The sequence below is a fragment of the Ovis aries genome, chromosome 18 (genome assembly GCF_016772045.2).
Source record: "Ovis aries strain OAR_USU_Benz2616 breed Rambouillet chromosome 18, ARS-UI_Ramb_v3.0, whole genome shotgun sequence".
Taxonomy (NCBI): Eukaryota; Metazoa; Chordata; class Mammalia; order Artiodactyla; family Bovidae; genus Ovis; species Ovis aries.
This window is the reverse complement of record NC_056071.1, coordinates 20,300,263-20,569,312: the sequence shown is the minus strand read 5'-3', so window position 1 is coordinate 20,569,312 and position 269,050 is coordinate 20,300,263. Positions and strand designations below refer to the sequence as shown.

Sequence of the window (269,050 nt, the reverse complement as noted above, 5' to 3'; positions counted from 1 at the left end):
CCGCCTCCACCTCCACCTCCATGGAGCCAGCCCAGGGAAGCCCTCTCTGGCCCCAGCTTCACCGCAGAAGAAAGCAGAGAGTGAGGCTGGAACCATGCTGCTGGCTAAATCTGTCTTGTGGACCAGTATCTCCTAGGGGATGTCAGTGTGGTCTGTGGGTTTCCAGATAGAATGCAGCAGAGATTGGTGACTGAAGATAAAGGTCAGGAGAGAGCCTCTCAGGGATGGGCAAGACCGTGGGAGGAGGATGTTGGCTCCTAGCAAACATCCTGGCCTTCAGCTTCCCAAGTCTCCTGCCCTGCCACCAGAAGGGTGTCCATCTCACTGTGGTCATTGTGAGCCTGGTGCCACAGGCTAACAAACACACAGCTGACCTCGCGGTTAAGTTGATGCTGGCTGGGAGCATTGGGGATCCTACATCTGCAGTGCTGGCAGCAGTTAGCAGATGGACAGGCCTCCTTTAAGAAGCAGTTCCATAGAAGTGATTACTCTTTCCGAAAAGATTCTTTCCTGTTTCAGTACATTCATGTGGACAAAAAAATAAGGAAAGGCTGTTGAGCCAAACTCCCACTCAGTTCCCCCAAACCACCGAGCACCTCCCACCCCTATCCCTGGTAACGACAAGTGTTTCCAATTTAAAAGATTAGGAAACAAAAGCCCCTGGAGTTTTATTACCAAAACAAAGTATACTTTCCTGAGTTCTGTTCCCTTTGACCTTGGTGGTTGACCCCAGCCCTCTACACCCAGCCATCTGTAGGGAGGCAGGGCCTCCCAGACCACCCCATTTTCCATGGGACTCTGATGTCCTGTGTGTGAGAGTTGTTCGTTTTCACCTCCCCTACTAGAATGAACTCCCCTCAAGGGTGGGGTACGTCTCTCCTGCTGAGTTCTGTGTCCCAGCTGCTGTGAGCAGTGTGCGTGGTATGTATCAGTAAATAACTGTGGAATGAGTGAGCGGTTGAGGTCAATGGTAAATCATTTTAGCAGTCATCGTAGCTTCTGCTCCTGAGGGCCCTGCTCGGTCAGTGTTTTGGGTAATGGCAGTGGGAACCGCCAGTAGAGAGGGACCAGGTGATGGCCTGTGCAGCGAGGGGGAGAGGAGAAAGGGAGAGCCGGTGACAGTGGAGCCCAGGTGGCAATGACACGAGAGGAGGAGGTGGTTTGGGAGGGAGGAAGACCGGAGTCTGGAAGTGGGTGTGTGAAGCCGGACTTGCCTGACAGTGTCTGGGGCAGATGTCTGCCAGCCAGCTGGGAACCCGGGAGAGGGCAGAGAGGAAACGAACATCCACCCCAGAGAGAGGGTGGTTGGAGCCTTGGGAGCAAGTCATGTGGCCGAGGGAGGAGAGGAGAGGGTTGAGGGCTCAGCCTAGAGGAAGGGAGAGGAGAATCGAGATAGGAGCTGCTTCAAGTCAAGGGAGGACTCTCAGTGGGAAGGGCCCTTGTGAGACGCCTAGGAGTGGAGACTGAGAAGAGATGGCCTGTCTCGGTCCTGCCGCTGCCCCCACCAAGTTCCCTCAGGGAGGAAGTGAATGAGGGAACTGGGAAAGGGTGGTTAGCCTGGTGGGGCGGGTCTAGACCACAAGGTGGTCGTGAAAGGGTGGCTCACAATCCAGCTCTGTGATGTACAGAGCCTTCTTTGGAAGGTCAGCATCTGCATCCATAAAGGGGTGCCAGTTACTCCTGCCTCGGGAGGTGTTTAAGGGTTAACTGAGGATTGATGAAGACCACTGAAGAGTCCGTAAACACAGGCTGCTGTCACCACTGGGGCTTTTGCAGAGGGAATGGGAACCTAAGTAGATGCAGTTAGCTAGGAGAGGTTTGGTGGTGCTGGGATGCGAGACCAAAGTCCATGGTGCTCGAGTCGAGGTCGCAGAAGGCCTCAAAGGTGGGGCCGCAGATGGCTGCTGGGGACAGAACCTGCTGGCCTGTCCCCCCCGCCCTCACAGTGCACCCCATGGACTGTACCCGCCCGGCTCCTCTGTCCATGGGATTCTCACAGCAAGAATACAGGAATGGCTTGCCTTTCCCTTCATCAGGGGATCATCCCAACCCAGGGATTGAACCCAGGTCTCCTGCACTGCAGGCAGATTCTTTACCATCTGTGCCCCCAGGAAACCCCACATCTAGAGGCCACCACTGGATAAAGTAGGGGTAGGGGAAGCAGTGGAATGTGGAAAGTGAAGCTTCCCTTACAACGAGGGGTTTGAAGGCACCAGAGAACAAATGTGTGATTGGTGGGACCAGAAGTGCAGGGGACACAGCCTAGAATTCATGCCCCGCAGAGTCAGGGCCATGGAGAGACCCTGAAGGCACAGTGGCAGGAGTCGGCACTTGGCCAGGACTGGGATGAGGAACTCTGGCCATGCAGGTCTGGCCAAGAGTTGGGGTCCTAGAGGGACGTCATGCTTCCCATGAGACATGGGAGCTTTGGCCTTTCTCAGGAGCTAACCTGAGAAGGCAATGGCACCCTACTCCAGTACTCTTGCCTGGAAAAGCCCATGGAAGGAGGAGCCTGGTGGGCTGCAGTCCATGGGGTTGCTAAGAGTCAGACACGACTGAGTGACTTCACTTTCACTTTTCACTTTCATGCATTGGAGAAGGAAATGGCAACCCACTCCAGTGTTCTTGCCTGGAGAATCCCAGGGACGGGGGAGCCTGGTGAGCTGCCGTCTATGGAGTCGCACACAGTTGGACACGACTGAAGTGATTTAGCAGTAGCAGCAACCTAACTCTTTTTCTCAACACTGATATCAGCCTGGCCTCCTGGGAGCACCTAGGATAGAGCCACACCTATAAGAGGGCAGGTTGAAGGTTATCTCCTGTATTGGTGATAACAAATGCCTTTGACAGACCAAGGGAATAAAGGCACAGCTGACATAATCTGGGGAAGGAAATGGCAACCCACTCCAGTATTCTTGCCTGGAAAATCCCATGGATGGAGGAGCCTGGTAGGCTACAGTCCATGGGGGTCACAAAGAGTCAGGCACGACTGAGCGACTTCACTGACATAAGAGGAGGAGGTACTGACCAATTTGTACTTTATTCATTTTTTGGTAAGAGTTCAACTTTTTATATCGAACGTGTTACAGAAGAGGTTTAGTCAAAAGCCCAAAGCCCATGTCATGATCAGACTCCTCAGGCCCCTCTTTCTCAGCTGTCTTCTCAGATGGTGGGAGCGGCAGGAACTCCTGCAGCTGCAGCCCAGGCGCTGGGCAAGCCCATCAGCCCGTGCCCTGCACATGAGGTTCACAGTGTCAACACCGGCCAGAGCCTTGGCAAACTGCCCTAGCCAGAAAGGGTCAATGTTTATACCAGCCGCTTAATGAGGGCATTGCTCCTCCGTGACCATCACCTCGTTGTGGAGGGTGAGGGCCGAGTTAGATGCAGGCAAGCTTCAAGATGGAGGCCACGATACAAGCAAACGTGAAGCAGGCACTGCTGGGCAAGGTGCTGGGCACTGGATGGAGTGAGGGCCTCCCCGCAGCGCGACCCGAGCTTCCTCTGTGGGACTCAGCACCTCAGTGGCAGCTGAGAAAGGGAGCCAGGTAAATATCTCAAAGACTGGATCCACGGACTCCCCAGGCTCAGATGATATTCAAAATATCTACCAACTAGGCTTGGCTCAGGCACTGACGAGTGGAGCTACCAGACCAGGGCTTGGTGGTGCTACTGGTGGTCCATGGTGCTCCTGCCTCTCCTGTGGCAACAGAGAGGAGAACCCAGGAGGCTGTCACACCTGGAGCTACTGCAGCTCCATCCTCTGCTGGCCTGCGTGGGGCCTGGTTGGTTGCAGTTGTGGCTTGGTGACTCAGCGTGCCTCTTCCTGCTTGGGTCCTGAGGTGGGAGGGACAAGGAACCTTCTCATACCCCATCCCTCGACCCTTATGAACTGGCAGTGAAACTGGAGGTCAAGAGATAGCCGCAAGCTAGAGCACCCATTGCAAGTCACTGCCTTGGCCCTGGGCAACCAGGGAGTGAAGTTTTCCTCTAGCCACGCAGACCTGAGCTCTTGAGCCCCCTGTCCAAGCCTCGAAGTGGCTCCTCAGCTGGCTATAGACCTCACGAATCTCACTCTGGCTGGCAGGCAGAGGGTAGCTGCACGCCATAGATGGCAACATGCATGGCCTGGGAGGTAAGCCTTTCTTGCTAGGAAAGAGCTTATCTAAACTGAGGCAAGGTAGGATTTGATCTGCTGAGTGCTGAGCCAGCTTTTCTGGAACTTTTGTGTGTCCAGCAGGTACAGCTGCTCCACCAGGAAGTGGCTCCCACTCAGATGCTGGCCTGGGCACTTCTGGGTGTTTTCTACTGAAATTCCCTCTTTTTTTTTTTTTTTTGCCGAGTTCCCCCAGCCTCTACCTGCCTCTTTTCCAGCGACTGGCCCCTTGCCTGGACCCTAGGAAGTGTCAACCAACCCATCATTGTTTAAAGTGCACGATGATTTACAAGATTAGAAGGAATCCCTGGGTCCAAGGTCTGTGCCAAACGGGAAAGTGATACGGTAATACCACCTGGCATTGCAAGTTACTTGGCACAGGTTGGCAGCCCATGGCAGTGGACTCTCCCTGTCAGGCCCCTCCCTGAGCCACAGTGCTCAGGGTGACAATCCTTTCCTGTCAAGTCACCCACTCCAGCCCAGCCCCGCCCCGCTGAGCTGCTCTGGGTTCCTGTGGTCCCAGAAAGGCCTCAGAGGCCAGGCCAGGCTTTGGCCCTGGCCATCCCCTCTGCCTGTCTTCAGGCCTTCCTCACTCCCTCACTACAGGAGTCTTTGCACAAATGTTGCTCTCAGACCTTCCCTGCCTTTCCCTGTTTCTCACGGCGCTTGTCAAACTGACATCATCATGTTTGTAACATCAAACTCTGTTTTTGGAACTATTTTTTGCTGCTATTTTTGCTGTGTCTACCACAGCACCTGACCCACTTTTGCTGCCAGTTAAATGATTGTTTGTGAGTGAATGAATGAACACCTTTGTTTCTCTCTCAACGTGCATGGAGCTCCACACCCACTCCAGGCTTGGGGGCTCTGTGGGAGGGAGTCTGGGGCCTGGATTCTTGATTCCCCATGTGAGTCTGAGTGTGTCATTTAGTGCCTGCTTCTTCCCTAACAGTTAGTAAAGAATCTGCCTGCAATGCAGGAGACCCCGGTTTGATTCCTAGGTCAGGAAGATCCACTGGAGAAGGAATAGGCTACCCACTCCAGTATTCTTGGACTTTCTTTGTGGCTCAACTGGTAAAGAATCTGCTTACAATGCAGGAGACCTGGGTTCAGTCCCTGAGTTGGGAAGATCCCCTGGAGAAGGGAAAGGCTACCCGCTCCAGTATTCTGGCTTGGAGAATTCAGGGTCACAAAGAGTCGGACATGACTTGAGCGACTTTCACTTTCTTCCTAGTTATAAGAATAGTGTATGAGAATACACTTAACATAGAGATGTAAAGAAAGCCCTGAATGGAAGGTAAACCAGGTTTGAATCCTGGATTCACTGCTTGCCAGCTCTGTGGCCTTGGGCAACATACCTAACCTCTTTCTGCTTCAGTTTCCTCATCTGTGAAATAGGATTAAAACAGCTTCCTTGAATCAGTTAAAGTTCTTGATTGCAAACAATAGAATTGACCCAGAAGCTTACTAAAGTGTTATTGGGGAGGTTCAGCAGGAGGATGGAAAGCCTAAAACAGCTGACCAGGTCACAAGGAAGACTATTCTCGGGAGTATGCCACCAGCATCGCTAGCACTGGACCTGGGGCCGCAGACCCTGCTGGCCTTCCATGAAGAGACAGACTCCTAGCAGTGCCTCTGATCGGTGGAGCTCAGGTCCAGAGACCAGGACAGCAAGTAGAGGGGCTGGCTCAGCATCACACAGTGGGGAGCTCGCTGAGCTAGCGGGGAAGAGATGCCACCGCCCACCACATTGCATGCAGAAGGTTGTCCTAGCAATTAGCAGTTAATCCAAAACCTGTACACAGCTGATGGGAAACTGGTGGAGTCCACTGGAGTTAGTGCATGCTTATCCTGTGACTCACTGATGCCAAGCGAGTGTGCATGTTCTCTGGAAGATGGGGACAAAAAATGTTAACAGCAGCGTTATGCATAATCACCAAAAACTGGGTATAGCCAGATGCCCATGAAAAAGGGAATATATGGGCCCTTCCTGGCAGTCCAGTGGTTAAGACTCCACACTTCCAATGCAGGGAGTGCAAGTTCCATCCCTGGTCGAGGACCTAAGATCCCACATGCCTCGTGGCCAAAAAACCAAAACATAAAAAAAACAGAAGCAATATTGCAACAAATTCAATAGAGATTTTAAAAGTGGTCCACATGAAAAAAAAAAAAAAACTTTAAAAAAGGGAATACATGAATAAATAAGTACCCTGGAATACTACAAAGCCACAAGAAAGAACTACAACTACATATAACAATGTGGAAAGTGAAAGTGAAGTAGCTCAGTCGTGTCCGACTCTTCGCGACCCCTTGGACTGTAGCCTACCAGGCTCCTCCATCCATGGGATTCTCCAGGCAAGAATACTGGAGTGGGCTGCCATTTCCTTCTCCAGAGGATCTTCCCGACCCAGTGATCGAACCCGGGCCTCCTGCATTGCAGGCAGACACTTTAACTTCTGAGCCACTAAGAAACACAACGCCAGGCATAAAAAGCCAGGCCAAAAACCATGTAGGTTGTATGGGTTCATTTATTGCCACTTCAAACAGAGGCAAAATGGACATATGGTTTTAGAAGCTGGGACAGTGGGTGTCAGCCTAGAAAGACAGAGAAGGGGCTGGGGTGGGGTTCCTGGTGCTGAGAATGCTCATTTTCTTCAAGTGGGTGCTGGTTTCACAGTGTGTTCTTGTGAAGTTTCACTGAGTTCCTCATTTATGATTTTTTTTTTTCTCTAGGCTTGATATACTTCTATTTAAAAAATAACTTACAGGGCTTCCCTGGTGGCTTACTGGTAGAGTCCATGTGCCAATGTAGGAGACATGGGTTAGATCCCCAGTGCAGGAGGATTCCACATGCTGAAGAGCCACTAAACCCATGTGCAACTACTGAGGCTGTGCTCTAGAGCCTGGGATCTGTAACTACTGAACTCACACGCCCTAGAGCCCATGGTATGAAGAGAAGCCACGGCAATGAGAAATCAGTGCACTGCAATTAGAGTAGACCCCAATCCCTGAAACAAGAGGGGGAAAAAATCCACACTGCAACAAAGACCCACACAATCAAAAAATGAAATGATTAAAAACGGCGTTAGAAAGTGTTCTGGTTTCATTCTTTTACAAGTGGTTGACCAGTTTTCCCAGCACCACTTGTTAAAGAGATCGTCTTTTTTCCATTGTATATTCTTGCTTCCTTTGTCAAAGATAAGGTGTCCATAGGTGTGTGGATTTGTGGATTTATCTCTGGGCTTTCTGTTTTGTTCCATTGATCTATGTTTCTTTCTTTGTGCCAGTACCATACTGTCTTGATGACTGCAGCTTTGTAGTATAGCCTGAAGTCAGGCAGGTTGATTCCTCCGGGTCCATTCTTCTTTCTCAAGATTGCTTTGGCTATTCGAGGTTTTTTTGTATTTTCATACAAATTGTTTGTTCTAGTTCTGTGAAAAATACTGTTGGTAGCTTGATAGGGATTGCATTGAATCTATAGATTGCTTTAGGTAGTATACTCATTTTCACTATATTGATTCTTCCAATCCATGAACATGGTATATTTCTCCATCTATTTGTGTCTGCTGTGATTTCTTTCATCAGTGTTTTATAGTTTTCTATATATAGGTTTTTTGTTTCTTTAGGTAGATTTATTCCTAAGTATTTTATTCTTTTTGTTGCAGTGGTAAATGGGATTGTTTCCTTAATTTCTCTTTCTGTTTTCTCATTGTTAGTGTATAGGAATGCAAAGGATTTCTGTGTGTTACTTTTGTATCCTGCAACTTTACTATATTCATTGATTAGCTCTAGTAATTTTCTGGTGGAGTCTTTAGGGTTTTCTATGTAGAGGATCATGTCATCTGCAAACAGTGAGCGTTTCACTTCTTCTTTTCCAATCTCTAACACCATACACAAAAATAAACTCAAAATGGATTAAAGATCTAAATGTAAGACCAGAAACTATAAAACTCCTAGAGGAGAACACAGGCAAAACACTGTCTGACATAAATCACAGCAGGATCCTCTATGACCCACCTCCCAGAGTAATGGAAATAAAAGCAAAAATAAATAAATGGGTCCTAATTAAACTTAAAAGCTTTTGCACGATGAAGGAAACTATAAGTAAGGTGAAAAGACAAGCTTCAGAATGGGAGAAAATAATAGCAAATGAAGCAACTGACAAAGAATTAATCTCAAAAATATACAAGCAACTCCTGCAGCTCAATTCCAGAAAAATAAATGACTCAATCAAAAAATGAGCCAAAGAACTAAACAGACATTTCTCCAAAGAAGACATACACATGGTTAACAAACACATGAAAAGATGCTCAATATCACTGATTATCAGAGAAATGCAAATCAAAACCACAATGAGGTACCATTTCATGCCAGTCAGATGTCTACAAACAATAAATGCTGGAGAGGGTGTGGAGAAAAGGGAACCCTCTTACAATGCAAACTAGTATAGCCACTATGGAGAACAGTGTGGAGATTCCTTAAAAGACTGGAAACAGAACTGCCATATGACCCAGCAATCCCACTGCTGGGCATACACACTGAGGAAACTAGAATTGAAAGAGACACATGTACCCCAGTGTTCATTACAACACTGTTTATAATAGCCAGGACATGGAAGCAATCTAGATGTCCATCAGCAGATGAATGGATAAGAAAGCTGTGATACATATACACAATGGAATATTACTCAGCCATTAAAAAGAATACCTTTGAATCAGTGCTAATGAGGTGGATGAAACTGAAGACTATTATACAGAGTGAAGTAAGCCAGAAAGAAAAACACCAATACAGTATACTAATGCATACATATAGAATTTAGAAAGATGGTATAACAATGACCCTATATGCAAGATAGCAAAAGAAACACATATGTAAAGAACAGTCTTTTGGACTCTGTGGGAGAGGGAGAGGGTGGGATGATTTGAGAGAATAGCACTGAAACATGTATAATATCATATGTGAAACAGGTCACCAGGCCAGGTTCGATGCATGAGACAAGGTGCTCAGGGCTGGTGCACTGGGATGACCCAGAGGGATGGAATGCGGAGGGAAATGGGAGGGGGTTCAGGATGAGGAACACATGTACACCCATGGCTGATTCATGTGAATGTATGGCAAAACCCACTACAATATTGTAATTAGCCTCCAATTAAAATAAATAAATTTTTTAAAATGGTAACATACAGGTTTAAAAGAAAAAAAAGAATTTGTCTCCAGGAAGCACTGAGGATAGTGCCCATGGTGTGAGCTAAATAAATGTTAGGTCATTGTTGTTAGCATCATCCTAGTCACCAGTTGGTCTTTCTCTCAGCTACCACACCATCCTCTTAGACTAGAAGAGACCCCTGTGTTTTCAACTCTCAAATCCATCTGTAGACAGAGCTGGTGCCACAAGTTTAGGGGTTTTAAGCTTGTTTGTAGGTGGTGGGAAAAGACCTCCTGGATCAGTGCCACCCAGTCACTCATCAGGGAATCAACCACTTCGTGCAGAGGCTGGGAGGCCAGAGAGAGTGAGAACTAGGCACACCAAGGGGCTGCAGGTAGCTGAGGACAGGAGTGGAGGCTGAGATCTGAAAGGTGATGGAGAGCTGGGGCCTCAGAGGCAGGGAATAGGTTGGAGGCCATCCTGAGGACAGCAGGAAGCCTGGGAAGGAGTGGTGTGTGTGTGTGCGTGTGTGTTGGGCACAGGGGAGGTGTATGTGTCCCGTTTCGCTCTGGCTTCAGTGAGGAGAATGAATGAATGAAAAAGGAGACCTTATCACAAAGAGCAGGGCAAGAGGGAAGGGTTATGAAAGGGCATGAGAAAACTTTTGAGGTGACAGATATGTTTATTATATTAATTGTGGAGATGGTTACATGAACATACATGTGTCGGAACTTATGGACTTCTGTTGTTATTATTATTATTGACTGGGCCATGTGGCATGTGGGATCTTAGTTCCCTGTTCAGTTCAGTTCATTTCAGTCACTCAGTCGTGTCTGACTCTTTGCGACCCCATGAATCACAGCACGTCAGGCCTCCCTGTCCATCACCAACTCCCAGAGTTCACCCAAACTCATGTGCATCAAGTTGGTGATGCCATCCAGCCATCTCATCCTCTACAGTCCCCTTCTCCTCCTGCCCCCAATCCCTCCCAGCATCAGGGTCTTTTCCAGTGAGTCAACTCTTTGTATGAGGTGGCCAAGTACTGGAGTTTCACCTTTAGCATCATTCCTTCCAAAGAACACCCAGGACTGATCTCCTTTAGAATGGGCTGGTTGGATCTCCTTGCAGTCCAAGGGACTCTCAAGAGAATTCTCCAACACCACAGTTCAAAAGCATCAATTCTTCAGTGCTCAGCTTTCTTCACAGTCCAACCCTCACATCCATACATGACCACTGGAAAAATCGTAGCTTTGACTAGATGGACCTTTGTTGGCAAAGTAATGTCTCTGCTTTTGAATATGCTGCTAGGTTGGTCATAACTTTCCTTCTAAGGAGCAAGTGTCTTTTAATTTCATGGCTGCAGTCACCATCTGCAGTGATTTTCAAGCCCCCAAAATAAAGTCTGACACCGTTTCCACCGTTTTCCCATCTAATTCCCATGAAGTGATGGGACCAAATGTCATGATCTTAGTGTTTTGAATGTTGAGCATTAAGCCAACTTTTCACTCTCGTCTTTCACTTTCATCAAGAGGCTTTTAGTTCCTCTTCAATTTCTGCCATAAGGGTGGTGTCATCTGCATATCTGAGGTTATTGATATTTCTCCCAGCAATCTTGATTCCAGCTTGTGCTTCCTCCAGCCCAGCGTTTCGGCATAGAAGTTAAATAAGCAGAGTGACAATATATAGCCTTGACGTACTGCTTTGGAACCAGTCTGTTGTTCCATGTCCAGTTCTACCTGTTGCTTCCTGACCTGCATATAGGTTTCTCAAGAGGCAGGTCAAGTGGTCTGGTATTCCCATCTCTTTCAGAATTTTCCACAGTTTATTTTGATCCACACAGTCAAAGGCTTTGGCATAGTCAATAAAGTAGAAATACATGTTTTTTTGGAACACTCTTCCTTTTTCCATGATCCAGTGGATGTTGGCAATTTGATCTCTGGTTCCTCTGCCTTTTCTAAAATCAGCTTGAACATCTGGAAGTTCATGGTTCACGTATTGCTGAAGCCTGGCTTAGAGAATTTTGAGCATTACTTTACTAGCATTACTTCCCTGGTAGCTCAGAGGTTAAAGCGTCTGCCTACAATGTGAGAGACCTGGGTTCAATGCCTGGGTCGGGAAGATCCCCTGGAGAAGGAAATGGCAACCCACTCCAGTTTTCTTGCCTGGAGAATCCCATGGAGGGAGGAGCCTGGTGGGCTCCCTGTGCAGTCCATGGGGTCTCAAAGAGTCGGACACGACTGAGTGACTTCACTTTCACTTTTACTAGCATGTGAGATGAGTGCAATTGTGCAGTAGTTTGAGCATTCTTTGGCATTGCCTTTCTTTGGGATTGGAATGAAAACTGACCTTTTCTAGCCCTGTGGCCACTGCTGAGTTTTCCAAATTTGCTGGCAGATAGAGTGCAGCACTTTCACAGCATCATCTTTTAGGGTTTGAAAGAGCTCAACTAGAATTCTATCACCTCCACTAGCTTTGTTCATAGTGATGCTTTCTAAGGTCCACTTGACTTCACATTCCAGGATGTCTGGCTCTAGATGAGTGATCACACCATTGTGATTATCCGGGTCGTGAAGATCTTTTTTGTACAGTTCTTCTGTGTATTCTTGCCACCTCTTCTTAATATCTTCTGCTTCTGTTAGGTCCATACCATTTCTGTCCTTTATCGAGCCCATCTTTGCATGAAATGTTCCCTTGGTATCTCTAATTTTCTTGAAGAGATCTCTAGTCTTTCCCATTCTGTTGTTTTCCTCTATTTCTTTGCATTAATCACTGAGGAAGGCTTTCTTATCTCTCCTTGCTATTCTTTGGAACTCTGCATTCAGATGCTTATATCTTTCCTTTCCTCCTTTGCTTTTTGCTTCTCTTCTTTTCACAGCTATTTGTAAGGCCTCCCCAGACAGCCATTTGTCTTTTTTGCATTTCTTTTCCATGGGTATGGTCTTGATCCCTGTCTCCTGTACAGTGTCAAGAACCTCCATCCATAGTTCATCAGGCACTCTATCTATCAGATCTAGTCCCTTAAATCTATTTCTCACTTCCACTGTATAATCATAAGGGATTTGATTTAGGTCATACCTGAATGGTCTAGTGGTTTTCCCTACTTTCTTCAATTTAAGTCTGAATTTGGCAATAAGGAGTTCATGATCTGAGCCACAGTCAGCTCCCGGTCTTGTTTTTGCTGACTGTATAGAGCTTCTCCATCTTTGGCTGCAAAGAATATAATCAATCTGATTTCGATGTTGACCATCTGGTGATGTCCATGTGTAGAGCCTTCTCTTATGTTGTTGGAAGAGGGTGTTTGCTATGACCAGGTGTTTCCTTGGCAAAACTCTATTAGCCTTTGCCCTGCTTTATTCTGTATTCCAAGGCCAAATTTGCCTGTTACCCCAGGTGTTTCTTGGCTTCCTACTTTTGCATTCCAGTCCCCTGTAATGAAAAGGACATCTTTTTTGGGTTTTATTTCTAAAAGGTCTTGTAGGTCTTCATAGAACTGTTCAACTTCAGCTTCTTCAGTGTTACTGGTTGGGGCATAGATTTGGATTACTGTGATATTGAATGGTTTTAGTTCCCTGACCAGGGATCAAATCCACACTCTGCACTGGAAGAGCAGACTCTTAATCACCAGACCATCAGGGAAGTCCAGAACTTACAGACTTTATATATAGCTTGTTGTATGTTAGGTATACCTCAATAAATGGCTTTTAAGGAAAATCCAACTCTGCTAGGCTAGAATTCTAATAAAATTCTTATCCTTATTTTACAGATGAGGAAAATGAGCCCCTTTGGGATTAAATTACTTGCTGAGGGTCGCTCAGCTCTTAAAGGCTGGATCCAGAGTCTGAATGAACCAGGTGTGCCCGAATTCAAAACCTGAGCCTTTTAATCCCAAAGGAGTCTGGGTGGCAGGCCAAGGGGCCAGGAGTGAGAGCCCCCAGGTCTGAATACAGCCCACCTATGGAACCCCAGAGACAGCCCCTGCTTAAACACAGTGTTCCCCAAGAGGCCCCTCGTTGGGGAGGCAGGCAGGTGCCAGGCCCCACAGTTTTCAGAGCAGCCCCACGTCTCCTGGGAGAGTGGGCACAACGGGGCAGCAGCAGGTTCTGGAGCCAACTGGTACCCATTTGGGAGGGCTGACTTAAAATTTTAGGAATTTCACAAATCAGTTGCTAAGCAGAGCGATTATTTTTTCCCCATAAATCAGAATATAAACCAGACATACAGAACAATCCACATAACCCCAAACAAGTTTTTAATTTTCCCCTGCTTAAAGTTATTACCCAGGAGTTATTCAACAAGCATTTGTTGAATTGAAAAATAGAAAATTTAAAACTCTGAATTTTGGTAATTTTTGACTTACTCACTTACTGGAGCAAAAAAAAGAAGAAGAAAACAGGCTAGTAGAGAAGAGTACCTTCAGATAGGCCTGTATCATTTCCACGTTGATGCCCTCTAGTTATCATCAGGCTGCTTCAGCAGAAATGCCAGCTCCCAGTGACTACTTGATACTTTGGTGACCTAATGGTCCTCAGTCCATTTAACACGGGAATTCTGCCATAGAATTCCCACATCTGAAGAGAGACAGAAGATTAGAAATTTGCTACAGAGTTAAAGTAAATTAAAGGAAAGCAAAGAAGTGTTTGTGCAACCAAACAGCCAAAGGAATCCTTTAGAGTCAGTATGTCCAGATAGCAGGAAAACATAGCCATGATCAAAAATTAAATTATATATGTTTACGATTAACTCAAATATGTAAAATACAAAGGCCATAATACTCAAAACTCATGACCTCCTAATTATGTTCCCACTTTTTTTTCCCCCCGAGTTTGGAAACCTGTAGTAAAGATGGAAGGGTCTGGGTTTGTAACAAATGATAAATATGGCTGTAGAGGGAGTGGCTGGATGAAATAGTTGCCCAGGTTGGAGTCCCTTGACCTGATGGCAGCAGTGATGGGAAGCCAGCATTAGCTGCCCCCGCTGCCTGTGTTCCCACTTCTTCTGTGTGTGATTGGCTACGCAACGGCTCACCCTGCCTGTGCCCACCAGTTCACAGCCCCCAGCACGTCTTGGATAAGCTGAACATCATCGATGGCATCCTCTTCATTCCTCTCTGGTGAGGCCCCACTTGGACATTAGCCTGTACTTTCTTGGACTTTTTAAACTATATTAGTTGGCATGGCTCAAATTGAGAAGTATATCCCATGGGAAGGAGTTTTTCTTGAATCCTTCCAGAAATACTCTGCATAATTGGGCAAACACAGATCTGTAATCTTTTTTCCCTTAAGGCACAAAATCGTAGCAAACCATGCATGTAGATATTTTTCTCCTGCACTGAATCTGCCTTGGTGATCATTTCATGTCAGTATATAAACAGCTAGTGGTAAAGAACTCGCCTGCCAATGCAGGAGATGTAAGAGACGTGGGTTCGATCCCTGGGTGATGAAGATCCCTGGGAGAAGGGAATGGCAACCCACTCCAACATTCTTGCTTGGAGAATTCCATGGACAGAGGAGGCTGGCAGGCTACAGTCCATGGGGTTGCAAAGAGTTAGACACAACTGAAGCAACTTTGCACACAGGTGTGTGACTTGCTACATTTTATTTCGCACTTCTCTGCTGTGTTCCCACTTCTGACCAGTATTCATGCTCTTTCAGTTCTGTGCACCATCATGTCTATTAGGCAGAGACCGTCTCTTCCCAACTCCTCTCCCTGTGGTAGCTCGAATTTGGACAGGAGGGATTATTTACACCCTAGAGATGGGAAGGAGCTTCCCTTGTGGCTCAGCTGGTAAAGAATCTGCCTGCAATGCGAGAGACCTGGGTTCAGTCCCTGGGTTGGCAAGATCCTCTGGAGAAGGAAAAGGCTACCCACTCCAGTATTCTGGCCTGGAGAATTCCATGGACTGTGTAGAGATGGGAAGAAGCTAAATCAACACAAACCCCTCAAGCTCCCCACATCCCCCTCACCTGTGGAATGTTAAACATTTAATCATCACATCACTGAGCCCTAGGATCTTGGGCAGGAGGCTCAGATCTGGGGTTGAAGGGAGAGGCAAGCCCAGACAGAGGCTGGAAGCCCCGGGCTGCCTGTAAAGGCAGTGATAAAATGATTATCGTGCCTAGAGCCCAGCCGCCTGATCTTTCATGTATTTCCTCACTTAATCTCACCACAAAACCCCAAGAGGTAAAGTCCTATTACTACCTGCAGAGAAGTTTCTTGCCCAAATAATAAGTGTCATGTCTAGTCAAAACTATGGTTTTTCCAGTAGTTATGTACGGATGTGAGAGTTGCACCATAAAAAGAGTTGAACGCTGAAGAATTGATGCTTTCAAACTGTGCTGCTAGAGAAGACTCTTGAGAGTCCCTTGGACTGCAAGGAGAGCAAACCAGTCAATCCTAAAGGAAAGTAGTCCTGAATATTCATTGGTATCATGCTGAAGCTGAAGCTCCAATACTTTGGCCACCTGATGGGAAGAGCAGAGTCATTGGAAAAGACCCTGATTCTGGGAAAGATTGAGAGCAGGAGGAGAAGGGGACGACAGAGGATGAGATGGTTGGATGGCATCATAAACTCAATGGACATGAGTTTAAGCAAACTCTGGGAGATAGAAAAGGCCAGGGAAGCCTGGCATGCTGCAGTCCATGGGGTCGCAAAGATTCAGAAATGATTGAGTGACTGAACAACAATAAGTGTCACAGCCCAGTTACAAAGCCTAATCCTCTGCTGCCGCTGTCCACACAGCCCACCCCCTGCAAGCATCAGTGTTAGATACAGGGTCTGGGCTGACCCTTTCCTGAAACCTCTAGCCGGGTGCAGGCAGGAGCCTGGTGTAGGCTCCAGTGACCTCTAGGCCCATGGCCCCACTTCTCCTGTGGATAGCCTGTCTGGGGGGCCATGTTTTGTGCAGATCTAAGAACCAGGGAGAGGACAGACCTGTTTCCCATGACTAAGGCCAAGGTCAGGTTGCCTTCTTTCCAAAACAGCTTGGGCCTCGAGGTGGGGGTGAGTGGGGTGGGGCCTTGTGGTGGAGGCCCCACAGCCTCCTGAGGGCTCTGAAGAGGAGAAATTCCAGAACGCTGAAGCCTGAGGAGCCTCTCAGATCCTCCTCTTCACGTGTGAGGAAAGTGAAGGCTTGGAACTGGAAAGGTCCCTGGGGCTGAGAAGGGGCCAACTGTCCAGTTTCTGGGGCTTCAGAGAAGGAAGTTCAAGAGAAGGTCTCAGGCTGCTAGAGCAAGAGGAGGAAGCCCAGGGTGGCCATACAGGTTGGAGCAGGTCTCCCAGGGGCCATGAAGGTTATGGGTGGGGAGGATGCCTGCGGCTTTCCCTCTGGTGCTGGGTGTGTGTGGGAGCCGGGAGGGGAGGCTGCGGTGCAGGGCTGGGGGTGAGCGGTGGGTGAGCTTCAGGTGAACCACGTGGGGAGTGGACGGGGGCTGGCCTGGAAGAGACTGGGGGGCGGGGCTGAGGGAGGCCTCAGGACACTGCTGAGTGGACTGGGTTCAATGATGTTCCCCCAGAGATATGTCCAAGCTCCAATCTCTGGAACCTGTTAATGTGACCTTATTTGGAAAAAGGCGAATGTGATGTAATTATATGGGCTTCCCTCATGGCTCAGATGGTAAAGAATCTATCTGCAGTACAGGAGACGCCGGTTCGATCCCTGGCTCGGGAAGATCCCCTGGAGTAGGAAACGGCAACCCACTCCAGTATTCCTGCCTGGAGAATTCCGTGGACAGAGGAGCCTGGCGGGCTACATTCCAAAGGGTCGAAAAGAGGTGGACTTGACTGAAGCAACTGAGTACACACGATGTAATTAAGTTACTTATTTAAATGAGATTATTCTGGATTATTCAGATGAGCCCTAAATCCAATGACAAGTGTCCTCATAGGAGATACGCAGAGTCGAGGGCCTTGTGAGCCCAGGCAGAGGCTGGAGTGAGGCAACCACAGGCCACAGGCCGCCTGGGAGGCAGCAGAGGCTGGACAAGCCACGGAAGCACCCCTCCCGAGCCTTCAGAGGGGGCACTGCTGCCGCTGCGATTTCAGGCTGGTCGCGCTCCAGATCTGTGGGTAACACATTACTGTTGTTTCCAGCCACTCAGTTTGTGGAGATTTGTTACAGAAGCCCTAGGAAACGTCAGTGTGGGGTGAAAACGGGCAGTTCCAGAGGTTCACCCACTGCACAGGGAAAGGAGACTCACAGATCAGCAGGTGGAAGGCGGTGGGTGCAGGCTAGGGGCGCAGAAGGGAGGCCTGCAGAAGGGGACGGATGGAAAAGACTGCAGGTGGGACGCGGCAGAAGCATGGTGCTCTCAGAGCGGACGGGAGAGCCGGGGTCCAGGAGGGAACTCAGGAAAAGGGCACTTTCAGGAGACAGAAGGGGCTGGGAAGGGATGCGGGCGGGCTGGCCGAGAGGGCAGAAGCAGAAACCCCCCCCCCCCCCCCCACCAGAGCTGAGCATTTCTAGAGGAGGAGGCTGATGTGTCCAAAGGAGAGGCACGGCCAGAGGAGGCATGGGCTACGCCAAGTGGGCCAAAGGCGAGCCCTGCACAGACATCACCACCGAGGGAGTCATTAGTGAGGCCTCCCGTGGGCCGGACGCCAGTAAACACCACGCACAGCTTTTCTTGAGTAACTCTCACAACAGCTCTACGAGAGGTTTTCCCATTTTACAGACCAGGAAGGTAAAGGTCAGGGTTAAGTAAACACCCAAGATAGTTGCCCAGGTTATGTCAGACCCTGACTGGAAGCCATGTTAGTTAGTTAGTTGAGTCACTCAGTCATGTCCGACTCTTTGCGACCCCGTGGACTGTAGACCACCAGGCTCCTCCATCCATGGGATTCTCCAGGCAAGAATACTGGAGTGGGTTGCCATTCCCTTCTCCAGGGGATCTTCCAAACCCAGGGATCGAATCCAGGTCTCCCACATTGCAGGCAGAAGCTCTAACCTCTGCGCCACCAGGGAAGCCTTGTAAAGCTGGCCTCCTCGCGAGCACTCTGCCCTGCCCTGGGGGGGCTTCTGGGGGCAGCCTGTGGCCAGGGCTTGGAGGGTGGGGATGCAGAGGGAGCCGTCAGCTGGAAGCCGGCCTCCCTGCCCTCCCTGGCCATCCCTCCCTCTCACCCCTCCTCAGGGGCCTCTGTGCCTGCCCTTAGGTTCCCAGTCCATCCTGTCCCTTCCCCGCCTGGGACCCCGCTGGGATCCACAGCAACAACAGGCTCTTTCCCACTTCCGGTCTTGCCCAGACAGTCTGCTCTAAAAGCTGCTCTTTGTCCTTTTTTTTCCCCAAAAAAATGTGTTTTTGATCAATTTTATAATAAAACCCAAACTGAATTCTTGCAAACAACAGCAACAAGAAATAATAAAAGAGAAAAAAAATTCTCAGCTCCAGGAAGTGCTGACTCCAGCACCATTCTCCCCTGCCCTAGCTACACTCTGGTTCCCTCCCCTCTCAACCCCAAAACCCAACCTCCCCCAGCTCCAGCCTCCAACCTATCCATAGTTGGAAAAACCCAAAGGAACTTTTTGGCCAACCCAATATTTTGTTTAAATGGCACTCTATGGACACTCTGGCTTTTTTTTCTTTCTGTAACAATGAATTTCTGCAATAAACTTCCCCCTCCACATCTTTTGAGTTCTGGTTGTGTTTCCCCTGGGCTTGAGATAAATTCTGCCAAAGCAGAGTCACTGGGTCAAAGGGGATATGCATGAGAATTGTTAATTTGATTCTTTGCCACCCCCATGGACTGAAGCACACCAGGCTCCTCTGTCCTTCTCTATCTCCCAGAGGTTGCTCAGATTCATGTCTGTTGAGTCAGTGATGCTATCTAACCATCTCATCTTCTACCACTCATTTCTCCTTTTGCTGTCAATCTTCCCCAGCATCAGGCTCTTTTCCAATGAGTTGACTCTTTGCATTAGGCGGCCAAATTGTGAATAGGTCTTGCCATTTTGCTTTCTCAGATGGTCAGAGCATTTCCCAAGAGCTCCAGAAGCGTATGAAAATGTGAGCTCCCCAAACCCTGGCCAACTCTAGATGGTATCGATAATCTAAACCTTTGCCAGTATCATGGGCAAAAAAATGACATCTCATTGTTTTGAAATTGTTTTTCTTGGCTACAGCTAAAGTGGATCATCTTTTCATGTGACAGCTGGCCTTTTTTATTTCTTCTTCTGTGAGTTTTGCCAGTTTTCAATTGTGGTGTCTTTGTTTTTAAAGATCAACTCGTAGGAAGTTTTTTGAACATTATTGACATGAATTCTTTGTTGTATATGTTGCAGATATTATAGTCTGGTGTAATAATTGTCTTCTGCCATACAAGTTTGTATATACGTGAGTGATTTTTAACTCTATTACAAGATATAATGAACTCTCAATGCAGCTACTTTTAAGCTCCAATAGTGATTAAGAGAAGGGTAATCGATTTCCCCCCAGTATGTAGTTTTCCTGTTGACATTGCTTGTGGTGGTTTTTGTATTGCAGAGCTTTTTTGCTTCTGTGGAGTCAAATTTCTGTCTTTCCTTTTGTGACTTCTAAGCTTTATATAATATATACTTAGAAAAGTCTTCCTACTCCACAGTTATTAATAAAACAGATTCTTCTAGTCCTTCTAAAACATGATTTATTATTTTGTAAAAGACGGCATAGTATTTTTTTTCACATGGAGAACCATAATTTATTTAATCAATCCTCAGCTACTGAACATTAATTTATTTCTGTTTTCCCTCTCTTCTTTTTTCCTGGCCGCACCTCTCCTGGGTCGGTGGAGTGGGGATCTTCCCCAAACCGGAATTAAACCTGTGCCCCCTGTCACGGAAGTGTGGAGTTTAAACCACTGGACTGCCAGGGAAGTCCTCCCCTATTTAAAAAAATATATATACTTTTTTACTTACTTATTTTTGGCTGCCTCAGGTCTTAAGTTGCTGCACACAGGCTCTCAAGTTGTGGCACGAAGGCTTAGCTGCCCCAAGGTATGTGGGATCTAGTTCCCAGACCAGGGATGGAACTGGAGTCATCCCCTGCATTGGAAGGTGGATTCTTAATCACTAGACCACTAGGGAAGTCACACCCCTATTTTAAATCATGTTGTATTGAGCCACCAGCCCTGACTTTCCTCACCTCACTTGGATTATTTCAAAGCAAACCCCAAACATCAAATCATTTCATTCATAAACATTAAAGTTGAAACATTTTTATATCATAAAATCTATTAATCCTCTGCTCTTCCTGTCTTATACTTCTAATTTTCTTTATATTTTGAATAGCCAGCTTATTCATGTGGTTCAACACTGAAAAGGACCTAAAGGACATATTGAAACCTTTGTTCCCACCCTGTCCTCTGGGGGCTCAGTGTCCACCTGCAAGACAAGCTAAAGAGCCACCGTATACATTATGTAAAAGTGAATTATGTGCTGTTCCCCTTTTAGGATACAACTGATAAACTACTTGAACAATAGTCTGCACCCAGCTTTTATTAGTTAACAGTATGTCTTTTTGTTTTCTTTTTAGAGATGGCATGTCATATGTAATTAGTAGCATTGTTACTTTCATAAAGGAGAGACATAATGTTACATAAAATAACTGTGTGTCTTACAATCTAGACTATCTTAGAATCAATTAAATAGCATATTTCTTCCCTCTTTCCCTTTTATTTTTCTTTATATATGTGTGTGTGTGTATATATATATATATGTATATATATATATATATTTTTTTTTTACTTGCTTCCCTGATGGCTCAGACAGTTAAAGAAGCTGCCTGCCTTGCAGGAGACCCAGGTTCAATCCCTGGGTCAGGAAGATCTCCTGGAGAAAGGAATGGCAACACCCTCTGTCATTCTTGCCTAGAGAATTCCATGGACAGAGGAGCCTAGCAGGCTACAGTTAATGGGGTCACAGAGTCAGACATGACTGAGCAACTAATACACACTCATAGTTGACTTACAATGCTTCAGGTGCACAGCAAGGTAATTCAGTTATACGTACACACATATACTATTTTTGAAGTTATTTTCCATTATAGGTGATTACAAGATATTGACTACAGTTCCCTGTGCTATTCAGTTGCTCTGTTGCTCTTAACCACATGCCTTGAATTTGGTTCTATAGATAGCATCTTAGTTCTTTCTTATAGATAGGTATTACATTCTGTTTCTTATAGGTAGGTATTACAACCCCAAGCAATGTATGAGAGTTCCAGTTTCTTCATATCCTTGCCAACACTTGTTATTTTTTCATAATAACTGTCCTGGTTACTGTGAAGTGTCTCATTGTGGTTTTGATTAGCATTTTCCTATTGACTAATAATGTTTAGAATCTTTTCAAATCCTTGCTGGAGAAATTTGTGTTCAAATGCTTTGCCTGTTTTCTAAATTGGGTTATTTGTCTTTTTGTTGTTAAGTTTTAAGAGTTCTTTATGTATTCTGGTCACTAGGCCCTTATCGGAGAAGAAAATAGCAACCCACTCCAGTTTTCTTGCCTGGAGAATCCCGAGGACAGAGGAGCCTGGTGGGCTGCTGTCCATAGGGTCGCACAGAGTTGGACATGGCTGAAGCAACTTAGCATGCATGCATGCGTTACATTCTGTTACATATAGCTACATATTGCATTTCATTACATATAGCTATATAGTACATTCCATTGCATGGACGTACAAGAAGAATTCAATTAGCCCATCTCTACTGGTGGAGTTGAGGTCCTTCCCAGCTACAGTCACTGCTGCAGTGAAAAGCCTTATAATAAGAGTCCCCATGTTGCTTGTGTGTGAGCATATCTGTAGGATTCGTTTCCAGGAGTGGAAGTGCTGAGTCAAAGGGGACCTGTGTTTAGATGTTGAATAAATATTACCAAATTGCCTCTGTCAAGTTGAGTCGGTTCACACAGCAGCCAGCAGTGCAGAGGCGTGGCTGCCTATGTGTGTGGGTGCTTGTTCTCGTCCCACTCTTGACAATATATGGTGTTTCCAAGCTTTATTGTTGCTGTTCTGATAAGTGAAGAATAGTATCTTTGGAGATAATCTTTACTTTTTATTTAGTTATTTATTTTTTTAACCATGCCACAAGATATGTGGGATCTTAGTTCCCTGACCAGGGATCAAACCCTTGCTCCCTGCACTGGAAGCCCTGGAGCCCTAACCACTGGACCACCAGGAAATTCCCCTGGAGATACTCTTTTAATGAGTTATTGAGCATCTCTTGACATCTTTAAGGGCCCATTGAAATTTCCCCCTTTCCATTACCATTAACTGTTTCTTCATATTCTTTGCCTATTTTCCTCCATTTGAGTCATTGGTGGTTCATTTAAAAAAGATTTGTGGGGGACTTCTCTGGTGTTCCAGAGGCTAAGACTCCTTGTTCCAAATGCAGGGGGCTGGGGCTCCATTCCTGGTCAGGGAATTAGACCTTGTTTGCAACGACTAAGAGATCCCACGTGTCACATAAGATCCAGCACAGCCAGATAAATTCATTAAATTTTTTTTTAACCACTAAAAAATTTATTTGTGGAGGCTCTTCACATATTAGAGAAATCTACCCTTTGCCTGTGTTATGAGTTGCAGTTTTCCCCTCAGGTTTAAAGTTTTCCTTGGACTTTGCTTGTGGTGGTTTTTTGCAGCAAAAAATTTTTTTTTGGTAGTCAAATTTATCAATCTTTTCTTTTGAGGCTTCAGGTTTTGTATAATATTATAAAGGACTTCCCTACTCTGGGATTAAAAAAAAATTCTCCCATGGTTTCATTCAGTAGTTATAAAATATGATTTGTTTTTCCTGATGGGATAGTATTTCATCATATGGGAAGACCATAATTTACTCAACCAATCACTGATAGCTGAATATTTGAGCTATTTCTGATTTTTTCTGAACTATAAATAAAACTGCAGTAAAATGCTTTTCCATAAATATTCTATTACACTAGGCTAAATTCCTGAAAGTGACCTTCATTTCCATCCCCAAACTGCCCTCCAGAAGGTCAAGCTGCCCTTCTGCCACAGCGGCCTGTGTACTACTCTCAAAATGCTCTCAGAGCCTTCGGTCAGAGCGGCAAGGACCCAGGATGGAAGATGCTCTCCATATGGCCTCACTGAGTCTTTCTTTGGCTTGTCAGCCATAGAGAAGATCATGTCAAATATGCTAGAGGAGCTCAGGCAGCATGAGACTGGAGGGAGAGGAGGAAACCCCAGAGTAGCGGCTAGAGGGACTCCCCTGGTGATCCAGGCGCTAAGACTCCATGCTTCCAATGTAGTGGGCCCACGGTTCAATCCCTGGTCAGGTGAGATCCCACATGCTGCAACTATAAAGATCTGATCTCTTTGGCTTCCCTGGTGGCTCAGTGGTAAAGATTCTGCCTGCCAGTGCAAGAGACATGGGTTCAATCCCTGGTCCAAGAGGATCCCACAAGCCTTGGAGCAACTAAGTCCATGTAACCACAACTACTGAGCCTGTGCTCTAGAGCCTGGGAGCCACAGCTACTGAGCCCATGCATTGCAACTACTGAAGTGTGCATGCCCTAGAGCTTTTGCTCTGCAACGAAGAGAAGCCACAGCAACGAGAAGCCCGAGCACCACAACTATAGAGTAGCCCCCGCTTGCTGCAACAGGAGAAAAGTCCAGGCAGCAACAAAGACCCAGCACAGCCAAAACTAAAGATACATAAATAAAAGTAAATATATAAAAATATATTTATCTATAAATATGTATATAATTATATACATACACAAAAGATCTGAGCCCACATGCTGCAACTAAGATGTGGTACAACCAAAAAAAAAAAAAAAGCTGCTCGAGTTTTACTCAGAGCAGACTTATTCTTATTTTACATAAAATTCTATTCTCCAATAAACCTGTGATTCTGTTTTAAGACCACAGAAACAAAATAGAAAGGGGAAGCAAGGCTGCTACTTACAGCATCCTAGCCCACGGTGCCATTTCTAAAGGAAGAGCAAGTGCAAGTGAGTCAAAAAGCAACCACTTTGGGCCATGTGGTGCAAGGCTAAACTGTCCCACAGATTCCAGTAATGGATGAGGAAGTCAATTAGATTGGGTGATCTCTAAATTTGCTTGTAAACCTGAGATTCTGGAAGGTGTCTTGAACGTTGTGGTTGGCAGAATGTTGTGGTTGCCCCCTCCGCAAAGACGCCCTTGTCCTAATTCCTGTATTCTCTGAATATGCTTTGCTATGTGGCAAAGAGGAATTAAAACCACAGATGAAATTAAAATGGGGTTATCAGCTAACCTTAAAATAGGGAGAAACCTTGGATTATTGGGGTGGACAAAATGTAATCACAAGGAGCCTCTAAAGTGGATGCAGGAGGGGAAAAAAAGAATTGATGTCAGAGTGATACAATGACAGAGTGGATGGGCCACTGTTGACTTTGAAAATGGTAGGGGGCCACAAGCCAAGGAATGCGGGTACCCATAAGTGGTTTTGTAGAACATCCAGAAGGAAACCCTGTGGACACCCTTGAATATACATAGCCTGATGAGATCCATTTTGGACTTCACCTACAAAACTAAAATAATAAGCACATTGTTTTAAATTTGTGTGAATTTGTTACAATAGCCATAAGGAAAAAGTACAAATATCATCTGATCTTGCCCAGTAAAAAGATGCCCAGGGAAGAGGAGTGACTTGCCCCTGGACGCTCAGCCTCTAAGGAAGCAGCATACCCTGACTCTGGTCTGGCTTTTTTTCTTTTTTGCTAGATCCTGCAGCTTCTCTTCCTTCCTAATGATGAGCCCCAGGTATCAGGAAAGTTAAATTGTGTGCTGCAGAGATTCAGTTATCTGGACCGGCCATCTCCATGGGGATGCCCGGTTTGTTTTTTCAATGAGTGGGGCTCCCCCTCCGCTCGCCCCAGTTGGAAGGGTGGGCCTCTGTGCCCTTCCCCCAGGGGCAGATGCTGTCCAGATGTGGGCGGGGGCGGGGCCCTGGGGCCGCGGCCACAGCGGGACTGTTTGGGGAGCAGGGGAAGGGCAGTGGTTGTGGAAGCTGGAGACCTAAGGAACCAAAGAGCAATTCCAGGGCTGGCGGGCGGGCCGTCGCTGGAGCAGCTCCCCTCGGGGTGCTCCGGGGAGGCTGCGGGAAGGCAGGGGAGGAGTCCCGGCGGAGCTGCGGGCCGGCAGGGGTTAACCCGGGAGTAGTGGTCGGGTCAGGTTACTTCCCTTTAAAAAGAAGGGGAAAGGAGGAGTCAGGCCCTGGTGGGCAGTGTCCGTGGCTGGTCCGGCTCGTCTATCGAGGGAGGAGGCTCGCAGCCGGCCGCAGGCAAGTCGAGCGCGGTGCGGAGGGGACCGGGTGCGCGGAGGGGCCGCGGGGCGCAGCCGCGCTGAGGCAGGGAACTCGATGCAAGCGCGCGCAGGACTCCGACGTCCCTGCCGACGCCCCCTTCCCAGACCGGCTCACTGAGGTCCAAGGCGAGCGAAGGAAAGAGACCCCTCTAGGATCGCGCCGCCAGGATCGTCCCGCAGCGGGCTTGTCAACCGGTCGGGGGTGGGGGGTCGCCCCTCTGGAGAGGCGGCCCCCAGGGTGGCGAGCGCCGCTGCTGGCGCCTCTGGGGGTGGACCGACGGAGAGACACCACTGGTGCGGCGGACTCAGCCCTGCTGGGGTCCCGGGCCGGGTGGGGTGGAGACAAAGCGTGGTGGCGAGAGTGGTGACTGGTGGTGACTGTGAGGCTCAACCGCTCAGACTCGCAGTGGGTGCGGCGGAGCCAAAGATGCGCGAGGTCCTGGCCAAGGCTGGGGGTCTGTTTACACAGCCCCCAGAGGGGAGGGGGTCGGGTCAAGACTCCAGCAGGAGATCCCCTTAGCTAGTCTTAGACGTCTTGCCTCCCTCCAGAGCCCTCCACCCGACTACTGTTTTAAAGGGAATTCCTATCTTTAGTGAAAGTTGCTCAGTCGGTGTCCTACTCTTTGAGACCCCATGGACTATACAGTCTGTGGAAATCTCCAGGCCAGAATATACTGGAGCAGGTAGCCTTTCCCTTCTCCAGGGGGTCTTCCCAACCCAGGGATCGAACCCAGGTCTCCTGCATTGCAGGCAGATTCTTTACCAGCTAACCCAGTCCCCTGCTCCTTACAACACCACCACTGGGGTGAGGGTTTTCCTGATGTGGGAACAGAGTGCTTGCTCCAGCCTTACCCCGAAGCCGAGAGGATCAGTGTTCCTACTGCTATCCGCGTTTGCTCTGGTAAGGGGCTTCCAAGTAGAGCCAGTGGGGCCCTAACCTTGCACTTCCCCACCCCCGAGCAGTCCGGTGGGTGGGGCTGCCCAGGTGGGTCATGCCTTGGGTTTTGTGACTTGAATCCTGCTCCTCCTCCCTTCATCCCAGCCCAGGGCAAGGTGCTAGTTACTGGAATCGGTGGGACAGTCAGGCAGTGTGGCTGGCTGGTCAGAGTGCAGTTCTCAGGCAGACCTGAGGTCTGAAGCTGGCTTAGTCCCTGAGTCTCTCAATGACTGGACATCTCTGGGCCCTGCTTTATTCACCTGTAAAAGAGGAGTGTGGGCCTTCCCAGATGGAGCTAGTGGTAAAGAATCTCCCTGCCAATGCAGGAGACAGCAAGAGACAAGAGTTTGCTCCCTGGGTCAGGAAGATCCCCGGGAGTAGGTAATGGTAACCCACTCCAGTATTCTTGCCTGGAGGATTCCACAAAGGAGCCTGGCGGGCTACAGAACATGGAGTCACAAAGACTCGGACACTACTGAATGACACAGCACACACAGGCACACACAGGCACACACACACACACGGTAGTGTCTGAAAGAGGAGTCTTGGAGCAGATGGGCCTTCGAGTTGACTGTGATTGAAGAGTTGGCTGCAGACATGTGAGGTGGGGGAGGGGAACAATGGAAGCGCAGCCAAGAGGAAGTGGGAATGGGCCTCGGATCTGCCAAAGACCCCCTCCCTACACACTGGGGGCTGAGCAGGTGGGGAAAGCAGGGTGACTTGCCCAACTCTGGCAGTAGGCTGGTATCCTCCCCTAGCCCCCCTCCCTAAAGAGCCCTAAAGTCTAAGGCTAGACTATGAGTGGAAGGAAGCTTAGCCCAGAGAGCTGCCTCTACTTCACAGATGGAGACACAGGCTTAGCTGTGTGAGGCAGCCCGGGGCCTGCCCTGTGATTTCCTCTGAGTCTGCTAGAGAGTGGGGCATCAGCTCCCCACTTCCACCACCCTTAGGCCAAGTTTTCCAGCCCTTTGCTTCAGGAGTTTTATTGCTAAGCATTCCAAGAAGAAAGGTTGGGGTCCACACGTGGGAAGGCAGCAGTCTTCCCAGTATTGGAGTTGGGCTTAGTTCCTGGGCATCTGCCTTTGATGGAAGACCAGGACCCCACGCTTGGGACTCCTCCAGAATCTGGGAAGGACGGTGTGGATGGTGGGCCAGCCGCTCACATGGAGCCCCCTGAGTGCCTTCCTTCACACAGGCCACCAGCCATCACTTCCAGCCTGGGCCCAGGCCTGGGTGTCTGTCGTCAGAGGCGCTGCAGTGTTTCTCAGCTGAACCCTGGAGGCAGACCAGGGTCCCCCACAGCGGCCTGAGTCTGGGAGCACTGCCCTCCCCTTCTGATAAGAAGTTCCACTTCCTAGAGCCCCCGCAGCTCAGGGTCCTGGTCTAGGGGCAGGGAGTTGCTGGCCCTTTTGTAGAGCCCCCAAGCTGACTTCCACCAGATTTCCAGTCTCTCCTTGCAGCAGCCACTCCCGCCATGTCCCTTAAAGTGCCTATAAAATTCAGAAGGGACACACAGTTCCCCTAAAAGATGATCAGATATTTCTTCCTGCCTGGCCTTCTTCAAATTGCTGTCCTGTGCTGTCTCTTCCTGAGGTCTCTTGAAAGATGTATGTCTCCTCCTGAGGTCTTTTAACCCTCTGGGGCACTGCACAGTAGGAAATGTAGGGGCTGTATGAGAGGATGCTTTCGGGAGGCGTGTATAATCCAGCAATAGAATCTGCCACAACTGTCTGTGTGACCTTGGGCAAGTCACTTAACTTTGTGCTGTGGTTTCCTCAAGAGCCAGTGGTGGTGATTATCCAGGTGGTGATTGTCTCGTGGGTCACACAGAAGGGAGTTTTCCAAGCAGGATCTGCAGCCCAGAAAGGCCCTTCCAAGGCTGGTGTCCTTCCACCCACTCCCCTCGGTCCCTGTCTCTCCTTTGCTCCTGAGTGCCCTGCATTGGCTTCCAGAGGTCAAAACAGGAGCTGACTTCCTATGGCGGCCTTCTGTGGTTCTCACAGGATGGACAAGGTCCAAGGCTCCCAGAGGAAGCACCCTGGGGGGCTGGCCTGGGCCCAGGCTCCTGCAGCTGTGGGTGGAGACCTCAGAAGCCTGGGAGAAAGCCAGGAGCCTCAGGGGCCAGAAAGTGCCGGCACTGGGGCCCCAGCCTCATTCCTGCTCTTCACTGTCTGCTCCTTCAGAGCAGACAGCTGGCCTTCGGTTTTTCCATCGCTCCCAGCCTGCCCAGCCCTGCAGTTAAAGGGGACGGCGGGGGAGGTGCTGAGTGAGCCTGAGCAGTAGCTTACCCCCAGGGCCCGGTGGTCTGGGAGGGAACCTGGGCTGCTTGGTTGCCTGCCTTCTGATCCTGGGTTTCCCCATCACAGTCCCTCCCAGACTGCTGGTGTTTTCATGTTTGAATAGAAAGTAACTTGCACTCCCATATCTGAGATAAAGCTCTATCTTCTATAAGAGTGGCTATGCCTCAAATATTCTCTAACATGAGTGTTGTTAGCCTTTCTTTTTTTTTTTTTTAATTTATAACTTTTGTTCTCTGGACCAAAGCATAATCAGGTTAGAAATATATAAACCCACAGGTAGGTAGAAAGGCAGCTTTGGTTGAGGCAGGGGCTGGGGACTCAGCTTCTTCCCCATCCAGAGATAAATAGTGAAAGGGATACGCACATCTGCTCACTGGCAGAAAGATTCCATTCCAAAGACCCTTTGCACATGGCGCCTCCCCAGAATCGTACGGGATGGAGCAGTGATTCCCAAAGTGAGCACAGCTGAACAAGATGATTTTGTTGGCTACCTAGATGAATGATTTTCATTTATTTATTCATTTTCAATAACTGTTTATCTTTGGCTGTGCTGGGTCTTCGCTGTGGCATGGACCTTTCTCTCGTTGCAGCGAGCAGGGGCTACTCTCTAGCTGTGGTTTGTGAGCTTCTTACTGCGGTGGCTCCTCTTGTGGAGAACCGGCTGTAGGACACAAGGGCTTCAGGAGCTGCAGTGCCTGGGCCCTGGAGCACAGGTCAGTAGTTGGGGCATGGGGGCTTAGTTGCTCTGGGGCATGTGGGAGTCTTCCCAGGTCAGGGATCAAACCTGTGTCTCCTGTATTTGGCAAGTGGATTCTTTACCGGTGAAGCACCGGGAAAGCCCCTTTATTTATTTTTAAATTTTTATTGTATAAGTCATTTTCCTTTTTCAAAGCAGCCTCATCTGTGGTACTTTGTTACGATGGCCTGAGCTGACTAATACATCGATTTTATTTTTATTTATTTATTTTAGTATTCATTTGGCTTTGCTGGGTCCCGGCTGCAGCAAACGGGACCTTCAGTCTTTGTGGCACCATGTGAGGTCTTCAGTTACGGCCTGCGAACCCTTAGTTGCAGCATACGGCCTCTAGTTCCCCGACCAGGAATGCGACCCAGGCCCCCTACATTGGGAGCATGGAGTCTTAGCCACTAGACCAGCAGGGAAGTCCCGAATTGTCTTACTGCTGCATCTGTTCCATGAGCATGTGTTACCTGCCCGCTGTGCACCAGATGCTTGCCTGGTGTAGAGGATTCTACCCTCATGGCACTGAGTCTTGGGGGTACCGGGAGGACTTCCCTGGGGTAGCATCACTGAAGTGAGCTTCCTGGGTGAGTGGATGGCAGGGGAGGGAAAGACACAAGCTTTCCAGGCCCAAAGAGCAGCTTGGGGTGGGAGTGAAGGGTGGAGGAGGGAAGAGATGATGGGCTCGAGAAACCAAAAGAGGACAGTGGGGCAGAACAACAGGGGGCAAAGGCTTGAGATGAGACCAGAGACTCACTGGAGGCTAGATCATACTGGAGCGATAGGCCATTGCAAGGGGTGTGGGCCTTGTCGTTCATTCAGCCAACACTGGGCTTCTCCCCTGTGCTAGGCATGGTGCAGTCTACAAAGTCATGGCACCCTTGGGGTGCCTTGGTCTAGTGAGAAGATTTTGAACAACATAGATGGCCTTTTCTCAAGTTCTGTGATAGAAATGTGAGCCAGAGGCCAGGGAAACACCAGGGGAGAGGAGCTGCCTCTGCTTGAGAGGGCAGTGACATTTGACCTGGGTTTTGAAGGATGAATAGGAGTTTGACAGGAAAGAGAGGAAAGGCATTCCCAGCAGTGAAAGCAGGCACAGAGGTATGAAAAAGTCCAGGGAGTTTGGGAGAAATGCCAACAGTTGAAGTCACGCTGGGCACCGGAAAGAGGAGAGGCCAGAAGGTCAAGTCCACAGATTCTCAGGCTTGAGCCAGAGGTGAGCTTTCGTCCTCCAAGCAGTGAGGAGAGGGACGCCAGGTGTGAGCAGGAGAGGAAGATCTCTCTGCCAGGTTGTGGGGCAGGTGGGGCGACAGGAGGGGAGAGCGAGGTCACTGCTACCCAGTGGGCTGTAGCCACGGCCATGCGGGGGCTGTGGCGGGGGCTGGGAGAGAGATCTCTTTTTATTTTCAAAGAAGGTGGGGGCTGTGGAGCTTGCCCCTCTCTGTGTCCCCAGACTGGGCCGGCACAATGCCCAGAAAAGGGACCTCTCATTCCAGGGCAATGGGCTGCCTGCTGCGCCAACTTTGAAGACCAGAGGCCCTTTCCAAAAGAGTAAGGATTCCAGCCAGCTGGGCCCATGGGCTGTGTCCAAAGCAAACAGGAAAAGGCCATGGTGGGCCAGGCAGGGCCTCTTTCTTTGTTTGGAGTCGGGAACAGGCCAAGCAGGCTTGTGTGTCTCTCTGTTGCAAAGGTGGGAGCAGGCTGCAGGCCCTACAGAGTAAAACTTGTTGCGGGGGGAATACATGGCCCCTGGGTGCCAGCCTTCAAGGGCACAAGGTGCCCAAGCTGGAGCCCTCCCCCGGGGTCTTGGTTTCCCACTCTTGCCCTTTGGTCATCAGCCCAGGCCTAATAGGGGTGGCTGCAGGTCACTGCAATGGAAAGTCCACACTGCCCAGACCAGGGCCCCGGGGGCATGTCTCCAGAGAGAAGGAGGGAAGTGCTGACTGCTCAGAGCACCCTTGAGCCCAGGGCACCTGGGATTCCCCTGAAGACTCTATCCTGTACTCAGACCCAGGCCAGATGACAGATGGCAGTCATTCAGTCTCCCAGGGATGCCTGGATGAATTAACCTATGAATATATTCAACCCACTCACGCATTTCTTTCCCAAGCCTCCAGGCAAGCTCAGGGGATGGCCAACTCAAGCCAGGGCAGGGAGTGGTAGAGGAACAGGGTCCTCAAGGAGCTGATGGAGGAGGCAGACTCAAGCCCTGAGATGCATCTGGCCCAAGTAAGAGTCTTGCCTGTCTGCCATGGTTGGAGAAGGGCTCAGAGAAGGAGCAGACCATTCTCCCAGGGCAAAGTGGGAGTAGAGATGGGTGGAGGAGGGCTACAGAAACTCCAATAAGGCGTGACTCCTGAGTAGACTCACTCATTCATCCACGCACCAGTCCCTGCCTGTGTGCATTCACTTCAGTTCAGTTTAGTCGCTCAGTCATGTCCGACTCTTTGTGACCCCATGGATTGCAGCACGCCAGGCCTCCCTGTCCATTACCAGCTCCCGGAATTTACCCAAACTCATGTCCATCAAGTCGGTGATGCCATCCAGCCATCTCATCCTCTACAGTCCCCTTCTCCTCCTGCCTAAAATCTTTCCCAGCATCAGAGTCTTTTCCAATGAGTTGGTTCTTTGCATCAGGTAGCCAAAGTATTGCAGTTTCAGCTTCAGCATCAGTCCTTCCAATGAACACCCAGGACTGATCTCCTTTAGGATGGACTGGTTGGATCTCCTTGCAGTCCAAGGGACTCTCAAGAGTCTTCTCCAACACCACGGTTCAAAAGCAACAATTCTTTGGCACTCAGCTTTCTTTATAGTCCAACTCTCACATCCATACATGACTACTGGAAAAACCATAGTCTTGACTAGACGGACATTTGTTGGCAAAGTAATGTCTCTGCTTTTTAATATACTGTCTAGGTTGGTCATAAGTTTTCTTCCAAGGAGTAAACGTCTTTTAATTTCATGGCCGCAGTCACCATCTGCAGTGATTCTGGAGCCCAAAAAAGTAGTCTGTCACGGTTTCCACTGTTTCCCCATCTATTTGCCATGAAGTAATGGGACCAGATGCCATGATCTTAGTTTTCTGAATGTTGAGCTTTAAGCCAACTTTTCCACTCTCCTCTTTCACTTTCATTAAGAGGCTCTTAAGTTCTTCTTTGCTTTCTGCCATAAGGCTGGTGTCATGTGCATATCTGAGGTTATTGATATTTCTCCCTGCAATCTTGATTCCAGCTTGTGCTTCTTCCAGCCCAGCATTTCTCATGATGTACTCTGCATATAAGTTAAATAAGCAGGGTGACAATATACAGCCTTGACGTACTCCTTTCCCGATTTGGAACCAGTCTATTCCATGTTCAGTTCTAACTGTTGCTTACTGACCTGCATACAAATTTCTCAAGGGGCAGGTCAGGTGGTCTGGTATTCCCATCTCTTTCAGAATTTTCCGTAGTTTGTGGTTATCCATACAGTCAAAGGCTTGGGCATAGTCAATAAAGCAGATATTGATGTTTTTCTGGAACTCTCTTGCTTTTTCGATGATCCAACAGATGTTGGCAATTTGATCTCTTGTTCCTCTGCCTTTTCTAAAACCAGCTTGAACATTTGGAAGTTCATGGTTCACGTTCTGTGGAAGCCTGGCTTGGAGAATTTTGAGCATTACTTTGCCAGTGTGTGATATGTGTGCAATTGTGCGGTAGTTTGAACATTCTTTGGCTTTGCCTTTCTTTGGGCTTGGAATGAAAGCTGACCTTTTCCAGTCCTGTGGCCACTGCTGAGTTTTCCAAATTTGCTGGCATGTTGAGTGCAGCACTTTCACAGCATCGTCTTTCAGGATTTGAAATAGCTCCACTGGAATTCCATCACCTCCACTAGCTTTGTTCGTAGTGATGCTTCCTAAGGCCCACTTGACTTCACATTCCAAGATGTCTGGCTCTAGGTGAGTGATCATACCCTTGTGATTATCTTTGTCATGAAGATCTTTTTTGTACAGTTCTTCTGTGTATTCTTGCTACCTCTTCTTAATATCTTCTGCTTCCGTTAGGTCCATACCATTTCTGTCCTTTATTGAGCCCATCTTTGAATGAAATGTTCCCTTGGTATCTCTAATTTTCTTGAAGAAATATCTAGTATTTCCCATTTTATTGTTTTTCTTTATTTCTTTGCACTGATCACTGAGGAAAGCTTTCTTATCTCTCCTTGCTATTCTTTGGAACTCTGAATACAAATGGGTTTATCTTCCCTTTTCTCCTTTGCTTTTCTCTTCTTTTCTTTTCACAGCTATTTGTAAGGCCTTCTCAGACAGCCATTTTGCTTTTTTGCATTTTCTTTTTCTTGGGGATGGTCTTGATCCCTGTCTCCTGTACAGTGTCACGAACCTCCGTCCATAGTTCTTGAGGTACTCTGTCTATCATATCTAATCCCTTGAATCTATTTCTCACTTCTACTGTATAATCGTAAGGGATTTGATATAGATTATACCTGAATGATCTAGTGGTTTTCCCTACTTTCTTCAATTTAAGTCTGAATTTGGCAATAAGGAGTTCATGATCTGAGCCACAGTCAGCTCCCGGTCTTGTTTTTGCTGACTGAATAGAGCTTCTCCATCTTTGGATGCAAAGAATGTAATCAGTCTGACTTTGGTATTGACCATCTGGTGATGTCCATGTGTAGAGTCTTCTCTTGTGTTGTTGGAAGAGGGTGTTTGCTATGACCAGTGCGTTCCCTTGGCAAAACTCTGCTAGCCTGTGATCTGCTTTGTTTTGTACTCCAAGGCCAAGTTTGCCTGTTTTTTTAGGTGTTTCTTGACTTCCCACTTTTGCATTCTCTAGTCCCCTATAATGAAAAGGACATCTTTTTGGGGTGTTAGTTCTAGAAGATCTTGTAGGTCTTCATAGAACTGTTCAACTTCAGCTTCTTCAGCATTACTGGTCAGGGCATAGACCTGGATTACTGTGATATTGAATGGTTTGCCTTGGAAACAAAGAGAGATCATTCTGTCATTTTTGAGTCTGCATCCAAGTATTGCATTTTGGACTCTTGTTGGCTATGATGGCTACTCTATTTCTTCTAAGGGATTTTTGCCCACAGTAGTAGATATCATCTGAGTTAAATGGTCATCTAGTAGTAGATGGTCATCTGAGTTAAATTTGCCCATTCCAGTCCATTTTAGTTTGCTGATTCCTAAAATGTCAACATTCACTCTTGCCATCTCCTGTTTGACCACTTCCAATTTGCTTTGATTCATGGGCCTAACATTCCAGATTCCTATACAATATTGCTCTTTCCAGCATTGGACTTTGCTTATATCACCAGTCACATCCACAACTGGGTGTTGTCTTTGCTTTGGCCCCATCCCTTCATTCTTTCTGGAGCTATTTCTCCACTGACCTCCAGTAGCATATTGGGCACCTACCGACCTGGGGAGTTCCTCTTTCAGTGTCCTATCTTTTTGCCTTTTCATACTGTTCAGAGGGTTCTCAAGGCATTCACTTAACAAATATTTATTGAGGACATCCAGTGGTGAAGAATCTACCTGCAATGCAGGGTACGTGGGTTTGATCCCTGGTCTGGGAAGATCCCACATGCTGTGGAGCAACTAAGCCCGTGTGCCATGACTACTTAGCCCACACTCTAGAGCCTGTGCTCCACAATGAGAGAGGCCAACTAGAGAGCAGTCCCCTCTCCCTGCAGCTAGAGAAAGCCTGCCTGCAACAATGCAGACCCAGGGGAGCCAAAAATAAATAAATAAAAAATTAAAACTATACATAAAAAAACCCAAATATGTGTTGAGTGACTACTACGTGCCTGATGCCATCAGTGAGCAGGGGCAGCCATGGACTGCTCTCACGGGGGTCTGCTGGTGGTGGATGTGGGGGAAGCACTCAGGTCAGCACCACACAGGTCAAATGGAAAACTATTCCCAATTATAGGGCTTTGAAGAGAGGTTTGTGGTTCTCAGGACCTTGACCTGGCCAGGGAGGCCAGGGTATCTTCTCTGAGAAAGACTTGAAGAATAAATAGGGAGTAACCAGGGCAGGAGTGGGGGGAAGATGATCCAAGCAGAGAGAATTGCACGTGCAAAGGTCCTGTGGTAGATGGCCTGGATGAAGGCCAGATTGGCTAGGGTTCCACAGCAGAGGAGAGTGTGGTGACAATGAGGTCAGGCAGTCAGCCAGCTGACAGCACTTGACTTGTGGGTATCATTAGAAGATTTGGTCTGAATTCTGAGAGCAAAAGGACACTTTTAAGCAGTGGTGCAAAATGATTCAATTTATGTAGCAAACTGGTTTGGTGGTGTTGTTCAGTCAATAAGTCGTGTCTGACTCTTTGCAACCCCATGGACTGCAGCACATGAGGCTTCCCTGTACTTCGCCATCTCCTGGAGCCTGCTCAAACTCATGTCCATTGAGTCAGTGATGCCATCCAACCATCTCCAGCTCTGTCATTCCCTTCTCCTCCTGTCTTCAGTCTTTCCTGGCATCAGGGTCTTTTTTCAATGAGTTGGCTCTTTGCATCAGGTGGCCAAAGTAGTGGAGCTTCAGCTTCAGCATCAGTCCTTCCAATGAATATTCAGGGTTTGAGGAGCCCAGATGTTAGCAAGGAGTCCCTGAGGGTCTAAAGTGCCCACATAAACAGTAAGAATGGCTTTGACTCAGGACACGATGAGACTGGGGGGCAGGGTGAGTTGAATGTTGGGGTGGGGATCAGGCAGTGTTGAAGTCTGAGAAACTGGGCTGGTGGATGGGGGGCGGTGACAATGAACGTCATATTCCTGTAAGAACATATTATATTGAGTATGATAAGTAATATCTTCGTTTTTCCCAGGGGTAGAATGGCTGACTTCTGGGGAAAAAGGACAAAGGACTTTCAGGTTCTACTATAATTTGTGTGCTCGGTCACTCAGTTATGTCCACCTCTTTGCGACTCCTCAGACTGTAGCCCACCAGGCTCCTCTGTCCATGGGATTTCCCAGGCAGGAATACTGGAGTGGGTTGCCATTTCCTCCTCCAAGGGGTCTTCCTGACCCAGGGTTTGAACTCATGTCTCTTGCATCTCCTGCATTGGCAGGAGGATTCTTTACCACTAAGCCACCTGGGGAGCCCTCTACTATAGTAGATGATGTTTAATATGTTTTCTCACTAAATCTGTTCAACAAACCTGAGAAATAAATTCTAACATGTGTGTATGAAGAAAGGGGTCTCGGAAAGGTAAAATAACCTGCCCAAGGTCATGGCTGGGAAGAGGTTAAGCCTCCACCAGCCTCCTCTCTTTAAAACAAAAAAAGGCAAAACAACTTCATTTCATTCTACTCAGTATGCTGATAATTGAGGGGAAAGTTTTTGGCAAGAAGGGAAAGGGAGGGGACCTGGAAGAACTCCTTGCTCTGGAAGAATGCAAGGGAGGCTGGGGCCATGGCTCTGGGGCACCCCAGGTCCTGTCCAACCACAGAGGTGACCGACTTACTCTTGACCCGAGCCGGAAGCCGACTCTCCCTTTCCCTCTACCTCCCACCTCCTGCCCGGGGAAGTCCTAACCTCCCAGATCTAACCTCCATCCTCCTGTTTCTGTGCCCGCTGTCTCAGCTCGCAGGCGCATCCAAGCCACCTGGCTGCTACCTCTCCCTGCTGGCTGCCTGCCTGCCCTTCAGCCCTTGGTGGGGCTCCCAGGCGGCCTGTAACTGGATACCAGACACCGATTCGTCCCTTCAGGCACCCCCCCGAGCTGCCCTCCATGCACCCTGTTTCTGGATCTGCTCTTGGAAACCTGGATAGTGCGTGTTTCCACTCAGCCCAGTGACCTTCGCCTGTCTGAGCCCTGGTTAATTTTTGCCCAAGTCTTTGCAGGCTCTGGGGCTCCTCCCCTTCGGGGATATAAGCCTGGCCTGAGGCTGCCCTGTTCCCTGCCTGTTCCTGAGCCTCCCCGAGCTCCCTCCCCGTCCTCACCATGGCCAAAGGATTCTACATTTCCAAGGCCCTGGGCATCCTGGCCATTCTCCTGGGTGTGGCGGCCGTGGCCACCATTATCGCTCTGTCTGTGGTGTATGCCCAGGAGAAGAACAAGAATGCCGAGTGTGGCACGAGCCCCACGAGCCCCACGAGCCCCACGGGCCCCACAAGCCCGACAACCACCTCGGCCACCACCGTGGACCAGAGCAAGCCGTGGAACCGATACCGCCTCCCCACAACCCTCTTGCCCGACTCCTATAGGGTGACGCTGAGGCCCTACCTCACTCCCGACGAGAACGGCCTGTATATCTTCACGGGCTCAAGCACCGTCCGCTTCGCCTGCAAGGAGTCCACAGACGTCATCATTATCCACAGCAAGAAGCTCAACTACACCACCACCAACGGGCACTTGGTGGTCCTGAGGGGTGTGGGGGGTGCCCAGGCCCCCGAAATCGACAGGACCGAGCTGGTGCTGCTCACAGAGTATCTGGTGGTGCACCTCAAGAGCCCGCTGGAGGCGGGCAAGATGTACGAGATGGAGACCACCTTTCAGGGGGAGCTGGCCGACGACCTGGCGGGCTTCTACCGCAGCGAGTACATGGACGGCGACGTCAAAAAGTGAGTCAGAGGTGGGCCTGCCGGGTGGGGGCGGATCCTAGACACCGGGGCAGAGCGGGATCCTGGGGGCCAAGGAAGGGCTTGGATTCGGAGCCTTTGAATGTTCCAAAGCCCTTCGCTGGCCCATCGGTCCATCCAAAGTTCCCAAGACAATCAGCCGTTTTCCCCCCACCCCACTCAATCGGGAGTCAGGGATGAACAATGAAAGCCACCTTGGACAGATAAGAGAACAGGCTCTGAGGAGAGAAATGTGCCAGCGTCTCCCGGCTAATACAGGGGGCAGCCAGGACTTTGACCCTGAGTCCAGAAGGAGCTCTGATCACCCATGTCAGCTGGCCTGTCAGCCTCGAGGTGGCCTGGGAGAGGAAAGGGGGGGTGGGGGGTAAGGGGACAGGGATGAGACCAGGCAGCATCTGTGAGCCTGCCCCCCTGCACACCCAGCCACAGCCTGCAGCCCCTACCCTGCACACCCACGGGCACAGACACTCTGTGGGCGCATCCTCTAACCCCCTGCTCTGGGCAGGGTGCTGGCCACCACGCAGATGCAGTCGACAGATGCCCGGAAGTCCTTCCCCTGCTTTGACGAGCCCGCCATGAAGGCCACATTTAACATCACCCTCATCCACCCCAAGGAACTCACAGCCCTGTCCAACATGCCACCCAAAGGTGAGCAGGTCTGGCTGGGGCCTCATGGCCTGGGCCTGGGAAAGCCGACCCTCCCCCCAAGGGCTGGGGTGCAGGGGCAGGGGGTGGGGCACACCTTCACAGGCCTGCATGCTCCCTGCCCAGGTCCCAGTGTCCCACTTGAGGGAGAGCCCAACTGGAACGTCACTGAGTTTGAAACCACGCCTGTAATGTCCACGTACCTCCTGGCCTACATCGTGAGCGAGTTCACAAGTGTGGAGTCACAGGCGCCCAATGGTGTCCAGGTATGAGGCCCAAGCTCACCTCACCTTCCCCAGGGTTGGTCTTGGCCTGGGAGACGTTCCTGTTTATCCTCATCCTGGTCCCAGCCCCTAGGCAGTGTGTGAACCCCAGCTCTGAGGCATCTTGGGCAGGTGTCTTTAGTTCTCTGAGCCTCAGTCTCTGCATCTGGAAAGTGGGACCCTCCTCATTAGCAGGGGCTTCCGCAGTAGCTCAGTGGTAAAGAATTCGCCTGCAGTGCAGGAGCCGTGGGAGGTACAGGTTCAATCCCTAGGTAGGCAAGATCCCCTGGAGAAGGAAATGGCAACCCACTCCAATATTCTTGCCTGGAGAATCCCCATGGACAGAGGAGCCTGGCAGGCTACAGTCCGTGGGGTTGCGGAGAGTCAGACACAACAGAAGCGAATTAGTATGCACCCCTAATAAAGGGAGTTCCCGATTCCTGGGTGCCGGAGAGTCGCCATGGCTCATTCCCCGTAGGCCCCTCCCTACGGCTCTAAGAGAGACACCCCCCACTCCACACACTCCCTGCTGACCAACTTCCGGGTTTAACCTGGTTGGTCACCAGCCTGCCAGACTCTGGGACTTGGTCCACTTGCACCGGACCCAGGAAGAGCCCCTGACCTCTCCTATCCTCTTTGCAGATCCGGATCTGGGCTCGGCCAAAAGCAACTACAGACAGGCATGGCCTTTACGCCCTGAATGTGACAGGTCCCATCCTGAACTTCTTTGCCAATCATTACAATACAGCCTACCCACTCCCCAAATCTGGTGAGTGAGGGGCCTTGCGTTGGGGGAAAGTGAATGGGTCTCCCCCTTCATTCCCGGAAGCCATCCTGCCAACCACCTGGCCTCCCCAGACCAGATTGCCCTGCCCGACTTCAACGCCGGGGCCATGGAGAACTGGGGGCTGGTGACCTACCGGGAGAACGCGCTGCTCTATGACCCTCAGTCTTCCTCCAGCAGCAACAAAGAGCGAGTAGTCACTGTGATTGCTCATGAGCTGGCCCACCAGGTATCCCCCCATCATGGGGAGCCCAGACGAAGAACATGGGGGGCTCCAGGGGGAGATGGCCCAAGTCATGGCTATGTCCTCAGAAGCTGAGAAGGGAGTGGGGATTCCACCTGGCCAGGGGGCTCGGGGAGGAGTCAGGATGAAGTCAGTAAAGCCTCCAGCTCAAGACTGGCGGGTGGGGAGCATTTGGCGAAGGGTAGCCCTGAATGTCGTTAGTGACCGCGAGGTCTGAGTGATTTGCTGGGCTGACCCCTCTCCCCTACAGTGGTTTGGAAACCTGGTGACCCTGGCCTGGTGGAATGACCTGTGGCTGAATGAGGGCTTTGCCTCCTACGTGGAGTACCTGGGAGCTGACTATGCGGAGCCCACCTGGAATCTGGTGAGCCCCCTGCCTGGGGACCTCTGGGGTCTGGGATGGGCGATGACCTGGGTCACCCCTTCCGAGGCCAGTCCCCTGATTGGCTGTTGGGGGTTTGCAGAAAGACCTCATTGTGCCGAATGATGTGTACCGTGTAATGGCTGTGGACGCACTGGTCACCTCTCACCCACTGACCACCCCTGCTGACGAGGTCAACACCCCTGCCCAGATCAGCGAGATGTTCGATACCATCTCCTACAGCAAGGTGCTGCCCAGCCCCCATGCTGGTCCTCAGACAGTCGAGGGGTGGGTGGGGAGGGTGGCAGGGGTTCAGCCCCCCAGGGTTCCGGGAGCACCCGCCCAGCCTGATGGGGACACAGGGTCCCCCGGCTGGCTCGACACAGCCTCTTGAGCTCCCTCCTCTCCACAGGGAGCCTCGGTCATCCGGATGCTCTCGAATTTCCTGACTGAGGACCTGTTCAAGAAGGGCCTGGCGGTGAGGATCCTCAGCCAGTCACTGGGTGGGGGGGCGGGGGGGTTTCCCTGGCCTCACAGAGGCTGTGGCCGAGCCTGGGGCCACAGCTCTGCCCTCACAGAGCTCTGTCTTTCCACAGTCCTACTTGCAGGCCTTTGCCTATCAGAACACCACCTACCTGAACCTCTGGGAGCACCTGCAGATGGTCAGTACCAATCAGCCCTCCTGAAGACGTTCTGTGGGGGTCCTGAGATGCTGAAAGCCCCAGGGCCGGCAGCACCCCCGTGGGAGAGAAGGTGCCCAGCTCCCCTGCTTACCCCACGCCCCAGGCAGGACGTCTGGAGCCTGGCCTGCTCATTGGCTGCTCCTCTGTAAAGTGGGTGCAGCGATGGCTCCTTGAAGGAGGTGTGGCCAGAGCCTGGGTCATGAGCCTGGCAGGTGGCTCCTCCCCTGCACTATAGTGAAGTTTATGAGGGGAGCTGGGGAGCACCCTCCTCTGAGCGTTGAGGAAACGGGCTCTCACGTTTCCCAAGACCAAGCCATCATCTCCCTGGAACTTTGGAGCCAGTCATTCACCAGCTCAGCACTCCTGGCTGCCCTGTGCCCTACCCAGCCCCTCCCAGGCACCACTTTGCACACACCAGCACCCTCAGCACGCCCTCTGACCCTCCCATCCAGCCCCACTTCACATTCCTGTCCACTCAGACCCCGAGGGGCCCTGTCTGGGGCAGACCCTCTGACCACTCCTACCCTCGCACCTGGCCCTCCCCGCCTCTCCTGAGCCTGGCGTCTGCACCCTCTCCATCACCCTCCGTCATCTCCCACCCCTTCTCTGTGGCCCTGGTCAGCCTGGCTGACCCCTCCATGTGCCCGCACGCCATGACCAGCCTGACCAGGGAGGGGAGACACCAGGCCTTGTCACAGAGTCACAGGTGGGCTCCTGGGCCCTCCTGGCTGATCTCCAGCCCAACATCCCTCTGTCGTGAGCCTGGTCCCCACCCCCACCTCCCGCAGCCTCAGTCCCTCTCCTCTGCTTCCACTGTCTGCCTTGCCCAACCTGTTTCCCATTCCTTTCCTTCACACCGACACCCCTCCAAGCTGCATCTCCCCCTTCCTCTCCCCTGAATCCCCTCTCTCTGCAGCCCCCCAGAGATCCTCTCCCTCTCAGCTTGCGCCTTCTGATAGCATCTTCTGCCCTCTATCTATGCTCTTCTTAGTTTTTTATTTTCTCCGTTATTAACAAATGTGGTTGTTTTTTTGTTATTATGAAAGCAATAGGCACACGTGAGAAAAGATTTAAGACAATAACAACCATCCTAAGCCCATCCCCAGACCCCCACCCGCATGTGTTTCCTTCACATCGCCCACAGCCCTCTGCTTCTCCCTGCCTGTGACTTGGGGACACTGGTTTCCCTTTATCTCTGTCTCTTCCCCTTGCCTGTCTTCCCAGATTTGTTCAGGCTGAGCCATAGGCCATCCTGGGTGCCCCTCCCTGACACACACGCACCTCAGGCTTGATCACAGAATGTGGGGTTTGGGGAGGACATGCAGATTTCCTTAATCAACACAGAATGAACCAGAGGCTGGAAAGCTCTTGGCTCGTCCAGCACTGGGCAGCTGAGAGGAGGGCGAGGCAGGCTGGGAGCCCAGCTACAACCTCGTGGCCCAGTGCTCTTCCACTACCTCCCAGCAAGGTGGCACCCTAAGGAGGGGGCAGGGGTGCAGGGGAGAATGGCGGGGGGGGAGGATGGCCATCCGCTCATGGTTGCACCATCGCCCTCTGCCCAAGGCCGTAGACAGTCAGTCGTCCATCATGCTGCCAGACACCGTGAGTGCCATCATGGACCGCTGGACCCTTCAGATGGGCTTCCCGGTCATCACCGTGGACACTAACACAGGGACCATCTCCCAGAATCACTTCCTCCTTGACAACAGCTCCACTGTCACCCGCCCCTCAGACTTCAAGTGAGCAGACGGGGTCACCGAGACAGGCGTCCCAGGGAGGTTCTTAGGGGTGGTTGCCGTTAGATCCTCCGACCATAGCAGGGCCTGGCCCGCTGTGGCCCCTGCCATAGTGGTTGGTGTCAGTCTAGCTCCTGGGCCAGGAGGAGGGGGGCACTTAGTGCCAGGGTCAGGCAGAAACTGGGAGCCTGGGCAGGACTGTTTTCTGCTGGCAGTGGCCAAGAGCTGCCGTTTCTCACCCTTGGCCTCTGGGATTTCTTGTTCCAGCTATCTGTGGATTGTTCCCATCTCATCCATCAGAAATGGCCAGCCGCAAGAACACTACTGGCTTCGGGGCCAAGAGAGAAGTAATCCAGCCCTCCCCTAGGGGACAGTAACCCCCAGGCCATCCTGCCAGCTCCTGGCCCTGTTCTGGGGTTTTGGCAGGCCTCATCCTCGGGGGTGTCCATCATCCTTTGGAGCCAGCTTCTTTAGTTCTAAGCTCTACTCTGTTGTTGCCCAGCTGTGTGACCTCAGTCAAGTTACCATCTGTCACTGGTCTCCCATTTCCCCATCTGTAAAATGGGGCTGGGGACATCTACCCGCATTGAGTTGTATGAAGATTAAGGGACAGGATTCCCATGAAATGTTCACAACAGTGCCTGGCACGCAGTATACGCGGTCCTGCTCAGCCAGGCACCGAGGGAACCAAGGTCAGGTCAGGCCATCCCCTGCCTAAGCCAAGGCTACAGATGGAGGGAAGGGAGACAAGCCATTCGTACTTCCTGGAGCTGTGCCGAGTGCTCAGTCAGAGGCGTTTATGGCCTCTGGGGCAGGTGGGCAGAGATCAGAGAATAAGGAGGCTTTCCCTTCATGGAGAGGTGAGGAAAAGCTTCCGGGAGTAGCTGAATTGAGTCAGAGGACTAGCAGGTGCTCACCGGGCTAATGGTGGCAGAGAGAAGCCACCCAGGCAGAGTCAATAGCAGTGCGAGTCTTGAGGTAGGAGAGAACGTGGGGACTGAGCTTGGCTGAGACAGAGGAGCAGCCTTGAGGTGACTCTGGCCCCTGCCAGCTGCAGGAGACAGTGTCCTCAGGCCAGGAGGAGCCAACATGATTGAGTCTGACCTGCAGGCATGGAAGGAGCCCCTCCAGCTGCCAGGAGGAAGGCTGGAGGCAGACTTGAGAGGAGGGGGCGTGGAGCCCCCAGGAAGAGATAAGCAGTGCTGGGGGGCTAACTGGATAGGAGGCGCTTCCTGGGTGATGGAAAGATGGGAGGAGGAGGGGCTGGAGAAGGAGCAGTGGCCTGGGAAGCTGAGTCTGAGCTGGAGAGGGTGCTGCCGATGGAGTTGTCCCAGCGGGTGTCACTGGCCTGGCCACTGAGGTTCACAGATGGCAATTGGTCTGTCCAAGTCACCCGTCAGAGTTTGTCCGGGCACCTGGTCCCACCCTTCTTCTCCGCCCCTCACCTTGGTGTGGGCCCAGCGGCCTGAGGGCCAGCTGCTGCCAGGCTGCCCGGGAGGCAGTTCTACCGAGGCCTGGGGAGGGGAGAGCCCGGGTCAGGTCAGCCTGGGGCCTTCTGAGCAGCCCCTCCCAGCTCTGGTCTCTCCCCACAGTCCAGAGTGACCTCTTCAAAGCCGCAGCGGACGACTGGGTCCTGCTGAACATCAACGTGACGGGCTATTACCAGGTGAACTACGACGAGAACAACTGGAAGAAGATTCAGAATCAGCTGATGTCAAGGCCGGAGGTGGGTGCCTGCCGGCCCATGCGTCCCCTGCCCAAGGCCCAGTCCCAAGCTGGCAGCCCAGACTGCAGGGCCTGCCCCATGGCCCACCTGAGGTCACACGCTCTGTTGCCCCTTCTAGAACATCTCTGTCATCAACCGGGCGCAGGTCATCTACGACAGCTTCAACCTGGCCAGGTGAGTGCCTGCCCCTCCTCCCTTGGGGCCCCCGGCTCAGCCGCGGAAGCCCGGCGACTTGGCAAGTGTGACTCTATAGTGAGAGCCCGTGCTCCCTTCTGTGGTCCTCATCGTGTGCCAGGAATGGGGTGCGGGCTCCCTGTGCTTCGGGACGCCCCTCCCTTGGCCCCACAGCCCCAGACAGTATCACCATTCAGCCCAGAGTTTCCAGAGAAAGAATCAGAGTCTCAGAGTTTGAGCATCTTGCCTGAGGTCACACAGTAACTCCTGACAGCCAGATACAGATCTGTCCAACTCTGGAACTCCAGTGTGCTCCACCACACCCGGGTTTTCCTGAGGGCTCCCTGTGGGTCAGGCTTCCGAGGTGGCACTAGTGGTAAAGAACCCACCTGCCAATGCAGGCAACTTAAGAGACTCGGGTTCGATCCCTGGCTCAGGAATATCCCTGGGAGGAGGGCATTGCCTAGGGAATCCCATGGACAGAGGAGCCTGGCAGGCTACAATCCATTGGATTGCACAGAGTTGAACACAATTGAAGTGACTAAGCCCACATGTGTGCCCCTGTCTCTCTCTTGAGTCACTCAGTCGTGTCCAACTCTTGTAACCCCATAGTTTATAGCCCGCCAGGCTCCTCTGTCCATGGGATTCTCCAGGCAAGAATACTGGAGTGGATTCTGTTTACTTCTGTTGGGGATCTTCCCAACCCAGGGATCGAACCAATGTCTCCTGTACTGCAGGCAGATTCTTTACCCTTTACCGACTGAGCTATGAGGGAGGTCAGGCTAAAAAACCTGGGAAGGACATGACAGGAGAGAGTCAGGCATAGATAAACAGAGATATATAGAGCAGCTGCTGTGTGTGTAAGCGCCGGCAGGTGCTAAGTTCTTTGATGTAAGTTGATGTCACCCATAGACATGGACATTTATGAACAGATGGCCTGAGAAGGTGGAGGGAGGAAATCTCAGAAGGCCAAGCAAATCAGAGAAGAGGTGGGCAGAGCAGAGAGCAAAGGCCTCTTGTCTTTTTGAATCTCAGATTTGTCTCTTAAGGTCTATGTGGCCTTTGGCAAGGTACGTCACCTCTCTGAGCCTCCTCACCTGTAAAATGGGGATAATGAGCAAGGGAATGTGACTGGGAGTGGGTGCGTGTCCACTACCCCTCCCCCCAGCTCCACCCGAGGTGAAGGCTGGAGCTGGCCCATTTGGGCCTCTGGGACCTTAGGCTCTGGGAGGGGGCTGGGATTCCCACAGAGAGCCCAGGCTGGGTAGGGGTGCTTACTTGATCCCCTCTATCTGTTCCCAGTGCCGGCAGGGTCCCTGTCACCCTGGCGCTGAACAACACCCTCTTCCTGAAAAATGAGATAGAGTACATGCCCTGGCAGGCAGCTGTGAGCAGCCTGAACTACTTCAAGCTCATGTTCGACCGCACAGAGGTCTACGGCCCCATGCAGGTACGTGCGAGGGGCCTGCCAGCGTCCAGTTCCGCAGTGCCTGAAATGATGCCACGAGGCAGTGAGTAGAAATATTGCCTGGAGTGGTGAAGCGCTGCACCCGGTCCTTGGTGGTGGTGAGAGAGCAGGAGGGATGGAAGGGTGAAGGGAGCAGGGACTGAGAAAGTGAGCAAGTTGGGCCCGGCAAGAAACGGAAAGACTTCTAGCAAAGTTGGCTAAATCTGGAAATTAGCACTATCAGAAGGCAACAGAAAAAGGCACAGCACAGGAAGGGGATGGGAGTGGGGGCAAAGCCTTCAACCTGTTGTGTGGCCTCCGGCAGTCCTCTTCCGCCCAAAAGAATCCTCTGTGAAAAGAGTGGGCCTCTGCTTGCCTAGCAGATGTTAACAGTCTGGAAGCTTGAGGGGAAGGTAGAGGGAGGGGATGGGGGGATGGCGGCAGGGGGCGGATCAGAGGCAGAGGCGAACTGCTCGCTCTGTATCCATAACTGAATGCAGAGGGATGTTCACTGCAGTGTGGTTTATAAAAGACAAGAAAACCAAGAACACTTCAATGTCCAACGGTTGGGGATTGGTTAAGTAAGCTAGAATATCCATTTGATGGAATATTATGTAGTCATTGGGCTTCCCTGGTGGCTCAGTGATAAGGAATCTTCCTATAATGCAAGAGACGCAGGTCCCATCCCTGGGTCAGGAAGATCCCCCCGGAAAGGGAATGGCAATCCACTCCTGTATTCATTTTTTTTTCATGTATTTATTTTAATTGGAGGATAATTTATTTATAATATTGTGATGGTTTTTGCCATACATCAATATGCATCAGCCTTAGGCATACACCAAATGATTCTCCAGTATTCTTGCTTGGAGAATTCCATGGACAGAGGAGCCTGGCGGGCTACAGCCCACGGGGTCTCAAAAAGTAGGACAAGACTGAGCAACTAACACTTTCTTAACACTTTGGGGTGGTTAGTATTTTCTGCTTATGCTTAATGGAGTTTTCTAAGTTCCCCACAATAAAGGCAGAATACTTTCGATTGGGCGGTGGGGGATGGTAGGCCCTAAAACGATATTAGGAAATAATGACACTTAGACATGGAGTGTCAGAACTGGTGGAGGCTTGGAGGAGAAAGAACCTCAGATCAGTCACCTGAAACCTGGGCTAGTGCGGCCCCTGGAGTACCATCTGGCCTTGGGTTGCTCCCTTAGCCTCTGGCCTCTTGCTTCTGTAACCATTAACCCTTGCTATGCTTGCTCACTCACGTCAGAGGTTCCGTGGGGCTCCAGGTGGGTCAGGCTTGAGTCTCCTCTTTGATTTTTTTTTAAATATTTATTTACTTACTTACTATTTGGTTGTGCCAGGTCTTAGTTTTTAGTATATACTTACTTACTTACTCACTTATTTGGCTGTGTTGGGTCTTAGCTGCAGCACACGGGATCTTCATTGCATCATGGGGGATCATCCTTTGTGGCACTGGGCTTAACTGCCCCAAGGCATGTGGGATCTTAATTCCCTGGCCAGGGATGCAACCCAAGCCCCCTGCATTGTGAGGCAAATTCTTAATCACTGGATCACCAGGGAAGCCCCGTGAGTCTCCTCTTTGAAGCTATTCATGTTTTCTTTCCCCAGAATTACCTCAGGAAGCAGGTTGAACCCATCTTCCTATATTTTGAAAATCTCACCAAAAACTGGACTGAGATCCCAGAAAACCTGATGGACCAGTGAGTATGACCTGTCTTGGGTCTGGAGACCACAGGTGGCCCAGACACCCTGACCTGGGAAGTCCAGAGCAAGTTCCCACAGCATCCTCCTCGGAACTTCCCAATTCCTGGCTAGACCAGGGCCACCAGTCAGGGAGGAAACCGCCCCCTTCCTGACCCCACCCAGGAATGGGGGGCCCTGCCCCAAGGCTCTGTGTGGCCTGTGAACCCGTCTGGCCTCTTTGTGTGAAGGACCAAACTTAACCTCCCTGGTCCCCTCACTGGCATGGTCATGCAGATTCTAGGTGTTTAAGTGGGGCTGGGGTCTGTGCCAGCCCTCCCTGGGCTGCACAAGGCAAGAAGCAAAGCACCCAAAGGGTAGGTGGGCTGTGGCCTTAGAGCCCCACACCTGCTGCCCTGCCTGGAGTTATATGCCAGCAGGTGGGCTACAGTCCACAGGGTTGCAAAGAGTCAGACACGACTGAAGTGTCTGAGCGTAAGTACGAGCACGAGGAGTCAGGAGTCAGGGCCAGGCATGCTGACAGAGTGTCATCACCCCCGGTGCAGATACAGCGAGATTAACGCCATCAGCACTGCCTGCTCCAATGGGTTGTCTAAGTGTGAGGAGCTGGCCAAAACACTTTTCAGCCAGTGGATGAGCAACCCTGGAGTTAACCCGTGAGTGTGTCCCCTGCTTGTCCCCTGATCTTTATCTGTCCCTCAAGCTCACAACCCTGTCCTCATTAGACCCTCGTTCCCCGCCCCCTTGCTGCTTCTCCACCCCTGACACCCCCAACTCCATGCCAGGATCAACCCCAATCTGCGGTCCACCATCTACTGCAACGCCATCGCCCAGGGCGGCCAGGCAGAGTGGGACTTTGCCTGGAGTCAGTTACAAAAAGCAGAGCTGGTTAATGAAGCTGACAAACTCCGCTCAGCGCTGGCCTGCACCAACCACGTCTGGCTCCTGAACAGGTGAGGACCAGAGCTGGATGGCGCTGGATGAGTTCCCCTCCCACCGGAGACCAGGGTCCCAACGTGGGGGAGAAGGAACCAGCCAGCCACCCACACTTTCCTTCGTGGGATCCTTCCTAGCCCGTACAGTGGGGCAGTGTGTTTCCCATTTTACAGATGAGGACACAGAGGCTCAGAGAAGCAAAACAACTCGCCCGAAGTCCAGAAGCTTTGCTAAGTAAAAAAAAAAAGCAACAACTAAGATTTGAGTCTGGATCTGGGTCCACATCCTCTGCTTTTAACTGCTGCATTTCTCCTGGCCTTTACCCCTCTCTCAAGGGTCCTGGCACAGGCTTCCCTGGGGGCTCAGTGGTAAAGAATCCACATGTGGTGCAGGACACCTGGGTTCGATCCCTGGATCAGGAAGATTCCCCTGGAGGAGGAAACGGCAGCCCACTCCAGTATTCTTGCCTGGGAAATCCCATGGACAGAGGAGCCTGGTGGGCTACAGTCCACGGGGTCGCAAAAGAGTCAGACACGACTTAGGGACTAAACAACAAGAGCCCTGCTGCGGATGGACCTGAGTCCTTCTGGACATCCAGCTGGGCACCCCCAAACCCGTGGATGAGGGCTCCTGGCTCCCACTGTGTGCCTCATTGCCATCTCCTGGACTTCAGGAAAGAAGAGCCACCCTCAGTGTCAAAGATAGGAGTGGCCACTCTACCTGATATAGGAATCACCCCTTCCTTCCTTCCTTCATCACTAGATATTTATCAGACACCTGGTCTGTGCCAAGCATGACACCTGGCATAGCCAGTGACCCTGCTCAGGGGACTCAGGGTCCCATCTATGAGAGGGAGGTAGGACCAAGGAGGCTTCAGCCCGCAGCATTCTGAAGGGATGTTGAGAAGATGCAGGAGAGGAATGCAGGAAAGGACGAAGGATGAGTGTGCGGGGGCGGGGGCAAGCAGGGTCCTTTTACTCACTGCACAGCATGCTGACCTCACAGGTACCTGAGTTACACCCTGAACCCCAACCTCATCCGGAAGCAGGACGCCACCTCCACCATCACCAGCATTGCCAGCAACATCATCGGGCAGTCTCTGGCCTGGGACTTCATCCGAAGCAACTGGAAGAAACTCTTTGAGGAGTGAGTCTGCCAAGAGTGTGTTAGGGGAAGCGCCCACCAAGGCTGGGTCCCCTGGGGGTAGGGGTGGGTCCCCTGTGTGCGCCAGACCCCGCAGGGTCAGGAGTAGAGAGTAGACACTGCATTGGAGTGGTCCAAAGAGAACCCAGGGGCTTCCCTGGTGGTCCAGGGGTTCAGACTCTGTGCTTCCAATGAAGGGGGCTCAGGTTCAATCCCTGGTCAGGAAACTAAGGTTCCACATGCCTCGCAGTACAGCCAAAAAAAAAATAAAGCCACGAAAAACAGACAAAACAAAAAACCAGATGAATCCAGCTTGAGGTCTGGAGGGCAGGAATTGAAAGACGAGGCGGTGGGGTATAGCCGTCCCTTTTCCCACTGGGGGGAAGAAAGTCTACCTGGTGGGAGTGTTCTCTGAAGAGATGGGAGCGAGGACATGCGGCCAAGCCTGGGTCCGGGTCCCTGGCGGTGTCTCTGTGGGCGTGTCACTGCCTTGCGTCTGTGAGACAAGGACGGCCACAGCGTGGCCTGCCAGCCACTGGACGTTGCTGCCTGCCCCCATGACACCTCTCCCCTCCGGTCCTGCAGTTACGGCGGTGGCTCCTTCTCCTTCTCCAACCTCATCCAGGGTGTGACCCGAAGATTTTCCACTGAGTTTGAGCTCCAGCAGGTAAGAAGCCTGGGACCCTGGGGTTCATGTCTCGGGGGCAGCCGCCACTCAGCTCCCACCAAAAGGCAGGGGCTGTTCATAAGGCAGTGGGGCTCCATGTGGTCAGGCCTTCTTCATGTACAGAGGAAGCTGGGTATCCAGACTTCTTAAATGTCACAATTCAATCGCAGTTATTCATCTTGGAATTTTTGTATTGGCAAAAGGCAAAGAGAGTAATATAATGAACCTCCATGTACCCATTATTCGGATTGAATAATTATCAACGTTTGCCGACAATTTTTTTTAGGGGAAGACAATTTTCAAGCAAATCACTGATATTATATAATTTCACTTGTAAACACTTTAGTCATATCTAAAAGAAAAATTCAAAACAATCTATCATGAGCAAACCCAAGAAAATGAACAATTCCTTACTATCATCCTATACCCAGGCCATTTTCAAATTCTCTCTCTCTCTCTCTCTCTCTCTCTTTATTTTGGCCATGCCTTGGCAGCTGGCAGGATCTTAGTTCCCCAACCAGGGATTGAACCCATGACCCATGCTTTAATTAACAGTGCAGAGTCTTAACCATTGGACTGTCAGGGAAGTCCCTTATTACACATTTTTGAGTCAATCTCTGCTTTCACTTCTCTTGAATGTATTCCTAGGAGTGGAATTGCTGGGTCATTTGATAATTCTGTTTTTTGAGAAACCACCAAAATGTTTTCTAAAGCAACTGCATCCGTTTACATTCCCATCAGCAATGTATGAAGGTTCCAATTTCTTTATGTTTTGGGGGAAATTGTTATTTTTCCTGTTTGTTTTAGAAAAAGTTTTACATCCTGTAAAGTGTATCTCATGGTTATGAGTTTCATTTCTCAGATAACTCATGATGTTGAGCATCTTTTCATCTGCTTTTTGGCCATTTGTATATCTTCTTTGGAGAAATATATTCAAATCCTTCATTCAGTTTTTCATTAGTGTATTTGTCTTTTTATTGTGAGTTATAAGAGTTCTTTATATATTCTAGATACCAGGCCCTTATTAGACACATGATTGGCAAGTATTTTCTCCAATTTTGTGAATTGTCCTTTCACTCTCTTTACAATGTCTTTGATATACAGAAGTTTTTTTTATTTTGATGAAGTCTAATTTACTATTTTTCTTCTGTTGCTTGCGCTTTATGTGTCATATATAAGAAACAATTACCAATCTGAAGTCACATCTATGCTTCTTACTAGGATTCTTATCATCTTAGCTCTTACATTTAGGAGTGATCCGTTTGACTTGATTTTTGTGTATGGTGTAAGGCAGAGGTCCAGCTTCATTCTTTTGCATGTGACTATCCAGTTGTCACAGTCCCATTTATTTAAAGGATTATTCTTTTTTTGTAATATTATTCATTTAAAAACTTGTCATTGGAGTATAGTTGAGTTACAATGTTGTATTCGTTTCAGGTGTACAGCACGGTGAATCAGTTATACATACACATATACATATATCCATTCTTTTTCAGATTCTTTTCTCATACAGGTTATCATAGAATATTGAGTGGTGTTCCCTGGTTATCTAGCTTATATATAGTGGTAAATTCGAAGTTCCTGATTTCTCGCTCCCCAACCCCCATGTTTCCCCTTTGGTAACCATAAATTTGTTTTCCATATCTGTAAGTCTTTTTCTGTTTTGTAAATAAGTTCATTTATATAATTTTTAAAATTAGATTCCACATATAGCGATCATATACATTTGTCTTTCTCTGTCTTACTTCACTTAGTGTGATAATCTCCAGGCCCATCCATGTTGCTGCAAATGGCATTATTTTGCTCTTTTTCATGGCTGAGTAATATTCCCTCATATACACGCACCACATCCTCTTTACCCATCCCTCTGTTGATAAAATGACTGTTCTTTCACCTATTGAACGATCTTGGCACCTCTGTTGAAAATCAACTGACTATAAACGTTAGGGTCTGTTTCTGGACTCTCAGTGTTATTTCACTAATCTATCCTTTTATATTTAGGTTAGCACAGTGTTGTCTTAATTGTCACAGATTTGTAGTGAGTTTTGAAATTTGGATGGTGAGCCCTCCAACTTTGTTCTTTTTCAAAGTCATTTTGCTATTCTGAGTCTTTGTATTTCTTTATGGATCAGCTTGCCAATTTCGGCAAAAAAGGATAGTTGAAATTTAGCTGGGATTGCACTGACTCTGTGGATCAATTTGGGGAGCATTTCCACGTTAGTAATAGTAAATCTACCAATTCATTAACACGGATTTATTTAAGTCTTTTTTCCCCTTTTGTTTAGGTCTTCTTAATTTTTCTCAACAATATTTTGTAGTTTTCCACATACCAGTCTTGCACTTCTTTTGTCAAATTTATGCTTAAGTGTTTTATTCTTTTTGATGCTGTTGTTAATGGAACTGTTTTCTTAATTTTGTTTTCAGATTTTTCACAGCTAGTGTATAGAAATACAATTAATTTTTGTTTGTTGATCTTGCATCCTGCAAACTTGTTGAACTCAAGTTTTAATAGTTGTGCTTTTTTTCCCTTTCAGTTCCTTGAGGTTTTCTGCATATAAAATTGGGTCATCTGTAAATAGATATAGTTTACTTTTTACTTTCTGGATGCTTTTAATTTCATTTTCTTGCCTAATTGCCATTGCTACAATGTCCAGTACTAACACATATTTTAATCTTAAAAAAAAAAAAACAACCCACTTATTTGCTCAAGCAGTCAGGTCATGTGTGCTATAGAAATGGCCACATTTTGAATTTGGCTGCTTGCTCCCTTGTGGTGCCTGTTTAATTAGTCCTACTCTCCTCCCTTGATTGGATTAAGATTGTATTTCAATTAAAAACAGAGGATCAGCTCAATGAAGAACCTCACAATGAAGTCCAGTACACATAGGCGCCTGGTTGACCCTTGGGGCTGTCATTTTTGACCTCTGCCAGTGAGAGGGAAGGACTCCCTACCCCAGGGGCTCTAACATGGCCGGGAGGGGCAGAGGACCTGGCAGCCCTCTCCTCGGGGCTGTTGGAGAACCAGCCTGAGGCTCAGAAGCATCCTTTTCCTGGCAGCTGGAGGAGTTCAAGGAGAACAACATGGATGTCGGCTTCGGCTCAGGAACACGGGCTCTGGAGCAAGCCCTGGAGAAGACCAAAGCCAACATCAAGTGGGTGAAGGAGAACAAGGAGGTGGTGTTAAACTGGTTCACAGAACACAGCTAAACAGGCTCTGGTCCTTACATTCACCTGGTCCCTGTGTGAGATGCCCGTGTGCCCCTGTCCCAGGGATCCACGGCAGGGCCCGTTTCTGAAGCCTGAGGCACCAGCGTCCTCCCCTTGGGGACAGAGTCTCTGGCCCGTGTTCACTCCACTCTTCCCAGGGGACCACTCCAGTTTCTGATGCTCAGACTGTCCAAGTGCCTCCCAGCTCCTGCCCCTCATGCCAATGGCACCCCAGGCTTGGCATGGCTCCTGTCGCCCAAGGCTCTGGGTCTGATCTCAGGGAGTCCAGCTCCAGGGTCAGATGAGAAGCCCTCAGTGGATGATGGATGGCCTTGGGGGGCTGCCCTGTGCTGTCTCCTATCCTCCCCTAAAGACCCTGGAACTGAAAAGTCTACAGAACACCAGATCTGTATATTTTTTTCTAAGATAAAATGTAAATAAAAGATTTCTAGATGAGCTTCCAGACTCATTACTGAACTTGAGCAGAGTGGGTCTGCGCGTAGGCCAAGGGCGTGTCCTGCCACCTTCCCAGGATCCCAGGGTGACATACCAGGTTTTTAAAAATTAATGTTTTAAATTTCGGCTGCGCTGAGTCTTTGTTGTGGTACACGGGCTTTCTCTAGTGGTAGCATGCAGGCTCTCTAGTTTCTCTGTGGTATGTAGGATCTTAGTTCCCGAAGCAGAGATCAAACCTGTGTTCCCTGCACTGGAAGGTGGATTTTTAACCACTGGACTATCAGGGAAATCCTTCAATTTTTAAACTGGTTGTTTTCAAGAGTAGCCTACAGAAGAAGACAGGTGCCCTCCAGATCACCTGGGGCAGCCAATGATCAGGGCCAACTCCGAGGAGAAGGTCTGGGACCAAGAGGGCTGCTCGGACCACATTGGCCTTGGTGGAAATTTCTTGGCAAGGGAGGCCCAGCTGAGTGCCCAAGGCTGCTGGGAGTGGGGGTGGGGGGGCAGGGGAAGCACAGAGGGTGGGAACATACAGCCCAGGCACCTCAGGGGTCACCGTCAGTTGACATCACCTGTGAGCTGCTCCAGGCAGTGTTTCTCCACCCTCTAGGCTTTGGTTTCCTCATCTGTGGTATAAAGACATTTTATATCATAGAGTTGGCTTCCCAGGTGGCGCAGTGGTAAAGAATCCGCCTGCCAACGCAGGAGATGCGGATTCAATCTCTGGGTTGGGCAGATGCCCCGGAGAAGGAAATGGCAGCCCGCTCCAGTATTCTTGCCTGGAGAACTTCATGGACAGAGGATCCTGGTGGGCTACAGTCCATGGGGTCACAAAGAGTCAGAATGACTGAGAGCCTGAGCAAATATGCATGCATGTCATACGGTTGGTGTGTGGATCTAAGAAGAGTCACGTACTTAGCTCACAGTCTGACATTTGAGGAGAGCTGTCTCCTGCTCAAGGCCCCATTGGTCCTTTTCCCTCCTAGCCTTTTGTGAGCAGCTCGCGCCAGCAGGCCTGCGGCCAGGAAGGCTCCTCTGCCCTCCGTTGCCTTCCGCATATCAAAAGGTGGGGCGGGGCCAGCCTCGGTTGTGGGTCCCTCCACCAACCAGGAGGCTCCCCCCAGCCCAGCCCCTCTGGACCAGCCCTTCCTGTCGCCAGGACTCAGTGGCTGCGGCTGGCACTTGACCTTCTGGGTTCCCCGCTCGAGAAGGGACCAGACCCGCCATCTAGGGTACCTGGGGGAGAGCTGGCCCCCGGGTAGAAGAGTCAGCAGGGACTGTAGTCTCCGAGCCTGGCACTGCTAGGCGTTTATGCGCATTATCTCATTTGCTTCTCAACAGGTAGATAAGGACCGTCTTTATCTCAGTTTTGAGATAAAGAAACTGTGGAGCAGGAATATTAAGACTCAGGCTCTAATGCGGAGGGTGTTTGCTATGACCAGTGTGTTCTCTTGGCAAAACTCTATTAGTCTTTGCCCTGCTTCATTCCGCATTCCAAAGCCAAATTTGCCTGTTACCCCAGGTGTTTCTTGATTTCCTACTTTTGCATTCCAGTCCCCTATAATGAAAAGGACATCTTTTTTGGGTGTTAGTTCTAAAAGGTCTTGCAGGTCTTCATAGAACCGTTCAACTTCAGCTTCTTCAGTGTTACTGCTTGGGGCATAGACTTGGATTACCATGATATTGAATGGTTTGCCTTGGAAATGAACAAAGATCATTCTGTCCTTTTTGAGATTGCATCCAAGTATTGCATTTCAGACTCTTGTGACCATGATGGCTACTCCATTTCTTCTAAGGGATTCCTGCCCACAGTAGTAGATATAATGGTCATCTGAGTTAAATTCACCCATTCCAGTCCATTTTAGTTTGCTGATTCCTGGAATGTCGGCATTCACTCTTGCCATCTCCTGTTTGACCACTTCCAATTTGTCTTGATTCATGGACCTGACATTCCAGGTTCCTATGCAATATTGCTCTTTACAGCATCGGACCTTACTTCTATCACCAGTCACATCCACAACTGGGTATTGGTTTTTGCTTTGGCTCCATCCCTTCATTCTTTCTGGAGTTATTTCTCCACTGATCTCCAGCAGCATATTGGGCACCTACCGACTTGGGGAGTTCCTCTTTCAGTATCCTATCATTTTTGCCTTTTCATTCTATTCATGGGGTTCTCAAGGCAAGAATACTGAAGTGGTTTGCCATTCCCTTCTCCAGTGGACCACATTCTGTCAGGCCTCTCCACCATGACCCGCCTGTCTTGGGTGGCCCCACACGGCATGGCTTAGTTTCATTGAATTAGACAAGACTGTGGTCCGTGTGATTAGATTGACTAGTTTTCTGTGATTATGGTTTCAGTGTGTCTGCCCTCTGATGCCCTCTCACAAGACCTACCATCTTACTTGGGTTTCTCTTACCTTGGACCTGGGTTATCTCTTCAGGACTGCTCCAGCAAAATGCAGCCGCTGCTCCTTAACTTGAATGAGGGGTATCTAATGTGGAAGCGATCCTCCATTTGGGGATGTGGTCGTTACCTGCTCGTCACCTGACCGCTCACAGCACTGGCGTTCACAACACCTGTGTGGCTGGAGGAACTATGTCTGGAGGATGCCAAAGGGACAGGCAGAGCCAGAGACCTGTTTGCAGGTGGTAGGCAGAACAAGAGGTGACTAGAAGTCCAGTCGCTCAGTCTCGGTCCAGAGCTTTGTCTGCAGGTGGATCCACCTCTCCCAGCCAGCGGGTGATGGCATGGCCTTAAGATGAGCCAGAAGCAGCAGGGGGGTGGTGCCCTCTCTGGTGCCCTCTCTCACCTCCCCACCCTCCAGGAGACTCCTCAAGAGGCATGTCCTCTGCACTGCAGGGTCATTGAAAGGCCTAGGAGAGGTACTCAGCAAATTTCCAGTCTCCTGTGGATGGTGCCTGGGTCCCCAAGAAGGTAGGGGTAGACCAGTCATCCCAGAGAGGGGCCAGCCTCCCCTGCAAGGCACTTCGTGGAGGTGCAGCCAAGAGCAGCTCTGCCTGGGATGGAGCCATAAATCGAGGCAAGGGGCTGATGATCCTGAGAGGCAGGGCTGAACCTGCGCTCCCAAAGGGTAAGGACAGGGGTAGGGGCTGACCTAACCCCCCTGGGCCCTGCCTCCCCCACTCCGGCAGCAACTAGGAAGTGTCCCAGGCAACTCCAGCTGGGGCGACAGCAGCCTTTGGCCTCTGCCTTTGTATCTCCCGGAGGAACACCTCTTGAGGGGAGTTGGGAGAACAGGGTTGCCAGCTTCTAGAAGACGCTCAGCTCTGGCTGCTGCTGGTGGGAGCTCCACTCCAGCCCCTGACGACGTCATTAGTGACTGGACCAGGAAGTACTTCTCTCTGTCCCTGTAAAGACTGTGCCTAGACAGGTGGGAGCCAAAGGAAGGAGACGGGCGGTTATTCAGCTCCACCTCTGTGCAGGTGTTGTGAGACTGTGGAGCCAAGACCTTGGGTCTTCTCAAGAAGGAAAGAGCACTGGACAGGGAGTCAGGGGCTTGAAGTTCCAACCCAGCTGAAGGGCTGGATAGAGTTCTCCTCTCTCTGGACCTGTTTTCATAAAAATGAAAGAGCAAAAAATATCCATTGCTCCTGGACCTGGCTGGGCCTCAGCCCCAGGTTCCCAGGTCCTGGCTCCATGCACTGAATCACACTCTCAGGGTGGGACCCTGGAACCAGATGATTCAACCTGTTATTGAGGTGAGGGGACCACTGGACTGGAGCATCTCTGGGGTCACGTAACTCTATCCAGGTATTCTGTATTGAGCTTTTGTTGTTGTTGTTTAGTTGCTAAGTCGTGTCCAACTCTTTGTGACCCCATGGACTGTAGCTCGCCAGGCTCCTCTGTCCATGGGATTCCCTAGGTAAGAATACTAGAGTGGGTTGCCACTTACTTTTCTAAGGGATATTCCCGACTCAGGGATCAAATCCACATCTCCTGCATTGATAAGCAGATTCTTTCCCACTGAGCCACCTGGGAAGCACTGAGCAATTACCATGTGCCAAGCCTAAGAACCCTGAGAGGTAGGGTTTATAGTCTCCACAGCTGAGGAGACAGAGGCTCAGGGAGGTTTTGAAGCTTGCCCACAGTTACACAGAGTTAAGAGCTGAATGAATGTACACCCACGGCAGTGGCATCCTGTGTCCATCTCCTTGCTGTATGCAACCTCGGCTGAGGTTTCTTCCTCCTCTGAGGGGGCTGGCAGCTCCTACAGAGGGCCCTGGGGTAGGAAACAGAACCCACTTCTGAAAGGTTGGGGGACTGGTCACCTAAACCAGTTCCTCTTTTAAGAGGTGGAGAAACTGAGGCACAGAGGAGTGACTTGCCTGGGGTCAAAGGGCACATCAGCAGACAGCGGGTCAGATGGGAGGCCCTGCATGTGGGAACTCATGCTCTGCTCTTCCTCCTGCCCTCTCTCTCACACTGCACCATTAGAACGGCCCCCAGCCTGGCTCCATTTCCATGAGGCTGCCATAAAGACCGAGGAAGGCTCTGACTAGGCTGTCTCATGGCAGCGCCGATAAAATAATACACTGGGCCTAACCCATGGGAAAAGACGCCGATGCTGAAAAGACTTAAGGCAAAAGGGGGTGGCAGAGGATGAGACGGTTGGATGGCAACATTCAGTGGACATGAATCTGAGCAAATTCTGGGAGACAGTGAAGGACAGGGAACCTGGCATGCTGTAGTCCATGGAGTTGCAAAGAGCTGGACACAAGTGAGCGACTGAACAACAGCACACGGGAGCCACACACAAGCACCTTTTGGGAAACAATTCCACCTAACTGTGAAAGAGCCCTGTGGGTCAGCAAGAATGCACCCAGGAGAATGGGAAAGGGCCACAGTGGTGGGGTTGAGGCAAGGGGACAGGCCCAAGTGTTCACCCACCTTGCCCAGCGGACCAGGTGGAGCCCCTGCACGATAATTACTGTCAAATTGGCAATTGAGGGCCTACATCAACCTCAGTAGGCCTAGACTCCCAGTGGGGAAAAGCAGCATGACTTGTTCCTTGCCCTGTGGGAACATTTTTACTTTTCCAGAAGCAAGAAAAACCCAGGTAGACAGAAGAAAAACAGACCACACCAATTTTTTTTTTTAAGAAGTACAAAATCTAAGCATATAGATTTCTTCTCACTCCCATCCCACCCACCACCCACCCCCCGTGCACTCCCCTACCAGTCCCAGCCTGGCCAGCCACTGGTGGTCAAGTAACCACCATCTTACTGCCACTCAGGCTGTGCCCTGCAGAGCACTGGACATTCTAGTGGATGTCGAGGAGTGGAGGGACTGCCCCAGCCCCGACTTCAGCCAGGGAGGTGACCCCCTATCTGCTTTAAACACTGCTCTATGAAAGACATCACTTGGAAAAGGGATCCTTGATAAAAGAAAGCCTGAATACTACTGAAGTAGCCAATGATGTGGGCAGCCTACACTACAGGCCTGATTCCTGGCTGAAAAGGGGGGTGGCCTTTACTACTGGCAGGCAAGGCCATTAGTAGAACATGCCCAGGTGAGTCCCCGCCAAATCTTCTTGCCAAAATTCAGGGCAGCCGCTGAGCGGAAGGCCTGAGTTCTGGGGAAGGCTTTCCTCACTGAGCTGTAGGGTAGGGCCTGGTCCCTGGTCCTCCGAGTTGGGCAGCACCTCTGGAGGGTGGCTCCAACATCCCCACTGGGTCTGAGGCTGGAGTCGCTGGCAGGCAGGGCGGGGCAAGAGAGGAGGGGTTTCTGGCAACAGACAGGACTCCGGAGACACAGAGATACCCTGAGGGAGAGAAGAGCAGCAGGTTAGTGGGCCACGGCCTCAGGCCCTGAAATCCCAAACCTGAAGGTTGCCCATAGTGTGGCTGGCAGCTGCTGAACAGCCCTGGGGCTATAGATGCGCTGAAGCACAGTGGTTAAGGGTACAGGCTCTGGAGACACACTGCTGCTGCTACTGCTGCTAAGTTGCTTCAGTTGGGTCCGACTCTGTGCGACCCCATAGACGGCAGCCCATCAGGCTCCCCCATCCCTGGGATTCTCCAGGCAAGAACACTGGAGTGGGTTGCCATTTCCTTCTCCAATGCATGAAAGTGAAAAGTGAAAGTGAAGTCGCTCAGTCGTCTCCGACTCTTCACAACCCCATGGACCGCAGCCTACCAGGATCCTCCGTCCATGGGATTTTCCAGGCAAGAGTACTAGAGTGGGGTGCCATTGCCTTCTCCGGGAGATACACTGCCAGGGTTCAAATCCCAGCTCAGCTACTCACTAGCTGTGAGAACTCGTGGATAACCTCTTTTAGTCTCAGCTTTTTCCTCTAAAACACGGTGATGACAACAAAACCCACTTCATAGGGCTGCTGGAGGGCTGATGAGTTAATACACGTAAAGTACCAAGAATGGGGTTGGGCACACAGTAAGCATTCAGTAAATCTCCTTTATCAATATGCTATTTTATGGAAGCTTGAGGAAAACTTGAAGGTCACCAGTTCCAAGCCCATCTACTTAGGAAGCCCCTACCCTTGGGACAGCCAGGCCTCCCCTCCATTCTCACTGCCCCCGACCTCCCCGCAATACGGAGCACGGAGCACCAGGAGGGAATTTCCTGAAGGTCCCTGCTACCTTCCATCCTGTAGTGTTGAAAGCAAGTCTTAAGATTCCCCCCTCCTCCACATGGCTGTGAAGGCGTTTAGGTAGAGGTGGGGGTGGCCTTAACTTCCCAGGGGCCCACCCGTCTCCCCAAGGAGGTTAGGGTCCTCTTCATCCCTCCGCTTCAGTTTCTCTCCATCCCTAATCAGGATTAGGTAACCCGGGATCTAAAAGGCATGAGATTCTCGGGAGACCAGAGCTTACTCACCCCCTCCGTTTCCAATCGAAGCCTGGGGACCACTCCAAGGGAAGTGGCGAGAGCCTGGGCGCGCACCTGGTACACTGCAGCCAGCTCCAGAGACGCGGGGGGCGATGTCCAGGGCGTGGGCTGGTTCCGGGGCTCTGGGGGTGTCTGCGTTGCACAACAGGCTTGAGGCGGCGTCCAAAGGGCCGCATCAGGGGCTCTTCCTTGAGAGAGCTGCGGGGGCGACTGCATCCCGGGGCAGTAAGGGGGTGTCAGCCAGGGTCCCATGTCGGGGACCCTGCTCCCCAGGCGCTCGGGCGCCGCTAGGGCCTCGGGGCGGACGGGCGGGGACCCGCAGGACACCGCGGCACCGGCGGCCGAGCCGGAGCAGCAGCCTTGCCTCTGCGCCTCCGCGGAGCCGCCGTCGGGGCACAGCGCACAGCCCCGAGGGGGCGCCGCGACACTGCGCTGCCGGCGCCGGCGCTGCAGGCTGTCCTCGCTGAGGCCCAGCACGGCCGACAGGTGTCCGATGTAGCGGATGGCCAGGCGCAGCGTCTCGATCTTGGTCAGGCTCTGGCCGGCGGGCGCCACGGACGGAGGCAGAAAGCGGCGCAGCTCGTGGAGGGCGCGGGCGAGCGTGCGCATGCGCAGCTTCTCGCGCTCGCTGGCGCTCTGCCGCTGCCCGCCTGCCGGCCGGGTGCGCGCTCGGCTGGGCGCCGTCGAGGCGGCCTCTGCGGCGCCGCGGGCTGCGGGCACCGGCTGCGAGGGCCTGCGGGCGCGGTCGCAGGGGCATGAGCCCGAGGAGTCCGAGGAGGAGGAGGCCGGGGATGTGGAATCCGAGTGGCCGACCCAGTCCCAGCCCTGAGGGAAGATCCAGTGCTCGTGGCCGAGGAGGCTCTGCAGAGGAGGCGACTGGGCCATGGCCGGGGCTGGCTGCGGGCTCCTCGAGGCAGGCCGGGCCGGCCACCTCCAGGACTGAGCTTTTATTCGGACCGAAGGTGCGAGGTGGACCCCCGCCAGGTTGCGGAGAGGTGTCAAAACCCACAGAGCCCAGGGAAGGTCTGGGCAGGGGGGCCCTGGGAAAGCGGGCCCATTTGCGGAGGTGTGGATTCTGACTCCTCTAGGGGGCTCTAATGGAGGTCCCTGCTGCCGGGGGAAGTGTGGAAGAACAATTCGCATCTGGATGGAGCCGCGAAGCTTCTCACCGTGTTCCCACCCACCCCGCCTCGTCCCCTGCTCCGGTGCGTGCCCGGACCCTGACAGTGGTGGGCAGTGGCACCGTCTAGGGGCGGCCAGGCAGTCCCTCAAATGACTCATGGACCCCTGCAAAGAGTGGCCGCCTCCCTCATCACCACCCTCCGGGAGGCTGTGCCCAGTAACTCCCGCCCAAGTGCCTAAAATTGTGCGGGGTAAGGCGTCAAGATACACGCCGAGGGACTTGCTCACAGTGATGGCGGGAGAGGGGGTTGGGGAAAGGAGCAGAGGTCCAGGGGGACCCTTTCTGGGTTCCCAGAACCCGCACTTGCTGCTTCGCCGAGTGATAACCGAGAAGGTCATCTCACTGTCCACAGTTTCTTTCCCTGAAAAATAGGACAGAGCCAGCAGCTCAGAGAAGAGACATGGAGCGTAGTGGGTGATGAAAATGAGGGAGGGTGGGCCCCCAGGCGGGCCTGAATCAGATCCTCCTTATTTGCTGTGTGACCTTGGAGAGTTCATTTAACTCCTCTGAGGCTCATCCTCATGACAGTAATAACATAAAATACCTACCACCTAGGATGATCGCTGGTGCTAAATGGAACCATCTATGAGACCACTTAGTAGAAGCCTGGCAAGTGGGCTAAATGTTTGCTACTATCATTTTCTAAAGAAAGTATCAATATTTATGTCTCAAGATGCTTGTGGGCATTAACCATTTAATTTGTTTAGCAACTTATGAATGTCAGGCATGCCAGAGTGAACAAGAGAGTTGTGGTCTCTGCTGTCTCGGGATTTCAGTCTTATGGGGAAATATGTCGGCATATAATTAGTAGCTCCACTGCTAGCTTGCTGTGTGTCCTTGGGCAGCTCTGAGCCTGAGCTCTTAAAACAGGAGTAATAATTATACTATCTGCTCACAGGACTGTTTTTACAGTCTTATAGTATAACCTTTGACACAGTAAAGTTTAAAAGTGCCCACTCCTCAGCAATAATTGCAGTTTAAAGGAGGCGTCAGTGTTCCTCATATCTTCCGAGAAAAGGCTGAAATCCAAGGCTAACGGCCAAGTGAGGACCAGGAATGGTTGAGGTCTGGCCACAGAGGCAGAGAGGTTACAGCTGGGCCTTGAACCATGATTAGGATGTGCATAGGGAGAGAGGCAGGCAGGTAGAGAGCATTCTGAATATGGGAACTGCATAAGCAGAGGCCTGGCAGGGGGACTTCCCAGTGTGCTTCGGTGTGCCAAGATGATGTGAAGAGCACAAGCTCACCTTGGCTGGGGCCATGCTAAGAAGGTGGATTTTACTCCTAAGACAAGGGGGAGCCAAGTGACTTCTGAGCAGAAGTGTGACAAAAAAAAACAACAACTCAGCATTCAGTAACTAAAAGTTAATGTGATGATGTTTCAAGAGTAGCTTAACTTGCACCAGCCTAAAGTAATAAATGGCCTTGTGGTAGTTTTGTGACTGTTTAAAAATTAACTTTTACTTACACCAATTATATAACAATATGTTCTCTGTGTAAGAAATGGAAACATAAAGCTGGACTCCCTGTAACTGCTCCCCAAGGGTCATGTGTCCTTCTAGACTCGGTCCCTGTGCACTCCCAGAAACATTTGTATCCTTAGAAAACATATGGTATAAATGAGATAACATTATGGCAACTTGTCTGTAATTTGCTTTTTCTCATTCAGCAGTGTATCTTAGAGCCTTCCATGTCAGGACGTGTTTAGCTGACTCATAGTTGGTCTTAGTTGATTTAATTTTAACTGGAAAAAAAAAATAATGATAGGAGGTGCAGATAAACCTTCAATGATGAAATTATATCACTTTCTCCTCAGAACTTAATTCTTTAAATATTGGAGAAAATATGCCCAAGTTACTACTCTATGATAAAATAATAATTGACATCGAAAATAAGATTGGTCAGGGCACCTGTTTTTAGTTTAACTACTATCAATAATGAGGGCACATAATTAATTTGTCCATCACACAAAAAGAAGGTGGAATCAATCAACAATGGCCTTGATTTCAAACAGGAAGGAAGCAATTAGTTATGCAATATTTCATGATTTAAAAGGGTTTAAACCAAGGTTAAAAAAAATAGTAATCCTGGGTACTTCCCTGGTGGTCCAGTGGTTATGAGTCCTTGTTTCCAAGGCAGGGGGCGTGAGTTCAATCCCTGGTTAAGGAGCTAAGATCTCACATGCTGCATGGCGCAGCCAAATAATAATAATTTAAAAAATAATAATCCTTTTTTCTAAGGAGAGGGAGATTTAGAAAATAGTCAATCCTACACTTTTAAGGATTAAAATAATGGCAAATCATTATTTATCCAAGGCTGTACAATAATACTTTAAAGATCTTGACATATACTATCAGGAAATTTATGTAGATGTAACTGATAGTTATAAATGGGATTCATCAGGTTTCATGTATATTTCTTGATCTGGACTCTGGAGTGTCAAATTGAGGTGCTGTTGATATTGAGTGCTCCAACTCACCTCTTTTCACTGCAATATAGTATTCATAGCATGCTCACACCATAGTCAGTCTCTTTTAATGCACCTTTGGTGTGTTTTTAGCTTTTGCCAAAGAGTGCTGCTTTGCACAGGCAACTAGGTATGGAGTGGTGGAGTGGCCTTGTGATTCCCAGGAAGGAACAAGCCTGGAGGGATCTCCTATGAGAGCACTTGGTGAATTAGGGGAATTGACCATTGGCAGAGCCCTGTGTACTGTCCTTTCCTCTCTAGCATAGCCTGGCTTCCTTCTGTCTTAGTTTGGGTTAGTCCTAGAGCCCAGGCCTCAGGCTGACTGTGGGATGGCAGAGCATAAGTTCTGGGAGGTGTGGCCCTGGAGCTGGTCCACTGTGGCCCCTGGCTCTTCGCTGGGCCCCTCAGCCAGGCTCCGGGAGCACAGGGGCACACTGCTGGCCCCACTCAGCGTTGGGAGGCAGTGTGGCTTAATGATTAGGAGCCTGGACTGTAGAATCAGACCTAGGTTTAGAGTCCAGGCTTCATCCTTTCTCAGCTGTCAGAACTTGAGCAACTTAACCTCAGTTTTCTTGTCTATTAAGTGGGGATTCTCATTTTCAGGGCAGTTGTTGGTGCAAAAGCAAGATAATGCATGTCTGGGGACTTTCCTAGAGATCCAGTGGTTAGGACACTGTGCTTCCAACATCACAGGTGTGGGTTCAGTCCCTGGTCGGGGAAGTAGGATCCAGCATGCACCACGGTGTGGCCAAGAAATAAATAAAAAATAATAAATGTTAAAAAAAAATCTGTTCAGTCACTCAGTCGTGTCTGACTCTTTGTGACCCCTTGGACTGCAGCACACCAGCTTCCCTGTCCTTCACCATCTCCCAGTTTGCTCGAGCTCATATCCTTCGAGTCAGCAATGCTGTCCAACCGTCTCATCCTCTGTCGTCCCCTTCTCTTGCCCTCAATCTTTCCCAGCATCAGGTCTTTTCCAATGAGTCAGCTCTTCTCATTGGGTGGCCAAAGTACTGAAGCTTCAGCTTAAGCATCAGTCCTTCCAATGAATATTCAGGACTTGACTGAATATTAGGATTGACTGGTTTGATCTCCTTGCAGTCCAAGAGACTCTCAAGAGTCTTCTCCAACACCACACTTCAAAAGCATCAATTCTTTGACACTCAGCTTTCTTTATGGTCCAACTCACATCCGTAAATGACTACTGGAAAAACCATAGCTTCGGTTATATGGACCTTTGTGGGCAAAGCGATGCCTCTGCTTTTTAATATGCTGTCCAGTACTCTTGCCTGGAAAATCCCATGGACGGAGGAGCCTGGCGGGCTACAGTCCATGGGGTTGCAAAGAGTCGGACACGACAGAGACTTCACTTCACTAGGTTTTTCATAGCTTTTCTTCCAAGGAATCACTGTCTTTTAATTCCGTGGCTGCGGTCACCATCTGCAGTGATTTTGGAGCCCAAGAAAATAGTCTCACTGTTTCCATTTTTTCCCCATCTATTTGCCGTGAATTGATAGGACTCCTTAAAAGGAAAAGGTAATGTATGTCATCACCACCATGTCATAGAGCCTTTGTTTATAAGTCTTTCTTATAGCAAGTTCCGGGCAGCAGAATGAAGTGGGTTAAGGACAAGATTGCATTGTGGTAAGACGGCTGACAGCTTCATCCGTGGTGCCAGAAGATAGTTCCTTCCTCTCTCACTCTAGCACCAGGCCTTGGGCATCCTGCCCTAACCCCCTCCTCCAACTTCCGCCTGTCTTCTCCATGGATCCTCAGCAGGGCACTCCAGCTCCCGGCCTGTGGCAGGGCTCACCAGTGCTGCAGGGCAGAGGCAATGGAAGAGTTCTAGGTGTTGGAGCTGGAACCAGAGCCAACTGGCCCAACCAAGGCCAGAAAGCGGAGAATCCGAATCAGCTTCTCCTGGTGGACTGGGTCCTGGCCCAGGTGTTTCCCACTTGCTCTCTGGCCCTGAGACTCTCAAGCATTCTTCCTTGTGTGCTTGAAGCAGCCCCGGGTGCTGCATGAACAAGCGAGGTCTGGCCCCCATCCCCCAGGGGCTTCCAGCTGGGCAGTCTCCATTTCTCGTTCATTTGACTTGCCTGGTGAAAGGAGGGATATCTATGGCTGTGTGCTGTTAGATAAGGTGATTAACTTTTGAGCCTCAGCATGATAGTGACACCAGTTTCACCCCCTTCCTTCCTATGATAGGAGGAGGTGGTAGCTAGATCAGGGAACCATGGTCAGCAGAATGTTCACTAGTGTGGCAGATTCTTCTGGTTGTCCACACACTGTCTGTTATTGCCTCTATTCTTTCTTCTTTAATAACAGGGCTCTGTATTACGTAGGGTAATGTGCCCAACTGAAAACTACATTTCCTAGCCTCTCTCGCAGATGGAATCATCAATGAAATGTGAGTAGAAATATAGTATGGGGTTTCTAGGAAAGCTTTTTAAAGCAGAGGTACACTCCTCTGACTCTTACTCTCTTATATCATCATCCTGGAAAGTTTAAGTGATGGCTGGCGCTTCAGCAGCTTTTTTGTGACCCTCAAGCAATCTCAAGGACAAAAGTCACATCTAAGGAAAGACTTCCTCGGAAATCAGTGCAAAGAAATAGAGGAAAACAATAGAATGGGGAAGACTAGAGATCTCTTCAAGAAAATTAGAACTGCCAAGGGAACATTTCATGCAAAGATGGGAACAATAAAGGACGGAAATGGTATGGACCTAACAGAAGCAGAAGATATTAAGAGGAGGTGGCAAGAATACACAGAAGAACTATACAAAAATATCATCATGATCCAGATAACCACGATGGTCTTACCTAGTGTCAGACATCCTGGAATTTGAAATCAAGTGGGCCTTAGGAAACATCACTATGAACAAAGCTAGTGGAGGTGACGGAATTCCAGTTGAGCTATTTCAAATCCTAAAAGATGATGCTGTGAAAGTGCTGCACCCAATATGCCAGCAAATTTGGAAAGCTCAGCAGTGGCCATAGGACTGGAAAAGTCAGTTTTCATTCCAATCCCAAAGAAGGGCATTGCCAACGAATGGTCAAACTACTGCATAATTGCACTCTTCTCACACACTAGTAAAGTAATGCTCAAAATTCTCCAAGCCAGGCTTCAGCAATACATGAACCATTAACTTCCAGATGTTCAAGCTGGTTTTAGAAAAGGCAGAGGAACCAGAGATCAAATTGCCAACATCTGTTGGATCATCAAAAAAGCAAGAGTTCCAGAAAAACATCTATTTCTGCTTTATTGACTATGCCAAAGCCTTTGACTGTGTGAATCACAACAAACTGTGGGAAATTATGAAAGAGACGGGAATACCAGACCGCCTGACCTGCTTCCTAAGAAATCTGTGTGCAGGTCAAGAAGCAACAGCTAGAACTGGACATGGAACAACAAACTGGTTCCAAATTGGGAAAGGAGTACGTCAAGGCTGTATATTGTCACCCTGCTTATTTAACTTCTATGCACAGTACATCATGAGAAATGCTGGGCGAGATGAAGCACAAGCTGAAATCAAGATTGCTGGGAGAAATATCAATAACCTTAGATAATCAGATGACACCATCCTTATGTCTGGAAGAAGAACTAGAGAGCCTCTTGATGAAAGAGGAGAGTGAAAAAGTTGGCTTAAAACTCAACATTCAGAAGACTAAGATCATGGTATCCAGTCCCATCACTTCTTGGCAAATAGATGGGGAAACAATGGAAACAGTGACAGACTTTATTTTTGGGGGCTCCAAAATCACTGCAGATGGTGACTGCAGCTATGAAATTAAAAGACATTTGCTCCTTGGAAGGGAAGCTATGATCAACCTAGACAGCATATTAAAAAGCAGAGACATTACTTTGCCAATAAAGTTCCATCTAGTCAAAAGTATGGTTTTTCCAGTAGTCATGTATGGATGTGAGAGATGGACTATAAAGAAAGCTGAGCACCAAAGAATTGATGCTTTTGAACTGTGGTGTTGAAGACCCTTGAGAGTCCCTTGGACTGCAAGGAAATCCAACCAGTCCATCCTAAAGGAAATCAGTCCTGAATATTCATTGGAAGGACTGATGCTGAAGCTGAAACTCCAATACTTTGGCCACCTGATGTGAAGAACTGAGTCATTTGAAAAGACACTGATGCTGGGAAAGATTGAAGGTGGGAGGGGATGACAATTCAAAGATTGAAGAAGGGGATGACAGAGGATGAGATGGTTGGACGGCATCACCGACTCAATAGACATGAGTTTGAGTAAGCTCTGGGAGTTGGTAATGGATAGGGAAGCCTGGCGTGCAGCCGTCCATGGGGTCACAAAGAGTCGGACACGACTGAGAGACTGAACTGAACTGAAAGAGATTCTGTTAGGCTGGAATGACTCATGAGATCTAATTACTAATAAGGTGGAATCAACAGAGCCCTATGTACCCCCCTTCTAAGTTCAGGGTCAGGAGGCATCGTGTGAAATGGGCATGGTTGTTCATTGCTTTCCAGGTGCCAAGGGTATGAAAAATGTGATTCTGTTCCTATTTTCAAGAAAAAGGGGATCTTTAATCAAGGAGAATGAGATGATCAGATAGCATCACCAACGCAATGAACATGAATCTGAGCAAACTCTGGGAGACAGTGAAGGACAGGGAAGCCTGGCGTGCGGCAGTCCATAGGGTCACAAAGAGTCAGACACGGCTCAGGGACTGAACAGCGACAACAGATCAGGAGGCGGTGGTCTCCTACTGCCTACGTGGGGTGAGTGGCCACACCTGGGGGCCACAGTTTATGAGGGCATGGGACAGACCCAGCTTAGGGGAGGGAGCTTAGTGAGGGGGTGTGACTCTGGGTCACCAGAGAAATAGTTGAAGGGCTCGGGGATGTTTCATGCAAAAAGGAAACACAGGGGATGTGAGCATCGTTTCCAGGTGCTGGAGAAATACTCCAGGGAGAGTCTGAAGGACTTTCTAGATCACAGGGACTGTCTTGTGGGGGAGTGAGTGGCCTATTCCTGGAGGTAATCAAGAAGAGGCCAGATGAAGGGACTTCCCTGGTGGTCCAGTGGCTAAAATTCCATGCTCCCAAAGCAGGGGGCGCAGGTTCAATCTCTGGTTGGGGAAGTAGATCCCATATGATGCAACTAAGAGTTTACATACTGCAACTGAAGACCCTGTGTCCTGCAATTAAGACCTGGTGCAGCCAAATAAGTAAATTATATATGTGTGTGTGTGTGTGTGTGTGTGTGTGTGTGTGTGTGTGTGTATTTTTAAAGAGACTGGAAGAGTACACATAGGAGCTGGAGTGGATGGCTGCTACTGCTTCTGCCAACAGTGACCAAAAGTACCATAAAACGAGGGGCTTGGACCTGATGACCCCTGAGGAACTTTGAGAGCCGAGGCCAAGAATCAGCAGCTGTCCCCTCAGGGCCCTGGGCAGTCTCAGGGCCAGGGAGCCGCTGGAGACCTGGCTTCAGGACATCTTGGGCAGGGGGAGGGCAGAGCGAGGACTCACAAGTGTTTCAGCACTCGGGACACTCCTGCCGCTGCTCTTCTCTGTGCCTGCAGCTTGGGCTCAGCTGGGCCTGCTCCCAGGGCCAGCACCACAAGGCCCTGAGTCAGCTTCGCTCACTCGTGTAGCACCAGTCAGCCGGGCGCAGAGGGGCAGGCCGCGTCCCCGTCAATACTCCGATTACAAGTGTTAGTCATTCAGTTGCGTCTGACTCCTTGTGACCCCACCGACTGCAGCCTGCCAGGCTCCTCTGTGCATGCGATTCTCCAGGCAAGAATACTGGAGTGGGTTGCCATGCCCTCCTCCAGGGGATCTTTCTGACCCAGGGATCAAACCTGTGTCTCTTATGTCTGCTGCACTGGCAGGTGGGTTCTTTACCACTAGAGGCACCTGAGGCCCCGTCCATCATCCCCTGATTGATGCCCCAGACCCCAGTCAGAGGAGAAGCGCAGAGAGGCCCAGGTTGGAGTCAGAGTGTGCTTTTAGCTCCGGGCCTGCGAGGGGCTGGGGCAGACCGTGCCTCTGGTCGGCCTGTGTTCGCTCGGTGGCTCAGCGCAGACCCCAGCCCTGATCCCAGAAATTTTCCACCTGCTCCTTCCCCCTGGGCAGACAGCGCAGGGCCCTGGGGAACAGGCCCGGGCCCTGGAGTTGGTTGCAGGGCTGGCCTCTGCCCCGCAGGTCTTCTTCCCTCCTGCGTCCCTTCCTGGCCCTGGGGTGGTCAGGCAGTGGGAACGTGGGGGTGTGGGGCAGGGAGGCAGGCTGCTGGGGGCTGCAGGGGCTGCCGTGTGGTATTCTCATTACCAGCCAGCGCGAGGGCTGGCCTGGCCTCCCCCTTGGCCACGGTGGCTGCCTTCACACCTCCTGTTGCCTGTTGACACAAGGCCGCCTCCTCCAGGGCAGAAGGTGTTGACTTGGGAACCAGGGTGTGCAGGGGCCTCCAAAACAGCCTGGCAGCAGGTCCCCTTAGAAACCACAGAAAGCACTTTGGGGGTAGGGGCGGGAGGCTGTAGGCCCCCCTTGTGGGAGTCTCAGGGTAAGGGCAGAGCCTGTGTCCCTGGGTTGGTGGCGGCGGGGCGGATGTGGTGGGGGTGATACCCAGGGGCCTGCGTGTGCCCCTTGCTTGCTCCAGGAGCCCTGAGTATCCAGCCCAGAACCCTGGACACTCTCCTCCCGTGGCTCCAGGGACGGGCATGTGACTCTGGGCATAGCCAGGGAAGCCCAATGACCAGGCCCTGCCAGGCAGAGCACCATCAGTGTCACCTGGGGGCGCCCAGAGGCTGACAGCCACCCGGGAAGGGCATGGAGCAGCCCTGGGCACTGTACTCACCCCGACCAGGCCTGAGCACTTCCACACCCCACAGTACCCAGCGTTGCCCACAGAAGTCTGTTCAGTGCTCAAACCCCAGGCATGACAGCCTGCTACTCCCTGTCTTGCTGAGTGGGAAAATTGGGCCCAGAGAGGCCCCTTCCTTTGTTTTAGGGCATCCCAGAAACAGAATTCAAATCCATAAAGGCCATGCACACCCCCAAGAGGAAACATCGTTCCTGACCAGGGGGCTGAGACTCGGGGTGGCGGGGGTTGGGGGAGGTGGTCGAGTCTCTGCTGCTCTCTGGGAGCTGAGAGTTGGAAGAGGAGAAAGACGAGTTGGCTCCAAGAGTCTGTGGGGGCCTGATGTGTTGGGAGGCCATGGGCGACAGAGAGGTGTTACCTGGCCAGGTGATCAGGGCGGTCCCGGGAGGGAGGGCCCTGAAATTGTGGATTTTCTCCAGGTGGGGGTGGGGTCTTCCTGGCCGAGGGGAAAGGTGTGAGCCTGTCTGGAAGCAGGGACGCTCAGGGGTAATTGGGGCGATGCCAAGCCGTCTGGAGCCCTGGGACAGAGGTGGGGAGGTTGGGAGGGGTGTGGACAAGAAAGTGGGAGCCAGGTGGGGTTGGAAAGTCCTGCTGAGTGAAGAGTTTGGACTCTTGGGGAGGCAGATCACACAGAAATTCTGAGGAGGGGGAGGGGTTGGAAGGTAAAGAGATGGAGGCAGGAAACAGGAGACTGCAGTTACATCAGGGCAAAGGCTGTCTAAATTGGGTACAGGCAGGGGCCCTGGGAGTGGGCCAAGGATACCATAGGAGGTAATGTGGGAAAAGATGGCTGGGGGTGCATGGGAGAGGCTGGGGCCACAGGCATCCAGGGAGTGCCCAGCAGGCTGAGGGCAGGGAGGTGCACGCCATGTTCTTCCTCCAACAAGAAGGGTAGGCCAAGGAGGCTGGTGTGCAAGGGCTTGCAGAGGCCCCAGCGTGGCCTGGTCCAGCTCCTGGGGCAACAAGTCTCAGCAGAGACGGCTCAAGCCTAGGGCCAGCCATGCTTGGGCTCAGTGCCCACCTTTTAGCCTCAGTCTCCTCATCTATGAAATGGGTGTCCTTGCTGGGAGGATTAGATATAGCATCATATGTTCACCATGGGGGACTCCACGAGTATTGCCTGCCTGTCCTGCTGGAGAGGAGAGGCCATCTGTGGTCCTGCAGCTCTTGGGAGGGACAAAGTGGGAGAAGGAGAGGCACTAATTTCTGCAGGCTCTGCAAAGGAGAGCCAGCCGCCTCAGCCTGATTACCGAAAGCCTTGAGGGGGCCTGGGTCCACCGTCTCTGCTACTGCAGTGCAAACAACAGAGGCAAAGGGGTTGCGAAGTCTTTTTTCCTTCCCTCCTTTCCTTTTCTTTCTTTTCTGATTTGTCAAACCAATAATAATCATTACAGAGAAGTGAGACTTGAGCTTCCCTGGTGGCTCAGCGGTAAAGAACCCGCCTAATTCAGGAGACGAGGGTTCAATCTCTGGGTCAGGAAGATCCCCTGGAGAAGGAAATGGCAACCCAGTCCAGTATTCTTGCCTGGAGGATCCCATGGACAGAGGAGCCTGGTGGGCTACAGTCCCCCCGTGGGGTCTCAAAGAGTCAGACATGACTAAGCGACTAAACATCAAGAACGTATAGACAATCAAAATTAAGGGAATTTTAAAGCCCCCATGTCCATCCACCCAGAGGACCAGGGTCACACTTAGCCTATATCTCTGCATCCTAACCTCTTCTAAGCATCCCTACAAACACAGAACATGGAGACGGAAGCATTAAGGGAGCATACTGAGCTCTTTGGGCTTCCCAAGTGGCACAGAGGTAAAGAATCCACCTGCTAATGCAGGAGACACAAGAGATGTGGGTTCAGCCCCTGGGTTGGGAAGATCCCCTGGAGGAGGAGATGGCAACCCATACAGTATTGTCCTTTGGTGTGTCTGGCTTATATCACAATGTCATCAAGGTTCATCTGCAGGGTAGCATGCGGAAGCTTCATTCCTTCTTATGGTCAAATAATATCCCATTTTACATTTATACCACATTTTGTTCACTCATTACTTGATAGACATTTGGGCTGTTTCCACCTTTCAGGTGTTATGAACAATGCTGCGATGAGCGTTGGCCGACAAACATCTGTTTTAGCCTCTGCTTTCAGTTCCTTTGGCTGTATAAAGTGCGTGTTGTTTTGTGACCAACTTCTCTCACTAATGCATTAATAACTTTCAAAAAATTGGAGTGTAATTGCTTTGCTATGTCGTGTTAGTTTCTGCTGTACAACGAAGTGAACGGGTATATGTATACATAGAACCCTCCCTCGCGGACCTCCCCCCACCCCCTCATCCCGCCCATCCAGCTCATCACAGAGCACTGAGCTGAGCTTCCTGTGTTACACAGCGTGTGAATAACCTTTTCTAGATCACTAGACTTATTTCTGCAATGAGATTTTAAAGTACTCCCTGGTGTGACAGTAACTATTCAGGTGACACATTTTCTAGTATATACTAAGATGTCTCCAAGTTTTGCACGTAGGTGTATATCCATATAACTATACTTTTAAACTGCACATGTCGCATGCGAATGCCAACTCCTTGTAAAAATTGTAAACCTTATTGATATGATCTCTTTATATCAGCCCTGAGAACACAGCCCTGCCCCACCCGCCTGCCAGATAAGTCCTAGATCTTAGCCTTGGTGAGTACGCATTTATGCACACACATGCTGTGGATCCTTACAAAATGCACAGTAGGGGTTGGTTTTTAGATTTTTGTTCTCTTTTGCTTTTCCTTATATCAATCAAGTCACATGGAAGGAGTTTTTCTGCAGTTTGGATCTGTCACTCAGCAGCAAGTCTTCACTTGCACCTTTAATCTTTTCTTATCAGGATGAATTCCCCATCAGGGAAATCGCTGGGCAAAGGGCATGCTGAGGCTGTTCTGAAGCCTGGGGCCAGCCTTCGGGAGGGTCGGTGAGGGGGCAGAGGTGGGGGTTGTAGAGGCTAACCTGGTTGTGGGAGGCAAGCAACAGGTGTCAGCACTCCTGGGGGCCTCCACCAGACGGGCCGCCCATGCTGGGTGCTGACTGTGCACTCCCAGGGCCTGGGGTGAGGCATGATCTCCAAGGGTGAAGGAACTTCCTGGGCTCTGCCAGAGGCTAGACTTGGATTTCTCTTGGTGGGTTTATCCTACCCTCTGCTGCTGCTGCCAAGTCGCTTCAGTGGTGTCCGACTCTGTGCAACCCCATAGATGGCAGCCCACCAGGCTCTGCCATCCCTGGGATTCTCCGGGCAAGAACACTGGAGTGGGTTGCCATTTTCTTCTCCAATGCATAAAAGTGAAAAGTCAAAGTGAGGTTGCTCAGTCGTGCCCGACTCTGAGACCCCATGGACTATAGCCTACCAGGCTTTTCCGTCCATGGGATTTTCCAAGCAAGAGTACTGGAGTGGGGTGCCATCGTCTTCTCCGTATCCTACCCTCAGTAGGCGCATAATCAGTACTGACCATGTAAGACCCTTCTTCTGTTTATAATCTGGTCAACTTAAGCCCTGGCTTCCCACGTGGTGCTAGCAGTAAAGAACCTGCCTGGCAGTTTCTTTGCAAGAGACGTAAGAGATGCAAGTTCTATCCCTGGGTTGGGAAGATCTCCTAGAGGAGGCCTGGCAACCCACCCCAGTATTCTTGCCTAAAAAATCCCATGGATTGAGGAATTTGGAGGGCTACTGTCCATAGGGTTGCAAAGAGACCTGACTGAAGCGACTTGGCATGCATGCACGCAACTTAAGCTTTATCCCCACCCCCTACATGTTCTCCACTTGGTTCAGGGCTGTTTCCCAGTCTCTGACAAAGGATCCTATGCTCAGAAGCTCTTCACTTCCCCAGACCCTACCCAGACATTGCAGCCCACTCCCAGGAGCCCCCATTCTGCTCTATATTAGGTCTGAAGTTAGATACCCCAGGAGAAGGGAGGTGATGTGCTCCTTCCCCAGCCCTTGGGAAGGACAACTTGGAGCTGACTGAGGCCCGGAGCCACCCAGTGACTTGGCTGGAGCCTCACCATTGTCCTGGCTCCTTACTGTTCTGCTGTGCAGTCAGCCAGGGCAGGCATGGGGTTAGAAGAAGCCAGAAACCTGTGTATCCTGCCCAGAGGAAGCGCCATCCTGTGCTTTCTGCAGGTACTGGTGCTGGATGTGCCCAAAGTTGGCCGCTGAGTTGGGCGTGTAAATCCTTAGGGGGAGCTGGTGAGCCTAGAGTTTTGGTCAGCTCATGGTCTGATTGCTTTCAACCTCTGCTTCCAGGGGTATGCAGGGAAGGTAGGGAGACCTGAGCCCGTCTGCCTTCTCCTCATTCCTCTGGGTTCCATCTTGCTTTACCTTTCTGCACACAGGTGTATGTTTTTCCCAGTGGACAGATAAGCAAATTGGGGTCTAGAGAGAACAAATGGACTTTCTGGGGTCACACTGGCACGAAGTCAGCCTCACCCATTTCTTAAGCCAGCCTCAGCCTCTCTGACATATCTGCTTAGCTCCCAGTGCCCACCACCTCCACCCAGCATTGGCCCTGGCCCCAGAAAAACAAATAAAGTCTTCTGACAATGGCAGGAGGTCCGCCCAGCCCAGATCTCAAGATCCCAGGTAGCTGGGCAGCGCCCTCTGCTGTCTGTGGCTGGGAATGCAAGGACCCTGGACACCCAGGGGCAGCTCTCTGACCTGAGACCATGCTTTGCAACCAAGGCATGCAGTCTCCCAGGACATCTCAGCAGGTAGTTGGGAGTCCTTGCTCCATTTTACAGCTATACTAACTGAGGGGCCGTGTGACAAGTTTCCCTGTATTCACATGTCTGCATCTTTGCTTTGGGCTGGTTCAGCTACTTACTCCACCCCGTTCATGCCCGGTTTCCCCATGTTTCACTCTAAGGCTCAGACCTTCCTCCACTTACCCAGATGAAGAAGCATAGATGTGACACCTCTAAGGGGAGAGACAGGATCTACTTTCCCTGCCTTCTCAGCCTGGCCCGGCTCCCAGAACTGGCACTTCCTCCCCAGCCTTACCAGGAATCTGACAGATCTCTCTCCTTTCTTCCCACCCCCTCCCTCCTCATCACCCCTCTGCCTCCTTCCTGTGACTTTCACTGGCTGTGCATTCCAGCTGATCCATGACTAAGATAATCAGATTATCATGGGTCCAGAATAATCTATTCCATATGGCTTGCCAAGCCAGTGGCTCCGGGAGCTAAAGGTGTGAGGGGAGGGTGGTGATCTCAGTTGGAAGGGGCTTCCTGGGAGCCTTGGGGGCCTTCACTGGGAGCTGATGGGGAAGGAGGGAGGTGGAGGAGAAGCTGGGAGCCTTCCCGCTGGGCCCTCTGATGGCTCTGGGCTCCAGGCGGCTGCAGCCCCACCTCCAACACAAGCACGGCCTCATCTGTCCGTGACACAGTGGAGTATAGGCTCCATGGTGGGGGCTGGGCGCTCCCCATGCCTCTTCCACTCTCTGGATTCGGGGGGCTCACTGTAGGGCATGGCTTCTCAAAAGTGGCTGAGCTTCATCGTTCTCAGGACATTTCACTTTACATACTCGGAATCTCCTCCAGGGATTCTGACTCAAGCAGGTCCAGGGTGGATCTGGAAATGCTTTCCATTTTTAATATCACAACAGATCTGGGTGACTTGTAGTGAGGTTTCAGGGGGCCTTGAGGACTAGGGGGCATTGCCCCCTCTTCCTGCACCCTCATTCTTGAGGCGGCCCTCCAGGAGTAAGGAGCCACTGGAGGTTTCCAGAGGAGACAGGGGAGCTGGTGGGAGGACAGGACACTGGCTTGGGTCCCAAACAGCACCAGATGGACCCTGGCTCTGCCCCTACTGGCCATGTGACATAGGACCACCCCCTGCGCCTCCATTTCCTTAACTAGCAGGTGAAGCGGTGACATCCACATCACAGCGCGCTTGTGAGCTGGGATCTGGCCGAGGCCAGGCCCCAAGTGACAGCAGGGACATGCATGGGGCACTGCTGGAAGTATGGTCTGTGCAGGATGACTTGACACCGTTGCAACATCAGCACAGCAGGTAGGACTCATGGAAGGGATGGAGACTGAGTTACCCAAGTGACACAGGTGGTACGTGGCAGAGGAGGGATTCGATTCTAAGCTACACCCCTAGGAGGGGTGTCCTAGGCTGCCTAAAGGTGGGGCTTCATGAACAGCAATTACTCTCCTTGAAAGGGCCTTTCTCTCAGACTTGTGCCGAGGTGTGGTGGGAAGATCCCCTGCAACAGGGAACACCCAAATTAGGAGCCTCCCAGGAGGTGTCCCTGCTGATGCTAAACAGGCTGGCGGTAGGAGAGCCGCTTCCTTCTCCTGGGGCCTCTGGCTCCGGCGGGGTTGGGATTAGGGGCTGCGAGGGGAAGACTGACATTGCACCTTTGATTAGCACTCTCCTGTCAGAGGGCCTGGCCGGGGAAATGAGGGCACTGAGGCTGGGAAGTGGGAGGGGGCAGGATCCAGGCTCAACCTGAGGCAGCCGGCTGGCTCCTAGAAGGAAGGCTGAGACCCAGGCCCCAGCCCAAGGGGGTGCTGCCCTGTCCTGCCTGCCCCCACCCTGGCCGAGGACCCGCTGAACTCTCACCTCCGCTCAGTGGGGCTGCCCCAAGGCCTCATTTCCCAGCCTTACACGTTGGCAGGGGGAGGCAGGCTCGGGCCGGGGGAGCAGGAGCCACTGGTTCTGGCACTTGTCAAAACACAGGCCCCAGAGGTGTGAAGGCCTCAGCCCAGCGGGAGGGCGTGTGGGCCCTGCTGCCCGGAGAACTCATTAACTGGGGCAGCTCCCTAATGAACCCACCGGAGGGGCTGGCGATAAGAAGATCAAAGGTGCGAGAGGCATGGGGACTCAGGGAAGAAGGGGAGGCCAGCTGATGGGAGCCCGGAGAGCCTGGGCTCCGGCTTGGGGGTCCCTCCTTTCCCCCACTTGGCTTCAGCAGGCCCATAGCCTTGCACACACTGGGCCTTGAGGGGTCACGGGAGAGGGAGGGATTCCAGCTGGCACCTCCAATTTGTCAGCCTTGGAGCTGAAGATGGAAAGATGAAGATGGAAAGACTGGAGTTGGGGGCGGAACCACTCCTCCTCTCTCATGCCGTTTTTTTGTGTGTGTGAGTTCTTGGCCTCCATGGACACCCCTGAATCCTTTAACCCTCTCTCAACCCTGACACCAGAGATCTTCCCATCACACGCCACGCATGGTGTCCCTCTCTTGCTCCATAGCTTTCGGTGGTCCCCACATAAGTGAACAATGAATGTTAACTGTTGGCTCTCAGATTTGAGCATCCTCAGGGGCCAGAGCTGTGTTTTCAGGATCAACAGTCTACCTCCCACACACATATGGCCCTTTGTTTAAAGAATGTCTAGTTGATTTTGTGCTTAACAAAAATTCACTTTAAGAGCATTGTTGCCCACAAACCAGTCATGATGGTTTTCCCTGGACTAGGAATTGGAGACCTCAGAGGCAGAAGAGTAAAGAGATTTGATATGCCCTCTGTACTTATTCAACTTTTAATCACGTGCATGTATTAGATTTTCAAATAAATAATAATATAAGAATATAATAAAAGGGTGGCTGATTTCCTAGGAGCTTTTGGTCATTCTGAAAGTGAAAGTATTAGTCACTCAATTGTGTCTGATTCTGTGTGACCCCATGGACTGTAGCCCACTAGGCTTCTATATCCATGGGATCTCCAGACAAGAATACTGGATCGGGTAGCCATTTCCTTTTCCAGGATATCTTCCCAACCCAGGGATCAAACCCTGGGTCTCCTGCATTGCAAGTGGATTCTTTACTATCTGAGCCACCAGGGAAGCCTGGTCATTCTGAGTTTTCTCAATTATTAGCTACAAAGTGGAAATCAGAATTGTATGGGAATTGGAGGAATTTGTTGACATTCAGAGGTTGGCAACAGCGTGCCCAGAGCCCCCTGGGATCCCACCCCTCCTACCTGACCAGCTTTGACTCTGCACCTCCTCCTACAACCTGTTTCCACTGTTTGTTAGCTCCAGTCAAGTGGGATTTAAGGGGGGTCTAATGCCAGGTTCTTGGCTTGGATCTAGAACCCCATCCATTGTCCAGGATCCAGACAGGGCAGACCATGCTGACAGCTGCAGGCCTGGGAGGGTCCTCGTAGCCCAGGCTCTCCTGTGGAGCCAATGGGCCCTGTGGCATGTGCTCATGGCATGGAGTCTACCCCTTCTCTCCAGAGGTGGGTTGGCACTGTCTCTCCTATATGTGATCATGGGCATAAGCATCTGGGGCTGCTGGGACAGACTGCAGAGTAGGGGGTGTAGAGGGTGTTAGAAGAGGCCAAGGGCAGTAGAAGAGAAAGGAGACAAGGCGAGATGGGTGGTGGTGAGCAAAGATGCTCAGGAAGAAGGTACCAAGTCACTTGGCTTTCTTTGCTACAAAGCCGCTCACCCATGAGTCTCACAGAACTGGAAACCTGGGGGACACAAAACAGTAGACCTCTGAAAGAAACCTAGACACGACTTCTTTGGAAGACATGATACCAGACACCAAATACTTCACAGTCCAGCTGGAGAGCAGACTTCCATGCTTGAAGGAGCTATTGTGACAACGTGTAAACTCAGACCCCAGGGGTCAGGCAGGCGATGCAGGCACTCTGAGCTTTCCCATGTGGACAGTCATGTTATCCATAAATGGAGACAGTTTTATTTCTTCCTTTCCAATCCATATGCCTTTTATTTCTCTTTCCTTAATCCACAGGTGAGACCCCCACCTCCCAACATTGACAAGGTATGGGTAGGAGCCAACATCCTCGCCTTGTTCTGAGTTTTGAAGGAAATCTTTCAGTCTTTCCCGATTTAGCATGCTGTGAGCTGTAGGTTCCCTGAGGATGCCTTTCATCAGACTGAGAAAGTTCTCCTTTAGCCTAAATTTGCTGAGAAGTTTTATCATGAAGGGGTGGGTTTTTGTTGTTGTTGTTGTTTGTTTGTTTGTTTGTTTTGCCATGCTGTGGCTTGCGGGATCTTATTTCCTGACCAGGGATAGAACCTGGGGCCCCTGCAGTAAGAGTGCTGAGTCCTAACCACTGGACCACCAGGGAATTACTCTGAATTTTCTTGTGCTTTTTCTGTGTCATTGTCACTCACATTTCATTGGCAAAACCCGTTATTCCTGCCCCAAAGTGGTGGGATACCAGCTAAAGGCCAGAGGTGGCAGCTGTGGCAACAGGCCAAGCCCTTGACCCTGCCAGGCTGAGGGTGTCCTGGAGGGCAGCAGGGCTCCTCTCCTCCAGCTCAGATGGTTCACCAGCCTGCCCAGATCCTGCCAGCTTGCTGGATTTACCTAGGATAGCTTCGTCTCTCCCACTCACCACCACCAGGGAAGGCTGCACCCAGGACCGGTCTGCCCTGGAGGAGGAATGTGGAGTCAGGGCTCCACTTCCTCCTGGCCTCTACAGGAGTCCAGGGACTTGCTGCCACAGTGCCTGTTAGTCACTCAGTCATGTCCGACTCTGTGCCACCCCATGGGCTGTATTAACCTGCCAGGCTCCTCTGTCCATGGGAGTCTCCAGGAAAGAATACTGGAGTGGGTTGCCATTTCCTTCTCCCCCATTATACAAACTGGAAACGAAGGTTAAATAAAACTTTTTTTTAAAGCATTTATTTATTTCTGGCTGTGCTGGGTCTTGGTTGCTGCGTGGGCTCTTCTCATTGCGGCGGCTTCTCTTGTTGCAGAGCCCCGGCTCTAGGGTGCCCGGGGGCTTCAGTAGTTGCCGCTCCCGGGCTCTATCCGGAGCACAGGCACAACAGATGTAGTGCACTGAGCTTAGTTACTCCGAGGCGTCTGGGATCTTCCTGGACCAGGGATCGAATCCATGTCTCTTGCATTGGCAGGCAGATTCTTTACCGCTGAGCCACCAGGAAAACCCTCAAGAAAACAAGAAGGCAGCCCCAAACCTAGGTACCAGAACTTGCACTTCCCTGACCTGGCTTCCTTTAGCCTGCTGAGCTGGTCCAACACCCTGGACAGCGCCTGCCACTGGCGCGAGCAGAAGGCCGGAGTGTCCGGGTCAGGTGTCCATGCGAGGGCCCAGGTGAGGCCAACCTGGCGCAGCCAACAGGCCGACACCTTCGCCCCCCCCGCAACCCCCACCCCGACGTTGGTTCAAAGGGTCAAGCCCCGCCCCCGCCAGGCCCCCGAGCCCCCTTTGAAGTGCTGATGCGGCCTGGAAGAGGCCACTTCACACTTCGGGGCTCGGGGATAAAGCGGTCGCCGGCCGCCGGCCCCCAGACACGCCGCCGCTGCCATGGCCCAGTCCCTGTGCCCTCCGCTCTCTGAGTCCTGGATGCTCGCGGCAGGCTGGGGCCCAGCTCAGCCGCCGCCGGCCGCCGACGCGGACTGCGGCTGCTCCCCCGCTTCGTCCCCGGACTCTTGGGGCAGCGTCCCGGCCTGCAGCCCCGTGCCGAGCCCCAGGAGCTCGGCCACCCGCGCCGCCCTCCGCGCCCCGGCAGCGGGGAGGCGAGGCGCGCGGGGCGGCCGCCTGGGCGCCGGGCAGCGGCAGAGCGCCAGCGAGCGCGAGAAGCTGCGCATGCGCACGCTCGCCCGCGCCCTCCACGAGCTGCGCCGCTTCCTGCCTCCATCCGTGGCGCCCGCCGGCCAGAGCCTGACCAAGATCGAGACGCTGCGCCTGGCCATCCGCTACATCGGACACCTGTCGGCCGTGCTGGGCCTCAGCGAGGACAGCCTGCAGCGCCGGCGCCGGCAACGCGGCGACGCGGCGCCCCCTCGGGGCTGCGCGCTGTGCCCCGACGGCAGCCCCGCGGAGGCGCAGACGCGAGGCTGCTGCTCCGGCCCGGCCGCCGGCGCCGCGGTGTCCTGGGGGTCCCCGCCCGCCCGCCCCGGAGCCCTGGCAGCGCCCGAGCTGCGCGACCCTCCGGTGCTTTACGACCGCGGGACGGCGTGCCCGGAAGGACCGGCGATGGAGCCGAGCCCCTCATCCCCGGTTAGTATCGCCCTCCTTCGCGCGGAACTCCCTCCCGGCTCAGCGCCGTCGTGGGGTGGCACTACCTACCGTCTCATGTCCCCACCTCACACTCCGGGGACCAGCCCCGGTGGGGCTCCCCCACCGGCGGCCCGGCTCGCCTGCTCCCTCTCTGGAGCAACACGGTTGGCGTGCGCGGGGCGCCCGAGCGGCGAGGGGAGGGAGGGGGGCACTGGGGACGCCGAAGGCCCCCCTGAGAGCGGAGCTCGCGAGCGCGGACACCCAGGCTCGGCGGCCTCACGCTGAGGACCACGCTGTCTCCTGTCTCCTCCAGCTCTTTCCTGGCGACGTACTGGCCCTGCTGGAGACCTCGATGCCCCTCTTGCCCCTGGAGTGGCCGCCGGCCTGAGAAGTTGAAGTGACGGCGAACATCTGGCGCCCAATTCTGTGAGCACCGACGCCTTTTTGGCCTCCGCGCCTTCGAAGCGGTCCCTCTCCAGACTCCCTTTCCTGAAAGAGGGCACCGGAGATACCGGCATAGGCATCGCTGAAAGTGAGAGCCGGTTCCCACCTAGGACGGGCTTCCGCAACCCCTCCCGCGATGGAGGGACTCAGAGGGTAGACGCTTGGAGACAGGCAGGAGGTCTGCCTAGTATGTATTTATTTATTTGTGAATAAACTCTGCTGGTGTCAGTTGGCAAGTTCTTCCTTCACAGGGACACAAAGCTTCCCCTCCTCCAAAGGACGTCAGGGATTTGGGAGTCCCCAAAGCACACAGCCTCAGACCCCTTCCTCCTTGCCACCAGCCCCGGTTTAGCACCCCCTTATTCCCGATGGGCCCGCCTGAAGGGGGCGGGGTTTCATTTGAGAAAGCGGCCGCAAGCTGAGCCTGTCCACCTTTTCTTTGAACCTGGATAAAACCAAGTATCTCTGTAGAAAATGCGTTCATTAGTGCATACTTACTGTGCACCGGGTCTTTACACATTTTATTCCTAAGTAATTATTTTGCAGAAGGATAAACCAAGGATCAGCACTCAAACCCATATATGACTTCCAGAATCCGAGCTCTCAGGCCTGGTTGGGTTTTGCCTGCTCCATTCTTTCTGGGGTCTGACAGGACGCCAGCTCCAAGGGCTCACTGCATGCGTCTACTGCCCTTGTGCTGGAGCATCAAGGCCTAGACCCTGGGATTCTCCCATCTCCCTTCACTGTGGTTTCTCTCCCGTTTAGGGACATAACACAGGTGGGTCAGTCCCAATTTTAAATAGGTGTGACCTCCCAGAGGCCTGACTTAGGCCAAGATGAGAGGTCCATCGGTTGTATCCAGATCCACAGAACCTAGATCTAGGCTTGGATTCAGATGAGGGAAATGCTGTATGGGGGAAGGGGAAACCTGGGTTCAGTCAGGGGGTCTGGTGAGCAGTCAAGCCTGGGGGTTGGTGAGGTGGGGTAAGGGGTCTCTCAGCCATCTATGAATGCTCAGTTCTCCTCTGCCCTCCTCAAGCATCTTTGAAATACTGACCTTAGCATTTTTAAAAAATACCTTTATTGAGATATAATTTATACCATGAAATGCATTCAAGTACATAATTCAATGGTTTTAGTATATTCATAGTTAGGTAGCCATCACCACTGTCTTACTTTGGGTCATTTTTACTACCCCTCAAAAGAGACCCTGTAACCATTTAGCAGTGATTCCCTGTTACTCCATCCCCCTATTCTCCAGCCCAGCCCACTCATCTGTTTTCTTCCAGCTCTACAGATTTGCCTATTCTGGACTTTCATATGAATGAAAGCATCGTATTTTCTCGTGTATCAGTACTTCATTTATATTTTTTGCTCAGTAATGTTCCACTGCATGCGTGTAGCACAGTTTATCTATTTATAGGTTGATATTGACTTGTTTTGAAACCACTTCAGAGATCATTCCCAATGCTCTGGCCCAGGCCAGGAGGGGCAGTAACTCAGAGTGGGGTGGGGGTCACAGTGTGTAATTCAGGAGTCCTGGCGCACCCTCGCCAGCATTTGGTTGTAGGGAGTGGGATCCAAAAGCAGAGGCCCTGCAGGGGGCGGGACCTCACACCTTCACTGATCCGCCCCCTTTCCCGCGCCTCCGCCCCCAACTCTCTCTTCCCTCCCAGGGCCCTAAGGAACTGAGTGGGAAGTCTTCTCCAGGACCCTGCCCAGTTTAGAAAAATCTATTTGCATAGTAAAGGCCCCGTGGTTTAGGATGGGGAATTAAAGTTATTAGCAAGTCTTTTCATAGATAAGTAGGGCTCATCGGCCAGCCCCCTCCCCTGGGGTGCGCCTCCCCTCTCTCTCCAGCCCAGGAGCGGCCCACTGTTTATTAGCACCTGGGTGTGAATTTCCATTAACACGTCCCCGCTAATAAGAGGGCTGGAGATGGGAAGCGGCGCCTCCCACCCCTCCCGCACCCCACTCCCTTCCTGGGGGGCCCCGCTCGCACCCACCGGGAGGAGGGCAGAGAGTGGCTCCCAGGTAGGTGAGCCCTGGGCGAGGGCGCGCTGTCAGTTCTCTGCTAACCTGTTGAGCTAAGCCGTTAGCGCGGCCGTTTGGAGGATGGGAAGTTGAGGACGATCAGGGGCCGCGTTGAGACTGGGACCTGGGTGTGACTCCGGGGCCGGTGTGCTTCCCCGCGGGCCCATCGCCTATGCGACAGCTGAGCAGGGACAGACGCGCTGGGTGGCGCGTCCCCTCACCGTGGGGGGCTGGTCCGGAGCAGGCTGCGCGCAGGCCTGCTGGAAGTGGGGTGGGCGTGGGGGTGGGGTGGGGGCGGAGGATGGCATCAGCGGCGGATCCTGCCCGGCTCTTGTCGCCGCTGGCCGCCTTCGCAGCTCCCAGGGGTCAGAACTGTCATGGTGGAGAAGCACGTATATACGGAGCAACCAGACGAGCCGGGGCTGTGTTTAAGGCTTTAAATTCACCAACTGGGGGCGCTTCCCTGGTGGTTAAGACTCCAGGCTTCCAATGCGGGTTCCATCCAGGTTCAGGAACCTAGATAGAATTGCACATGCCCTGAGGAAAGGTCAAAAGGTTAAAGGAGAATGCTATTTATATATATTGCTAAAAAATAAAATGTTTTTAAAAAATAAATCCAACAACTAATTTCGAGTCATTTTAGCCTCAGATCCACAGGCAAGGTGGGCAGGTGGTGCAGCACCTGTAGCTATTTTACAGATGAGGACACTGGAGCACAGAAAAAGAACAAGGAAATTTTCGCAAAGCTAGTATACCTGGTTGCGGCTTCCCAGGTGGTGCAGTGGTAAAGAATCCACCAGCCAATGCAGGAGATGCAAGAGACATGGCCTGAGAAAATCCCCTGGAGAAGGACATGGCAACCCACTCCAGTATCTTTGCCTGGAGAATCCTCATGGATAGAGGAGCCTGGCAGGGTACAGTCCATGGGGTCTCAAAAAGTCGGACATGACTGAGCGACTAAACAACAACAAAGTATACCTGTTCATTGGGTGGCGACATTGGTGAGTGGTACGCAACAGATCTGGGCTTTGCTGTAGCCTGTCAAGCAAGTAGTATGTATGTGTGTTGAGGGGTCTGAAATAAAGCTCCTAAAGCACATGGGCCACCAGTGCCATCACTGGCAGGGACCTGCCGCTGCCTGCTGACCACATGTATTGCTCCCGTGAGACAGCCGTATTTTGTAGATGCTGCTCTCCCTTCCTTAGTTCTGGTGGCCATGACCTCCATGCCCCTCTAGGGATGGGCACGTGTACAGGTTTAAATGGTCATCACAGTGAGTGGTTCAGGGACGTGACCACGTGCAGACCAGTGAGGAGCAGGCTCAGGACTTTGCTGGAACCACTGAAAAAGGGACAGTCACCGTGGGTGCTGTTAGTGGTCATTTTGCAACCCAAGCAGAAGGGCCTACCTGAAAAAGGGAATCAAAACTGGGGGGTGGGGACTTCCCTGGTGGTCCAGTAGCTAAGACTGTATGCTCCCAATGCAGGGGACCCAGGTTCAATCCCTGGTCAGGGAACTAGATCCTGCATGCTGAAACTAAGACCTGGTGTAGCCAAATAAGTAAATTAAGAAAAACAGATATGAAAACAAAACAAAACAAAAATAAACAACCTGACCTGGGGGCAACCACATGGAAAGCATTATGTCTAGACTTTTACACTCCATGAGCCAACAAATTCTCCTTGTTGCTGAAGTTCGTTTGAGTTGGGTTTCTGACTTTTGCTGTTGAAAAAGTCCACCAGGATTTGATAAGATTGTTCCAAGTCTTGACTGCAGTCTCAATTTCCCTCTTTGTTAGATGGGGATAATCATACTTACATTTCACAAAGTGGCTTAAGGCTTTTATCTAAAATACAGAGACCCCAGTAGATGCCCTGTAAATGTCAGTAAATGTCAGTTCCCCATCACATTTAGGTGGCGTGTAAAGCCAAGAAGATCATCCTGAATTTTCCTTCCTCATCCCAGAGAGACCTGCCAGCCACCATGCCTACTGTGTAGAGGAAAAGGGTACGGTAGAGCGTTCTGTTTTTGTGGGTTTTTTTCCTGCTGTGTTTTCATTCTCATGGTGAGGATGGCGAGTGGCAGAGTGTCTCGGGTGGGGATCTCTTCATCCAGGGGGCACTCAACTAGTCAGGTGTCATGTCCCCTACCATGAGGCAGGGGTCATGCCAACAAAGACTGTGTATGACTCAGGCGAGAAGGTGGATGGGGACGCAGAAACAGTTCAGTTCAGTGCAGTCACTTAGTCGTGTCCGACTCTTTGTGACCCCATGGACTACAGCACACCAGGCCTCCCTGTCCATCACCAACTCAAATTCATGTCCATTGAGTCAGTGATGCCATCCAACCATTTCATCCTCTGTTGTCCCCTTCCCCTCCCATCTTCAAACTTTTCTAGCATCAGGGTCTTTTCAAATGAGTGAGTTCTGCACATCAGGTGGTCAAAGTATAGGAGTTTCAGCTTCAACATCAGTCCTTCCAATGAATATTCAGGACTGATTTCCTTTAGGATTGACTGGTTGGATCTGCTTGCAGTCCAAGGGACTCTCAAGAGTCTTCTCCAACACCACAGCTCAAAAGCATCAATTCTTTGGCGCTCAACTTTCTTTATAGTCCAACTCTCACATCCATACATGACTACTGGAAAAACCATAGCCTTGACTAGACAGACCTTTGATGACAAAGTAATGTCTCTGCTTTTTAATATGATGTCTAGGTTGGTTACAAACCATGCAAGCATTCAGCCTTGGGAGAGGCTGGGGTGCACTAACCACCTGCAGTTCTCAAAGGCACCACATGGTGTCCTCAGAGAGGCAGGCCTAAACTCTGAGCGGCAGGGGACTGACTCCACCCAATTTTCCTGGGAAGTGCAGTTTCCAGAAAAGAAAAAGGTACCTCTGCGCCTCCCTCCTGGGCCCCCAATCCCCCAAGTCTCCTCTAGGGTTCCCAGGCAGCAGACAAGAGGCAGCAGTGGCAAAATTCCTGCGTGCACCCACTTTGCCTCTCACACCTGTGTGACCTTAGGCAATCAACCACTCTGAGCCTCAGCCTCTCCAGAGTGATTCCACAAAGGTTATGAAACAGAAAAGAGAGGGCAAACAAGTGGGCCAAGAGAAAAGGGGGGCATACAGAGCCCGGTGGACTGGGTGTCTTGCTTATTTGAGCAGAGTGGCTTCTGCTCTCCTTGTGGGCCTATGAGGCAAACGGCCTCACCAGGCCTGGGACTCTGGCTGACCTCATTGTCTGGGGCCTGCTGGGGGTCTGGACTGAGTGGGAACGAAGGATACACACCACAGCAGCTTTGGAGTCTGGAAACAATATCACTGTTTATTTAGGTGACATCTGCTCTCCTGAGCATTCTGACAAGTGGCTTATAGGTTGAAGGCCCCCCACCACCCTGCCACCCCAAAATCATGTCTCTCCCCTTGCTGGCTTGCAGAGGTCCCAGACTGCAAGGCAGGCCCCTGAGGCCTACTGAGCTGCAGCCCTTTGTCTTGTCTCTTGATCTCAGAGCGTTCAGGGCAAAGCCTGCCTGCTGCCAACCTCTTCGGAGCCTAGGGCCGCAGCCCGATCACTTCTTAAGGTCCTCTTTTTGGAGAAGCAAGGAATACCTCCGCAGCCGGGTCCAGTGCTCTTCCTCTTTCACCTTGTACTTCGCCAGGTTCTGAATACTGTGTGGGACAGGCCATTGATGAGAGAACCCAGCTTTGTACCGCGTCCTCCCACTCCCTATTCCCCCCCACCCCACCCCCCACCCAGGGCTTCTAGGTCCCCAGGGCAGACCCTGACCACCCTGGGCTGATATGAGAAACTCCCCAGATGACACGTCTGCTTCCTGTCTGTGTTCTCAGGACTCAGCCTGGTGCACAGAAGGTACCTGAAGCAGCTTTGCAGAAGGAATAATGGGAGAGATGGAAGGTGAATTTATGGTCTAAAAGTCTATTTGCAGGACCAACGTTAAATACATCCGAATGCCACTAGTTACATGTCACATTTCTTGAGCACGTACTAGTGACCAGCACTGGGGGAAGTGTTGGAAAGATCAAAGTGACTAAAACAGCTGCCCTCTCCCCGACCACCAGTTTAGTGAGGTGATCAGTCACTAAGTCGTGTCCGACTCTTTGCGACCCCATGGACTGTTAGCCCTTCAGGCTCCTCTGTCCATGGAATTTCCCAGGCAAGAATATTGGAATGGGTTGCCATTTCCTACTCCAGGGGATCTTCCTGATCCAGGGATCAAACTCTTGTCTCTTGCTGTCTCCCGCATTGGCAGGCAGATTCTTTACCACTAGTGCCACCTGGGAAGCCCAGTTTAGTGAGGCGACGAGAGGAAAAGAACATTCGTAACAGGAGGCAGTTAGAAGCAATAGAAGAGAGCTGTAGAGGAGGGCACCTCCTGCCTGGGGAGTGCTCCCAGAGGATAAGATTTCGGAGCTGAGTCTTTAAAAACATAAATGCACAGTCAGCGTGGCAGAATCAGAGAGCCCAGGTCGCCCTTCAGGCTGCATGCAGAGCTGGCCACGGGGAGCAGGCAGGAGAGAGCTGGCCTTCCTTCTGGGGAGGGCGCCACCGCGGGCGCCTGAGTGAGCGGACAACGTTTAAAAGCTTAGAGCAAATGGGAAGAGGGACACTTCTGGGGGGAAGACAAGGACCACAGGTTTGGATATGTTCTGCGGCTCTGCCAGTGGGGCAGCCACACAGAGATGTCTGGTACTCAGTGCATTAAAGCATTTTTTTTTTTTTAATGTAAGTAACCTATGCTTTGCTTTAAAAAAAAAAAAAGCAAAGGATTCAAAAGTGGGTATACAATTAAAAGTAAACCTCCTTTTCACCTCAGACCCTTATTTTCTGTTCCTGAAGAAACTGTAATGAATGGCTCCTTGTAAATCCTTGAAAACTGTTCAGACACACAAGTACAGACATGCATATCATCTCTCATTTTAAACTTAAAAGGAAGAGTGCAGCACACTGTCTGCCTTTTTCACTGAACATGTATCCTGGCGGTTGCTTCCTGGCAACACTCAGGTCTGCCTCTTTCTCTTTCCCTATTGATGACCCTTGGAGTTTTCAGTTTCCCTGTGTGGGGTGTGTGTGGGAGTTGGTGGGCAGGGGGCAGGCAGAAGGTGTGCAGGCCTTGGCCCCTCACAGCTCATGTGCAAACCCAGCTCCTTCACTTAGAACCTGGTGACCCTGGACAGGCGACTTGACCTGTCAGTCTTAGCTTCCTGGCTGTACTGTGGGGATAAAGTTAACCATAGTAAGAAACAAGATGGGCCTCAAACTACTTAGCATAGTACCTGGTACACAGCAGGTGCTCAGGAAAGGTTAATTCTTTTCATTTTTTAAAACTGAAGAATAGTTGATCTACAATGTTGTGTGAATTACTGCTGAACAGCAAAGTGATTCAGTTACATACCACCCATCAGCAAAGCCTGAGGGAAGAAGGGGAAACATCTCACTCCACAACTTCTGTTTGGCTAAACAGGCAACCAAAATTACTCCTAACCAACATCATGAGAAACGCTGGACTGGAAGAAACACAAGCTGGAATCAAGATTGCCGGGAGAAATATCAATAACCTCAGATATGCAGATGACACCACCCTTATGGCAGAAAGTGAAGAGGAACTAAAAAGCCTCTTGATGAAAGTGAAAGTGGAGAGTGAAAAAGTTGGCTTAAAGCTCAACATTCAGAAAACTAAGATCATGGCATCCGCTCCCATCACTTCATGGGAAATAGATGAGGAAACAGTGGAAACAGTGTCAGACTTTATTTTGGGGGGCCCCAAAATCACTGCAGATGATGATTGCAGCCATGAAATTAAAAGACGCTTACTCCTTGGAAGGAAAGTTATGACCAACCTAGATAGTATATTCAAAAGCAGAGACATTACTTTGCCGACTAAGGTCTGTCTAGTCAAGGCTATGGTTTTTCCCAGTGGTCATGTATGGATGTGAGAGTTGGACTGTGAAGAAGGCTGAGCGCTGAAGAATTGATGCTTTTGAACTGTGGTGTTGGAGAAGACTCTGGAGAGTCCCTTGGACTGCAAGGAGATCCAACCAGTCCATTCTGAAGGAGATCAGCCCTGGGATTTCTTTGGAAGGAATGATGCTAAAACTGAAGCTCCAGTACTTTGGCCACCTCATGAGAAGAGTTGACTCATTGGAAAAGACCCTGATGCTGGGAGGGATTGGGGGCAGGAGGAGAAGGGGACGACCGAGGATGAGATGGCTGGATGGCATCACTGACTTGATGGACGTGAGTCTGAGTGAACTCCGGGAGTTGGCGATGGACAAGGGAGGCCTGGTGTGCTGCGATTCATGGGGTCGCAAAGAGTCAGACACGACTGAGCAACTGAACTGAACTGAACTGAAAGACAAATCAGGCAAAATGATTTACAATGTATTAACAAAGAACTCTTTAAAATCAAAAGAAAATGAGGACTTCCTTCGTGGCCCAGTGGCTAAGACTTCCCGCACCAAGTGCAGGGGGCCTGTGTTCGATCCCTGGTCAGAGAACCAGATCCCACGTGCCACAATTAAGACCTGGCAGAGCCATATACATAAATAAATTAAAAAGAACTCAGCCATGAGAAAAAGAGCCAGGTCAATTTGCAGAAGAAGACAGAGAAACATAGAATAGATATAACATAAAGATGCTCAACCTCCTTAATTTCCAAATTAAATTAATTACGAACTATGAGTTTTGTCCCTCATTTCTTGGCCAGTCGGGGGAGGGGGTTAAGGACGCAGGGTGAATCTGCCCTTTCAGACGTACCTCCCCTGTAACTCTGAAAGCCCACCTCCAATTTATCCCACAGAAATACTAGGAAAAACTCACAAAAATGACTGTGGGAGGATGTTGGCTGAGAAATGGGGCCAGAGTGACCCCCATGGTGGAGTCTGTAGTGGGCCAGGGCGCAGATGGGGGAAGAGGGCTTCAGGAGTGGGGTGTAGTCACTGGGAGCTGGGCTCTGGGTGGAAGAGGAATAAGGCGGCTCAGAACTGGGAAGGCGCTGGCTTGTTTCCTAACTCAGGAATGCAGTGGGGACACATGCCTGTGACTAAGACAATGGAGGGAAGAGGTCACCAGCCCAATGGACAAGAAGGTCTGGGTGCCTGGGGGAGGAGATAGCCGTGGGTATGAGCAGGAGGCCGCTTTCTCTGAATCAGGAGGGAGATGGGGTATGGGGGTGGGGGTGACTGGGGTGAGAGGGCAGCCAAGGTCCTGGGTGCTCTGGGAAGTGGGAGGCGAGTTTATCCACCAAGGGCACAGCAGAGGTGTGGGGAGCGCGTGGAAGCTGGGCAGGTGGCTCCCGTGGCACCAGTGCCCTTTCCTTGGGCTGAGTGCCGGTGTTCAGCAGCGAGGAGGGACCCGGAAGGATACCTGGCCCCCTGAGGCTAGGTACTGACTGTCCCTGGGGACAGCCCTCCCTGGCGCTCCAGACACTCTCCCTCCACCATCAGGCAAAGAAAGGGTTTTCCTTCCCCATGATGGCATAACAAATATGACTGTAGTCTATTGTTTTGAAGCAATGTGTGTGCATCCAACTTCCAAAAAGATGGGCTGTCCATCTGCAAAGTGGTAGAGCAGACGGAACATCTGTAAGGCCTCAGGCAAGACCTCTGAATTCCAGTAGCCTTACAGCCTGCATATGTGGGGTCTACGGGTCTATAAATAATTTTCCAGAGGTTTGTCCCTCTGTTTCTCGAGAAAAGCAGAGCTTCCCTGGTGGTGCAGTAGTTAAGAGTTTGCCTGCCAATGCAGGGGACACGGATTCAATCCCTGGTCTGGGGAGATTCCACATGCTGCGGGGCAGCTAAAGCCCGTGTGCACCGCAGCTGGAGAGAAGCCCCTACTCACGACAGCTAAAGAAAGCCTGGGTATAGCAACAAAGACCCAGCACAGCCAAAGTAAAATAAATATATTAATTAATCAATTAATAATAATAAAAGAAAGGCAAAGGAAGGTTAGGACGGGCCCACAATTTCCCTCCTAGGGACAATGAAGATGGGGCAGTGGGTGTATTCTTCCTCCACCCTCAAGAGAAATGTCATCTGGTGTCCACATGGGATCTGCCCAATCCCTTGCCAAGGGAGTGTGTGCTCTGTGGACGTGGGACTGTTGGGTCAGCCCAGAAGCCCACCTTCTGCTTGGCTACAGGGAATAAAGAGGGCATGGAGGGAAGAAAGAGGGGTGAGGGGGTTGTTTCTAGCAGCTTCCTGTGTCCTAAAATTTCTGTCTTGTGATCAAAAGTCTGATCCAGCCAAGATGGCAGGCCTGACATCAGGGAGTGGTACCAGATGGGAATGGTGCCCTGGAGGCCCAGGAGGGATGGGAACAGAAGCCAGGTCTGGGGAAGGGGCGGGCGGTGGCACACTGGGGGCTAACTGGCCTTCTTCCCAATTCCAAAAGGCCTGCTTCAGTTTCACACTGGCTATTTATAAAAGTCCCAAGTGCACGTTTTGCAAAAACATTTTGGACAGACTATCTCAAGTTTGAACTCTGAATCTATTGCCGCATAAATCCATTGCCTTAAAGTTTCACCTAGTTTTTGGGCCAAGGGAAACTGTTTCAGTCACAAGAAGTAAACAGAGACCAAAAAAATGATTAAAATCCTTGAACATATTTATGTGCAAGAAACAATGAGAGTAAAATGTTAATGACAGAATCTAGGTTGTGGGAATATAAATGCTTACTGACTTTTTTCGAAACTGGGGTCTATTTAACATAATAAAGTATTGGAGGCAGGATACTCTTTGGAAAAGCCCCAGACGTCAGACCTCAGAGCAAGCAGAACAGGGAAAGTGGAGGCATCAGTCGCTCAGTCATGTCTGACTCTTTGTGACGCTATGGATGTAGCCTGTCAGGAGGCTCCTCTGTCCATGGGATTTTTCAGGCAAGGGTACTGGAGTGGGTTTGCCATTCCCTTCTCCAGGGGACCTTCCTGACCCAGGGATTGAACCTGGGTCTCCTGCACTACAGGCAGATGCTTTACTGTCTGAGCCACCAGGGAACTGGAAATGCCTTGTCTAAATCAGTGTTTCCTAATTTATCTCTGGGACCGAATCCTGTGATCAGGCCCAAGTAAATGCCCTTTCAAGCTGAGCTGCCGCAACCACAGCATGCAACCCCTCCCGGCTCCTGCTGGGTCCTTGGACCGAGGGAGCACTTCCCTGAGCTTTTCCCTTCCCCAAGCTCTCACTGCTCGCTCACCCCTGAGCCCTGCACCTGGCCCCTCAGCCCCCCACCTGGTCAGCCATGCTGACTCCAGCCCACTTCCCAGCAGAAGGTTCCCTGGGAAGGCAAGCCCTTCCACCCAACCCGCTTCTGCAGTCGCTCCTGGGGAGGGGCTAGGGTGTGGGACCTAGGAGCTAAGATATGTTGATAAAGGAAGAGACACGGTTGGGAAGGGGATATAGAGGAACACCTTCTATACCCTACGGGGGCCAGGATGGGTCTCTGGAGACTGGAGGGGGTCAGGGCAGAAGGGACTGCCTTCTTAAGAGAGCAGACCCAGCCATGGGGGAGTGGGGAAGGATATTATAGATACCCTTCCCATGGAAATTTATGTACATAGACATTAAAAACCAAAGCAACAAGGAAGGTTTTCTTAAAATTAAAAGTCATTAAGTTGTATTCTGGAGTGACATAAAGCCAGATGAAAAAAGTGAACATGATCTCAACATAGTAAAAATGCTAATGATAAAAGCTTAAAGAAATGTACTGATGCATTAATGGCAGCGCTGGGATCTGGAGGGTTGGGGTGATATTAACTTAAATAATAATTAAATTATTATTTAATTTAATAAAGAAATTAAAGTCCATTTATTGTCCTGTTTCCCAAATTTCTATAAGTGCATATATATATATATAAAGCGTAGAAGGCTGAGCACTGAAGAATTGATGCTTCTGACCTGTGGTGTTGGAGAAGACTCTGCAGAGCCCCTTGGACAGCAAGGAGATCCAACCAGCCAATTCTAAAGGAAATCAGCCCTGAATATTCATTGGAAGGATTGATGCTGAAGCTGAAGCTTCAATACTTTGGCCACATGATGCAAAAAGCTGACTCACTGGAAAACAATCTGATGCTGGGGAAGATTGAGGCCAGAAGGTGAAGAGGGCAACAGAGGATGAGATGGCCGGATGGCATCACTGACTCAACGGACATGTGTTTGAGCAAACTCTGGGAGATGGTGAAAGACAGGGAAGGCTGGTGTGCTGCAGTCCATGGGGTTGCAGAGTCAGACACAACTGAGCAGCTGAACAATAACATAAAACTGAGAAATAATGAGTAACATTTTTTCAGTGGGTAATTACTCTGTTATGGTAGTAGCGCTACATGAGGAGCAAACTTATCAGGCTAAGCAGGGTTAGTTAAGCAGATGTCTGAGTGGTAATGTCCACCTGCGCCCTGACTGAGGGAGGAAATGGTCAGGGGCTAAGGCATCATGAGTTGCTCAGGTCCTCGGCTGCCAGGCAGGAGGTGAGCTGCCCGGAGCTGGAGCCACTGGCCTCTGGTCCCTTCCCACGGGGAGGGCAGTCAGTTGGATTTTGGGTGAAGTGGGAAGGCTCACTCTTCCTGGGCCAGTGAAAGGAGGGGGTTAGACAGAGAGGACAGAAAGGGGAGCCTTATCAAGCAAGAGCACCAGGAAGCCTTATCAAGCAAGAGCACCAGGAATCTCCCTCAATCTAGGAAAATGGCCCCACTACAGCCATGACCCAACCTCATTCTCTCGACTTTCTTTTTAAAGCCATTGTTTGAAATTTTCCAAAACATCCATATGTTGGGTAGAAAAGTTGCAAATAGGAAAAATACAAAGAAAAAATATCACACATCCTTCATTATCCAATATAATGTTGTGGATGGATTAGAAGAGACCCCAGCTGGACTTGTCCAGTGATCCAGTGGTTAAGAATCTGCCTGCCAATGCAGGGGACACAGATTTGATCCCTGGTCAGGGGAGATTCCACATGCCTCAGAGCAACTAAGCCCGCGGGCTTCAACTACTGAGCACTCACTCTAGAGCCCGGGACTGCAACTACCGAAGCCCATGCGCTTAGAGCCCGTGCTCCACCACGAGAGAAGCCACGGCAATGAGAAGCCCTCACACCGCAACTAGAGAAAGTCCCGTGTGCAGCAAGGAAGACCCAGAGCAGCCAGAAATAAATAAGTAAATAAATGAAATTTTTAAAAAAAGAGAGACCCCTGCTTTCTCAGAATGGACTGCGTACCATTAGTGATGCTTTTATAGCAGGAAGGAACACAAGCAGAGTCCCCTTGGAGCTGGGGGTTACAAATGGGGAAAGAGGAGAGGTGTGTCACGTAATGGTTTCTATGGATGATGGAGAAAGGAAAGGGGGCTCAGACAAGGGGCTGGCAAACATCTCAACAAGGCCAGCTAGGAAGTGATTTAGGCTTTGTGGGTCATAGCGTCTCTGCTGCAGCTGCTCAGCTCCTCTGTAACTCTTATATAAGCAGATGAGACATAAAGCAGTGGGCGTGGTGTTTTCCAGTGAAATTCTAGTCACAAAAACAGGCAGTGGGCCAAATCTGGCTGTCATTTGCCAACCCCTGTCTTAGACGATCATGTCTGATAATCCAAATTGACTTTAAAAAAAAAAAAAAAGAATTGAAAAAGCAACAAGAAAAACACAGCCTTGACAGGAAGAAAACACCAGCTTGAAGCCTTTCTTTTCTACCAGCCTGAATTCATTATTCCTTTTCTTCCAACCTCAGTGGGGTTTAAATGCCAAAAAGGATCTTATGATCAAGCAAACTACTTATTCCATGGTCCAGAGACCACCCCCGGTGCAGAGACCCAGAACTTTACCTCTTTTGGAAGAATTTCTCGCATCTCTCCTCCAGGGGCAGTGCCCGGGCAAATGTCGGGTGGTCCAATATGCTAGCTTGAGGAATGGTGCAGTTTCTTGACAAGTTTTCTAGGAGTGGGTAGTCCTCAAAATTAAAATAGAAAATAGAATTTGGGGTGTCTTCAGCTTTGCTGGCAGATCCAATTTCATCTGGATGGTCTCCTGGGATGAAACAGGAACATGGTGTTCTGTTACAGTGATTACCTTTTCCATGCACCTTGCGGTCAGGGTGGGTGCGAGGGGGCTGCTCTCTGCTTACAAAGCCTGGATCACTGGGGTTGGGCTAAGAGGGCCTCACTTGACCTGGAGCAGCAGGAGTCCAGACGGGAGACTTGCCCAGCATTTTATCTAAGCGCCAGTGAGGACTGAGTGGCGGTGTCCTGGCCCGGGGGGGGGCTGGGATGAGGAGTGGGGAGGAGACTGGACGGGGTCACCCTAGCTTTATGCGAGGACTGAGAGAGCTGGGGGTGGTCAGCAGGCCGCAGGTCTGGGCAGCAGCCCTCACGGGCCCCCTCCGTACCTCGGAGCAGGAAACCCGGGTGGTGTAAAGACATGACAAGCACTGGGTTCCAGGGGGCCGCCAGGGGGTAGGATCTGGGGAGAGCAAAGGAGCAGACGATCTGCGGCTTGGCCACGTCCATGAGGAGCACAGAGCCGTCTCTGGAAAAGGTCAGCACCTGGGGAGCAGAGAGGGTGAGTGGGGACTTCTCCAGTCTGCCACTCATCCCAGTGTGAAATAAGAGAGGCAGCTAGAAATAAAAAACAAATGGGGAATTTATTCACCTTGGGCACCCAGCCTCTGGACCCAGCTGGAGCCGTTCGGGGGGAGCAGGAAAGCGGGTGTCTGCTCCTGTGGAGCTGTGGCAGCAGCGGTAAAGAAGCCGCCTGCCGGGGCTCACCTGTCTTCCCCACTGAACTGGGAGCTCCACGAGGGCAGGGGCTTTCTCCTCCCAATCTGTGCCCAAAGCTGCTCTAGTGCCCAGCACACAACAGGCCTTCAGCAGAGATTTTTGAGAAGGAATAATGAACACATTCACTAAAGAAGAATGAGGGGCCTGAGGAACCTACCATGCCAGGTAAGGCTTGGACCGGGGCCACAGCACAGATGGCTTCATCCAGGTACTTCACCGGCCTGTAGCAAACAGACATACAGACATCCAGACTCGGGGAGCTTTCAAGTTTTGCCATCCTCTCCTAGGCATATACCTATATCCAATACAGACAAGTTCTTCTCTAGAAGCATCAGGAGGTACCATCTAAATATCCATTGGTGGGAGAGTGCTTAAGTAATTGCGTTACATTATATGATGGGATACTATATAGCTAAAATATGCGCAGCTAGACTGTATATGGCTTGGAGATACACTCATATGAATGTGGTTAATTCTTGAAGGAAAACAAAGAAATGATGAATTTAGGAAAACATTGTGGTAGATTGAAAAAAATTAGACATAATATTTGGCAGTAACTCCCATTTAAAAAAAGGTGGAGTCTATTATACAGAGTGAAGTAAGTCCGAAAGAGAAAAACAAATATTGTACATTAATGCATATATATGGAATTAAAAAGATGGTCTGATGAACCTATTTACAGTGCAGCAATGGAGACACAGACAAAGAGAACAGACTTGTGACACAGGGTGGGGAAGGAGAGGGTGGGATGAATGGAGAGGTTTGCACGGATACATATACACTAGGGTATATAAAATAGAGAGCCACTGGGAGTTTGCTGTATGACTCAGGGAACTCAAACCAAGGCTCTGTGACAACCTAGAGAGGTGGGATGGAATGGGAGGTGGGAGGGAGGCTCACGAGGGAGGGGACATATGTATACCTATGGCTGATCCACGTTGATGTATGGCAGAAACCAACACAATACTGTAATTATCCTTCAATTAAAAATAAATCAATCAAGGGGGAAAATGTGGAGTCTGCTTTTCCACTGCTTAAATGTGCGCATAGCCAGATGACATGCTGTGTCCAGTGTAACACAAGCAGTGCACAAGGCTTGGAAAGCCTCAGTGAGCCTCAACGGTGGCTGGGAGCCCTGAGGTTTACTGAGGAGCCTGAGACAGCCTGCAGGAGAGGCTGCAAGGAGGAGTGCCTTGGCCACCAGCTAACAGCCGCCTGTATGTGAGTAAGCCCCGCTAGTCGGCCCCTTGCCCATGGGCATCTGTGAGAGTCAAGGCAAGCCCAGAGCAGGTACTGTCCAACTGAGCCCTGCCCCAAGTGCTGACCTACAGCATCAGAGGCTAAATGGTAACTGTTTCCTTAAGTCACTAAATTGTGGAGTGGTTTGTTATATGCAGCAATAGATAATTAAAATCAACCCTAAATATTCATTGGAGGGACTGATGCTGAGGCTGAAGCTCCAATAATTTGGCCACCTAATGTGAAGAGCCGACTCATTAAAGACCCTGATGCTGGGAAAGATTGAGGGCAGGAGGAGAAGGGGATGACAGAGGATGAGATGGTTGGATGGCATCATTGACTCAATGGACATGACTTTGAGCAAACTCTGAGAGATGGTGAAGGACAGAGAAGCCTGGCATGCTGCAGTCCATGGGGTTGCAGAGAGTTAGACACAATTTAGCGACTGAACAACAACCACTTTTGAGGTGGAGGAGAGAAGGATGTGATCCAGGAGAGGCACACAGAGAGCCTTAACTGAACTGGAGATGATCTATTTCTCAAGCTTGGTGATAGGGACAGTGGCGTTCCCACCCTCGCCCCATATGTATGCTAAATACACACCCTCACGCATACTATACAGGTTATTTGCATGCATAAAATATTTCACAATTTAAAAGAGGGAGGCCTTTGTAGAAACTGATTACAAACAATATTTTGGCAAAAATGACCCTTTTCTTGGTCACGTGGGATAGGAAAGATGTCATTTGTGCCAACACACAATTTATATACATAGAACTCATATATATATATATATCTCCACATGTATAGGGTTGGCCAAAAAGTTCATTCGTGTTTTTCCATAAAATGTTACAGAAAATAAACCCCAATGAACTTTTTGGCCAACCCAATAAAAGAGTTTAGTGATTCTGAGAAGCTCACTGAGACAGTGATGACCAGAGGAAAAGTGAACTCTAGTCTGAGAGGTTGTTTCAGTTTTTTACTATTAAATAGGGCACTATGTCTGGCAGATCATGTACCTCGCCCTTCCCCCAACCACCCACCTCTCCACCAGGAGACTGATGGTGGAGTTCTGGATCGCGGACGCTGTCACCAGATGGAGAGACGCGTCTGTACACAGCACCACACATTTCATGTGGCATTTCACTAAGCCCTCGGGATACACATTCTGTCCTTTGTGGACTAGGAAGTATTTCAGGAAGTGGATGCTTTGGCAGAAGCAATTTTCAGGAAGAGCCACAACTCCAAGAGTGAGTCCTGGAGGAAGGGAGGGCACGAGCAGGTCAGGCAAGGGGCAGAGGGAGGCAGCCATGAGCCCGAGGTCTGTGACCAGCGAGTGTGTGAGGCACAGGAGGCAAAACCAAGCACTGAGGGGCTTCCCTGGTGGTCCAGTGGCTAAGAACCTACCTTCCAGAGCAGGGGATGTGGGGTTTGATCCCCGGTTAGGGAGCTAAGATCCCACAGCCCGCGGGGCACCTAGAGAAGCCTGTGTGCTGCAGTAAAGACCCAGCAGAACCAGAAGAAAAACCAAACAAAACCCAGGCAGCGAGCATCCTTCAGAGTGAAGGCAGCCTGTCCACTAGGCTGTCCGTGTTTTAACTAACATTGCCTACAGAAAGGGATTCCTAGCCAACGCCCACGGGGAGAAGGGAGCCCCCTTCAGAAGGACCCCTTCTAAATATGTGTGGGAACCAAACCCAAGGACGGGGACCAGTCAGCACTGGCGCGGAAGGGAGGAAGTGTTAGCCCGGGCAGGTCAGGGTGTGTAACGGAGGCGCAGCGGGGGAGTGCGGGGCGCGGCTTACCTTGCGCCAGGTCCCAGAGCGAGAGCACGCCGTCCTCGCAGGCCAGCACCAGGTAGGAAGAGCAGGGACTGAGCTGAGACACCACGATGGGCGCGGCGCACGGCCACACGCCCTCGGGGTCTAGAGGGGAGGACGCTGCTCACCAGGCCGTCCCCGGACCCCGGTCCCCACCCATCACCGCCACCCGGACGACTTGAGACCCAGACTGGTCTGCCTGTCTGGACTCACCATCTCTCTCCTGTCTGTGCCATGCTGTCTCCTTCCTCAGGATAATATAACAAGTTATATGATTATTATACTACAGTTAACAGGGATCGGGGCTTCCCCGGTGGGTCAGTGGTAAGGAATCCGCCTGCCAAGCGGGAGACATGGGTTTGATCTCAGCATTGGAAAGATTCCCTGGAGAAGGAAATGGCAATCCACCTCCGTATTCTCCTGCAGAATCCCATGGACAGAGGAGCCTGGAGGGCTACAGTCCATGGGATTGCAAAAAGTCCCACAGGACTGAGTGACTAAGCATGAGCAGGAACACTGAATGACTACTTACTAGGTGCTAAGCACTGGAGCGGACACTTTACGGGCTTTATTTCATTTAATTCTCACAGGGATCCTATGAGGTGGGTCCTATTAGAACCCACATTTTACAGATGAGCAGAATAAGGCAGAGAAACAAGTGACTTGCCCAAAGTCACAAGAGCCAGTCAGTACAGAAGTGGAGATTAGAAGCCAGGTTTCCTGGGAGAGGGATGGCAGGAAAGAAAGTCTTCCTTTGTGAGTTTTTAAACATTACTTCTGAGTATAACTCTGAAGGACAGCATAGTGTTAGCTCAAGGAATCCACACAAAGTGAATTTGCTTGTGGAACTGCCTCCCTGAGTTTGTCAAAAACAAATCACCACCACTCATATTTCTTAAGTGCCTTTCAACTTCAAAAGAACCTTCACGTAGAGAAACTGGATTTTGCTATTCACGACTAATGCGTGCAGTACGCAAGGATGGTGTAACTGAGTGGTTTTCTGCTTTGGAGGAGAAAACAGGGGATCGGGGCATCAAGTGACTGGCCTGAAACCACACTGATTGCAGACACATGCTGGAACCAAGCCCCCTCTTTTTTTACCCTCACTGCCTAAGGAGCCCTGTAAGCCAGACGGGGCTCTGTCCCCGTGGACATCATCTTTAAGAAACATGACAGATCAGAGACACAGCCTTGGGGTTACACCACAGCTAGCAAGCCACCCACTCTGTCTGCATAGCTCTGGTCCCCTAAAAGCCACGGGACTGTCAGTCACGTGCTCTTGGCTAAGCTGAAGAAGGACACGATCTGAGAGCCCCGAGCTTAGGCGACTCCCATCCCAGCAGTAAAGTACCAACTTTATCCTTCAGCGTCCGGTTAAGTGAATAGAAGAAGAAGTTGTGATGATCGGTCCAGTGTACACCAAGGGCACAGGCTAGCCCTGGGAAAGAAGAGAGGAAAGGGGCGTCATGGAAGGGGTCTGGGTGGACTTTGATTTGGGTGGAGGGGTTTGCCCAGGAGGAGGTCAGTTTGAAATGGTTTGTGCCAATGGGCAGCACCCAACTGAGGGGTGAGCTACCAGCTGAGGGGCTGGGCACCCCCAGGAGGGCTGCTCCTGGGGCCAACTCATCTTCCTGCGCAGGGAGGATGGTCACTACTACCCCTCAGCTGCTTTCACATCTTCTAGATAAATTCCTGTCCACTAGGCTATCAGTGTTTTCACTAACATCTTCTACAGAAAGGAATTCATATCCAGAGAGTTGGACCATAAAAAAAGGCTGAGTGCCAAAGAACTGATGCTGGAGAAGACTCTTGAGAGTCCCTTGGACTGCAAGGAGATCAAACCAGTCCATCCTAAAGGAAATCAACCCTGAATATTCATTGGAAGGACTGATGCGAAAGCTGAAGCTCCAATACTTCGGCCACCTGATGTGAAGAACCGATCATTGGAAAAGATCCTGATGCTGGGAAAGATTGAGGGCAGGAGAAGGGGGTGACAGTGGATGAGATGTTTGGATGGCATCATTGACTTAATGGATGTGAGTTTGAGCAAACTCCAGGAGATGGTGAAGGACAGGGAAGCCTGGCATGCTGCAGTTCATAGTGTTGCAGAGAGGCGGACGTGACTTAAAAGACTGATCAACAACAAAAACCTAGAAGCAGCCTGGCAGGATGTGTGCACACCGTCCTCTGTGGCAGCTCACACCCTGAAGACGGTGCCAGCGTCCATCATCAAGGAATCTGGGCTCGGGTCACAGGTGTAACTAGAAACCATTAAGCTGCAGCTGGCAACCCACTTTCCACCTCAGTCCCTCCCAGCAGGCAGGGTGTGTTCTAGGAGGGCTTGCTGGGCATTCCCCCGGGATGACCAGCTGCTTCCTCTTCCTTTACCTGGGGATCTCTTGACTCCCGCGGGCATTGGGATTACGCGACTGGGAAGGAGGAAGTAGAACGTAGCCATACTGGGAAAGAAAGAGACACTGGTCAGAGCCGTGGCGGACTCCTTGGCAAAGAGAAGTGCTGGCAGCGTCTTAGTATTAAGACCAGAAGTAAGTAGTTCAGAAGGACCTTCCAGGGCGTTCAGGGCCATGAAGCAAATCATATTCTATGCGCTGGTCCTGGTGGGTGTGGACCCTTGGAGTTTGGCGAGGGTTGGACAGGCAGAGTGGTGGGAGTTACGCCCAGGCCAGGAAGAGCACCCAGTATGCACAGAGCCATTCCTGCCCTGGGGGAGGACCCCTTCATGATCAGACTTGGGTGAAGTGTGTAAATGCTCCTATCCCGGGTATACTAAGTTGGTACTTTTTTTTTTTTTTAGTTTCTGTTAGGGCCTAGCTAGCCCTGGGACTTTGTGGGAAGTGAGAAAATTCAGGTCCACATGACGGTAAGATGAGAGGTTTCACTCCCCATGTGAAGCAAGAACATTTCTGAGACCTACAATAGTTATGAGGAAAGTTGCCTGCTGAACCTGCTCCACCAGATACTTCAAGGACTCAGGCTCAAGTTTTACAATCACTGAGGCCTAGCTGCTCACTAAGATTAGAAAGTAGCGTGTTTTAACAATTACACATTAATGTATTACATTTAGAAAGACTAGATGGAAGTGGAGGAAAATGTTATTAGTGGTCAATTTTCTTTTTCTCTCTAGGATCATCTGTGTTGTCTAGACAATCAGGAAAACAATTTTTTTTTAAAGGAGATGCTATCATACAAAAAAATTATAAAATAGGGAGTTCCCGGGTGGTCTAGTGGTTAGGATTTGGTGCTTTGACTGCCATGATCTGGGTTCAACCCCTGGTCAGGGAACTGAGATCCTGTAAGCAGTACTGCATGGCCCCCACCCCATCCCCCAAAAAGAAATCTAAAACTACTTTTCATCTGCATGGATGCCTATTCCTTCTTTTAAATCAGTTCTAATGAGGTGGATGAAACTGGACCCTATTATACAGAGTGAAGTAAGCCAGAAAGAAAAACACCAATACAGTATACTAACGCATATATATGGAAGTTAGAAAGATGGTAACGATAACCCTGTATGTGAGACAGCAAAAGAGACACAGATGTATAGAACAGTCTTTTGGACTCTGTGGGTGAGGGCAAGGGTGGGATGATTTGGCAGAATGGCATTGAAACATGTATAATATCAAATGTGAAATGAATCACCAGTCCAGGTTCGATGCATGATACAGAATGCTCAGGGCTGGTGCACTGGGATGACCCAGAGGGATGGGATGGGGAGGGAAGTGGGAGGGGGGTTCAGGATGGGGAACATGTGTATACCCGTGGCGGATTCATGTCAATGTATGGCAAAACCAGTATAATATTGTAAAGTAATTAGCTTCCAATTAAAATAAATAAATTTATATTTAAAAAATCTATGTTGTCATCCTTTGTTCTAATTATATTTAAACAACCTCCATCCAGCTTTTCAAGATTTTGCTGAAGTTCTCAGAGAAGTCCCCCAAACCATCAAGAGCTTTGAGACTCTGAATTAATTCAGGCCCTTGGGTTGATTTCTGCATGTGCCCACAGAGGAGAAGCTGCCAGGGATGTGTCGTTCTGGCCTCACTCCCACATCCCCCACCTCCAGGCTCACCTGACAGGTTCAGGCTCCCATTCCCCATCCAGGTACTTCTTGTAGGTGGCTTTTAAGATTGCCTCCCGCTTCTCCCACTGGCTCGCCTTGATATAGTGATTCTGCCCAGAGCCCAGCCCGCGGCAACCCGCTATCTTTGCAAAAGCTTCCAGGGGGCTCTTAAATGTGGTACCTAGGTTGAAAATATCCCAGCATTGGTTAAACCATCTGACATCCTCCTTCCTGTTTCTCCCTCCTCCTCTGTGCTTCCTGGTTTCCTGCAGAATCCCTCTTCCTCAGAAATCTGTGCTTCCTCTGCCCAGGTGTTCAGCCTTCTCCTGGCCTCCCTCCTACTCCACTGGCTCACGGAGCACAGGTGAAGGGCAGCTGCTCCCCCTCCTCCCACTCCTCCATCTCCATCCTGCTGTTGTTTCCTGTTTCCAGACTACAGAATCTCCAGAGGCCAGGGAAATTTCGCAGTGTCACTAGAGACCTTAGATCACCATTGCTGTCTCTCCAGCCAGGCAAGGCCCCAAACCTTCCAGTCACTCGCACTATTCAGCCGTGGCTGAGGGCCCTCAATACACAATCCCAGCCTCCTCCTCTGCTTACACTGATCCAGATGCCTTCCTTTAAAAATTCTCCTTTCTCTGCCAATCATTTTTATCATTCTCCTTCCCAATAACCTTTCATTTCCTTCTTTCTCATCTGCTCCTAAACCCACAGTGAGGACTTCCCAGGTGGCTCAAGTGGTAAAGAATCCACCTGCCAATGCAGGAGCCACAGGTTCGATCCCTGGGTTGGGAATATCCCCTGGAGGAGGAAATGACAACCCACTCCAGTATTCTTTCCTGGGAAATCTCCTGGACAGAAGAGCCTGGTGTTGCTATAGTCCATGGGGTTGCAAAGAGTCAGACGAGACTGAGTGACTGAGCATGCAGACCCACAGTAAACCTAGGCGATCTACTTTCTGGGCATGAACCCTAATTTTCAGAAGAGGTTCCCAGGAGGTCCCACAGGGCCCCAAGTCCCATTCTCCAGAGGCAACCACTGTTATCTGTTCTTGTACAACTTTCTAGAAACAGACCCCTTCTAGATGGCAGCATGTGTGTGTTAGTCGCTCAGTTGTGTCCGGCTCTTTTGTGACCTCCTGGATTGTAGCCCACCAAACTCTTCTGTCCATGGGATTCTCCAGGCAAGAATACCGGAGTGGGTTTCCATTTCCTTCTCCAGGGAATCTTCCTGACCTAGGGAATCAAACCCAGGTCTCCTGCACTGCAGTTAGACTCTTTACCATCTGAGCCCTCAGAGAAGCCCCAGATGGCAGCATATTAGTACATTATATAATGTATATAGTATAATATATATCATTATATGTATTACATGTACATTTGTATGTATTTTTTAAGACAAATGATAACATATACTAACTAGCAGTTCTTGAAATGTGGTCCCAGATCAGCAGGGTTAGAAATGAAACAGAAACACTGTGTGTAGGGCCCAGCAATTTGGGTTTTTATAAATCCTCCAAGTGAGTCTGATCCAGCTAAAGTTTGAGAATTGCTGTCATATCCTACACCTCTTGCATTTTGTTTTTTTGGTTTGTTTTGCATTTTGATTTAATGAAATATCTTAGGAGATCTCTTTATTTTAGTACTATAGATCTTCTTCACTGTTTGTTGCTTATTTGCATTTATTAAACCCTTTCCTTGTTGTGAACCATAACACATTCAGAAAGGAGCATAAAAATGTATCTTTTCCTTTAAATACATCTTAATAAATTTTGCTAAAGAAAACATCTGTCTCTCCTGAGGTCAAGAAACGCATTATCACATCTCCCTACTAAAAGCTTCCCAAGGGCCCTGCTCCAGTCATAACCTCCTGAGAAAAGCAGCAACAATTCTCTTGGCTTTTAGGTAATCGCTTCATGACATTTATGTTACTTCATGACATTTATGTTACTTTTATGCTACCTAAATATGCATCTAAACACTACAGCTTTGTTTTGCCTGATTTTTGAGCTGTACACAGTGGAATTATACAGTGTCGATTCTATATGTGCCCTCTTTTGCTTAATATTGTGAGATTTATCCATTTTGTTGTGTATATTTGTGGTTTGTTCCTTTTCATTGCTGTATAGTATTCCATTGGGTGGAAAATATATACATATATTAAGGTTTATTTACATGTTCTTTTGTTGATGGATTTTCAGTTGTTTCATGGTTTGTGGTTATTGGAAATCATGCCATTACTATTATTCCTGTACATTCTTCCTGAAATACCTTTACTTTCAAGCCAATCAGGTATACATCTAGAAGCAGGGTGACTAACTCATTCTGGTTTGTGCAGGAGTTTCCTAGCTTTAGCACCAAAAGCCCCATGTCCAGGGAAATCCCTTAGTCCCAGACAAACTGATATGGTTGGTTACCCAGTGTAAATGCTGGGTCAGAGGATGTAACTTTTCTTTAACACTAACACTAAATTGTTTTCCAGGGTGGTTGTACTGATTTTCATTGCTATCTATGTATGGGAGGTTTGATTGTTTCACATCCTCACCAACTTGGTATGATCAATATCTTTTATTTATTTATTTTTAAACAATATCATCATTGTTTTTTATTAGCAGAATTATTCCTTACTCCTTTTGTTAGAAAAACACCCTGCAGTGCGTGTGCAGATCTGTTTATAATCTATATCTTTTAATTTCAGCCATCCTGGTACGTGTTAAGTGGTATCTCATTATGTTTTTTTTCCTTCTCTCATTACGGTTTTAATTTGCCTTTCCCTGATAGCTAACTATGCTGAACGTCTTTTCATATGTTTATTGGCCATTTGAATAATCTCTTACCTATTTTATACCAAATTACCTGTCTTTTTCCTAACTATCTGTAGGAATTCTTAATAGAGTCTGGATATGGACCATTCATAAGTCTTATGTGTTTTGAAAATGCCTTTTCCCAATACATAATTTGCTCATTCATGCTGTTAATGATGTACTTAGATGATTAGAAGTCCTTAATTTTAATATAGTCAGACTTATCAACTTTTCTTTTATCAAAAGTACTTTTTGTCTTTGGTCTAAAAAGTCTTTCCCTACCCAGAGGTCATAAAGATATTGCCTTATATTATTTTCTAAAAGTTTTATTGCTTTATCTTTCATATTAACTTTTATGATTCATCTGGAATTTAATTTTGTATATCATGTGAGGCAGGGGCCATATGGACAACCAGCACCACTTACTGAAATGACCATTCACTGCTCTGTACCACCACCTTCATCAGACAGCAAGGGTCCATTTCGGCTTAACTCTGTCCTGCCCTCTTGATCCTGTGTTTTTCATCTAATCTTTAAATCTACTCTATTCTATTAACTATTTCTATGTTTTATATATATAGAACACATGAGACTTATGAATGGTCCATATCCAGACTCTCTCTGTATATTTTATATATATGTTTCCATCTATCAGTCACTCACCTCTTTTTCTACCTTGTTTTAATTACTGTGACTTTGTAATAAATCTTGATGGAGAAATCATATCACCATGTTCTTCTGTGAAAGTGAATCGTCTGTTCTTGGCCTTTTGCATTTGTCTTTTTGCTTTTAATGGCTGCAAAGTACTCTGAGTGTACCAGATTTACCTCACTAGTCTTATGCCTCTATAAATAGGACTGCAGTAAACATCCTTGTAGGTATATCTCCAAGGTCATGTGTGAATATTGAGAGGATAGACTGTATGTCCTCTGTCTAAAGTGTGGACTTCCCCTCTGGTCCTCTTAGCCAACTCCCACTGAATTCTTAAAACCTTCTCAAATGTTCCTTCTTCTGAAACAGCCTGTGCCTATTCCCCGGGCAGAGTTAGCCACTCTTTCCTCTATGTTTTTATGGCCCTAGATGTTCCCTACAGCTGCACTTAATCGACTCCTCCTATGATGGTTTCCTCCGATTCTCCCTTTGTTCACCAGCAGCTTCTAGAGCACGGGAGATGTGTCTTACTCATCTTTGTGCCTGGTGCATTATTGGCCCTCAGCAAATACTGCTGAATGAAGTAACACAGGAATGTAGGAATGAGCGAACCCCACCAGCACTCGGGAAAGGTGTCTCCTTCCTGATGTCCCAATTCGTTTAGTTAATTATATCCTTGTAACATTTATATTTTTAATCTTTAGGTCCCAGAGCCTATAACTTGTAAATCAGATATTGCTGCTAATAAATGAAAAATGTGGAGAAAGACAGAGAAAGAAAAAAAAACTAAGAAATCAATGGCAAAAGGAAAGACAGTATTCATGGAGTTATACGTACCTGTAATCGGTTTGGGTGGTTTGATTTTCATTATTTGAACTGGAAGACTCAACTTAACATCTCCTCTAAAAGAAATGTTCATATCCTACAATAAGGAAAAAGCACAGATAATAAGCCAACAAAGGAGATACAACAGGATCATTAGAAACACTCATTTCAAAAGAAGGTGAAAAAAGAAGAAAAAGAAAGAAAAACAGGTGGAACAAATAGAAACTAAACAGAAAGTGGTAGATTTAGATATAAATACATCAAAAATCACATTAAATATAATGGCCTAAATGGCCTAAACACCCCAATTAAAAGGTAGAGTTTGATAGATTGGATTAAAAAGGCAAGACCTAGTGATATGCTATCTAAAAGAAACTTATCTTAAATATAAAAATTTTTAAAGTATATAAAAAATGTATCTTATAAACTAATCAAAAGAAAGCTGAGGTGGCTACATTAATATCTGACAAGATAGATTTCTGAGCAAAAAATGTTACCAGAGATCAAAGGGTCATTGGATAAAGATAAAATGGTCAATTCTCAAGGGGATATAAAATTCTAAATGTTTCTTGCCATTAATAACAGGGCTTCAAAACACATGAAGCAAAAATTCTTAGTGTGAAAGCAGAAATAAATATACAGTCTCATAGATTTCAACACTCTTCCCTCAGTAATTGATAGGATAAGCAGACAGAAACTCAGTAAGAATATAGAAGGGAAAGCAGTAAGGATATAGAAGACTTGAATAACTTGGACCAATGACAACCGACTGCATGTTCTTTTCAAGTGCACATAAAATACTTAACAGAATTAACCACATTTGGAGCATAAAACAAGTCTTAATGAATTTGAAAGGCTTCAAATTATATGAAGTATGTTCTCTGATCATAACAGAATTCAGTTAGAAACCAAAAAAAAAAAAAAAAAGATACCTAGAACATCTCAAGTATTTGGACACTAAATAACATGCTTCAAAAATAATCCACTGGTTTTAAAAAAGAAGTTAAAAAATGCAAGTTAGGAAGTATTTTCAAAAATGAAAACTAAAATATCAAAATTTGAAGGAAGTAAGGTTAACCAGGCTGTGGAGAAATTGAATGAATGTAAATTGTTATGTCATTTTTGGAGGACAATTTAATAGGATCTATATTAAAACTAAAATTGCACACATTCTTCAGAAGCACTCAGGTATACAAAGAAGAGTTTACAAAGATTTTCACTGCATTATATACAAGCCACAAGTTAAGAAAACCTTCAATAACATCAATGGATGAACAACCAAATAAACTACGGTACATCTTTAGTAGGAATAGAACAGAGGATGTCAAAAGAACAAGGTAGGTTTGTTTGACATTGCAAAACTTTGCCAATAAGTTAGCTAGTATAAAAATGCAAGTTCATAAGAAAATCTATATAGTATGATGCCACTCATATAGAAGAAAATTCCCATAAAATGAAAGTATATTTTTCAAAATAAACTGATATCTAAATCAAACTATATACTAAAGGCCTACAGAAAATACACACCAAGCTAATAACGGTGATGATCTCTGGAGAGGGCTGCTGAGTCTGCATTACTTGGTTCTTCCCAAAGCAATGTGTTCACATAGCATTTGTATAATTTGAGACAAAACGTAATTTTAAAAGGGATAAAGGAAAGGCCTCTGGAGAGAGACTTCCATGTGGAAGTTCACCATTTCTCTTCTGATAGGCTTGAATCCCAAGAACTAAGCCTCTGGAAAGCATGGTGTGCTCTTTGCCTCAGAGGCAGAGTCAGGAAGCTCCAGGGAAGCCAGTCTGTGCTCTGCTGTATCCCAATACAAATGTGACCTCCAACACCAAAATAGAACAAAACCCCCCAAACATCGGTTTGGTGGATTGGGCTGCTTACATTGGCAGAGGCAAGTTGGATTCTATGGGGCCTGAAGTATATATGATTTAGGGGTCTCTGTAAGAAAGAGAATACAAAGTGCCTATGGCCACCTAATACAACTCAGTTTGGGGGCCACTGTGACAGAGGGGAAGTCTGAGTGAGAAGAGATGGTGGTGGTCTTAAGTGATTATGGTTAAAACATGTTACTTTCTCCAATTTTACAAAAGTCCGTGGCCATGTGAAAACACCGGTAGGGCCCCTATCTCAGGGAAACCCACCCCTGAACAAATGACTTGGGTCAATTATCCTCAAGGATAGGGAGCCATCTTCAAGACAATGAGGCACAAGATCAAATCACAGAGAATCTGAAAACAATGCCCTGGTAAGAATATTTTATTAATATAAGGTACCTTTAAAATCAAAATAAAAATTTCTAACATGCAAGTTAAATCTCTTTGGAGATATTCTTTAAAGTTTCTTACCGTATCTAAACTATCTGCAGGCACAGAATCAGGAGTGTTCTGGGGAGAAAAATGAGAAATTAATTCATGATGGGTTTGGTATATGCTCCCCTTCCCCTTCTTCCTTTAATTTTTTGAGTTGCTCCTTCTTCCCCTCAATCACTCTTGTGAGATGTGAACTCATCCCCATAGACATGGAGGGCCAGTATTTGGCCCTGTAGGGCCATCCTGGCCTGTAGGATTTTAATACATGATACCCGTTCTCTAGGATCTTAAAACCTATTTGGGGAAACAAGAAATCATTAGTGATGTTAAGAGAGAATATGAGTAAAAAGGAGAGGGTCAGCTAGGAGACTATTACAAAAATCTAAGTTAAAGTGAATATTTCTGATTGACAAAATATATCAGTGATGTTGACAATTATTATTTATAAGTAACTCTAAATATAATTCATGGTACAATAGCTACCACTATAACTGGCATTAGTTGATTGCTTCTATGGTTTTTCCTGTGGTCATGTATGGATGTGAGAGTTGGACTGTGAAGAAGGCTGAGCGCTGAAGAATTGATGCTTTTGAACTGTGGTGTTGGAGAAGACTCTTGAGAGTCCCTTGGACTGCAAGGTGATCCAACCAGTCTATTCTGAAGGAGATCAGCCTGGGTGTTCTTTGGAGGGAATGATGCTAAAGCTGAAACTCCAATACTTTGGCCACCTCATGTGAAGAGTTGACTCATTGGAAAAGACTCTGATGCTGGGAGGGATTGGGGGCAGGAAGAGAAGGGGACGACAGAGGATGAGATGGCTGGATGGCATCACTGACTTGATGGACGTGAGTCTGTGTGAACTCTGGGAGTTGGTGATGGACAGGGAGGCCTGGTGTGCTGCAGTTCATGGGGTTGCAAAGACTTGGACACGACTGAGCGACTGAACTGAACTCCCAGTGTATAGAAACTGAGTGAATTATGCTGACAAATCACCCCCATTCCAAGGTGCTTTTCCCACTTGGATAATAAGTTAATCCCTCAAAAAATGTATCTGTTGGGCACTGAGTAGGATGCCATGGGGATGGTTGACAAAAAGAAGCAGAAGGTACAACAACCTAGAAATTTACCATCTAGTTAGGAGAAAAAAACTTTCATGCACAACAGGATAGTATATGAGAAGTGTCAAAGAGAGGTACAAGAATAGATTCTGTAAGAGTTTAGAGGAGGAATGTCTCTGGGCCAGTAACTCTCCCAGAGATACAAAAAATCACACCTTGCTATGAAGACATTCACTGGAGAAAAAGGGCATTTATTCAAAGCCACTCAATGTACTTGGCATTGAATGTGAGTCTCAATCTTGGTGTCGTAGATTAATTTCACTAACACTTTATAGCACATAGCACAATATGTTTTAAAGGCATCTTCAATTGATATTTGTTGTTGTTGATTTAAAAAAATAATAAGTACACTTTGGGAGTTCCCTGGTGGTCCAGTGGTTAGGACTGTGCACGTCCACCGCGGGGGGCATGGGTTCGACCCCTGGTCGGGGAGCTCAGGTCCTACATGCCACACAGAATGCAGACAATATATATAATAACTGTACATCAGATAGGTGAGAAAATTGTCTTAAAATATTTTTTGCTTAAATATCGTATTTTAAAGAGATGGCATGAGTCCCAGGGATCACATATAATTAAACTGAAATAGTAGAGTTCTACCTACCTTCTAAGAATAATATGAAGAACACACATATTCCTGTATTTTTAGAACAACTCCTTTATACCATAATCTAGAGAGTGTAGTGGAGAGACATGGAAGGATTATTTCAGCCCAGGATGGGAAAAAATATATCTATTAGTCAGAGTAAAAAAAAAAAACCACTCTTCCAGAGAAATGCCTGGGAGTGTTCTTGGTGGAGAGGCAACTCCCGGATGAGAGAGATACCATGTTCCACTGTTTAAGACCCCTAGGCTTTTTATTTTAACCGAAGCAAACTGACTTGAGAGACACAGGCCAGGGTGCCTCTTGTCCTGTCTTACAGCCTCCAGACAGGCTCCTTCATCTTGAAATTGCAAGGAGGAGGTGCGCTAGATGTGGGCAGGGAGGAAGATATCAGTTGAAGACAGGTGTTACCTACCAATTGCAGCTGCTGTCTGACTTTCTTCTTTGTATTTACGGCAAGTTGGGGGTACTGCACTTCCTTGATCCAAGACTCCTTGGGCAGCTTATACACATCCAGCCAAATGTCCCCGGCTCCTGCATTGGGAAACCAAGGAACTGCTGAGCAACTGCGAGCAGGCAATGAGTTTCCTCAGAGAAACGGCCCATCTTCTCAGAACCACTGGCACAGAGGCCAGTGGGCACCTTTGGAGCAGCAACTTTGACAAACGGAAGGAGACGTGGTTCTGTAGTGGTTGTTGCCAGTCCTCACTCACAGAGAACCCTGAGCTCCTCTCCCCAGGCCACTGTCTCTAACCGGAGATGCGCTTCTCACTCTCACTGCGCCAGTGTAAGTTTCAACCTGACTGTCCACGCTGCCTGGTCCCCACGCTTTCTAGGTTCCAAATGATAAATTCCACTGATGTTTTGTGTTACAGCTATTCCTACCTGGGGAGGAAAGTGGCATATACAGAATCAGTAACTGAGAGGGGTATGGCTGACAAAGGGCTAGAACTGAATTGTGAGAGATGCCTCAAGAGAATTTTTCTGACCCATATTTGAGGAGATAACAACCCATGGGGTGGCTGTGAGCACTTTATCTTGTCAAAGAAATATGCTCAGCTTCTGTATTGAATACCTGCCAACCCAGGAAAAGTTACTTTCCTAGAATGGGATTCTGGCTAAATGTTTCCTTAAAAAGTAATCATATAGACATCTTGTTTTCAGACTTTTGGACTCCAGAGCTGTGGGGGAATAAATGTAATTTTAAGCCAGCCAGTTTGTGGTACTTGGCTATAACAGCCCTAAAAAACTACTACAAAGAGTACAAAAGTTTCCTTCGGTGCATAAAGCATTACAAAATATGTATCTTTCTCCAGCGCCTAACATCTGAGGGACCTGGAGCAAGAATCTAAATAGAGGCCGAGACGCCAAATATCTAATTATTTAAAAGTTAAATGTCAGGCTAATAATCATTTGGATAAAATACTTTCTATTACCACAGGAATAACTGCAACAAGCAAGATCCAATGTTGAATGCTAAAACTGGTGGGCAAAACTTTAATGACAAACAGGATATTTGCATAATCTCCAAGTGAAAAGTGGAAGTGAAGTTGCTCAGTTGTATCTGACTCTTTGCGACACCATGGACTGTAGCCTATCAAGCTTCTCCATCCATGGGATTTTCCAGGCAAAAGTACTGGAGTGGGTTGCCATTTCCTTCTCTGGTAAATCTTCCTGACCCAGGGATCAAACCTGGGTCTCCTGCATTGCAGGTAGACGCTTTACCCTCTGAGCCACCAGGGAAGCCCCATAATCTCCAAGCATCTCCCCCTAAATGTTTATCAGTCACTGTGGAGGGTTTCAACATAGGTCTCAAAATTCTCTGATCATCCTACATCCAGAAAATGGTGTTTACATTCTCTCCCCTCGACTGTAGTCTGGACCTAGAGCATGGAAAAGGAAAAACAGTCACTCAACAGTGGAGAAAGCTGACAGATCACTTTAAGTGATCAGGGTTAACATCAGCAGTGGTACTATCACATACCCCCCAGTATAATTCAATGAAAAGAGTATTTCACCTCTGTGAGATCTTCCCCCAAATCCTTAACCCCAGTTTGAATTATGAGGAAAACTTCAAACTGAAAATCAGGGCCATTGCACAAAATACCTGACTGGTACTCCTCAAATGCATTGAGGTCATGAAAAACAAGGTAAGACCAAGGTAAGACATCACACATATAGGTACAGTGTAAAAAGATGATGGCCAAATACAATATGATATCCTGGATTGTACCTTGGAACCAAAAAAAATCATCTAGGAAAAACTGGCAAAAATCTGAAAAAAAAAAAAAGTGTAGTTTATTGTATTATACCAATGTTATTTGCTTAATTTTGACAAATGTACCATGGTTATATTAAATGTTGGTATTAGGGACACTGGGTGAAGGATATAAGGGAATTCAGTCATATCTTTGCAACTCTTCTGTAAATTATTTCTAAATAAAAGGGTTGGAGGGCTTCCCTTGGCTCAGTGGTAAAGAATCTGCCTGCCAATGCAGGGGACACGAGTTTGATCCCTGGTCTGGGAAGATCCCATGTGGTAAGGAGCAACTAAGCTCCTGTGGTAAGGAGCACCACACCACCGAGCCTGCACTCCAGAGCCTGGGAGCTGCAACTACTGAGCCCACATCCTGCAGCTACCGAAGCCAGCACATCCTAGAGTCCGTGCTCAGCAACAAGAGAACCCACCACAATTAGGAGACCATGCACTGCAACTAGACAGGAGCCCCTGCTCTTCAAAACTACAGAAAAGCACACACAGTAGCAAAGGCCCAAAAATAAACAAATAAAATTATTTATTAAAAGTAAATTTTATTTTATTTGTTTAATAAAAGTAAAATGTTTTTTGGGGAAAGTGATTATCTGGAAGTTACTAGAAATGTGAATCTTCTGAAGAGGCTTTGGTTAGTCTTACCTTGTAGGAGCAAGGCTGCAAAGTTCCCTCCTTTAGAAATTTCCATCTTTATACAGGTGGTTTGCTTGCTGGCGTCCTCCTAAAAAGAAGAGAGAAGCTGATAGAATAAGTTCAGCCTGATGATAGAGGAGAGTGTATTTCAGGACCTTTTGTAGTTCACATCAGGAAAAAAATCCTTCTAAAGATTGAGGCATAAAAAGATGCCTCAAATTGCTTTAGACTTTCAACTCACTCCAGTTTCCTTGCCTGGAAAATCCCATGGACGGAGGAACCTGGTTAGGCTACAGTCCATGGGGTCGCAAAGAGTCGGACACGACTGAGCGACTTCACTCACTCACTCATAGGAATTGGACAAGACTGCATGTAAAGTAGAACTCAATTTTCCATCTAAAGGATTTTGGACTTATTTCCTGGCTTCATAAATACTCCTGATCATTTGCAGTGATTTCATACTATCTGATCTGGTCAGGTTGCAAAACCTACAGACCTATGAACAGCTCTTTTCAAAATATGTTGAAAAGAGCTCTACATGACAGTGAAAACTGGGGTCAGTTGCTTGAAAAAAGGGCTGTCTAGGCTATAGTATGGCCATAGTCTGATTTGGCTCATAAACAACATCTATTTCTCACGATCCATGATTTCTAAGGATTTCTGGCAGATTCAGGGTCTGCTAATACCTAGCTTCCTGGCTCATGGACCGCCTGCCACCTCTGTGTCATGTGGTGGAAGGGCCGAGGGAGCTCTCTTGGGCTGTAATTCCACTCATGAGAACTCTGCCCTCATGACCTAATCGCCTCTCACACTGGGGATTAGAATTTCAACATGAATTGTAGGGGCACAAAAATATTCAGTCCATATCAAGTAGAGACTGAATGGAACCCTAGTATGAAACCTGCTTGAATTTTCAGCAAGGTGAAAAAGACTCAATGTATACAGATGTGCTATACCTTTCAGGGGCTCTGCTGCTGCTGCTGCTGCTGCTAAGTCACTTCAGTCGTGTCCGACTCTGTGCGACCCCATAGACGGCAGCCCACCAGGCTCCCCCATCCCTGAGATTCTCCAGGCAAAAACACTGGAGCAGGTTTCAGGGGCTCTAAGACTAGCAAATTTAGGTGCCTAGAAGAATTAGGCTAGTAAGCCCCCTAAATTATTTAAGGAGAGGGAGTTTTAACTATTTGGTTTCTCTTTCACTTTCTTGTTTAAAAATGGAAGTATATTTGATGTACAGTATAGTGATTCACAATTTTTAAAGTGTATACTCCATTTATAGTTATTATAAAATATTGGCTATATTCCCCATATTGTTCAAAATATCCTTGTAGCTCATTTTACACATAACAGTTTGTATCTCTTAATTCCGTAATCCTATATTACTCCTCCTTACTTCTCTGTACCCCTTGTAAGTACTAGTTTGTCCTCTGTATCTGTCTGTTTCTTGGTTTTTTCTTTGTTGTCATATTAACTAGTTTGCTATATTTTTTAGATTCCACATAAAAGTGATATCATACAGTATTTGTCTTTTTTCACTTAGCATCAGTTCAGTCGCTCAGTCATGTCCAACTCTTTGCGACCCCATGAATCACAGCACGCCAGGCCTCCCTGTCTATCACCAACTCCCGGAGTTTACCCAAACTCATGTCCATCAAGTCGGTGATGCCATCCAGCCATCTCATCCTCTGTTGTCCCCTTCTCTTCCTGCCCCCAATCCCTCCCAGCATCAGAGTCTTTTCCAATGAGTCAACTCTTCGCATGAGGTGGCCAAAGTATTGGAGTTTCAGCTTCAGCATCATTCCTTCCAAGGAACACCCAGGACTGATCTCCTTTAGGATGGACTGGTTGGATCTCCTTGCAGTCCAAGGGACTCTCAAGAGTCTTCTCCAACACCACACTTCAAAAGCATCAATTCTTCGGTGCTCAGCTTTCTTCACAGTCCAACTCTCACATCCATACATGACCACTGGAAAAACCATAGCCTTGACTAGACGGACCTTTGTTAGCAAAGTAATGTCTCTGCTTTTGAACATGCTATCTAGGTTAGCATAATACCATCCAAATCCATCCATGTTGCAGCAAATGGCAAAATTTCATTCTTTTTATGGCTTAGTAGTATTCCATTGTGTGTATGTATATATGTTTAACTTTGAGTTTATTTTTATATAAGTGTTAGAGAATGTTTGAATTTCATTCTTTTACATGTAGCTGTCCAGTTTTCCCAGCACCACTTATTGAAGAGACTGTCTTTCCTCCATTGTATAATCTTGCCTCCTTTGTCATAGATTAACTGACCATAATTGTATGGGCTTTCTATCCTGTTTAGTTGACCGATGTGTCTGTTTTTGTGCCAGTACCTACTCTTTTGATTACTGTAGCTTTGTAGTATAGTATAAAGTCAGGAATTGTGATTCCTCCAGCTCTGCTCTTCTTTCTCAAACTTGCTTTGACATTTGGGGTCTTTTGTGTACTTCCATACAAATTTTTTAATTATTTATTCTAGTTCTGTGAAAAATGCCGTTGGTGTTTTGATAGGGATTGCATTGAATCTGTAGATTGTCTTGGGTAGTATGATCATTTTAAAAACATTTTTATTTATATATTTTAATATCAATTTGTAGGTTTTATAGAAATTTCAAATGCACATGAAGACAGAAAATAGTATAATGAACCCCATGTATCCATTACTCAACTTCATCAGTTATAATATATGGGAAACCTTATTTTATTACCTCCTGACTTCATTAAACATTTTTATTTAATTAATCCTAACTTTTTAATATCACTTACTAGGCAGTATGTTTTCAAATTTCCTCAGTTGTCTCATAAGTGTCTCTCCACAATTGGTTTGTTCAAGTCAGGATTCAAATAAAGTCTATGTAGTATATTTAGTTAATTTATCTCTTAAGTCTCTTTTGATTTATAACTGTCACCTCATTTGTTTTCCTTTTTGCCATTTTTTTGTTGAATAAATCAGGTCATTTGTCCTGTGGATTTTTTCACTTTCTGGATTGGACTGATTGCATCCCATGGCATTATTTAATATAACCTTGGGATCCCATGTATTTCCTATAAACCAGTAACCAGATCTAGAGGTTTGATTAGATTTAGGTACAATTAAAACAAAAGGCAAGCATAACACACAGGTGTTCTGTGTCTCCCTCCAGCATCACACCAGGAGGTTCATAATAGCTAGCTTGTCTTTCTTTTAATACAGTTCACATTGATCACTGACAACAAGTGTCATCCTGGCTCATCAATTATAAAGTTCCCCATTAGCAATGATGTAATGATCTAGACCATTCCTCTGCAAAATGGCTAAAAATTGAGATAGTCTAGTTCTATCATTCCTTCCACATTTGTTGAAATTAAAAGTGAAAATCACTCAGTCGTGTCTGACTCTTTGTGACCCCATGGGCTATATATTCCATAGAATTCTCCAGGCCAGATTGCTGGAGTGGGTAGCCTATCCCTTCTCCAGGGGATCTTCCCAGCCCAGAAATTGGACCGGGTCTTCTGCATTGCAGGTGGATTCTTTACCAACTGAGCTATCAGGGAATCCACATTTGTTAGAATTCTATAAAGAAAATCTCTCCATTTTTTCTGTCATCATTGATTTGATTATCCAGAAGTACGGCCTATGTGGGAAAGTCAAGAGAAATGCTTGATGCTCTCGCTGATGAGTTTTCAGAATACAGACTTTGTACCCTAGCAACTTCCAAAGGGAATAATGAAGTCCCTAAAAGATACATATGTTATGAATTAATTTTTTAAACACTATTGGTGTGTTGTAATTCACTAACATTACTTTGTGTATAATGTCCCTGTCAAGTTTAGATATCACGGTTCTGCTGGTCACAGTTCTGAAACGAGTTGATGAGTATTCCTTGTATCTTTTTTTAAAGAGATTTCTTTTTACATAAAATTTAAAAACAGTTTTCCCTGGTGGTTCAGACGGTAAAGTGTCTGCCTGCAATGTGGGAAACCTGGGTTCGATCCCTGGGTCGGGAAGATCCCCTGGAGAAAGAAATGGCAACCCACTCCAGTACTCTTGTCTGGAAAATTCCATGGATGGAGGAGCCTGGTAGGCTACAGTCCATGGGATTACAAAGAGTCGGACATGACTGAGCAACTTCACAAAGGCACAGATATTAAAGGTACAACTTGATGAGTTTGGACATTTTATAGTATAGGGTCACAGGCAGGGCGGCAGTGGGGTTTCTCAGAGCTCTCTGGGGTCCACTCTCTGCCCCTCATACTGATTAAACTCTAACAGCATCTTTTAATTATCTATTTTTGACTGTGCGGGGTCTTCACTGTTATGCACGGGCCTTATCTAGTTGGGCAAGCGGGGGTTACTCTGTCGCAGTGCGTGGGCTTCTCACTGTGGTGGCTTCTTTTGTTGTGGAACATGGGCTCTAGTGCCTCAGCAGTTGCAGTATTTGCTCGTGGGCTCTAGAGCTCCGGCTCAGGAGTTGTGGTACTCTGCCTTAGCTGCTCCGCGGCATATGGGATCTTCCCAGACTAGAGATCAAACCTGTGTCGCCTGCATTGGCAGGCAGATTCCAATCTACTGTACTACCAAGGAAGTCCCCAACAGCATCTTTTGATGAGCATACCTTTCAAATTTGTTTTATTAGGGATATGATAATAACATAATAAACTGCACATATTTAAACTGTACATTTTGATTAGTTTAAACACATATAGATCCCTTGAAACCAGCTCCACAGTCAAGATAAGGAACATATCCATTCCTCCCGCCCCTTTGTAAGCCTTCCTTCCATCCCTCTCCCAACCTACCCCAGGCAAAAACTGGCATTCCCTGTCCCTAGATTAGTTTCATATCTTCTTGAATTTTATAGAAACAGGATCATACACTATATATGTATTCTTTTTTGTCAGACTTCTTTCACTCAGCCTAATTATTCTGAGATGTAGCCATGTTGTTATACGTATCCCTTTTTACTGCTGAGCAGTATGTGCCAAGATCGACTTAGCCATTTACCTATTGATAGGTGCGGAGTGGTTTCTGGTTTTTGGCTATGACAAAGAAAGCTACTAGGAACGTCCATGTACAAATCTTCATATGGAAATATACTTTCATTTCTCCCAGGCAAATATCTGGGAGTGGAATGGCCACATCATATGGTGGGTGTACGTTTAACATCTGTTTAAAAAATAACTGCCAAAGTGGTTGTGGCACTAGTCTTTACCACCAGCAGTGTATGAGAGTCCCAGCTGTTCCATAGTTCTGCCAACACCTGGTATGGTCTGTCTTTTCAATGTTAGGCATTCTAGTACACATGCAGTGATAGGTCATGATTTTAATTTGCATTTTCCCTCATGACTAATGGTAGTGAACATCTTATTTATCTTCTATATATTCTTTGGTGAACTTTTTTTTTTCTTCAAGATATTTGCTCATTTTAAAAACCTGTGTTGTTTTTCTTATTTTTGAGTTTTGAGAGTTCTTTATATCTTCTAGATACAAGTCTTTTATCAGATATGTGATTTGCAATTATTTGCTCCTAGTCTATAACTTGCCTTTTTATTCTTTTAACAGTGCCTTTTGTAGAACAGGAGGTTTTAGTTTTGATGAAGTCTGATTTATCAATTTTTTTTCTTGTATGAAATACAGTTTGGGTATTGTAGTTAAAAAAAACCTTTGCTTCACAAAGGTCACAAAGACTTGCTCCTATGTTTTCTTCCAGAGGTTTTATAGTTTTTGATTTTTCATATAGCTCAAATGATTCATTTTGAGTTAATTTTTGCATATCACATGAGGCCTGAGAGCTTCCTGATAGCTCGGTTGGTAAAAAATCCGCCTGCAATGCAAGAGACCCCAGTTCAATTCCTGGGTTGGGAAGATCCACTGGAGAAGGGATAGGCTACCCATTCGAGTATTCTTGGGCTTCCCTGGAAGCTCAGCTGGTAAAGAATCTGCCCACAATGTGGGAGACCTGGGTTTGATTCCTGGGTTGGGAAGATCCCCTGGATAAGGGAACAGCTACCCACTCTAGTATTCTGGCCTGGAGAATTCCATGAACTGTATAGTCCATGGGGTCACAAAGAGTCAGATGCAACTGAGAGACTTTCATTCACTCACATGAGGCATGAGAAGTTTCTTTGATGAAGTCCCATTTCAGTTTTTTTCTCTTACAATTAGTGCCTTTTATGTCCTAAGAAATCTTGGCTTGCTCCAAGGTTGCAAAAACCATTTCCTGTATTTTCTTTAAAAAGGATAATGTCTTTGCCCTTTAAAGTTAAGTCTGTAATTCATCTCTAATTTTTATATATGATGTGACATAGGGTTGAGCTTCATTCCTTCCCTCAATTTGTTTATCCAGCATTCCAGCATCATTCCAGCATCCCACACACACACTGAATTGCTTTGGGCTCATCAGTAATATTTTTTATAAAATAAACTGCAATTAAAAATATACTCTTAGTAATACCTCCTCCTTTTTAGGTTTGTTAATTTAAAAAAAACACTTTCAAAAACCTATAGTATACAGGCAAGTTACTAGGAATAAGAAATATATGGGTCCATGTCCTGTGCTCTCGAGGAACTTACCTCCAGGAGAAGAAACAGTCATATAAACAAATAAGTATGGAGGGTGGAGAAACACTGTGATAGAAATTCTCTCTTATATGGTGGTGACACAGGAGGGAAAGGTCAACTTCTCTTGGGAAAGTATCTCAGAGAAGAGGATGTCTGAGCTGGTCTTGAGGAATGAGAGCAATTTAAGAGGCACACATAGTATGCAGGGAAACAAGGAGAGCTTTCTCGGTGGAGGGAAGAGTATGGATAAGAGAACAGGATGTGAAGCAGCCTGGAAAAAATTAGGGTCTTGTAAGTAGGGCTTCCTTGGTGGCTCAGTGGTAAAGAATCTGCCTGCCAATGCAGGAGACATTGGTTCGATGCCTGGGTTGGGAAGATCCTCTAGAGAAGGAAATGGCTATCCATTGCAGTATCCTTGCCTGGAGAACTCCATGGACAGAGGAGCCTGGTGGGTTATGGTCCATGTGGTCGCAAAAGAGTTGGACATGACATAGCAACTAAACAACAACAAAGTCGTTATTAGATATGTTGATCTGGTGCTCAATTTGGACTGGAGTTCCTTAGTAATTTTGTTCTCTTGACAAGAGGGTAAATAAATCCAAGGCATTCAGCATGTACTCTCTGATGGTGAGGGGTCTTTCAGTTGGATATTCTGGAGGAGGCTCCCTGGCCAGGGAGGTCTCTACTTCTCTCTACTCTAGGATAGCTGTAATTGCCTCCATGTTAAAAGTAAACTTGATTTGCTACAGCTTTTGGCCCAGCCATCGATGAAAGAACAGGAGCTTACCGATTCATTGATGGCTTTGATGAGGTAAAGACCATCCTTATAAAAATAAAACAGTCGAACGATACCTGAAACAGAAAAATAAGGAAGATTGAGAGACAGACAAGTGAGCTGAAGACAAATTGGAATTTTATATATTTGACTTTCTGAAACATCATAAGCTCGTGCATTATTAGGCTTCCTCCCTAGCCCCTTCACTGCCCGTGATCGTCTTGGTTTCCTGGCCTTCTTACACCCCTCACTTGAAATGTTCAAGCTGTTCCCGCTCTTAGATCATCTCTAGCTACACTGGCCCTACCTTCTTCTTTTAGGATCTGTTTGTAAGCACTTCAGCTACACCGATCCACTCCCTGATGTCCGTCCACCCGTTTTAGCACATCACATTGTCATCCAGTCACTTCCTACGGCCGTGGTGGTTTAGCCGCTAAGTCCTGTCTGACTCTTGTGACCCCATGGACTGTAGCCCACCAGGCTCCTTTGTCGATGGGGTTTCCCAGGCAAGAATACTGGAGTGAGTTGCATTTCCTTCTCCAGGGAATCTTCCAGACCCAGGAATCGAACCCAGGTCTCCTGCATTGCAGGCGGATTCTTTACTGACTGAACTACGAGAGAAGCCCTCACTTCCTGTGAGTGTTCATTATTCCTCTGTCAAGTGCATGGATTCTCTGAGGGAAAGGATAGTTTCTTCCTCTTCACTGTGCCTCATCTCTCAAACCCCAGCAAGCTCCTCATGAAGTTAATTTTGTCGATTCAGTAAGTAATTCGGTCATTCTAATTCCCATTTAACCTAAGGGCTCTAGTATATGATCATCACCCACAAATTTCTTGCCCCTTTCTTGAGGTGCCTTCCAGACACTCATAATCTACCTCTATTGCCATAATACAGACTTTGAAGAGGCACCTGGCCCGCTGTGGGCGAAAGTCTAACTCAACCCAATAAATACTCATGGGATATCTGCTCCAAGACTGCAAAGGTGCGAAGGACAACCAAGACAGTCTCCGCCCTCCCGTTTATCACATTCAGAATCACAGAGACATGAAACTAACTGGACATAATGCAGTGTGATAAATGCAATCCTATCGTCAGACCAAACTCCTCCTGAATATCAACATTCCTACTCCAGGTGCCTCAAACATGTACATGCGCAAATGGAAGCTTTCAACTCATAGTCCCCTGGAACCTTACTCTCCTATAACTGCTTCTCAAGGAATGGTATCATCTTCTACCCCATTATCTAAAGGCAGAAAGGAGTCATTTTCCTTCACACCCCCAACTCCCCAACTCCACACATATGTTCCATCTCTCACCAAGTTTTTCCATTATATTTTCCTTTTCATATTTTAAGCTTTTTATTTTGAATTAATTTTAGACATATAGAAAAACTGCAAAAATACTACAAAGCATTCCCTTATACCCCTCACCTCACTTCCCCTAGTGTTAACATCTTACAGAACCACAGTGCACTTTTCAGCTCCTGCCTTAGTTCAGACCTTCATAATTTCTCTTCTCAATGGATGCACTAGCTCTTCCTGGTCTCTCTACCTTTCCATTTGGGTTTTTCAAACTCCTATCTGGGTGCTCTTCCTAAAACGTCAATGGAATCAGGTCATTCTCCTACAGAAAGAGTATCCTCCAGATCACCGTCCATAGTTCTCTGCACAAAGGTTCCCCTGCCTGGTTCATCCTCAGGCTGAGGGGGGAAAGCAAGCCTCGTGTATGTGAGCAGCAGGACTGCTGAGTGCTAGAAAGGGTGTGGACTCTGGGGCTACACTGCCTGGTTCAAATCCTGCCTGTGCCATTTTCTCTTTTGTTATTTAGTGGCTAAGTCATGTCTGACTCTTTGCAAACCCATGGAATGTAGCCTGCCAGGCTCCTCTGTCCATGAGATTTTCCAGGCAAGAATACTGGAGTGGGTTGCCATTTCTTCCTCCAGGGGATCTTCCCAACTCAGGGATCAAACCCGCATCTCCTGCATTGGCAGGCAGATTCTTTACCACTGAGTCACCCAGGAAGCCAGCTTTCTGCATTACCTCTTCTGAAAAACAAGAATAATAAACTATACCTATCTCCTAGGCTATTGTGAGGGTGAAATGGACCAACATATGTGAAATGTTAGAACAGTGCCTGGCACACCACACTGTCCTGCAGATGTTGGCTGCTACTACATGACCAGGGAGAACTCTTCATGTCTGGTCCCTCCCATGCCTGGAAAGAAGATTAAACTGAACAACACTCTACAGGTACCTGTAAATTAGGCTAAAAAGGAAAGAGAGGAACATATACCCGTTTCATCCACAGGAGCAATAAGTATTTCACTCCCCAAATCTGTGGCCAAGATGGAAATGACATCAACCTTAAGTTTCTCCCAAACATATAATTGTTTAGCATTTTGCAGATTATAGATAGAGAATCCTTTGCTTCCTCCAATAAACACATAGTCTTGGGAAACATCCATGCAGTTTGGCGTTGTGCTGAGCTGCAAAAAGCAAAACAAAAAGAAAAGGAACAGTTTTCATTTACTGCCATCTGCAAGTAATATGAGTGAACTTTTCTTTTTTGGCAGCGCTGTGCAGCTTGTAGGATTCTCAGTTCTCCAGCCAGGATGGAACCTCTGCCCCCTGCAAGGGGAGTGTGGAGCCTTAACCACTGGACCACTAGGGAAGTCCTGAGCTAACTCTTCAAAAAGGGATGCAGGTACTTTCTAGTTATCCCCCCCAAATGCTGCTGCTGCTGCTGCTAAGTTGCTTCAGTCATGTCTGACTCTGTGCGACCCCGTAGACAGCAGCCTACCAGGCTCCTCCGTCCCTGGGATTCTCCAGGCAAGAACACTGGAGTGGGTTGCCATGTCCTTCTCCAATGCATGAAAGTGAAGAGTGAAAGTGAAGTCGCTCAGTCGTGTCCGACTCTTTGCGACCCCATGGACTGCAGCCTACCAGGATCCTAGGGCCCGTGGGATTCTCCAGGCAAGAACACTGGAGTGGGTTGCCATTGCCTTCTCCACACCCAAGTGCAGTGCCCATCTAAATATCTTGTCCAGATATCAAGAAAGTCATAGTATTCTACATTTAGGGGAAAGGGGCAAGAGAAAGCAAGGAAGTTGAGAAGAAATGCTCATTCACAACACCAAGTGTGGCCACAGCCCTGCGATAAGTGGACCAGTGGCCCCATTCCCTGTTCTTCTAGAACACTGTGGAAAGAGTTGTAGCTGACACCTGGGAAGATTCTCAACTACCAAGCAAGACAGTGATTGATGCACTCCGAAAGATTTTCAAATAACAATATGATGTAAAAGGTAGATGTGCATAATCTTCAGTTAACCAGAACACCCATTTACCCAGGCAACGACTAGATCCGTTTCAGTCAACATCAGCATGCCTGTAATCGTTCCAACATGTGCCTGTCCTACAGGTCAATGAAGATTCCTGGCAGGAATTCCTCCCCTGGATCAGGTGTTTTCATTTATTACCTTAACACTCAGTTGAGGGGACTTCCTTGGTGGTCCAGTGGCTGAGACTCTGCCTTGAAATGCAGAGGACACGGGTTCGATCCCTGGTCAGCGAGAGAGCCCACATGCCCCAGTTAGTGAGCCCCTGTGCTGTAACAAAAGAACCTGCATGACAAAATGAAGATCCCACATGGTGCAACGGAGACCCAGCACAGCCAAATAAATAAATAATTAATAAAATAAATGTTCAAACCACCACTCAGTTGAGAAACAAGGTCACCTTGGCAGCTGCTCCATACCTTAATTTCTCTAAGTGGATGGTAGATGGTGGGCTGGATCCGGTGGAGCTCAGCTTTGCTTGAGGTATCCCTTGCCTCAATAATTTCCCACGCACGGTCAAACAGTGAGTTCACCATCTTGTTGATCATTCGATATGGCTGGGGTAGGGAATCTTGCTCTTGATCTGGATCCTTGAAGACCCAATCATCTTCATCGTCCTTAGACCAGTCCTTCTCTGTTGGGGACGGCACCTCCAGTGTCCCCTTTCGGGTAAAGATGGGAAGCTTCATCTTCTGACTTCGACTTCCTTTGGGACTTGCCATCACAGAAGATAGCGTTGGAAATTCTATGAAATTCTGAAAAGCTGGTCAAAGAAGTAAGCCGAGGTACTTAAGAGATAAAAGGGGGAAGTTATCAGAAGACAGCACATCCTCCTCCTTAGCGTATTCACTTATGGGCACTATTTATTCTAGAGCCTGGCACCTTCCTCATTACCACATCACTAAGATATGCTCTTCATTTTAATAAGGATATCAGCAGAGACAGGCTTTGACTATTCATATCTTTCAGGCCACCCCAAGATGACATGTGCTATGATGAAAGGAAAGGAATTTGACTTCTTGCTGCCTTTCTTCACCTCCTGATAAGAGAGTGGCTTTCTGCCCCAAATTGTATACACCCTTTCTCTGCAACTTATGCCTTCTCCTGGCTCTTCCATTTCTGCGAATGGCTGTGCTGAAGCCAGCTGGGTAGGGGGCCATGATTCTCTGCTAATTTTCCTTTCACCTCCAGTCAGGTACAGCTCAAACACTTCCATTCCTTGCTGTCCAGTTTACTCCTTCCTCCCTATTCCCCCTGCTGCCATCCAGCTCTGTAGGCACAATGCCCAGAGCCTATGAGATTTTTCAAGGGCTGACCGAAATATTTGAGACCTGAAAAGAAATGGACTGAAAAAGAAAATCCCACAAAATCAAAATAAATATTTATGAAAACACTGACAGCATATCAACTCCACTGTGTGTCCATAATATCTAAGTCTATAAGAAAAGAACAAGCAATCCGTATTTTATAAAACTCAAAACTGTACAATTATAAAAAGGTTTTCAAATGTTACAGTTAATAAAAGGCATTTAATGTGGAACACGGGGTACATTTTAAGATGTTTAATAGGTAGTGGAGTAGGGTCTTGCACTGTTGAAGTGCCTTGGGGCCCTGGAAGCCTTATGAAGGCCCTGGTACCACCATCTTTTCTCACTTGTGAGAGTACATTTGTGATGTTTCCATGCAAAGTGAGAAGAGACTATCTGGGTGAGTCTGAAAGGAAAGAATCATCTGAAATTAGCAGTGGAAACACTAAACTGAGCTCACACAGGGCCAGGAATAATGCCTGTTTCCACCAGCAAGAACAGAAAACCTCATTATTCACAAACACCGGGTAGAGTACTCAGGAGAATCTAGCCAAGTAGTGGGAAAAATTAATCCTATTCAAATACTGTTCTGGTATTGCCCGACGAATCTTGGAAGTCAGAAGATCAAACTTAATGAAATAACTTGACTATACATCACAACAAATATTTATAGGAATACAAATATGAAACCAAGCCCAGATAAAACTAAGTTCCCTTACTGAGTTTGTGATTAATCTCTCTACCTGAAACTTTACTCCCTTGCCTCTCTCCTTTGACTTCACTCCATTTCTTCTCCCCTCTGACCTCAATCCTGTACACTATTCAACCAGAATCAGATGACTAAGATTGCAGTTGGCGATAACATCATAGATGCTATTATAGACATCATCATTAACATACAAACTCAGGTTGTTTCTCCAGGGCAAGATTAAGCTCTTAGATCCCCGAGCCATGGACTACCTGGCCAGAGAATCATGCACTGGGTCATCCAGAGCTCCCAAAACTATGACTAAGACATGTCACAGAAATGTCACAAGACAACGATAATCCCAATTTCTTTGTTTTTCCACGTTAAAATATCCCTGACCCAAAAACCAAGAAGGAGTGGATCCAAGACTCATTTCCCACTCCCTTGCTTGGTGCCCTGCAATAAATCCTTCAGTTCAGTTCAGTTCAGTTCAGTTCAGTCACTCAGTCGTGTCCGACTCTTTGTGACCCCATGAATCACAGCACGCCAGGACTCCCTGTCTATCACCAACTCCCGGAGTTCACTCAGACTCATGTCCATCAAGTCGGTGATGCCATCCGGCCATCTCATCCTCTGTCATCCCCTTCTCCTCCTGCCCCCAATCCCTCCCAGCATCAGAGTCTTTTCCAATGAGTCAGCTCTTCGCATGAGGTGGCCAAAGTATTGGAGTTTCACCTTTAGCATCATTCCTTCCAAAGAACACCCAGGGCTGATCTCCTTCAGAATGGACTGGTTGGATCTCCTTGCAGTCCAAGGGACTCTCAAGAGTCTTCTCCAACACCACAGTTCAAAAGCATCAATTCTTCAGTGCTCAGCCTTCTTCACAGTCCAACTCTCACATCCATACATGACCACAGGAAAAACCATAGCCTTGACTAGACGGACCTTTGTTGGCAAAGTAATGTCTCTGCTTTTGAATATGCTATCTAGGTTGGTCATAACTTTCCTTCCAAGGAGTAAGCGTCTTTTAATTTCATGGCTGCAGTCACGATCTGCAGTGATTTTGGAGCCCCCCAAAATAAAGTCTAACACTGTTTCCCCTGTTTTCCCATCTATTTCCCAGGAATTGATGGGACCCTTACTTTGCTGTAAACACTTGCTGTCAGAATTTGGCTCTCTGTGTCATGGACATATGAGCCCTTGCTCAGTTACAAAAATAGTCAGCATCCAATGGAGTAAAATTCACAATGTCTACGATCCAATTAAAAAATGACTGTGGTATATCCACATTACAGGATACTACTTAATAATAAAAATCAAAAAACTACTGATAAACACAAAAACATGGATGAACCTCAAACGCATTATACTGAATGAAAGAAACCAGTCTAAAAACTTACGTGCAGTGACTCCATCTATAAGGCATTCTTGAAAATCAAAATGAATAATGGGAAACAGAACAGTAATTGTCATGAGTTATACGTGGGGGAGTGATGTTATTTTAAAAAGAAGAGAATGAAGGAATTTTGGGGATAGTGGGACTCTTTCATTTAGAGTGGAAAGAGCTCTGCAGAGCTATTCCAAGATAATATGATTATCTATAGAGAAAACCTGATGGAATCTTTAAAAAAAATTTTACTAGAGCTAATAAAGTTAGCAAGGTTGCAGAATAAAAGTTTAATATACAAAAATCTACTCTATTTCTGTATAATGGCAACAAACAATCAAAAATTAAAATTAAAAATGCTATTGATAATAGTATAAAAATATGAAATCAGTTCAGTTCAGTTCAATCGCTCAGTCGTGTCCGACTCTTTGCGACCCCGTGAATCGCAGCACACCAGGCCTCCCTGTTCATCACCATCTCCCAGAGTTCACTCAGACTCATGTCTATCGAGTCTGTGATGCCATCCAGCCATCTCATCCTTGGTCGTCCTTTTCTCCTCCTGCCCCCAATCCCTCCCAGCATCAGAGTCTTTTCCAATGAGTCAACTCTTCTCCTGAGGTGGCCAAAGTACTGGAGTTTCAGCTTCAGCATCATTCCTTCCAAAGAAATCCCAGGGCTGATCTCTTTCAGAATGGACTGGTTGGATCTCCTTGCAGTCCAAGGGACTCTCAAGAGTCTTCTCCAACACCACAGTTCAAAAGCATCAATCCTTCGGTGCTCAGCTTTCTTCACAGTCCAACTCTCACATCCATACATCACCACAGGAAAAACCATAGCCTTGACTAGATGGACCTTTGTTGGCAAAGTAATGTCTCTGCTTTTGAATATGCTATCTAGGTTGGTCATAACTTTTCTTCCAAGGAGTAAGCGTCTTTTAATTTCATGGCTGCAGTCACCATCTGCAGTGATTTTGGAGCCCAAAAAAATAAAGTCTGACACTGTGTCCAAAAATATGAAATATTTAGGGTTAAATCTGACAAAAGATGTACAAGACCTGTGCCCTGACAGCTACAGAATACCACTGAGTGTGTGTGTGTTAGTCGTTCAGTCATGTCTGACTCTTTGCGACCCCATGGACTGTAGCCAGCCTGGCTCCTCTATTCATGGAGTTTTCCAGGCAAGAATACTGGAGTTGGTAGCCATTCTCTTCTCTAGGGGATTTTCCTGACCCAGGGATCGAACCCAGGTCTCCTGCATTGCAGGCAGATTCTTAACTGTCTGAGCCACCAGGTAAGCCCATAAAATATCACTGAGAGACCTAAATAAATGGAGAGAGAGATCTTATTCATGGGCTGGAAGACAATGTTTTTAGGGTGTCAATTCTCCCCAAATTGATTTATAAAAAATTAAAATAATCCTTATGATAATACCTGTTGGCATTATTTTTTAGAAATTAAGAAGTTGATGTTATACTCTATATGGAAACGCAAAGTACCTAGAATAGCCAAAATTACTTAGAAAAAGAAAGAATTAGAAAATTAACATTACCTACTTCAAGACTTAAAAAGCCACAATAATCAAAGCAGTGTGATATTGGCACTTTTAAGAAAAGACAAAAAGATAACAAATAACAAGTGTTGGTGAGGATGTGCAGAAAAGGGAACCCTCATACACTGCTGGTGGGAATATAAATTAATGAAGTCATTACAGAAAATAGAACGGAAGTTCCTCAAAAAAATAAAAGAATTACCATTGTCGTTGTTCAGTTGCTAAGTTGTGTCTGACTCTGCAACACCACAGACTGCAGAACTATACAAGAAAGGTCTTGACCTGGATAACCAGGATGGTGAGGTCACTCACTCAGAGCCAGACATCCTGGAGTGTGAAGTCAAGTGGGTCTTAGGAAGCATTACTAGGAACAAAGCTAGTAGAGGTGATGCAATTCTAGCTGAGCTATTTCAAATCCTGAAAGATGATGCTGTTAAAGTGCTGCATTCAGTATGTCTGCAAATTTTGAAAACTCAACAGTGGCCACAGGACTGGAAAAGGTCAGTTTTCAGTCCAATCCCAAAGATCCAGCAATTCCACTTTTGGACATTTTTCCAAAGAAAACAAACAAACAAAAAAACTATTTTGAAAAGATATGTGTATCCCTAGGTTCATTGCAGCGTAATTCACAATAGCCAAAATATGGAAGCAACCTAAGCATCCTATCAATAGATGAATGGAAAAAGAAGATGTGATATAGACAATGGAATATTACTCAGCCATAAAAAAAGAATAAAACCTTGCATTTGCAACAACATGGATAGACCTAGGGGCTTCTCTGGTAGCTCATTCAGTAAAGAATCTGCCTGCAGTGCAGGAGACTCGGGTTCAATCCCTGGGTCAGAAAGATCCCCTGGAGAAGGAAATGGCAACCCACTCCAGTATCCTTGCCTGGAAAATCCGACAGACAGAGGAGCCTGGTGGGTTGTAGTCCATGGGGTCACAAAGAGTTGGGCACGACTGAGCAACTAACACTAGACCTAGAGTGAATTATGCTAAGTGAGATAAGTTAGACAAGAAAAACAAGTACCATATGATTTCACTTGTATGTGGAATCTGAAAAACAATACAGACTTCCCTGGTGGTCCAGGGGCTAAGACTCCATGCTCCCAATGCAGGGTGCCTGGGTTTGATCCCTGGTCAGGGAACTAAAGCCCATATGCCACAACTACGAGTTCACACTCTGCAACTAAGACCCGGTGCAGCCAAATAAATTAAATTAAAAATACTTAAAAAAATACAAGTGAACAAACAAAACAAAATAGTCACAGATACAGAAAACAAACAGGTGGCTGCCAGAAGCAGTAGGGGATAGAGAGATATATAAAATAGGTCAGGGAGATGGGGAGGTACAGAAACAAAAAAAAAAGACAAATATATCAATGAAACTAAATTGAGAAGACAGAATTAGATTCACACATATATGGACAGTTTATTTTTGACAAAGATAATTCAGTGAAGAAAGCACAATCCTTTCAATAAATAATGTTGCATTGGTTAAATATCTATATGGGGAAAAAAGAAGTCTGATCAATACCTTGCACTATATACAAAAATTAATTCAAAGTAGTTGTTTAGTCACTAAGTCATGTCCGACTCTTTTGCAACTCCAAGGACTATAGCCTGCCAGGTTCCTCTGTCCATTGGATTTCCCAGGCAAGAATTCAAAGTAGACCATAGGCCTAAATGTAAAACTAACCATAAAACTTCTACAAGAAAACATAGGGAAAAACCTATGCAATCTTCAGTTAGACAAAGATTTCTTAGATACGACATTAAAGCACACACTCCATAAGAACAAACTGATAATTTATACCTTTCAAAAACAAACTTATGCTCCTCAAAAAACATTTAAGAAAATAAAAGGTAGCCCAAAGACTAGGAGAAAATATTTGTAGGCAAAATGTTTGTATTCAAAATATTTTGAGAATTCTTAAAACTCAATAATAAGAAAATGATACAATTTTTTCAAATGGGCAAAAGATTTGCATCAACACTTAACAAAAGAAGATATACAGATGGCAAACAGGCATACTAAAGATGTTCTTCATGGTTAATCATTAGGGAAATGCAAATTATAATTACAGTGAGACAGTACTACCCGTGTATTAGAATGCCTGAAGTTAGAAAGTTAGACCATAACAAATGTTGTTGAAGATGAGGAAAACTGGAACTCTTCCAGTTGCTGCTGGGAAAGTAAAACACTACAGTTTAGGAAACAGTTTAGCATTTTCTTAAAAAGTTAAATTTACATCTACCACAATATCCAGTCATTCTACTCCTGGGTGTGATATAAGGGAACTGAAATCATATGTCCATACATAGACTTGTAAATGAACATTCATTACAGTTTTACTTCCAGGAGCCCCAAACTGAAAGCCACCTAAATGTTTACCAACAGGTGAACAGACAAACTCCTACACATTCACATCCCATTCATATCAGTGGGAACACGAAATAGTAGAGTCACTTTGGACAACAGCTTGGCAGTTTCTTACAAAGTTGAAAACACACTAATAGGATTCAGCAATGCCATTTCTACATATGTATGCAAGAAAAATTAAAATGATTCATATGAAAATCTGTACTTAAATATTTATAGCAGCTCTGTACTTCAGTGGATAAAGAGACAATAAACTATAGTACATCCATACAATGGAATACTACTCAGTGATTAAAAATGTACAAACTACTGATATACATAACATGGGTGAAACTCAAATGCATTATGCCAAGTGAAAGAAATCAAATAGAAAAGCTACATACTGGACTTTCTTGGTCCAGAGGTTAACACTCTGCACTTCCAAGGCAGGGGCATGGGTTCAATCCCTGATTTAGGCACAGTGTGGCCTAAAAAAAAAGGGCTACATACTGAATGATCCAATTTATGATACTGTGGAAAAGGCAGAATTGTAGGTATAGCAAAACAAACTATACAAATCTGTGTTTAGCAGCACTCTATGCTCATCTCTATAATCTAACATATCTGCACTGTACTTTGCTCTTTTCTTGTATCCCTCATTAAATCTATTGCCATAGGCCTAGAGCTTAGCACAGTGGGTGGTACAGTTTAGTTGCTTCAGGGCCAGGCTCTCACATCCTGCCCAGCTGTCATCCCTGAGAAAGCCAGGCATTCAACCCAACTAGCTCTCAGGCTCCTCAGGCCACCCAAATGGGGAGACCAGGTCTCACAGACTGTGACCCAGACAGATGGCCACTGCTAGAGGGTCACAGAGACAGGGATGGGGGAGAGGTTCACTGCTCCTCCTTGGGCCAAGGCTAGTGGAAGGCCTTAGTGAGGGCTCTGGAGCCCTCAGGACGTAGTTCCCAATCTGTTCCCTGGACCTTCCAGCTCACCCACTAGCAGAAGGCGGTAAGCTGGGGGGCCTCCAAGAAAAAGCCTGAATCTGCCTCTTACCTCAGTCTCCACCTGATGACCACCACACCACCAACCCCTGACTCAATCTCTTCTCCAATGGTCCCTCTTGACAGTTACCAGTGGGCAGGGCCCACTGCGGTGCTGACCAATAGCTGGGCAGGACCACTAACTGTGGCTCACTGACAAGTTGGTTGCTTGTGGTCAAGGCCCACTGAGGCACCGACCAATGGCTGAGCAAGACCTGTTGCCTAATAACAGTACAGAGTAAATGAGGCACAGCAATTGGGAAATGAGTGCCTCAAGGCTGTATATTGTTACCCTGCTTATTTAACTTATATGCAGAGTACATCGGAGAAGGCAATGGCACCCCACTCCAGTACTCTTGCCTAGAAAATCCCATGGACGGAGGAGCCTGGAAGGCTGCAGTCCATGGGGTCGCTGAGGGTCAGAACATGACTGAGCGACTTCACTTTCAGTTTTTACTTTCATGCCTCGGAGAAGGAAATGGCAACCCACTCCAGTGTTCTTGCCTGGAGAATCCCAGGGATGGGGGAGCCTGGTGGGCTGCCGCCTATGGGGTCGCACAGGGTCCAACACAACTGAAGTGACTTAGCAGCAGCAGAGTACATCATGCGAAATGCCCGGCTGGATGAAGCACAAGTTGGAATCAAGATTGCCGGGAGAAATATCAATAACCTCAGATATGCAGATGACACCACCCTTATGGCAGAAAGCAAAGAGGAACTAAAGAGCCTCCTGATGAAAGAGAAGAGGAGTGTGAAAAAGCTGGCTTAAAACTCAACGTTCAAAAAATGAAGATCATGGGATCTGGTCCCATCACTTCATGGGAAATAGATGAAGAAACAATAGAAACAGTGAGAAACTTTATTTTCTTGGGCTCCAAAATCACTGAGGATGGTGACTGCAGCCATGAAATTAAGGACTGCAGCTCCTTGGAAGAAAAGCTATGACCAACCTAGACAGCATATTAAAAAGCAGGGATATTATTTTGCCAACAAAAGTCCATCTAGTCAAAGCAATGGTTTTTCCAGTAGTCATGTATGGATATGAGAGCTGGACCATAAAGAAAGAGGAGCCCCGAAGAACTGATGCTTTTGAACTGTGGTGTTGGATAAGACTCTTGAGAGTCCCTTGGACGACAAGGAGATCCAACCAGTCCATCCTAAAGGAAATCAGTCCTGAATATTCATTGGAAGGACTGATGCTGAAGCTGAAACTCTAATATTTTGGCGACTTGATGTGAAGAAGTGACTCATTGGAAAAGACCCTGATGCTGGGAAAGATTGAAGGCCGGAGGAGAAAGGGATGACAGAGAACGAGATGGTTGGATGGGATCACTGACTTGATGGACATGAGATTGAACAAGCTCCAGGAGTTGGTGATAGACAGGGAAGTCTCGTGTGCTGCAGTCCATGGTGTCACAGAGCTTTGGACACGACTGAGCGACTAAACTGAACCGAACTGAAGGGCTGTGCTCATCCTGCTGTGTTACAACTGGGAAAGAACTAGAGACCAGCTTTCTCCACAGGGCCATAGTCCAGCTGGGTTTCCAGGTATTCCAAGGAGTCCAAGAATCCCGAACGTGAAACTGGTCTTCTAGATCATTATGATGGTACATTGTCAAGGTAGGAGAAAAGAACATAGCTCATACAATTGTTACCTTGATTTAAAATTTAAATATTTAAGCATATGGTTTGTGGGTCTCTATTTGTACTTTCATCCAGGGCCTACAAATGTGAGGGGCAGATCTGACCATGGGAATAAAGTTTAAAAAAAATTGACGCCCTTACTTCATGACAATAAGTGAGTAGTAAGTCACTCAGTCGTGTCCAACTCTTTGTGACCCCGTGGGTAGCCGTTCCCTTCTCCAGGGGATCTTCCCAACCCAGGAATTGAACCCAGGTCTCCTGCATTGCAGGCAGATTCTTTACCAGTTGAGCCACAAGGTAAGTCCAAGAATACTGGAGAATTCTATAAAATTACTGTTTATGGAAGAGTAGGGATTCATGTCTTTAAGCCTCAAAAAGGAAAGTTCAGTGGTGTAGTTTTATTGTAATCTCTTTTAGCCCCCACTTCCTTCATATTAACCCTTCAGAATTCCCTCGAGGAGCAATCTTCTTTCAGTGTTCATTCAATAACCCTAACAGAAAATTCTCTCACTCTACCTAGCTCTCGTGCTAAAATACACCCCATGAATTGGCTTATCTCTGCTCTAACCATTTCCTTCCCCAGATCTGGAACTGGTGTTGCTCAAGGGAAAACAGAAGTACAGAGCTGGGAAATGACTGGGCACCTCAGTCCCCAAGCAAAAAGTTCAGGGAAACTTCCTTTCAGGACTCCGCTGTGGAGGTCCCTGGGCACCCAGGATCTGCGGGGAGGCGCAGGGCGTCCTAGGGACGCCTGAGGTTGAGGAGACAGGTCCCCTCAGATCCCCCGCTCAGAGATCCTACAGATAAAGGGGAGTCCTGGGACATGTGAGGAGCCGCGGCACCCGGATCAGAAGCCGGAACTTCTCTCACCTGGACCAGCAGCTTGGCGTCGCCGTAGTAACCACAACTTCCGGTCCCAACCGGACGTCCACTAAGCCCTCTTTGGAAGGTGTACACGCCCCCGTGGGGGCGGGGAGACTCGGTCCCTCGGGGGTGGAGAAACCGACGCTCCCGTGGGGGACTGTCGGCTGCCCCTGAGGACTAGTGACAGAGCCCGGTGCGACGCGTGTCCTTGGGCTGGGTGCCATGGACGCCTTCATCCGCTTCACCAACCAGTCCCAGGGCCGGGACCGACTCTTCAGGTGAGTTAGGTGCCCGCGGCCTCTACCCCTTCCCCGGTCCCCTCACCCGGGTCGACGGTTCCCAGCTCTCCACACCCGGAGAGGGCGGTAGTAGCCCAGTGGACGAAACCGGGAAAGCCGCTGCCGGCTCCCGGCGGGAGCGTGGCCCAGGAGCTCCTCCTCACCCTGACTTCAGTGAGGTTGGGCCGAACACACCTCCCTTCCCGTCCGGTCCCGCACCTCCAGGCCGCCGGCTGCGGTAAACCAGCCGACGAACCCTCTCTCCTCATCCCAGGAAGAGTGGGTTTTCTCCGCTCAGTATTCCTCCAAGGAATTATTTCAAACTCGAGGTTGACATATGAGCACTTGGTAGTGTCTTGAAAAGCTCCATGAAATACTTACGGGGAGGAATTGTGTTTGTCATCCGTATCTCAGCGAGATACCGCCTGTGAAAAAGTTTTGTGAACCGTAAAATGCAGTGTGGAGAGCCTCAGAAAAAACTGACCACCCTTCCAAGGTACACGCCGTGCTGCTGAAAATATTAAAGAGATTGTGGCTTTAATACTAGCTCCTAACGTTTCTTTTAGGGATTTGGTTGAGTCGTGCTTAATAAAAAGAAATTAGTCACAATTGCAGTTTTATTTAACAGTTTTTTCTTCTTCTGAGTGTACAGTGCTGATACATACAGATGAATAGTAACCACCCCAACAATTATGAAACTTTTGGAACCGGGCTTAATGCCAGATGTTTTCTCAGTGTTACAACTATTAACCCACTTAACTGTCAACACAACCCTATTAGGTTAAATTCTTGAAATCATTCCCATTTCACAGAAATGGGGAAACTGAAGCAGAAGGAGTTTAATAGGGACTAAGTGACTGAACTGAGAGATTTAAAACCACACAGTTGACTTCAGGACCCAGTTCTTTTAGCTATCAAGCCATACTATCTTTCTAACTAATTTGGTAGATTTTCAAAATGGTCGCATTATATACAAACTTCACTAAAACAGAAGCCTCCAGTTCCAGTGTGCTTAGAATATACCCTGCAAATTTTATCAATGAGGTTGGTTAATAAATAATTGCTTAGTATATACTTATTATATGTACTCAGCATATACTTATCTCAAGGTCTGAGATTTCTAGTATTCATTTCCTAATCCCTTTGGTGATCTACAGCTTTTGTGAATACACTGGCATTCAGAAAATAATGTCTTGTTTTTGGACACATTCCTATTATTAGGCAAGATCTGAGAAAAAGGGATTCATTGACCTGACCAGCTTGAGCCCTTTAGCCAGGAAACATACTTACAAGAGAAAGAGAGATTGTTTCTTATTACTTCAGGCATAGTAACACATTCACCATTTTTATTGAGAATAATATTTATAGCATAAGGGGATTTAGATGCAGTTACAGTAGGAAACAGGCATCTATCTACTTTATTTACTAGAATGCCAAATGCATTTAGATGTTTGGTTGTATGATATAAAATTTTTAATTTGTTTCTTTTTTTTTCATTTGTTATGTTTCTGTCAGTAAGGCATTGCTGTTTGTACTCACAACAGTGATCACTTTATTGAATATTTAGTATTATTAAACAGGAGTCTGTATTTTATATAAAATGCTAATTAGTTTGAAAGACAAATCTATACTTATTTATGTGTTGGTCTGTATTTGCTTCTTTTATAAAAAGCTAAACAGTATGCCAGTGATGGACTTTTCATTGGTTCTGGTTTGTGTGTGTGACCTGTCACATTAAGTAGTTGGTAAAAATTTCCTTTTAGAAATCTGAAAATCTTTTAGAAATTTACACTGGAGAAAATAAAGAATATGGATCTTTGCAGACTTAACATGAGGTAGACTTTTCTGCAGTTTACTCTTTTGACTGGGTGGATTTATCTGTGCCAGCAACAGGCGTTCTGAGGAACTGTTCACTCTATTTTTGCAGATTTCTATTTCATTACCTTTGTGTTGCATTTTCATCACATGTTCTACCCTTTGGCCCTGTGAAATGAATGTTGCAGAATTTTGCTCTTGTAAGAGCTGCTGCATGAGAAATTGTCTTGGAAACTTTGTTTTCAGCAAGACATGTTTCTCTTTCCCTTACTTCATGAATCATATTTTATTTGGCTTGTAAATCATTCTCCTCATTTTTCTTTTCCATTTCAGAGCCACTCAGTACACATGCATGTTGCTTAGATATTTGTTAGAGCCTAAAGCTGACAATGAGAAGGTTGTAATGAAGCTCAAGAAACTGGAATCCAGTGTGAGCACTGGCCGTAAATGTAAGTACCCTGTCCCTTGAGGGACAGTGGCTCCTGGTTTAGAATCCTCAGACCTTGTAATTCACAAAAATCCTTCCTAGGTCATGAATTTCTAGTCAGTCAAGCTGATTGATGAAGATCACTAGTAAGGCTGCCCTCATGGAATGATAGGCCATAAAGATGGAATATTTTGCTGCAAACGGTTCACAAACACTCTCCTATGTTCACATTTGGTGCGACATCTTGTCTTTCTGCTTCATCATAACCAGTGGAACATACAATATGTTAGTTCACCTTTAGTTCTTAGAATCACAAAATATTCTGGCAATCTCTGACATGAACTTCTGGCTCCTGGGAGCCCTGAGAGAATACAGTAGCTATATCCTTGACCCCCTTCCCTTTTCCTTTTTCTTGAGGGATTGCTAGAGGAAATGGATGGATACTTTTTCTTAAGTCATTTGTGGGGTTGTTTTCATGTAAAACGCAAAAAGCAGTCAGTGTTGTACTCATTTAATTCATTTTGAGTATCTGCTTCATGTAGGTATAGTTCTGAGCTTTATGGAAGAACTAAAATCACATGGTCTAATGATATAAGATTTAGTACCAAATATATTGGTTGAGAAAAAGAAAGCTGTTTTGAGGAGGTGGAACTTGAGGTGTGGCAAGAGAGAGAAGGATTAGGAGAGCATTCTTGAAGGGTAGTTTCCTGTAGTGGAGGCTCAGGACTGCTCTGAGCAAACCACTGTGTTGGAAGATCAACGAGGAAACTAGTTTGATGAGCAGAAGACTTACTTTGTCACGCAGAGGGATGGGAAGGAGCTCTTCTGGGTGGATTGGAAAGCCAAGATTAGAAGTTCTCCCTCTTCAGAATGTTGGGGCTCAAAGGTCCTTTATTTTTTTTTTTTTGATGACTTTGTTTATTTATTTTATTTTATTTTTTTTGACTGTTTCTCAAATACTTTATTATTATTTTTTTTAATCTTTAATTCTTACATGCGTTCCCAAACATGAACCCCCTCCCACCTCCCTCCCCATAACATCTCTCTGGGTCATCCCCATGCACCAGCCCCAAGCATGCTGCATCCTACGTCAGACATAGACTGGCGTCAAAGGTCCTTTAAAAATTATTGGTCTTTGAAGTTTAGAAAGGACTTACCCAAGGTCACTAAGCTACTTAGTGCAACAGCTAGAACTGGAAACCTGGATTATTCATTACATATTTTGTGTTATTTTTTATAAAACAATACCAAACATTTTTCTGAGATCAATGTTTCCTGAGAGTAGCTACTTCTGAGAATTTACTGGGTCTAAGGTATATTCATGTATGGAAAATACTTCTTTTGTATCCTCCATAATGTTTCAGATTGTAATATATACAAATATTTATTGATTGGTGCATCACTGATCGAGTTATGTGCTCTGATAAAGGAAATGCCCTGGCAATGGTTGATTTAGTTGAACTAGGCGTCACATATGACAGTATTATTAGTTGTGCTACCCGCTAAATCCTGTTATCGCTACTTTGGCTTTTTGACAGTAGGGAGCCATAAGGTCTTTGGACCAGAGCAGGATGATGTTTTGTTAAGTCGCTAAGTTGTGTCCAACTGTTTGTAACCTCGTGGACTGTAGCCCTCAAGGCTCCTCTGTCCATGGGATTTCCCAGGCAAGAATACTGGCATAGGTTGCCATTTCCTTCTCCAGGGGATCTTCCCAACCCAGGGATTGAACCTGCGTCTCCTGCACTGGCAGGTGGATTCTTTACTGCTGAGCCACCAAGGAGAGTTTTTTTAAAAAGCAGTCTTTTAACTGGAAAGTAAATAAGCATAAGGCATCCGACTCTCCAAAAGAAAGTTGTATTCCAGAGTTCATGTTACTGCAGTACCTTCCTTCTAAAGAAGTATAGCTGGTAATATGCAAATTGTAACAACCCACACTTATGATTGACCTGGCCTAAAGTATGTTGTCATTTGTTAATGTTGTCATTCAAATGGAGGCAATAAGTTTAAAGGGTTGCTGGTTTTTGGTTTTTTTTTTTTTGCCTTCCAGGATCATCTTAGGTGTCCTTAACCTACTGTAAAGTGCTTTTCCTTTCCTGAGCAAAGACTGAGCCACAAATGACAGTCAGTTGTTAAAAAAGCAGTGCTGACCTCTCACCCTGATACAGGGCTTCTGCCTGTAAAATCCTGTTACATCTAATTAAATAACCATGAATTCTTGTGGGTTCTTCTTACAGGGTTCAGACTAGGCAATGTGGTGCATGCTCTCCAGGCGACACAGCAGAGCATTCGTGCCACTGACCTGGTGCCCCGTGTATGCCTAACATTAGCCAGCTTGAACCGTGTGATGTATTTCATCTGCGACACCATCCTCTTCGTGAGGAGTACAGGGCTCGCCTCTGGTGTTAACAAAGAGAAATGGCGAAGGTGGGCTGCCCGCTATTACTACTATTCTCTTCTGCTGAGCCTGGTCAGGGATCTGTATGAAGTCTCCCTGCAGATGAAACAGGTTGCACACGACAGGGCAAAGAGGGAGAAGTCAGCGTCCCAGGATACCCTCAGGTACAGTGTGGCTGACGAGGAGACAGAGTGGCTCCAGTCCCTTCTTCTTCTCTTATTCCACTCTCTGAAGAGGCATCCTCCCTTGTTTCTGGACACAGTGAAGAACTTCTGTGACATCCTGAACCCCCTGGACCAGTTGGGGATCTATAAGTCCAATCCTGGCATCATAGGCCTCGGAGGCCTCGTGTCCTCTGTAGCAGGCATCATCACTGTGGCGTATCCTCAGATGAAACTGAAGACCCATTGACATGGTTTCAGGCTGAAGACAAGTATCTGCTTTGAAGACAAGCTGTGAGTGAAATGGACATTTGCACTAGGCACAGCCGTGTCATACTGTGCTTGAGGACTTATTCACATGAATATCTAGTGACTGTGATGTGAACAGAGGTGGGGCCAAGGGTGGTGAAGGGGAGAGCTTGAAGATTTATGTGTTTTCTAGAGTGTGGGAGTGACTTCTAAATTTCTGTATATTTTTCCTTCATCTCACATTTATTGAGCATCTCTTATGTGCATATTAGGAGCTCAGTGTTTGCTAAGTAAATAAAAATTGAAAAAGAAAAATTAGAAAGATCTAAACTAACAAGTGGACACTAATATGTAACGACTGCAATTCGGGAGACCTGGGTTCGTTCGACCCCTGGGTAGGGAAGATCCCTGGAGAAGGGCATGGTAATCCACTCCAGGATTCTTGCCTGGAGAATCCCATGGACAGAGGAGCCTGGTGGGCTGCAGTCCACGGGGTCGCACAGAGCTGGACATGACTGAGTCCTTGTGCCTGGCTGCTTTTGCACAACTCCAGTAGGTCTGATGCACAGCCCTCTCTCAGACCTAGTAGAGACCCCTGATCTGGTCACTTACCCTGCTTCCTCCATAGCTGTCAGTGCCAGGAAGGAGCAGAGCTAGCCTCTTAACTTACCTTTCACATCACTGCACTCCTGTCCTTTGTCCAGGAGTAAAATCATCAGGTGTCTTCATGGTATAAATTGTGTCTTTAGGTAATGCAGCAAGGAAAAACAAATAAAAAGCAGATAGAAAGGACATGAAGTAAAAATAATGTGGAAAGTTACGGTTGGTACTTGTGGGTCAGCTTGTGACAGATGAGGAGACTGAGGTTAAAACAGGATAGGGACTTCCCTAGTGGTCCACTGGCTGGGACTCTGTGCTCCCAATGCATGGGGTCCAGGGTTCAATTCCTGGCCAGGGAACTAGATCCCACATGCTGCAGTTAAAGATCCTACATGCCACAACTAAGACCTAGCACAGCCAAATTAAAAAAAAACAAAAAACAAAAAAACAACTGAGGCCAGACCTTGTTTCTCTGACTCTCAATCCAGTGCTCTTTCCATGTGTCACTGTCTTCCTGATTGGGTAGAAGTGTGAGACTCTCCAGAATCCCATACAAAAAGCCTTTTTTTTTTTTTTTTTAAGAACATTTGTTGGCTAGTGGTTTATATTCTGTTCTACAGATATCTAGATCCAACAACTGGATTGTTTTATTTAAAGCGGTATAACAGTATGGGCATTTATACATTAATTTTCAGTGAAAGTTACGAAGTTAAGAAACTTCATGAATACTATAAAGTAGAAGGATCATAACATTCTATAAGTCAGACTTCATATTTGTGGAGTGGTTGGGAAAAGTGGAAAAGGGCAGTGAGCTATGAGTGAGGAAGACACCAGAATACTGAGTGGATGCCACTTGCTCAAGCAGGGTGTTGAGTTCTTTCTTGTGATTGAAGATCCTCTTAATTTGAGGCAAGTGAGGTAGAGAAATAGGGGAGCATCAGATAAGAGGCCAGTGTCAGCCTTACCAGTAAAGCCATCACATTTATCTGAACAGCAATGAGAAATGTACACTCAGTAAATTTTCCATAAACGTAATTGAGATTCTTAAAAAATAGATTCAGGTACTTGGCTGTCTAGTTTTTGAGTAACCAATCAAGATACAGGATTTGACAAAGAACATTTTGAGAATTTTAAGAGAAATGAAAGCTGCTAGATTGGGGCAAATAAAAAATATTAACTATAATTACTTTGTCCATACCTTCTACTGTAATAAATTATGTCTAATAAATCTGTAGACAAAATTTACTCATGTATCTGTGAATGTGTTCTGGGAATGGACAAGAGTTAAAGTAAGGTGGTCCTAAGATAAGCAGTTTACACAATCGATAGAGTGAGTTCTGGTAAAATAAGCTCTTGGCTGGAAGGTCCAAGTGCAGGAGAAGGATGAAGAAAGATTTAAGTATAGAACATCCTGGTTGAAAGAGACCTCTAAGACAATCTTGTCCAGACTGCTGAGGGTCCCATATATTATCCTTATCAGTGGTGTTTTGCCTCTGCCTGGAAAAGCTTGACTCTAATGGCATTTTAACAGTGTGACCATCTTGGTAGTTTTGTCCTCTGCAAGTTAGAGTGGGTGATGGGGAGCTTGGGAAAAGCCACATCTTCTAGAATTTGTGAAAACCTTAATGGTACCTCCTTCCCTGTGCACTTTTCTCCTTTCTAACTAACCATCCCCACCTTCAGTCCTCAATATTCATTCAGGAAGGATCCTAAAAACCAAAGATATTTTTTTCTCTTTCAGTTTTACTGAGATATAATTGACACAGTACTTATAAGATGTACAGCATAATGATTTGATTTACATACATCATGAAATGATCAGTAAGTTTAGTAAATATCCATCATCTCATATAGATACAAAATTGAAGAAATAAAAAAAATCTTCCTTACATTTAGAACCCTTAAGGTTTACTCACTAAAGAACTTCCATAAATAACATACAACAGTGTTAATTATATTTATCATGTTGTGCATACATCCCTAGTACTTATTTGTCTCATAAACTGGGAGTTTGTACTTTTTGACTGCCTTCCTCCAGTTACCTCTCTCTCCATCTCCTGCCTCTGATAACCACAAATCTGATTTCTTTTTCTACAAGTTTGGTTTTGAAGTAAAAGTGACCTACAGCACAGTGTTATTTCCTGGTGCAGAACATAGTAATTCGATATTTCTACACATTTCAAAGTGATCACCACAATAAATCTAGTTATCTGTCACCAGACAAAGGTATTATATGTTTATTGATTAAATTTTCCACATTGTACATTCCATACCTGTGACACATTTATTTTATAACTGTAAGAAGTTTGTTAATCTCCCTCACCTATTTGCTCTTTTACCCCATACCCTCACCTCAAATGGTAAGTATTCTTAATAACTGTATTTCTGTTTTTTTCTTTTTAAAAAAATTGAAGTATAGCTGGTTTACAATATTGTTAGTTTCAGGCGTACAGCAAGGTGAATCAGTGATACATATGTATTTTTTAGATTATTTTCCATTATAGGTTATTATAAGATATTGAATATAGTTCCCTGTGCTATACAAAAAATCCTTATTTATATGTTTTATGTATGCTGCTGCTGCTGAATCGCTTCAGTCGTGTCTGACTCTGTGTGACCCCCTAGATGGCAGCCCACCAGGCTCCCCCGTCCTTGGGATTCTCCAGGCAAGAACACTGGAGTGGGTTGCCATTTCCTTCTCCAATGCACTAAAGTGAAAAGTCAAAGTAAAGTCGCTCAGTCGTGTCCAATCCTCAGCGACCCCATGGACTGCAGCCTACCAGGCTCCTCCATCCATGGGATTTTCCAGGCAAGAGTACTAGAGTGGGGTGCGATTGAAGTAGTTTGTTAATCCGATACTTCTAATTTATCCCTACCCCTGTTCCCCTTTGCTAACAATAAGTTTGATTTCTATGTCTGTGAGTCTGTTTCTCTTTTGTATGTAAATTCATTTGTATTATTTTTTAGATTCCATATGTGCATACATGCTAAGTCACTTCAATCATGTCCAACTTTGTGACTCTATGGACTGTAGCCTGCCAGGCTCCTCTGTCCAAGGGATTCTTCGGGCAAGAATACTGGAGTGGGTTGCCGTGCCCTCCAGCGGATCTTCTCAACCCAGGGATTGAACCCACATTGTTTATGTCTCCTGCATTAGCAGGCAGGTTCTATACCACTACGTGATACCATATAATATTTGTCTGAAGACATTTCTTAGATATATAGACCAGCACATTCACAGCTGAACATTGTTGCCTAGAATTTGTTTATTCAACAACAAATGTTTGAGTGCTGTGCTTAGATCTGGGATCCATTTGTATACAGGATGACCAAGGTCCCTGTGCTCATGGCGTAGTTGGACAGAGTTGGGGACGGGGCATATAGGGATAGGGAATAAAAGGAAATAACTATGTCCTTCAAGCTGCTGCTGGAAAGTGGACTCTTCCCATGGGACTCTGTTAGACCCTTTTCACCACTTCTCACTTCTCACCCACATTCTGGATGCCCAGCTGACACGGCCAAAGAGCCAGCTTTGTCAACAGAGCTTTCAGGCACAGAGCCCTATACTCCCTCTGGCCCAAAGCCATGACTTCAAAGTCTTAACACTGCCCTTTGGCCCAGGTTGCTCTCTTGACACATAGATAATTTGACCTAAACATTGAAGTGAGGTGAAGGCAGAGGCCACTTCTTCAGGTACTTCCCTCTCTCTCTATTACTGTCTTATATTTTCAAAGCCCAGGTTGGATCAATAAGTATTAAATGTATCACATATTTAAAATTTTTTAGTAATTTTTATTGGAATGTAGTTGCTTTGCAATGCTGTATTTGTTTCTTGCTGTACAGCAAAGTGAATCAGTTATACATATATCCACTCATTTTTAGATTTTCTTTCTGTTTAGATCACCACAGAGCACTGAGTTCCCTGTGCTAAACTGTAGGCTCTCATTATTTATTTCTTTTATGAATTGTATCAAGTATAAATATATGTCAGTCCCAATCTCCCAACTCATTTTACCCTCCTCCGACTTTGATAACCATAAGTTTCTTCTCTACATTTGTGACTCTATAAATATTTTTGCTTTGCTGACAAGTTCATCTCTACTATTTTTCTAGATTCCATATATAAATGATATTATACAATGTTTCTCTCTTTCTGACATAACTCTACTTTGTATGATAGCCTCTAGGTCCACCCACATCTCTACAAATGTCATTTCTTTCTATGGCTGTCTAATATCCCATTATATATATATGTACAACATCTTTTTTATCCTTTTGCTTTTGTGTCCTGGCTACTGTAAATAGTCCTTCAGTGAACAGGGTGTGTGAATCCCTTAGGATTATGGTTTTCTCTAGATATATGCTTAGGAACGGGGCTGCTGGGTCATATGGTAGTTCTATTTTTAGTTTTTTAAGGAACCTCCATACTGTTCTCCATAATGATTGTACCAGTTTATTTTCCCATTGACAGTACAAGAGGGTTCCCTTTTCTCCACACTCTCTCCAGCATTTATCGTTTATAGCCCGTTTAATGATGGCCATTCTAACTGATGTGAGGTGATATCTCATTGTAGTTTTGATTTGCATTTCTCTAATAATTAGCAATGTTGAGAATCTTTTCAGACGTTTGTTAGCCATTTCTATGTCTTCTTTAGAGAAATGTCTATTTAGGTCTTCCACCTATTTTTTGATTGGGTTATTTGTTTTTGATATTGAGCTACATAAGCTATTTGTGTATTTTGGAGATTAATCCCTTGTTGGTTGCTTCATTTACAAATATTTTCTCCCATTCTGAGAGTTGTCATTTCGTTTTGTTTAGGGTTTGCTTTGCTGTGCAAAAGGCTTTTAAGCTTAGGTCCCATTTTTTAATTTTTGTTTTTATTTTCATTATTCTAAGCAGTGGATTGAAAGAGATCTTGTTTTGGCTTATATCAGAGAATGTTCTGCATATATTTTCCTCTAAGAGGTTTATAGTACCTAGCCTTACATTTAGGTCTCTAATCTATTTTGTTTTTGTGTATGGTGTTAGGGAATGTTCTGATTTCATTATTGTACATGTGGTACAAGTGGTTTTCATTTTGTACAAGTGAGTTTTTGCAGTACCACTTATTGAAGAGACTATCTTTTCTTCACTGTATATTCTTGCCTCCCTTGTCATAGAAAATGCTCAAAATTCTCCAAGCCAGGCTTCAACATTACGTGAACCATGAACTTCCAGATGTTCAAGCTGGATTTAGAAAAGGCAGAGGAACCAGAGATCAAATTGCCAACATCCATTGGAACATTGAAAAAGCGAGGGAGTTGTAGAAAAACATCTGCCTCATTGACTATGCCAAAGCCTTTGACTGTGTGGATCACAACAAACTGTGGAAAATTCTTCAAGAGATGGGAATACCAGACCACCTGATCTGCCTCCTGAGAAATCTGTATGCAGGTCAAGAAGCAACAGTTAGAACTGGACATGGAACAACAGACTGGTTCCAAATAGGGAAAGGAGTATGTCAAGGCTGTATATTGTCACCCTGCTTATTTAACTTATATGCAGAGTACATCATGAGAAACGCTGGGCTGGAAGAAGCACAAGCTGAAATCAAGATTGCCAGGAGAAATATCAATAATCTCAGATATGTAGATGACACCACCCTTATGGCAGAAAGCAAAGAAGAACTAAAGAGGCCCTTGATGAAAGTGAAAGATGAGACTGAAAAAGTTGGCTTAAAACTCAGCATTCAGAAAAAGGTCATGGCATCTGGTCCCATCAACTTCATGGCAAATAGATGTATAAACAGTAAGAGACTATATTTTTAGGGGGCTCCAAAATCACTACAGATGGTGACTGCAGCCATGAAATTAAAAGACACTTGCTCCTTGGAAGAAAAGTTATGACCAACCTAGACAGCATATTAAAAAGCAGAGACATTACTTTGCCAACAAAGATCCATCTAGTCAAAGGTATAGTTTTCCCAGTAGTTATATATGGATGTGAAAGTTGAACTGTAAAGAAAGCTGAGTGCCGAAGAATTGATGCTTTTGAACTGTGGTGTTGGAGAAGACTCTTGAGAGTCCCTTGGACTGCAAGGAGATCCAACCAGTCCATCCTAAAGGAAATCAGTCCTGAATATTTGTTGGAAGGACTGATGCTGAAGCTGAAACTCCAATATTTTGACCACCTGATGCAAAGAACAGAGTCATTTGAAAAGAGCCTGATGCTGGGAAAAATTGAAGGCAGGAGGAGAAGGGGATGACAGAGGATGAGATGGTTGGATGGCATCATTGACTCAATGGACATGAGTTTGAGTAAACTCCGGGAGTTGGTGATAGACAGGGAGGCCTGACATGCTTCAGTCCATGGGGCTGCAAAGAGTTGAACATGACTGAGCAACTGAACTGAACTGAGGTGGTCATAGGTGCAGGTACATGGGTGTATCACTGGACTTCTATCTTGTTTCCCTGATCTATATTTCTGGTTTTGTGCCTGAATCATACTGTTCTGATTACTGTAACTTTGTAGTATAGTCTGAAGTCAGGGTGCCTGATTCCTGCAGCTCTGTTCTTCTTTCTCAACATTGATTTTACTATTCAGGGTCTTCTGTGTTTCCATACAAAGTGTAAAATTTTTTGTTCTAATTCTGTGAAAAATGCCCTTGGTAATATGATAGGGATTACACTGAATTTGTAGATTGCTTTGGGTAGCATAGTAATTTTCACAGTATTGATTCTGTCAATCCAAGAACATGGTATAGCTTTCCATTTGTGTCATCTTTGATTTTTTTTATCAGTATCCTATAGTTTTGCCTCCTTAGGTAGGTTTATTCCTAGGTAATTTTTTTTTTTGATGTGATGGTAAATGAGATTGTTTCTGTAATCTATATTTCTGGTCTTTCATTGTTAGTGTATAGAATTGCAAGAAATTTTCATGTATTAATTTTGTATCTTGCAACTTTACTGGATTCACTGATGAGCTCTAGTAGTTTTCTGGCAGCATCTTTAGGATTTCTTAGGTATTGTATCATGTCATCTATAAACAGACAGTTTTACTTCTTTCCATTTTGGATTCCTTTTGTTTGGAATCTTTTGGAATCCTTTTGTTTCTCTTTCTTCTCTGATAGCCATAGCTAGAACTTCCAAAACTGTTGAGTAAAAGTGTCTAGAGTGGACATCCTTGTCTTATTCCTCACCTTAGAGGAAATACTTTCACCTTTCACCATTGAGTTTTATTTTAGCTCTGGGTGTGTCGTATGTCTAGATGTGTCATATCCTTTATTATGTGGAGGTAGGTTCCTTCTAAGCCCACTTTCTGAAGAGTTTTTATCATCAATTGGTGGTATCACATATTTATTATTCTTTTTGGAGACTCCACTTGACTCTTTCCTCCCCTTCCTGACTTCTAGTTTCTTGCCTTATCATATCCTAGACATAGAATTGATTACAGAGGATCTGTTACACATCTCCATTCCTCTCTACTTGCTGCCTCTTTCTCTGATCGCCCACGGTGTACAGCTTAGCAGAGAGCCAACAGTAGGTACGATTTTGCAAAAAATAAGGGAAATAAGTTTTGTCCTATTACCAGTGTTAATTAAAAAGCCCTTCTTAGATAATCTGAAACCTATGGTTTACATCACAGCCCTCCATCATCTCTGAAGCCAGGAATTAGCACTTGGGGTCCTGTCTGATTCATTACTAAGGAAGGGAGGGGAGGTGATCAGTGGCTGTCTGGATGCTATTGATCAGTAACTGAATCTTGGTCAACATTGTCTTTTCCAGACTTGACAAAATCCATTTGGCTTTCTCACTGCATATTCTGGTGGCATCTTAAATTAGGCAGAGTTCAATAAACTTTCTGGAAATCTGGAATTTACAGAGATTGAAATAGCTCCATTAAAACCTAGATTGTCAAGGAATCTACCCCAGCTCTGGTTTTCTTCTTCACTGAGAGTAATTTATCTTCATAATCAAAAGACTAACACGTTCAGGTAAACTGTGTTCCTGTGTGGGTTTAAATCTTACTGTTCAAAAGTCATTCTTGATAGTAAAAAATAAGGATGAGGGAAATGGATTAAAAACCATTCCACAGGACCCTCTGTGGAAAAGGAGTCAAAGATTATAAAACTTTAGAGGTTATGAGTTTAATGACATATACCCCAACATCTTCTTTCTGGAAAACAGCTTTTTTGAGAATTGAGGGTCAGAAATGGGTCACAGAGCAGATATTTCATTGCTCAGGAATAATAACTGCTCTGAGTCTGGTTTTCCCTCAGCCCTGCTCTCTACCCCCTAGTTGGCTAAATCTCCTTACAGAAGTCAGGATATGCCCAGGGGACCCTGGGTCAAATAACCATGACAACAGGCTGACCGGACTTTCTCTTCCTCTCTGCCCTCCTCTAGTTGGGAGGTGTTAATAGCTTTGCTCAAGAGCAATTGGATTTGTTTCCTCCGGATGAGACTCGGCAGCCTGGGCTCTGTGGCACTGAGACAACATCAGCTGGAGTGAGTGTGGGGCTTCCGAGACAACCTTACCTGGTTGGTTTCTGAGAAGTAAAGAAATTGAGGGTAAGGGTCTTCTGGGAATTTTACTGAGGATGAAGAGGCCTGCAGGGAAACCCCTGAAGGAGAGGTTATTGAGGGTGAATGACCAAGAATGTAAATACTCTGCAGCCACTGGCTTTTCCAGAACACAACTGAAATGGCTGGTTTTACGAATGGCTACTTTCTTATCTGGCTGAGCAGGGGAAGGACTGGCAGCTATGCTTGCTTAAAAAGAGAGGAATTAATGCAGAACTTTTTCATTAAAAAAAAAAAAAAAGACTAAACCTGAAATTCATTCTTTTAGTCTCTTGGACCCTCATCTAAGAGCTCCCAAACTTCATCTAAAACCTCTTATCTCTTAGAAGCTACTTTCATTTTTTGTTTCTTACCCTGAATACTTAAAAGAAACTTTGGTCTCGACAAGTGGGCTGCCAGGCCTCATCATTGTAGGACTCTAAGGACTAGCCACTTGTCTGTGAAATTCATCCTCCAAATACCTTCTCTTCAGGGAACTTGAAGCCTGGGTCCCTTGATGGCCTTGAGGGATAGGGACTGACCCCGTGGATCTCAGGCTGAGGACTTTCTCATGGACCTAAAACCTTGTGCTTTGCAGTTTGAAGAGCTCCAATGGCAGTTAACAAGGGCCCCACCTTGCTGGATGGAGACCTCCCTGTAAGTAACTTGGGCTTATATGAAGAGTAGACAACTCTAAGGGGAGGGAGCAGCTGGGAGGAAGGGCTCAGGGGGCTTAGAGCAAAGTATGTCTAGGTTATATTCATAATTCATTGAGCATTACATCTTCATTATTCTTGCTTTTGCAGAAGGCTGTTAGAGAATGTGAGGGGTGGGGGGTGGGATGATGTCTTTTAAAAACTAAGCACCTGGGAGAAAAAATTGGCTGGTGGGGGACAAGGAGAGGAAGGCAAATACTATATTCTAAAGCCTGACACAGAAGTCCATGCTTTGTCCATTCAGGCAAAACTGAATTCTCAGGACCAAGACTCTGCATTCTATAACTCCAGAGCTATCTTGGATATGTTAGTCTATGTAAATGGCACCTCTTAGAGCTACACAGCACACGTTATGTATGTGAGGAGGGACTACAGGGGCAGTGTGTCTAGTACTGTTTGTCTAGCCTGGTCTTCAGCATGACTCAGACAGGTTTAACACGTTTAGGTGTATTGATGCCTCCTGGCAAGGCCTCTCCAACTTAGGCACAGTTCAAATAATGAAGCTGAAAAATTGTGAGCCCATCTAATATCCATCTTGTCCCAAGTTAGGCTTTAACTCACCTTTGCACTAGGAATTGCCATGTGTTGTATTTGATCATAGAACACAGAGGGGCATAAAATGGTCACGTGCATAATTAAGCCACCCTAACAGATGGTAGTGTATTCCATCCCAGGACCTCTCTCCTTCTTTGGCTTTGCCTGAATCAACTCCCGAAGGCTTTGTCCAAAATGTTAAAGAAAATTTTTCTTGTTTACAGTCATAACCCTTTTCTAGTTCAAATTGTCAAACTCATCTGCAAGGCCAAAACCTGAACTATTGTAGCCTACGGTCTGGTGTACATGCAAGTCTCCTACAAACAGAAGAAGCTAGGTCTTCCCCTCTGGAGAAAAGCTATGCAGCAGTGCAAATTCAAAACTACAAAAAGAACCTGAACATCTGAGCCAGACTTGGGATGTTTATGTGGAGAATTCCTAATATTCCTAAGAATAGACAGAAAAATACAATACCCTTCACTAGCCACAGCAACCAAATCCCATGGACATTCTGCCTTCTCCACACCCATCCTTTCACCCATCTTATGTTATTTTGAAGCAAACCACAAATTTGCCATCTCAGGCCTGAGTTGGAAGCCTGGCTCTGCCACTTATTAGCTCAGTGTGTTGTTGGGTAAGTCACTTCATATTGCTGAGTCTTTCTCTCCTCAGTGGCAAAGTGCTGGTGACAGTGCTGACCTCAGAGGGTTGCTGTTAGAGTTACATGAGGTTACGTTACCGAAGCACCTCAATCAGTGCCTGGAGCATAATGGCACTGAATAAATATTGTCTCTCTCTGCAAGATGAGAATCTGCATTTTTTTTTTTACTCAAAGACCGCTTTTTAAATTTTAACTAAGATTCCTAGGTGATCCAAAGTTTAATTATATGCCTGCTGCCAAAGTTAGAATGCATTAATAAGAGCCCAGCATCCCAGGAATGAGAGGTGATGGTCTCACTGGACCTCACACATTCAGATCATACCTGGAATGCTGTCTTCAAGCTTTAGTGCTATAAAGGCTGTGTCAAAATGTAGTGTGTGCAGAGGATGGAATTAGCAGATCAGGGCACTGATTCGTTTATAAGCTAAGTTAGGAACTAGAGCTATTTAGAATACAGAAGGAACTGCTAAAGGAAGAGATGCTTATCTTCAAGTGTGTGAAAGGCCAGCCCATGAATGATGAAATAGATGTGCTCAGCACTGTTCCACAGGGCAGCGGGTGGAGCAGTGGGTGGAGGTGGATTCCAGTTCAGCCACGCTGTCCAACAAGGGGCATAGGCCACTCTATGAGGAGTGAGCTCCATTCGAGGAGAATTCCAAATGCAAGCCTCCCAGACGGATGTGGGAAGCACTCTTGCTTCAGAGGCCCCTGGAGGCCTAGGATTCTGTCATTCTGTCCAGCTGGGCAGGTCTACACACCTCAGGTGCAGCCCTGCCACCTGTTGAGCTAACATGACTCTGCAGGCTTTAGGTGAGGCCCTGGAGGTACATTGGGGGGAGTCTCCTGGGATGGAGCCAAGCACACAGGTGATCAGCACAAGCACAGCACCACGTGCGAGTCCGGACACATCCCAGGGAGGGAGATGGTGACTTCTGATAGGAGGGAGAGTCAGGAAGTTTCTCAGGAGAAACAATGCTCAAGCTGCGTCTTCTGTCAGACAGAAAGGGCTGTGGGAGGGAAGGGGAGCACCGCAGGCAGTGGGACCAGCACTGGAGGCAGGGAGGTGTGTCCCAGAAAGACCCAAAAGATGCTCAGGGGAAGCTCCCGGTCCACGGTGGACTGAAGCGCCAGACAGGTACACCGGCTCCTCACTCCTGGCCGTGAAGTTCAAGTGGCTGCAGGGTGGGGTGGCCCCTGGAGGGTGGAGGCTGCCTCAGGAGCTCTCCAGAACCAGGACTGTGACCAGGAGAGCGCGGCCACCGGCTCTTGCGTTTCCTGGGAGGCCTGCAGAGGCCTCTCTATTCCGGATTCCTCCTAGGTCATCTGGACCCAGGCCAGCCCTAGTGGGCACTGCAGCTCTGAGACCGCCTCCCCAGGAGGTGGGAGAAGGAGGTGGGCTGATTTCTTTCGCTGCTTTCCTTCCACGCCAGGAGCAGGAGAATGTGCTGCAGCGGGTCCTGCAGCTGCCGGTGGTGAGCGGCACCTGTGAGTGCTTCCAGAAGACCTACGCCAGCACCAAGGAAGCCCACCCCCTGGTGGCCTCTGTATGCAATGCCTACGAGAAGGGTGTGCAGGGCGCCAGCAGCCTGGCGGCCTGGAGCATGGAGCCAGTGGTCCGCAGGCTGTCCACCCAGTGTGAGTCCTCGTGGCACTCGGAGGCTGACTGCCTGCCAATCTTTACCTGTCTGCCAGTCTGTCTGAGAGCCAGCTTGTCTGTTTGCCTTTTTGTTTGTATCTGACTACCTTCCTAACTCTCTACATCCCATTACATAGTTGTTTCATTTATAGATACAGGTGATTTAGATGCAGATATGTGGCACAGAGACTGCCTGCCAATACAGGAGACGCAGGTTCAGTCCCTCGGTCTGGAAGATCCCCTGGAGGAGGGCATGGCAACCCACTCCAGTATTCTTGCCTGGAGAATCCCATGGCCAGAGGAGCCATGGGGTCCATGGGGTCGCAAAGAGTCCATGGGGTCGCAAAGAGTCCATGGGGTCACAAAGAGTCAGATGCGACTGAAGAGACTTAGCGTGCAAGTATGTTACTGAGAGATGAGAGACAGATATAGACATAGGTCTCATCTCATCTATAATGCCTCATCTCTGATCCAGTTGGCATTTTCCTAGGATGATAATTGGCAGGAGAAGGGGTGGACAGAGTTATGGGGTGGGCAGTGGGGGGTGTGGGGCAGACCAGACACACAGTTTAGCTCCAGATCCAGCAGCAGCAGAAACTGGCAGAGTCTGGCACAGAGCCAGTGGGCAGGAGGGCTGGCCTGGCAGGGCTCGGGGGAGTGGAGGGAAAGGGGAAGCCCTCTGGGTCCCGCAGCTGATGCTCCTGGCCCCATGACAGGCAGTGGCAGAAGAGAGTTGCCAGCCAGGGCCCTGAAGGTGGAGGATAGCTTATCAGGCCTGCCCCTGTTCAAGTTGTTCTGCCTCATTTGAAAATATGGTCTCCCTGGCACAGCTCTTGACAGGACTGAGGGAAATTCCAGCAGTCTAGGACCTTCCACCATCCTGAAGAGAGTTATGGGTACCTGTGGATTTGGCACAGCAAATAGGAGAGGACAGATACAAAGAAGACCTGGGCCTGGGCCCACCTCCCTGCCTGCAAGCTCCTTAAGTAATCTCCCTGGGTCTCATTTGGCCCAATATCAGAAGTCAGCTGAGTCATCTGAACTCTCTGCTGCTTGAGAATTTTGTGAAAACCTAAGATACCTGGAGAAAGAATATGTGAAAGAGAAGATGTAGGTATCCTTTGAAACTGTGATCTCCATGATCACGGGTGCAGAGCTGACGTCCTCAGTAGCCCCTGGGCCATGTCTTCCAGGAGCATTGGCATCCTCTGTCACTTGCCCCTTTCTCTTCCCTGTGACCCTCTTCCCACTGCTGACCATCTCACTCCTCAAGGTTAAAATGAAGGGTCACGGACCATCTGGCACTCTAGACCAGCCTGTCATCTCTGGCCCTAAGCAGTGCCAGGCCAGCTCCCAGCAAGGTCTTCCCTGAGGGCCCGACTGCCTTTCCTTCCTGCTGCCACTTCTGCTTTCCCCTGTCATGTTCGCCCAGCGCTCACCCAGACAGGGGTCATAGGAGGACGAGAGTTGGTGATTCCCATAGGTTCTGTCACTTCCTCCTCCTGACAACCCTGCAAGGTTTGTCCACATTAATGCACACTTGACAAATAAGGAGCTTGAGGCTCGGCTAGGTTAAGACTTGCCTGAAGTCACACTGCAGATGCAGGTGCCGGGCTCTGAGAGCAGGTGTGCATGACTGCAGAGCTACCCAGAGGGGAGACATCCCGGTGTCAAGGAGTCACAGTAGATGGGGGCCAGTGGTGGCAGAGGGCCTCAGGCTGCCCAGCACTTTGGAGGTGGCAGGGCTAAGGGTTTGGAGGGCTCCAAGGTGCCTTCCTTGGCACAGAGGCCCCTGGTAGTTCCTCACAGTAAAGGCAAGGTTCACCCCACCATGGCCTTTTGCTTCCAGTTGTAGCTGCCAACGAGCTGGCCTGCCGAGGCCTGGACCACCTAGAGGAAAAGATCCCCGCCCTCCAGTATCCTCCTGAAAAGGTGAGCCCCGCCCCTCTTCTCTGCACGCCCACCTTCTGTTGTCACTGCCTCTCAGTGGAGGAACAGGCATGAGCCCATGATGCAGGATGGCGTGGCTTATGCCTTCCCAGGCTGGGGGCCACTGCCTGCCCCTAAAACTGCACAGCGGGCTTCTTCCTCTCCCTGTGGGACCAGACAAAGGCAGGCTTTCTGAAACCAGCAGGCACAGCCCAGAGGCAGACTCATACAGGAGCTGGGAGTGGGGGCCACTGCTCCTGATCCCCCCTCTATGACATACCCCATGGGCCTACATCAGACCATTTGGTGACTGCTGCTGCTGCTGCTAAGTAGCTTCAGTCATGTCTGACTCTGTGCGACCCCATAGATGGCAGCCCACCAGGCTCCCCTGTGCCTGGGATTCTCCAGGCAAGAACACTGGAGTGGGTTGCCATTTCCTTCTCCAATGCATGAAAAGTGAAAGTGAAGTCCCTCAGTTGTGTCCGACTCTTAGCGACCCCATGGACTGCAGCCCACCAGGCCCTCCATCCACGGGATTTTCCAGGCAAGAGTACTGGAGTGGGGTGCCATTGCCTTCTCTGATTTGGTGACTACAGACGCCTAAGATCATGGGTCACACTCACCAGATCTCAGGATTGCTGTCCCATGTCTTCACAATCCAACACCTTATGAACCATGAGACTGAAAAAGTCGTTTCACCTGGATATGTATTCACTGGGTATTTGCCGTCTTAATGGCCAGGTCTGGTGCTTCAGGGGAATACATTTCACTCTCAGACCTCATCCATCTCACTGATAAACTACCACTCATCTCACATTTACTGAGTGAGCCCTAGCCTATGCCAGGAGTCATGACACGTGATTTATAGAGTTCTCTCCTTTAATCCTCTTTCCCCCTGGTGGCTCAGACATAAAGAATCTGCCTGTAATGCAGGAGACCCAGGTTCAATCCCTGGGTTGGAAGATCCCCTGGAGGAGGGCATGGTACCCCACCCCAGTGTTCTTGCCTGGAGAAGCCCATGGACAGAGGAGTCTGGCAGGCCACAGTCCATGGAGTCACAATTGGACACAACTGAGCGACTAACACTTTCAAACCTTCTGGGATAGGGGTGGTATCCCCATTTGACAGAGAAAACTAGTGACTTCCCCCTGACCACACAGTCTGAAGTGGAAGCCACAGGAGAGCAGGGCTGTTCAGCTCTGAGGCCTTGCTCTTCACTTATTTTTCCAGATAAAGGGCAATGCCTTTGTCACAAAGAAGCTCCCAAGTCAAAGGAGTTGTTCAGTCGCTCAGTTGTGTCTGACTCTTTGAGACCCATGGACTGCAGCACACCAGGCTTCCTTGTCTTCAGTGTCTCCCGGAGTTTGCTCAAACCCATGTCCATTGAGTCAGTGATGCCATCCAACCATCTCATCCTCTGTCGTCCCCTTCTCCTCCTGTCTTCAATCTTTCCCAGCATCAGCGTCTTTTCCAATGAGTTGGTTCTTTGCATCAGGTGGCCAAAGTAGTGGAGCTTTAGTGTCAACACCCGTCCTTCCAAGGAGTATTCAGGAACCCAAGGAACTGTATTAAAAGGCAAAAAGTCAAAGGAGAGAAAGACGTTACTTTAGTGCAGAACCTGTATAAAGGCCAGCCACATTCGTACGGTCGCCTAATTATAGGTGGGAATGTGAGGAGTGCTCTGAGGGCAGAACAGAAGAAACAGTGGAGGAGGTGCCTTGAGGATATAAGGACAAGTGTTATCAAGAATTTGGTCACTGGGGTGATTCTTGAGGGATGATTAGCATCTCAACAGGCAGAAATGGGGTACAGAGAAGCCAAGAGATCCAAGTGGTTGGCGCAGAAAGGACTCGAGCCCTTTCCCGTTAAAGTTCAGCTTAATCAAGGTGCCCCAATACTGGCGCCAGTCCCCTGGGCCTTTAAGTGAGACTTTCCTGAAGCGGGATGTAGGCCCTGCCAGAGCCTCACGTCTGACTCCCCATCCCTTCCACCAGATCGCCTCTGAGCTGAAGGACACCATCTCCACCCGCCTTCGCAGCGCCAGGAACAGCATCAGTGTGCCCATTGCCAGCACTTCAGACAAAGTCCTAGGGGCCGCTCTGGCCGGCTGTGAGCTCGCCTGGGGGATGGCCAGAGATACTGCCGAGTACGCTGCCAACACCCGAGCTGGCCGGCTGGCATCTGGAGGGGCTGACTTGGCCTTAGGTGGTGTCGAGAAGATGGTAGAGTTCTTCCTCCCTCCAGCCAACGAAGAGTCAGGTATCTGCCATTGTGGGGGTTGCTGGAAAGGGAGATCCCCCTCACCCTTGCCCTGTTGCTTGTGGATAGGAAGAAGCAGCCAGGGCTCATCTAGCCACTGCTCTCCCTGGTGGCTCAGAGGTTAAAGAATCTGCCTGCAATGCAGGAGACACAGGTTCTGTTCCTTGGTTGGGAAGATCCCCTGGAGGAGGACATGGCAACCCACGCCAGTATTCTTGCCTGGAGAATCCCATGTACAGAGAAGCCTGGCTGGGTATACTCCTTAGGGTCATAAAGAGTCGGACACGACTGAAGTGACTGAGCACACGGCCACTGCTGTGGAGCAGGGAAGGCCCAGCAAGATTTCCAGAGGGCTCCATTTTCATTTGGCCCCTCTCCCCATTTTTAAGTGGAGAAAGTGACTTCCCCAAATCTCCAGTGAGCTTGTGTTGGAGTAGGGTGATCCCTTTCCAACTCTAGACACAACCCAGCTTTGTCCAGCCCCTCTCTGATCTGCTTTCCTCTCCTTCCCCCCTACAACTCCCACCTAGCCCCTGCCCCAGGACTGCAGGATGCCCAGAAACCTCCCAAGGCCAAGCCGAGCTTCGTGAGCAGGGTTGGGGCCCTGGCCAACACTCTCTCTAGACACACCTTCCAGACCACAGCCCGGGCACTGAAACAGGGCCATGCCTTGGCCATGTGGATCCCAGGTGTGGCGCCTCTGGTGAGTGTCTGCCCTAAGTTGCCATGGCCTGGGAACCCTGTGGACCTCCTGGTCCCTCCCATCCCCTATCCAATTCCACCTCCTGTCCCCAGAACATCCTGTCTACCAGCCGGGGTGGGGGGGGGGTGGCGGGGGGTGGGTGGAACATTAGGTCTAAGGATAAGAGACCTTAGGTGGGGTGGAGGGCTAACCCTCTAGGATGCAAGGGGAGAAGAGGGCAGGCCTGCTTGTTAGGATCATCCTGCCCCACCCCACCCCCTTCTGTCTCTCCCATTCTCCCTCTAGGTTCCACTCTATCCCCCAACCTTCTTGGGAGAAAGCAGAAACCTCCCCCCCCTCATCTTCTCTGTAGGCACTTGGGAGTGCCACCTCTGAATCAGCAAGGTGCAAGGCACCAAACCCCTCCTGTGGGGCAGAAAGCGCCTGCTTGGCCATATCCCTGACTTCCCCCAGGCTTCTGGTTTCCCTTCTAGAGGCTTCTGATTGGCATCCCACTGCACCTCTGGTAGAGCTGTCTTTTCTAGCCCCAGATAGGGCTTACTCCCCCCAACACCACACTCTCTGTGTATTTTAGCAGGGATAGCCTGGATTTTTTTCATAGGAACTTTAATAAGAAACTAAGCCCCGTGCCCCCACTAAAAAAGGAAATAAAAACGTTACCGCATAAAGGTCAGTGAACAAGATAACCACTTTTCAGTCATCATGAGGGTGGCACTTTTAAAAGCACTGTCAAACCTGGCTCATTCATTTAAGCAAATGTTTGCTGAGAGCCCACCACATGCCTGGTCCTGTAGGGAGCAGTAGTTCTCCCCTGTCTCCTACACTGGGGGTCACTTCCCCATGGGGGCTAGGCTAACTCCTGTGTCCTAGCCTAGCCCATAGTGGTTGGAGGCCACTCTGCAGCACAACCTCAGAAACCACCATTTACATAGAAAATAATGGTGTCCCCTAAGGTTGTGTAACAAGGAGACTCTGTTTGTGGGGCCCCCTAGGGGTTTGAAATGAGCTGGGCTGTGCCTCAGTGGACACCTGCCCACCTGCCCAGGTCAGTTTCCTCCCATGGGACCCTCTGGCCCTCTTGATTTTTTTCACTTTTTAAAGAACTGCAAGGAGTACCTCTGAAAGCTAAACACACACATCCCCTATGACTTAGCAACTCTACCCAACAGAGAGGAGAGCTTATATCCCTCAAAGACATGTTGGAAATGTTACTATCAGCTTTATCCTTAGCTAAGAAATGGGAACAACACAAATGTCCATCAGCGCTGAAATAGGTAAATTTTGGTATATTTATTCAGTGGGGTGTGACACAGAAATGACAAAGGAGGAACTGTTCAGACAGTACTGTGGGTGAATCTTACAACATGACATTGAACAAAAGCTGTGCATGGAAGGAAACACGTGTGAGGCCATTCACAAATGGGCGGGATTGATGCTTGGTGATAGAGGCCAGTGTGGTCCCCTGAGGCGGTACCGGCTGGGTGAGGGGCACGGGGTTTTCTGGGGTGTTGAAAATGGTCTCTGTCTTGATCTGTGCTGGTCACACTCACATGTGTTTCTAAAAATTCCCAGAGCTGTACACTAAAGCCGTGGGCACCTCAGTGGGTGTAAGTTATCACTCCATAAAAAGTTGGACAGTCCCCTGGGGCCAGGCCCCGCTTGCCTCCCCCTACCCTGACCTTGCGGGGCTTTGCCTGCTGGGGCTGCCTGGCCTCTGGCAGGGGCAGTTAAGCGAGCGGACCGCCGCCTTCCTGCCCTCAGAGCAGCCTGGCCCAGTGGGGCGCGGTGGCGGCCGGGCAGGTGGTGTCACGGCGGCGGAGCGAGGTGCGGGTGCCCTGGCTGCACAGCCTCACCGCCACCCGGGAGGAGGACCACGAGGAGCACACGGACACTGAGGGGGAGGAGACCGAGGAGGAGGAGGACTCAGAGACCGAGGACAGCAAGCTCAGCGAGGTGAGGGGAGAGTGCCAGCCGAGGGGGTGTGCAGGACCCTGGGGGTCCCGTGGCCCCCTGAGGGGGTGAGAAGCAGAGGCACAGGGTGACACCAGGGTCTCTGCCCCCAGGCCCAGGGACGTGCACGTGGGTGCAGCACTCTTCCCCTCACCCCTGAGCACCCAGCTCATAGTTCTCTCAGCAGATCCTCACAACAACCCCATAAAATAGGACAGAGACTGTCATCCCCATTTTGCAGATGAAGAAACTGAGGTTCAGAGCACAGAAGTGACCTTCCTAAGAGCCAGGCCTATAGTTCCTTCTTTTCCCGATTTAGTGTCCAGATTCTTTCGCCTCTGGCTCCAGGGATGGTGAGGGGACGGGTCAGGGGAGTTGCTGTGGAGGCACTGACCCTGCTCTGGTCACCAGGGAGCAGGCCTGCCCGGCCCGCAGGGCCTCCTGGGCAGCATGGCGCACACCCTGCAGAAGGCCCTCCAGAGCACCGTCTCAGTCGTGATGTGGGCACCGGCGGCTGTGCTGGGCACGGCGGGGAGGATGCTGCACCTCATGCCGGCCCAGGCCACCTCCTCAACCAAGGGCAGGGCCATGTCCCTGTCTGACGCCCTGAAGGGTGTCACTGACAACGTGGTGGACACAGTGGTGCACTACGTGCCGGTGAGCGCCCCCCACCCTTCTGGCTAATGCCCACCCCCCAGAAAAGCAGATTAGACTGAAGGGGCAACAGCGGCTCTCCCTTCCCCAGTCTCTGACATACTGTGGCTTTGACTGGGGGCCTTTGCAGCCCCAAGAATATAGAGACCGGTGGCCTTGGCCTGAGACCCTCCCCCACATCCATCCTTCCTACCTGCTGCTGGAGAGGTCACCAATCATCCGTCTGGGGCCCCCACTGGCCCAGCCCTCACCCCTCAGCTCCCGACCGAGGGGCCTGGCAGGTTTGCATGCTGCTCCCTAGGGAAGCGTTGGAGGGAGGCTTCCAGGACCCCTTGGGGGGTGGGCTGTGTTTCAGGGGACAGCAGCTGCCCCCATCCCAATTCCAATACCTGTTCCCAGCAGGAAAACCCCAGGGGTGCCTACTATCAGTTTGGGGGTCCCTGGGTCCCTTCCCAGAGCAAGTTAACAGGTCATGCAGGCTCTAGAGAGCAGGTCAGAGTAGGAGGCCCCTTCAAGCTGAGGGTGGAGAGGGCTGGGAGGGTAGGGGTGGGGAATGGGTTACTAGTCACTGATTCACACCAAGAGGCTTAAACAGGGATTCTTGGCAGAGAGCTCCCTTCACTTTGGACCCAAAATGGAGCCAGATGTGGATACCCTGACCCAGGCAGGGGCAAGGTGTGGGCTGTCCTTAGCTTATGGAATTGGGCCAAGGAAGGGTCAGGAAAGCCCCTGACCTCCCACTGAGGGACCTCTGAGGGGGATCCCGGGGTCCGGAAACTAGAGGGTGGCTGCCTGCCTCGCCTTGGGGGTCCGCACTTGCACGCCGGCAGGGGTGGCCGCCCTCGGCAGGTTCCCCTGCATCCTCCATCCCCGTCCCACTCCCGCCTGTGCTCTCCGGATCGCGCGTGACCGCGGGGCCGCAGACAAGGCGGCGGTGGGAGGTGCGGGGACAAGGGCCAAGTTGAGGGCCCTAACGTGGCTGCCGGCCCTCAGCTCCCCAGGCTGTCGCTGATGGAACCCGAGAGCGAATTCCGGGACATCGACAACCCTCCGGCCGAGGCCGAGCGCCGGGAAGCGGAGCGCAGAGGGTCCGGCGCGCCGCCCGCTTGCCCAGAGCCCGCCCAGCGCCCTGCGCAGCCCCGCGGCAGCCTGCGGAGCGCTCGGGGCCCGGGCGCGGAGGAACGCGTGGACGCAGCCGCCTTGCCGCGCGCCGCCTTCCCGGCCATGCCCCGCGAGAAGCCCACGCGCCGGGTCAGCGACAGCTTCTTCCGGCCCAGCGTCATGGAGCCCATCCTGGGCCGAGCGCAGTACAGCCAGCTGCGCAAGAAGAGCTGAGCCGCCTCCCCACCGCCCTCCCGGCCCGGCGCTCATCCCCCACCCCGGGCCGGGCCGCTGTGGCCAGCAGACAAACAGAACCTACGAGAAGTGAGCGTTGGCTTCCTCAAAGTAGTCCCGCTGGGTCCCGAACCTCCTTCCAAGGATGCTGCCAAGGCACACATCTTTTCAGCATCCTCTTTGGGCTTAGCTATCAGAGCCCATTTTTGAGAAACATCAGAGTAGTAGTCTGATTCTAGGCCTTGGTTTTTTGATTTTTTTTTAACCAAAAGATTAATTGCCCAACTTATCTCTCACTTCTTTCACCAAATTTGTGGCCCGCTGACATTTAACTGTTTCCATATTTACATCCATCCTCTGTAGACAAATATATGCTACCAGCGAGTAACGTATCACCACGCCAAGGGTTCAAGCAGGCGATCCTGACACATGTTCAGGCCCCGAATGCGGAGATTCCTGTGAGTACACAGGCTCTCAGCTGACTCCTTCAAAGGGAACAGCGTGCGTGTGTGGTAAGTCGCTTCAGTCGTGTCTGACTCTTCGCGACCCCACAGGCTGTAGCCCGCTAGGCTCCTCTGTCCATGTGATTCTCCAGGCAAGAATGCTGGAGTGGGTTGCCATGCCCTCTCCTCCAGGGGATCTTCCGGACCCAGGATTGAACCAGTGTCCCTTATGTTTCCTGCATTGGCAAGCGGGTTCTTTACCACTAGTGCCGCCTGGGAATCACCTAGATACATATTAGCATCATTTTCTGAGAAGCCTGCCCTCTTCACAGGCTGAATCCTCGCGTGTGCTCTGTAGCGCCACCTTTCTGTTCCCAGCTACATTGCCGTTTGCACCGTTCCGGTTTTACACCTAATGTTCACTCTTCCTTCCACGTTTTGAGTGCTGGCACCCCCAGTCCTAGGAGACAATAGAGAACGTTAGATATATAAACAATATATATATATAGAATCCATCGGGCGTCCCTTGGTGGCTCAGCGGTAAGGAATCCACCTGCAACACAGGAGATACAGGTTTGGTCCTTGGTTGGGAAATCCCTTAGAGTAGGAAATGGCAACCCACTCCAGTGTTCTTGCCTGGGAATCCCTTAGACAGAGGAGCCTGGTGGGCTACAGTCCAGGGGGTCGCAGACAGTCAGACACGACTGAGGGACCGAACAACAGCAGCATGGACCCTATAGCCACAGCTCATTCCAAACCTGTGTTTGAAAGTGTTAATATTCGGTACATTTAGAAATGCATACATATAATTTAAAATTCAAACATTGCGAAAGGGTGTGTGCTTTCCTCCCTGAGTTCCCTGGTTCCCCTTTCCCAGAGCACTCTTGGCCCCAGTCTTGTGCACCCTTTCCATTACAGACTGAGGGTGCGCAAGCACACGTGTGTGCCCTCCCCACTCTATACACACTGTGGGTGTTACACTCGCTGCTTTTTCACTTAGCAATACATCTTAGAAGTATTTTTGTAAGCAGTATCATAAATCCTCCTTGCTGTTTTAACAGCCACATAATAAGTGCTTCATAATATAGACGTGCTATATTTGATTAAACCAGTTCCTTAATCATGAACTTTTCTGTTATTTCCTTTTTTTTTTTTTGCTACCAGGAGCAGGGCTGCAATAAATATATTTATACAACAATGTTTCATGTAGATGTGTGCCTGTATCTATAGGGTACATTTATAACTTGAAACCATGACATGTTGAGTGAAAGAGCACATTCATTAAAAAATATTGGTAGGTGGTACAGTGGATAAGAATCCGCCTGCCAACGCAGGGGACATGGGTTCGATTTCTGGTGCGGGAAGATCCCACATGCCGTGGGATGTGGGCCATGTGTCTGGCACATGGACTTAGTCCAACAAGTCCATGTGCCACAATTACTGAACTCGGGCCCTAGAAACCCCTGCCGCCCAAGTGCTCTGACTACTGAAGCCTGCACCCCTAGAGCCCCTGCTTCACAAGAGAAGCCACCACAATGAGGACCCTGAGCACTCAAGAAAGAGTAGCCCCCTCACTGCAACTAGAGACAGCCTGTGCAGCAAAAAAGACCCAAAACAACCAATAAATAAGTAAATTATAAATAAAAGAAAATACTGATAGATAATAGTAAATAGCTTTCCAAACCAAACTTGGTTTTCCTTGTTATTGTCATCTGTACCTGCACAGGTAATTCTGACATTTCTGTCCATCCTTTTGACATCTGTATACACACGCTTATCCCCTCACCTATGAGTGCCCTCTTGGCCTCCACTCTGTCGCACACCTAGGAGTCCAGCTCCCTAACTCTCCCTAACACTGACTCTAGACCCTAGCAGACCTTTGGTGTAAAGAGTCGTTGGCCTTGATCCACGGTTTTGGAATCTAGGGATGTCCAGAATGAGGAAAGGGGAGTGTTGATGGACATACACAGGGGGACATGGTCAGGACCTTGAATTAGCTTTGGGATCAAGCTCACCCACCTCAACCCCCACCTCACCCTCTCCCCCTACCTCACGCTCACAATCCACAGCACACTCAGCAGTTTCCTGGGGAGGGGGGATGTGGATCTGGCAAGTGAGGCCTTTAGAAGCTTAAGAGGCCTAAGAAGACAGAGTCCAGCGTAGCCCTGGCAGGGCCCCCATGGGCAGCTGTGGGAGACCTGGCCTCAGGCCTGATGGTGTAGATAGAAACACCCAGCTATCCTGGGCATCACTTGTCCACACCGCCTTCTTCCTGGAGTTCTGGAATCCACACTCCTTACTGTCTGTTCCTCCATAGCCCTGGGGCCCCTCCTGCCAGGAGAGCCATAGAAGTCAACACACCCACTGGCCAGACCCAGACCCCTCACCCTGTCCTGGATCCCAACCAGGGTGCTGGAACCAGCATATGGCACAGGACAGCCCAGGAGGCAAACAGCTTGTCCCCAAAATTCTGTTTTTATCATTAAACAGATAGCAAAGTGCTCTGAGCCTGGCCCTGTCTTTCTGAATACTTTCTGGTGAGAAATGAGAAATGAAGCATCTCCTCTAAATGACAGAAATCTGCTTCATTAGCTCCAGGCTGGATGTGGGGCTTTTCTCCTGAGAGACATCAGTTTGGCTGGCCTTCCTGCTCATGTGGGTGTGATGGCTCACCCACACTCTGGACCTCAGGAAGACCTCCCCTCATGCTGGGATGCCAAGGTCCCTCTCCAGAGAAATGCATTGTTCCCTCTCTTCTGTTGCAGCTCACAAAATGCACCTCCAACTGAATCACAGTTTTGGAGATGGAAAAACAGTCGTTACACTTAATAACATGCATTTATCATGGTTTTTTTTTTCTTTTCTGTGTTAGGTCTTTCTTGTGGCTCTTGGGCTTCTCATTGCAGTGGCTTCTCTTGCCACAGGGCACAGGCTCTAGGGTGCTCGTGCTTAGTTGCTTCCCGGCGTGTGGGATCTTCCCAGACCAGAGATCGAATGCATGTCCATCAAACGCAGGCGGAGGATTCTTAACCACTGGACTACCAGGGAAGTCCTACAACTTGGGTTTTAATGCTCATTGTATTAAGCATAGTTTTCCTAAACATTGAAACTTGGTGGTATATTGGAGAAGACAAGAGTCAAATATGGCTTGAGTGATGGGGTGGATGGTGCGGGGCATGCTGGAAGAGATGTTTGAGGGTGGTTTCCTGGACAGCTCCTGCTCAGGAATACGCATGATGAGCCCCCTCTGCAGGACTTCCACTGACTGTTCACCCACAAAATTGCCTCCCCAACTGGAGAGGCTAAGAACTTAGTGGCAGCCCAGACCTCCCACTAGCCTCTTCTAGGGCCAGTTGTCCAGCCAGGAACCCAAGGCTGGGGGGCAGTGTGGTCCACCAGTGAATCCCATGCCCATTTCAAACTGGGGACTTATGAGCCAGAACTGTGGGGCCAGGATTTCTCAGGCCATCTTGCTCTCTGCCCAGCTTGCTAGAAGGCCTGAACAGGAGCTCCCTAGTGCTTTCATCCATCCACCCCTAGGTCACCCCAGCTCTGGGGCAGAGAAGGGGCCCAGGGATGACTTCCTGGTGTGAGTGCCCAAGGAGCAGCCAGGGCCTCTGCCACACCATCCCAATCCCGAATATCTCAGAGCGGATGAGTCCTTCTCGGCTTTAGAAGAGGTAGCGAAATCAGATAAAAACAAGGCTGGAGGCTTCCTGGGGTCTAGGAAGGGTGACCTTTGCTGAGCTTTGACGGGGCTTGGGGAGGGCTGCAATAGAAAGGAAGGGGAAAGGTCTCTGCGCCTGAATGTACAATCGAACTACAGTAGTTGGTTTTTAGTTAGTGTTAGTCTCTTAGTCGTGTCCGATTCTTCGCGACCCCATTATCTGTAACCCGCCAGGCTCCTCTGTCCATGGGATTTCCTAAGCAAGAATACTGGAGTGGGTTGCCATTTCCTTCTGCAGGAATTGATTTTTAGGGTACTGTTAACCGGAGTCTCAGGGTTAGAAAATGCTTGTGGAACGAAACAGTCTCCTAGTTAGTATTCATTTACCACTTGTTACAACTTGCATCATAAACCTAGATGCTCCGCTCCACCAGCTGGTGGGCTTTTCCAGCTCGGAAAATCCAGGCGGCCTTGTTGCTTGCTGTGTTCCAGCTTTAAGCGAGTAGATGCTAATATCAGCGCGCAGCGCTCGCGACTCGGGGCGATGCTGGGGGTCGCGGGGCCTGTGGTCCAGCCGTTCAGCCCAGGCCACGCCCGATCCCCCGCCCCTCCGGCCCCCGCTCCGCCCCGTCTGCGGACAGACTCCGCGGCGCCGCGCAGCCCGCGCCTCCGCCCCGGAGCGCCCAGGCGGGAGGAGTTGCGGATGAGGGGCGGGATGTTTTGGTGGGCGGGGGTCCCGGTGACGGCATCCGACCGCGCCGCGCTGGGGCTCCGAGCCTCAGTGTCCCGCGGGGAGACGACGCTCGCACCCTAGCAGGTTGATGTGGGCCGGGGAGGGGTGGAGGAGGGTGGGAGGGAGGAGGCGTGCGCTCGTCCCTTGCCTGTGCAGGCCTCGGTTGGGTGGCAGTGGGCGTCGGAACCCTGGAGACCCTTGACCGAGCACGAGGACCACTCCCTCCCTCCCCATTTTTGCTAACCTCCTCCAGGCCCCTCTCCGAGTGGACTGGAGACTCCCCTTCCTTAAGTCGGGGCCTGAGGCTGGCATTCCGGGCCTGGCCAGGAGGAGCGAGCACCCACGCTGCGAGAGTCGGGTTCGCCTTTGTAATCACTTTTCCCACTTTCCCGGAGCTCCTGTCCCGTGCCCGGCGCCTCCGACTCCGGAACCCTCGGTGTTGTCCGGGCGCCTTCGGTGCGCAGAGCACTGGGCCCCAAGCCCGGGCGCGGAGAAGCCGGGACCGCGGGGCTGGAAAAGCTGTGACTCAGGGATGCCCGAAGGCGCCTGTAGTATTGCGTGGCAGTTACCGCTGCTGCCCCAGGGCCGGACACCCAGCTGGGACTGTTGGTTGAACAAACGAGCGAACGATTACAGGTGCCGAGAGAAGTAGTGAAAAATAAAGAGCTGTGACCCTCGGGGTGGGGGCGAGGAGTGGGCATGGGGAAAGTTCCCTTTCCCCATCTACTACTCACCAGCTACTCAGCGTCGGACCTTGTGCTGGATACTGGAGATACGCTGTGAAGGAGACAGGTGGGTCCCTGCCTCCCAGCCCCCAGTTTGGGAGGTGAGGGGAGACCAGTGGATAATCTGGCTTTTGCAAGGCAAGGGAGTGTTCAGTGGCTGATGGGAGAACTAGAGCGGTGGGTGTGGGTGGGTGAGTGGTGGGGGGCCACAGAGCAGACGCCCCTCTTTGGAGGGGAGGGCACTCCCTGAGGTGGCCCTGATAACAGCTGAGTGTGCTGCAGGCAGAGAAAGGTGAGGAAATGTGGGGTATTAGTGGGTAAGTCATCAAGGTAGGCAGGGTCCATTAAAAGTTGTTTTTCCTGTTAAGGTTTTGAATCTAGAGCATTAGGGAGCCCCTCTTGCCTGTTTGGGGGGCAGTTTAAGCAGGAGAGTGGTGTGGTCACATTTGCATTTTTGAAAGATGCCCCTGGTTGTCACATAGGAAGGTGCAGGGAGGCTGAAGCCAGTGAAGAGGTTGGTAAATATTCTGTCCAGTGAGCGGGATCCAGGCTTGGGTAATAGGATGGAGAGAAGCGGGTATACTTGATATTTACGAGATGGAATTGGCAGTATCTGGTGGTAGGGGCTTGGCTTCAAAGGATGTGCTGACTTTTTAAGAAGGTGGAGCAGGGAGTGTGAGGTGACAAAGGCAGTCAGTTCAGTCACTCACTCGTGTCCGACTCTTTGCAACCCCGTGGACTGCAGCACGCCAGGCTACCCTGTCCTTTGCTAACTCCCAGAACTTACTCAAACTCACATCCATTGAGTCAGTGATGCCATCCAACCATGTCAATCTTTCCCAGCATCAGGGTCTTTTCCAATGAGTCTTTTCCAGTTCTTCGCATCAGATGGCCAAAGTATTGGAGTTTCAGCTTCAGCATCAGTGCTTCCAATGAATATTCAGGACTGATTTCATTTAGGATTGACTGGTTGGATCTCCCTGCAGTCCAAAGGACTCTCAAGTCTTCTCCAACACTACAGTTCAAAAGCATCAATTCTTTGGCACTCAGCTTTCTTTATAGTCCAATTCTCACGTCCATATACATGACTACTGGAAAAACCATAGCTTTGACTAGGCAGACCTTTGTTGGCAAAGTAATGTCTCTACTTTTTAATACGCTGTCTAGGTTGGTCATAGGTTTTCTTCCAAGGAGCAAGTGTCTTTTAATTTCATGGCTACAGTCACCATCTGCAGTGATTTTGGATCCCAAGAAAATAAAGTCACTGTTTCCACTGTTTGCCCATCTATCTGCCATGAGGTGATGGGGGTCCCAGCGAGAACACAGATGCCCTTGGGTGTTGAGTGGAGGAGTTAGGGCCTCATTTTGTCAGTGATGGGAGCCGTGAAATGCTACCATGTAGGATTCTGTTGTGGCCCTTGCAGCATTCTGGGCATCAGGTTAGGGCACAGAGGATGTTTTGAATTTTGACCACCTTCCCTTTTAATCCCTCTAAGGTCAGGAGCTGCAGGAACTGGCTCCAGGTCACCTGCAAGGTGAGTCCGGGTGCTGATAGCTGGGGCCTTTTCCTCTCTCCGCAGGGCTGGGAGCATCAGTCTCTCAACATGGGGCTGGAGGCCCAGAGGCTGCCAGGGGCCGAGGAGGCCCCCGTGAGGGTGGCCCTTCGAGTGCGCCCACTCCTGCGCAAGGAGCTGCTGCACGGGCACCAGAGCTGCCTGACGGTGGAGCCGGGGCGCAGCCGGGTCACCCTGGGCCGAGACCGCCACTTTGGCTTCCACGTGGTGCTGGATGAGGACGCCGGGCAGGAGGCTGTGTACCAGGCCTGTGTGCAGCCCCTCCTCGAGGCTTTCTTTGAAGGCTTCAATGTCACCGTCTTTGCCTACGGTCAGACGGGCTCTGGGAAGACATACACCATGGGGGAGGCCAGTGTGGGTGAGTGACCTGGCTTGAGACCCCCTGTGTTCATTGAGGGGCCTCAAACATCTGAATTTCTGCCTCTGCCATATCCTGTTGAAGATGAGGAGGATGGAGGAGGGAGGGCGGGTTTCCTAAGTCAATCTGCAGCCCAGGGTAGGGTCAGCTGTGTCACTGGACTGGGTCGGGCAGGAAGAAGAGTCCTCGGAGGTTAGTGGCCCCCTCAAGTCCATAGAGATGGGATCATACTGTCTGGTTCTGGGGACCTCATGGGGAGGAAGGGCATGGGAAGTTGTCTTGTCTCTGGAGGTTGTCAAGACTGTTGTCAAGGGTCAGGATGGCAGGAAGGGAGACTGTCCTGGAAGAGACATGCTCTGGGGGCTGCATAACAGGGAAGCAGGCTGGTTCCATGAGGCTCTGGAGCAGAGTTTTGCAAGAGATGCTTTGGGCCAATTGAAGGGATTGCCCGCTTCTAAGGAGCATGATTTGAAAAGTGTACATGTTTGTTGTAGAAAATTAGGGAAATACAGAAAAGCACATCCACAAAAGAAGACTTATTTGATAACTGCCTTTCCCGGTAGCTTAGATGGTAAAGAATCTGCCTGTAATGCAGGAGACCCAGGTTTGATCCCTGGGTTGAGAAGATCCCCTGGAGAAGGGGATAGCTACCCACTCCAGTATTCTTGCCTGGAGAATTCCATGGACAGTGGAGCCTGGTGGGCTGCAGTCTGTAGGGTTGCAAAGAGTTGGACACGACTGAGGGACTAACATTTTCACACTTTCTGATAATTGCCTTTCACTCACGCTGTTAGCATTCAGTTTTTCCTGGTGAAAATTTTTATACTTAAAAAAACATGGTACCAATGTACCATTCTTTTGTATCCTGTTTTATTTTCTTAACAATGTATTAATATCATGAACATTTGTCTATATCATTAAGTATTATTCAAGCAAAAACTTTAATGGCTGCTTAGCATGCCATTGTGGATATAAGGTAATTTATTTAATCAGACCCCCTCTTGGATGTTGCAATGGACACTGAGGGTGTTTATGTTTTGTGTTTTTTTAAGTTATGAGGAAGAGTGTGTTCTGAACATCCTTTTATTACTTCCTTGGCATAAAGTTAGGGGCTTCTTTAGATAACTGAGTGTAGACTATGATAATGAGTCCCCAGGAGTCATCAAACAAAGGGTATCTGACTGTCTGGCAGGGGTGTAGTGGAGATGCTTACATCATGAAAGTGGTTGGTTGAACCTTGAGGGGTTGCTTCCAACTCTGAAATTCTGCCTGAGCACCCTGGAGCCTGGCCTGGCTGCCCAGCCCATGCTGGCCTCTGCCTCTACCTTCTCCACACTGGAGCCCCACCCGCCAGCTTCTGGCAGGAGCCTCTGGGCCCCGTGGGCGCCATGTCCAGCTGAAAGCACCATGGTGGGTGGCCCTGCGGTGTCTCCCCAGCCTCCCTTCACGAGGACGAGCAGGGCATCATCCCTCGGGCCATGGCCGAGGCCTTCAAGCTGATTGATGAGAATGACCTGTTGGACTGTCTGGTGCACGTGTCCTACCTGGAAGTGTACAAGGAGGAGTTCCGAGACCTGCTGGAGGTGGGCACCGCCAGCCGGGACATCCAGCTCCGGGAGGACGATCGTGGGAATGTTGGTAAGAAACTCCTGGGTCCTCCTCTGGTTGGGAGTGGGGAACCTGGCTTGGGGAGGCTTCACCTGCTTAGGGTGGATACCCTATCTGGAGAGGGGTACCTCCTAACTAGGAAACTCAAGCTCTGGGAAGTTTTGCTTTCATTTCCCAGTCTCTGCTGAGTTCAGTATACACTGGTGTACCCAGAGTGAGTTCAGTACACACTGGTGTACCCGGAGTGAGAGTCACTGAGGTGGGCACAGGAGAAGCTGAAAAAAGTGAAAGTGTTAGTTGCTAAGTCATGTCTGACTCTTTGCAACCCCATGGACTGTAGCCCGCCAGGCTCCTCTGTCCATGAGATTCTCCAGGCAGGAATACTGGAGTAGGTTGCTGTGCCCTCCTCCAGGGGATCTTCCCAACCCAGGGATCGAACCCTGGTCTCCTGCATTGGAGGCAGATTCTTTACCACCTGAGCCACCAGGGAAGCTGCTGCTGCTGGGCAGGACCCCCTGGGCATGCAGAAGGGGCCCCTGAGTCAGGAAGAGCTCTAGAGGACCAGTCCTGCTCAGCCTGCCCTCCTAGCTGATCAGCCTCAGGCTGCCCTGCCTTGGGCTCACAGCCTTCTGTGCCCACAGTGCTGTGTGGGGTAAAGGAAGTGGACGTGGAGGGCCTGGACGAGGTGCTGAGCCTCCTGGAGATGGGGAACGCAGCACGGCACACGGGAGCCACACACTTCAACCGCCTCTCCAGCCGCTCCCACACCATCTTCACCGTGACCCTGGAGCAGCGGGGTCGTGCCCCCAGCCGCCTGCCCCGACCTGCGGCCGGCCAGCTGCTTGTCTCCAAGTTCCACTTTGTGGACTTGGCGGGCTCAGAGAGGGTGCTCAAGACAGGCAGCACAGGAGAGCGACTCAAGGAGAGCATCCAGATCAACAGCAGCCTCTTGGCGCTAGGCAACGTCATCAGTGCCCTGGGTGATCCCCAGCGCCGGGGCAGCCACATCCCTTACCGGGACTCCAAGATCACCAGGTGAGCTGCCGCTGCTGCTGGCCCAGTGAGAAGAGGCCCCATGAGCCCCATACTCTGTCCTGGCTCCTATCTGGCCTCTCTGGCTGGGGTGAGGTGACAAGAGATGGGTCCCCCTCTGATTTCTGGGCCACAGTCTACACCTGGTTGAAGCCTTGGGCCCACAGGGAGCCACACAGAGATTCAAACCCTCTTTGGGGTCTGAACTTCTGGCTGTGGCACTGTGGGGCCCCTGACACATGTCCCTGGTGCCCTCAGGATCCTCAAAGACTCCCTGGGCGGGAACGCCAAGACGATGATGATCGCCTGCATCAGCCCTTCCTCCTCCGACTTTGACGAGACCCTCAACACCCTCAACTATGCCAGCCGCGCCCAGAACATTCGCAACCGCGCCACTGTCAACTGGCGGCCTGAGGCTGAGCGGGGGCCCGAGGAGGCCGTGGCCAGCGCCCGGGGGCCGCCTAGGCATCGGTCGGAGACACGCATCATCCACCGGGGCCGGCGCGCCCTGGGCCCTGCCGCCGCCTCTGCCACGGCCACTGCCCGCCTGGGTGCCGAGTGCGCGCGTTACCGAGCCCGCACCGACGCCGCCTACAGCCTCCTGCGCGAGCTGCAGGCCGAGCCTGGGCTGCCCGGCGCTGCCGCCCGCAAGGTGCGCGACTGGCTGTGCGCCGTCGAGGGCGAGCGCAGCGCCCTGAGCTCCGCCTCCGGGCCCGACAGCGGCATCGAGAGCGCCTCTGCTGAGGAGCAGGCCACCCATGGACCCAGCGTGCGAAAGGTGACCAGGGGCCAGGGGTGGCCTGGGGGTGGGCGGGGGGCCAGGGAGGTGAGGAAGAAGGTTTTCCATGCTGGATTCAGAGCCATTTCTGCTGATGACCTTTGATGTATCCTCAGGGTTTCCATCTGTTAAAGATAACAGGAGTATCTACCTCCTTTGGATGTAAGTTCTGAGGGTGTCATAAGTGCTGGTGAAGGCTAGTTCTTAATAATTGTGGTGGTGATATTACTGTTAATGAAAATATGATTAATAATGACAAGAGATAGCCCAGTGGCTTGTGGAGGGAACTGCAGGCCATGTCGGGTCTGGACCCCTTCCCAGTTACAGGCAGGCTTTGGAGCAGAGTAGCAAGCAGGGCCGGCGGGGTGACTCAGGGACAGGTAGGCTCGTCCTGACTGTCCCCCTGAAGCTGCGCTCCCTGCCCCACTAGGAGGATGAGGGGCCGCTGCAGCTGCTGGCCCTGCAGAGCCAAGTGGCCCGGCTGCAAGAGGAAAACCGAGACTTTCTGGCCGCTCTGGAGGACGCCATGGAGCAGTACAAACTTCAGGTGGGTGCCCCCTGCCACGGTGATGGTGGGGAGGGGAGACTTCTGCCGGGAGGTGAAACAGCTGTGTCGGAGTGAGAGGAGTGGATTCTGGCAGGTTGGGTAGGGGTGGGAGCAGAACTGCAGAGGAATGGAACAGATTGGTGCAAGTGGGTGTGTGGGGCAAGTTGGAATTGGGACTGGAGAGGCAGCCCCATGAGACTCCTGAGCCCTGCTTTTCCTTTTGTGCAAAACCAGGTCAACGATGCTCCTGGTGCCCCCTGGTGGCAGTAAATGGCATGAATATGGAGGGAGTGATAGGGCAGGGTCGGTTCAGTCGGTCAGTCTGTCCGACTCTTTGCGACCCCATGGACTGCAGCACACCAGGCCTCCCTGTCCATCACCAACTCTCGGAGCCTGCTCAAACTCACGTCCATCGAGTCAGTGATGTGGCCGGTGGGAGAGTTTAAACCTGAGCTAATGTTCTGTGTATTTCAGAGGGACACCAAGAGGTGGTCAGAGGCATTTGGCCCTCCGTTTTAGCACAGAGAGGGCAGGGTGGTCTCAGGTGTGTTCTTCATTTTCCTGCACTTCTGCCTGTCAGCACCCCGGCTCCCCACCTCTCTCTCATGCACATCTCCCATCAGCACCTGGACCGTGTCTTGCAGAGTGACCGTCTTCGTGAGCAGCAGGAGGAGATGGCGGAGCTGCGACTGCGGCTGGAGCTGGTGCGGCCAGGCTGGGGGGCCCCAGGGATCTTGCAGGGCTTACCTCCGGGGTCTTTTGTGCCCCGGCCTCACACAGCCCCCCTGGGAGGTGCCCACACCCGTGTGCTGGGCATGGTTCCTCCCGTCTGCATTCCTGGAGATGAAGTTGGCCCTGAGAACTGGGGAGAGGTGAGAGGATGGCAAGGCTGGGTGTCTGCTGGTTGACCTGGGCAGGCTTAGGCAGGGGAGGGGCAATCCTGGGGAATGTGTCACTCACCTCGTGGTTTCATGGGACCAGCTATGAAATGCCCCTTTCTGGTGTTCCTGGAGGAATGGCCCAAATTTGGGTAGGGCCCCTCAGAAGGATCTGGTGCCATGGAGCATCCTTGGAGTAGCTGGAGATTGCTTGGAGTGAGGATTACAGAGGGAATTCTGGCTTCCAGTATGGAATGGAATGCTTGCCTGCCTCCAGGGGTGGGGAGCTCATCACCTCTGAAGTCCGCACACACACACACCATCTTTGGATGCCTTCCTCTGCAAGTTCAGTTTTCCATGAGCTCTGATCTCCTTGCGCTTGGTCTCTTGTTCCTAGTTCTGTCACTTGCGGCCTTTTGGGCAAAGGCTGCTCCTGCATCTGCCTGAAAGCTCTGGGTCATCTGAGTTCTAAAGGCCAGAGGCACTGAGGGGTGGGAGGACGTGGGTTTGGAAGAAGCCTGTTACGGACTCCCCACCCCCGACTCTGGTGGGGCATTGTTGGCGAGATAAGACTTGCTGCAGATGACTTATATACACGGTGGAAAGGGGAGGTTGTCCCCTGAGGAGTGCTAGTTCAGCTGTGGGAGCTGGAGCAGGGTGGGGGTGGTGGGGGGCAAGAGAACAGGAGGAGTAGAGGAAGGAACAAGGAGGGGAGAAGTTTCTGCTTCAACTTGAGACTGGAAAGGCCTCTCAGATATCACTGGAGCTAGATCCTGAAGGTTAAGGTCGGGCTTGAAGAGCATGCAAGGTGGGCCGAAGACTGGCTTGGGGGAGATGGCTGATGGAGAAGGCCCCGGGAGCCTGTCCGGAAACCCTGGCATTCCCCAGCAGATAAAGAATGGCAGGGAGGCTGGAGCCAAGTTTCTGACAGAGGGAGACAGGCTGGGAAGTGGCTCTTCAGATGCATCAGAGGAAGAGGAAGGAGAAGAGGAAGAGGAGGGGGAGAAGGAGGGGCCGCCCCGACAGAGCCTGCACCGACGAAGGTGAGTGGGACCCGTGGCCCACCTGACAAGGACCGGCTCAGGGCCTCAGCTGGGCAAGAGGGGGACCCCATTGTAGTCTCAGGGTGCCCTTGCCTCCATCGGCCTGGCCAGCCCTTGGGGAGAGGAGGCCGGGGCTGTGGGCTTTGAATCAAGCGTTCTCGCTGGGGCGGGTGTGCTGAGGGATGGACCCGGCCTCCTGGTTCTCAGCCTCCAAGGTGGCCCTCAGTGCCTTGCACCCTCTCAGCTCAGCCGCTGGCGTCTGAGTTCTACCAGACAGACATCCTGGGGTCAAGGTGACGCTGGGATGATGGAAGGCCTGGGGTTCTCTCTTCCCCTCCGGGCCTGGGAGGTGGCTGGGCTGGGGCAGGGCTGGGGAGGGGTACAGACTCCCCTTCTGCCCTCCAGGAATGGGATTAGCAAGTGGAACCAGAGGATGGGGCCCTGCCCAGGGAGTCCACTCAACAGGAAGGGCCTAGAGCTTTGCCTGGAGGAGCTGGGTGCAGCTATCCCGGGACCCAGAGGTGAGTTGGGTGGGGCGCAGAGAGGGTCCTGACCCCTTTACCCACTCATGGTCCTGGACTGGCCACCCTAGAGAGTCCACATACCGTCCCTGGCTGCCCCTGGCCAGGGCATTCCTCCCCTTCCCTCCCTTCCGCCCACCCCCCCTTCCCCCACTATCTGTCGTGGCAGCCGCCCTGACCGTCAGCCTGTTACAGTGGTTAGTGGGAGCAAGGCCCTGGCTCAGCCCCGCCAGGCCCCTGCGGCCATGGCCTCTGAGTGGCGACTGGCCCAAGCCCAGCAGAAGATCCGTGAGCTGGCCATCAACATCCGCATGAAGGAGGAGCTCATTGGCGAGCTGGTGCGCACAGGTGAGGGAGGGGATTTGGGCCAGGCCTCCCGCCTGAGGGTGGGTGGTTAGGAGCGGGGTCCAGATGTTTGCCCACTCAGCTTCTTCCAGATGGGTGGCCTTGAGCAGGTAGGATAACCGTTGTGTGCTCTGAAGTAGAGATAGTAACTGCACCTGTTTCATAGGTTGTTGGAATGAGTTAATTCAGGTAAAATGCTTAGACTGGTTTTCAGGAAGCGTTTTTTCTTACTGTTATTAATCAGTTGCCTGCTGTGTGTCAGACACTGCACGGGCACAAACAGCGGTCCTGGGGAGCAAACAGCATCCCCCAGTCATAGTAGCACGTCTGCTACTGGTGACACAGGCGAGTGAGCAGGGGATGGTTTCAGGTGGTGACTGGTCAAGCTCTTTAATTTTAATAGCTATGAGTTTACTATGAAATGTATTGGGAACAGCTGCAGACAGACATGAGCGTCCCTACATACCCATCATTCAGATTTAGCATTTCCAAGCTTGGCCCACGTTTGCATCTCTCCCTTTTTTCCTTGCTGAAATTTTTTGTTTCTAACTTATTGTCTGTGCCGGATCTTTGCTTGCAACTTGCAAACTCATTAATAGCTGTGGCATGCTGGATCTAGCCCCCTGAACAGGGACCGAACCTGGGCCCCCTGAATTGGGAGCGCAGAGTCTTAGCCATCGGACCACCAGGGAAGTCCTTTTTTTGCTGAAATATTCTGAAGCAAATCCGAGACTTCATGTCATTTCATTCCTGCACCTTTTAGTGTGCCTCTTTTTGGATATTTTAACCAAAATGCCATTAGCATATCTAACTAAACTGATGCCCTCACAGTGCTCTGAACAGAAGCAGTTCTTCAGCAGTGTCTGTGTGCAGCTCTGGGCTTGTCTACACATTTGCTCATTAGGTCTCTGAAATCTCCCTTCTCTCACCTTTTCACAGTCATCCTGTAGAATGTTCCAGATCCCAGATATTCTGGGTTTGCCTCTTAGCTTCCTTATGGTGTCATTTAGCTTGTTACTTTGTCCTGTCTCCTACAAATGGAAGTTAGTTCTAGAGGCTTAGTTGTATGCTGCTTCAAGTTACATATTTATTTTAGCATGTGTTAGGTAACAGGAAAACTAGTTAACCTGTATTTTCTCTGGGTCACTGCTATGGAAAAGGCTATTTTAAAAAATAAGTCAAATTAAAGAAAAGTAGTAAATGGTCACAGTACTGGAGGGTGCAGTCATCATGAAATCCTTGTAGGTGCCGGGGACTGACAGGTCTGGGAAAGCTACTAGGGAGGAGCTGCGATGCTTCAAGGAGGGGTCTCCGGTGCTAACTGCACCCCGGTTCTTCCAGGGAAGGCCGCCCAGGCCCTGAACCGTCAGCACAGCCAACGCATCCAGGAGCTGGAGCGGGAGGCGGAGCGGGTGCGGGCCGAGCTGAGCGAGGGCCAGAGGCAGCTGCGGGAGCTCGAGGGCAGGGAGCCCCAGGACGCCGGTGAGCGCTCGCAGCTCCAGGAGTTCCGCAAGAGGGTTGCCGCCGCTCAGAACCAAGTGCAGGTCAGTGTCAGGACCCCGGGTGTGGTGGCTGCAGCCTCGCAGGCTGGGGTCCTGGGATCAAGGCATGAGTGAGCCCCAGAGCGCACACCCACTGTGGAACCAGGGGTTGCCCCAGCCCTGGCTGGTGGTGCGAATGCCCTCCTGGCCTTCCACAGTGAGGCTGGTATTAGGTAGGAGCTGGCAGTGCTGGGGATCTTTGAACACAGCAGAGGCAGAGGCAGGGAGGTGGGCCCTGCCTGAAGGTCACCTCAGGAGGCCAGCGAGGATGAGGCAAGGGTATGGGAAGGAACCGACCCTCCCTCCTGTAGCCCTCCCCTCCCTCCATCTACCCTTCCAGCGGTCTGTTCATCCATCCCTCCAGTCCATCATCCCTCTGTCCATCCACCCACCAGTCTAGGTGCCTGTCTAATCCAGCCGTCCAGTTATCCCTTTATCAGTTGAGTGACTATTTATGTGCCTGTTCGTTTGTCTTTCTATTTCTGTTTATCGATCCTTGCATTGTCTGTTCATCCTGTTTTTTACTTTTTTTAAAAAAATGTTTTTTATTTGGCTACACTGGGTCTTAGTTGCAGCATGCGGGATCTTTAGGTGTCACACAGGATCCTTTTAGTTGTAGGCATGTGGGATCTTGTTCCCTTGCTGCTGCTGCTGCTAAGTCACTTCAGTCGTGTCCGACTGTGCGACCATAGACGGCAGCCCACCAGGCTCCGCCGTCCCTGGGATTCTCCAGGCAAGAACACTGGAGTGGGTTGCCATTTCCTTCTCCAATGCATGAAAGTGAAAAGTGAAGGTGAAGTCACTCAGTCGCGTCCAACTCTTTGCGACCCCATGGACTGCAGCCCACCAGGCTCCTCCATCCGTGGGATTTTCCAGGCAAGAGTGCTGGAGTGGGGTGCCATTGCCTTCTCCGCTAGTTCCCTTGAGCAGGGATCAAACCCAGGCCCCCTGCTTTGGGAGCTCAGAGTCTTAGCCATGGACCAGCAGGGAAGTCCCCCATTTTTTGCCTTTATATGATCGCATCATCTGTCCACCCACCATTCCATCCATTCATCTTTGCACCTGTCCATCCACTACAGTAGAGTGATTAAGAGCGAAGGTTCAGGAGCCTTGACTGCTTGCGTTTGAATCCCAGCTCTGCCATGTACTAGCTGTGGGTCCTGGGTCAAGTTTCCTAACCTCTCTGCATCTCAGTTCCCTAATCTGTTAAGTAGGAAAGCTTTAAAGTTGTTTCGTAGGGTTCTAAGGATCACTTAATATACTGAGAGCACTTGGTGTACTGTGTGGTATGTAGTAAATGTCACAGTATTTTGACATTTTTATAATTTGCTATTTTTATTAGTCTATTGTCCATTGGCCTGTCTTCCCTTTTGTCTGTCCCTCTTCATCGTCCTTCTGTCCTGCCTGTCCTTGTTGAGTGCCAGGCGCCATGCCCGGCTCTTGGCAGCTGTTATGAGCAGCCCAGTGGAAGCTGTGTTGGTCCAGGTACTGAAGGAGAAGAAGCAGGCGACGGAGCGGCTGGCATCACTGTCGGCCCAGAGCGAGAAGCGGCTGCAGGAGCTGGAGAGGAACGTGCAGCTCATGCGGCAGCAGCAGGGGCAGCTGCAGAGGCGGCTTCGCGAGGAGACAGAGCAGAAGCGACGCCTGGAGACGGAGATGAACAAGCGGCAGCACCGTGTCAAGGTCGGGTGCTTGGCTGGCGGGGTGCCTGCGTCCCAGCCAGGAGGCCGAGGGGAGCGCGTACCGCCACGCGACTGTAAAAGGCTGGTCACGTGGCCTCCCTGAGTTTGTTTCTTCACTTGAAAGTGAGAATTAGAGGAAACTCAGGGCTAGGGTGAGAATTCAGTGAGATGAACCAGCTAAGGGGTCCAGCAATCTTGTGTTTGCGAGGCTGGGGGGTGCTGGGCAGGGTTGTCTTGGGAGCAGGACAGGCACTCCTGTGGGCTTTGGGGATTGCGGGCTCTGGGAGGACACTGGTACCCCACAGGGCCCTGCCCACCGGACTCACCCTGAACTTCATGCCCAGGAGCTGGAGCTGAGGCACGAGCAGCAGCAGAAAATCCTAAAGATCAAGACAGAAGAGATCGCGGCATTTCAGAGGAAGCGGCGCAGCGGCAGCAATGGCTGTGTGGTCAGCCTGGAGCAGCAGCAGGTGGGGTCCGGGCTGAACTGCACCCCCAGGTCACCCGTAGCCTGCCCGGGCAGCCTGGCCAGTTGCTAGAGTGCCCTGCGGGGTCAGCCGGTGGGCACGCCATTCTACCCCTCTGAGCCGGGTGGCCATCCACACCACCCATGTGGCCAGAGGGGAGAGCTGAATTCCTTCTCGCCTCCCCCGCTGTCCCTCAGAAGATTGAGGAGCAGAAGAAGTGGCTGGACCAGGAAATGGAGAAGGTCCTGCAGCAGCGGCGGGCGCTGGAGGAGCTGGGGGAGGAGCTCCACAAGCGGGAGGCCATCCTGGCCAAGAAGGAGGCCCTGATGCAGGAGAAGACAGGGCTGGAGAGCAAGCGGCTGCGGTCCAGCCAGGTGAGGGCCGGCCAGGTGAGATCCTGCCAGGTGAGGCCCGGCCAGGTGAGGCCCGGCCAGGTGATATCCTGCCAGGTGAGGCCCGGCCAGGTGAGGGCCCGGCCAGGTGATATCCTGCCAGGTGAGGCCCGGCCAGGTGAGGCCCGGCCAGGTGATATCCTGCCAGGTGAGGCCCGGCCAGGTGAGGGCCAGCCAGGTGATATCCTGCCAGGTGAGGCCCGGCCAGGTGAGGGCCAGCCAGGTGAGATCCTGCCGGGTGAGATCCGGCCAGGTGAGGGCCAGCCAGGTGAGGGCCTGCCGGGTGAGATCCAGCCGGGTGAGGCCCGGCCGGGTGAGATCCTGCCAGGTGAGGCCCAGCCAGGTGAGGGCCAGCCAGGTGATATCCTGCCAGGTGAGGCCCGGCCAGGTGAGGGCCAGCCAGGTGAGATCCAGCCGGGTGAGATCCGGCCAGGTGAGATCCTGCCGGGTGAGGCCCGGCCGGGTGAGGGCCAGCCAGGTGATATCCTGCCAGGTGAGGCCCGGCCAGGTGAGGGCCAGCCAGGTGAGATCCAGCCGGGTGAGATCCGGCCAGGTGAGGGCCAGCCAGGTGAGGGCCTGCCGGGTGAGGCCCGGCCGGGTGAGGGACAGCCAGGTGATATCCTGCCAGGTGAGGCCCGGCCAGGTGAGGGCCAGCCAGGTGAGATCCTGCCGGGTGAGATCCAGCCGGGTGAGGCCCTGCCTGGTGAGGCCCGGCCGGGTGAGATGCCATCAGATAAAGTCCTTCCAAGTGAGATGTCTCCAGCTGGCAATGTTGCTGGGTGAGCTCTAGACGGATGAGGCTCTTCTAGGTGGTGCCCCTGCCAGGTGAGTTCCAGCCAGGCCTCTGTCCTCCTGGGCTCTACCCTGTGCATCTTCAGAGTGTCTGATGCAGGCTCTGATGTGTGGGTAGAAGAGCCTCTCCAGGTATCTACCCCCAATGCACTGTACCTCATTAACCACCTGCTCTGTGCAGGCAGAACGAGGAACCACAGGTATAGAGAGGTCGTTTGGCCAGAGAGAAAGAGATTTCACTGGGGTTGGAGGCAGTTGCACCTGCCCCCACCCACCCAGCTCCACTTGGCTTCGTTGCTCCCTCTTGAGTAGCAAGTTTCGGAGCCAAATTTCTTCCTCTCAGATGGAACCAGTGTTGCCCTGAGGATTAGAGAAGGAGTCCGTCACTTCACACAGAGCCCAGAGCTGTCCCAGGAGCCAGTGCTTAGGCTAGACGCCCACAGGGTTCCAGACCCTCTTCTGCTGTCATGGAGTCCTAGAGCGTTTCAGCTGGATTTTCTGGAATGTCCCTTGGCCATTAGAACCCTCACTTCCTTCCACATTAGGTTCCCCAAGGGCCTTTGGGGTTTGGCCACTAACCCCCCATCCTTCCCATCACCAGCTGGAGTCAGGTCATCTCAGTGACAGGCCACCACCACCCTGCTCTGCCTTTGCCCATGTTGCTCCTCTTGTCCTTAGCTTTTCTGTGTCCTCCTTCCAGGCCGTCTCTGGGGGCTCCTCTTCAGAGGCTCGGGTCCCCTAGGCCCCCACTCCCCAGCTTGTACAGAACCGAGTCAGGCCTCCTGCTGGACAGCACACCTCCTTAGCCTCCGTGGCAGGGCTGGCCTGTCCTGTGGCCCCTGGGAGGGTGAGGCCTGCCCCTTCCCTCATCGCCGGTGGTGCCGCCCCCAGGCCCTCAACGAGGACATTGTGCGAGTGTCCAGCCGGCTGGAGCATCTGGAGAAGGAGCTGTCCGAGAAGAGTGGGCAGCTGCGGCAGGGCAGTGCCCAGAGCCAGCAGCAGATCCGTGGGGAGATTGACGCGCTGCGCCAGGAGAAGGACTCACTGCTGAAACAGCGGCTGGAGATCGACAGCAAGCTGAGGCAGGGCAGCCTGCTCTCGCCTGAGGTGCGCCCTGCGGGCCAGCCCGGCCACCTGCTCCCCTCCACCCCTGGCCCCGGCTCTCTGCTGGGTGTGGGCCTCCCTGCTTCGGGACACACATCCCTCCCGGGTGTCAGTCCCCACAGAAGGTGCAGGACTAGCCCTCCCGCCGCTGGTCCAGCCCCCAGGCCTGGGACACACAGCTGGGCCTCGCTGCCCTCGGTTGCCCCAGCTGGACTTGGGACTCGTCCTGTGTCCTGCATCACGTTGACCTCAGGCGTATAGCACATGCTCACACCTCTCAACTCCCAACATGGGACGCGAGTCGGGACCATGTCAGCACACCTCACAGCCAGGTTTGCCCTCCTGCCAGCAGAGAGAGCTTGTGTTAGAGAAGTGGAGCCCCGGGGACTTACCTGGCAGTCTAGTGGTTAAGACTGTGTTTCCATTGCAGGGGGCGTAGGTTTGATCCCTGGTTGGGGAACTAAGATCCCACATGTTGCATGGTGTAACCAAAAAGTTAAAATTTAAAAGAAGGGGAAATGGACCCCAGCAGACCCTGGGTGCCACTACAGCCCCACCACACCTTCCCTTTAGATCAGGGTCTCCCAAGCACAGGTCACTCCAGAGGCTGTGAGCTTCAGAGAGCAGCCTCCTAGTGGAGCCCCGGCCTCTCCCACCCGAGCTGAGGCTGAGATGGATGTGCCCCTGCTACTGCTGCAGTGGGCAGGGCGCCTCTGGCTCTGAGGACAGCAGGCGCATAAGGGCTGGGTTGTGGCTGCATGTGGCCATCATGACTCTGCCCAGGACCTGTGTTCAGGGGGCAGGTGTCCCCCTCCACCCGTCCCCGTGTCCCTGCAGGAGGAGCGGACGCTGTTCCAGCTGGATGAGGCCATTGAGGCCCTGGACGCCGCCATCGAGTACAAGAACGAGGCCATCACGTGCCGCCAGCGGGTGCTGCGGGCCTCGGCCTCCTTGCTGTCTCAGTGCGAGATGAACCTCATGGCCAAGCTCAGCTACCTCTCGTCCTCAGAGACGCGAGCCCTGCTCTGCAAGTACTTCGACAAGGTGGGTCACGGAGCTTGCAGACCGCCGCCTCCACCGGGGTGGGGGGAGGTGGACGACGCGGGCGGTGGGCCGGCCACATGCCTGCTGCCCCTGTGTGAACAGTCCCGGGTGAAGGGAGCTGGCGCCGGGGGCTGAGCCTGGCTGTTGGGGACAGGTGGTGACGCTCCGCGAGGAGCAGCACCAGCAGCAGGTGGCCTTCTCGGAGCTCGAGTTGCAGCTGGAGGAGCAGCAGAGGCTGGTGTACTGGCTGGAGGCGGCCCTGGAGCGGCAGCGCCTGGAGATGGACCGCCAGCTGACCCTGCAGCAGAGGGGACATGAGCAGCACGTGCAGCTGCTGCTGCAGCAGAGCCGAGGTGGGGCCCGGGCCCGCCGCGGGGGCCGCCGCCTGCCCCGCAGCGCCTCACCACCTCCTCCTGCCTTTTTCCCTCCAGACCATCTTGGCGAAGGGCTGGCGGACAGCAGGAGGCAGTACGAGGCCAGAATCCAAGCTCTGGAGAAGGAGCTGGGCCGCCACGTGCGGCTGAACCAGGAGCTGAAGCAGAAGCTCAGTAGCCTGAGTGCCGCCGGCCAGAGCAGGGGTAATTGCTGCGTGCCGTCACCAGGCCGGCCGGGGCTCAGCCCTGATGCCAGGTCTTCTTTGTTCTGGGCAAAGCTTAGAAACCACTCTGCCTTCAGCTCTTGGGTCATTTCACATGTTGTTGATTGCACGAGGGTGTTGGAAGGCTAGGGCTTCAGGAAGGGGTGGCTGGCTACCTCCATTTCTGACAAGAATGTTGTTATTGCCAGTGATGGGTGGGGAGAAGAGGACCCCGTGCCTGGAGAACAGACAAGCCCTTGGAAGCGAGGATGAGCTCTACCCAGCGCCTGAGCCTCTCTGGCAGCCCACCGGCACAGACGGGGCCTCCCGCCCACGGGAGGAGATGCGGGACTTGGTCCATGCCCCGTTACCGTTGACGTGGAAACGCTCGAGCCTGTGCAGTGAGGAGCAGGGCTCCCCTGAGGAGCTGCGGCAGCGGGAGGCCGCTGAGCCCCCAGTGGGACGGGTGCTGCCTGTGGGCGAGGCGGGTCTGCCCTGGAACCTTGGGCCCTTGGCCAAGCCCCGGCGGGAACTGCGGAGGGTCAGCCCAGGGATGATCGACGTCAGGAAAAACCCCCTGTAGGCACACCTGGGAGATTCGGGGCCTGCCCAAAGGTGTGGTGTTGACGCTCCCTTCTGTGAAGGAGTCCTTACCTCAAGCTCTAAATCAGGTCCTGATCTTTCTTGTTAGTCAACAAATTCGGGCCACTGCCCAGAACTGGACTTGAATCACTTGTTTAAAAAAGGTGAACATTTCTACCAGTCGCTTCCTTTAGGATGCAGCACCCAGTTGCCATGTTTTGGCTTTCTTTTAATACAGTTTTTAAAATTTTATAGTGATTTATAGCATTGTTAGTTTCAGATGGGAAGCAGAATGTTTATACACGTGCATATGTGCACTCTTTTTCCGATTCTTTTCTCATGTAGCTTACTACAGGTTTTTGAGTAGAGCTCTTTTGCTGTACAGTAGGTCCTTGTTGGTTATCTATTTTATATATAATAGTGTGTACATCGACTGAGCTACAAGGGAAGCCCAAGTGTGTACATGTTAATCCCAAACTCCTGATTTATCCCTCCCCTTCCCTTTCCCCTTTGGTAACCATAAGTTTGTTTTCAGAGTCTATGAGTTTGTTTCTGTGAATAAGTTCATCTGTATTTTTTGAGAGTCCACATATAGTGACATCACATATTTGTCTGATTCACTTCACGCAGTATGATAATTTCTAGGTCCGTGTTGCTGCAAATGGCATTCATTTTTTACAGCTGAGTAATATTCCAGTGTGTATATGTACCATGTTTGTACCTGTTTCTCTGCTGATGGAAATTTAGGTGGCTTCCATGTCTTAGCTAGTGTAAATAGTGCTGCAGTGAACACTGGAATGCGTGTATTTATCTTTTCAAACTATAGTTTTCCCCAGATACATGCCTAGGGGTAGGATTGCTGGATCATAAGGTAGTTCTGTTTTTAGTTTAAGGAACCTCCATACTGTTCTCCATAATGGTTGTACCAGCTTACATTCCCACTGACAGTGCAAGAGGGTTCTCTTCTCTCCACACCCTCAGCAGCATTTACTGTTTGCAGACTTTCTGATGATGGCCATTCTGACTGGTGTGAGGTGACGCCTTATAGTTTTGATTTGCGTTTCTGTAATACCTAGCGATGTTGAACATCTTTTCGTGTTTTCTGGCCACCTGTATGTCTTTGGAGAAATGTCTATTTAGTTTTTCTGCCAACCCAATTTTTTGATGGGGTTGTCTTTTTTTTTAATGCAGAGCTGCATGAGCTATTTGTGTATTTTGAAGATTAAGCCCTTGTCAGTTGCTTCATTTACAAATATTTTCTCCCATTCTGTGGGTTGTCTTTGTTTTGTTTGTGGTCTCCTTTGCTGTGCAAAAGTTTTTAATTAGGTACCATTTATTTTTATCATCCTGGGAGGTGGATCTAAAAAGATACTGCTGTGATCTGTGTCGAAGAATGTTCTGCCTGTGCTTTCCTCTAAGAGTTTTATAAAACACAGGCCATCACCTCGATGTTCTGCCCATCTCCACTTCACTTAGCTGTTCTTCCGCAGTTTTATGATCTTGTTCCTTCATCTGGAACTATTTCTGTGCCATATCCTTTTGTCTAATTTTGTGTTTGTTTGTGGTCTCCGTTCTTCAGGCTGCAGGATTGCAGTTGGTGTCTGCCCCCTGGTGGATGAGGCCAGTCTAAGAGGCTTGTGCAGGCTTCCCATGGGGGACTGGTGCCTGCCCACTGGTGGGTGGAGTGGGGTTGTCCCCCTGCCTGTAGAGGGGTGTTTGTAGGCGGCTGCTGGCTCCTGTTTTAGGCAGCCTGTGTGCTGAGGGGAGGCACTGTTTCTACTGTTGGTTTGGGCTGAGGCGTGCCAGCACTGGAGCCGGCAGGCTGTCAGGTGGGGCCAGGTCTTGGTGCAAAAGCGGTGACCTCCAGAACCCACACCAGTGAGTATTTTCTGAGGTGTCTGCCACCTGTGTCCTTGTCCCCATGGTGAGCCACAGCCAATTCCTGCCTCCCCAGGAGACCCTCCAAGACCTGCAGGTAGGTCTGGTTCAGGCTCTAATGGAGTCACGGCTCTGCCCTGGGCACCAGTGCTCATGAAACCTCGTGTGTGCCCTCAAGAGTGGAGTCTGTCTCCCCCGTCTCCCCCAGCCCTGTGGAGCTCCTGCACTCAAGCCAGATGCTCCTCCCTCTGATGCCAGACCCCCAGGCTGAGAGCCTAACGTGAGCTCAGAACTCGCTCCTGTGGGAGAACTTGAGCAGGTGTGGGATTTGATCACATCGTGAAAGCGGCCCTCCTGTCTTGTGGTTCTTCTTGGTCTTTGGGTGTAGAGTGTCTTTTTTGGTAGGTTCAAGCCTTTTTGTTGATGGCTGTGCAGCAGTTGTGGTTTTGGTGTTTGCGGAGGAGACGAGCTCAAGTCCTTCTGCTCCCCCGTCCTGTCTCTCTCTCTGCCACCTTTTGGCTTGAGTTTCAGAAAACCGTTTTATAATAAATGAAAATAACCTCTGGAGGGAATAAACAATGGGTTTTATTTATAAGATCATAGTAGGACTCAGATTTGGAAATACAACAGGCTTGAAAGCTTTTCAGAGACCGTGAAATGGTTCTGAATCAGCTCTGTTAGCCAAGGCCCTGGCCTGGACTTGATAGCCAGCTGGGCAGCGGGGTGCCCTGGACCATGACCCTGCTCCATGACTAAGGTGAGTTTCCCTGTGAAGGACAGGAACCGTGCTGGGGACTGGCCGGCTCCCAGGGCAGACCTTGAGATATGGCTGCTCTGGAAACCACTAGAGCTGGACTGTGGTCAAATTTAACCTCAGGCCGGAATGTTACACAGAAATGCACCAAATGCTAAATAGCTAGAGATGATTTTATTGTTACACAGGGAATGCAAACCTATCTACCCCTGTAACTCAGCCTTCTGTTTTGTGCATGCTGCTTCCAAGTGCTGCCTCTGTCTTGGGATCCTGGCCTTATAGCAACTGGAGGGACCAACGTAGGGGTCCTTCTCCCATTTTGCAGGTGACAGAGTGTTCTGAATTTGCCATGGTCACTGTTGACATGGGGCTGGAATGGGATCCTGCCTTACAGTTCCTTGTCTGGTTCTGGACACCCAGGCTGCCACTGAGTTATACTACCAGCTATACCACCTCATATGGAGAAGGCAATGGCACCCCACTCCAGTACTCTTGCCTGGAAAATCCCATGGACAGAGGAGCCTGGTAGGCTGCAGTCCATGAGGTCGCTAAGAGTCGAACATGACTGGGCGACCTTAATTTCACTTTTCACTTTCATGCATTAGAGAAGGAAATGGCAACCCACTCCAGTGTTCTTGCCTGGAGAATCCCAGGGATGGGGGAGCCTGGTGGGCTGCTGTCTATGGGGGTCACACAGTTGAACATGACTGAAGCGACTTAGCAGCAGCATACCACCTCACTAAGGCCAGGCAGGTGTGGTGGACTAGGGCTGGGCGGATTCCAAAGTGGGGATTTGAAAACTTGAAGGCATTCTACTGGGACTCTGAAAGCTGATCCTGGTAAAAGAGGCTTGGGACCAGGCCACCAGTTTCTTTCTGCCCGTGGGGACCTGGCTGGCCTCACCTTCATGTTTTAAGTTTCCTCTGTTCCATTAAGCCCTGGTTATTCCTGTTTTTGTGCAGCAAGCTGAGGGTTACATATGAGGAGTGGACCACAGGGCCCTGGCTCAGATGGACCAGGTTTCTGGGTACATGACTAAGAATGCGTTTATTCTGCACGTCTGGAATTCCGTGCGTGTCCAGAGAAAACTGCTCTCAGAGCACTTTTGTGAGGAAGTGCAGTGGCTCTGGGCAAAGTCGGTAGTGTTTGTAGTTATACATCCCCCAGACGGTTCCATCCTAACTAGCTAAGCAGCTTCTTCCGTGAGTAAGTTCTGCCAATAGGGCGTCTCCTGGAAAATGCTCGGCTGAAAGGAGAGTCTTCTGCCGTGGGGGAAAATACATCCACATCCTCATCTAGAAAAAGGTGGAAAGACTTAGCATGCAGGACGTAACCGAGAACACAACAGAGCAAAGTGGGCTTGACCTGCAGAGGGTTACGCATGAAGATGGACTTAAGAAAACCAACATTGCTTGTAGGCGCTCTCACCCGTGGAAGCATTCGTTACCCACAGTTTCATCAGGCCCTCTACTCTTAATGTAAGCACTGAGCAAATGGCAACAAGTAACTGAAAATGCAGAAAACCTGTGGCGCTCCAGTTTTCTGCACCTTCTTTTTGTCTCAGGTTGTGGAGGTTTTGCTATTTCGCATGATTTGTATCATGGTCTTGAGGGAGGAGAACCATTGAAGACCCCCGCCTCCTGCACCCCCCTCAACAATTCTAGCTACGCGGTGCACTTGGCAGGTTCAATCCCATTCTTCCCAGGTGGGGTCGAGGGGAGTCCTCGAGTCTGAAGGGGGATTATAATAGCCAGTCCTTTTTCAGACCAAATGGACAGAAACCCAGGGGTGTAACCTGAGGAGAAACGGCTGGCTGGCTCGACACACAGCCACTTGGGCTGCTCGCCCCTCTGACCCCAGGGACCCAGACGAGCAGAAAGTGGTTGTGCGCCCACTTCTGTCGCTGTCTTCAAGAAGCTAAAGGAATCTGGTAGGATTTTGACGGTTTGTTTTTTTGGTGGTGGTGGTTTCAAAGCACGTAAGTTCTAAAGTGGTACTTCTCTGGGAGCCCATGACAATGCGGGGGGTAAAACCACCCTAACCCTATGACCCCTCCGCGATTCAACTGCCTGAAAACCCCGGAGGTAACTTGAGATCGAGCTAACCAAAGGACAGATCTCCAACAAATTACCTCTGGCGTCTTTACGCTGAGAGGAGGGTGTCTTCCCCTGGAACAGCAGTGGAGAGTGGGTCAGCGCCTGCAGCCCGCTGGCAGAGAGGCAGCTCCGCATAGCACAGCCGGGAGGCGGGGTGGCACCTGGAGCGATGGTACGGTCAGTGCAGCCCACGGCCCCGACAATGAAGCCCGAGCCTTCCCGCCGCATCCCCTTGGTGCCGCCATGCCCACACAGCTCGACACAGCAAACTCACCTGGGACGGACGCCTCGTCGTCTGCCGCAGAGGGCAACTGGCGAATGCTTGTGCCTGGAGACTGCTCTTCCGAGTCTCCCTGCGGGTCACAGGCCCTCTTTACTTGTCGTTCAGCCTCCTCCTTAGCAGAGAGGCATCTCTTCCTAGACCCCAACCCAAACTGTCCCCAGGAGGCCTCCTCAGCCTTGGGCGCGCTGTCCCTGGGAGGCGACTGGTCTGGCAGCTGACACACGCCCTCTAGCTCAAAATCCCCCAGGATGGGGGGTCTGCCGATGCCAAGTTCCAGGCCTCGCTCCTTGCCCTCTGACTCCAGTGGTGACAGTCGCCCGGGAAGGTCGGCACTGACCTCGCTCCTCCCAGCAGAGGGGCCGAGGCTGCAGTCCACCGCCCTCTTTCTGCGGGGCCAGTCTTTAATTGTGTCAGGAGTCGTCTTCCCACTGTGCTTGGGGGATGGGGTCCAAGGAACCCCAACCTCTGTCTGGAACGGAGAGGGGGTACCACAGGGGCAGCGGGTGGGGGTGCATGACTGGCAGATATAGGTCTGTCCCCCACTCTTGCCTGGGGTGCTATGGGAGGGACGAAGGCAGGGGGCCGACAGGCAGGTGGCTTCGGGTTTGCCTGAGGACTTGCTGGCCTTGGGCACACTGGGACCAAGGAGGGAGCTCTCCTCCCTTGGTGGGGGCTCGGCTTCTGACAAAGAGCTGGAGTCTATCTTTTTAATTCGAAGCTTGGGGAGGCCAGAAGCTTGCATCTCCAGCTCAACCTCATAGGCCTGCGAGCTGGCAGGGGCTCTACAGGGCCAGGTTGAAGCCTGCTGGTCCTCTAGCTGCGTGGCCGCCTGGCGCTGCTTTGTGTCTGCCATGCAGTGCAGGTCGTAGGGGGGCATCAGGGGAGAGCGGGACTCAGAGGAAGGAGAGGTGGGAGGAATCCCGGGGTCACACGGAGACGGCTTCTCACATGTACCCATCCTTAACCCCTCATCTTCGTCCAGGGGTGAAATGCTGCTTTTTAAGTTATCATGGCCATGGTGCTCAGCTTCATCCAGGAGAGTGAGACAGTCCGAGTCTGTTGCAATAAGCAAGGGAGAGGATGTATGCCAGTCACTCCCAAAGCCAGTTCCAGGGTAAGGTGGAAGTTCAGGCGAAGCTGGAGAAGAGAGGGTCGCTGCCTTCTGGTTCTTTCCAGCATCTGTGATGGCAGCTGGGTTGTCAGTTATGGCAACCCTCAGAGCAGCCAAGCTGTCAGGCTGGCCCTCCAGGAAGTCTCGTTCTGTTCCCGAGGTCTTTTTATGCCGTTTCCCATGTTTGGAAGGGGGCGGAGGGGGCCAGAGGTCAGACGGAGCTACCTGTGAGGCACTGGGGGGTGTCAAGGGAGCAGAACAGGAGGGAGGTGTGGTGATGCTGGGTGATTTCTGGACCTCTTGCCAGCCCACTTGTCCAGACGAAGGAGATGCCATGGGAAATTCCCCAAGTGAACTCTTTTTGGAAATACCACGTGAAGGAGAGGTAATAGCTTTTTTTGGAAAAGTCAGAGCTGCGTTCCCTGGTCTCTCTGGGGTTTTGACAGCTTTGTTACTGCAAGGCTGCGGCAGCTTCTCTGCCTGGGGTGCTCCAGAGCCTCGGGGGGGCTGGTGTTTCTGACTTGGAGATGTGCCCTCGGAAGCGGCTTGTCTCTGGAGCCCCAAGGCTGCTGTCCTGGGAGGTGCTTGAGCAGAGGATCTGCTAGGGGTCAGACAGACACTCCTGGTCTGGGCAGTTGATGAAACCAGGGCTGCTGGACAGGAGGTGCTTTCCAGACTGGAGTCCGCCAAGCGTGGCCAAGAAGAATTCTGCAAAAATCTGGGGGGCTGGCCACCTTGTCTCTGGGGAGTTCTCGGTACCTTTTCAAGAGGAGAGGCACCTTCTGCCAGGGAGTGTCCTTTCCGAGGGGTGACTTTTGGTTGCGATGGTGAATCCCAGCCATGTGGAGAGAAGTCTTTCGAGAATTCCTTAAAAATGACCTGTTTGGCAGGGGTCATTTCCGCAGGGGATTTCTGCAGCCTTTCCGGGGTGTGCAGTGGAGTCTGTGGTGTCCGAGGGACCTTTCTTGGTGTGGCTTTATAAGAACTTGGAGACTTCCAGTAACTCTTCTCAGGCGTCTGTAAAGAAAGATGCTTATTTCAGTGCTTTGAACATCATAACCCATAGTCTCGGAAATGTTTTAATGATCTCTAAGAAGATTAAAAACTCCAGTGGGAGGTTTCTTATCAGCCAAAGGAATGATAAGTTGGATTTCATACAGTGACATGTTTCCAGTTCCAAAACATGACCCAGATTTTACTTGTCAACTTTTTCTAGCACTAAGCACTGTATCCAAGCTTCATTTCTTCTAAGACAAATTGTTTTAATAATTTGCACACTACAGTGAAAATATGCTTTGCCTCTGTATCACTGCACTCACTACTCACAGCTGTCTTTTCCTCTAAAGAGAAAACTATTTCTGATCTTTGCCTGAAGTAACCTTTACGAGCCACGTCACCTGCTATTCACCTGCCTTCAATATGTGCTTTTAAGTACCTGATATGCGTCAGGTAAAATGTGTGCGGAAGGCCGGGGTGGGCAGGAGGAGGAGGTGAAACATGGACCCTATGGATACACAGCAACAAAGTAACATCTCAGAGAGGAACCTTCCCAACAAAACAACTTCCCTTCTTGCAAAAACTGCAGTTAATCTTATTATCTCAAGAGTCCTGGTCTAATTGGCATTTCATGTGGCATATAGACAGATGAGGGGAAGAGTCTCTGGAGGAGGAAACGGCAACCCACTCCAGTATTCTCTGGAGAATTTCATGGACAGAGGAGCCTGGTGGGCTACAGTCAATAGGGTCGCAAAGAGACATGACTGAAGCAACTTAGCACATAGACGGATGATAATACACTCGGGCTGATGTAATGATGGGGCGTGCACGGGACACTTGGGAGCACAGAAGGGTTGGCTGTCTAACCCAGCTGGGGCTTGGGGAGGCAACAGACAGTGAGTCAGGTCTTAAAAGAATGGGTGTCGGCAGGTGAAGACAAGGTGGACAGTGCGGGAGAGGGAACTTGAGGCACAGACAGCAGTGTAAGCAAAGGCACAAAAGTGAAAAACAGCAGCTACGTGCCTCCTAAGGCGGCCGGGAAGGTGGAGTGTGAAGCAGAGATGGGCGAGTAGGGATCAGATCACGGAGGTCCTTGCCTGCCCAGGGAGGAGACGGAACACGGTCCTATGGACCCTTCCCCACAGCTTCCTGTGTCTCCCCAATCCCCTAAGTGGTTTTGGGGCAAAGTCTGTAGATCTTCCAGCACAGTGAGGTAGTCAGAGGAGCACCCGAGGGGGTCACAGAGGTCCCGCCAACCTCTGGGGGTGGGACGGATTTGAGAGGGAAGAGGCTACGGAAGTGTTGCAGGCAGAAGTGAACTGGGGTAGGAACTGAAGGGGTGGAGAGGAGGGAATGGGTATCAGATAGGCTCCCAATAAAATGGGCAGGACCGATGGCTTAGCCAGGCCTGAGGAGAGGGAGTCCAGGATGACTTCCAGGTTTCTAACATGGGTGACTGGATCGAGTGGGCAATCAATGGAACAGGTGAGAATGCTGCTGCACATTTCAGACAGACAGACCTAGTGTCCAATGTAAATGGAGATAACCCAAGAGGTAGATGAGATCTATCTGCTCAGTCCAGCTGCTACCTTAAGTCCCCATATACCCAATAATCATTCATCAAGTCAGCCTCAACCACCTCAAATCTCTATTATTATCTTCTCTTCCTTACTGGCCTCAGTGGCTTTCCTTGCCCATGTCTACATGTTCCCCAAACTATACTATTTTAAACATCATAGTAATTTTATACCTGATAGGCTGTAGGTATTGCAGAACCCAGAGTGTTTCCTGAAGGCCTTTTAATCCGTGCTGAGCCCTTCTCTGAGGGACTGATCATCTCAGACATTGCTCCGAATAGAAGTCTCTTGGGAGACTGAATACTTTGGACTGGAGAATTTTCTCTTTGGTCTGCAAGTCAAAAACAGTGACAATATTTAATTCTTTCTCAATTCCTGCCTTCTCACCCCCCACCCAATACTCATAAAACAGCCAGTCTCTATAAGAAAGATGACAATTTGGGAGCAAATGGGGGGAAATGCCACCGAGTTATGCCAGCAGTGGTAACAAGTGCTGCTTTGTTGCACTGTGAGACTGCATCATCAAGCCCAGACCCTATGTGAGGAGGTGTGGGCAGCTAATTTGAAAAGACAAGTATAAAAAGATACATCTGAGCTAAGTTCACAATGGATAGAAGAATGAAGGTCACACAGTACCTTCAACCTGGGGATACCTTCCCATGGTATCTGAATGCATGGAGGAAATTACAGGTCATTTCCTCTTGAATGAATGGAAGTACCTACAAGGACAGTGTGGACAGCCGGCCAGAGGAAGCCAAAGGGGTGACTCTGATCTGGTGGCCGCAGTCACCCGTTCATCTGGGCATCACTCTGAACCTCACCTACTTATGCTCTAAGTGCCCCGCATACAAACGAGTTCCACTCTGAGAGCGCATTCATTAAGTCCAACTTGTTCGTAAGTCCAAAGTCAGCCGAGGTACCCAGCTAACACAATTGGCTATGTGGTACTGTATTATAATTGGTTTGTAATATTTTTCACACAAAAATTAAAATATTCTTAGCCTTGGAGTACAGTACCTTGCAAAGTACAGTACAACAGCTGGCAGCAAGCAACAACTACCAGCTACATCACCACTGTTTTTATGCTTGCTTCCAGACATCCTGGGCTTGAAATAAAGATACTGTACTATTACACCCTATAAAGTACATACAATACAACCGCTTGTAGAAGATGCACGCACATGACAACATATACCAGACACGTGGACTTACATGATTGGACATTCTAACGCATGTTAGCATCTTTGAAAGCTCACAGTCTGAAGGTTCACACATAGGCAACTTACTGTACCTGGCCTATTTCTCCAAAATCAACTTTCATTCTTTTCCCAAGAAACTTCATTCTTTTCCCACCAAGTTTGTGTGAACCTCTGAAGACAGGCAGGCAGAATGTGTTACCTGACTTCACTTGCTGGAATGAGTGGACCCTTTGGATGCTTCGAGACTTTGGCTGAGACACAGAGTAGAAGGAAGCAGAGTTCGTCCTGCTGAACGCCAACTGCTTGATTCGAGGACTTCGTCTCAAACTCACCACTGTAAGACCAGAATCACAGTTAGTAACCAAGAAGAAATGCAAGCTCGGTGTTTCCCGTATGAAATGGGTAAGATCTATGGGACACCATGTACAAGAGCGGCTTCCCTGGTGCCTCAGTTGGTAAAGAATCCGCCTGCAATGCAGGAGACCTGGGTTCCAACCCTGGGTCGGGAAGATCCTCCTAGAGAAAGGAATAGCTACCCACTTCAGTATTCTTGCCTGAAGAATTCCATGGACAGAGAAGCCTGGTGGGCCACAGTCTGTGGGGTTGCAGAGAGTCGGACATGACTGAGCAACTAACACTTTCACGTACAAGATGGAAACTTGGTTTCCAACAAGCTCTTGGTTTGGAGATCCTTTAAGTGTGACAAAGCTAAGAGGGCTATCATATGTGGCCCCAGCAAAGTTCCCCCCAAAAAACAAACAAACCGGACCCCTCCAGACTGTAATCTGCATAAGTATTATGAACTGCCACCTTGAAGCATTATGTAGAGTGATTAAAAAGGTTTGTAGAGTGTGGCTTTGATTAAAAAGTTTTAAATCACGGTTTTCATACTTATGTTACATATATTTGTACAGAAACAACACCTGTAAGAGTATTATTAAAGCTAAACGTATTTCTGATTTGTGGGATTACCAAGGGTTAATTTTTTGGCTTCTCTATGTTTTCTAATTTTTCTAGAATAAACTACTTGATTTTAAAAAAATATATTTTTGGAAACCCCTCCTTCCTGTATACTTTAAAAATAAACCACAGGTTGGTTTGTTTTTAAATGTTTGGCTGAGCTGGGTCTTTGCTGCTTCACGTGCTTTTCTCCAGTTGCAGCACGCGGGGGCCACTCTCTAGTTGCGCTGCACAGGCTTCTCTTGTGGTTCCCGGGCTCTGGAGCACAGGCTCGTAGTTGTGGCATGTGGCTTAGCTGCTCCGCAGCATGTGGGATCTTCCCCATCAGGCATAGAACCCATGTCTCCTGCGGTAAACATTCTTTACCACTGAGTCACCAGGGAAGCCCCACAGTACCTTATATTAACGTAGTTGTTTAGCGTTCACTCTGAATCCCATTTCTATTATGTAAAAATATTTCTTCTCCAGAAACTCTCAGTACACTCTGTGTAACAGATCATTCACCAGTTAACATGTACTGATACACACTGTGGGCCCAGAGCTGTCATAATGGATATGCTGAGCAAGAATACAGGCCCAGAAAAGTTTTCATGGAAAGTAGAGAAAACACAAAAGCCCAGAACCCCAAAACAAACAAAAGTAGGTAATACCATCTTCTCCTTTCTCTGGGGACTCTTCAACGACGTCAATATCAGGACCAGGATCAGAGGACCTTGAGGAACAGCAGGTACAAGGACTATTCAGCATCACTCATAAATAATGCACATCACAGACCTACAGGTTCTCACCTCACAAGGTAACAAAGACCACAAATGGTCTTGATGACATCACTGTAGGCAGGCACTCTCAGACATTACTGTCAAGAGTGAAAGGGTAAGAACTTTTTTTTTGAAAGCAGTTTGACAAAGTTAAATTTGTATACCATTTGATCCACAAATTTCACTTCTTACAATTTATCCTGTAGATAAATGAGAACAAGTGTGTAAAATCCACACACAAATAACGTCCAGATGTAGCCTTGACAAGGAGGAGTAGATGTACTTCTTGCCATTCGTCCTCTCATGTACAGTTAAGAACCCTGGGTGTGTTACATACAGAGCAAGCAGAAGGCTCTCAAAGGTGGAGGGAAGACTTACGACCTCAGGACCTGAAGAGACACAGGGCAGTGAGCTCTGGGAACTCCCTGTTGTGCTTCATAGATCCTGGATCAGGTGCTCAACAAGCTGACAACCCCAGTACACCAAGAGGTGCAGACAAAACTGCCCTGAGCAAAGTTAGTTCTCTTTAGACAAAGAACCAGGAAAGGGGCAGCCAAGTAAGACAGAAACATTCAGCAAGAGCTGCCCTACTCCAACCAATTGCCATGGAAACCTGTGGCCTCACCACACGCCTAAACAGGCCCAGCTGGGATCATCCCAGGCCTGGCAGCGAGACTCCCTCCTTCCCCAGGTCAACACATGAACAGATTATAGAATGAGGCAATATCCATTCAATAGAATACTACTCAGCAATAAAATGGAACGAACTATTGATATATACAACAACACAGATAAATCTCAAAATAACTGTGCCAAATGAAAGAGGCTGGACACCAGAGTGCATTCCGTATGGTTCTCCAGCCCTCAGAATTTTCAGAATGCTCTTTGGTGACAGGCAACACGGTTGAGACCGGGTCACAAATGTCATGAGAAGGTATGCATGGCCCATAAGATCAGGAGGGCTATGTGGGAGCATGAAGAAGCTAGATAAGGATGTTGCTCACCTGCCCTTGATCTGCCTATGAAGCAGCCTTCCGGAGATTTGCTTGTGTACTGGCGTCTCGGCCACACTCTTGGTCAGCAGCTTGCGATAACCTAAAATGTAAACAGGATAAATTTCACATAATCTTATCAAGCAGGAACAGCAAGGCAATGGAAGCAATTTGAACTTAAATACGGTTTAACATTTAGCCAGAGTGACTCTTAATGGTCTCGTGGACCAAGGTCTAATCATAAGATTTGACTTAACATAACTACAGTTTATCAGCACTATTAGAGTTTAACAATAAATAATCCAATATAAAATATAATGAAAATTTAAAATAATGATCCTGAAAAAAAAGTTCTTACTTATTAGGGCTAATACTTCTGTCCACCTAGTTGGTGGTTCTTTTATTTATGATTAAATTATTGCATTTATGATTAAATAAGGCATGTGAAAATGCTGATCTGTCATACAATGTTAAGATATTTAATACAAAGATAAATCTAATTTATGCTCTGGCATAAATTTTCTTAATAGCGTAGGGCAGACAAGTTACTCATGGGAGGAATGGTTTTAAGTGAGACAAAAATGACTAGGAAGAGGACTAATGTCAGCAAGAATGGGGGGTAAGGACCTCAGAAAACTCCCCCATAAAAGAAATGAGAACACTGACCAAAAGTGAACATCAACTTCTCCAGAACTCTGGAAATTAACCAGTTTGGAGTAATCCAAGGAGTAGTTATTCAACAAAAACAGCTGTATCTCATTAAGAATAGCAAGCCCTGCACAACTTTAACTTCTCTGGCCCCGACCTCCTCTCCCTGGCCCCACAGCAGCCTTGAGAACCAACAGCCCAGCGGCCCCTGGATGAACAAATGGTGTCTAAGCTCCTTTACAGCCCTATTCCCAGATAACGGTCTATTTGGCCTATTTGGTGGTTCCCTGGAAAATCCCACTCACTTGGCCTGTCTCTATCTGACCTGACTCAGAATTCGTCCAATGCAAACAACTTTTTCCCGGGGAGCCATTTACTACAAACAATCAGCAGCAACTGTAAACATCAGCTGCCTGAGGTGGTGATAACTCTTGGGGCAGACAAGATAACCAAAAGTCTGGATGTGAAAACTGGGGCATGAGACCTCCACAAGGGCTGCTGCTAACTTCTGACACACTCCCGGGAACCTGCAAGTCCATGTGTGGTAGGGCTGTGTGCACGCCCCGGGAACCTGCAAGTCCATGTGTGGGAGGGCTATGTGCACGCCCCGGGAACCTGCAAGTCCAAGTGTGGGAGGGCTGTGTGCACGCCCAGGATGGACCCAAGAAAGCCCTTGCAAGTGTGCTCAGTCGTGTCCAACTCCCTGTGACCCCATGAACTGCAGCCCTCAGGCTCCCCTGTCCATGGAATTCACCAGGCAAGAATACTGGAGTAGGTTACATTTCCTCTTGGCTGTCACCTTTGGCTGACCCCAAGGCTCTAGAAAACAGAAAGAGTTGTAAAATGTCTGGCTAAGTATTGAAGACGTGAGCCAATGCACACATAGGGCCCCTCAGCAAAAGCTGGGAAACTTACTAGTTCCAGGCATGGCAGGAAATCTCTGTCCAACCCTTAGCTGACCACTAAGCTAACCAGCAGAGATTTTAGTGGCTACACATGACAGAATACAGACTTGAAAGAACTAGTTCAGTAAACAAACAAAAGCAGTTAAGAGTAAAAACAAACTCTGCCCTGGAGCCGTGGCACTCTGATTGTCAGAGCTGACTCAATATTTAACATGTCCAGTTGTCAACAAAAAATATGAGACAAGAAATAAGAAAGTATGGCCCATAAACACGGGTGGGGTGGGGGAACCCATTCAACAGAAAGCGTTCCTGAAGAAGTTCAGACATGGATTCATTAGCACAAGACTTTAAATCAGCTATCTGCAATATGTTCAAAGAACTAAAAAAGAAAAAATAATATCTAAAGAACTAAAGGAATGTACGAGCCTGATGACTTGCCAAGTACAGAATATCAATAAAGAGAGATGTCGTTAAAAAGAACCAAGTAGAAATTCTAAAATCGAAAAGTACACTACCTAAAATAAAAAACTCATTAGAGGGGCCTAGAAGTTGATATGAGGTGGCAAAAGAAAGAATCAAAGTTGAAGACAGGTAATTGAGATTATCCAATCTGAGGGACAGAAAGAAAAACAAACAGTCTTAGACACCCATGGGACACAATCAAGCATAATAACATAAGACATAGTGGGAGTTCCAGAGAAAGAGGGGAGAAAGAGGTGGAAAACTTTGAAGAAATACTAGTTGAAAACTTCTGATGTCTGATGAAAGACATTCCATAGCCAAGTAGCTGAATAAACCTAAGTAGGATAAAGACAGAGATCCGCACCAGACAAATCACAATCAAATCATCAGAAGTCAAAGGGGAAGAGAGACTCTTGAAAGAATCCAGAAAGCAGTGATCTGTCATGTACAAGCAGTCCTCGATAAGATTAACAGCCCATTTCTCCTCAGAAACACAGGATGACAAAAATGCGGGGTGATAAAAGGCACAGGGATGAAAGAAAAAGATTTAATCAAGAATTCTATTATAACATCTTATAGAAAAAGCCGACTGAACTTTTTGGCCCACCCAACATACCCTGTAAGGGAATCCCTGATGGCTCAGCAGTAAAGAATCTGCCTGCAAAGCAGGAAATGGGGATTTGATATCTGGATCAGGAAGATCCCCTGGAGAAGGAAATGGCAACCCACTTAAGTATTCTTGCATGGAGAATCCCATGGACAGAGGAGCCTGGAGGGCTACTGTCCATGGGTTCCAAGAGTCAGACACGACTTAGGGACTAAACCACCACCACCAATAAATCCTGTAAACTATTACTCAAACATGAAGGAGAAATGAGCACATCCTCCCCACCCTCAAAGATACACCCAAAAAGCAACACCGAGAATCTGACACTGGCAGACCAGCCCTGAAAGTAATACCCATACTACAGGGAGACCTTTAGGTGGAAAGGGAGGGGCGAGAGTAACATGAGTCCACACGAAGAATTAAAGGCACTGGTAAAGGCAATCATACAAATAAATGCCAACAACAGAATAAAAGTATTGTTATTTCTGTATCTTTCTCCTTTGAGTTTAAAGATAAAGCAAGGATTATAAATGTGCTGATGGGCATACAATGTATCAAGATGTAACTGGTATGACAAGACAGCACACAGAAGGGGGTAGAAAATAGTTATACAGAGGAGCAAAGTTTTTGTTGCACTCCTGAAATTAAGTTGATATTAACCTCCACTGGATAAATTAAGAAATTAATTGCAACCCCCATGGAAAGAAATATCATACAAAACAGTGAAGTAGGAAGCTCTAGGGTTTGGTCCCTCCCCTAAAACAACCAGTAAACTAGAAAAAAATGATCAGAGTAAACTGTTTTGGAATTTCTAGAACCTAACTGGCACTAATGGCAACCAGGCAAGAGCCTAATGAAGGGAGACCCTGACATTTAGTGGGGATGATGTGCCCGGAACAGCCACCAGCCCTCTTTCCTCAGCCCTGCTGCAGCTGTTGGGGGAGTGGCCCACGTCCTAGGAGCAGCTGGCAGGTGGCAGAGCAGACAGTGGGGACCCTGTCTTCTAACTCTGGGTTATAAGGTTCAGTTAGCATGCTTGGAGAGTGGAGCTCTGTGGGGCCGGAGCAGACATCTGCCCTGATTTCTGCCCTGGGGTGCCAGCAGCTTTCCTCCACTGCATCCAACAGGTGACTTAAAGGGACAGGAACACCTTTTTGTTTGTCCCTTTTTGGAGCCAGACATTTAAGGAAATCTTTCTCAGGTTACCAGCTAATCACAGAAACAACACAACAGAAACTTCAGGGACCATACAAGAGGGAATGCACGCTTTGTAAAAAGAGCTGGGAAAAGGTACAAATGGACAGGGTCTCAATAAGCAAAGATCAGTGATTTCACAGGAGTGGGAGAATCTTATCTCCAGAGTCAACAGACTATAATATTCAGAATACCTAACTCTCAACAAAGAATTACAAAGCATACAAAGAAACAGGAAAGTGTGTCAAGGAAGAAGAGAATTTGACAGAAAGTACCCTTGAGAAATCCTAGATATTGGAATCACTGGTTAAAAATGTTACATGAGCTCAAGGAAAAAAAATGAACACAGAACTGAAAGAAATAAGGAAAACAATGGATAAACACAGTGAGAATATCAATAACGTAACAGAAATTATAAAAAGGAACCAAACAGAAACTTCAGAGCTGAAAAGTATAATAACTGGAAAAGTTCACTAGAGGGGTTCACCCTCAGATTTGAGCAGGCAGAAGAATCAATAAACTTGAAGCTAAAGACAACCAAAATCCTCCAATCCGAGCAGAATGAAAAAAAGGATTAGATGGCTTCATTGATGAATTCTACCTAACATTAAAACAAGAATTAACACCCTAACACCTAAGCCGGAGAAGGCAATGGCACCCCGCTCCAGTACTCTTGCCTGGAAAATCCCATGGACGGAGGAGCCTGGTAGGCTGCAGTCCATGGGGTCGCTGAGAGTTGGACACAACTCAGTGACTTCACTTTCACTTTTCACTTTCCTGCATTGAAGAAGGAAATGGCAACCCACTCCAGTGTTTTTGCCTGGAGAATCCCAGGGACGGGGAGCCTGGGGGGCTGCGGTCTATGGGGTCGCACAGAGTCGGACACGACTGAAGAGACTTAGAAGCAGCAGCAGCAGCAGCAGCAGCAGCAGCAACACCTAAGCAATTCAAAAAGCACCTAAGACAACTCAAGGAGGAAAGAACAGTCTTTTCAACGCATGAGGCTGGTACAGCTGGATAACCACAGGCAGAAGAATGACACTGTGCTCACCTCACACAATACATAAAAACTAACTGGAAATGAGTCAAAGACCTAATTTAAGATTTTAAGCCATAAAACTTGGGTTGAATAATGGATTTTTAGACATGCCACTGAAAGCACAAATAACAACAAAAATATGTTAGTTAAACTGGATAGCAGCAAGATTAAAAATACTTTATATATCAAGGACACTATCAAGAATACAAAAAGCAAACCCAACAAATTGGGGTAAAAATATTTGCAAATCACATCTGATAAGAGATTAGTATCTAGACTATTATATAAAGAACTCTTACAACTCATAGTAAAAAGACACACAATCCAATTTCAGTTCTGTTCAGTCGCTCAGTCTCATCTGACACTTTGTGAACTCAGACTGCAGCACGCCAGGCTTCCCTACCCATCACCAACTCCAAGAGTTTGCTCAAACTCACGTCCATTGAGTCGGTGATGCCATCCAACCATTTCATCTTCTGTGGTCGTCCCCTTCTCCTCCCACCTTCAATCTTTCCCAGCATCAGGGGCTTTTTCAATGAGTCAGTTCTTCGCATCAGGTGGCCAAAGTATTGGAGTTTCAGCATCAGCATCAGTCCTTCCAATGAATATTCAGGACTGATTTCCTTTAGGGTAGACTGGTTGGATCTCCTTGCAGTCCAAGGGACTCTCAAGAGTCTTCTCCAATACCACAGTTCAAAAGTATCAATTCTTCAGTGCTCAGCTTTCTTTATACTCCAACTCTCACATCCCATATATGACTACTGGAAAAAACACAGCTTTGACTAGATGGACCTTTGCTGGCAAAGTACTGTCTCTGCTTTTTAATATGCTGTCTAGGTTGGTCATAGCTTTTCTTCCAAGGAGCAAGTGCATCTTTTAATTTCAGGGCTGCAGTCACCATCTGCAGTGATTTTGGAGGCCAAAAGATAGTCTCACTGTTTCCATTGTTTCCCCATCTATCTGCCATCAAGTGATGAGACTGGATGCCACGATCTTAGTTTTCTGAATGTTGAGTTTTAACTCCCCAGGTTGGTAGATGCCCAGTATGCTACTAGAGATCAGTGGAGAAATAACTCCAGAAAGAATGAAGAGACAAAGCCAAAGCAAGAACAACACCCAGTTGTGGATGTGACTGGTGATGGAAGTAAAGTGTGATGCTGTAAACAGCAATATTGCATAGGAACCTGGAATATTAGGTCCATGAATCAAAGCAAACTGGAAGTGGTCAAACAGGAGACAGCAAGAGTGAACATCGACATTTTAGGGATCAGTGAATTAAAATGGACTAGAATGGGTGAATTTAACTCAGATGACCATTTTATGTACTACTGTGGGCAAGAATCCCTTAGAAGAAATGGAGTAGCCATCATAGACAACAAAAGAGTCTGAAATGTTGTACTTGGATGCAATCTCAAAAATGACAGAATGATCTCTGTTTGTTTCCAAGGCAAACCATTCAATATCACAATAATCCAAGTCTATGCCCCAACCTGGAGAAGGCAATGGCAACCCACTCCAGTACTCTCACCTGGAAAATCCCATGGACAGAGGAGCCTGGTAGGCTGCAGTCCATGGGATCGCTAAGAGTCAGACATGACTGAGCGACTTCACTTTCACTTTTCCTTTCATGCGTTGGAGAAGGAAATAGCAATCCACTCCAGTGTTCTTGCCCGGAGAATCCCAGGGACGGGGGAGCCTGGTGGGCTGCCATCTAAGGGGTCGCACAGAGTCAGACACGACTGAAGCGACTTAGCAGCAGCAGCAGCATGCCCCAACAGTAATGCTGAAGAAGCTGAAGTTGAACAGTTCTATGAAGACCTTCAAGACCTCCTGAACTAACACTCAAAAAAGATGTCCTTTTCATTATAGAGGACTGGAAAGCAACCCAATTTAAAAATGGGCAAAGATTCTCCAAAGAAGCTATACGGGGACTTCCCTGGCCGCCCATTGGTTAAGAATCTGTGTTGTCACTGCACTAGGTGCAGGTTTGATCCCTGGTCAGGAGACGAAGATCCTGCATGCTGTGCAGTGGTGAGACCAAAAAAAAAAAAAAAGAGGCTATGCGAGTAGCCAGCGAGCACAAGAAAAGAAGGTTAATAACATTAGTCATCAAGGGAATGCAATTCATAATCACAGTTACACACCACTTTACACCCACTGGATGAGTAGAATCAAAAAGGGACAATGGGTGGCAGTGGTAAGGATGTAGAGAAATCAAAACCCTCACACGTTGTTAGTGGGAATATAGCCACTTTGGAAAACAGTCTGCTAATTGCTCAGAAGTTAAACAGAGCTATCATGTGGCCCAGCAAATTTTATTTCTAGGCATATGCCTGAGAATTAACAACATGTCTACACAAAATCTTGTCCATGAATGTTTAGAGTAGCATCACTCACAATAGCTAAAGGTAGAAACAACTTAAATGACCACCAACTGATAAATGGATGGGTAACATGGAGCTTATCCATACAATGGTATATTATTGCCAACAGACAGAAATGAAATACTGAGACACACTACACCATGTATAAACCTTGGAAACATTATGCAAAATAAAAGAAGCCAGTTACAAAGACCATATGATTCCTCTTATAATACCCATAAGAAATCTATAAAAATACAAAGCAGACTGGTGGTTGCCTACAGCTGGAAGGACTGGGAGAAATGGAGAGTGACTAGTTAGTAACGGGTTCAGGGTTTCTTTCAGGAATGATGAAAATGTTCTGGAATGTGTCATGATGTTCACAACTCTGGGACCATACTGAAAACCACTAAATGTTGATTTTATGATACATGAATTACCTCAATTACAACAAACAAGCAACAACAAAAATAAACACACCGCAAGATTAGAAAACAGCTAGACACCATCTTTCATTTCTGTTTAACTGGTTTTATAAAACAGGTATTTGTCTGTTGTCTTTCTGAAGGGAGGAATGAGAAAAATACCAGGATTAATTCTTCATCTAAGCTTGGAGGAAGAGAGATCCCAAGTGGAAAATTAACTGACGGTAACCACAGAGGAGAGGAAAACATGAGATTAATGAGCTCCTGCAACGCAGAGCCTGGAGACTGGCTTGAGATCGAGAACCCCTTCTCTTGGTTGCCCTGCAGCACGGTACCTTTGGTCCTCTTCAAGTCGTCATATTTATACTCCAGACCTTCCACAGCTGACACCGAATGGCTTCTGGGCAACCCCTTCTTTACAGATCTCTTTGAAGGAGAAATCATTTCCTGGTTGAAGAGATTTCTTCTAACTTTGGTTACTTCTGAAAGCATTAAAAAAAGAAAAAGTCAAACATTATCATTGATAAATGCCACACATGAGAAAAGAAAGATATCCAAAACAGAGAATCTGCTTGAGGAAACTATTTTACAGACTGACTGCTATTATATATTTACATTTAGTAATAGGATTTCCTTAAATAGTACACTCACATGGTATATCAAAACTATTTACTCTTATAAATTTAATTTAAACCCAATCTTCTGGGAATACACGGAAGGCCGACATCACTTAAATTAGAAAAGATTTCATTTTTCTTCTTTTGAGTATTTTACTAGTTTGCTGGGTAACAGTAGCCCCACCCTATTCACGGTTTCACTTTCCAAGTTTCTAGTTATCCACAGCCAATTATGGTCTGAAAATATCAAATGAATAATCCTAGAAATAAACAATTCGTAAGGATTAAAGTTGTGTGCCTTTCTGAATAGCATGATAAAATCTCATGCCATTCTGCTCTGTCCCACACAAAACATAAATCATTCCAATAGTCACTTAGCAGCCATCTGGGTTATCAGATCAACTATCGCAATATATAGGAGTGCTGTATTCAAGTAACCCTTATTTTACCCAAATATCTCTTGAGCCCCAAAGAACAAAGTAGTGATGCTGGCAATTGAGATATGCCGAAAAGAAGTTGCAAAGTGCTTTCTTTAAATGAAAAGTTTCTCTACTTAAGGAAAGAAAAAAAAATTATATGCTGAGGTTGCTACAATTTATGATTAAGAATGAATCATCTGCGAAATGGTGAAGGAAAAATTCATGCTAGTTTTGCTGTCACATCTCAAACTGCAAAAATTATGCATGAAAGTGTTTAGTTAGGATCGAAGAGGCATTAAACCTGTACAAGATATTCTGAGAGCAAGAGACCAAATGCATGTTAACTTTTGTTATGACTGTTCTAGTTTATAAGATATTAATTCCTACCGTGGCTAATTTATAAGTTAAATTTTATCCTAGGCATGTATTATGTGCATGCTACGTTGCTTCAGTTATGTCCAATTCTTTGTGACCCCATGGACTGTAGGGATTCTCCAGGCAAGAATACTAGAGTGGGTTGCCATGCCCTTCTCCAGGGGATCTCCCTGACCCAGGCATCAAACCTGGGTCTCCTGCATTGCAGGCAGATTCTTTACTGTCTGAGCCATCAGGGTGGACAAGGGGGAACTACTGTATTTGAAATCCTCTTCCTAACTCCAGAGCATAAGAGTTGCAACCACCTAAACCCAAAGTTAGTAAAAAAAAAAAAAGCTTAAGAGTCAAGAAATACTTGACAAAGGCGAGCGGGATGGCATCTTAAACTTAAGCAAGATGGCCTAGTGGGTTATACTCAAAAATTCACTCAGGGTAAAAAAAATTCTAAGATCAGGTTTCCCTGGTGGCTCAGCAGTAAAAAATCCACCTGCCAATGTAGGAGACACAGGTTTGATACCTGATCTGCAAAGATCCCACATGAGGTAGAGCAAATAAAACATTGTGCCACAACTATTGAGTCTGTGCTCTAGAGCCTGCCAGCCGCAACTACTGAAGCCCAAGTGCCCTCTAGAGCCCGTGCTCTGCAAGAGAAGCCACCGCAATGAGAAGCCTGCACACAGCAGCTAGACAGTAGACACTGCTTGCCACAACTAGAGGAAGCCCGTGCACAGCGACGAAGATGTAGCACAGCCAAAAATAAAAATAAATAAAATTATCCTAAAAAAAATTTCTAAGAGCAAGTCATTTAAATAAAAAAACAAATAAACCAGGATTCACAGACTGGAAGAAGCCTCTTTGTTTACCCATCAACAACATAAACATTAAGAATATCAATAATACACAAAGTTACCAAAAAGTGTTTCTCTATCTCCATTATGAAAGCCTCTGTTATCTGCCTTAGGCTATTCTATGAAACTAATCTATGATCTGACTGCCAAATTTGATCTATTACTTTCTGTTTTTCCCAAGTTTTGGAAAAATATTGATAGAAAATTTCAAAAAGGAATACAACAAACAGAACCGTCACTAAAATTTATCAACTGTGGACATTCGTTTTCTCCCTCGTCCTCTCTCTCTACGTTTATCCAATTGCCCATCCCAAAACGCTGTGGGGTGACCTGCAGACACCACAACTCTGAAGCTTCCTGTGCTTCAGCAGGTATCTCCGAAGAACAAGGGCACACTATCTAACCCACCCTCTCTCATCACACAGCAACATCCTTCACAGCTTTTCTGCCCTAAATTTAAGATCTAAGCAGGGGTCACGTGGTACACGAATGCCACACCTGAACTCCTTTTATCTAAACCAGTTCTGATGCCTCTTTTCTTTTTGGGCTTTCATGTGAATGGCATTTTCAAATATATGTATATTTCAGCCAGTTATTTTACAAAATGCAGTATTTTGAGACCATGTGAACATTAGTCTCCTAGCACACAGACATGTTTCATTAGCTGATAATTATACCAAACTATGTATCACATATACTGCAACATGTAGTTGCAACATGCACCTACAAAGCTATATACTTATACATACTATAGAACTATATATACTACATGCAACTGCAAAACTATATACTATATACACTACGAAACTATATATACTACATGCAGCTGCTTAAATATATATAATCAAAGTAAACTTGTCATTGGCTATGACAAGGAAACCAAAGCATACCTTGTACTGTGTCTTTCACTGGGAGAGGAGGCTGCTGCTGAAGGGTAGGGTGAGAATTCTCCTGAAAGATGAGAAAATCCAATAAGAAAACTTCAATAGGTACTCATTTAAAAGAACAGGAATTCCACAAAAAAAGCCCATTGATCCTTGCAATTTCACTTGTAGGAATCTGTAACAGAAACAGTTGTAAAATGGACAAAAACAGAGTCTGGGAATATACACAACAAACTGCCATCGGTGACTACTTCCAAAGAATGGATGGTGAAGTACTAACATTTAACTTCATATAATTTCTTTTTTTTTTTAATGCATTTATTTTGTATTTTGGCCGCACGGCAGATGGGATCTTACCTGTCTGACCAGGGGTTGAACTTGCAGTCCCTGTGGTGGGAGTTTGGGGTCTGACTAACTGGACCACCAGGGAAGTCCCTAATTTCAATTTTTAAATAATGTTTCTGTATACCTCTTATAACTAAAATATAAGGGAAACCTCATTAGAGGATGGCTATACTCTGAGGAACGTCTCCATATAAAACTGCTATTTGAGGACTTCTCTGGCGGTCCAGTGGTTAAGACAACTCCTCGCCTCCACTGCAGGGGGCTTGGGCTCCATACCTGGTCAGGGAATTAACCAAGATCCCACATGCCATGTGGTGTTGCCAAAAAACAAAAAAAACTCTTGCTATTTATTTGCAGTAGAGGATTCAAGTACCCAAGATCAAATGGCATCTAAATGAGAGAATTGTTTTTAAAGATTTTCTTGCCTTTTTTCAAGTATGCCACTGTAATCACTGAAGAAGGAAAGTCATAGTAGAGCAAAAACTTAACAAATGATACTCTTTAACCAAAATCAAATCCTGATCACATAAACCTGGTCTTAAAGAAATACACTTTCTAGGCCAATCTGAAACAAAAGTTTTCAGAAAGACCTATCATATAGAATCTTCTGACAGACTTCACACTCTCCAAACAAAATCTAAGATTTGAATCTTATTCACTTATATGTATTAAGGTATACTAAGAAAGTGAACAGACTTCCTTGGTGGTAAAAAACCTGCCTGCCAAATGTAGGAGACGCCAGTTTAATCCCTGGGTCGGGAAGATCCCTTGGAGGAAAAAATGGCAACCCACTCCAGGATTCTTGCCGGGAAAATCCCACTGTCAGAGAAGCATGGAGGGCTATAGTCCATGGCATCACAATAAAGTCAGACATGAATTTTTAGCACCTAAACAACAACAAAGTGAACACCATTAACTCTTCAAAAGAAACCCCACTTCCTATTCTAAAGCACAGCTATAAATCTCAAACAAACCACTATTGTAATAACTAATGCTTCAAAGCTAGTTCTCCTAGAATTCTAACTCTCCTCATAATTCATGCAGTTCAAAAGTTTCAATGCATTCTTTGTCTCTCTCTTCTTAGACATTAATTCTATTCAGTAAATAGACTCCAGCTGGATTTCTTTTTTTTTTTTTTTTTGGTAACCAACAAGTCCTAAATTTACTGACACAGAAAAATAATTACCACCTGGCTTCACATGTTTTGTTTTTTTAACTTGTTATTGAAGTAACACATATTCACTGAAAAGTACTTTCTTGTACACAGAGTCCTAATATGACTGCATATTACTTTTTCAATGGCCTCTTTGCTTATGTTAGTTATCATTTCATGAGTTTTCTTAACTATGTTAAAGATTTCTAATTAACTTATCCCTAACTTTACTAGTGTTTTTTTTTCTCCCTTTAATATTACCTCACTTTTGGGAAAAATGATTAATCTTTAACAAATTTATATGTCTTTACTCCTTAGACCACGGTTGTGGACCACACATTCATAAAAATACCTAATTTTAGTTCTGTATCCACTAACATTCATTTCTTAAAAGTGAAGATACTGCCTTTCATTCTTATTTATTGCATCAATTCATGCCCAAAGGAACAACTCTGGCATAGCACCACTTTCTATCTCCTGGAAATGACTTACATTTTTGGTAGCTCTCTTGGCAACTTTGGGAATTTCAATTTGTCGCAGATTTTGTGAAACCTCTGTGATGCTTTTATGTCTGATTGCATTTCTCCTTTTAAAAATAGAAAGAAACAGTCAATATACACTCAATACAGGTGACAACTAGTTAGATTAGAATGGAACTAGAGTTTAAAATAAAACATCTTTTATTTAAAAGTCAATTATCTTAAGGGTGGCCTGAACTTAACAGCAAAACAAGTCAACCCCCGATTTCTAAAAGCAACAACTACAAATTTAAGTAAAGAACAGTGAATAGCATCATGGAAAATAAAAAGCTAAAACCCTAAGCTTATCTCATGGAAGGCTCCTAGTTCTTGAAGACCTCATATGGACAGTCAAGAGAAGACTATGGCTACACAATACATATTGCACTGTATGTTCCCAAGATAATATAAAGCACATCAGATGCTCCTTGCTAAGAACTCTTAATAATTGGCTTCTGTGATTCAGACACAAAGGCAACTATTAATTCAATAAATTATAGACAAAGACAACTGGACTGTGGGCTTAAACATGCCCTATGCCAGGACGGTAACAGTGCAAGAAAATACCTTTAAATCCTTGCACTCCTACCTTCTCTTCTTAGCTGATCTGGTACGAAGCTCCTCCAGTTGGTCAGATTCAGTGCCGCCAGACAATGACCTATGAGCGTTTGATGGAAGAGGCACAGAAAGGGGTGATTTGCTCTCCTGGGTCATGGAGTCATCGCTGAAAAAATCTGCAGGAAGGACACCAGCCAGCTTCTGAGGAATCACAAATCCTAGGCTGTCGTAAAGATTTCCCAGTATCTTTGGGATTGAGTCAATATACCTGTGGAAGAGGTTGGTTAAATGTGGAACAGTCAGTCACCATTCCACCGTCTCTAATACCTCCCTCACCTAGGACGAGAAACAGCCCTTACAATCCTACAGCTCTGAGACAATACCTATATAGTACTTGGTAAAGTAATGTAAATTTTAAATTAGTCATCAAACTTACAATTCCAAAATTTCTTCCAGAAACTTTGCTAGGTATGCTGAATCTTCAGTTAAACACACCATGCGCAGCAAATCTGTCACCTGAAAATTTTAGAAAATTACCACATGGCCTCCTCAGGGAAGCTGAAACGATCTGTATACAGCATGTCCCAGCGGCACTAAGCAGTACACTTGCCTCATCCACTACTTGCTCCAGATCCTCTCCACGTTCATGCACTGAAGGGCACTGCAGACACAGCTCCAAACGAAGAAGCACCTGAAGTTGGCACCTTGAGAGAAAAAAAACACTCAGTCATATCTACTTCGAGAGTCACCTAACTAAAATGAAAATTCCTTCATTATGTAGAGATCTGTTTATAGAAGAAACAACCAAAACATAGAAGAGCCATGGCTTTCTAAATAGCGATAGGGTTATTAGGTAAATAGGTGGTGCAGACTGCATGTGGTGGTGGTTTAGTCGCTCAGTCGTGTCTGACTCTTTGCGACCCAATGGATCGTAGCCCTCCAGGCTCCTCTGTTCATGAGATTCTCCAGGCAAGAACACTAGAGTGGGTTGCCATTTCCTTCTCTAAGACTGCACATGAGAACATTACAAAGAATCAGCCACAAAAGCCTCTTCAAGCAGTAGGCAATCTATTTTAAACTGATACTTTTTCAGCCATAGAAAAAAAAGAAATGATGCTATTTGCAGCAACATGAATGGACTGAGAGATTATCACACTAAGTGAAGTCAGGAAAAGAAAAACAAATATCCCATAATCACTCATATATGTAGAAACTGAAATATGACACAAAATGAACTTACCTATGAGAAGACTCACAAATATAAAAAACTCATGGTTGCCAGAGGAGGAGGTGGGGAAGGGATAATTTGAGAGTTTGGGATTAGCAGATACAAACTATTATGTATAGGTAAACAATTATGTCCTAGTGTGCAGCACAGGGAACTATATTCAATATCCTATAATAAAAAGAATTTTTAAAAAATATTAAAATCAATACAAGCAAATCTTGAGAGCTCTGTTTTTGGAGTAATTGTTTAAAAGAAAAGGTAGTTAATTACTCTCTGACTTTGCCTTCTTTATCCAGTTTTCCTATGTTCTGTCGAAGACTTTTGCTAGTTTTCAAGAAGTTGTTTCTTACTTGATACAGGCAGTTCATCTGAAAATATAAAATTATTACATAGGAGAATATTAGTATTAATGCTTATCATTATTTCTAATTTTCACACAATCTTCTAATGCCCTAAGAAGGGAAGTACATGTTCTTTCTTTCATTTGAGTGAAAAATAGTATACTATTCTTCTTTTATATATTTTAAAAGAACATTTTTTTAAAATGTTGAAAGCATTTGAGAGCAAGTGGGCATGGATACAGCAAGTCTGCATGTTTTAACTTCCATAAAAGGAAGATTTCATTAAGTAGTGACTGAGAAGTCTAAGCAAAATACATCAACATTTTAAAGAAATGTTCCAGGTGACTCTAAAGTGCAGTCAGGGTTAACAGCTACTGCTTTAATTCATGCAGCTAACATGCAGCTCGGATGAGGACAAAGCTTCCATTTGAAGAGAAGTACATGTAATTATTCCTAATTGGTCCCTTTCCTTGATTTTCGCCTTCCCAGTGGACCATATCCACCTTCCAAGACCTAGAACTGACTGGACTCACCCTTCTCCCTCATCATTTCTAAAATGTACACTGCATAAGAGACATTTTCCAAGACACGTGAGCCAGACCCAACAAGTAAGCAACATAGTTATGACAAACGACAACCTCCAGACTGGCTTCTTCTACTTCCTTGGTCCCCTTGGACTTCAGGAACGCTTTAATGTTTGAGACGGTGTTCCGAGCACATGAATACAGCATGGTGTCTCCTGCGGCCACAGTCTTCTGGTAATTTTCGTGTATGTGAGATAGTAGCTCTTCCTCAGTTTTAAAATCTGTGGGGGGAAAAAAAGTGAAACTGATCACCAGACCCAGTGGAAGGCGTTGTCTTTTATTTAAGCCAGTGGTTGTCAACCGGGAGGTTTTGCTGCTCAGGGAACATCTGGTTCTGTCTGGGCTGCCGTGACTAGTGGGGAGAGTAAGGATACCACTGGCATCTCATGGGTGGAGGCCAGGGATGCTGTTAAACATATTATGGTTCACAGAGAATTATCCAGTCCAAATTGTCAAAAATGCAGAGGCTGAAGTAGTACAGAGATAGGGATTAATTTTAAGGGTTTGCACATCAAGTGTACATGTTATAAATTCAAGGGTAACCAGTAACAGAGAAGAAATAAACTATACTACCTCCAAACCCACTGAAGATTATCCTTGTCCCGCTGAATTGTTGGGGCACTGCTGTGCTAGTCTATTTACGGAAAAAAGATCTAGTTCAGACATTATGCTAATGCCACATTGCCTTACATTACAATTAATTTGCTTTCCCATCTGCATTCCAGTATACCATAATAGCTCACAAAGGATGTTCTATCTCACTCAAACTGACCATCATCTATGATCTAGTATTTCATAGGGGAAAAACTGCTTAAAGAAGCAGATAACTTTTATCCCAGAATTTTCAAAAGAACTCAGAGGTGACATCATGCAATTATCGCCCAAAGTTCTTCTGCTCAACTTTGAAAGACCCCAATAGTCCAACCCTAGACTATTCACAAAACCTTTCCCTTTCTCTTTATTCACAAATATATAAAACTCATTTAACCACTTGTCCTATGGCCAGGCCACAGACCTCCTTTGTGACTTTGCTTATACTAATCCTTCATCGGGCATACACTTCTTTTTTATCTTTCTGCCTTCTAATCTCTGCTTATTCTTCAAAGTCTAACCTGGGCTCCACTGGGTTTTTAAAAGCCTTCTCAACCTGTTCTTCCCTACAATGACCTTCCCTTTCTCAACTCCTAGTATGCCTTTACTTCTAAAATGAAGAAGTATTTTCAGTTGCAGACTCTTAGTTCTTATATTCATTTTACCAATTCATTGTGTAGAGAGATGTGTGTATGTATACACACACACACATATATATAAATTCATTATTATTCTTTGTAACAGGATCATAAATCTAAGGAGAAGAATTTACTCTACTCCCCATAACACACTTGTGGGCATGTAGCAGAAATCTAATAAATGTTCATTAAGTGAAGGATATGATTACAGCTTAAAAATATGAGCGTATGGAAGAGTAAACATGAGTTTAGGCATCAAAATCCAATGGAATTAAGGAATACCTTTAGGTTTAGAACTTCTCAGTGTTCTTCCTCTGTTTTCCAATCTATCCGCTGTTCTCCCATTGGCTGTCTTTTGAATCCCTTTCTCCCCAGCTGTGTCTGGACTGCCATCAGGATGTAATTTCTGAGCCTTTACATTCAGTCTTGCAACATTCAGCATCTTTAAGGAACGGCACATGGTATTCATCTTCTTCCTCACTGGAGTGCGAGGGACACCTCCTACCAAAACATAATCATGGGAAGAAAAGTAAAATAACTTTTACTTCCGTGGGATCAAGAACTACTTTAATTCAGGTTAAATATTCTGCAAAAGAATACTGAGATGAAGTATATCCCTTCAGAATGATCTGAATTGGGTAATTCTTGCTACAACATAGGGTGGAAAGCGCTCTTTGAAGTTTAGGAGCTAAATATCTCAACATAATTGGATGATTTTTACCTCTAATGCCAAACAGACTCATTTTGGTGTTACCCAATAGTCACAGAGTTGCAATGAAACTCTTTTGAAAGGCAATCCAGCAGTCTACACCCAGAGCTCCCTTTTCCACACTTTTTGATACAGTAACTTGTTCATGGAAATGTATGCCAAGGAAATCACTCAGAGGATAAATCACATGCATGATATACACTATAGTATTTACAATGGTAAAACCTGAAAACAATCTACATGTTCAGCAACATAAGGAATTTGCCACTTTTTAAAGCAATGAGATAGAATAGTAACTAAAAAAAACAAAGGAACAGAGGAGCAAGTATGTATACACAGCACACAAAGTTGCATTTAAATTTCTGTTACAACTAAAACCAAAAATGGTTTACTCCTTAACAAGGTAGGATTGTGGGTGACTTTTAAAATCACTGTTGTACTAATGGAATTATTTTCAGATGTTAAATAGAAGAACTTGACCTTTATTCAGTTACCATTTCAACTTCATTTTAGGGAATATCAATCTTTTAAAACATATAGTGTTGGGACCTGCCTGGTGATCCAGTGGCTAAGACTTGGCACTCCCAATGCAGGGGGCCCGAGTTCCATCCCTGATCAGGGAACTAGATCCCACATGCCACAACTAAGAGCCGGCTCGGACAAATAAATAATATTTACAATATACAGTGCCAAAAAAGACTGTAAGAAACAGCCTATTTACATGCTTACGTTTCTTTCTGCTGTCTTCCTGTTTGGATACACTGTATTCTTCACGAGACTTTCTTTGGTACAGCTCAGAGAGACCCCGTGTCAAGTCACTCTCAGTTTTGGAAGGCTCTTCCTTAGTAGATGAGGCAGCCTGCAGTAACCTGTGAGTAAGTTAAGATGTCAAGCATAAAGGCAACATTCTGATTTTCCAAAATGCTTTAAAAACAAAGCGACAATATTCATTATCCTTTTAAAAGCTACTCAAAAGAGGTCCCCACAAGGGACCTCTTATCATTTATGATTTGAGTAAATTCAAGGACAGAAGTTACCTGTTCACAAAACCATTAATGTATTAGGGCATCCAGTATTGACTTTACACACACACACACACACACACACACACACACACACACAATTTATTTATTTATTTTTGGTTGTGCTGGGTCTTCGTTGTTGCGTGGGTTCTTTTCTACTTGTGTACGCAGGCTTCTCATTGCAGTGGCTTCTCTTGCTGTGAAGCACAGGCTCTAGGCGCTTGGGCTTGCAGTGGTTCCGGCACACAGGCTCAGTAGTTGCAGCTCCCAGGCTCTAGAGCACAGGCTCAGTAGTTGCGGGCACACAGGCTTAGCTGCTCCATGGCATAAGGGATCTTCCCCAACCAGGGATCAAACCCATGTTTCCTGCATTGGCAGGTGGATTCTTTACCACTGAGCCACCTGGGAAGCCCCAATATTGACTTTCATTAATAAGATTCTTCATATCCTAGAGTTCATGTCTAATTATGGCAACTAATTCACTCACTTCTGGGCTTCCATAGTCCTTACCCAGTGTCCATACATTAAAGTACACGATGATATAATACCGTGTAGTGAGTATCAGAGTAACTTTTGAATAAGTCTTTCACACTCTAGTAAACTAATTTGGGACTGATGAGCAGGGAAGGAAGTAGAGCACGGAGATTAGCTATTAACTGCTTTACCACCAAGAGCTAAATTATAGTCACTAAGGAAATAATGAAAATAGCACAACTTTTGAAATGTATAATTTCTATTTCATTATCTTCTATTATCTAATATCATCTGATTTAAAAGTAGGAGAAAGTTATGGTCATTAGTTGAATTAGTTCATACAAGCAGCAGGCCCGAAAAAGCCTAATTCTCCCTAAGTGTGTTGGTATTTCCTTAATAGTGAGAAAGGTTTGCTTTCTTTCTCCCTGTTAATTTACCAGAGCTTCAGATTACTTTTTAAATGAAGATCAATCATGACAGACACACAGAAAGCCTAACCCAACTTCTCCCCATTCCTTTCTCCCAGAGGCACCCAAGTCTATGGCTAGGGTTTTATTTATTTTCAGTATTGCTTTTTAAATTTTTGGTGTGCTCTCGACTTTGTGTCTCATCTAACTAGTTTTCACTTCTTCAGAAGATGCTTTAAGTCTGTAAATTTTTACGTATAAATTTAGCTGCATCACACCAGTTTGCTGTTTTTCTTTTTGGTTGAGATTTAATACTAAATATTTTCTGACATCTATGAGAGTATTTTATTTTTGTAATTAACCTTCTCTAAATTTTTAATTCTGGTAAAATACACGACATAAACTTATCATCTTCATCACTTTTAATCACCACCTAGATCAGTGGTATTAAGGATATTCCTAATGCGCTACCATCAACTCCATCCAGCTCCAGAATTCACCTTGTAAAACTGAAACTCTGTACCTGGTAAACAACATTCTCCATCTGTAACTAGTTTTTAAAATTACTGGGCTATAATCAGGCAATGTGGCTTGTTATAAACAACAAACTTACATGCAGACAACTGAGAGCTGATTTCGATTATCAAAACCCAGAGAAATAAATAAGTTTTACCAGAATGACTCCATCAAACTTGAACTGGCTCCACTGAGGTTAGAGCAAGGAAACCACTTCTCCACAACAGCCGAAGTCCAGGGAGCACTGCGGCCAAGCTCCTGCTGGGCCCATTCTGGGACAGGCAGGTCTATAGAAACGAGCAGATGGAACAGAAGAGGCATTAGAAGAAAGCACAGACTCCCAAGTGCTTGCTCCTCCTCTCAACTGACTGCGTTCTTCCAGAGGAATTCCAAAGCAGCAGCATTAATGACGTTCCTTCAACTGCACACCCAATCCCAACAGGCCTTTGTTGTCTATGATCAATGTGCAAATACAGGCTTCCTCACTGTTCCTCAAACACACTGGACACACAAGCCTCAGGACTGACTTTTGCTGCTATTACCTCCTTCAACGCCTTTGCTCAGATATCATTTTTTCAACAAGGCCTGTTTAAAACTGTAACTCTTCCCATCCCTTAAGACTCCCCATTCCTTTTTCTCTGCTTTATTACTACAGCACTTAACTCTTTCAAACACACTACATAATTTCCTTACGGCATTTACTGCCTTGTCTCCCCTGACTAGGTAAGCTTCATGAGAACAGAGAGCTTTACTTTGTTCTCTGATGTTCTCCTAGTACCTGGAACAGAGCCTGACACGCAGGCACTCAATAAATATCTACTGAGTAAATATGAATGGAAGAAATACCAAACTGATTCTATTTATATCTATTTGGCATAAAAAAGGATTATGCCCTATTAGTAACAATGCAATAAAGTAGAAGGCAGACAGAACCCTAAGATTTACATGCACTTTATTAAACATATTAAAAACTAGGTTTCCTCTTATACTTTCAATTTCAAAAATGTTTTACAGAGCCGTTGGCCTCCTCAGAAGTGCTTCAGGATTTTTATAAATGATGATTTAAAATTGCCAGAAATACTGTAGCTGACTTTCACCTGTTCTATAACGGATGCTAAGTTCTACTAAGAGCATACTGAAAAAAAGGTTATGATCCTAGAAATGATGGTGAACCACTGACCTGGAGTAGGGTAGTTACTGGTTCAGAAGCTTACCTGAGGTAGCAGGAACTTCAAGAGAACTGTCAATCTGTTTCAGTACACCATCCACAACCTCAGAAAAAAGGGAAGCTGAATCCTGGGGGCTCTCTGCCACAACCGTCTGGAGAAGATGTCTTTGAGATTCAGTCTCCCTGGTGCGGAACAAGGTGAGAACTGTAGCACTGACGGAGAAGGGAGAAATAACTCCAGTGATGGGGGGCCAGCCTTCGCCAGGGTCCACACTGGCAACCTACGTGAGAAGTTCTAATTAGTTGACAATACTGTTAACAAGTGTCTAAAGAAGCATGTGGTTTAGTAAAAGGATGACCGTGTCATCCAATGAGTAACATAAAGGAGAAAACTGAAAGGGACTTGGGGGATACTGGTGCTGGAGCTGAACTTACTGATCCTATAATCCCAATCCCTCAATTTACAGACAAAAACCTAGGTTACCAGGAGTATTTACTAAGCACTTACTATGTACTTACTGCAACTCACAGAATCCTCATAACCACTGAAGTAAAAATGATTATTGGGACTTCCCTGGTGGTCTGGTGGTTAAGCCTCCAAGCCTCTAGTGCAGGCGGCCTGGGTTCCATTCCCGGGACGGGAATTGGGAATTAACATCCCACATGCTGTACAGTGTGGTCAAAAAAAAACACAAACTAATCCCCATTTTATAGAGGAGGAATTGCGGTTGAAGAATAAGCAACCTGCTTAAGGTCACCCAGTTAATAGAAGGCAGAAGTCAAGCGTGTTTGAATTCAAAATTCATGCTCTTAACCAGAAATCAGTCCTATCACTTGAGGGGATTTATTCAGATCATATGGTGGGCAGCCGAGCTGAGATCTAATCCAGGTCATCTGACTCTGACCCCAGTGCTCTGTCAGAGCACACAACTCTTAGAACACCACCCGTCCAAACGACTACCCAGTTTTCCTCTGGAATGTTTCACAATGGAATCCAGAAGATAGAAACCTTCTGAGCTTACAAAGGCAAAACATGAAGTAAAGTAAGGAATTTGCTAGAGTTAAAAAATTCCATCACCTTTCTATCAAATCTGGGTATACATGAATTATGCTTCAGAAGACATTAATAAGTCTGCATAACTACTGGACACTATTATATCTAATTTTACAATGTAGAGTTTTTTTAAAAAATGAATTTATGTAAAAGTAATAAATACATAACACAATGTATTAAAAACAATGAGAAACCACCTATCATTTCACTTCCCTAATGTAATTATTCCATCTGGCCCACCACCTTTTCCCTATGTGAATATAATTTAGTTTAATTGGATTCAAGGTTATATGCAGTTCTATATGCTGTTTCTTTAATAATAAGCACTGTCATGATTCTATATTACTTGCAAAAACAGCATCTGTTTCATTGATACTGTATTACGTAGGGGGCTCCCTGGCATTTTATAAATGCACTCATTTCACTTTACCCGTGTTATTAGACCAGAATAACTTACCACCTGGAAGATACCTACCAGATGTAACTCTTCAGCATTCAGCTTATTTACCAGCTGCTGAAATAACATCCTCTGAGTTGATCTGTCTCCATCGGGACTTTGCAGCATCCAGTTATCAGTGCCCAAAGTTTCACTTGTTGGGAGGGCCCACTGGGTCACTGTGCCCTTTAGAAAAATTCTGACTGGCTTCTGAAAATGTCTCTGATGCATGGCCAAGGGCTCTAGCGTGACTGTCCATGTTTCCTGAAGCTCTTTGCCTGTGAAGAATAAAGGATATTGAAATTCTAATAAAAGAAGTAGTTCCTAAAAAGAGATTCAAGGTTAAGAAGAAAAAAATTACACTGCCAGCTAAGGTACCAGTATTATCACTTAGTTCACACTTCAACCCCCACTCTACCGTCAACAGGCTATCATAGTAAATTCTATAAGGAAAAGCTGTATGTGACAGGAATTATAAGGCTGTGATTAATGTCAGAACTCAATAATTATGACTTAGAAATAAGTATTCAAGCAATACACACACACGAAATCTGCTGCTTTTTAAATCCATAAAACACAGCACATCCTATCTTATGAGGTTAAATTCTAAAGACCATGTCAGACAAACCCGCTTAAATAATACTCTTGAAATTTCTTTAAATTGCCCATCATGTAAAATACAGTTTATGTGTATCTCTATATAATATTGCTTGAATATATAATGATTCAGAAATTACAATTCACTATATAGCAAATCATATAATAAAGCAAATTTATGAAGATTCCTGTATGCTGGCTCTTTATGGTAATAAACACCATTTCCTACTTCAACTAATCTGTTATGTCTTCTTAGTCAATTATTGATTTTCTAGGGTCTTCAATTTATCAATCTCATCTATGAGACAGTGAAACCTTACCACTCATTTGCTTGGGCACCTCACAACTCTGCAAAAAGTTGGAACTCTTTAAAATCACTCAGTTGTCCTTTTTGCATGGGCTTACAGTATACCAGACTTCAGTCCTTTCCTGTGGTATCTCTGATTTGGCTTAGACATCTTTTAATTACAAGCATTAACAGAGGGCCTAGGCTGTTAGAAATTCTAAATTCTAAAGAATTCATCAGCCTGCCTTGAAGAAATGAATGACTTCCAGACCAACCACTCCATCCCCACACTACCCCTGCCCCAAACAGTATTTGCTTACCTTCGACAGGGAAAAATAATGTTCCTTCCATTCGTGGAAATGAGGCTTCATACTCAGGAGAATTATAGAGCAAACAGTTTAAAGTGGAATCAGTTGGCAGAGTTGAAATCCATGAAGAGAGGTGAGGTTTCCTTGACAGCTTTCTTTCACCACTGAGCAGTGTTTCCCCAGCTTTGGTAAAATCCTGGCTGAAACTTTCAAATGGCAAGATGGTGCCTCCCACATGGTAGAACAGTTCACACACTGTCCAGTAGCCAAGGTGGTCTGGGGATTCCAAGAGCTAAAATGAAAATTACAAAGAATGTTGGGTTATTGTAAATTAGGTATTCATTGTGGTATTGGAGAAGACTCTTGACAGTCCCTTGGACAGCAAGGAGATCAAACCAATTTCATAAAGGAAATCAGCCCTGAATATTCATTGGAAGGACAGATGCTGCAGCGGACACTCCAATACTTTGGTCATCTGATGGAAAGAGCTGACTCATTGGAAAAAACCCTGATGCTGGGGAAGATTGGAGGCAGGAGAAGGGGATGACAGAGTATAAGATGGTTGGATGGCATCACCAACTCAATGGATGTGAGTTTCAGCAAACTCTGGGAGATGGTGGAGGACAGGGAAGCCTGGTGTGCTGCAGTCTATGGGGTCACAAAGAGTCAGACACGACTGAGTGACTGAACAACAAAAGGCATTCATGAAAGTAAGGGAAATTGGGAGAAAGTAGATACGTACATTAAAGGATCAAATTATATGATTCATGTATTGGTTGAACCAAACATAAATAATGGCCAGCATCCCATTACCATGGCTTCCTTTGTGGCTCAGCTGGTAAAGAATCTGCCTGCAATGCAGGAGACGCAAGTTTGCTCCCTGGGTTGGGAAGATCCCTGGAGAAAGAAATGACAACCCACTCCAGTATTCTTGGCTGGAGAATGCCATGGACAGAGGAGCCTGGCGGGCTATTGTCCATGGGAGTCGCAAAGAGCTGGACACGTCTGAGCGACTAACATACACACATCCCATTAGTACAAAGCCCAGGAATAACTGCAGTATAATAGGCCTTTAAGAAAGCACCTATTCAGTGAAAACAGCACTTCAAGTTCTATCTTCTATCAAGGAATAGAAGTGATGCAAATCACTAGGGACAAATCATAAAATGTTAGAAGGAATACAAAACCATTACACATTAATAAAAGAGAACAATCATGTCCTCCACCACACAACCACAGCCAAGTGTCACCAGAGTGAGGCAGGAGCACCTCCCTTAGAGGGTTACCACCCACAGGTCTGCGTGGAGAACAAACAGGTCTTCTCAGTCCTATCTTCAGTGTTCTCACTTAAGTCTGGGACTCTTACTGTAGCCTAGAGTCTGTACTCTGCCTCCAATCTTTCCTTCTTTAAGAAGTATTCTAAACACTACATACTCGATCATGCTACTTCTGTCAAGACTTCCCACTGCCCTACGGTAATGGTGATAGAGCCCTTTAAACCCAGCTCTAAACAACCTTTGCAAAGACACTATCCTTCCCTCACTCGTCCCTACATCCCAGGCACACTGAACCATTTGCTGTTTCTTGAACATGCCATATTTTATAATGCTTCCATGTTTTCGCTGGTTCTGTTTGCTGTGTCTTCCCCTTCCATTTTCACCAACTGGATGCTCATTATACTTCATTATCTAGCTCAAACCCCGCTGTCGCTGTAAAAGCATTCCTTACTCCATCACACATAGCTGACTCTTCATCCAACTTTAACAAACTTCTATTGAGCCACCATATGTGCCACTGAGACCAGCTAGGACTTGGGATCCTTTATTAGAGTGAGTGCACCTGGACAGACGAATTCAGAGAAATTATGAGGGACTACAAGGAGCTGTATGCAGCCAGGGCAACTATGAACAACACGATACAAAAAGGCCACAAATCAACTGCCATTTCTGAGGTGTTGAGAGCAAAAGCAGGGTACTGACCATGATCCCGTACACAGCGCCACCTGGGGGGGTGGACAGTCCACCCAAGCTATACCTCCACCCAACCCACCCACCTGCTCCCACGGCACCCCATGTAAGAAACCAGATCCCTGCCTGTCTCCTAAGGGCACCTGTTTCTTGTTCTTGCTCCCTCGAGCAGTACGAGTTCCAACAAAACCTAGACGGAATTTCTCATCTGGCCTCTCACCAATTTCTGGTGATTACAGAGTCCAAGGACCCAGGTCGATAACTCCATGAATTAGCAAAACATCCTATCTTTGTTGATCTTAAAGCCAAGCATGGGGTGAGTAAAACAGCAATAACATGTAAAATTTAACTCAGAACTACAATATATGGTACAATATTCAGGCACTATGAGGTTTTCCAGGTGGCAAGAATCCGCTGTCTGGCAATGCAGGAGATGCAAGTTCAACCCCTCGGTCAGGAAGATCCCTGGGAGGAGGAAATGGCAACCCACTCCAGTATTCTTGCCTGGAGAATCCCATGGACAGAGGAGGCTGGCAGGCTACAGTTCATGGGGTCACAAAGAGTCAGACACGACTTAGCACACACATTGTTACATGAAAGAGCACCTCCCCTAGAATACACTGATCATGCTGGTTTGCCTACTCCACAGATGAGCTAACAACTGTAAACCATAAATTGATATGTGAATGTGAAAAATTAAAACCAGAAGGGCCTTCCAGGTCATCTACACACTTTCCATTATATCAAAGTTCAAAGAAGGGCACAAGGGCGCCCAGGTTCACAGCAAGGCAACGACACTCCAGTCCAAGAACCCAGGACTCTCCTGACAGAGCTCTTAACGTAGGGGTCATGGCCCTGATGGACTTGGACGAACAGATTGAACCATTTAGGATCAGTAGTTAAAGGGAAAAAACCATGAAAGAAAATAATCAGAGCACAACAGAACACATCACATATAGTGAAGCTAAGCAATGTACTGCAAATGTTTTGCTCTGGTTGTGCCTGTCACTTTGGAAAATGCTGCGATAGACTAATCAATTGTTATTTAATGTTACCACCAAGGCAGCCACACCCTTGCTCACTGGCTAAGGGGGAGAGTGCTAGCTAGTTCAGGTATCATAGATTCTGATTAGGATTTTCTGCCAAAGGGAAACAAAAAATGTGTTGAAACTGTTTCAGCCAGAAGACCAGCCAGGAAAAAAAAATTTTTTCTTAGCAAATGAAAACTTTTAGTAAGTAAAACTTTAAAAAGGAGCTCAGAAGGACATTAGCTTTGGTTAAAAATATATGTACATGGGGCCTTCCCCAATGGTACAGTGGGTAAGACTCCACACTTCCAGAGCAGGGAGCCCAGGTTTGATCTTTGGACAGGGAACTAGATCCCACAGGCCACAGCTAAGAGTTTGCATGTCACAACTAAGACCATGTGCAGTAAAATAAATAGAGAAATACTAAAAATATACACATATATGTACATGACTTTCAAGAGGCTTTTTAGTTCCTCTTCACTTTCTGCCATAAAGGTGGTGTCATCTGCATATTTGAGGTTACTGATATTTCTCCCAGCAATCTTGATTCCAGCTCTGCTTCTTCCAGCCCAGCATTTCTCATGATGTACTCTGCATATAAGTTAAATAAGCAGGGTGACAATACACAGCCTTGACCTACTTCTTTTCCTATTTGGAACCAGTCTGTTGTTCCATGTCCAGATCTAACTGTTGCTTCCTGACATGCATATAGGTTTCTCAAGAGGCAGGTCAGGTGATCTGGTATTCCCATCTCTTTCAGAATTTTCCACAATTTATTGTGATCCACACAGTTAAAGGCTTTGGCATAGTTCATAAAGCAGAACTAGATGTTTTTCTGGAACTCTCTTGCTTTTTTGATGATCCAGCGGATGTTGGCAATTTGATCTCTGGTTCCTCTACCTTTTCTAAAACCAGCTTGAACATCTGGAAGTTCACGGTTTACGTATTCCTGAAGCCTAGCTTGGAGAATTTAGAGCATTACTTTACTAGCATGTGAGATGAGTGTAATTGTGCGTAGTTTGAGCATTCTTTGGCATTGTATTTCTTTGGGATTGGAATGAAAACTGACCTTTTCCAGTCCTGTGGCCACTGGTGAGTTTTCCACATTTGCTGGCATATTGAGTGCAGCACTTTCACAGCATCATCTTTCAGGATTTGAAATAGCTCAACTGCAATTCCATCACTTCCACTAGCTTTGTTCGTAGTGATGCTTTCCAAGGCCCATTTGACTTCACATTCCAGGATGTCTGGCTCTAGGTGAGTAATCACACCATCGTGATTATCTTGGGTTGTGAAGATCTTTTTGTACAGTTCTTCTGTATATTCTTGCCTCTTCTTCTTAATATCTTCTGCTTCTGTTAGGTCCGTACCATTTCTGTCCTTTATCGAGCCCATCTTTGCATGAAATGTTCCCTTGGTAACTCTAATTTTCTTGAAGAGATCTCTAGTCTTTCCCATTCTGTTGTTTTCCTCTATTTCTTTGCATTGATCGCTGAGAAAGGTTTTCTTATCTCTCCTTGCTACTCTTTGGAACTCTGCATTCAAATGGGAATATCTCTTCTTTTCACAGCTATTTGTAAGGCCTCCTCAGACAGCCATTTTGCTTTTTTGCATTTCTTTTCCATGGGGATAGTCTTGATCCTTGTCTCCTGTACAATGTCATGAACCTCCGTCCATAGTTCATCAGGCACTCTGTCTATCAGATCTAGTCCCTTAAGTCTATTTCTTACTTCCACCGTATAATCATAAGGGATTTGATTTAGATCATACCTGAATGATGAAAGTGAAAGAGGAGAGTGAAAAAGTTGGCTTAAAGCTCAACATTCAGAAAACAAAGATCATGGCATCTGGTCCCATCACTTCATGGCAAATAGATGGGGAAACAGGGGAAACAGTGGCTGACTTTATTTTTTTGGGCTCCAAAATCACTGCAGATAGTGACCGCAACCATGAAATTAAAAGACACTCCTTGGAGGGAAAGTTATGACCAACCTAGATAGCATATTCAAAAGCAGAGACATTACTTTGCCAACAAAGGACCGTCTAGTCAAGGCTATGGTTTTTCCAGTAGTCATGTATGGATGTGAGAGTTGGACTGTGAAGAAAGCTGAGCGCCAAAGAATTGATGCTTTTGAACTGTGGTGTTAGAGAAGACTCAAGAGTCCCTTGGACTGCAAGGAGGTTCAACCAGTCCATCCTAAAGGAGATCAGTCCTGGTGTTCCTTGAAGGACTGATGCTAAAGCTGAAATTCCAATACTTTGGCCACCTCATGCGAAGAGCTGACTCACTGGAAAAGACCCTGATGCTGGGAGGGATTGGGGGCAAGAGGAGAAGGGAATGACAGAGGATGAGATGTCTGGATGGCATCACCGACTCAATGGACGTGAGTTTGAGTAGACTCCAGGAGTTGGTGATGGACAGGGAGGCCTGGCATGCTGCAATTCATGGGGTCGCAAAGAGTCGGACATGACTTAGCAACTGAACTGAACTGATGTACGTGACTAAAGAAAAAACACAACCAGTATACATATAGAATATGGCAATGTTTTTTTATTTTTATGCATATTATGGACTAAGTAATAGACAAGTCCTAGTGGCAGTTTCAGACTTAGAAATTTATAAATGTGCACAAGACTATAAGCTCCAAGACAGCAGGGACTACATCTGTCTGGTTCACAAATGGTACACTCAGTATTCAGCATATCAGCATACGGTGGTGGTATGGTTTAGCCACTGAGTTGTATCCGACTCTTCTGACTCTGTGGACTGTAGCCCTCCAGGCTCCTGTGTCCAGCATGGTATGCGTTAAGTAAATCAGAAGCATAACGTTGAAAATGTGATAAGGGCCTCTCATGCTCCCTTCTAACTGATGTCTTTGCAAGATTCTGTGTGCTTGGATTCCCTTCTCCCTGAGTCTGTTTCTCCCAGTTTTACTTCCCAGACTGTAAACTCCACAAGGCAGGCCCTGGAATTTCTCTTCTTTCTACTCTCATTGTGCGAGCTCCCCAAGGACAGAACGCAAGTCTCCCTTTCACCTCTGCAGTATGGCGAAGCAGAGGCTTCTGAATAAGAAAAACTAAATCTACACTAGAAAAAAAATTCCAGAAAAGCTTAAGATTGTTTGATGGACTTTTTCTCACAGGAAACAACAAATGCAAGAAGGCTCAGAGAAGATCCACCTCTGCAGGTGATGGGATGTAAAACCTGGAAAAATATTTAGACACTGTCAATCTACTTATTTTAATATATTTCTGAAAAAAGAAAAAGAATCTTCAAGCCCTTTCTGCTAAGACTTCTTTCTAGCCAACATCTGATATAATACAATTTCATCTCTGATGTGATTTAGTATCAATTATCCCAAATCAAGCACTAATGTGTTGTGTACTGTGTCCAACACTTAATTTGCTGTCTTCACAAACACTTTTAGGATTCCATCTTCTCTATCAATGTTTACCATCCCCTTAAACACTTTTGCCTTTTTCTTTTCTTTGACAAGCCACTGCTGGCTTATTTGGCATTTGCTACATCTTTCTTGGGCTTTGTATGTGAAAGTAATTCAGAAATTTTAACCCACTATATTATTATTTGTGTTAAGTATCTCCTCATTTCCCATTTGCAGCCTTGCACTTCTACCTCAGTGACATGTTTCCAATAGATGCAATCACATCTTTCATCTGATTAAGCCACCTTCCCAATCAGAACAAAATCTGAATTTATTACCTTGGCCCTACAGATAGGCCTCTGCTACCTTCTAACTTCCTCTACTCTGGTGCTTGCCCCTTGCCTACCAGGTTTCGGCATTCCCTGTTTCTAAAACAAAAGAGGCTCGTTTTCCACTCAGATCTTTTCACTGGAATGTTCTCTTTGCCAGGAATGTTTTTTCCCAACATCACATTCCTCCTCCTTCACCATTCCATTCTCTGTTCAAAAGTCTTCCCTGACTACTAACCTATGTACCACTGCCTCCAGCTTCTACCTCAGCCTCTTACTCAGCTTTATTCTCTTGAGAGCATCATTTGAAACCCTATCACTTACTTGCTCATCTGTTAACCTTCCCTGTGTAATATTTCTTCCCCTAGAAGGTAAACTCCACTTGGCTGACCACCACCTGCCCAGCAGCTAAAACAATGTAGTGGGTACACAATGTAGGGACTCCCCAAATTAAATTATTAATTGACAACGTGAAGTGATCGGAAGAAAATGATGGACATATAAATATATGCTTATCATAGCACTTAACTACAGCAGGGGATCCACTGCCTCACCGAAAATTCAAATTAGCCATTTAGGACTGTAAGTAGGTAAGAATTTGTTCATTTGGCCAACAAATATTTCCTAAACACCTCTAACACAGGAGACAAGAAAGAGATGTGTGCCTGCCTCTGAGGTTATTTTTAAACTCGATGGAAGGTGGGTGACTGCACACCTGCACTCGATGGAAGGTGGGTGACCTGCAAACATATAATAGAGAAAGGGTAAGTGCCACAAAAGTGTTTGGAAATTCAGAAGTTGAGATTGAGTAAGCTGCCATGTGGCAAAGGCCCTAAAGGATGAAAGACTGAAACTGTTAGTCGCTCAGTCGTGTCCAACTTATTGATACCCCATAGACAGAAGGCAATGGCACCCCACTCCAGTACTCTTGCCTGGAAAATCCCATGGATGGAGGAGCCTGGTCCAGGGCTGCTGTCCATGGGGTCGCTAAGAGTCGGACACAACTAAGCGACTTCACTTTCACTTCTCACTTTCATGCATTGGAGAAGGAAATGGCAGCCCACTCGAGTTCTTGCCTGGAGAATCCCAGGGACGGGGAGCCTGGTGGGCTGCTGTCTATGGGGTCGCACAGAGTCGGACACAACAGAAGCGACTTAGCAGCAGCAGCAGAAGACAGTAACCCACCAGGTTCCTCTGTCCATCAGATTCTCCCGGCAAAAATACTGAAGTGGGTTACTATTTCCTTCTCCAGGGGATTTCCTGACCCAGGGATGGAACCTGGGTCTTTAAACTGGCACAAAAGAGCAGTGGCATTTCAAGTGACTAAGACAGAACAAGCTGTGAAGATCTGTTGGGCAACTAGATTATGTTTCAGACAGGCTGGAACATGAGTCCTGTGTAGAAAAAAATGAAGTCTAGAAAGACAGACAGGACCTAAATAGTGCAGGTCCTCAAATGAGTTGACTCGGTAGGTATTCAGGGCCTACCTATTCTGGTGTGATGACTGTAGGGATGTGTTGTGACTCCAGGACTTTCCTTCGGAAGGCATACCTGTTGGTCATGTTAGTCTCCTTCTGGGTTCAGGGGCTGCTCGGCAGACACTGCCAAGTTCTGGTTCATTAGAACCAGTTCACCGGTTAATCTTACCTTTGGCCAGTCGGTGGTATCCACCCAGTAGAGGGTGACTTTTCGGGTTCTCATGACTTCCTGGACTTTCCTGGGCAGCAACTTCTCCATCACCTGCTTAGGAGTAGGCGGCAGGCGCTGGGCATGGGCCTCGGAACCGGACACGAACTGCAGCAGCTCTCTCTGAGAGTGAGGACAGGGGGCCAGGAGGAAGACGGCGTTCACAAAGCCCCCGAGCGCAGACTCGGCCTCCCTGGCCTCGCCCTCCACGTCCAGCAGTCTCCTCCCGCTGTTACGCAGAATCGGCTTGGTGGGCGACGTGATCTCGGGCCGGTCCCACTGATAGTCTAGCAGCGTCTCCATGAGCGCGCTGTGAGTGTGGCTGGCCCTGGGCGCCGGGCCGGGCAGGTGGGCGCCCTGGGCGCCATCCCCGAGCCGGGCCTCCAGCTCCTCCTCAAAGTCCTCCCAGGAGCGGACCCCCAGCTCTCGGAAGTCAGAGACGCGGGAAGGCCGGCTCCGCGCCCCGTGAGAGTCAAAGAATCTGAAGGCCCAGCGGACCCTGGCCAGGCCGAACCGGCAACTCAGGTAAATGAGAAGGCGCAGGGCGGCTCGCCGGACCAGGCTCTCACCAGCGACGCCTTCCGCGGTGTCCAGCAGCAGCATTACGTTGTGGCAGCAGGCCATGTCTCCCGCCCCACTGCCTCAGGGTTCGAGACCGGACCTGCGCCGCTCTCTCCTAGGCCCTTGCTTCAGGGAACCAGCGCCATCCTCCGCTTCTCTCAGGCACTCTGGTCGAAAAGCTCCCGCGCTCTCCAAGGGCCGCTGGCATTGGTGGAGCTAACTCCCAAACTCAGCTCCAATTGGTCGCTTGCCTTACGTAAGTTACGTGAGTATCTTTCATCCTTGGCGTTGATTGGAAGGGCGATGGAGAAGTACTCGGCTTGATTGGTGGAGGGCGGGACTATGGGCGGGACGCTTTGTTCCGGGAAAATCTTAACGTTCATTGGCCTGAGCCTCCGTTTTAAAATTTAAAGAGGTGGTGCCTGCGGCCTGTGTCTTTACGTTTCCATTTTCTGCAGCACTGTGCTTGTACGGGCGGAGAAGGCGATGGCACCCCACTCCAGTACTCTTGCCTGGAAAATCCCATGGATGGAGGAGCCTGGTAGGCTGCAGTCCATGGGGTAGCTAAGAGTCGGACACGACTGAGCGACTTCACTTTCACTTTTCACTTTCATGCATTGGAGAAGGAAATGGCAGCCCACTCCAGTATTCTTACCTGCATAATCCCAGGAACGGGGGAGCCTGGTGGGCTGCCGTCTCTGGGGTCGCACAGAGTCGGACACGACTGAAGCGACTTAGCAGCAGCAGCAGCAGCAGTGCTTGTGCGGGAGGTATTTACTAACACCTTGAAAATAGTAGGGGAAGATAATTTGGGGTAGTTTGAACTGATTTGTAAGCCACCTAGACTTTCTGTGGAGTGGAATCTGAAGACGAAAACAAGCTTTCTCTAATTTCAGAAAAAAATATTATAAATTAAAAGTTCAGTCTCTTTTCTAGGCGTTTCTGTTGAAGAAGGTAATTGAAGATTGGAATAAAAGTTTAACTTGAGGGAAAAAAGGAAACAGCTTGAGAATGATTAATTAAGTTATGGTACACTTCCAAGGGGAACATCATGCAAATTTTAATGTTTTTATACGTAATGTTAAATGGAGAAAAAGACCGCAAAACCACACATGCAATGAGATCCCAAAATTTTCTGTCTACCTGCATATATATTTTTAAACTGTTAATACTGTGTAGGGAGAATTTAAGTGTATCTGGTAATAAGATGGTGATGGTTTTAATGGTTTGTTTTGGCTTTTTTTGTTGCATTTTCCAAGGTTTCTACAATTCTATATTTTTTATTTTGCCTTTACATTCTAGGAGAATATTCTTTTTTTTAATATATTTGTTTTAAATTGAAGGATAATTGCTTTACAATACTGTGTTGGTTTCTGCCATACATCAACATGAGTCGGCCATAGGTATACATATGTCCCTTCTCAGGGAGAATATTCTTAAAAAGATTCTTCTGTTCCAAATAGCAGAATCCTCACTTGTAGAAAAAGTTGTGGCTCTAGATCCTAGAGATTCCTATTACTGGTTCTAACAGCGGAGGAGAATCTAAACTTTCTAGCTAGAACTGGGCTACCTTAAATAGTCTTCCAATCCTGAGAGTCTCTGAGCCAATTGTCTCAAGAAAGACCACCAATGATGCTTTGTAGATACATTCCTGGACATTTCCCGATCCATCAACTGTCAGAGCAACAAACATTTTTTTACTGTTAATGTGTCAAGTGAAAGTCAGTCAATCCTGTCTGACTCTTTGGGGCCCGATGGACTGTCGACTGTCAGGCTCCTCTGTCCATGGAATTCTCCAGGCAAGAATACTGGAGTGGGTAGCCAAACACTTCTGTAGAGGATCTTGCTTACTAAAAGTACGCACACCTGTTCATCATTCATTCAGTAAATAATCATTACAGGGAACAAAAGAGCTAACTGTCCTTGCCCTGGGAAGCTTACATTCCAGTAGGGAGAGCCAAAGAAGGAAGTAACATATATGTTAGGTGGTGATAAAAACTAGTAGAATTAGGAGGAAAAAGTAACATAGAGTAGGTAGCAGTATGCAGTTTCAAATGGGGCAGTCAGGGAAGCCACTTGGACACAAAGGGAGAGAGGCCCTGTGAACATCGGGGAACAGAGTGTTTCAGGAAGAGGGAAGAGCAGGTGTAAAGGTCCTGGGACAGAATTTTGCTCCCTATTCACCAAGCTAATTTCTAAAGAGTTATTATTAGACTCTTGCTTTGACAAATAGGAAACTGAAGCTCAGAGCAATTGAAGAGTCTCCATGATTTTATACATAGCAGAATCACAAATGGGATCAAATTCAGATTCCAAAAAGCAGGTTCCCAGGGTACAATACTTGCAACCTAGATTGAAAAATCAGCTTCATAAGGAGGGCCTTATTACAGAATACTTTTAAGAGTAAAGTTGATTGGTTAGGGCTTCATTTAAAACAATGACAGGGATCTGGCTATTCTGCATTTCTTCTCCCCGCTGCATTCAACAATCTCCCTTAAAGTTTCTTTATTTAATATTTGTTTCTCTTTCTCTCCCTGTCTTCTACTATTTTATTGGGTTGGCCAGTATACCCCATTTGTATTCAAGGTCGGAAGAAGAGAGCAGATCCCAAGGCAAGAAAGCAGAGCTTTCACAGAATCCATCCCACCATCAGATTTAGACTTCAGTCTCAGTGGGTCACACAGCACTACCTCTAGCTGCGAGGGAGCCTGGGGAACTTGGGAAGACCAACTTGGGAGAGGTCTGTGTTGGATGGATCATTTTCACAGATGCTGAAGTTACCAAGAATGATGACAGGGGCAGTGGTAGAGAGAGACAGAGCCTGTGGCCCAAATGCTCAGTGAACGAGATAAGGATCTACAGATGACTGTGACAAGGAGGTAGGGTATGGTTTAATGTCAGAAAGCCTGGGGTTAAAGTAGGACAGCTTCCCCCCACCTGCAGGCCAGGTGAATGAGTGATGTGAGAGGGAAAACGGCCCGTACCTGGGGAAACTACATTGGAAATAGTGTCAGCAGGCATTAGCCGGGTTTCTAAAACAGCAGGAAGGTGAAGATCTGAGGACATAGATAAGTTTGTTCACGGTACACTGCCATTCCAGCAAACACTGTAGGGGGTCAAGGAAGGGTGGAAGATGGGGTCTTAGGGGAAATACGGAGCTGTAAGGGGTTAAAACCCAGGTGATGAAGGTTAACCTGGGAAGCCTGGAAAAAGAAGGGCTGAGGGTTCAGTGCAGGAACATGCTAGGTATTTAAAGCAGGAACAATGTAATACATGCATTGAATATCGACCTAGAGTGGAGGGAGACAACCTCTCTCTATAGTAAGACAATATGGCAGCAAGAGAAGCCCACATATTTAGAGACTGCACCACAATGGGAAGCCTGAGCACCACACACACAGAGTAGTCCCCACTCGCTGCAGATAGAGAAAGCCTGCATGCAGCGACAAAGACCCAGCGCAGCCCTAAGTAAATAAAGAAACATCCTCTCATACCCTTAAAAAAAAATCCACTCCCCACTTGGCCTTCTCTGATGCCACTCTGACCAAGGAGGGGGCCCCCTCATCATGTCCAAGTCTGGAATTGTAGACCCCCACTCAGCCTTTTCTTATGGGGCTAAGCCATCGCTTTGTGGTTGTTTTTTTTAAATTCTGGCCAGACAGAGTGATTTATTATTGCCTAAAAGTTTTCTCTCTTACTAGCCTGCCCCTTTCCTGGTCTTTTGACTAGAGAGAGCTGGTTTTGTTGCTGTTGGGGTTTTTTGGCCTACATCCTTTGGTCTATTAGATTGCCGCTTCTCCAGTACCCAGTTAAATATAAAAGGCATAAAGGAAACCCAGAGTACACACTGCTGTGTCATTTTTTGGGTCTCAAGAGGTCTGGCCAGTCTGCCTCTTCTTGCAAACTCTCAGGATATTCTTATGTTTGTTTATATAGAATGTCCAGGGGAACTTGAGCTTTTACTAGTCAGAGACTAGGAATAAATATGTCTACTCCATTTTGTCTGGAACCAGAAGTCAGGAGTCATTGTTTTTATTAAAACATCACATTGCGCTGTATTTGAAAAGCGAAAGTGGTCGTCTGTCAGTTGTGTCTGACCCCTTTTGGCTCCATGGACTGCAGCCAGCTGGGCTCCTCTATCCATGGAATTCTCCAGACAAGAAAACTGGAGTGGCTTGCCGTTCCCTTCTTCAGGGGATCATCCCAACCCAGGGATTGACTCCAGGCCTCCCACATTGCAGGCAGATTCTTTACCACTGAGCCACCAGGGAAGCCCTGTTGTACTGTATTTAAGCTATCTCTTTCAGAGTTTGTTTCACATCTACGGTGAGGGCAAGAACTGTTTCATTTGTCTTTGCATCCCTAGTGTCTAGAAGAGTAGCAATCAGTTATTTTTTTACTGTGCTATTCCCTTTTATTTTTCAAATTTATTTATTTTTGATGGATTATTGCTTTATAGCATTGTGTTGGTTTCTACCAAACATCAACATCAATTTTTTTTTAATGGGATTGTGGATGGAAACAGAGTTTGCAGCCTGGTGGGCTACAGTCCATGGGGTCGCTAAGAGCCAGGCATGACTGCGCGACTTCACTTTCACTTCTCACTTTCATGCATTGGAGAAGGAAGTGGCAATCCACTCCAGTATTCTTGCTAGGAGAATCCCAGGGACGGAGGAGCCTGGTGGGCTGCCATCTGTGGGGTCGCACAGAGTCGGACACGACTGAAGCAACTTAGCAGCAGCAGCAGCAGCAGCAGTATGTTATCAAGCATCTTTGTACTTCCCCAAAGGATGTTACGAATTTGTGCAGATACAGATATATTACCACCAGAGGGCAGTAGCAGCAACACTTCATTAAGGGCTCTGAAGCCTACAAACCCTGCTCCAGAATGAAAACTTTCCCCACAATTGCTTCTGTCTTAGTTTGTGTGAGAAAAGCTGAAGTCTGGGACCTTAATGTGCTTGGGCCTCACAGGGGGAAAGAAAAGGACCTGACAAAGCTGCACTTGGAGCACATGGGGAGGAGTTATATATTTCCAGCATCTAGAGTTGACAGAAAGTGAAGAGGAACTAAAGAGCCTCTTGATGAAAGTGAAAAAGGAGAGTGGAAAAGCTGGCTTAAAACTCAACATTCAAAAAGCTAAGATCATGGCACCTGGTCCCATCATTTCATGGCAAATAGATGGGGAAACAATGGAAACAGAGACAGACTTTATTTTCTTGGGCTCTAAAATCACTGCAGATGGTGACTGCAGCCATGAAATTAAAAGACACTTGCTCTTGGAAGAAAAGCTATGCCCAACCTAGACAACATATTAAAAAGCAGAGACCTTATCTTGCCAACAAAAGTCCAACTAGTCAAAGCTATAGTTTTTCCAGTAGTCATGTATGGATGTAAGAGTTGGACTATAAAGAAAGCTGAGCACTGAAGAATTGATGCTTTTAAACTGTGGTGTTGGAGAAGAGTCTTGAGAGTCCCTTGGACTGCAAGGAGATCCAACCAGTCCATCCTAAAGGAAATCAGTCCTGAATATTCATTGGAAAGACTGATGTTGAAACTGAAACTCCAATACTTTGGCCACCTGATTCGAAGAACTGACTCACTGGAAAAGCCCCTGAGTTTGAGTAAGCTCCAGGAATTGGTGATGGACAGGGAAGCCTGGTGTGCTGTAGTCCATGGGGTCCCAAAGAGTCAGACACGACTGAGCAACTGAACTGAGAGGGACGGTCATGCATCTAGAGGGACACGCCTCGCAATATTTCACAGGCATTATTCCCTCCCTTTTATAGATGAAGAAACTGAGGCTCAGAAGGCCTCTCACAGCTAGTAAGAGGAAGTTCTGAAGCTCTTACCCTACTTCCTCCAAGAGGGGCAAGGCCAGCCTCCTCCCTGTGATGGAAAGAACAAGAGAAGGAACCTCCCTGGGCAGTGGACCCAGACCAGCCCCACACCAACAAGCCTCTTTGCTTCAAGTGTGTTCCTCCTCTTTATTTAATGGGGTGATAATCCACTCTGCTTTTAAGAGCTGTATGATCTTGGGCCAGGGTCAGTGCAAAGTGCAAAAATATGGGACCCCTTTAAAAAAATTTTTTTAATTCAAAACAGCAACAACAGAGCATTAAACCAACACAGGACCCTTCTAAGCATGAGGGCCTGTGTGATTTTGCAAGTCATTTGTCCCTGATGCCAGCTCTATCTAGAGCAATAATAGAAATAATGAAATAATAATTGGTTCCCTCTTTGGGGTGGGCTTCCCAAGTGGCACTAGTGGTGAAAAAAAAAAAAAAAAACCCCGCTGCAAGAGACGAGGGTTCAGTCCCTGGGTAAGGAAGATTCCCTGGAGGAGGAAATGGCAAGCCACTTCAGTATTCTTGCCTGGAAGATTCTGTGGACAGAGGAGCCTGATGGGCTACATACAGTTCATGGGGTCACAAAGAGTCAGACATGACTAAGTACGAATGTGCTAGATTTTTGGGGTCCTACTTAATACTAAATTCTGCCTGTCCCTTTAAATATTTTATTACTTTTAACTCTTCTGATATTACTTTTTTCTCCCCCCTGTGTGTTTTTATCTCTGCAATGGGGAGGTTGGACTAGACCGGTAGTTCTTAACCCTGGTTACACATTAGAAGCACCTGGGGACTTTTAAACAATACCCAAAGCTGGCCATACCCCCACAGATTCTAACTGAACTGGATTGAGGTTGCAGGTTGGAAATTTTTACTGGCAGTGACATGAAGAATAGGTGTCCTTGGTGGGTCTGGGTAAAGGGCAGGTCTTTGGGGACATTGTTTCTCCTCCACAGCATTTGTCCATCCATCCATTCTGCCCGGGGTCACAATACTCCAGTGTTACCTGTGCGGGGGGAAGCCATCCATTGGTAGCAGTATTTCTGGGCGCAAAGAGAAACAGTGGGGAACTGCCAGCTTGCCTAGCTTCCCTGATAGAGCAAAGCAATGGGCACAAAACTGTCAGAAGAAAGCAGAGAGGAAAGCGATGTGTATTGCACACTCTCTGAGTGTCTGGTGTTATACGAGGAGCATTCCTATTTAACCTTCCAAAAATCCTCTGGGTAAGTGTTTTTAGAATCCACCCCCACCCCGCCCCCCACCGCCTTTTTTTTCAATACAGCTTAGAAAACTTAAATAAGTTGCTGGACAGCACACAGCTGATTGACTGGTCCCTCCACTTACTGGAGGGGCAGCGATGGCGGTTCAGGGACATGGAGGAGGAGGGTGTGGAGTGCAGAAATGGAGGGGTAAGACTGGGTGGGAAAGAAAGGCCCTGATGCTGGGAAAGATGGAGGGCCGGAGGAGAAGGGGCGACAGAAGATGAGATGGCTGGATGGCGTCATCGACTCAATGAATGTGAGTTTGAGCAAACTGGGAGATGGTGAAGGACAGAGGAGCCTGGTGTGCTGCAGTCCATGGAGTCGCAGCGTCTATAAGTCACAACTTACAGACTGAACAACAAGGCTGGGTGAGGCTTGCCCCCACCTCTGTCCCATGCTCTCTGAACCCAGCCAATCTGAGGCCTGGGACCCCTACTGCTTTGCTCTACCGCCGCCCCTACTCCTACCCAGCCATGGTCCCTGGGCAAACCCTGTCTGAGGGTCGGTATAATCCCAGTGCCCTGTGGGACCGGCCTTCCCTTTTCTGGCAAAGTGAGCCTAGCTGTGACTAAAGCCAGCGAAGCCTGTCCAGGCCTGCCTTATCAGGACCACACAGAGCCCACAAACCCTTCCCTCAAGTCCTATGGAAATGGCCTGGAACACTGGGTCATTCACTTTGGTGAGAACCCAAGGACAAAAGGAAGGTCCCCAGGGGAGCCAGCCCAGGCACTTCGGGGAAACCTGTCAAGAGATGGGACTGAAGCGAATGAGGGGCCTCTGGAACCACTGAGCAAAGTGGAAACTCCTAAGATCAAACTCCTTGGAAGCCAGTTCCGCTGCTCACAGACTCTGGCAGGCCTTACCCTGACGACCAGCTGTCAGCCTCAGGGTTGCCCAAGGCCGAATAGCCTGGCTTCTGAGGAAGGAGCACACATTCCCCTCCCTGCTCTTGGAGGCGGGCTTCCCAAGTGGCTCAGTGGTAAAGAATCCACCTGCCACTGCAGGAGACGTGGGTTCAATCCCTGGGTCGGGAAGATACCCTGGAGCAGGAAATTGCAACTCATTCCAGTATTCTTGCCTGGGAAATCCCATGGACAGAGGAGCCTGGCGGGCTACAGACTGTGGGGTCTCAAAAGAGTCAGACACGACTTAGTGACTAAACAACTCTTGGAGAGCCTTGTAGAGGCTCAGGGAAGCTGTGAGGTCTGGGATGGTCAGCTAGAAGTAACGCAAACCCCAGACAATTTACAGGGTGGACAGGACTGCAGCCTCTCTGATGGAGCCATGGCCAGAGCAGAGGGGAGGGCTGGAGCTAACCAAGGGGCCTGTCCCCTTAGGGATCCATCCACCCACTCTTCTGCTTAGAAGGGTGGGGCTGCATTTTCACAGCCCCAAGCTGGACTAAGCCAGCGAGTCCTGAACCAGCTAATAGCAGCGACGAGGGGAGAGATTTCTATCACACCTTCATCTCGGGGCTGCCAGGTCGTTTGCGAGTGAAGGGCTGGGGAGCCTGCTTTTAATTCATTCTTTTTTTTTTTTTAATATGGAATCTTAGTTCCCCAACCAGGGATCCAACCTGTTCCCCCTGCATTGGAAGTGTGGAGTCTTAACCACTGGAAGACTGCAGGGAAGTCCCTAGTTCATTCTTAAATAAATAAATATTCAAATAGGTAAAGCCTAAGGTCAGATAAAAATATTTTAATAAGAGGAAACTGATTTGGGATGATGAACTCATTCCGGGGATGGATGGTGGTGATGGTTGTACAACCAAGTAAACGATCTTAATACTACTGAACTATCCTTTTAACTGGCTAAAATAGTAGATTTTATGTTGTATGTATTTTACTCCAGGCAAGAATACTGGAGTGGGTAGCCATTCCTTTCTTCAGGGATCCAACCCAGGTCTCCTGCATTGCAGGCAGATTCTTTACCATCTGAGCCACCAGGGAAGCCCTTATTACAGTTAAGCAACAACAACAGGAGGTGAAACAGTGTTTAGTTTAGAAAGCACATCAGATCAGAAAGCACCAGTCTCATCTGAGGTTCAAGAGAGGTTTCCAGAAGCACCTGCAGGTTCCAGGGAAGGCATTGTCTTTCCCACAAGGCTGGAAATGACCTGCTCATGAGTTTAGAAAGGGATTCCTTTTTCTTAATTTTTATTTATTTATTTAGTTAGTTTTGACTGTGCTGGGTCTTTGTTGCTGTGCACAGGCTTCCTCTATTTGCCAAGATCAGAGGCTACTCTCCAGTTGTGCGCAGGCGTCTCCTTGCAGTGGCTTCTCTTGTGGGGAGCACGGGTTCTAGGGCACGTGAGCTCAGTAGTTGTGATGCATGGGCTTAGTTGCCCCACAGCATGTGTGATCTTCCCGGTCAGTTATCGAACCCATGTCCCCTAACATTGGCAGGCAAATTCTTAACCAGTGGACTGCCAGGGAAGGCCCTAGAAATGGATTCTTAAAAACCTGACAGAGGTGCCTCCCTTCTCACTCGTTCTGGCTGTCCTTAGATCCTTGAGATGGGATTGTCTCCTTTCCAGTAATATGTGGGGGTGAATGTGAGAGCTGAGCCAAAGAGCCAGGCCCTGGCATTTCTGTAGCCTGCTTGAGGACTGCTGAACCATTTTACAGAATCTCAGCTGGTGTGAGTGTGTGAAGTTTGCAGTGGGGAACACAGGCTGCGTTTAAGCTGAAAGAGCCAGATAATGATACAGCAGAAGGTACACTCTTAGCTGAGATCCCGTGCGCCCCAGGTAGCCATCTATTGCAGTGTCCTTGGAGCACAGGCAGAGAAGGCAATGGCACCTCACTCCAGTACTCTTGCCTGGAGAATTCCAGGGACGGGGGAGCCTGGTGGGCTGCCGTCTGTGGGGTTGCACAGAGTCGGACATGACTGAAGTGACTGAGCAGGAGCACAGGAGGCCTCGGGAAAGAAGGGACTTACCTGCCTGGAGTTTTACTTAAAAATTCACAAGAGTGGATCTTATTATGTTTTTATTTAAAACATATATAACATCACTTTGACAGCCCATATGCTGGGTTGGCCAAATGGTCATTCAGGTTTTTCCATAAGATGTTACAGAAATGACTTTTTGGCGAGCCTAATACCAAAACATGGGTTTCCCTGGTGGCTCAGATGGTAAAGCGTCTGCCTGCAATGTGGGAGACCCAGGTTCAGTCCCTGGGCGGGGAACATACCCTGGAGAAGGAAATGGCAATGCACTCCAGTACTCTTGCCTGAAAATTTTCATGGGTGAAGGAACCTGGTAGGTTACAGTCCATGGGGTTGCAAATAGTTGGACATGACTAAGCAATTCACTCACTCACTCACTCAATACCAAAACTATAATAACAGAAGATTAACCTAGTCCTTGTAGAAGGATGATGTGCAAATTTGTGAAGCAGTCCATATTTTTTGTTGTTTTCATCACTCAGTTGCATCCAACTCTTTGCAACCCCATAGGCTGTAACCCATCAGGCTCCTCTGTCCATAAGACTTTTCAGGCAAGAATAATGGAGTGAGTTGCCATTTCCTACACCAGGGGATCTTCCTGACCCAGGGATCAAACCTGCTTCTCCTGCATTGACAGGCAGATTCTTTACTGCTGAGCCAGCAGGGAAGCCCCTCCATATTTTTTAGCAGTAGATAATTGAAAAAGCAATCCAATTTACAGCAACAACAAAACAGAAAATACTTAAGGCGAAATTTAACAAATGTAAGTCTTGCACATCGTTAGACTGAAAACCACAGGTCACTGCGGCACCATCCTGCTCCCTGGCCTGCTGGCTTTGCTACTAGATTGGGTGACTGCTCAGTTGACCTAGGAACAATGGCACCAGCCTGGGTAGTTCTTGCCAGACTGGCAGGGGTTAGAGTCGGGTAGGAATAGCTGGGAAAGGCCCTCTTTTGGGGAAGGGCCAGATGATCTAAAGGCTCTCAAAGACAAAGATGACTTGACTCTTCCAGCTAAGTGCCTATGGCATCCTTCCTGGTCACCCCATCCTGCCCATCCCCACCCTGTGATTAGTGTGGTAGCTGTGAGTGATGAGGATGACAGTGAATACTGCAAGCATCAGGGCTGACGAATAGGTGTGTAACATCTTTGCAAGTACCTACAGGCCTGGTATCCTCCTGTCTAAGTAGTTCTGACTTTAAAGGCATGGTCCTGGGTCAGTCCAGTTCTTACTTTCTTTACTAGTAGGGCTACTCTTTGAGTGTCCTTGTGAATTTATCCTGATTTCTTTCCTTAAATATTATTTCTTATTAAAAAGTGATATTTGCTTATCATAGAAGATTTAGATAAACAAATTGAATAAATTGAAATAATCACTCAAAGATAACCTCTTGGAAGCCTGTGATTTGGTTCCTGACAATGCAGTCCATTAGGAACCAGTAGTTCCTGTTTCAGGATCACCAAATAGTTCAAGCTGATTAAGAAAATTCTTATTTACAGAAGAACATGCTGTGTACTTAGTCGCTCAATTGTGTCGGACTCTTTGTGACCCCATGGACTGCAACCCGCCAGGCTCCTCTGTCCATGGGGATTCTCCAGGCAAGAATACTGGAGTAGGTTGCCATGCCCTCCTTCAGGGGATCTTCCCAACCCAGGGATCGAACCTAGGTCTGCCACATTTCAGGTGGATTCCTTACTCACTGAGCCACTGGGAAAGCCCAAGAATACTGGAGTGGGTAGCCTATCCATTCTCCAGGGGATCAATCCCAACCCAGGAATTGAACCGGGGTCTCCTGCATTGCAGGCAAATTCTTTACCAGCTGAGCTACCGGGAATCCCAGCTAATAAATACCGAAGAAATTATAGCATTAGAAAAACACCCTCTTGCAATCCCTACTGAAATAATTAATTCAGGAAAGGAGAGTCAGTGAATGCTAAAATCATTAGGTAAAAGCTTTCTTGGGGAAGTGATTTTTCTAAGGAAGAAAATAGAGTTACAACTGCAGGGGTCTTCTAAACCTAGTCCTTCATCTAGCATCACTGTTACCGAAAGAGTGTGTGGGGCTGGCTGCCTGCCACTTGAAAGCCAATGAACAGGCCAGCTTGGTGGAAAAGAAAGTTTGCTTTATCTCAGATGCCACCAACTTGGGAGGGCAGATATCTGTCCAAAGGCCAATTCCCCCACACACAATGGCAACCAGGGGGGCAAGAGCTTTTATAGACAGAAGGAGGGGGCTGCATATAAAAACAACATAGTCAGCCCTGACAGTCATCTTCAGACTGGTCATCAGTGATCTGACCAACACCATCTTGATTGTTTTAGGTACAGTTAATCTTCAGTTCTAGGGTCAGTTTGTTTCCATTTTTTTGAAGCCACTCTTCAGAATCGTGGCAGCTCAAGTCGTGGGTACAGTCTGGCCATCACGTAGTTAACTCTTTCCATCTGGTGTTTTAGTATTTAAAAGACAGCTCACAGGATATGGCTCAGAATATTATCTATAGCCCTTGAGAAAGAACAAAAGGGCTTGACTATGCTTAATGACTACATTGCTATTATTTAGTCTTCTTTGCCTGTTCTCCTTTGTTTCCACATGTCTCATTTCTCTGATTAAACTTATTCTTTGATTAAAGTTTTTCACAGACAAAAGGCAGACAGAGGTCATGGTTGGGGCGGGGGGCGGCGGGGTGGGGGTGGTGGCAAGGACCAGAAGGTCTTATTCCATTTCATCACTACTAGTAGGACATTGTCCCCTGCTTTCTGAGGTGATCAAGTAGGCAGAGTCAGCATCACCTGGATATATTCTTGCCAAATTTAATCAAGCCTTTAGCTCTAACTTTCAGTTTTCAGAAAATGCAAGGATTAAGGAAACAAAGTGACAGACGTCACAAGGAAACACACGTTTATCTAGACAGGCAACAAGACACTGGCGTGGCTTCTTCAAATCATTGTCAGCAGAAACGCACAAAAACAGCAAAACAAACAGCCCAGGGTTTCTTCTAGATTAAAGATACTTAAGACCCAGAACAACCAAATTCAATTCTTAGTCTTCTATTGGATTCTGGCTTGAACAATCCATCTAAAGTCATCTTGGGGAGTGAAAGAAATTCGAGTAAACAAGGAAGTGGCAATTCTTTCAGTTCCACTCCTGCCGGCTCCCTGCCCTTCCCACTGCTCACTTCACCCATTTATTTACCTGCCTGGCCCTTGAAGGCATTTGAGTTTGCCTAAAAAGGCCCAACCAACCATAAAAACAGCAAGGATTAAACCATTGCCCCTGAGATACACAGGGAAGAAGGCCCCAGGTGAGGAGGGGCATCCACCCATATGTTGTGGACTCCTGGAGCAGGGCAAGAATTTGAGGGAGTGTAGGGTGGGTTCACACCCACATAGCAGATCAGAGCTCAAAGATCTCTCTCAAAGCAGTATGGTTACCTCTGAAGGATTCTTAGTCTTGTGAATTTTAAAGTTCCTGATTATATGTGAATGTTCGTCATTCTTCCTGCATCCCCAAACACTCTTCTTTTGTAGAAAGTCAGCCCCCCTTTCACTCTTCGCCTCCACTGAAGTAGAAACCCCTGTCGCACTTTCCCAGCTTCCTTTGCAGTTAGGGCCCACACATGTGACGTGGTGTCCACCAATCAGATGCAACCTCAGAGCCTACCTGTTTGGGAATTGAGCCCCACCCAGTTTGGCATGGGTGGTCCGAAAGTGTCCTGCTTCCAGAGGTGGCAGCAGCAGAGGGTGAGCCCAGCATCAGTCCTGCCAGGGATTGCACCTGGCCCACACTCAGTCAAGGTAGCAATGGTATCTCCTTACAGCAGCTCTGCCTTCTCACAGCTGCCAAACATAGCCTTCACAGAGATTGTTGAAAGTGAAAGGCACTCAGTCATGTCTGACTCTGTGAATACTGGAGTGGGTAGCCATATCCCTAACCCAGGGGTCGAACCCAGGTCTCCTGCATTGCAGGCAGATTCTTTACCAGCTGAGCCACCAGGGAACCCCAAGAATACTGTGGCCTATCCCTTCTCCAGTGGATCTTCCTGACCCAGGAATTGAACTGGAGCCTCCTGCATTGCAGTCAGATTCTTTACAAGCTTAGCTATCAGAGAAGAGATTCTTAGAGGTATCTTAAGCCTTTTCTGCTTAAGCTGGCCAGAATGGATTCTGCGGATTCTTCCCCCTGTGACTGCAGAGGGAAGGAGATAATATTGCCTGGTATGCAGTCAGGGACTTCCCTGGTGGCTTTTGTGGTAAAGAACCTGCCTGCTGATGCAGGAGACGTAAGAGATTTGGGTTTGATCCCTGGGTCAGGAAGATCCCCTGGAAGAGGGCATGGCAACCCACTCCAATATCCTTGCCTGGAGAACCCCATAGACAGAGGAGCCTGGCATTGCTGAAGTCTCCAAAAAGAGCGTTGTCCTACCTTGGCAACTAATTTCCTGTTTCTTGGCTTGGAAGAGTTAGTGTCACTAATCAGATGAGGCTAAACTTCTTCAAGCCAGCCTAGTAGATTTTCTCTTGGTCCTGTTTTACATGGAAGGATCTCCTATCATGAATACTTCTTTCAGATGCTCCCAGAGCTCAGTGAATAGTAAAAGAAAACCACAGTCATAAATTCAGAATATTGAGAGACAGTACATAGAATTATCCAGATCAGTTCACCAAATGATTGGGAGCCATATTTAAACAATGCTCTCTGATTCAGCCCTCCTGGTACCACTGTGGGAACAGGACCCATGCACATCCTGGGCCCCAGCCATCACCCAGGGCTGCCCTCACCGCATACAGTGAGCTAAAGGGGAAGATTTCCACCACCTGATGACTTCCTGCCTTTTCAGTTTGCCCAACCCAATCTCTTCGGTAACCTCCTGGGTCTGCCCACCTTCCTGCCTCCCTCTGGCCTTTGAGACAGGAACTTAACTCGGCAGGCACATGAGGAGACAATGAGGCGGCCAGCCACACCGAAACTCAGGTGGAGTGACTGGATGATTGGACTGCAGATATTAGTAATGTAATAACAGCCAACAGTGAGTGCTTACTAAGTGCCAAGCACCGTCCTGAGAACCACATACATATTAATATTTCATTTTCGCAACTCCATGAGGTAAGTGTCATTATACTCTCCATTTAAATGCGACACAGAGAGGTTAAGTGACTTGCCCGAAGGCACGTCATCTCTGTCACAGACTCTACTGTTTACTCTCAAGCGAAAGAAGCAGAGTGAGAAGTGAGTTTCTAGAAGTGTGCCCTAATGTCTGAGGCTGAGGCTGAGAGGCTGAGAATGTCTGGAGGATGAGGCCATCTCTCTAGGCTTTCTGTGAACACACGAGGGATCACTTCTCATGATCCTCAGGGGTTTTCAGTGGCTCCCCTGGGTGGTCAGTTCCCCGGACAAGAACACCTAAGGAGCCAAAGGAGCGTGGCGTCTCAGTAGGACTGTGTGGCTCTCTTCTGACCAACTGTGCAGCCTCATTTAACCTCTTTGAGCCTTCATGTCCTTATCTGTAAATTAGGACTACTACTACTACTCAGCTCATGGAGTTGCTGTGAGGATTAAATGAGATAATGCATGCAGAGTGCTTTTACAGATTAAATAAATGTTCACTGTAGTTATTAGATGTATTGTCTTCCTTATTCTCCATATCCACACCCCAGAGTTACATTCAGTGTGATGAGTACAGGACAGGTGGAGAGACTCTGAGCTGCCTAACTCTTCCTATTCCCACAAAAGACTGGGAAACCACCAAAAACTGAGAGAAGGCAGGGACTTCCTTGGTGTTCCAGTGGCTAAGATGCTGAGCTCCCAACGCAGGGGGCCCACGTTTAATTCCTGGTCAGGGAACTAGATCCCGCATGCCTCAGTGAGGATCCACCACGCTGCAACTAAGACCTGGAGCCACCAAATAAATAAATATTTAAAGGAGAAAAAAAAAAAGACTAAGGGAGACAGAGGTCACCAGACAGAACTGAACTTGAACAAACACTTGCAGAATGTTGGCCTGCTGTTGGGAATCGTAAAAGACAAGTGAAAAGTATGAGAGGAGAAGCCAGTAAGGAATGGGAGTGGGTATGCAATGGCCCCACCTGGACCATGGGATAAGGAACTATGGGGTCAGAGAGTAGAGAAGACACCTGTCTCCATCTATGGAGACCAAAGTGGACAGGAGAGCAAACGAGGCTGCATTTAAATTCTCCTCCAGTTTCAGACCTAGATGCTGAAGCAGGGCGCTCAGCATGGCTCACCCGCATGCTGGGGGTCCTTTGCAGAGTCTATTTTTAAACTGACTTTACAACTACCTTTTCCTTCTTTCTTGAAAAAAAATTATCATTGTAATTATAATTATAAAATATTTAATATGTACGAAGTTTATTTAAAAATTGAACTATTTTAAAGAAAAATAATAGAATGAATATCTATATACTCACCACCCATCTGAAAAACAATGCATACCTAGCATCAGTTCAGTTCAGTCGCTCAGTGGTGTCCGACTCTTCGCGACCCCATGAATGACAGCACACCAGGCCTCCCTGTCCATCACCAACTCCTAGAGTTCACTCAAACTCATGTCCATCAAGTCGGTGATGCCATCCAGTCATCTCATCCCCTGTCATCCCCTTCTCCTCCTGCGCCCAATCCCTCCCAGCATCAGAGTCTTTTCCAGTGAGTCAACTCTTCACATGAGGTGGCCAAAGTATTGGAGTTTCAGCTTTAGCATCATTCCTTCCAAAGAAATCCCAGGGCTGATCTCCTTTAGGATGGACTGGTTGGATCTCCTTGCAGTTCAAGGGACTCTCAAGAGTCTTCTCCAGCACCACAGTTCAAAAGCATCAATTCTTTGGCGCTCAGCTTTCTTCACAGTCCAACTCACATCCATACATTACCACTGGAAAAATGATAGCCTTGCCTAGACAGACCTTTGTTGGCAAAGTAATGTCTCTGCTTTTTAATATGCTATCTAGGTTGGTCATAACTTTCCTTCCAAGCAGTAGGCGTCTTTTAACTTCATGGCTGAAAAAGGCATCTGCAGTGATTTTCGAGCCCCCCAAAATAAAGTCTGACACTGTTTCCACTGTTTCCCCATCTATTTCCCATGGAGTGATGGGACTGGATGCCATGATCTTCGTTTTCTGAATGTTGAGCTTTAAGCCAACTTTTTCACTCTCCTCTTTCACTTTCATCAAGAGGCCTTTTAGTTCCTCTTCACTTTCTGCCATAAGGGTGGTGTCATCTGCATATCTGAGGTTATTGATATTTCTCCCGGCAATCTTGATTTCAGCTTGTGCTTCTTCCTGCCCAGCGTTTCTCATGATGTACTCTGCATAGAAGTTAAATAAGCAGGGTGACAATATACAGCCTTGACGCACTCCTTTTCCTATTTGGAACCAGTCTGTTGTTCCATGTCCAGTTCTAACTGTTGCTTCCTGACATGCATATAGATTTCTCAAGAGGCAAGTCTGGTGGTCTGGTATTCCCATCTCTTTCAGAATTTTCCACAGTTTATTGTGATCCCCACAGTCAAAGGCTTTGGCATAGTCAATAAAGCAGAAATAGATGTTTTTCTGGAACTCTCTTGCTTTTTCCATGATCCAGAGGATGTTGGCAATTTGATCTCTGGTTCCTCTGCGTTTTCTAAAACAAACTTGAACATCTGGAAGTTCACGGTTCACATATTGCTGAAGCCTGGCTTGGAGAATTTTTAGCATTACTTTACTAGTGTGTGAGATGCGTGCAATTGTGTGGTAGTTTGAACATTCTTTGGCATTGCCTTTCTTTGGGATTGGAATGAAAACTGACATTTTCCAGTCCTGTGGCCACTGGTGAGTTTTCCAAATTTGCTGGTATATTGAATGCAGCACTTTCATAGCATCATCTTTTAGGATTTGAAATAGCTCAACTGGAATTCCATCACTTCCACTAGCTTTGTTCGTAGTGATGCTTTCTAAGGCCCACTTGACTTCACATTCCAGGATGTCTGGCTCTAGGTGAGTGATCACACCATTGTAATTATCTGGGTCATGAAGATCTTTTTTGTACAGTTCTTCTGTGTATTCTTGCCACCTCTTAACATCTTCTGCATCTGTTAGGTCCATACCATTTCTGTCCTTTATCGAGCCCATCTTTGTATGAAATGTTCCCTTGGTAACTCTAATTTTCTTGAAGAGATCTCTAGTCTTTCCCATTCTGTTGTTTTCCTCTATTTCTTTGCATTGATCACTGAGGAAGGCTTTCTTATCTCTCCTCGCTATTCTTTGGAACTCTGTATTCAGATGCTTATATCTTTCCTTTTCTCCTTTGCTTTTCACTTCTCTTCTTTTCACAGCTATTTATAAGGCCTCCTCAGACATCCATTTTGCTTTTTTGCATTTCTTTTCCATGGGGATGGTCTTGATCCCTGTCTCCTGTACAATGCCACGAACCTCCGTCCATAGTTCATCAGGCACTCTATCAGATCTAGTCCCTTAAATCTATTTCTCACTTCCAGTGTATAACCATAAGGGATTTGATTTAGGTCATACCTGAATGGTCTAGCAGTTTTCCCTACTTTCTTCAATTTAAGTCTGAATTTGGCAATAAGGAGTTCATGATCTGAGCCACAGTCAGCTCCTGGTCTTGTTTTTGCTGACTGTTTAGAGCTTCTCCATCTTTGGCTGCAAAGAATATAATCAATCTGATTTCGGTGTTGACCATCTGGTGATTTCCATGTGTAGAGCCTTCTCTTATGTTGTTGGAAGAGGGTGTTTGCTATGACCAGTGCATTCTCTTGGCAAAACTCTATTAGCCTTTGCCCTGCTTCATTCCGTATTCCAAGGCCAAATTTGCCTGTTAACCCAGGTGTTTCTTGACTTCCTGCTTTTGCATTCCAGTCCCCTATAATGAAAAGGACATCTGTTTTGGGTGTTAGTTCTAAAAGGTCTTGTAGGTCTTCATAGAACCATTCAACTTCAGCTTCTTCAGCATTAGTGGTTGGGGCATAGGCTTGGATTACTGTGATACTGAATGGTTTGCCTTGGAAACAAACAGATCATTCTGTCATTTTTGAGATTGCATCCAAGTACTGCATTTCAGACTCTTTTGTTGACCATGATGGCTACTCCATTTCTTCTAAGGGATTCCTGCCCACAGTACTAGATATAATGGTCATTTGAGTTAAATTCACCCAGTCTAGTCCATCTTAGTTCGTGGATTCCTAAATTGTCGACGTTCACTCTTGCCATCTCCTGTTTGACCACTTCCAATTTGCCTTGATTCATGGACCTGACATTCCAGGTTCCTATGCAATATTGCTCTTTACAGCATCGGACCTTGCTTCTATCAACCAGTCACATCCACAACTGGGTATTGTTTTTGCTTTGGCTCCATCCCTTCATTCTTTCTGGAGTTATTTCTCCACTGATCTCCAGTAGCATACCTAACATAGTGAAGTCTAAAGTCCAATCAGAATCTGTGCATTCTTCCCAAATATGTAAGGGTCTTAGAATTTTTTCATCCCAATCACAGTCTCCTAATTTATTTGATATTCTCACCCAGTATTTTAGCCTGTTTCCCTTTTCACAGACACACAAATTTCACAGTATTTAATATTTTTATACAGACAATGTGTGTTTAGTTTTATACACATGTTGGCTAACATCTTTGCTCACCATTTCTTCTTCTTTTTTTTAACTTAGTTCTTCTATCCAGGATATCAGAAGTACATTCTTTAGATTTTCTTTACTGAAAAAATTTTGGCAGCACACTCTGCTTTTGTTTGAAATGGTTTTATTTCATCTTTCTTCTTGAAAGCTAGTTTCACTAGGTATAGAATTATTATAGGTCAACAGTTATTTTCTGTTAGCAAATTAAAGATGTCATTTCACCCACTTTGGGTTTCTGCTAAGTCACTTCAGTCGTGTCCAACTCTGTGTGATCCCATAGACGGCAGCCCACCACGCTCCCCCGTCCCTGGGATTCTCCAGGCAAGAACACTGGAGTGGGTTGCCATTTCCTTCTCCAATGCATGAAAGTGAAAAGTGAAAGTGAAGTCGCTCAGTCATGTCCAACTCCTAGCGACCCCATGGATTGCAGCCCACCAGGCTCCTCTGTCCATGGGATTTGCCAGGCAAGAGTACTGGAGTGAGGTGTCATTGCCTTCTCCAACTTCAGGTTTCAATTGTTGCTAATTCACTAGTTCTCTAGTTAACTAATTCTCTCTTATGCTATATCTAATCTTTTATTTGAAATTGAGGTTGGCAAACTATAGCGTGTATGCCAAATCTGGTGCATAGCCTGTTTTTATATAGTCCTCAAGTTAAGAATGTTTTTTTGAAATATTTTAGTGTGTTGTGGAGAAAACCAAATAATGTTGTTTGACAGACCTATGTAGCCCACAAAGCCTAAAATATTTGTTATCTTGCACTTTGAAGAAAAAGTTTGCTAACCTCTGATTTAAACCATTCACTATTGAAAAGCCTATATATTAATAATATTATTGTGTATCTCTTCCCAAGTTCATGTTCAGTGAAATCACATTGGTAGCTTGAAATCAGCCATGGTGAAAGTATTTATACCTGAAAATCAGCAAATCCTACGAAGGAAGACTTGCTTTAATGTTTTATTAATTGTCTATCCTTAAGAAAGTGATAAAATATTAATAATTTAAGTTAAACTTAAAAGTATGTTGTGTCTGTAGCCATTACGTTGAGATTAGCACAGAAAAAGTGAAGAAGTACTCTTCCAGTATTTAAAATTATTATCTGATTGAGTAAAGAGGTTGGTTACATTATTGGCTAATGAAGAAAGTGCCAACATATGTCCTGTTTCATTTTATCTTCCTCCTTAACATAAAGAAGTGTTAGCCAACATTCATGTTAGAGCTACAGTGAATTACAACCATAGGTTGGCTATGGATGAAACATTTTGGCAAAAATCAGCAAGTGTTTGTAGGAATCAATTTTCTACATAGAATTTACAATAAGGTGTTTTGTGTTTTATTATTATTTGTAAATTAGAGCCATAAATCAATTTATGTCAGTAAAATTTACGTACATATATATGCATGCATTTTTTTCCCACATCACTGGGTGGACCCTAAGATTTGTCTTCTGATCTCTCACCTGAAGCAACTGTCAAAGTGCAAGCTCAAAGCCTCCAGTGTCCAGCAGAAAGCCTCAGAGTACCAGCTGGCCTTGGGACTCCTTTACCCCCAGTTTTGATATCTATAGATTACTCATTTTTGTGTCAGTTCAGTGATACATTTTAAAAGATATTTAGAGGACTTCCCTGGTGGTCCAGTGGTAAATTAAGACTCTGTCCTTTCACCGTAGGAGGCACAGGTTCAACCCCTGATCAGGGAACTAAGATCCTGCATTCCATGCGGCACCGCCAAAAAAAAAAAAAAAGATATTTTGTTTAATATTTTATTCAGCATTCAGTTTTTTCACTTTCTCACTGGGAGAATCATTCAGATATCTAATCTACCACACTCACATTGTCCAGTGACCTGCAGGCACAGGGGGCTCTGCTAAAGTTTAAGAGCCAGGGCTTAGTTTATTCATTTCACCTGTCCACTCTATAAGACTGAGACTCAGCCATCTCAATATGTGCGGCAAATTAGTGGGTAATAAATACCTGATTGCTATGCCACTTCTTGTCTTCTCAAGGAAAATGTTTGGATTTAGTTTGTGAGGTTTGGGGTGGTCTTATTGTTCTGAGCTTGTTTTGTGTGTGTGTGTGTGTGTGTGTGTGTGTGTGTGTGTGTGTGTGTGTGTGTGTGTTCACTTGTGAATGGTACAGGTGGCTTCGGCTTGGGTGTGAATTATCATTATGAGCATCATTTTGATTCTCCCTCAGTCCTGCTCTTTTTGAGCAGAGCAATGTTCCATAGAAGGAGAGCTGTTCATTTTCATCAGCATCCTTGGCTGCTCTGCAGCAGCTGAGCTCCTGTCTTAGTCTAATTGGGCTGCCATAACAAAATACCACAGACTGGGTGGCTTAAACAGCAGACATTTATTTCTCATGGTTCTGGAGGCTGGGAAGTCCAAGATCAAGGTGCCAGCTGATTCAGTTCCTAGTGTGGACTTTTCTTCCTGGTTTGCAAATGGCCCTTTCTCACTGTGCCCTTACATGGCAGTGAAAGAGAATGAGCTCTCTGATGTTTCCTTTCATGGGGACACTAATCCTTCTGGATCAGGGTACTACCCTTATGATTTCAATTACTTCCTTACTCCACATATAGCCACACAGGGAGTTAGGGCTTCCGCATATGAATTTGGCGGGGGACACAGTCCAGTCCACAGCAGTCCTGCTGACTGGGAGGCCCAGTATGAGCTATAAAGTCAGACAGACCCAAGTTCAAAGCCCAGTGCTACTACGTACTAACTTTGTAAAATACTTCATCTTTCTGAGGATTTGCTGGTGGTCCGGTGGTTAGGACACGGTACTCCCACTGCGGTGGCCTGATCAGGGAGCTAAAGATTCTGCAAGCTGAAAGGTGGCGCCCCCATTTCTTTTTTCTTTCATCTTTCTGACCCTCAGCCCCCTATTCTGGAAAGTACAAGCAGTAAGTTCCATTTCAGAGGATTGTTGAAATTATTCCATTAGTAAATGTATAGAGAATAGCAAGCGCAATGCCTGGCATGGCTCAGGGGCTCGGTGTGAAGTTTCCCCGATTATGCCACTCAAAGTGTGGTCTTTGCAGCAGCAGAATCACCTGACAGCGTGTGTGTTTTCTCAGAATCCTCTCAAGGACTAGGTATTGTTACTGCTATTTTACCAGGGAACCTGGCTCACAGACTTTCTCCAGGTCACACTCCAAGCTGAAAGAGGTGGCAGATTTAGGATTTGAATCTGCGTCTGCATGATTCCCAGGGCTTCCCTGGTAGCTCAGATGGTAAAGAATCTGCCTGCAATGCAGGAGACCTGGGTTCGATCCCTGGGTTCAGTCGGGAAGATTCCCTGGAGAAGGGCACGGCAACCCACTCCATTATTCTTGCCTGGAGAATCCCATGGACAGAGGAGCCTGGTGGGCTACAGTCCACAGGGTCTCAAAGAGTAGGACAAGTTTAAGCAACTAACATTTTCTTCCTTTTACTTTCACTAGGTGACTCCAAATGCTGCCTGTGCTTTTCAGGACACCAAACTGCTGCCCTCCTCCCAATCTTGCACACTTGGCAGCCAGGCCTAGTCCCTTCCCCACCCAAGCCTCCTCCCTCAACTCATCCTTTAGGGGAGGGAAGGGTCTGCAGGTATTAGCGGGTGGGTGAAGAGAGGCACCGGAGAAGGCAATGGCACCCCACTCCAGTACTCTTGCCTGGAAAATCCCATGGACGGAGGAGCCTGGTAGGCTGCAGTCCATGGGGTCACTGAGAGTTGGACACAACTCAGTGACTTCACTTTCACTTTTCACTTTCATGCATTGGAGAAGGAAATGGCAACCCACTCCAGTGTTCTTGCCTGGAGAATCCCAGGGACGGGGGAGCGTGGTGGGCTGCTGTCTATGGGGTTGCACAGAGTTGGACATGACTGAAGTGACTTAGCAGCAGCAGAAGAGAGGCACAGACTAGGCCTCTGTCAGCCCAGTGATTCTTGTTCCTTTGCTAAGTTGTGTTGGACTCTCTGTGACCCCATGGACAGCAGCATGCCAGGCTTTCCTGTCCTTCACCATCTCCTGGAGTTTGCTCAAACTCATATCCATTGAGTCGATGATGCCATCCAACCATCTCATCCTCTGTTGTCCCCTTTTCCTCCTGCCTTCAATCTTTTCAGCATCAGGGTCTTTCCCAATGAGCCTGCAGAGGGGTTGGGGCTATTTATCTTATGTCCTTGAACTGTGTCTCTTCCTCCCCTCCCCAGCAGCTCTGGGTGGGCATGGGGCTGCAGTGGGGATGGAGCTATTTACCTTAGTCCCTGAACTGTGTCTCTTCCTCCCCTCCCCACCAGCTTCCCCTCCCCACCCACCTAGGGTGGTGGGTAGGTGGTGGAGAGCAGGGCTCTGGGCTTTCTGCTTTCCAGATGAGTCTCAGCTGGCTGCCTCCCCTCCCCCACCGCAGGTTTCCCTTATCTCTGGCCATCAGAATCTCTCTGTTCAGCACCCTCCCCTCCCCCAAGGTCACCTACATGGGATTTGGTGCTAGCTCACTGAACAGGCCCCCTTCTGCCTGGAAGTGGGGGATGGTTTTAAAGAGCCAGATTCTTTCCTGGAATCTTCTGTGGATACTTTCCACCCCAAGGAACAGAGTCAGAGTGAAAGAGGTTGTGGAGGGGGTGAGGTAGGGGGGAGTGAAGGACAGTGGCTTCCAACCAGAAGGCTCAGGCTCTGTGCCTTATTTGTTGTGAGAAATGGAGCATTTCCTACCATATCTGTAAACATGGATGTCACAATAATCAGTGATTCCAGCCCTCCAAATGGGAATTCTTGAGCCCTCAGGGCACTGAGAGCCTCTTGATGAGGATGAAAGAAGAGAGTGAAAAAGCTGCCTTGAAACTCAACATTTGAAAAGCTAAGATCATGGCATCTGGTCCTATCACTTCGTGGCAAATAGATGGGGGAAAAGTGAAAACAGTGGCTTTATGTTCTTGGGCTCCAGAATCACTGCAGATGGTGATGCAGCCATGAAATTAAAAGACACTTGATACTTGGAAAGAAAGCTATGACAAACCTAAACAACTTATTAAAAAGCAGAGACATCACTTTGCCGATGGTGGTCCATATAGTCAAAACTATGGTTTTTCCAGTAGTCATGTACGGATGTGAGAGTTGGACCATAAAGAAGGCTGAGTGCGGAAGAATTGATGCTTTTGAACTGTGGTGTTGGAGAAGACTCTTGAGAGTCCCTTGGACGGCAAGGAGGTCAAACCAGTCATTCCTAAATGAAATCAGCCCTGAATATTCTCTGGAAGGACTGATGCTAAAGCTGAAGCTCCAATCCTCTGGCCACCTGCTACGAAGAACCGACTTGGAAAAGACCCTGATGCTGGGAAAGATTGAAGGTGGGAGGAGAAGTGGATAACAGAGGTGCAGGGCCCACCCTCAGAGTTTTGGACTCAGTAGGTCTGGGATGTGGCCTGTGGTCGTTCCCTACTTCTGCTTTAGCAAATCACCACAAACAATGATTTAAACAAGACAAATCTAATATCTTAGACCCTTGAGGTCAGAAGTTAGAAGTGAATCTCATGGGGCTGAAATCACGATGTTGACAGGGCTGAGTTCCCTGTGAAGGCTTTAGGGGAAATGCTGCTCCTTGCCTGTCCCAGCTTCTGGAGTCCATCTACATTCCTTGGCTTCAGGCTCCTTCTTCAAAGGAGGAGACAGGCTCCTTCTTCCATCTTCAAAGCCAGGAACTGCATCACACTAACCTTCCGCCATCATATCTCCTTCTCTGACCCTGACTTGCCTGCCTCTCTCTTTCACTTATAAAGAAACTATGTGTAAGGACTTCCCTGGTGGTCCAGTGGCTAATACTTCACCTTCCAATGCAGAGAGTGGGGGTTCAGTACCTGGTCAAAGAGCTGAGACCCACACGCATGCCTCAGGGCCAAAAAACTAAAACATAAAACAGAAGCAATATTGTAATAAATTCAATAAATACTTTAAAAATGGCCCACGTCAAAACATTTTTTAAAAGCACCCCAACAAGCACTGCAGCACAACCTACAAGAGGCAACACCCATAAACAGCAAAATCCTCACCGATAGATTAAAGCTTCAGCACACATATATGATGGACTGTCGGTCATATCCAAACACTAAACAAGGAAACTGTGCCCCTGGGAGCTGATCAGGCCCACATGGGGGCTCATGGTAGAAATGGCTCATTATGTTGACCTCACAAACAAAGAATAAAATCACAGTGACCCTTGAGACTGAGCAAATTGCCCAAACAACATTCTGTTTTCCTGAGGGCTCCTACGTTCTCAAGTGACCCCAAGACTCAACTGCAGGCTAAAAGTTAACCATCCCTTCAGAATTTTTCATTGGTGGGGTATACAAAAGACCCTGTCAGAAAGGGAAGACACTGGTTCTCCTTAAGGGCCAATCACCTTCCTGTTTCCCTCTAATAAATTTCCTTTTCTTGCCTGAAAAAAAACAAAACAAAACAAAACATTTTTTAAAAACAGAAGGAATCTGTGTGATGATGTGATTATATTGGGCCCACCCAGCTAATCCAGGATCATCCCCCTGTGTCAATCAGCAAAATCCCCTTTGTCATGTAAAGCAACTTCTTCACAGGTTCTGGGGATTGTATGAGGATATCTCTAAGGGGCCATTATCCTGAATACCACAGGGCCTAAGATATCACATGTCTAACAGGCTTCCAGGTGCCGCTGGTGTTTTGAGAATAGATTTTAGGGGCTTCCCTGTGGCTCAGCTGGTAAAGAATCTGCCTGCTGATGCAGGAGGCATAAAAGATACAGGTTCTGTCCCTGGGTTGGGAAGATTCCCTGGAGGAGGACAAGGCAACCAGTGTTGCCAGTGTCAGCCAAAATCCTTTTACCCATTTTTACACCTAGACATCCACTTCTCAAGGCAACTTTGACTCCTTTGGATCTCATTTTCCATAAACTCTAAAATGTGCAAGCACTCTCAGTCATGTCCAATTCTTTGGGATTCCATGGACTGTGGACCGCCAGGCTCCTCTGTCCATGGGATTTCCCAGGTAAGAATACTGGAGTGGGTTGCCATGCCCTCCTCCAGGGGATCTTCCCGACCCAGGGGTAGAACTCACATCTCTCACGTCTCCTGTCTTAACAGGTGGATTCTTTGCTGAGCCACTGGAGAAGCTCTGTGGAGACTCTATGAAGTGAAGTGAAGTGAAGTGAAGTCGCTTAGTCGTGTCCAACTCTTTGCGACCCCATAGACTGTAGCCTACCAGGCTCCTCTGTCTATGGGATTTTCCAGGCATTTTCCAGGCAATAGTACTGGAGTGGGTTGCCATTTCCTTCTCCAGGGGATCTTCCCAACCCAGGGCTCAAACCTGGGTCTCCTGCATTGTAGACAGATGCTTTACCGTCTGAGCCACCAGGGAAGTCTATACTTCCTGGTGGAAGTCTATACTCCAAGTGGAGACTCTATACTTAACAGTAAATAACCATCTCAGGAGGAACTCTGTATTAGTCTGCTCAGGAGACTTCTTGCTTCTTGGCAGAATGTAAATGAGACAGAGGTTAAAATGTAAATAGGATCTTCCTCCCACCTATCTGGTGTCTTGATTCCTTATGTTATTGAGATCCCTGGAATTTAAATATTCTTCCATCCCCCTTCCCTTTCCTTTCCTAAAATTCAAAGTAATTGATACAACAGTACTCTTCCCTGGAGTATCTTTTCATTTTAACCAAACCTAAATCAAAGCAATGATTTTTAGATTTATAATTCCTATTTCCATATAGGGGTACATGAAATGCAGCAGGATTGTATAAATAAAAAGTAAGTGAGAATGTGACAGGGAAAACAAGGATAAGAACATAAAATTAAACCAGGAACAAGGCTACTATTAAAAAAGAAAAAAAACACGATGGAGTTCTATATTTTTTGCTGCAAGTATTGGGTTTCCTGGCAGGCAAGAGAAAAAAGGATATCTAGTTATTTACATACTTCACAGGGTTCGGTGTGGGAAAAAAATGAATCCACTACTTAGCAGAAGCAGAGTTAAAAGACCAGAATGACCTTGTGTAAAGTAGGGAACCACCCCTTCAATAACAGCTTTACAATGGACTCAGGGCCAAGTGTCATACAGCATTTCTGTTTGGCGAAGCAGAATAAAGGCGAGTCTGCAGGGAGTGGAGTATATGCCCTGGAGTTCATCCCCTGTTTGATCTGGTTTAAGCTGGGCTTAGTTTTAAAGTATCTGGATTGGATTATCTGCTTGACCTTCAAAGAGAGCTGTATTACCAGAAAAAGGACCTGTCAGTTAGGATCCTAACACTTGCAAGCAACCGAAACTTTAATCCTACTGGCTAAAACAAAATGACATTTCTGGGTTCCTGTGACCAAAAAAGATCAGCGGTAGTTTTAGGATCAGACAAGGCTTTACCTGGGGCTTCCGGGAAGGCTCAGCGGTGAAGAATCCACCTGCCAACCCAGGACACACAGGAGATTCCGTTTGATCCCTGGGTTGGGAAGCTCCTATGGAGGAGGAAATGGCAACCCAGACATGATTGAGTGACTACACACGCAAGGCTTTACCTAGGACTTAAGAGCTCTGAAAAGGGCCTGGTTTCTTTCTACATTTTGAGGACCAGTTCCTGGGTGTTGGCTTCATACTCAGACAGATTCAACAGTTCTCAGAACTGACAGCGCTACACATGCTTACACTGATACAAACAGAATTTTAGAACATTTCTCTACTCAGTGATAAATAGGCACCATCTCAAGCCATCTGAGTAGCACCGTGTGTGTGTGTGTGTGTGTGTGTGTGTGCACGCACTCAGTGTGTCTGACTCTTTGCAACCTCATGGACCATAGCCTGCCAGGCTCCTCTGTTGGTGGAAGTTTCCAGGCAAGAATATTGGAGTGAGTTGCCATTTCCTCCTCCAGGGGATCTTCCCGACTCAGGAATCAAACCCATGTCTCTTGTGCCTCCCACATTGACAGATTCTTTACTGCTGAGCCACCAAGGAAGCCCACCCCCATGTGTGGTGGTTTATTTTATATTCAACTTAACTGGACCAAGCGGTGCCCAGATTAAACATTATTTATGGGTGAGTCTGTAAGGGTGTTTGTGGATGAGATTAGCGTTTAAATGATGGACTCAGTAAAGTCCAGTTTCTTCCTGCCCCACTCCCCCATGTGGGTAGGCATCATCCAATCCATTGAAGGACTAAGTAGAGCAAAATGATGGCAGAAGGAGGAATTCACCCCTGTTGCCTCTCGCTTGCCAGTCTGAGCTGGGACATCAGTCTTTTCCCGCTCTTAGACTGAAATTTGTCCTATTGGCTCCTCTGGTTTTCCTGGTCTCCAGCTTGCAGATGGTATATCTCAGCCTCCCTAATTATGTGAGACAATTCCTCATAATAAATCTCTTCTTATATCTATGAATCATATTGGTTCTGTTTTCCTCTGGAAAGCCCTGAGTAATACATGTAGCCACCCTGAGCCTCCCTAAAATGCGACTGAAGTGTTAATGCCCAGTGTAGCCAAGAGCCTTGAAACCCTTGCTTCCTGCACTGGCTTGCTCTGACTAGTCAGATTTTGAAAATTCTCCCTAATTATACTTTCTCTGTATTGTCTGGGGAAAGAGAAGGTGTTTTCCCCAGCATCCTCAGCAAATGTCCTGAGTCTCAATCTGATTACACTCGCTTAGGCCATATACACCCACTCCAGTACTCTTGTCTGGAAAATGCCATGGATGGAGGAGCCTGGTAGGCTGCAGTCCATGCGGTGACTAAGAGTAGGACTGAGTGACTTCAATTTCACTTTTCACCTTCATGCATTGGAGAAGGAAATGGCAATCCACTCCAATGTTCTTGCCTGGAGAATCCCAGGTACGGGGGAGCCTGGTGGGCTGCCATCTATGGGGTTGCACAGAGTCAGACACAACTGAAGTGACTTAGCAGCAGCAGCAGCAGCAGGCCATATACACTCCCCTTAACCAATCACTGTGAGCTAGAAAGCACTGACTGACCTAAGCTAGATTACACGTTCTATCCTTGACTCCACCAGTCCCTGGATGAGCGCCTTGTCTAGGAACAAAGTGATGGAGCAGAAACTCATGGGCTTTAGAATCAGATCCTGGTTAGTTCATTCATTCATGGATCAAAGCAATGGATAGAAAATACCAAACAAAACAGACCTAGTCCCATCCCTAATGGAGAAACTAAATTAGTGTATTTAATGCTGTGTAACAAACCACCCCAAACTCAGTGGCTTGAAAACTACACCCATTTTAGTTGCTCAGCATTGTGTGGGTCAGCAGTTTGGGCTGGGCTCAGTTGACTGATTCTTCTGGATTCACCCCCCATGTCTTCAGCCAGTTTGTGGGGCACCTAGAGCTAGATGATCTAGGGTGACCTTCCTACCGGGTCTGGCTGTTGTCATTCACTGGGCCAGGCACTTCAGCAGGCTAGACTGGGCTTCTTTACTTGACAGCAGCGTTTGAAGAAGGCAAGCCCAATGCACATGTGCTTGTCTTTTTTTTTTTTTTTAAAGTTAGTATTTATTTAGTCTTGGCTGCAATGGAATTTCACTGTTGCCCACGGGCTTTCTCTAGTTGCGGCATGAGCAGGGGCTACTCTCTAGCCTTGGTGCACAGGCTTCTTCTTACAATGGCTTCTTTTGTTGTGGAGTATGAACTTCAGAAGTTGTGACATGTGGGCTCTAGAGTACGGACCCAGTAGTTGTGGGACACCAACTTAGTTGCACCTTGACAAGTGGAATCTTCCTAGACAAGGGTTTGAACTTGTATCCCCTGCATTGGCAGGCAGACTCTTAAACCACTGAGCCACCAGGGAAGTCCAGCGCATGTGGTTTTCAAGCCTGTGACTGTGTCATCATGCTAATGTGCCATTGTCCCAAACAGATCACATGGCCAGGCTCAGAATCATTACAATGAGAGGCTTCCCAAGAATGTGGGTATGGAGAGACATGATCAGTTGGGGACAGACAGTAATAATCTCCCGCAATCAGTAGCAAATGCATAAACCAATGACAGGTTTGGATTACGGCTCTAAAGGAAGTGATCAGCATGCTGTGAGAGGATCATGGGAAGGACCACGTTTAGGTGACAATCAGGGCAGGCCTTTCTGAGGAGTGTCATTTGCACTGATGTGTAAGGAAGGAGTCCCTGGAGGAGGGCATGGCAACCCACTCCAATATTCTTGCCTGGAGAATCCCATGGACAGAGGAGCCTGGTGGGCTAGAGCCCATGGGGTTGCAGAGAATTGGACACAACGGAAGTGACTTAGCATGCATGCGCTAAAGGAGTAGCCACATGAATGCAGGGAAAGGACTGAAAGGAGGACATCTAGGGTCTTGCTGCTCAAAGTGGTTCCTGGACTAGCAACATCAGCATCCCCTGGGATTTGTTAGAAAAGCAGCAACCCGGGCTGTGTTCTAGGCCTGCTGAAGCTGCATTTCAGCAAGCCATTCGTGTGCACTATAATCTTTGAGAAGTTTGTGACTATCAGAGAGAAGGTAGAAGTGTAAGAAAGAGGGAAGGAAATAGCACAGCTAGCCCAAGACATTCAGATGTGCTCCTCAGTTCTAAAATTTCTACTGTGATCTAGCTACTAGCCCAGAAGAGACCTTTCCTCCACTGCCCTGGGCCCCACTGAAGGGCCCCATGATCACGACTCTGCCGTGAGAAGGGCTTTGGTCCAGTGGGCATCACCCAGAGGGAAGCACCCGAAACCAGAACTCTGCTGGCTTCGGCAAGGCACTTGATCTCTGGTAGGTGGGAACACTACAAATGGGGCCTGTTTATGCACACACAGCTCCAGGCGGCAAGGAGGCCTGTTATGGAGCAGCCAGTTCTAGGGCACCCTGATAATCTGTGGGAAGGCCAGACCCTCAAGCCTGCTTTGTCTTCTGGCCCCTCCCCGGGTGTTGAGGGTGATGACGAGTTTTCAGGTTCCTTCAGCCATAAGCCTACAAAGACGCTTTCCTGGAGGGCAAGTGGGTGGCATTCAGCTGTCATGCTAGGGTGATCATATGTCCCACTTGCCCCGGGCAGTCCTGTTTACACCTGCCGTCCTGGTGTAATGATTAATAATGCCCCCTCTCACTCTGGTTTGGATGATAACTAGGGTCACCTTAGAGCCCAGGCTTGATCCCCAGAACTAAGGGAAGGTGACCCTGAAAGAGCACTGGTCCAGGAGTGAGAAATATGGGCTCTTGTCCTGCCCTATTGCTGACACGCAGGGGGGCCTTGGGCAAGTCCTCTCTGGCTGCCACTGCTCACCTCTGAATTGGGGGAGTTAAATGAGACAGGCCTCTTCTAGCCTGGGGAGACATGGGTCCCTGGGGGTTCTGCCCCATCAATAGGTTGATGAGGGTATGGCCACGTCCATGGCCTCTGGGAACCCCATATTCTGCCAACTCTTTCTCTAGGTCCTGCTCCCAGGGCACTAGGCTTGTGTCTCTGCTCAGGGCTCTATGCCAGCAGGGTCTTGCTGCCTGTCAGCCACTTTCTACCCCAGGGGGACACTTCTTCAGCCTGCATGTCCTTATTATATGATGTTTTGGACAAACAATTAAATCACCTGCAACTGAGTCTCCGCCTGTCACAGGGTATAAGATGTCAGTACTGTAGTGACTCAGACAGTAGAGAAGCTGCCTGCAAGACAGAAGACCTGGGTTCAGTCCCTGGGTTGGGATGATCCCCCAGAAAAGGGATCATCACCCATTCCAGTATTCTTTCCTGGGAAATCCCATGGACACAGGAGCCTGGCAGGCCACAGTCTGTGTGGTGGCAAAGAGTCAGACATGACTGAGCAACTGACATACACACACACACACACACACACACACACACACACACACACACACACACACATTATTGATCAGTGTGTGGGTTGGGAGAAATTGATGAGGCCATCTTGGGAAAATACAGTCTGCCACATTCTCCCCAATTCATATGGAAATCAGGGCTGTTCCAAGTCACAAAGTACAGGAGCTGGCTCTGGTTAGCTTAAGCAAAAAATTGGACTCCTTTAGGATTTATAGAATTGATGGAGGCTAGAAGGCCAGGATTGTCAAATAAGCCAGAACCAAGGAGGTCTGGAGGCCTGGGCAACAGGTATTCACATAAAGGAGGAACATAAGAACTGTACGATCTAAGGAGTCTGGCCCACCACTGCTCAGATAAATACAATCCCTTGGCACTCAGCTTCCTTGCAGCACTCTAAAGGGCAAAGCCCAGGAAAGTCAAGTTGACAGGCTGAGTCACATGCTTTCCTCCTGAGTGGGGCCAGTGTAGACAGAGAGGATTCATTGGTACCTTTTGCTTTCCTAGTGACAAGTTGGGCTGTTCTCCACAAAGACTACACAGTGGGGCTCCAGCCTCCAACGCAGTGGGGAGATTCTCTCAAACAGACATAGGGTGCTATAGGACAGGGGGAAGAAGGTGCTGGAGATCCCCAAAGTGTCCAGCAGAGAGCCCACAGACTCAGACACACCTCTGCAGTTATCGGTGCCCCCAGTACTGAAAAGGAAGAATAGAAAGCTGAAGAAGACTCTCAGAGGGAGCAGGATATTGTCTTAAGGACTTGAGGGGCTGTCGCTTAGAGGAGAATTTGATTTGTTCAACACAGCTGGGGGATATATTTTGGCCCAATATCAAAAAGAACTTAAAAATTTTTTTTCTATTTTTAATATTTTCAATAGGCAATACATTAATTGAAAAACTATTAAAAGGAACATAGTGAAAGTCTTGCTCCTACCCCTGTTACCTATCCGCCTACTTTCCAGCTCATTCCCCACCTCCACTCCAGACAGTCATCTTAATGATAGTGGAGGTTTAGGTGCTCATGTCCGACTCTTTGTGACACCATGGGCCGTAGCCTGCCAGACTCCTCTGTCCATACGATTTTCCAGGCAAAAATACTGGAGCAGGTTGCCATTTCCTTCTCCAGCTCATCTTAATAGCGCCTTGTATATGGTGCCATAGGTTTTTCATTTCCTTTTAGGTTTTTAAAATTTACTTTCTTAACTGTGGTAAAATACACATAACATGAAATTGACCGTTGGAACCAGTTTTAAGTGTGCAGTTCAGCGGCGTTAAGCACATTCATATTCTTGTGCAACCATCGCCACCATCCATCTCCAGAATGGCTTTCATCTTCCCAAACTAATAATCTGTGCCCATTAAAACAATAACTTCTCAGTCCTCCTTTCTCCAAGCCTTCGGCAATAGAAAAGATTCTATTTTCTGTCTCTGTGAATTTGCCTATTTCAGGTACCTCATACAAGTGAAACAGTGTTTGTTCTTCTGTGTCTGGTTTATTTTACTCAGTGAATCTTCAAGATTCATCCATGTTATGTAGAATGTCCTTCCTTTGTAAGCTTGAATAATATTCCATTGCTTTACATACTTTGATGATCCGTTATTAGATACATATGTTTATAATTATTATATCTTCTTGCTATATTAAGCCTTTTCTTGATTGATAACTCCTTCTTTGCCTTTTAGAACAGTTTTTAATTTAAAGCCCGTTTTGTCTGATATTACTATAACCACTCCTGCCCATTTATTTGGTTACTATTTGCACGGATTATCTTTTTATATCCTTTCACTTTCAAGCTATTTGTGTTTTTGGATCTAAAGTGTAAAATACTTTATTGTTAGAAGAGCAATGTTGTACAGCAGATATCCAGATTACTAGATCTTATTTGTCTTGAGTAACTGAGACTTTATGCCTCTTGATCAGCAATTCCCCATACATTAACATTTTAATATTATTTAAAATTGTAATCTGATCCTTGTCATCCTGATCCATTTCAGCACTCTTCCCCCCACTTTTTTTTTCTGTAGCATTTATTACCTTCTAGCATGCAATAATTCTGTAGTGTCTGTCCTCCCCATTCCATGCCATTAGAATGACAGCTTCATAGGAGTAGAGACTTTTGTCTGTTTTACTCACTGATTTATTTCTTAGTGCATAGTAAGTGCTCAGCACACAGCACTCAATACGGACCATTTGATTGAATAGATAACTGAACAGCAGTATCTAATGAGCGACTGGTAAAGCCTTCCTCAGTGATCAATGCAAAGAAATAGAGGAAAACAATAGAATGGGAAAGACTAGAGATCTCTTCAAGAAAATTAGAGATACCAAGGGAACATTTCATGCAAAGATGGTCTCAATAAAGTACAGAAATGGTATGGATCTAACAGAAGCAGAAGATATTAAGAAGAGGTGGCAAGAATACACAGAAGAACTGTACAAAAAAGATCTTCATAACCCAAATAATCACAATGGTGTGATCACTCACCTCAAGCCTGACATCCTGGAATGTCAAGTTAAGTGGGCCTTAGGAAGCATCATCACAAACAAAGCTAGTAGAGGTGATGAAATTCCAGTTGAGCTATTTCAAATCCTAAAAGATGATGCTGTGAAAGTGCTGCACTCAATATGCCAGCAAATTGGGAAAACTCAGCAATGGCCGCAGGACTGGAAAAGGTCAGTTTTCATTCCAATCCCAAAGAAAGGCAATGCCAAAGAATGATCAAACTACTGCACAATTGCACTCATCTCACACGCTAGTAAAGTAATGCTCAAAATTCTCCAAGCCAGGCCTCAGCAATACGTGAACCGTGAACTTCCAGATGTTCAAGCTTGTTTTAGAAAAGGTAGAGGAACCAGAGGTCAAATTGCCAACATCTGCTGGATCATGGAAAAAGCAAGAGAGTTCCAGAAAAACATCTATTTCTGCTTTATTGACTATGCCAAAGCCTTTGACTGTGGGGATCACAATAAACTGTGGAAAATTCTGATAGAGATGGGAATACCAGACCACCTGACCTGCCTCTTGAGAAACCTATATGCATGTCAGGAAGCAGCAGTTAGAACTGGACATGGAACAACAGACTGGTTCCAAATAGGAAAAGGAGTATGTCAAGGCTGTATATTGTCACCCTGCTTATTTAACTTATATGCAGAGTACATCATGAGAAACGCTGGGCTGGAAGAAGCACAAACTGGAATCAAGGTTGCCGGGACAAATATCAATAACTCAGATATGCAGATGACACCACCTTTATGGCAGAAAGTGTGGAAGAACTAAAGAGCCTCTTGATGAAAGTGAAAGAGGAGAGTGAAAAAGTTGGCTTAAAGCTCAACATTCAGAAAACTCAGATCATGGCATCCGGTCCCATCACTTCATGGCAAACAGATGGGGAAACAGTAGAAACAGTGGCTGACTTTAATTTTGGAGACTCCAAATTCACTGCAGATGGTGACTGCAGCCATGAAATTAAAAGATGCCTACTCCTTGAAAGGAAAGTTATGACCAACCTAGATAGCATATTGAAAAGCAGAGATATTACTTTGCCAACAAAGGTCCATCTAGTCAAGGCTATGGTTTTTCCCGTAGTCACATATGGATGTGAGAGTTGGACTATAAAGAAAGCTGAGCTCCGAAGAATTGATGCTTCTGAAGTGTGGTGTTGGAGAAGACTCTTGAGAGTCCCTTGGACTGCAAGGAGGTTCAACCAGTCCATCCTAAAGTAGATCAGTCCTGGGTGTTCATTGGAAGGACTGATGCTGAAGCTGAAACTCCAATACTTTGGCCACCTGATGTGAAGAGCTGCCTCATTTGAAAAGACCCTGATGCTGGGAAAGATTGGGGACAGGAGAAGAAGGGGATGACAGAGGATGAGATGATTGGATGGCATCACCAACTCAATGGACATGAGTTTGGGTGGACTCCGGGAGTTGGTGATGAACTGAGAGGTAAAGTGCTTCTTGCCACTTAAGTGTCCTCTGAAAGGGTGGAGAGGGATCAGAGAGCAGAATCAGTCTTCAGTGGGCCGGGTCAGTCAGACAGTTCAGTTCAGTTCAGTTTAGTCACTCAGTCCTGTCCGACTCTTTCGATCCCATGAATCGCAGCACGCCAGGCCTCCCTGTCCATCACCAACTCCTGGAGTTCACTCAGACTCACGTCCATTGAGTCAGTGATACCATCCAGCCATCTCATCCTCTGTCGG

The 269,050-nt window shown here is 47.7% G+C and overlaps 8 protein-coding genes and 1 non-coding gene across 19 annotated transcripts; 5 read left to right on the top strand and 4 right to left on the bottom strand.

Annotated features, from left to right (window-relative positions):
- The first annotated feature begins 37,441 nt into the window (after nucleotides 1-37,441).
- ANPEP (alanyl aminopeptidase, membrane) lies at nucleotides 37,442-54,320 on the top strand. The gene is made up of 20 exons (XM_015101888.3): nucleotides 37,442-38,108; nucleotides 38,632-38,774; nucleotides 38,898-39,037; nucleotides 39,677-39,803; nucleotides 39,893-40,047; nucleotides 40,313-40,426; nucleotides 40,527-40,670; nucleotides 40,836-40,901; nucleotides 41,020-41,085; nucleotides 42,670-42,845; nucleotides 43,110-43,189; nucleotides 44,435-44,568; nucleotides 44,687-44,742; nucleotides 46,045-46,192; nucleotides 47,819-47,910; nucleotides 48,457-48,567; nucleotides 48,697-48,864; nucleotides 49,853-49,993; nucleotides 50,576-50,657; nucleotides 53,715-54,320. The coding sequence occupies exons 1-20, from the start codon at nucleotides 37,489-37,491 to the stop codon at nucleotides 53,862-53,864; spliced, it is 2,913 nt and encodes a 970-aa protein (XP_014957374.3). The 5' UTR covers nucleotides 37,442-37,488; the 3' UTR covers nucleotides 53,865-54,320.
- A 5,089-nt stretch (nucleotides 54,321-59,409) lies between these two features.
- MESP2 (mesoderm posterior bHLH transcription factor 2) lies at nucleotides 59,410-62,085 on the bottom strand. Its single transcript, XM_027957498.3, has 2 exons — nucleotides 61,240-62,085; nucleotides 59,410-60,103 (listed from the first exon to the last, which is right to left on the bottom strand). Exons 1-2 carry the CDS (start codon nucleotides 62,068-62,070, stop codon nucleotides 59,834-59,836), a joined length of 1,101 nt encoding a protein of 366 aa, XP_027813299.1. The 5' UTR covers nucleotides 62,071-62,085; the 3' UTR covers nucleotides 59,410-59,833.
- An 18,608-nt stretch (nucleotides 62,086-80,693) lies between these two features.
- Nucleotides 80,694-80,766, bottom strand: TRNAK-CUU (transfer RNA lysine (anticodon CUU)). Its single transcript has one exon. It is a non-coding gene; the product is annotated as a tRNA-Lys (tRNA).
- Nucleotides 80,767-81,972: 1,206 nt separating this feature from the next.
- Nucleotides 81,973-83,340, top strand: MESP1 (mesoderm posterior bHLH transcription factor 1). The gene is made up of 2 exons (XM_015101781.3): nucleotides 81,973-82,668; nucleotides 82,982-83,340. Exons 1-2 carry the CDS (start codon nucleotides 81,973-81,975, stop codon nucleotides 83,054-83,056), a joined length of 771 nt encoding a protein of 256 aa, XP_014957267.3. The 3' UTR covers nucleotides 83,057-83,340.
- A 5,106-nt stretch (nucleotides 83,341-88,446) lies between these two features.
- Nucleotides 88,447-137,858, bottom strand: WDR93 (WD repeat domain 93). Of its 3 annotated transcripts, none has more exons than XM_012098459.4 (17): nucleotides 137,824-137,858; nucleotides 127,394-127,762; nucleotides 125,933-126,125; nucleotides 123,652-123,716; nucleotides 116,309-116,387; nucleotides 113,810-113,928; nucleotides 111,709-111,747; nucleotides 109,366-109,450; nucleotides 105,084-105,255; nucleotides 103,379-103,449; nucleotides 102,342-102,428; nucleotides 100,976-101,095; nucleotides 100,214-100,427; nucleotides 98,089-98,152; nucleotides 97,541-97,697; nucleotides 96,981-97,182; nucleotides 88,447-88,817 (listed from the first exon to the last, which is right to left on the bottom strand). In XM_012098459.4, exons 2-17 carry the CDS (start codon nucleotides 127,694-127,696, stop codon nucleotides 88,718-88,720), a joined length of 2,070 nt encoding a protein of 689 aa, XP_011953849.3. In that variant the 5' UTR covers nucleotides 127,697-127,762; nucleotides 137,824-137,858; the 3' UTR covers nucleotides 88,447-88,717. The 3 variants fall into 3 exon arrangements, with proteins under 3 accessions (XP_011953849.3, XP_004017799.3, XP_060257372.1); XM_004017750.5 differs by having other exon boundaries at nucleotides 127,394-127,737; XM_060401389.1 differs by lacking the exons at nucleotides 127,394-127,762; nucleotides 137,824-137,858 and adding an exon at nucleotides 127,116-127,240.
- Nucleotides 137,859-137,924: 66 nt separating this feature from the next.
- Nucleotides 137,925-144,987, top strand: PEX11A (peroxisomal biogenesis factor 11 alpha). The gene is made up of 3 exons (XM_004017748.5): nucleotides 137,925-138,095; nucleotides 140,244-140,359; nucleotides 142,572-144,987. Exons 1-3 carry the CDS (start codon nucleotides 138,040-138,042, stop codon nucleotides 143,141-143,143), a joined length of 744 nt encoding a protein of 247 aa, XP_004017797.3. The 5' UTR covers nucleotides 137,925-138,039; the 3' UTR covers nucleotides 143,144-144,987.
- Nucleotides 137,925-166,230, top strand: PLIN1 (perilipin 1). Of its 3 annotated transcripts, XM_015101761.4 has the most exons (10): nucleotides 137,925-138,095; nucleotides 152,128-152,292; nucleotides 152,882-152,940; nucleotides 155,625-155,829; nucleotides 157,680-157,762; nucleotides 159,754-160,018; nucleotides 160,549-160,721; nucleotides 162,483-162,674; nucleotides 163,083-163,328; nucleotides 164,319-166,230. In XM_015101761.4, exons 3-10 carry the CDS (start codon nucleotides 152,896-152,898, stop codon nucleotides 164,658-164,660), a joined length of 1,551 nt encoding a protein of 516 aa, XP_014957247.3. In that variant the 5' UTR covers nucleotides 137,925-138,095; nucleotides 152,128-152,292; nucleotides 152,882-152,895; the 3' UTR covers nucleotides 164,661-166,230.
- Nucleotides 166,231-169,435: 3,205 nt separating this feature from the next.
- Nucleotides 169,436-187,345, top strand: KIF7 (kinesin family member 7). Of its 5 annotated transcripts, XM_042235082.2 has the most exons (20): nucleotides 169,436-169,587; nucleotides 169,757-170,295; nucleotides 171,809-172,160; nucleotides 173,598-173,798; nucleotides 174,410-174,803; nucleotides 175,059-175,578; nucleotides 176,009-176,125; nucleotides 176,770-176,997; nucleotides 177,892-178,046; nucleotides 178,452-178,567; nucleotides 178,763-178,915; nucleotides 180,254-180,456; nucleotides 181,939-182,136; nucleotides 182,480-182,605; nucleotides 182,800-182,976; nucleotides 184,678-184,893; nucleotides 185,728-185,934; nucleotides 186,089-186,287; nucleotides 186,366-186,512; nucleotides 186,721-187,345. In XM_042235082.2, the coding sequence occupies exons 3-20, from the start codon at nucleotides 171,833-171,835 to the stop codon at nucleotides 187,092-187,094; spliced, it is 4,059 nt and encodes a 1,352-aa protein (XP_042091016.1). In that variant the 5' UTR covers nucleotides 169,436-169,587; nucleotides 169,757-170,295; nucleotides 171,809-171,832; the 3' UTR covers nucleotides 187,095-187,345. The 5 variants fall into 5 exon arrangements, with proteins under 5 accessions (XP_042091016.1, XP_027812871.1, XP_027812872.1 ...); XM_027957070.3 differs by lacking the exon at nucleotides 169,757-170,295 and having other exon boundaries at nucleotides 177,895-178,046; XM_027957071.2 differs by lacking the exon at nucleotides 169,757-170,295 and having other exon boundaries at nucleotides 182,803-182,976.
- A 2,189-nt stretch (nucleotides 187,346-189,534) lies between these two features.
- TICRR (TOPBP1 interacting checkpoint and replication regulator) lies at nucleotides 189,535-232,539 on the bottom strand. Of its 3 annotated transcripts, none has more exons than XM_027957067.2 (22): nucleotides 231,771-232,539; nucleotides 223,429-223,708; nucleotides 222,265-222,503; nucleotides 220,782-221,016; nucleotides 219,725-219,854; nucleotides 217,878-218,017; nucleotides 216,722-216,940; nucleotides 215,265-215,431; nucleotides 214,556-214,653; nucleotides 213,668-213,761; nucleotides 213,494-213,573; nucleotides 213,089-213,325; nucleotides 212,474-212,567; nucleotides 210,490-210,550; nucleotides 207,676-207,822; nucleotides 199,710-199,800; nucleotides 198,598-198,659; nucleotides 197,187-197,321; nucleotides 195,962-196,119; nucleotides 192,096-194,232; nucleotides 191,857-191,982; nucleotides 189,535-191,020 (listed from the first exon to the last, which is right to left on the bottom strand). In XM_027957067.2, the coding sequence occupies exons 1-22, from the start codon at nucleotides 232,431-232,433 to the stop codon at nucleotides 190,908-190,910; spliced, it is 5,706 nt and encodes a 1,901-aa protein (XP_027812868.2). In that variant the 5' UTR covers nucleotides 232,434-232,539; the 3' UTR covers nucleotides 189,535-190,907. The 3 variants fall into 3 exon arrangements, with proteins under 3 accessions (XP_027812868.2, XP_060257620.1, XP_042091014.1); XM_060401637.1 differs by having other exon boundaries at nucleotides 189,535-191,982; nucleotides 231,771-231,932; nucleotides 232,379-232,539; XM_042235080.1 differs by having other exon boundaries at nucleotides 189,535-191,982.
- Between the last annotated feature and the right edge of the window lie 36,511 nt (nucleotides 232,540-269,050).

What these genes read in the sequence shown, in the direction of transcription:
- ANPEP (XM_015101888.3), top strand. Translation starts at nt 37,489, where the DNA reads ATGGCCAAAGGATTCTACATTTCCAAGGCCCTGGGCATCCTGGCCATT. An exon ending in CTACCCACTCCCCAAATCTG is followed by an intron (nt 39,804 to 39,892) that starts GTGAGTGAGGGG and finishes TGGCCTCCCCAG; the next exon opens with ACCAGATTGCCCTGCCCGAC. An exon ending in CTCATGAGCTGGCCCACCAG is followed by an intron (nt 40,048 to 40,312) that starts GTATCCCCCCAT and finishes TCTCCCCTACAG; the next exon opens with TGGTTTGGAAACCTGGTGAC.
- MESP2 (XM_027957498.3), bottom strand. Translation starts at nt 62,070, where the DNA reads ATGGCCCAGTCGCCTCCTCTGCAGAGCCTCCTCGGCCACGAGCACTGG. An exon ending in AGCTGGCTGCAGTGTACCAG is followed by an intron (nt 60,104 to 61,239) that starts GTGCGCGCCCAG and finishes TCTCTCCCTCAG; the next exon opens with GGTATCTCTGTGTCTCCGGA.
- MESP1 (XM_015101781.3), top strand. Translation starts at nt 81,973, where the DNA reads ATGGCCCAGTCCCTGTGCCCTCCGCTCTCTGAGTCCTGGATGCTCGCG. An exon ending in AGCCGAGCCCCTCATCCCCG is followed by an intron (nt 82,669 to 82,981) that starts GTTAGTATCGCC and finishes TGTCTCCTCCAG; the next exon opens with CTCTTTCCTGGCGACGTACT.
- WDR93 (XM_012098459.4), bottom strand. Translation starts at nt 127,696, where the DNA reads ATGGCAAGTCCCAAAGGAAGTCGAAGTCAGAAGATGAAGCTTCCCATC. An exon ending in TGCAGCCTTGCTCCTACAAG is followed by an intron (nt 113,929 to 116,308) that starts GTAAGACTAACC and finishes TTCCCAATGCAG; the next exon opens with GAGCCGGGGACATTTGGCTG. An exon ending in TCAGACAGCAGCTGCAATTG is followed by an intron (nt 111,748 to 113,809) that starts GTAGGTAACACC and finishes TTTTCTCCCCAG; the next exon opens with AACACTCCTGATTCTGTGCC.
- PEX11A (XM_004017748.5), top strand. Translation starts at nt 138,040, where the DNA reads ATGGACGCCTTCATCCGCTTCACCAACCAGTCCCAGGGCCGGGACCGA. An exon ending in GGCCGGGACCGACTCTTCAG is followed by an intron (nt 138,096 to 140,243) that starts GTGAGTTAGGTG and finishes TTTCCATTTCAG; the next exon opens with AGCCACTCAGTACACATGCA. An exon ending in TGTGAGCACTGGCCGTAAAT is followed by an intron (nt 140,360 to 142,571) that starts GTAAGTACCCTG and finishes TTCTTCTTACAG; the next exon opens with GGTTCAGACTAGGCAATGTG.
- PLIN1 (XM_015101761.4), top strand. Translation starts at nt 152,896, where the DNA reads ATGGCAGTTAACAAGGGCCCCACCTTGCTGGATGGAGACCTCCCT. An exon ending in TGCTGGATGGAGACCTCCCT is followed by an intron (nt 152,941 to 155,624) that starts GTAAGTAACTTG and finishes CTTCCACGCCAG; the next exon opens with GAGCAGGAGAATGTGCTGCA. An exon ending in CAGTGGTGCACTACGTGCCG is followed by an intron (nt 163,329 to 164,318) that starts GTGAGCGCCCCC and finishes GCCGGCCCTCAG; the next exon opens with CTCCCCAGGCTGTCGCTGAT.
- KIF7 (XM_015101886.4), top strand. Translation starts at nt 171,833, where the DNA reads ATGGGGCTGGAGGCCCAGAGGCTGCCAGGGGCCGAGGAGGCCCCCGTG. An exon ending in CAGAGCCTGCACCGACGAAG is followed by an intron (nt 178,047 to 178,451) that starts GTGAGTGGGACC and finishes TCTGCCCTCCAG; the next exon opens with GAATGGGATTAGCAAGTGGA. An exon ending in AGCGGCTGCGGTCCAGCCAG is followed by an intron (nt 182,977 to 184,677) that starts GTGAGGGCCGGC and finishes TGCCGCCCCCAG; the next exon opens with GCCCTCAACGAGGACATTGT.
- TICRR (XM_042235080.1), bottom strand. Translation starts at nt 232,433, where the DNA reads ATGGCCTGCTGCCACAACGTAATGCTGCTGCTGGACACCGCGGAAGGC. An exon ending in ATGCTGAAGAGTTACATCTG is followed by an intron (nt 221,017 to 222,264) that starts GTAGGTATCTTC and finishes CTTCTCACGTAG; the next exon opens with GTTGCCAGTGTGGACCCTGG. An exon ending in CCAAGAGAGCTACCAAAAAT is followed by an intron (nt 210,551 to 212,473) that starts GTAAGTCATTTC and finishes CTCATCTTTCAG; the next exon opens with GAGAATTCTCACCCTACCCT.